Genomic DNA, 288,358 nt, shown 5'->3' with positions numbered 1-288,358 from the left:
AAATCAAATGTTAGTCAGAGGATACAAAGTTGCAGTTATACAGGATAAATAAATCTAAAGATCTAACCATAATATGGTTTATATGTATTATGTTTGTCTTTACTGCTCTAAACCTCCTATGTCTGTATGTTCATAAATTATTTTCTTTAAAGACATTCCTCTTTATACACATGTATTTAATTTATATATTCTAGTCATATTGCTTTCTATTTAAATTGTCAAACTCTGAGGATTGATTTTTTTTTTAATTCACTTAAGACATAATTATTAAAATGGAAATGTCTCCCTTGTGAAGCGGCACACATTAAGACCATTAGGTAATGGTTTAATAATTATGTCTATGTAAAAAAAAGTAGAGTTCTGAGAAAATGAAATACAGGTAATCAATGTTGTTTCATGAACTGAGTTATTATAAAGCTGTCTGTTCCTAATACAGCAAGCGGACATGATTCACAGCATGAGGTTTCTGGCAGAATGGCAAATATGTGGAATTAGAGTGACATGGTGGGAGCAGGCTCAACAGAAATGTGTACAAATAGATTAAAACCCTGAGATGATCATTTATTACATTTACATAAATTAATCAATGAAATAAATTTATATGTGCATGTACATATGTGTACTATTTTAGATATAAAATTAAATGAAAAAAGGATAAAAGTTTTGTTTTTGATAAAAGTCAACTAGAATCAATTAAAAAAACCACATCTTAACTTCAGCAAAAAAGTTATTTTTTCAAAGGAGTAGAAGAAAGAAAATATTCTACTTATGTCCACCAGAGGGTGGTGTTGTAACATTGTAACTTTTCATTCTTTTTTTTTTTTTTTTTTTAATTTATTTGACAGACAGAGATCACAAGTAGGCAGAGAGGCAGACAGATAGAGAGAGAGGGGGAAGCAGGCTCCCTGCAGAGCACAGAGCCTGATATGGGGCTCGATCCCAGGACACTGGGACCATGACCTGAGCCGAAGGCAGAGGCTTTAACCCACTGAGCCACCCAGGTGCCCCACATTGTAACTTTTCAAATGAGCCTGACATCAGAAAAATATTTCTTTTTTTAACCAAAAATATTTTTTCACTGAAAATATTTTTTAAAATTTTTAATTACTAGTTTTAGAAGTTTTTTATTTAAATTCCGGTTATTTAACACACAATATACAGGTGTACAATATACCGATTCAACATTTCCATTCAATACAAGGAGCTCATCACAAGCGCACTCCTTAATCCCCAGTCACCTTTTTCACCCATCCTTCTCCACACACACCACCTCTGGTAACGATTAATTCTGTTTCTTAGTTTGCTCCCCGCCCCCCTTGTCCCTTTGCTCTTCAGAACCTCAGCTTTACCGTGGATAAATCAGTCAGGACACGATCTTGTGAGTGTGATGTGAGGATTAAACAAATTTATTAATATAACATACCTTACACAATACCTGGCACATGGTAAAGGATACATGAGTTTTGCTATTATTATGTTTATTTATTTATTTTTTAAGATTTTATTTATTTATTTGACAGACAGAGATTACAGCAGAGAGCCAGTACCCTAGGATCATGACCTGGGCTGAAGGCAGAGGCTTTAACCCACTGAGCCACCCAGGGGCCCCTATTATTATGTTTATTTAAAAAAAAATAAGATTCACAATATGAGGCAGCATAGGAACTCTGACAAACAAAGGCAGATTAAGTCTGGCTCCATTGTGGCTATCTGACATTTGCCTCATATTGCACTTCATGGTCCCTCAAGCCTAAATCCAAAGGAAAGATCAAGAGATCAAATGAACACAGGTACAGAAATACTCTTCTTCGCTAGAATTGATCTAAGATGGTTTCCCTTTCACTCTAGACTTGCCAGTTGTTTTGTTAAAAGTTACCAAGCTCTCTTGTGGATGAGCGCATTCTGTTCTTCCTTGATGAGTCCACTTGATGGGAATCTTGTTACAGAGAGAGTACCGCAGATGGCTGGTCAAACTCTCAACTAGCCTTTTGCCTTTCTAGCAGTTCACCGCCCACAGACTTTTGGTATTGGGGCTCCTAGACCATCTGGCAAGAGCTTTCTTGGGTGGAAACTTTCAGATGAATTCAGGTTGACTTTTCTAACTCAGGCTCTATCTCTGACCTTAAAATTTTCGCTACTTTGATCTGTTGACGTGGATCAATACTACATACAGCCTCTCACCTTTGGATTACTCAGGCTTAGAGACATCCATCAGCACAGCAAACACATGTAAATGATCTCAGGGAGACTCACAACAAGTTTACTTTATAAAATATTTACAAATCTCTTGAACGACTCAACATTTTTAAGCTCTCAAAGTACCACTTATTTATTTACTTTTCACTTTATACTTTCTTCCATAATAATCCTATAAATCTAATAAATGTTATAATCATAATAAGAAACATAAGATATGTGAGATAAATACATAGTTAGAGCCATTGCTACCTCTAGATCTGTATTGCTATAATCTTAAATTCTCTTAGAATGGATCAAAGCTTTATTTATCTCTGGGTTCCCAATAAAGCCGAATAATGTGATTTTCATGATTTTAACATACAACAAAATTAATGGAGAATAAATGAAATGCTTAGTTATATTTTAAATAATTTCATGAGACAGTCATGTTTATCTCATCACTTAATTTCCACTCCATAGTAAAAAAAAAAAAAATGCTACTTATTCTCTACTTAAAATATTCAACTATTAACTGGTGTGGAATTTAAAAATAAAAAGGCAAAATTAAAGATATTCTTGATATCCAAACAGTTATGTAATAGTGGTTAAAAACAAAATGTTTGTACCAGATATTTCTAAATATGAGTATAAGGACAGCTGTTTACTTATTTTGGACTTGTCAGGTTAAAGTTTCTAAGCATTAATTTCTTCATTTGTAATTTTATAAGTAATACTAATGCCTCCATCAAAGTATTTTTTGCCAAAATTCAGTGAAATGCACACTTAAAATAGTTATTATAATATTTATTGCATTGTAAGCTCTCAGAACTAATTAATTGCTTTTTTAACAAGACATTTGCAAAAATGGAGATGACTGGTATAGCCATGTTATCTTCTTTCTTTCTTTATTATCATTATAATATTGATTAGGCTATTTTCTGTTGCTGGAATGAAAAATGAAATTCAAGTTAGTTTAATCAAAGAAAAGAATATGGTCTCATATGCTTTAACCATATATGGTTCTATTTAGCATCAGGTACAATCTAGGTGTCAAATCATATCACTAGGACTTAAAAGATCTCTCATTACTTCTTTGTTTCACTTCTTTAGGACATAATTACATTAAGTCCAATAACCACATTCTCTCTCATTTAGAGCTGGAAGAAAGAGTTCAATGCTATTCTTTCCATCTTTCATAGGAAAAAAATGTATCGCAAGGCTTTCAATGGGAGAGGTGACTAATATTTTACCAATTTTTAAGGTCACTGGAAATTTCAAAAGCAATTGGCCCAGAACAGGCTGTGTTTTTTCATTCCTTGAAGTCAGAGTACAGGGCCTTCCTTAAATTTTCAGTTACAAGAACAGGTAAAATGAAAATGTTAATGTGATACTAGGAATGCATTCTGAATACCTAACTCATACATACTAACTAAATATTTCAAATTGATAAGCATATCTAAAGTGTAAAATGGAGAAATAATAAGGTTTTCATACCATCATTCTTTTATTTTTTTACTCTTTTATTTTTGTTCTTTTATAATATTAACCCCAAATCAAACTGTGCTTTCATCTAAGATTTTTTAAAATTATTTTATGCCTATTTTCATCTTGCCTTTTCTAAATTAAAACATAAAAAGAGATATTACGGGCGGAGAAGTCAAGATGGCAGAGAAGTAGCAGGCTGAGACTACTTCAGGCAGCGGGAGATCAGCTAGATAGCTTATCTAAAGATTGCAAACACGTACAAATACAACGGGAGATTGAAGAGAAGAAGAACAGCAACTCTAGAAACAGAAAATCAACCACTTTCTGAAAGGTAGGACTGGCGGAGAAGTGAATCCAAAGCGACTGGAAGATAGACCGCGGGGGGAGGAGCCAGCTCCCGGCGAGCGGCTGAGCAATGGAGCACAAAATCAGGACTTTTAGAAGTCTGTTCCACTGAGGGACATCGCTCCAGAGGCTTAACTGGGGTGAAGCCCAGGCGGGGTCAGCACGGCCTCAGGTCCCGCAGGGTCACAGAAGGATCGGGGGTGTCTGAGTGTCGCAGAGCTTACAGGTATTAGAACAGGGAAGCCAGATACAGAGACAGAGCCGAGGAGTGAGCTCTAAACTCGGGGTTACCTTGAACCGGTCGCAAGCTCGGTCAGCTCGGAGCACGGCAAGAGGCAGGGTGACGGGAGTAACTGGGCGCTGTTCTCTGAGGGCACACTGAGGAGTGGGGCCCTGGGCTCTCGGCTCCTCCGGGCCGGAGACCGGGAGGCCGCCATCTTCATTCCCGCCCTCCGGAACTCTACGGAAAGCACTCAGGGAACAAAAGCTCCCGAAAGCAAACCCAGCAAACCCGAGCTGATTACTCAGCCTGGCCCCTGGTAAGGGCGGTGCAACTTCGCCTGGGGCAAAGACACTTGAGAATCACTACAACAGGCCCCTCCCCCAGAAGATCAACAAGAAATCCAGCCAGAACCAAGTTCACCTACCAAGGAGTGCAGGTTCAATACCAAGGAGAGCAGTGGAATTCCAGAGGAGGAGAAAGCAAAGCACGGAACTCATGGCTTTCTCCCCCTGTTTCCTTAGTCTTGCAGTTAATTTAATTTTTTTTTCAATTTTTTTTCTCTCTTCTTCTGCTAAATTTTTTTAACTTTTACCCTTTTTTTAATGTTTTTTAACTAGTTTATCAAATATATATATATATATTTTTTTTTTCTTTTTTATATTTTTTCTTTATTCATTTTCTTTTTTTAACTCTTTCCTTTTTTTTTTTTTTTTTCCTTTCTGAACCTCTTTTTATCCCCTTTCTCCCCCCTCACGATTTGGGATCTCTTCTGATTTGGTTAAAGCATATTTTCCTGGGGTTGTTGCCACCCTTTTAGTATTTTACTTGCTCCTTCATATACTCTTATCTGGACAAAATGACAAGACGAAAAAATTCACCACAAAAAAAAGAACAAGAGGCAGTATCAAAGGCTAGGGACCTAATCAATACAGACATTGGTAATATGTCAGATCTAGAGTTCAGAATGACGATTCTCAAGGTTCTAGCCAGGCTCGAAAAAGGCATGGAAGATATTAGAGAAACCCCCTCGGGAGATATAAAAGCCCTTTCTGGAGAAATAAAAGAACTAAAATCTAACCAAGTTGAAATAAAAAAAGCTATTAATGAGGTGCAATAAAAAATGGAGGCTCTCACTGCTAGGATATATGAGGCAGAAGAAAGAATTAGCTATATAGAAGACCAAATGACAGAGAATAAAGAAGCTGAGCAAAAGTGGGACAAATAGCTACTGGACCACGAGGGCAGAATTCAAGAGATAAGTGACACCATAAGATGAAACAACATTAGAATAATTGCGATTCTAGAAGAAGAAGAAAGAGAGAGGGGAGCAGAAGGTATGTTGGAGAGAATTATTGGAGAGAATTTCCCCAATATGGCAAAGGGAACAAGCATCAAAATCCAGGAGGTTCAGAGAACCCCCCTCAAAATCAATAAGAATAGGTCCACACCCCGTCACCTAATAGTAAAATTGACAAGTCTTAGTGACAAAGAAAATCCTGAAAGCATCCCGGGAAAAGAAGTCTATAACATACAATGGTAAAAATATTAGATTGGCAGCACACTTATCCACAGAGACCTGGCAGGCCAGAAAGAGCTGGCAAGATATATTCAGAGCACTAAATGAGAAAAACATGCAGCCAATAATACTATATCCAGCTAGGCTATCATTGAAAATAGAAGGAGAGATTAAAAGCTTCCAGGACAAACAAAAACTGAAAGAATTTGCAAACACCAAACCAGCTCTACAGGAAATATTGAAAGCGGTCCTCTAAGCAAAGAGAGAGCCTAAAAGCAGTACATCAGAAAGGAACAGAGACAATATACAATAACAGTCACCTTACAGGCAATACAATGGCACTAAATTCATATCTCTCATAGTTACCCTGAATGTTAATGGGCTACATGCCCCAATCAAAAGACACAGGGTATCAGAATGGATAAAAAAACAAAACCCATCTATATGTTGCCTACAAGAAACTCATTTTAGACCCGAAGACACCTCCAGATTTAAAAGAGGGGGTGGAAAAGAATTTACCATGCTAATGGACATCAGAAGAAAGCAGGAGTGGCAATCCTATATCAGATCAATTAGATTTTAAGCCAAAGACTATAATAAGAGATGAGGAAGAACACTATATCATCCTCAAAGGATCTGTCCAACAAGAAGATCTAACAATTTTAAATATCTATGTCACTAATGTGGGAGCAGCCAACTATATAAACCAATTAATAACAAAATCAAAGAAACATATCGACAATAATACAATAATGGTAGGGGACTTTAACACTTCCCTCACTGAAATGGACAGATCATCCACGCAAAAGATCAACAAGGAAATAAAGGCCTTAAATGACACTCTGGACCAGATGGACATCACAGATATATTCAGAACATTTCATCCCAAAGCAACAGAATACACATTCTTCTCTAGTGCACATGGAACATTCTCCAGAATAGATCACATCCTCAGTCTTAAATCAGGTCTCAACTGGTATCAAAAGATTGGGATCATTCCCTGCATATTTTCAGACCACAATGCTCTGAAGCTAGAAATCAATCACCAGAGGAAATTTGGAAAGAACCCAAATACATGGAGACTAAACAGCATCCTTCTGAACAATGAATGGGTCAACCAGGAAATTAAAGAAGAATTGAAAAAATTCATGGAAACAAATGATAATGAAAACCCAATGTTTCAAAATCTGTGGGACACAACAAAGGCAGTCCTGAGAGGAAAATATATAGCGGTACAAGCCTTTCTCAAGAAACAAGAAAGGTCTCAGGTACACAACCTAACCCTACACCTAAAGGAGCTGGAGAAAGAACAAGAAAGAAACCCTAAACCCAGCAGGAGAAGAGAAATCATAAAGATCAGAGCAGAAATCAATGAAATAGAAACCAAAAAAACCATAGAACAAATCAACGAAACTAGGAGCTGGTTCTTTGAAAGAATCATTAAGATTGATAAACCCCTGGCCAGACTTATAAAAAAAAAAAAAGAGAGAAAGGACCCAAATGAATAAAATCATGAATGAAAGGAAAGATCACAACTAACACCAAAGAAATACAGACAATTATAAGAACATATTATGAGCAACTCTACGCCAACAAATTTGACAATCTGGAAGAAATGGATGCATTCCTAGAGGCATATAAACTACCACAACTGAACCAGGAAGAAATAGAAAGCCCGAACAGACCCATGACCAGTAAGGAGATTGAAACAGTCATCAAAAATCTCCAAACAAACAAAAGCCCAGGGCCAGATGGCTTCCTGGGGGAATTCTACCAAACATTTAAAGAACTAATTCCTGTTCTCCTGAAACTGTTCCAAAAAATAGAAATGGAAGGAAAACTTCCAAACTCATTTTATGAGGCCAGCATCACCTTGATCCCAAAACCAGACAAGGATCCCATCAAAGAAGAGAACTACAGACCAATATCCTTGATGAACACCCATGCGAAAATTCTCACCAAATACTAGCCAATAGGATTCAACAGTACATTAAAAGGATTATTCACCACGACCAAGTGGGATTTATTCCAGGGCTGCAAGTTTGGTTCAACATCTGCAAATCAATCAGTGTGATACAACATATTAATAAAAGAAAGAACAAGAACCATATGATACTCTCCATAGATGCAGAAAAAGCATTTGACAAAGTACAGCATCCCTTCCTGATCAAAACTCTTCAAAGTGTAGGGATAGAGGGCACATACCTCAATTATATCAAAGCCATCTGTGAAAAACCCACCGCAAATATCATCCTCAATGGAGAAAAACTGAAAGCTTTTCTGCTCAAGTCAGGAACATGGCAGGGATGTCCGTTATCACCACTGCTATTCAACATAGTACTAGAAGTCCTAGCCTCAGCAATCAGACAACAAAAGGAAATTAAAAGCATTCAAATTGGCAAAGAAGAAGTCAAACTATCACTCTTTGCAGATGATATGATACTCTATGTGGAAAACTCAAAAGACTCCACCCCAAACTGCTAGAACTTGTACAGGAACTCAGTAAAGTGTCAGGATATAAAATCAATGCACAGAAATCAGTTGCATTTCTCCACTCCAACAACAAGACAGAAGAAAGAGAAATTAAGGAGTCCATCCCATTTACAATTGCACCCAAAACTATAAGATACCTAGGAATAAACCTAACCAAAGAGACTAAGAATCTATACACAGAAAACTATAAAGTACTCATGAAAGAAATTGAGGAAGACACAAAGAAATGGAAAAATGTTCCATGCTCCTGGATTGGAAGAATAAATATTGTGAAAATGTCTATGCTACCTAAAGCAATCTACACATTTAGTGCTAATCCTATCAAAATACCATCCATTTTTTTCAAAGAAATGGAACAAATAATCCTAAAATTTATATGGAACCAGAAAAGACCTTGAATAGCCAAAGGGATATTGAAAAAGAAAGCCAAAGTTGGTGGCATCACAATTCCAGACTTCAAGTTCTATTACAAAGCTGTCATCATCAAGACAGCATGGTACTGGCACAAAAACAGACACATAGATCAATGGAACAGAATAGAGAGCCCAGAACTAGACCCTCAACTCTATGGTCAACTCATCTTCGACAAAGCAGGAAAGAATGTCCAATGGAACAAAGACAGCCTCTTCAATAAATGGCGTTGGGAAAATTGGACAGCCACATGCAGAAAAATGAAATTGGACCATTTCCTTACACCACACATGAAAATAGACTCAAAATGGATGAAGGACCTCGATGTGAGAAAGGAATCCATCAAATTCCTTGAGGAGATGGGGCACCTGGGTGGTTTAGTGGGTTAAAGCCTCTGCTTTTGGCTCAGGTCATGATCCCAGAGTCCTGGGATCGAGCCCCGCATCAGGTTCTCTGCTCTGCAGGGAGCCTGCTTCCCTTACTCTCTCTCTGCTTGCCTCTCTACCTATTTGTGATCTCTGTCTGTGGAATAAATAAATAAAATCTTAAAAAAAAAATCCTTGAGGAGAACACAGGCAGCAACCTCTTTGACCTCAGCTGCAGCAACATCTTCCTAGGAACATCGCCAAAGGCAAGGGAAGCAAGGGCAAAAATGAACCATTGGGATTTTATCAAGATCAAAAGCTTTTGCACAGCAAAGGAAACAGTTACAAAACCAAATGACAACTGACAGAATGGGAGAAGATATTTGCAAATGACATATCAGATAAAGGGCTAGTTTTCAAAATCTATAAAGAACTTAGTAAACTCAACACCCAAAGCACAAATAATCCAATCAAGAAATGGGCAGAAGACACGAACAGACATTTATGCAAAGGAGACATCCAGATGGCCAACAGACACATGAAAAAGTTCTCCATATCACTCGGCATCAGGGAAATACAAATCAAAACCACCATGAGATATCACCTCACACCAGTCAGAATGGCTAAAATTAACAAGTCAGGAAATGACAGATGCTGGCGAGGATGTGGAGAAAGGGGAACCCTCCTACACTGTTGGTGGGAATGCAAGCTGGTGCAACCACTCTGGAAAACAGCATGGAGGTTCCTCAAAATGTTGAAAATAGAACTACCCTATGACCCTGCAATTGCACTGCTGGGTATTTACCCTAAAGATACAAACGTAGTGATCCGAAGGGGCACGTGCACCCGAATGTTTATAGCAGCAATGTCCACAATAGCCAAACTATGGAAAGAACCTAGATGTCCACCAACAGATGAATGGATAAAGAAGATGTATATATACACAATGGAATACTACGCAGCCATCGAAAGAAATGAAATCTTGCCATTTGCAACAATGTGGATGGAACTAGAGGGTATCATGCTTAGTAAAATAAGTCAATCAGAGAAAGACAACTATCATATGATCTCCCTGATATGAGGAAGTGGAGATGCAACTTGGGAGGTTAAGGGGGTATGAGAAGGGTAAATGAAACAAGATGGGATTGGGAGGGAGACAAACCATAAGTGACTCTTTTTTTTTTTTTTTTTTAGATTTTATTTATTTATTTGTCAGAGAGAGAGAGGGAGAGAGAGCAAGCACAGGCAGACAGAATGGCAGGCAGAGGCAGAGGGAGAAGCAGGCTCCCCGACGAGCAAGGAGCCTGATGTGGGACTCGATCCCAGGATGCTGGGATCATGGCCTGAGCCGAAAGCAGCGGCTTAACCAACCGAGCCACCCAGGGACCCAGGCGTCCCCATAAGTGACTCTTAATCTCACAAAACAAACTGAGGGTTGCTGGGGGGAGGGGGATTGGGAGAAGGGGAGTGGGGTTATGGACATTGGGGAGGGTATGTGCTATGGTGAGTGCTGTGAAGTGTGTAAACCTGGCGATTCACAGACCTGTACCCCTGGGGATAAAAACATATGTTTATAAAAAATAATTAAAAAAATAAATTAAAAAAAAGATATTACAATTTTTGCATTCTATTGGGATTCAGTCAAAATAAAAACATTTGCTTGGAAGAAAAATTTAAGTCTAAACATACCAAAAATATTGTGGTTTATGAAAATAATATTAAATTTCAGTTCAAATAGATAATCCTTGGTGTTAGGAATTTGGTGAAAAAAACAATCAGACAAGCATTCTATCCCAAATAATGTGACCTACAAGTGGTTATGGGTGTAAAAAGAAATGAAGATGTGCAGATATCAAAAAGGAAGGTAATCTGAGAGAGAGTTAATGTAATAGAGAGGGATAGAGGTTCATCATAATGAACAGTCAAGAAAATTCGAGGACAATGTTAGGACTTGAATGACCAGATAGAGCTACAGGTAAAAATCTGGATGTTGGTGATTAGTAGTTTTGTTCTTCTAAAATGAGGACACTATCTGTGTATAAAGCCTTTATAGGGGTATGTTTAAAAAAGAGAGAGAGAGACATGTATAGATTAGCCTATTCCATGTACGATGAAGAGTAGAACATGTATAGTCAATGAGGTGGGGAAGAACCCAGTTGTGATTCTGCACATTATTTTTATTCATTTATTTGAGAGAAAGAGAGTAGGAGCAGGGGTCAGGGGCCAGGAGGGAGAAGCAGGCTCCCCACTGAGAGGTGGGGGTTGATCCAAGGACCCTGGGATCAAGACCTGAGCCCAAGGTGGACACTTTACTGACTGAACCACCCAGGCAACCTTGTAGTACACATTGTAATTAAAATAAACAAGTTGGGATTTTATGTTGGCAATGGGACACATTTAAACAGAAATTTATCATGAGATTGCTTTGATGCATGAATGACACATATTTTTATATTCAGCTATTCCCATTAAAAGAGAGGGAAGGAAATCATGGGGATGGGTGCTCTGCAGACTGTTGTACTTTTTGGACACAGAAACCTACATTAAATGTAATCAAGCTTGAAATTGCCAATGCTCACTGATTAAAACATATAGAAAGAATGTTTTTTAAGAGCTTGCAAATTACTGAAAAAAATGTTAAAAATTTTTGCTTGGATAATTAAGATTGCTGGAAAAAGATAGCTTCACTGACATTCTTAAAGAAAAAATAGAAAAATTAATTGAGGCCTATAAAGAAACTTCGATTACAGAAAAATTAGAGTAACTGATATGGAAGGTACTTTAAGGATGATATAACAGTATTTTAAGTGTAATTTTTACTCTGATTAATTTTTACTCTTTGTGAAGACTTAAGAGCCTATTATCCTAAAATGCAAACACCCAGGCAATCATTGTATGACACAGTATTAAAATGGAACTCTTTATATCCTAATTATGCCTGAGTTTCCAATGGTCTGCATAAAACAATACAGTCATGCACTAAGATATGCAAAAGTATACATTACTGAAGACAGTCTGTCGATTAGAGCTAAAGTGCATGTTTAAACATTAAAATAGTGTAAAGAGGTGAAGAAAGAAGATTTCTTTGGAGACAGTTTATAAGATTCTGTACCTTCCTTTCTCTTAAGAATTTATTTTTAAGTAATCTCTACACCCAGTGTGGGGCTGCACCCCATAACCCAAGATGGAGAGTGGCATGCTCTACTGACTGAGCCAACCTGGTTGGCATCCTGGTTCAGTGCCTTGTTGAATAGCTCTTGCTTTCATGATGACACTCCTTCAACTCAAACCAAGTGAGAGAATATTAATCAAAGGTAACTCTTGGAAAGCTTTGTGTGTGCTCCAACATTTTAAGGGGGTTTAGAGACTCTGGTATTAACAAAGGGCCTAAAATGATTATAAGTGTAATGTTGTGGCTTCGTTGCCTAGTCTGGCAGTCTGAGAATATATTTCCACCAAATATTAGGTTGAGGCTGCAGCTTTCTTGAGTTCATTTCCTTTTTAGAAAAGCAATCTGTCCAGAGAGCTTCCCATTAGGAGGAGTCTGGCAACAATTGTCAGATGCAAAAGCTGAGGGGGTCATTTAAGGAAGGCAGCCAGCTCAAGGGCAGAATTACCCATATCAAAAAGCTACCTCTGGAGGCACCAGAGCTGGTACTCAGAAGAGCTCATGGAATCACTCTAAAGGGAAAGGCAAAGGAAGTAGTGTTGAGAATGTGCTTCACCGAGAAGGCTACCGTGCGAGGCTCCAGAGAGATTGCTAGGATCTCAGCAATTAAAGTCTTTCCTACCTTTGACTTTCCCTTCACCCTAGCCCAGAGGAGCCAGAAGCAGACCCTGTTGCTACAGTAAAGGAGAAGCATGAATCTGATGGGAAAATAAAAAGTCTGTCCACATCCACATCTCATCTGTCATTTTCCTGCCTAAAGTAGGTAACAGTAGGGGAACAAAGAGAGCTTTACACTGGATCAGCGCACAGAATTACTTGCAAAGATGCTGACGGAACATTTTAATTACTGTAATGACACTGTTCTTAGCAGTCAAAGTGATCATAAGACTTTTATTATTGGAGGCATTAAAAAACTGTAGGTTCTTTAAGTGGTGAGGCCTCAGAGTGGATTTGAAATGACAATGCTCAAGATTTGAGTTGATTTTTCTTTTTTTTTTTTTTAAAGATTTTATTTATTTATTTGACAGAGAGATATCACAAGTAGACAGAGAGGCAGGCAGAGAGAGAGAGAGAGGGAAGCAGGCTCCCTGCCGAGCAGAGAGCCCGATGCGGGCCTCGATCCCAGGACCCTGAGATCATGACCTGAGCCGAAGGCAGCAGCTTAACCCACTGAGCCACCCAGGCGCCCTGAGTTGATTTTTCTAAAATCCCATTTGTGTCTCATTTCTTAGAGTGAATATGTATACATATATATGTATATATTTCTGTATATATATACACTATAGGTATACTATACTATATATAGTATATATATAGTATATATATTATATAGGTATACTATGCTATATATATAACATAGTATACACTATATATACTATACTTTATATAATACATACTATACTATATATAATATATATACATATATATGTATATATATGTATGCTTGTTTTCTCATTCATTAGTATTTACACTTTCATAGCCCATGCCAAAACTTTCCTCAGTGTTACACTTCTTGAAGTAAATTTGAGTCATGAGTTAAACAAGTACATGGAAATATAGAGTATATCTGGGTAAGCAGAATGATGTAGACTTGATTTTGCCCCTACTAGGCTGTCATTACTGGTGATGACAAGATTGAAGTGGTCTTCTAGGACAATATGCACAATAAATTAAATGCAGAGAAGAAGCTCGAAGAACACTGTTTAAGAGGTTTCTATACTTATCTGTATGTTAAATACTTTAAAATTAGAATGTAGAGAGGTATTTTTGAGATAATAGCAATATTTCACCAGATGGAATGAAGAATGTACAGTATATTGAAATTGAAGGATGGCTCAAAACTTTTGAGACTGAGAAATTTAAGAGAAGTTTGGTTCTAAATGACAAGAAAACTGATAAAACAAGTTGAGATGATCCAATGAATGTTAAATAAAAACTGCAGTTTGGCAGACCTGTACCCCTGAAGCAAATAATACATTATATATTAATAAATTAAATAAAATAAAATTAGGCGAGAAAAAAAAATGAAAACCCTGGTTGTTCCTTCCTAGCACTACTCTTTTTCATTCTGCCCAATGGCTATATTATGTTAGGTACATAGAAGAAACTGTGTCTTGGGATGCCTGGGTGGCTCAGTGGGTTAGGCTCTGGGTCTGGATTAAGTCATAATCCCAAATTCCTGGGATCGAGTTCTAAATCAGGCTCCTTGCTCAACGAGGATCCTGCTTCTCCCTCTGCCTGCTGCTCCCCCTGCTGTGCTCTCTTTCTCTATATATATATAATAATAAATAAATAAATAAATAAAGTTGTAAAAAAAATGTTGCGTCTTAAAGTGGTAAAGAAAGACCAGTAGACCCTTTGTTATTTTTTTTAATTTTATTTATTTATTTTTGACAGACAGAGCTCACAAGTAGGCAGAGAGGCAGGCAGAGAGAGAGAGGAAGGGAAGCAGGCTCCCTGCTGAGCAGAGAGCCCGACGTGGGGCTCGATCCCAGGACCCTGGGATCATGACCTGAGCCGAAGGCAGAGGCTTTAACCCACTGAGCCACCCAGGTGCCCCGACCCTTTGTTATTTTTTATGTGTCCCATGTTTTACTTTGTTGGATGTTTGCATTGGCCCATGTGGTCAGTGAACATTCTGCATATATTGTCTGAATTCGAGTTGCATTAGTAAATTTTTAGCCTGGGTATCATCAGAGCATATATTTTAAAATGTATTTTATTTAGTGATAATTTGTTTTAGTAAACTTTATTCATTTGAGGATTTAGAATTTGATGAGTTTTGACTTAATACGTTGCCCAAATCCTTAAATTGTACACATAATTACTATAAAGAATGTTTTTGTTCCTTCTCACAGTTCCCTCATGTCCCTTTATAGTTTACTCTCTCTTTTGCCCTGTTGGGTCCAAAGAATTAATGATCTACTTTTTATTAATATATATTAGTTTGCATTTTTTTGAACCTTATAAAAATGGAATTATATGTTATATAGTCTAATTCTAGCATCTTTCATTCCACATAAAATTTTTGATATTAATCCATTTTCTTGCATGAATTTTCTTGCGTGAAGTTGTGTTGTTTTGTTCTTTTTAAATTACTGAGTAATATTTCATTATATGAATATATTATATTTATTTAATCTTTTCACCATTAATGGGCAATTAAATTGCCTTCAAATTTTGCTGTCATAAAAAAGATATGAACATTCATGTTCAGACTTATGTGTGCATATATGTTTTTATTTACTTTGGCTGAATATGCACTCGGAATAATTGGGTTGTGTTTTAGGTGAGTTTTTAATTTTATAGGAATGTACCAGGGGTGCCTGGGTGGTTGGTTAAGCGTCTGACTCATGGTTTCAGCTCCAGTTCTGATCTCAGGGTCATGAGACTGAGCTCAGCATGGAGTCTGATTAAGACTCTCCCTCGGCCCCTCATCCCCCAAAATAAAAAATCTTAAAGAAAAAAAATAATAATGTGCCAAATTTTTCCAAAATAGTTGTATCATTTAAAATACTCAACAGAGGGGCACCTGCATGGCTCAGTTGGTTAAGTGTCTGCCTTCAGCTCAGGTCATGATCCCTGTGTGATTGAGCCCTGTGTAAGGCTCCCTGCTCAGCGGGAAGCCTGCTTCTCCATTTCCCAATCGCCCTTGCTTGTGTTCCCTCTCTCTGTCAAACAAATAAATAAAATCTTAAAATAAATATATAAATAAACAAAATACTCAATAGGAAGGCATGAGAGTTTGTTTTTCTAAATCCTTGCCAGTGCTTAATATTATGAAACTTTAAAATTTTAATGACAATTTGCTGGTACTTGTTATTTTAATTTTCATTTATTTGATAGCTAATAATGTTGAACATTTTTTGATGTGCTTATTGGCCATTTACATATATTGTAAAGTATTTGTTAAAATTTTTCCAATTATTAAAATGTATTTGTATTATTAAGTTGTAAGAGTCCCTTTGTACTATGTGCAATATTTTTTATCATGTATATGTTTTGCGTATAAATTTTTTCCCATGCTGTGGCTTATATTTTCATTTCTCAGCATGGTCTTTTGAAGAGAAAATGTTTTTTAAGTTTTCAGGTTTTCCTTTCATCTTTTAATAGTTTGTGCTTCCTATAACAGAGTCTTGTCTATGGTGATATCATATACTATTCTATCCACTATGAGTTTCACAGTTTAGCTTTTACATTTATTCTCTATGATTCATTTAGGTTAATCTTGTAATTGTCTTAAAGTAAGGATAAACGTTATTTTTAAAAATATGGATATCAAGTTTTTCCAGCATCATCTGTTGAAAAAATATTTATTGATAACCCCATAAACTGGAATATAGTCTGACTTTGGGAGTCATTTTTTCCTCAATTCTTCTTTCACTGCAAGGAAAAAACATGCCAGGAAGCCCACTGAGCTGCTTTTTATACCTTCTTCAATCAGTTTGTCCACATTTGGTCAGAGGGCAGTGGCTTTCCCGATAGCATGCTTTCTGTCCACCTTGGAACTTCCATCTGTAAACCAAGAGAATTTGGTTGGTCAGTAGAGATTTGTTCATAAGATACTGCCCATTTGTCAATAAATCTGTGAGCTCCTCAGATGGTTCCAAAGTCAGTTCTAGAGGAAGATAGGCTACCTGCTCTCGAGTACCTCCTTGCATTCCTTCAATACCATGCTTTTGTATGAAACATTTTAATTTTTTTATGGCAATCTCCCGGGCACTGACTTTTGTTTTGTTTTATTTTATTTTATTTTATTTTATTTTTTAATTAGAGTGTTTCTTCATCATTACCTAATACAATTTGGATATTTCAAGTTTTAAGATTATTCCATGCACTTCACGATAGGGACAGTTTGAAATAATGTTCAATAGGAAGCCAGTGATTGGTTCTCAAACAGTATGCCATGAATGGAAATTTTCTGATCCAATATTCCAGAGATCACACTGGGTTTTGCCATAAATGCCAGTCTGGATAAGTCTAAGTCGTGAGTACTTCCAGAATTATATCTGAGTGAGCATTATAGATTAAAGGGCATTGATGGAGTCACACTGTTGTCCAATGCAAATGTAGTGTGCTGCTGTTCAGGCCCCATTCAAATATGTCTTTCGAGGGATATAGGAGCTATCAATACTCTCAGATGTGAAATATAAATTCTTCAAAATACAAACATGACCAGTCTCTACGTTTCCTGTTTAGTCCTGGGGATTGTCAATGATCACAATTTACTTTTAGTTGCCTGTAAAAATCATAAGTGATTTCTGTCTAGGTTATTTTAAAAATTTCACCATTTGGGAAAACCTTTGGACTTTTGTTGGTTTTATTTAGCAGCTTCTGTTAGTCATGTCTGTCACCACTATGTTCAAGACAATCCTAACTTGCTCTTCCATTTCTGATATTAACATACCATCATTGTAGTGTATTACCAGACTCATGATTTGCATTAAGTCCAAATCCTTTCTAACCATGTTTTTACAATAAGTTGATGAAATCAAAGAACCCTGCAGCATACAGTGGTGTGTGTGTGAATTTATTTATTCTCCACCCACTGAACATTTTATCCACACATGTGCAAATGGCCTGGGGTCCATTCAAGAAATTCTGTCTCTTTTTTCAGTCCTTATCCTAATTAATTTGCTGATCTATTGTTCCCATCAATTTGAGATCAGGGTTCTCATTGTTCTCCTTGCCTTCTAGCTTTTTAACTTTTTTCAATATAGGGTATATACAGTGGATTCAGTTAGTGTCATTTCATATTGAGGGACCATCAGGGGATCCTATTCATCCAGAAAACCTCTAACAGTGTTGCATCAGACTTTTGTTTCAACTCCATCAGTCTCCACATTATTCATCCCATTTCTTAGCACCCACTTAACAATTCTTATCCTGATGGGGAAAAAAACTCAGGACCAACCACTTTGACTTTCCTCATTCTCTTTTAAATCACTCTACTTTTCTTAGCCTCTATAATAACCCAAAGGGGAAACAGAGACAACAATCATGATGTGGCTTCTTATACTATGGCTTGATTTTGCAGTGGTAAAGTTACATAGTATTAATGAGTTGCGTTGTATCTCTCCCACAACTCATATGTTTAAGTCCTAAACCCCAGTACCTCAAAAGTTGATTTCATTTGGACATAGGGTCTTTACAGAGGTACTCAAGTTAAATTGAGGTCATTAGGGTGAGTCTTAATCTAATATGACTGATGACTTTAAAAATGAGGAAATATGGATACAGAGACATGCATAGAGGGAAGATTATGTGAAGACACATAGGTAGAAGCCAGCCATCTACAAGCCAGGTAGAGAGACCTAGAACAGATAATTCCTTCACAGTAAGCAGCCTTACTAATACTTTGATTTTGGACTTCTAGCCTCTTGAATTGTGAGACAATAAACTCCTGTTGTTTAAAAACCAGAGTCTGTGGTACTTTGCTGTGGTATCCTCTCAAACTAATGCACATAGAATGTATTCCCATGCAAAGGGGATGTCCTTAATCACAGGATTTACCATGATCTGGGTAAAGGTCATAATAAGTAGGTGAATATCTTGATCATCATAATGTCAATCCAGCCTGGCTTGCCTATACAGCATGTCAGCTTACTTCATCTAAGAATTTCCACTTGACTTTTAAATACCACGAAGGCTAATTTAAATTTAAAATAAGTCATGGGAATATAAAATATAGCATGGGGAATATAGCCAATAATATTGTATTAACTTTCTTTTTTTTTTAAAGTTATTTATTCATTTAAGAAAGAGTGCTCGTGAGGGGGGCTAGAACCAGAGGGAGAGGGAGAGAGAAAATCTCTAGCAGACTCCCCACTAAATGCAGAGCCCAACATAGGGATCAGTCTCATGACCTTGAGATCATGACCCTGAGATCATGATCTGAGCCAAAATCAAGAATCAGATGCTTCACCAATTCAGCCACCCAGGTGCCCCATTATTGTATTGATTTTCTAAGGCGACACATGGTAGACTAATTGCGGTGACCATTCCACAATGTATACAAATGTTTAATCACTATGTTGTACACCTGAATCTAATTTAACATTGCATGTCAGCTATAACTTCATAAGATTTTAAAAAAAGATACAGCAACCAAATTTTTATTTATTTTAAAGACTTTATTATTTATTTGATAGAGAGAACATGAGCAGAGGAAGGGGCAGAAGGAGAGAGAAAGGGTCAAGTAGACTCCCTACTGAGCATGGAGCTGGAAGCAGGGCTCAATCCCAGGACCCTGAATCATGATCTGAACTGAACTCAGACCCTTAACCAACTAATTCATCCAGGCACCCCACAAACACATTTTGAAAAAAGCCCACTTCACTGTTATGAAATAAAAGAAAGCTATATACATTACAAAAAGAAATATTTATAATTTGTCATAAAGGGACACCTCATTGGCTCAGTCAGTTAAGTGGCTGCCTTCGGCTCAGGTCATGATCCCAGGGTCCTGGGATCGAGTCCTGCATTGGGATCCTTGCTCGGCAGGGAGCCTGCTTCTCTCTCTCCCTCTGCCTACCACTCTGCCTGCTTGTGCTCTCTCTCTGTCAAATAAATAAATAAAATCTTTATTATAAATAAATTAAAAAAATAAAATTTGTCAGAAACATAAGCCCTGCTATGCCTCAAAGTTAACAAAACCCTGAAGTTCTAGAAATTAGAGTGAGGAGGCAGCCTTGCTAAGCTACTCTCACTGGAGAAGTGGTTAGCATTCTGAAATGCAAAGCTTTTCTATCTTGCAGGGCCCATGGAACCCAGGGAAATTATTTATTTATTTATTTATTTATTTATTTATTTATTTATTATTTTGTTTTTCCTTTCCAGGCCAGCCTAGAGCTGGGAAAAACTGAAAGGAACTATGAGCAGACATACCTTACTACAAGTTTTGCTAAGTACAGATTCCCAAACTATTGATGTAACACAGCACTTGATGACTCTAACCATCTTTAGTCCAACTCATGACACTTAGTCCATGTCTCACTCCTGACATTGATCACCTTCCTTGTCTGTATTAGCTGCCAGAGGTCGTAATAGAATTTGCTAATGTCTCTGAACTCAATTATTGTGAATTACTACGTTAGAATGTTTTCTGTTTCTCTCTTTTTCATCAGTTGATCAGTATTTTCAGGTATTTTGCTTCCTATACAAGAGCATGGTTCCAAAAAACAGCTCCCTCTGAATTTGAGGTGGGAAACCCAACAGAGTCATGGTGCTATTTTGAGTGAAATTTCTTTCTAGTGTCACTTCTATCATTTACCTATTTATTATGTCTTCCCATAGCAGCCATGAACAGGCACTGCTGAGAATGCCCGCTGTGCAACATGGATGACTGACAGCACCAGCTGCTGGCCCTCGAGACCCACAGTGGCATTCACTCTAAGCCTGCGTATTCCCTGGGCTGTTCCCAGCCAGTAATCTAGCACAGCTGCAGTACCAGCATTGACTCATTCTGATGGGTCCTGAGACTTGAATAAGGGGGAATTTTGTCTCTGGTCTCTACATTAACCTCGCTGAAATTTTCAGAATTCTGTTGAAATTTGAGACTCTTTCTACCCAGTTCTCATACATTCATCCTCTCCTATTAGACATATTCGACTGCTTTAGGATCTGAAGCCTATCTTTATCTACTCCTCCACTCTTTATTCTTGACAGGAGTTTCCTGCAATTAATCTCACACCATCCTACTCTCTCTTGACATCTGTTTCTTAGAGGATCTAAACCAAATCTCCACCACTAAGGAAAATTGCTGTAGTACCTGTGCGTGTGGTGTATGTGTGTGTGTGTTAGTGGGAGTGCCATTAAAATTCCTATCACTTGTGAAAAACCAATATTCATATCCCTTGTGGAAAAATCACTCCTCTTTTGGTAGGTCTGCCATATAATATAGCTGCAAAATAAAAATAAAGCTTGACATTGGGGAGGCTATGTGCTATGGTGAGTGCTGTGAGTTGTGTAAGACTGATGATTCACAGACCTGTATCCCTGAAGCAAATAATATATATGTTAATAAAAAAAAATAAAGCTTGAGCTACTACAGTTTAATCATTTAAAACATTTCAAGGGACGCCTGGGTGGCTCAGTTGGTTAAGCAGCTGCCTTCGGCTCAGGTCATGATCCCAGCGTCCTGGGATCGAGTCCCGCATCGGGCTCCTTGTTCTGTGGGGAGCCTGCTTCTCCCTCTGCCTCTGTCTGCCACTCTGTCTGCCTGTGCTCTCTCTCTCTCTCTCTCTCTGACAAATAAATAAATAAAATCTTTAAAAAAATAAAAAAAAAAAAATAAAACATTTCAAATATTTTAAAAACAAATATTAGAAAACAGAGAACTTAATAGGGAGATAAAAATGCATTCCAAAAAAATATAAACCCAAAACACTAATATGACATTTTATTTATTTTCAACATTTTATCATGTTCTAAATAAGAAAAATGTTATAAAACTGCCATTAATTGGCTGACTCCTGACATTGTTATCTACATGCTTTCAAAGCTATAAATTGGATAAAAATGGTCAATAATAAGATCAAAACACCTCCTACATATATTGATTATCTGGGTGTCGTGCAGCTACAAATAACACCATGTATTGTAGAGACGAATGCTCTTTGTATAAACTTAAGAAGACAGAAAAAAAAAAGATAGTACCACTTCTCCTTCCTTCCTAAGTCCAATTATACCTCCTCAAACTTTCAAATGTTCCACTTTATTAGTCATTTTGTATTCTATTTTATAGGAAACCCTGATGGAATCAGATTATTCCATATATTTTTACTAAATAGAGTTATTTTGTTTTCTCTAATTTCTCCTTTGGGGTTTTCATAAAAATTACATCCCTCACTTAATAAAATTATCTTGCAAAATAAGATTAATTTTATTAAGCCTATATTTACTGCTAAAGGAGGTGAGGCTATCACACCATAAAAAAATATTTTTGTAATATGTGCCCATTTTTCTTTACAGTTACATTTGTTATATGGAGTGTTATTTAAAAAATTATGACTGTAATGAAAAATAGTTGAATCATTAAAAATATTTGTTGAAAAGTTCATTTTCCCAAATATTCCTCTATTCTATGCTTTTGTCCATGCTAATCTATTTTTTGAAATTTCTTACCTATCTTTTCTATCAAAAAAAGAAAAAAACAGCTAATCCTCTGTGGCAGATCTTATTTTCTAGGATTGCCACAAAACAATTCTCACATTCCATGGGCTGTTCTTGCAATGAGATGTCATGTTCCTCCTACGGAGAGATGGGTCTATTGCATTCCACTAGCATCTGGATAGGCCTGTGCCTACAGCTAAAGTATGTTTTATAACTTCCCAAAATCATATCTTAAAATGCAATACCAACCCCTTGGCTGTCTTCAGATGCTCACTTTTGAGTTCCAGCCAACACGCTGAAGGTCAGGCAGGAAGCCTACGCATGTGTGTTTTCTCTCTCTCTCTCAAATAAATAAATAAATCAATCTCTAAAAAACCAGAAATTTATTTCTTATCATTCAGAGGTCGAGATGCCAGTGTGGTCTGCTTCCAGTGAAAGCCCTCTTCTGAGTTGCAGACCGCCAACTTCTTGCTGTGTCCTCACATAGTGGAAGGACCAGAGATCTTTCTGGGACCTCCTTTATGAGAATACTAATACCATTTGTGAGATCTTTGTCCTCATGACTTAGTCACACATTTGTTTCGCTTACATATTTTTTATATTTACCTCCACTTTATTGCATTGCTTTGGCCAATTTTATGCCCTTGTTTTCTAACATAATATTATGTTATAATTTAGAAATAAATTCTAGATGGCCTTATTCATCATCAAATTGTTTTCTAATCAAGAAATTAAGAGCAAACCTACAGAGATAATAACTTACACAGGACTTATTTTTTTTTTTTTAACCAGTGTTTGAAATTAGAATCTGGTCTAAATCACAAATCAGTATCTCTTACATTCCCATGCATTGTATATGATTGTGCTTAATAATTTGTTTTAAAACTCAAATCAAGAAAGTTCATTAAAACTTTGTAATGCAATATAATAACATATCTCACTTATTTAGGAAATTATAGTACTATTCTCTGTCCCCAACACCTTTTATTTCACTGGTCTTTGAAGCACTGGTAAGTCACACAATTTTTCTTATGGATATGGTGTTTCTTTAGTCTATAAGACTGAATATGTAAATTCTCCTCAGATAATTAAAAAGACAAGCCATAAGTTTGTTCTCCAAGTTAAATTTATTATTTTTTTTTAAAGATTTTATTTATTTATTTGACAGAGAGAGATCACAAGTAGATGGAGAGGCAGGCAGAGAGAGAGAGAGAGGGAAGCAGGCTCCCTGCTGAGCAGAGAGCCCAATGCGGGCCTCGATCCCAGGACCCTGAGATCATGACCTGAGCCGAAGGCAGCGGCTTAACCCACTGAGCCACCCAGGCGCCCATCTCCAAGTTAAATTTAAAGTTTCACCTACATAAACTCATGACTCATTTTATTCTATAGAATAAATGCTACACATTTATTATATTGTATTAAATATATTGTATTAAATATAAATAAATAATAATATATTAATATAAATATATTAAATATATATTGTATTAAATAACAAGGCTTCTTGGCATCAGTAATGTGTTTTAAATATCTTTGTTTTTTATTTACGTAGCTAGTAATATCTGATGAATTTCATATATCTACAAATTCTTCTCTAAATATATATGATAAACTAATGTTGCCTAGGTTGTATGTTCTGAATCATGTATTTCTCTGCTGTGCCTTTCACCTTATTCATAGCATTGATATATAGAGCAAAATCCGTAATTTTTTTTTATTTGGCTTTTATGTCCCAAATTACTTTTCATGGCATATAAAATGTCTTGTAACCTTTGCAAGCTTTGCTTGGGCCCAAAATTTGTCATTATTCTCCCAGAGAGTGTTTTATGCTTACACTATCAGATTGCTTTAACTATTGTTCTGTGCACTTTCTATCCTATTAAACATGACTCATGGCCTTCTCTGCATAGTGATGATAAAATAATTTTAAGCCCATATATAATAAACCATGTTTTGCCTATCATCTTGATCTTAAGGAATTCTAGAAGTTTGAAAAGCTGCTTTTGTGAAAATATTCACACAATCAGCCTTGAAACAATATGAAGAACATTTATAAAACAAGAAAAAAATAGCTAAGTTCCTATCACTCCACCAAGAAAAATGGTTTTAATTTAGAATCTATTCTTTTCTAATCCTTCTCCATATCCATAACGAAATTTTATATAATTATTAAACAATAGTTATTTTGAAGAAGCAACATAAAATATTTATTGTGAAATTACATTTTCATGCAATTGTTACACAAAATCTTTTCTGTATATTAATTCAGTAAATTTTAATATAAAAGGAAAATACAAGCTCTGACAAGCCCTGATTTGTGGAATGTCCATAAAAAGTAAAGTGAAATTGTAAATAACATGAAAATAGCAATGTATTTTCCTGAGATAACTGTGGTCATGACCATTTTTGGACATAACATAATATTATTTTATCACAAAAAATGAATATATATAATAGCCAAAACCCATGCAGATCTATTTAAAGTTAAGTTTTAATGACTTGAAATTAAATAAAATAAAAATTCAGTTTGTAGTCACACTGTCTATATTTCAGGTGCTCATAGTTTAATACGATTAGTGGCTATCATATTTGAGAGCATAGATTATATAACACTTCCATCAGTGTAAAAATTTCTACTGGGCAGAACTTTTGTTAAATAGATCTTATATAGGGCCCTGTATCTTCTGATAACAAATTAAATCAGTAAGTCAATTTCTTTGAATCAAGGTTCCATATATAGCTCTTTTTAAACTTTTAATTTCCCAATTGAGCCCACAAAAAAAATTGACTTGAGTACATTGATCTTCCCACTTTTTAAAGAATTGGTCATGTTGACTTCAGCATCAAAGTATACATGTCACTAACAGTGTTTGGCTATTGCAGAATAACTTTTAAGTTAACCAGGAAAGTAATTTATCTAAATTAAAAACAACAATGCATTTGCCATGAAGCAAACCACCAGGAATTTTTGAATTATTAAGAAATAGATTATTCTTTTTTTCCTAATTTCCAAAAGTGAAAATTTTCCCCTTAATTCACATTCTTTCACTCTTTTTACCATTTTATTCATTACACTTCTGGAGAAGAATGACTTATGTATTGGTAAATTTGGGAAGGTAGACATGACTCTCTCCTGCCTTAATTCTTCATGGGAATGAGACTGAGAAAGGAATAAGAGAGGCAGTATTTTCCGTTTCCTGTTAAAGTCAACAATATTTTGGCTTGCACAAATATTTTTCTTATCAGTTGGTCTGAAGCATGGAAACAACAGACTTAGCTAATCAGTTATTGCCTTCTGTATGTATCTTTTCTTGGCCTTCTCCTAAGAGCAATATTCTATACAGCACCAAAGACTGAGGAGCCTTCCAAACAATATCCAACCAGCTTTTTATAAAAAATCATGAGCATATTCTACAATCCATGAGGAAATTCAAAGGACCCAGAATAGCTAAATGATTCTGATAAAGTACAAAGTTGGACAATTTAACCTCCATACTTTCACATTATTGTCTAGTATTGACACAACTATAAAAATAGAGATCAGTGGAACAGAAGGGAGACCAAAAATGGGTGCATAAATATATGTATTCAATTATCTTTTGAAAAAGGTATTGAGTTTATTCAATGATGAAATGGTAGTCTCTTCTAGAAGTGATACAGGAAAATGATGGGTATCCCATCCCATGGGTATGGGAAAACAAAACTCAAACCCTTAGACTGGTATTTCTTAAAACTTTTTTTTTCATTCTCATTTTCCCCTCACAATAATTTTTTTTAATTTATTCTTTCCTAATCAGCCTAAAACTGTGAGAAATAAAGTATCTTTTTTCTGACTCTGTAACTAAGTAGAAAGTTCAGAGTTTGGTCAAGTTATGTAGGTTTAGATGAACTCTATTCCCAAATGAGAATGATATTTAGTTCTATTCTAAAGCCCTCCCCCAAAATAAATTTGAATTTAATAGCATCTCCAGGAGAAACTGTAAATGATTTCCAGAAAATTGTGCCTCAGGCCAAAGTCACTGAGCCTTACAACCTATTTGCTTAAAGGATTTTAGAAGTGTCTGAATCTAGAATGAAAGCCTCTGATCTAAGACAATCAAATACAGTTACCTAATGGAGATTTCTGGGGTTTTAGACTCAAAGCTGCTTTATGCAGCAGTTTCATATACCTACTGAAGAGAAAAATACTAGCTTGTTATCGAGTGTGGAAAGAGATTGCTGTCAAGGCAAGGCATATGGTCTTTGGTAAAGTAAATAAAAGTTTGAGTAGAGACAGAGTAGCTCAGCAGAGTTTATTGATAAATTGGAAATGGCATAACATATTTGAGAGTATTTCACAGGGGGAAATTCAAGGGCAGTTCACCACATATTTAGTAGTCCCCATTACTCACAAAGGGTACATTCAAAGACCCCCAGTGCTTGCCTGAAACCCTGCATATACTAGGTTTTTTCCTATACCTATGATAAATCTTAATTTATAAACAAGACACAGTAAGAGTACAATAATAATAAAACAATAATAACAATATAGTGTAATAAAAGTTATGTGAACGTGGTCTCTTTCTCTCTCTCTCTCTCAGAATATCTTATTGTACTGTGCTCACCATTTTTGTGATGATGTGTGATAGAGTGCCCACGTGCTCAGATGAAGTGAGGTGAATGATGTAAGTGATACAGCATAATGTTAGGCTACTTATGATCTTCTGACAATATGACAGAAGGAGGATCATCTGCTTCCAGACATCAGTTGAAAGTAGTTAACTGAAACTGCACACACACACACACACACACACACACACACACACACACACACAAATGGGGAAAAGGGAGGACTTCCGCATACATAGACTGCCTCACTGCTTGTGTGGTCAATGAAAGAGTACTTTGATGGTTGGTCTACTCCCTTTGCTGTAAGCTCTGAACCCTATGAATTTCTCCCAGCCAAGCCAAAACATATTACTTAGTTCACTGCAGTAGTTCATAAAATGAAAGTTGTGAATTCTGATGGACCTACAGATGGTAAATTCTGGTGGAAAAAAAAATGAGAGTAAATATACACAATGGGTAGAGCGGAAAGTCATGAATGTACTTAGGAATTAGTCTCCTGCCCAAGGAACATATCTGAATAGTGATATACTATTGGGCTGAATATAATAACCTTATGATATGTTCAGGTAAATGGGTCCTAGATGGTAAGATGATTAAAAAATTCACATATAATGTACTAAGTTAAGGAAGTCTCTAGGGTAATTTAGAGAAAGAATGAAGGTGATTATCAATTATATGCCCACTATGAAGACCCTGTTGCTGGCTTAAGAGAGGATTGAAATGCTAATGAAAATGCTTCATTCAGGTCTCTAAAACTGATTAATTTTGTTCATGAAATGACAAACATGGGCTTCATCAATCCATGTACAAAGAGAGCGAACAGCAATCCATTATCTTTTCACTGGATGAAGCCACTAATGTGCAAGGAGCTGTACTGTATATGCACAGAGGGGAAATGCTTGAAGATGGCTTTGGCACAGTTCTTTTTGATAATGGTTAATAAGTAGATGACCTAGGAAGTCCTCACCTAAGAATGTTTTAGCAGCTCTCTTTAGATGGTTCTCTTTAAATTGCTTATGGTAAATTAACTTGAATTTATTGGATGCAGCTAGCTGGAGAATGGAAATATACACATAGACTCTCTACCCACAAGCCTAATGAAGTATAAAAACTAAGAAGCTCCAAATTAAATGATTTCCTCTTAGTTAATGTGATGCACACTTAGTAATCTTCCATTATTCCAAAAAGAAAACATGTGCTAGTGTAGAAAAAGATGCATTTCTTTTTTCTTTTTTTTAATCTATATCTTATTGCTTGAGTGTTTTGCAGAGATTGATGTTGTTATATTTGCACTTGCTCTTTGCTTATATCCTTTGCTAGTTTGGTGTTGGGTAAAATATGATTGTGTGATCTTGTTTTTCAATAAATTCTTAGTGATTTTTCTTTTTTGAACCTCTTTTTTTTTAAGTTTTTTTTTGTTTTTTGTTTTGTTGTTGTTGTTGTTGTTTTGTTTTGTTTTTTAAAGAGAGAGAGAAAGAGTTTGCAGAGAGAGGAGCAGAAAGAGAGGGAGAGAGACAATCCTGAAGCAGATTACCGGCTAAGTGTGGGGCCACATGCATGGCTCTATCCCATGACCCTGGGATTATGACCTGGGCTGAAATCGAGACTTGGACATTTAATTGACTGGACCACCTGGTTGCCCCTGTTTTGAACTTCTTATTTAAAGCACCTAACACTGACTTAAAAACTAAGATATTTCAGATTATTCTCCCACATTATTTAGAATACATACGGTTTTAAGTCTGTGATCTATTTTGAGTTAGTTATTGTGAAAGGTATAAAGTCTATGAGATCTGTGTGTTTATGCTATTTTTCTTTCTTTGCATGTGGATGACCAGTTGTTCAAAAACCATTTGTGGAAAAGAGTATCTTTTCTGCATTAAAATTGCCATTGTGTCTTTTTCAAAATCAGGTAACCTATCTTGTAAAGTACTACATGGACTTAAATAACATTTAGGTAAAGTTGGTTGATGTTATCATTCAACTATATACAAAAGTTTTGTTTTACTTTTTCTATCAGTTCCTGGGAGAAAGCTGTTGAATTTCAAAATATGACCTTGGATTTGTCTGTTTCTTAACTTTTTAAATTTTTGACACATTTTTTGAAGGTCTATTATTTGAATGCATTTTCTTGATTACTATTCATATGTTTTTGATCAACTGGCCCTTATTTCTAAGAAATACACATCTTTAAATTTGGCAGTATCCCAGTCTTGAAATCTACTTTGAACATTTAATGAGGCCATGACCACTATCCTATGTTCATGGTACATATGCTTTTTATCCTTATGCTTTTGATCTTTATGTGTCTTTATATTTAAGGAGTGGTGTTTTTATAAGAACTGCACAATTGCATGTTTTTACTTTTTTCTTGTGTAAAAAAATACATATAGTGACAGTTTCTATAATAGGGAACACAGGAACACTTTTGTGTTATATGAGAGTGGCTGAAGAAAAGGAGAAATAAGAGTAACCATCTTGAAGATGGAGGTATGACTGATTTATATAGGAATTAACACAGTACCTAAATTACAGTATAACACAGTAATACAACAGAACTCCATATTCAATCTATTTGGAGAGTTTGGCTTGTATATCTCCACCCTGCACAACTGCATTTTCAGTAGGCTTACATTTAAAATATATTCTTTAATAGAAATTTTCCTGAGCTGAATTTAAGGTCAACAAATTACTGAAATTGTTTCTTTCCTTTTTTTTTTTTTTTAAGATTTTATTTATTTGAAGAAAGAAACAGCCAGAGAGGGAACATAAGCAGGAGGAGTTGGGAGAGGGAGGAGCAGGCTTTCCACAGAGCAGGGAGCCTGATGTGGAGCTGGATCCCATGATCCTGGGATCATGACCTGAGCTGAAGGCAGATGCTTAATGATGGAGCCACCCAAGCGCTCCAGCCAAAATTGTTTCTTATAATGAATGAATGTTGGAGGAAGCAAATGTGAAAGGTTTTTGTGTCAATTACATCAGGTAATTTGACATCAAACTCAGAGTGCAAAACTATTTTTATATTTTACTCAAGAAATCCCACAAAGAAAATAACAAATGAACATAAGTTTTATCTTGCTTACTCCTACTATTTTATTTAAGCTTAATTTTAGAAAATTCATTTCTTCCCAAAATTGGAAGTTGTTTTAGTCTAACTATATATGTGAACTTTACAGTTGTAATGAAATAAGTTTTCAACGTAAATATTCTAAAACGTGATTTTAACATTAGCTAATATTGTTATAGTTCTGTGTGCCAATTAAAAATAAACAATAAGGGGCACCTGGGTGGCTCAGTGGTTTAAAGCCTCTGCCTTTGGCTTAGGTCATGATCCCGGGATCCTGGGATCGAGCCCCACGTTGGGCTCTCTGCCCAGAAGGAAACCTGCTTCCTCCTCTCTCTCTCTCTCTGCCTGCCTCTCTGCCTATTTGTGATCTGTCTGTCAAATAAATAAATAAAATCTTTTAAAAAAATAAAATAAACAATAAATAGGCCGTGTAAAAATAAAGTGCATTATTCTTAAAATCAAAATTGTATTCGGTATCTCCCTTATTTATTTAAAAGTATTCTTATTTAAGAAAGAAGTTTAAAAACTAATTAGATTATTAATATCTACATTTAACATTAAAGAAAAAAGACTGCTATGGTATGATGTATCATTACTATTTATTCATCTTTATGCCTAAATATACTCTATCTTGAATTTGTAATCTTTTTTTTTTATTTTTTAAAGATTTTATTATTTATTTGACAGACAGAGATCACAAGTAAGCAGAGAGGCAGGCAGAGAGAGAGAGAGGAGGAAGCAGGCTCCCTGCTGAGCAGAGAGCCCGATGCGGGGCTTGATCCCAGGACCCTGAGACCATGACCTGAGCTGAAAGCAGAGGCTTTAACTCACTGAGCCACCCAGGAGCCCCCCGAATTTGTAGTCTTAAATTTAAAAGTATATCTTGCTTTTAAAATACTCAAGATATCTTTATGTCATCCTATTTTCTCTTAATCCACTTAAATCTAACATTTCCTTAGTTATATGTGCATAATTCCTTGTTTCTGTATTTGATGGAGGTTTTGAGTCAACAGAAAATACTTTTCATTATATTATTGAAATTTCTTCCTGATTTGGGAAACTGTGGGTGGAATAGTGGCTGTCAGATCAATGATGTAAGGTCATTTATCAGAGCATTTAACAAATAATTATTGGACATCCATTATGAATTGGACTTAGCTGTTGTCACTTAGGAAGTTATCTCAACCACCATATTTATTATTTCATTCAACAAATAATTTTCAAAAACCCTCTATGTGGGAGCGCCTGGGTGGCTCAGTGGATTAAGCCTCTGCCTTTGGCTCAGGTCGTGGTCTCAGGGTCCTGGGATCGAGCCCTGCATCGGGCTCCCTGCTCAGTGGGGAGCCTGCTTTCCTCCTCTCTCTCTGCCTGCCTCTCTGCCTACTTGTGCTCTCTCTCTCTCTCTCTGTCAAATAAATAAATAAAATCTTAAAAAAAAAAAAACAAACCTCTATATGCAGGAGCTGTTCTAGGGACTGGGTTTACCAAAATAGGAGTGAAAAAACTAGACAAAGCTTCTATCTTCATGGAGCATACATTCTAGTAACATAGAAAGGTAGACAGCTTAGATGATAGAGAGATAGATAATAGATAAACTAGATAGGTAAATGTAGTGCTGAGATCTGTGAAGAAAAATTAAACAGGCCAAGGGTTGGAAGGTGACATGTATTTATTTAGATGGTGACATCAGGAAAGGCTTTTCAAAAGAGCTTCAGACACTTAGACTAAAAACCATAAAGAAAGTCATAGAAATATTTGAGGAAGACCATGGAGATAGACCAAAAAGCATAGAGGTCTGGGATGGTCAAAGGAGACTAGATAGAGGGCCAGAAGCCTGTGAAAAAGGTAGAAAGTCCAACATCATGTAATCTCATTCTTTGTCCTCTACTCAAACTCCAAAATTCCAACAGAATTCTTCCTCAGGGGCACCTGGGTGGCTCAATCCGTTAAAGCCTCTGCCTTCAGCTCAGGTCATGATCCCAGGGTCCTGGGATCAAGCCCCACATCAGGCTCTCTGCTCAGCGGGAGCCTGCTTCTTCCTCTCTCTCTGCCTGCCTCTTCACCTACTTGTAATCTCTGTCAAATAAATAAATAAAATCTTAAAAAAAAATTCTTCCTCAGATTAAAGGCTATAAAACTCTTAGAATTCTGTTCTCAGGGACTGTTTTCTTTATTTAAGTGAGAATACTTTCAATGTGTTCTTACATGAGTGGAAGAGAATTCTCAACTAGAACAAGTAAGAGTGTCAGCTACATAGTTTTGATTTAGCCAGATTATGGTCTACCTTGTTAAACACCAGCTATACTCCTATTTAATTTCATGTAATTTAGTTAAAATAATGTAAAAATTCTACAGTGTTGGATTGGCTAAATTTTCCTGGTTATATTCACTTAACATGGTGTATTGCTAGTAATCTAACACAGAATATCTCCAAGCATACATAGCCACATAATTAAAACTATATAAATCATGCAGATTTCTTTAACAGTGATATAATCCAGGTATTGATTTAGGCCAGTCTTGTAGAAGAAACCAGTTTAAGTTTCAAAGTGATCAAAAAGAAAGAATACAGGAGATTGATTTGGGAGACTGAGAATAGTATTTATATAAAATGCTGTAATTGAGATTACACAATAAACTAAAACAAAAATTATTTATAATTCCAGAAAAGGCCCATTCTTTCCATGGCCTTCCCAATTTAGGAAAAACAAGGGTCATCAGCCAATCTTACCAAGTAAGGTAGAATTTTACATAGCCTAGCATTGAAGCAGGGAGTTTGGGCCTCATGGGAGCCCCTATAGCTCTGTCATTTTATTTCAATCTTTCAACACATATTATCTCCCATTCTGTGTCAAAGAACTCTAGTCAATCAAATTATTCAAGTTTTAGGTTAGCATGTGTTAAGTCTTTTTATTAGTTTTCTATGTAGCCAATAATCTTATTAGCCAACTAGGGTATTATTTATTTATTTATTTTTAAAAATTTTCTCATACCACATTCTGTGGGGAATGATAGACGATTAGCTAGATATTTGATTTCTTTTCCCCAGGGACTATAATTTCCAAAGTTTTACTTTAACTATTTTAACATGGGATGGTATATTTTTTAGTGTACTACTAACGTTTTCATCATCAGATTTAAATGGCTGCAAAAATTTATATGAACCTATATGACACAAAAATCCTGCACATCATTATTTTAATGAAATTTAAAGATCAAAATTATTTCCATGGTAATCTATTTTTTAAAAGTTTGAATAATTGATATGCTCTATAACAATTGTAAATTTTGTTTATTTCCTTCTGACTTTATAATGTCTATTTCACTTTCCCCAAATACTATTGCAAAAAATATTTTAGTTAAAATTTAAATATTTCTATATATATATATATCATATATATATATATTTTTTAATTTAAACTCCAATTAGCTAATACACATTGTGACATTAGTTTCAGGTGCCAATATAGCGATTCAACACTTCCATACATCACCCTGTGCTCATCACAACAAGTACAGTCCTTAATCCCCATCACCTACTTCACCCATCACCTGCCCACCTCCCCTCTGGTAACCATCAGTTTGTTCTCTATAGTTAAGAGTCTGTTCTTTGGTTTCCGTCTCTCTCTTTTTTCCTTTTTCCTCATTTTTCTTTTTTAAGTTTTTATTTAAATTCTAGTTAGTTAACATATGATGTAACATTGGTAATATTGGTTTCAGGAGCAGAATTTAGTGATTAATCACTTACAGAGAACACTCAGTCCTTGTCACAAGTGCGCTCCTTAATGTCCATTATCCATTTAGCCCATCACCTGCCCAAGTCCCCTCCAGTAAACCTCACTTTGTTCTCTATAGATGAGTCTTTTACAGTTTGCCTCCTTCTCTTTTTTCCCTTCCCTTATGCCCATCTGTTTTATTTCTTCAAGTCTATATATGAGTGAGATCATATGATACTTGTTTTTTGTTGACTGACCTATTTTACGTAGCATAATTAGTTGTTAAAATTCCAATGACCAAGTTGTTTTATGTGTTCACAATCTCTTAGATTGTTATTTTACAAGATAACACTAATTCACAGCTGATAAACATAATATTACATAATAGAAGTCATGACAAAGTGTGTTAAACCTAAAATGGTAGCTAAATTATAATTATAACTTTTTATTTTTTATTATTATTTTTTTATAAAGATTTTATTTATTTATTTGACAGAGAGAGATCACAAGTAGACAGAGAGGCAGGCAGAGAGAGAGAGAGAGAGAGGGAAGCAGGCTCCCTGCTGAGCAGAGAGCCCGACGCGGGCCTCGATCCCAGGACCCTGAGATCATGACCTGAGCCAAAGGCAGCGGCTTAAACCACTGAGCCACCCAGGCGCCCTAATTATAACTTTTTAAATTTCTCTCACTTACCTTTTCTAGATAGCCAAAAATAGATATATATGACAATGAAATTAGAAAACAAAATGATCATATGACATAGAAAAATTATTTTAGCATTTTATTGTAGACTGACTGTGAAAAAACTACATATTTATATTTAATTCAAAAAGACCTAGGAAATAAAATGATTTATCCCTAAGAAAAATTATTATAAAGGAATAATAGAGATAAGGCATATGAAGATTGTTACACATGAAACAGTGATTTTGTTTCTTGCTTGAAAACTGAGTTCTGAGTTACATATTTGACAAAGTTTAATAACATTAATATCTGAAAGGGATCAATTAATGCTAATTAAATGAAGCTGCTTTCCTAAATTTTAAGCTATTATGTCTTAAATTGAATTTGGTAACACTTGTAATATCCATATACATAAAAAGATATTCTCTTCTTGAAAGCATAATTTGTTTCTTTATTTTTCTTTTTTTTTAAGATTTTATTTATAAATGTACAGCCAGCACAAGTACATGCCAAACACCTAGTGAGATGACTGTAGTTTTTTTTTTTTTTTTTTAAGATTTTTTATCTATTTCTTTGACAGAGACAGATCACAAGTAGGCAGAGAGGCAGGCAGAGAGAGAGGAGGAAGCAGGCTCCCTGCTAAGCAGAGAGCCCGATGTGGGATTGGATCCCAGGACCCTGAGATCATGACCTGAGCTGAAGGCAGAGGTTTAACCCACTGAACCACCCAGGCACCCCTGAAAGTGTTTAAATGGCATGAAAATTACCAACAAACAAAAAAAGAAATATTAGGTCACTAGTAAATAGGAGATTTTAAAATGTTGAATTAACAATATTTTAAAGTACATTATTTATAGAAGAATCCCTAAACTATTCCATTTATGTTAAGCTAAACCTAATAAGCACATGGTAAGAATGGATAAATGTTGCTAGAAGTATTTGATGAAGGAAAGGGAATAAGGTGCTTATTTCAAAGTTAAAAATAATGTATTTGAAATAGTCAATATTTTAAAAAACGTTCAAAATATTTATTTTATGAATCTGAATAAAAGAAATATAAAGCAGTGTTAGGACCTATGTAAATTCTTTTAAACTAATGATGTAATGATGTTTTAACTTAAATGGGCAACTACTCTTCTTTAAATCAAGTGGAAGACCAGGACACAGGTGTATGAGAGAGCTTACTATGTTTTTGTGTTGGGAGGACAGGGAGGATGAAAAAATATTCTTAATAGCAAATCATTATTTTTTAGCATACTCTTATATATCTAAAATATTATGACTCTAAGATGGATAAATAGTTGGATGAGAACTAGACTGATAAGTAGATGTCAACTTTATTGGTTGGATGAAATAGAACATGATTACCTTTAATATTTCCTACTGATATTTCAGGAATAATTATTCAAGACAATAATTTGGATGAAAGAGTTGAGCTGCTTAAAAAAATACGTTTTTCTTTATTTCCAATGAGAGTAGCAATGTATTAAAATTATGTTTGTTGTACTTTTTTTGGTATCAAATTATATTTTTGTGGGCTGGCTCCTCAAAGTAGCTGGTATGACATTGTTGGATGTATAAATCTAAAGTACAATTTTAATCTCATGTTATTCTCCTCTACCAGGTAATATAACCAAATTTTATCTTCACTTTGCATTTTGTGTAATCACAGAACTTTAGAAATTTATCAAGTTTCACACACTAGTATACACACCAACAAACCTTACATTTTAGATTATCAGTTTGCTCTTATGTCATTTACACAACAAAAGAAAATTAATATCAATATTCTATGATCTACACTTAGGTTTAAAAAGTCCCAGGAAAGCCAAGATGTAGTCCAGATGTCTTTTTTATTTATTTTATTGAAAACATGGAATATTTTTATTATATTAAAGGTAAAATACAAGAGTACTATTTACTATCTTCTAACCATGGCCACAATCTAATACCACCTGTGGTAAATGGAAAATTTTTTAAAAGGTAGGATTTTCTCTTTCTTTTCTTTTTCTTTTATCTTTTCTTTTCTCTCTTTCTCTCTCTCTCTCTCTTTCTTTCTTTCTTTCTTTTTTTTTTAAGTAGGCTTCATGCCCAATGTAGGGCTTGAGCTCACTAGAGTTAAGTGTTGTACACGCCGAGCCAGCCAGACGCGCTTAGTCTAGCTATCTTAATGTAAGTAAGCATGGCTGGGAAAATAAGTAAAATGATGATACATTCCTCAGTTGTTTTGATAACAAAATAATTGATGTTAAACGGAATCTTCAAAACAACCTTATTATAGCTTTTGAGAATTATCTAAGTTCTCACATATAAAACCATTAAGGGGCAACATTTTCCCCCAGATGCTACCAAGATGATCTTCATCAGTCTGTTGTTCTCTTTATTAGCATGCTGTGTGTCAAATAAACATAATTATTTGAGTTGCCAAAGTCCACTTCAGATGTAATTTTGTTATCCTCTAAATTTTATTAATGTCCTCAACAGTGAGTCAATTTATTTTTTTTATTTAATTAGAGGTGCAAATAAACCACTTCTATAGTTCTAGTAAACTGATTTGCCAAGCCTACTGTTTTGAAAAGCATTTTTGAAATTCTTGATTTGATTTCCTTCTTTTCACATTGAAGACCTAGGATAATTGCTTCCAGACTAATGTTAATCCAACTCATTGGTTACAGAAATCAAATCATGATTTTAAACTGCTTTGAAAATTATGCATCCACACGAACTGTAATGCTAATGTGGTTTTCTGAGAATTATCGAATACAGTAAGTGGTGTGATACAATCTTGTGAAGTTTAATTCAGTTGCTCAGTGAAATAGTATAGATCGAGTTATCCATCCTTGACCCGCTGTTTTAATTGCAGTTGCTTTTTGAGTTGACTCAATTTTAAAACATATAATGTGGTATAGTTATCATTCCTTTTATTGCTGATAAGAATAGTGGTGATGATATGCACAGCTATGCCCATTAGAACTAGAAACCAATAAAACAATGTGGGGAAAGATAAAACACAATTTCTATGTCCTGTTTTTCTAACCACTGTTAAAGGAAAAATATTTGTTTGGCCATAAAGCAGGGTTAGGTGACTGACTTGTTACTTCAGAACTACCCTGAATCTCGAGGACAATCTGGTCACATACTCTCCTATCCCACGTGGATCAGGACATGACTCATGGATCTCTCAAGTTACCTGGATATGTTCCACAGCAGTCACCAAGAGAGGAATGTTTTCTTCCAAATTCTCACTCAGTGTTGTCATTGCTACCAATTAACCCTGATTTCCATCATTTGCCATGCAATATCACAGTAATTGCCTTCGGGAAAGCCTACATGACCCTGGTCCTCTCTGTTTTCTCAAACCCTGTATAGTATTTTACCCAACTTCCTAATGCGCTTTTATATTTGAATCTTGCTTATCATCATTTACATTGGAGTTTTTATTTTGAGAAATGAGTAAGCCATGCCTACTGGTTTCACAGCAACAAAGAGGCAAAGTTAAATGGAAAATATGTGTCTATTATCTTCATTAATGCATTCTCAGGGTCTAAGAGAGGAAATAAAAAGACTTTTTGTTTGTTTAAGCACATAGTGTGTGTTAAGAAATATGCCAGATGTCTGGTGACTATATCCTTTCTTCAAGCCGACAGTGACCAAGGAAAATATTTGCATGTGTGGGTAGCTTATTTTTTGGTACTTCTAAAGGATAAAGTGAAATCCAGAGTTCACCTGGAGATAAGGTTGTTGGAAAGGATTTATTTATTTATGCTACTTTGTTTAAATGGTTGTCCCTAGTGCAATTTGTGATGACACTCTAGAGAAAGAGTAGTGGGTCTCCTTGTTTTCTCATGGATGGATTATAGAAATGTATAATGTATATAAGGCACAATCAGGCTCATACATTAAATTGAAGCAGAAGTCATACTATAAGAATAACCGTAATAACAGTAAAAGCTCAGATGTCCTTTTACTACACAACAGGCACTATTCTAAGCTGCTGTTTATGTATTAGCTGATTTAATTTTTATAATAATCTTCTCAAATAAGTAACTATCAACATTTTTGAGATGAGAAAACTGAGTCACAGAAAGGCTAAGTCATTTGCCCAAGGTCATACAGCAAGAAGCTGGTAGAACCATGGTTTTAGCATAAGCCAGCTGACAGCATATCTTCTATTCTCAACTTCCTACTGTACTACCACAGGAATAGATGTGAGGAGTAAAAGGATAAGGCCCATCTAGCCTTTCACCGGGAAAGTGCAGAATTATAGTACTTTATATACATGATGTGCTTTATGGAGGCGCCAGATAATTGTCTGAGGATAACCTTCTATGGGATCATAGATTAACCAGAGGAAAAAATTAGTCATTCATTTTTTTAAATTCAAATGAAGAAAACTCAGACTAATGAGTGGTTCCAGAAGAAAGATTAATTAATTAATACAGAGGATGTTCAAATTATACACAAGGAATAGACATGGCATTACATGCTGCATATCATATGTTGCCTATGGGATTTGCCATGGGCAATCTGGGAACTAAAAATCTGGTAACCACTAAAAAGTGGTTACCTAGCCTTGCAACAGGTATAAATGAGATGAGGATTTTACTTGTATCGATTGAAATATTTTCACTCTTCAAGCAATAATTATTTATTATATTTCTTCATTTGAACCATTGAAGAAATATTCAAAATAAGGATAATTTAAAAACCAGAGGGGTAACTTACATATAAGCCAATAAATACCTGGGACAGTAACATCTTTTTTGTTGTTGTTGCATCTAAGATCAAGATGGCAAATGTGAATAATGAGACAATACCATGTTTTGACTTTTTTTCTATGTTGTTTTCTGTTCATTCACTGAAACTTTTTATTCATTTTATAAATAATAGTCATTGAATATTTTAAGTGTAAAGTATTTTTTGGGAAAGTTTTCCTAAATTGCATCTTGGTATAGACTAAAATTCATGTGTTGAAGTTCTAATCCTCAATATGATGGTTTTTGGAGGTGGGGCCATTGGAAAGCAATCAGATCATGCGGGTGAAGCCCTCATGAATGGGACTGGTACCCTTATAAGAAAATACAAAAGAGAGATGATCTCTTCCTCTTGGCCGTGTGAGGATGTAGAAAGAAGGCAACAATCCGCAGTACAGGAAAGGGCTTTTACCAGACACTCACTGTGCTGACAGCTTGATTATGGACCAGCCCAGGTCTAGAACTGTGGAAAATAAATATTTGTTGTTGTTGTTGTTGTTGTTTTAAAGATTTTATTTATTTGACAGAGAGAGATCACAAGTAGGCAGAGAGGCAAGCAGAGAGAGAGAGAGAGAGAGGGAGGGAGGAGGAAGCAGGCTCCCTGCCTAGCAGAGAGCCCGATGTGGGACTCAATCCCAGGACCCTGAGATCATGACCTGAGCTGAAGGCAGAGGCTTAACCCACTGAGCCACCCAGGCAGCCCAATATTTTTTGTTTTAAGTAGAGATTTCTTCACTAATTTATTTTAATTTGATAATTTCTGAGATACTTAAAAGAGTTAATAATTGAAGCTGTACTTCAGCTCAGGGTTCATTAACTCAAGAAGAGATAAAGGCAACTGCACTTCCTATAGTTGTTTTTTTTAATCTATAAAACAGTTCAGTCTGATTCTTAATTTTTGGAGGTAATACTTAATGCAGTACATTATTTCTAATAAAAGTTCATTGATTTTTTTATGATGAAATCATAGCAATTAGACAGATATTGAATGAGGATCTGCAGATTGGATAAGATGAAGGCAAATTAAGAAAAAGGCACAAAGAGAAGGAAGACTGATTCTAAAAAGAGCAAAACAAGTTTAAAGCACTGTAGAAAATTACAAAATGGAACAAAGAAACAAAAGTAAATGTGAACAAGGAAAAAAAAGAAAATTGGATAGAAGCAAAGACAAAAGAGACAAGGAAATTAGCTTGTGGAATTTTTTTTTCTTCCCTTTCAACTCTCAAGATTCAGGTTTTTAAAAAGCAAGCTCTAATTACCTATCTTTAAAAGTTTCAGAGCCTTCACTCTTCATTTTACTTTGGATTTAACACACACAACACACACAGTAGAGCAGAGTGCTATGTAGCATAGAGGAGTCATTAGGATTTATTTATAGGCAGAAATACTTAAGATACATCATTCAAGCAGTAAAATTAATTTTTGAACAAAATATTGAAAATCTAATTTTATTTACTTTTGACCTTGAATACTTCATTAATGTGAGATTTAAATATCAAAGATTTCAAATTCCTTCTCCTACTAGAGAATTTTTCTTGAGTATGGATTAATTTTATGGCAAATGAATTACAATTATTTGTTCCCATCAATCTTTAAATATATGCATTTTTTACACCTCACCCAAGAACTGCTTCCACTGTAAGCACAAATAAGTGGTATGCACAAATAACATTCTAAAACCTCCAAAATACTTGATTATTATTTAGCTTAATATGCATTCATTTTAAAGCAGGATATCTGACATTTTCAGAGGAGTAGAAAAAAACAATATTTGCAACTCAACAGACCAAGAACAAGTCCTTTTGTGGTCAGCTAGAATGAAAAACCTCATAATTTATGATTCATAGGACATTTAGTAAAATTCCCAGAAGTATTTTGCTTCTGTATTGGGGAAATTCTAGTCCCAGATTAAACACTTCTCTGTACTCTAATAGCACAATTTTAAGAAAATATCCGCAAGAATTTTAAATGAGTCTGAAAATGAAATTTACTAATTTTTTTAGAATACAAAAATGTCCAGGGTCCACCAGAGTGTAACTGAAAATAGTTGGCATCCTATTAAAAATTACCCATTATATAAAAAGGATAAAAATTTGACTATTAACTAATTGAAACCAACCCAGAAATAAAAGGAGTTATAGAAATAATGGCTAGAGGCAGTGAAAGAATTATAACAACTGTATTTCATATGCTTAAGAAACTAAATACATATTAAGTAGAGACATGGACAATGTACAAAGAGGACCAAAATAGAACTATTTCAAATTAAAACAGCAACGTCTGAGAAAACATGGGATGGAATTAACAGCAGATTAGAAATTGCTGAAGAATAGAATAGTAAATTTGTGAATGTGAGTCTGAAACATATACTAGTAGGAGAAACTTTACAAAAATAACACAAACAAACAACAAGAAGGGGACAAAATGAGTAGAGCAGTAGTGAGCTCTGGGGAAGTTTCAGTATATGATGTATCAATTACATATCAATAATGCTATTTAAGAAAAGACATATTACTTTTTGACCAGTCTACAATTTAAAAAAAAAAAATCAAGTGTCCTAATGTATTTGTAGTTGGAGAATCAAAAAGAGAAGGAAGAAAAAAAGGTGATAGAATTAGTTGAGAAAATACCGAATATTTTCCAAATTTATGTAATGATAAAACAGCAGATCCAAGAAAAGAAATAAATATTAACAACAGTTCCAGGGCTAAGAGAGGAAAAATGAGAGTATATTATCATTAGATTCCTACACTATATGTAAAGGGCTGGGATAGATCCTGGGTGTAGACTGTGATGCATTAAGGATGTATACAATAAACTTTAAAGAAACCACTATTAACAAAAATAATTATAACTAGAAAGCCAACAAAGTAGATTTAAAAAGAGCCATACAACACTCAATCCAAAAAAGGTAGAAACAGAAGAAAAAGGAAACAAGGGATAGTTAGGACAAACAAAAATTGTAGAACAAGGTGGTGCATTCATATCCAAATATATCAATAATAACACCAAATGCAAAGACTACCTAGTTAAAAAGCAGAGAGTATTCAGTGCATAAAATTTGCAAGAACTAATTATATGTTGCCTGCAAGAAACCAATTTTAAACATAAAATACAAACAGGTTAAAGTTAAGAGGATGAAAAAGATATCCTGTGGCTAAATAATTGAAACCAAAAGTTAGTTGACTATATTAATACAGAAAAATCATTTTTAGAGCAAAGAATGTTATGAGAAATAGAGTTATTTCATAACAATAAAGGAACCAACTTATCAGGAAACTATAGCAAAATATTATGCACCTAAGGACAAAGCTTCAAAATCTAGGAAGCAGATAGTTATAAAACTACAAGAAGATATAATCAAATTCACAAATATGTTTGGTGTGTTCAATACCCATCTGTAAATAATAAGTAGCAGAAAATAAGTATGGCTACAAAATATTTGAGCAATACCATCAATCCACTTGGCCTAATTATCATTTATAGAACATTCCACCAAGTAACAGAAGAGTAACATTATTTTCATGAGTTTGTGAAAGATTTACCAAGATAGAGCACTTTCTGGGTCAAAAAACAACTGTTGAATCTATACAAATTCATCAACTTAGACAAAGCCTGTCCTCTGATAAAACCTAATTGAATTAAAAATTAATAGAATGATACTTGGAAAACCTCCAAATATTTGGGAACTAGATAACACAATACACAATATTTTATGGTTCAAGTTGTAATTAAAAGGGAAATTAGAGGGGCGCCTGGGTGGCTCAGTGGGTAAAGCCGCTGCCTTCGGCTCAGGTCATGATCTCAGGGTCCTGGGATCGAGTCCCGCATCAGGCTCTCTGCTCAGCAGGGGGCCTGCTTCCCTCTCTCTCTCTCTCTGCCTGCAAAAGATTACTCTCTTTCCCGCTCCATCTACACAACTCCCCACGCCCCCACACCAGCTCATGCTCTCTCTCTCCAATAAATAAAAATTTAAAAAAAGGGAAATTAGAGTCAATTATCATATGGTTTCACTTATTTGTGGAGCATAACAAATAGCATGGAGGACATGGGGAGTTAGGAGAAGGGAGTTGGGGGAAATTGGAAGGGGATTGAACAATGAGAGACTATGGACTCTGAAAAACAATCTGAAGGGTTTGAAGAGGTGGGGGGGTGGGAGGTTGGGGGAACCAGGTGGTGGGTATTAGAGAGGGCACGGACTGCATGGAGCACTGGGTATGGTACAAAAACAATGAATACTGTTATGCTGAAAATAAATTAAAAAAATGATTAAAAAAAGGGAAATTAGAAAATGAAAACATGATATCCATATTAATGATATTCAGTTAAAACAGTAGAAATATTATTATAGCACTAAATACTCATTTCAGGAAAGAAAGCCCCAAATCAATGACCTCAGAGTCCATCTAATAAACTGAAAAAAGAAGAACAAGTGAAACCCAAAGTAAGCAGAAGAAAGAAAATAATAACGATCAGAATGGAAACCAGCAAAATCAACAGAAAAAACAAAGAAACCAAACAGGTTTCTTTATGAAGTTCCATAATATGGATAAACATTTTGATCAGGAAAAATTAGAGCAGCAACAAGTTATAAAATCAGGGATGAGATAGGAGTCAACATAACAGATATTAAAACTATAGTAAGGGAATAGTATTAAAAAATTCACGCCCCGGGGCGTCTGGGTGGCTCAGTGGGTTAAGCCGCTGCCTTCGGCTCAGGTCATGATCCCAGGTCCTGGGTTCGAGCGCCACATCAGGCTCTCTGCTCAGCAGGGAGCCTGCTTCCTCCTCTCTCTCTACCTGCCTCTCTGCCTGCTTGTGATTTCTCTCTGTCAAATAAATAAATAAAATATTTTAAAAAAAATTCACGCCCCAAAATTCAATAGCACATTAAGTAGGCAAATTTCAAGAAAGACGCACACTACTAATGCCCACTTAAGGAGAAAGAGATAATATGATACTTTCTATTTAAAATAAAATGAGTTTAAAATATCCTCACAAAGGAAACTTTGAGTCAGGTGGCTTTATTGTCAAATTTTACCAAATACTTAAAGAAAAAATAAGACCAATTAACTCAACAAAAGACAAAATCAAAGACTTTGCAATATAATCAAAGTATTGGCCAATATCTCTCATGAACATAAATTAGATAATTCTTTTTTTTTTTTAGATAATTCTTAAAAAAAAAAATGCAGCAGCTTCCAAAAAGAATACTGCATAGCAGTAAGTGGAATGTATCTGAGGAATACTAGGTCAGTTGAAAATTTGTAAATCAGTGTGATATACCATATTGATAGAATAAACACACACACACACACACACACACACAAAACCAATCATTTCAATAGATAGAACATGTTCATCATTGGGTAATTTGATATTCAAATTCTGTTATATCCAACACTGAAATATAACCCAGAACCAAAATAGAATGAACTATTTACACATGCAATACCATGGGTAGGCGAAAATGAAAATAATTATGCTAAAGTCAGATAAAGTATGCATATACACTATAATTCCATTCACATGACATTCTAGAAAATGTAAAGAGATCTTTTTTTAAAAATTTTTTAAAGATTTTTTTATTTTTCACTTGAGAGAGAGAGTGACAGAGACAGAGACAAAGAAAGCACAAGCAGGGGAGAGGGAAAAACAGACTCCCTGCTGAGTTGGGAGCCTGACTTGGGGCTCAATCCAGGACTCTAGAATCATGGCCTCAGCCTAAAGCAGAGGGTTAACTATCTAAGTCATTCAGGCGCCCCTTGAAGAGATCTTTAGTGACAGAAAGGAGATCCGCATTTCCTGGGGATGTATGTGTGTGGTGTGAAGGAAGGAAGAGGAAGGAGAGGAAATAGCTATTACCAAGAGGCATAAGGAGACTTTTGGGGTGATGATAGTTTCAGCATCTTAATTGTGGTCATAGTTTGTGAGTATATACATATTCCCAAACTTCCAAACTATACATTTTAAATATTTTCAGTATATGACATATAAATTATATATCAATAATGCTATTTAAGAAAAGGCATATTACTTTCTGACCAGTCTACAGTTAAAAAAAAAAATTGGTAAGGCTCAGATAAAATGGCTATTAACTTTAGGTTCTGATATTTGAAAAATATTTCCCAGATAATTATGAAGTAATTATTTTTTGGCTAACAGCAACAATTTTCAGTCCTAGTATTGAAAAATTTATAAAAATATAAATGGATTAGACATACAAACTACTTTAATTCTATTTATTCACTCTATCAATGATTACCATTTGGCAATTATATGTTACTTGCTCTTGTGATTACAGCAGTGAAGAAAAGAAAATTTAAAAAAAGGCCTATTTTTATAAAAATTGTATTCCAGTAAATGAGATAGAGGGTAGGAAAAAAATAAATGATGTGATGATAGATGATAGTTAGATGATAGATAGATAGCAATAGATGTGTGTGTGTGTGTGTGTGTGTGCATGCGCGTTCGTGTGTGTATGTGTGTGTGTGTGTGTGTGTGTGTGTGTGTGTGTGTGATAGAGTGAGTATAAGCATGGCCGGGGAAGTAGGAACTGATGTTTTAGGTAGAGCCATCAAGCTAAAACTTCAAGAATGTGAACTATTAGAAAGTCACCGAGCAGTTCACCAGGAAATCCTCTCCTCCCTTTCAGAACATTTCTGTTATAGTATGGATATTTATCTAAAATCTTGGGACTAGATGTGTTCTTGAATTCAGAATTTTTTTTAATTTTTTTTATAAACATATAATATATTTTTATCCCCAGGGGTACAGGTCTGTGAATCGCCAGGTTTACACACTTCACAGCACTCACCATAGCACATACCCTCCCCAATGTCCATAATCCCACCCCCTCTCCCAACCCCCCTCCCCCCATCAACCCTCAGTTTGTTTTGTGAGATTAAGAGTCACTTATGGTTTGTCTATAACAGGTTCAATGTTGCTATAAAGCAGTACTCTACTCAAACATCCATAGTTATACAGTAAAATGAAAGAAACACTTCATGCTAGCGAGGTAAGTAAAATCTCTAGATAGCTTTATGTCAGTTCAGGTCAGATTTTAATACCATGTAATTTTGGGTCAGGACAGGCTTTTCACCAAAAATCATAGAAAAACTTGTATCTGTATGATCTTACTGAATACAGCCTGGCCACACTAGCCTTCCTATCTTTCTCAATTAGTTGCTGATGAAGGTGTAATATAGCATAGCCACGCTGCAACTGGAAAGAAAGGGTACGTGGAAGGAGTAGAGTAAAAGAAAATGTGCAGGAAATTAATTCTACCTAAGCACATAAAATAAGTATGCAGGTAACAGTTAAGGGTCTGAAACAATAAACAGTAGGTTCTAAAGTTGGCTTCAACATTAATCAGTCAGAACACCTTGAAGAGTTGACCTAAACTATCTAAAATTCCATTGAATTACTTGAAATATGGGTGCACTGATAACATGAAGAATGGGTATCAAAACTTGGAAATAAGACTAAAAGGTAAGTGGTTATTTAGTAGCATAGACCCATCTAAGGACTACTTAATAATTTAGGAAATGTACTTTGTTCATTCCTTGCTCACTGTTTATTAAATGTCTGAGAATTAGTGAAATTACATGTTACTTATAGACTTTTGTCTATGAGATATGTAAATTTTTTCTATCCAGTAAAAAAAAATAAAACCTCAAAGTTTACGGGTTATTATCTTGCAGGATATTAATCACATTAATCAGTTTTGTATCTAGCCTATCGATCTTATGCAAATATTATTTTATTAAAATATTTAAAAATGCCTAGATCTTCAAACATATCTTGAACTAGTCTTACCATATTATTCTGGTATAAATTCCAGGATGATTCCAGTAAGAATGAATTTATTGAAGTATTTTACACATATGAAATTTATATTTGCATAAAGGTCATATTTTTAACATTTTGGAAATCACAATATTAGCAATAATAACATTGTAAGGCTTGTTTGAGAATTAAATGAGATAATCTAGGCAAATGGTAGATACTCCATAACTTTATATTTTTTAGTTTATTTCATGATCTTTATTGTTTTATTTTCTTTAGAAATGCTCTAGTGAGTGCATTTGGTGTAGAAGAATGTAATTGTTGCCCAGATGCATCTGTGAAGGATGTTATTAAAGGATATACTCATTCATAAAACCTCTCAGATCTCAGCACAAATGTTCCAAGTGCTCTATTTGGGGCAGATGGGAGGGGTAGGTCGAAAAGTGTTGAGAAGGAAGGGACATTCTTCAGAGAAGAAAGGAACTGAGGAACTATGTTTAATTTTGTTCATTAAAAAAATACATAGCTTCCCCCATGAAGAATGCTGTCAGATTTCATTAACTAGGAAACATTTTATAACCCTTTTTGTATCCAGACAACTCAACTCTTAGAACAGGAATCAGGAAAAAAAATACTGATGTTTTACTATAGGCCCTTTTTATCACATAACATTTTATTTTTATTTCTCCATATAGCAACTCTCTATGAAATTAATATCTCCATTTTAGATATTGAGATACTGAGGGTGGAGGAGTTTCAATTATTTTCTCAATATCATAAAACCCACTTGTTAAAGAACCCAAATTTTAATTATTTGGCAGTCTCCAAAGCTTTTATATGTTCATTGGTATTTAACAACCTTTAAGAATGCAGAAAAATACTCAAAAGATTTTATTTCTGTGGCTGTAATTGCTCTGTTTGAAAATTAGGGAATCATACCTTACTTGTACTAGTATGAAAATTTCTTGCATCAATACAGGAGGTTTTTTTTCTCCTTTGATATAGTATCTTTTTCTTCCCCCCTCCATCAAATCACCATATCACACCTCATGTAGAGAAGTGCTAACTACAATATGCATAATCTATTTCTTTGCATACAGAACATATTCTTTTTCTTTTTACTGATTTTGATTACATTTAACTTAAAAATCCAGAAAATGCTTGTATTATGTGGGTAGATTCATGGCTTTGCTGGTTATCTTACTAAGTTTTAGGATTCCAGATCACACACACACACACACACACACACACACACACACACACACACACACACATATGTGTGTGTATATATATATATATATTCCATAAATATTCCCACAGAAACTAATATTTGATCCCAACTTGCTACTCTGGAAATTCTGATTGTTACATACTTTGAACTGTTTGGATTTCTGATTGCTATGTACTTAGAATGTTCTCATTAATTGACTGCATAAAACACCATAAGCATTCAGGCATGCAAAATAACTAACCATTAAGTTAAAAACAATTATTTCAAGCTTTTACTGAATTTGTATTCAAGTAAAATACAAATTCTTAAGACCTTAAGGCTGATGTACCATTTACACTGCTATCTCATGTTAGTCACTGTTGGTCATCTTGTGGATGTCTTTTTCGGGGCATCAGAGCAGCTCCTGGATTGAAAAGTAGCTAGTCGAGAAAGAAGATGGCCCTGATTCTGATCTTATGTGTCATTGTTTGTTAAGTTTTATTATTTTACAAGTCAGAATTTCTCTTTCCAGAAAACAGAGGTAATAATCCATTAGGTAGTTGTGAACATTAAGCAAATTCTACATATACAGCACTTAAGAACTCTCAAAACTGGACTAAAATTAATGATTAATAGTCATTTTATACTCATTCAGTAATCATCTTTTTCTGGTTCCTGTCAGTACTCGTGGATAATATGAGTGGGGCTTCCAGTTGTCACATTAAAGCATATTTTCATTCTAACAAGTTTGTATTCACAGAACACTTTTATGAATTGTGTGATTCAAACCCCAAATGGTAAATCACTTGATTTATAGAATGGTTCTACTTCATACAGCAACATTTCTATCTTTTCTTTTCTAGATAACAACACATGAAAGACACCTCCAGAGTACTCACTCTATTCTTTTGTTTTCTAAACCACTGTGTGACTGAAGACCTGAGTTAGTGGCTTCTTATCCTGAGATAATCCTGCCCTAGCATTTGAATTACTGCACACTGTTGTAGTTAGTAATTGGCACTATGTAAATGCAGATAATGCTTAGCTGCTCTTAAAGATAGCCTTGTGTTTAAGCATACCACAGATCTGTAAATTAGCAATTCTCAAGTGGGGGTCATAATCATAGACTCATAGTTTGCTCATGCAATTTAAGAGAGCTTATTTTAAATTATCACTGCTTTGTTTTTGTTGTAGACTGCCAAATGAGTCTATGTTTTGGTTTTAGTCTTATTATTTAATTTTTAATTTCAAATAATGCTAGCATGGGAAATAAAGTTTCCATGGGTTTATGATAAGCCACAGAGCATAATACCTAAAAGTCTGAGTTCACAGTTGGACTGTTTGCTTCAAATCTCATATTTTCTTCATATTGGCTCTATGAACTTGGGCAAACTAAACTTCTAGAGATTCTCAACCTATAAAATGGGAATAATAAATGTAGTTACTTCATAAGTTAGGTTTTGTGAGTAAATGCATTGAAATTATATAGAACAATGCTTGAAAGAATAAATGTTTAATAAATATATTTTATTTTCATCAAAAGAGTTCACAGATTTTTTTTAATGAGATATACTGTAAAAACCTAATAACATGACTGCTAGAAAAAAAACTTAAAAAAAAAACTAAAAACACGACTTTCTAGAATCTAGAAAATCTAGATTCTAGTGTTGATCTTGATTTTGTAGAAGATATTCAGGTTTCTTAAACCTTTCTATACACATTGGCTCTACTTTTTTTTTTTTCATTTTTAGAGTGTATTCTAAATAATTACTTCTAGTCCATCTAGTCCAGTTTTACTTGTAAGGGCCTATTTAGTGAGAGGGATTCCATCCAGTTAAACAATGACATTGTTGTTTATACAGTGAAACTTGAACTGTCCATGCCCCCACCTCCAAAGGGGACTTATTAAAACAAGTCCCGGAAACTAGTCCCAGGGAGCAAAGACCAAATACAAGGGTGGGTCAGGCCAGGTGGAGATATCCAATCAGTGCGGGCACGTACTGTCTCCCTAGCCACCAAGGAGTATGGGCCCCACCCTTTGGGTGCCTTTTGGGCACCAATTCTGACCAAGGTGATAGGCTCGTTCAAATATCTACTATAGGGTAAATTGTAATCAATTGGTCACTTATGTGTGATTTAGCAGGACTGTGCAGCTTTCTCTGTATGTTACAATCCCATTGGCCACCTGTGCGTGGCCAGGCCCAACCACATGGCCTTTGTCCTTAAAAGCTAGTCTGTGAGGCAGAGAGAGGTTGCCTCTTTGCAAGAGATGGCCCTGGCCAGTCAGTTTGATTCTCGATGCTTGGCACAAAATAAAGCTTTGCTTGACCTTCACTTTGTATCAATCTCACTCCTTTGACCATGGACCCAACTTACTAATTATCTTCTATTATTTTATTATTTTAATTTGAAGATAGTTGGTACAAAACGTTACATAAAGTTCAAGTGTGCAACAGCATAGAGAACCCAGAAATAAATCCACAATTATATGGTCAATTAAACTATGACAAAGAAGATAAGGGTATACAATGGGGAAAAAAAAGTCTCTTCAATACATGGTGCTGGGAAAATTGGACAGCTACACACAATAAATAAAACTTTCTAATGCCATATACAAAAATAACTCAAAATGGATTAAAGACTTAAATGTGAGATCTGAAACCATAAAATCCTAGAAATGAACACAGGAAGTCATTTCTTTGACCTTGGCTACAGGATCATTTTTCTAGATATGTCTCCTAAAGCAAGGGAAGCAAAAGTGAAAATAAATTATTAGGACTACATCAAAATTAGAAGCTTTTGCACAGGGAAAGAAACCATTGACAAAACAGAAAGGCAACCCACAGAATGGGAGAAGCTATTTGCAAATGATATATCTAATAGGGAGTTAATATTCAAAACATATAAGGGACTTACATAACTCAACACCAAAATACCCCAAAACAATCTAATTTAAAAAATAGGCAGAAAATTTGAATAGACATTTTTTTCCAAAGAAGACATACAAATGATCAACAAACAATAAAAAAAATGCTCAATATCACTAACCATCAGGGAAATGCAAATCAAAACTATAATGAGATATTACCTCAGAACAGCTAAAATTAAAAAAAAAAATACAAGAAATAACAAGTGTTGACAAAGATGCGTAGTGAAGAGAATTCTCATGAACTGTTGGGGGAAATGTAAATTGATATAGTGACTGCGGAAAACAGTATGGAGGTTCCTCCCAAAATTAAAACAGATACCCTAGGGGCATCTGGGTGGTTCAGTGGGTTAAAGCCTCTGCCTTTGGCTCAGGTCATGATCTCAGGGTCCTGGGATACAGCCCCGCATGGGGCTCTCTGCTTAGCAGGGAGCCTGCTTCCCTTCCTCTCTCTCTGTGGGTCTCTCTGCCTACTTGTGATCTCTGTCTGTCAGATAAATAAATAAAATCTTTAAAAAAAATTTGCATTAAAAAAAAACAAATACCCTATGATCCAATAATTCCACTAATAAGTATTACCAAAGAAAATGAAAACACTAATTCAAAAAGATACACACACTGCATGTTCTGTTCATTGCCAGTATTAGCTACAATAATCAGAATATGAAAACAACCTACGTGCTTATCAAAGAAAGATGGATAAGGAAGATGTGGTGTAATACAGAATGGAATAATGCACAGCCATAAAAAGATGAAACTGTGCATCTGAGAAAATTGGAAAGTATTATGCTGAGAGAATTTAATAATATTTATACTCATTGACTTTAAACGCATGTTAATATATACCCTGCTTAACCCATGAGTTGGTTAAGATAGAGTAATATAATGAACAGGAAATCTGTTAACATTTTGAAAGTGTTATTATCTTTTCTAATATTAAACAAGTGAAATAAGGGAACAATCTTCGATGGTGTATTTTAAAAGCATATTTTTATGTATTTTTAATATAAAAAGTAAAATCAAACTCAGGGAAATTTGAACAATAACTCTATCCAATTTTAGTTGTGTATATAGTATATTCAGACATTATACTATACACTTCACAATGTATCTTTCTCCTTTAATTTATAACATCAAGATATAATGTTGATTTTAAAATATCGACAGTATTGGGATGCCTGGGTGGCTCAGTTGGTTAAGCGGCTGCCTTCGGCTCAGGTCATGATCCCAGCGTCCTGGGATGGAGTCCCACATCGGGCTCCTTGCTCAGCGGGAGCCTGCTTCTCCCTCTGCCTCTGCCTACCACTCTGTCTGCCTGTGCTCATGCTTGCTCCCTCTCTCTCTCTAACAAATAAATAAATAAAATCTTTAAAAAAAAATATCGACAGTATAGAATTTTTCGCATTTAATTTATAACATCATCAGTATAGTATTTACATTTTACCAATGAGGAAACTGAGGCCTAAAAGATTTAAGCAATTTGTTCAAAGTCATCAAGCTGCTAATGGATGAAATCTGAAAATTCAGTTATTTTATGCCAGGGCTTAAGCTTTTACCACAGTGGTGTGTTGTTTCTTCACTGCAACTATACACTTCCTGTAGTGTTTTTCATTAAACTGGAGACATATTTAATAGAAACATGAGAAAAAGTGTATTGTTTTTCACATCATTCTCTGAAATGACAAGAGCTTCTGCAAAGGCTACTTGACAGTGGATCAAGATGAGAATCTTTAACTTCAAGAGGAACAAACACACTGGAAGTGTATTGGAATGGGGAAAACGACTCTGGTAAATGTGCGACTTGGGTTTCTTAGTGGGAGGTTCAATGACAGAAGGCAGAAAGCAGATGCAAAAACTGATGGAAAGCTATGGGAACACAGTCATGTAAGGAAATACTGGTCCAAACTTGGGAAGTGAAAATGCCGGACTCAAAATGGGAGCAGTAGGAAAAAAAATAAAATAAAGTAAGTGAATAGGTGATGATTAGTGAGATGATTAGTGAGTGCTTGCTATTCAACATTAAGAACTGGAAGGTCTGCGGTGAATGAGTTTATTGGGCTGGTTTCAAATTTCAAGTAGACTTATTCTGTGATTCATCTGTTTTAAGTTCTGTGAGAGACAAAGTAAAGCCTTGGTCCTTTTTACAATTATAATCCATTTTTAATATTTTCTTATATTACTGTTATAATCTTCTTGTTGCAAATACAGTTCTTTACAATGTGAATATTCCAAAATGTGAAGTATTAACTCCATTCACTGTGCCAGGGAAAGAGAGTGTGAGAGGACAGTTAACCTTTTAAACACCTAATCTCTGCTAACCACTGAAAATGCAGCAATGAATTGAATTTTCAAGGCACTTTCCTTAAGAAGGTTGTATTTTAAGAGTAGGAATACTTAAAAATACTTAAATCACAAATAAGTAAATGAAATAGATTCACGTGTTTATGCGGTGATGTAATCAGCAATGATTTATCATTTCCATTTGAGCAGAGAAATGAGGGTATAGACTTGGTGAATAATTCTGGGGAAATAGGTTAGTCAGAAGGAATAACATATTCAAAAGCCAAATTGGGAATGAGATTGAGTACTGCTATAGACTGAATATTGTGGTCCCTCCCCCCAAATTCTTAAATTAAATCTTAATCCCCAATATGATGATATTAAGACATGGGGCCTTTGGGAAGTGAGTAATTCGTGAAGATAGAGTACTCAGGAATGGGATTAGTGCCCTCATATAAAAGACTCTATAGAGCTCCCATTCCACTAGTGCCATGTGGGGACATGGAAAGAAGACAGCTATCTTATGAGTCAGGAAGCAGGCAGGCTTTTACCAGACTCAAAATATGCTGATGCTTTGATCTTGGACTTCCCAACCTTCAGAACTATGGGAAATAGTTGTCTAAACCACTCAATCTGTTGTTGTTCTAGCAGTCTGAACTAAGACTCACACCCAAGGGACGTTGAGGAAACTGCACTGAGTTGTGGTGAATTAGGAAGAGTCTTACAAGACACAAGTTCAGAAAAGGAGGTAAGACAGATCACGCTGAACTTACCTCCAAGAATAAGATGTTTGGATATTATTCTTTTTTTTTTTTTAAAGATTTTCTTTATTTATTTGACAGAGAGAGATCACAAGTAGACGGAGAGGCAGGCAGAGAGAGAGAGAGAGAGAGAGAGAGGGAAGCAGGCTTCTTGCTGAGCAGAGAGCCCGATGCGGGACTCGATCCCAGGACCCTGAGATCATGACCTGAGCCGAAGGCAGCGGCTTAACCCACTGAGCCACCCAGGTGCCCCAAGATGTTTGGATATTATTCTAATGAATGGTCCAATATTGGTATGAGTCCTATGACTTATGCATAAACATAGCCATAAGCATTTGGGTAGGTATCTCACATAATTTTCTACCTTTCTACTAAAGGTAGAAAATGCATAGGTAAAGAGAAGAGTAAAGAGTTTGATATAGAAGTTTAATAAAGAGCTGATGATAATTTGGAGAAAGCTTATGAAGGTTAGCTTAGAGATAAAAATCATAAAGCAAAAAATTTGGTATTGGAATGTTTGTGGAACTTAAGGGAAAATAGAATTTTGGCCTGAGCAACAGATTGAATGATGAATCCGTTTATTAAACAGATAAAGTTTGAGATAAGCATATTTTGAAGGGGGGGTATGAATAATTGGGTTTTGGAAATTTTGAGTTTGGTGTACTTAATTAGTCATCTCAAGAATGATGTATAGTGGTTGGAGACACAATTCTAGAGTTCAGATCCAGGCTAGGAAAAAAAATAATTGAGAATCATGGGTCATGATGTAATGTGAGAAGTGTCATAACAGATGCACGGTCAATTTACTTAACAGGCATGGCTGCTTCAAGGGCAGTTTTACAAATAAAGTTACTTTGAAGCAAGTTTTTCAAGGAATACAATTTTTCGTATATTTATTGAGCATTTATTTTCTGCCAAGCCCTTTATACATACTATTTCTTGTTCAGCCATCTAAGCATTATGTGGAAATTGAGACACAGAGATAACACATTATTTATAAAAAGCCAGAACTAGAGGTAGAACTTGCTTTTGTTTTGAGTTGGCAACAACGTGCCTTCCCTCTCCACCAGAGAAATGCCATGCACAGAGAAAGCAAGACGACAAATGTGCAGAAGATGGAGCACAATATGACTGAAGAACAGAGCACTCTGTGAGCCGCATTGTGGATATGTGTAGGGTTGGGCTGTTTTAGGAGTTTGGGGAGAAGGTAGGGGTCAGGTGTTAAAAGCCCTCACATGGTTTGTGAAAGAGTTCAACCTTAGTCCACACAAAATGAAGGGGCCATTGAAGACTCTCAGATGGGTTGGGTGGACCCATCCAGCTGGGGTCCCATAAAGATCTAGTGTGTCAGTAGTGTGGGCATGTGGTGATCTACATTTCTTTTTAGGTGCTTAAATAACATAACTGTATTCTATAATACAAGAGGTGGATACGAAGAGCCAAAAATTCACAATTAATTGCTGATACCAAATAACATTAGAAATTTCCCAGCAGTTTACCCTGAAAATGTCTTAGAATGTAGTTTCTTCCCTTTTTCAGAGTAACCATTTATAACAAAACAAATAAAATTCAAAATACTGTTATAAGATTTTTTTACATTCTATAAGAACTGTGATGTTTCATGATGTCATTATAGCATATCATAATTGAATAACATCATGAGATTCTATAGTTGAAATTTAACAAATTTCCAGAAATCTGATTGTGAAGGAAGGAAAATACATTGTCTTTGGTTATCCTCTATACGTATCATCACCCTGATACAGATAACTTCATATAATTTATGTATGCTTAAAATGTACATATATTGTGGTATTTTACAATTTAGATATCTTACAAAGCCTATTAATAGCAGAGATCTCAGGCTTGCATATATCAACCTGTGTACCAATAATTTGTTGAACACCTTACTGATTTCCAAGTTCTATGTAGAGGGAATATAGAAAAATAAACCATTTTTGTTTACATCTGAGGAGCTGATCACATTTGCATCACATTTGCATATCCACTTCCAGGTCATGGAAGAAACATCTTTATTCTTTAACAAAACTGCCTTTAGAAAGAAGATAAGGAAGTTTAATGATCAAGATAAGGAAGGGATTCTTCAATATTCTTCCACGTTGAACTTAACCGATTGAGGGTCTTAAATTGGCTTCACTCCTGACAAAGACAGAAAATACCAAGATTAAAATAAAGGTATAATATTCTTATATATCTATGATTTGAAAAATTACTCATTACCTGACAAATAAGTTGAATTTCCATGTTCTCAATGAATAATCATAATTTTCACATCCCTACTTATTTTGGTTGCAAACGCACACACATACACTCCAAAAAAGACAGATCATTGAATATGTCAAAGTACATCAGTGATGATACTTTTTAATTATTACTATAATTATTTTCTCATGGGTTATAGTGGCTGAGGATCTATGAAAATTGAAGAGCCACAATTGATTATTTTATCAGTTTTGCTCTTCTTCCACTAGGTGTCACCATTGCTCTAGCACTTTAGGCTAGTAAACCAGCAAAATGCCTTCCACATCTGTTCTACGTAATGTGCTTTTCAACAGAAATTTATCTGGTAAATTGATAAAAATAATTATAAAGATGTATGATTATTTAATGACAATAGGAGAACTATAAAATGGAGTGAGGGTATTCAAAATAAAACTTTTTTCAAATTGATTTGCAAGGACAGTGTCTTCAAGTAATATCCTAATACTCAGGCCTTTCTCTTGTTACAGTCAATGTACAAAATTTCACATATTTTCTGCATTTGATCACCAAGGGCTGGAAAAATATCACTATTTTGAAAACGAACAATGAATCGCCATCTTTTCAGGAGAGGGTGAGGGTAACTTAAGGTGTCCTCCATTTTCATGGTCACCAAAATACTAAGCAAAGCCCATCCGTGCAATCCAAGACATTGTCCCATTTCAGTCTGTCCATTACATTTTTGAAAGTGTTTAGAATGATTATAAGCTTCTTTCTAACAAAAGTTATTGGAAGCTGTGGAGACAGATTGCAAAGGGTTTATTTACTCTCTGTCTGTACTTAGTTACTTATTGGCTTTGTGAAAAACTGAAATGTTTGAAGTGACATTTCAGTAATGGCTATGTCTTTGCCAGGTTGGAGAGGAGCATGAGGCGTAACCAAAATAAGCTTGAAATATTCCAGAAAATGCTTCACGATCTTCAAGTTTATTTTGCAATTGGAAAAGAAATACTCCCAAGGAATACGAGGAAGAGACAGAGAAAGGAGTGGTATGGTAGGCCATTATGACAGTGATTTGGAATGGGCTTTAGACTAATATTGGCCAAAAGAGTAATTTTTCTACCTCGGTTTTCTGTTTTTCTAAAGCAGTTTGGTCCGAGGGTTGTAGATGTGAAAAACCCCTCTGTAGCTGGAAAGTCAAACATAAAAGAGAAAACAAAACAAAGCAAACAAAACAAACAAAACACAAACACATGCACAAACCATATTTCTTTAACAAAATTACAGGGCCATCTTTTATATAACGCCTTCCTTTTTTTTTTTTTTTCTTTCCTTCATGATCAGTTTTACTCTTTTCCTGAGAAAATTTTCTTTCCTTTATTTTAGTTTCTGCTTCCTTTTCTTCTGTAATCCCCTATACTTTTTTTAAAATCTTCTTCTTGATTTCTCTACACATGAGAAATTATTTTCCTCTAATTTATTGAGATAAATATATCTATTGATTTTGTCATTGTATTTTTGGTTTTAAAATAAAGAACCAGTACCATCCCAGGGTGCTTTGCAGCACCAGTTCTTTTCCGGGGGCTGCTCTCCTTCGGAGTAGGCCGTAGGCAGGAGCCAGAGTGCAATGGCAGGATCCTGAAGCTCCACTTCCACAAGGACTGGCAGTGGCCTGTGGCCACGTGGTTCAACCAGCTGGGGCAGAAGATCCGCAGACACAAAGCCCAAGCAAGCCAAGGCGGGCACTATGGCCCCGCACCCAGCGTCCAGACTCTTCGGGCCCAGGGGGAGGTATCACACCAAAGTGCGAGCTGGCAGGGGCTTCAGCTTGGAAGAGTTGCGGGTGGCTGGCATCCACACGGTTGCAGAGACCATTGGGATCTCGGTGGATCCAAAAAGGTAGAACAAGTCCACCACATCCCTGCAGGCTGCTGTGCAGGGCTGAAGCAGAAGGAATACCTTTCCAAGCTCATCCTCTTCCCCGCGGAGCCCTCAGCCAGCAGCAAGGGAGACAGCCCTGCTGAAGAACTCAGATTGGCTCCTCAGCTGAAAGGATGGGTCATCCCCACACAGATTTTCTAGAAGACAGAGAGCATCCGAGTCATTCCAGACTTCTGGGAACTTCTGGGGCTTTGCCAGTCTTTGCATGGCCCAGACCGATATCCGGCACTTTGGCATCCAGGCAAAAAGGGCCAAGGAAGCTGCAGAGAAGGATGCATAGAAGAAAAAGATAAAATGCCATTGGTAACTTGTGATAATTAATAATTAATTAATTTAACAACTATTTAAGGAAGAAATAATATGTAGCTATATTAGATCAAAGGTTGAGCATTCATTAGCTCACTTATTTGATTGATTGATTGATTGATTGATTGATTTTTTAAAAAAAGATTTTTATTTATTTATTTCACAGAGAGAGATCACAAGTAGGCAGAGAGGCAGGCAGAGAGAGAGAGAGAAGAGGAAGCAGGCTCCCCGCCGAGCAGAGAGCCCGATGTGAGGCTCCATCCCAGGACCCTAGGATCATGACCCGAGCCGAAGGCAGAGGCTTTAACCCACTGAGTCACCCAGGTGCCCGTAGGTGAATCATTTTGAGGAAAAGGATGAATGCAGACAACAAATCCAAGAAAAAAATTAACAAAATTAGACTGACCAATATCAAGTATAGTCATGGGAACAAAGATAATATTAGTAGTGGCATGGAATAAAAAAGCTGATGGCCCTGATTCTGTGAAATTCTACAGATTACTTGTATAAATGAGAGATTAAAAGTAATGCCATCTAGTAATGAATAGATATCTAGAACCTCGATGAAAGTGCCTTATTCATGCTTGTAGATGTACAGTAGACACTCAAGCTTGTTTGTATCATAAACTTACAACCTTTTCTATCATAGAGCCCCTTTTCTACAGTAAGTCTGCGACTTAAACAAATATTCTGCACATATTGAGTATAAACTTACTTTTATTCTTAATGCATTTTGTTTTTCTTCTCAAAATGTATTTTTTCTTATCTCAACGGGGTAATGAATGACAATTTTATGAATAGCTGGTTTTGAATTCACAAACATGAAGTTTCAATGATAATCACTCATTCATTCTCTCACTCTACCATACATTCAATAGATATTGACAACACTATGTCAGGAAGTGTTCCAAGCACTCAGGGTCCAAACAGAAACAGAGATACCTGGTTCTTGTTCTTTCCATTTTAGTGGGAGGAGGCAGACAACACATGAAGGCTAATAAATTAGAAGTATGAAAAACATCATATAGTAAGGTAGAAACTTTAACTGATAAATTTTGTATGGAGACCAAACAAATCACAAGTAACTCCATGATACTGTACACTCCACAGAAGCAGAAACTTTCCCCCACTCACCCCCAGAGCCTAACTATGAGGTTTAATTTTTGGAAGTTGGTGAATATATAAAGAGCAAAGAGATAATTGAAAAGTAACTGTGAATAGTTAGTGGTACATTCGAGTGATTGTATTAAAATGAATATTACATGGGGGCTTAATCATATTTCTAAATAAATTCTTAAAATAAATCAAATGTCATATTTGGCTTAGATTAAAAGATCCAGGTATGGCAATTTCCTGAAGGAAATTAAAAGTAAACAAACAAAATAGATTTTTCTTCTACCTATTTGAGATTATCTAATCTTTATCTTTTATCAAACATGACTACATAATCTTTTGGTTTTAGAAAAGACATGATATCCTCATGTACGTCTTCCATAACCCCAAGTGACATTATCCTAACGTAGATAAAGACCTACTTTGCCAGCGTCACTATCATCATATTTCTAAGTTGGCCCTTTATTATTTTTCTTCCCCACAGTTTACAAGCTCTGTAACACCAAAGGCTTTATCATCTTGGGCATAATAGTGTGCCCAGTGTTTGGGAGAAATACCAGCAGGTGATAGATATTTGATGCACATTTCTTGGATAAAGGACTAAATGATGGTTGTAGATAGACAACACTGATGAAGTCCAGTTCTTCAACCGTTCCACACTGACTTCCCTGCAATTCGAGTTTGCTGAAGAAAAATATGGAAAATAAAGATTTTTCTCAACTTAAATTCATTAATACTGACCCACGATATCCCTGTCATCTCTTCCGCTGTTTTAAAACATTCTTTATTGTGTCCCCTCTTCAAATCCCCAACACTTCCTCTCCAGTCTCCACCGTTCACTCTATGCCTGGTTCCTACTTCTTAAGAACATTGACTACATCCGAAGAGACATTCTACTAACTGCTCTAGCCTACATCTCTGCCCACATTCCCTGCTATTTTTTATTCGTACTCTGTGCTTCACTAAGTGATTTTTTTCTACTTGAACACCTAACTGCCTTTTCCTACTCAAGGATAGAGTTCAAACAGTTCTCACCTTCTCCTAAATTAGAGGCTTTTGTTCTAAATCTGATTTTCTGTAAATTCGATTTTTCCCAAACACAGCTAAATTCCCTTTTTTTTTAAACCTAGAGATTTCATCCTTCAGATACCACTCAAATTCCTTTCATAACAAGATTCTCAATATAAAGTTGATGCCAGAGGACTACGGATAAAGTTCAGGAGATTAATCTACATGGAAAAAAAAAGAAAATGATCTTTATTTTAATTGGCTAAGTATAATGTCCTTCATTCAATTTTTCATGTTGACAATGCATCACGTGGTATTATCTCCAAACAAATATCTTTTTATCACGTTAGATTACTGTAATACCACAAAATATCTTTTATAGTCATTATCCCTTTGAAATTAGAATATGAGCCTCTTCTTGCATATTACTATTTAAAGAATAAGAACTCATGCTTTAGTGTAATACTCTTTGGATATTTTGTTGATGTTCATTTTTTAAATTGCTCTCTTTCTTATCCCTTCAGACCTTTTCCAGGCAGGCTTTTGCTCAGACTGTTCTATAAAATAGCTTTGTCAGAATCACTGATAACAAGAATTTGCTAAATCCAATAATCAAACATGAGTCTTTCTTGAGAAAGTGTCTGCCACATTCTACTGTCTTGTCTTTGAAGCACTGCCTTCTCTTCCAAGGCCACACTCTCCTGTTTTTCCTCCTACCTCATTGCTCATTTATCATTTGAGTTTTCTTTGCAGGCTCATCTTCATAAACTGAGCCTATTAATGTTGAAGTGCTACAGTTCTCAGTCCTTAAACTCTCTCTCTCTCTTTTTTTTTTTCTTTTTCTTTAGTTGATACCCTCCTGTGTGATATCAGCTGTTCCATGAGGTTAGGTAGACTACATGATGATGATTCCTAAATGTATAACGTTTTTGAACCTCTCACCTGAACAACAGATTGCTATTTCAAATTGCCTCCTCAACATCTATCTGAATGTCTAATAGATCTCAAAACAAATCCGTGTAATATTGAATCTGGTTCTCTCGCCCATCCCCACTCCAACATCCAGAACTTCCTCCCACAGCCATATTCATCTTGGTTATGGTGACTTTGTCTTTTTAGTTGCTTGGCCAAAAATCTCAGTCATTCTTCGCTCCTCTCTATCATACTTCACAACTAAGTTATCAGCAAATCTCGGCAGTTCTACATTGAGAATATATTCCATACTGTACCACTTCTTATTTTTTCCAACACTTTCCATGCTAGTCCAAGCACTCTTTCATAGCCTAAATTATTGTAAGAGCCTGCTAATAATCTCTCTATTTTCGCCCACGCTTCCCTTCAACATGTTCTAAAGGCAAAAGTCTAAGTAACCTTGTTAAACAGAAAGTCAGTTCATTTCATTGCTCTGTTCTGAACTCTCCATTACTTTTCCATCTGACTTTGTATAAAAGCAGAAGGCCAGTACTTACACTGGTTATCTATTTACATCTTTGACAACTATTACTTTCTTCCTGCCTTTCTCAGTAGAGCCCCCTTAATCTTCTTTCCTCTGAACACATAGCTATATCTCTTTCTCAGGACATTTGTATTTTCTTTCTCTTCTCTCAGGAATACTAGGGTTCTACATCTATGTGACTTACACACTGACCTTCAGTATTTATAAAATGTACATTTCTTAGTAAGGTCTTCCTTTGCCATTTTTCTTATACTTTGACAATTGCCACCTTCCCCATTTCTATTTTGCTTTATCTATTTATTTATCTCTGTGAAAATTATTGCCATATACATATATTTTACTTTCTGTGTTTGTTGTTTGCCCCTTCCCCTTCCTCCATAATATAAGCTCTATGACTGAAATGACTTTGTCTATATCCACTCCCCATGGCCTAGAATGTTGTCTAATAATAATAGTCATGCAACTTTTTTTTAAATGAATGAACGAATAAATGAATGAGCAAATAAATGAAATTTTACCATACATCTCTACATTTATCAGTTTTAATTATCTGCTTTCAGGGGGTATAACAGCAAATTATAATAACCCAATAAACATAATGAGTGAATGAAGTAATGCTATGTACTGTTTACCTCACAAATTATACTTATATTTTTTAAATCTATTAAATACATTTGGTATGTCCTAGTCCCTATTCAATGTGGGCAGGGATATGCCATGTTGCTCTTTATACTTTTAAAATCAATTAGAAGCATAACTTGTAATCAAAAAGTGCAAAAATAAAACAAAATATTTTCTAAGTGTCAAACAAAACATAGTTTCACATATTAAATCTTTCAAAACCTTCCTCTCATAACTCTTATGAGTTGTACCTCATTTATATTGTTTGACTACATGAAAGAACGATTTAAATTATTCATTGAAGAAAGTGAACTACAGACCACTATCTCTGATGAAGGAGGAGGCAAAAATCCTCAACAAAATATTAACAAACCTAATCCAAAATACATTAAAAAAATCATTTAAAATAAACAAATTATTCATTCCTCATGGATTTTTATTTAAGATGAAGCTATTATTTAATCCTACTTCGATAAATGTATTAGACTTTATAGAAACTCTTTGTAAATAAAGATATCTAAACAAATAGTTGAAAAAAAAAGGTTCTTAAAAATTCTGATCATTATGATTGAATTAGTCTAGGAAACATTATACTCTATCAGTCCATTAACAAATAACATCCACAAATTAATTAGTTTATCCAAACTGACATTTACCTGAGTAGGTTTGAAAAAAATATAATTTCAGTTTAGGTGATTTTAAACTACTCACAGGGACTATACAAATATTTTTCTTTACTATTTGTTGATTAATTATTTTTACTCCTAAATAACCTCTTTTGAAAACAGATAATGTTCTCTGTTTCTCATTACAACGCTGATGAAAAGAACATATTAACCACAGACTGATTTTGACATTTTAAATCATTTTATATTTTAATTCTTTAGAAAAATATTAAAGGACATCTAACACATTTTCTTTCTATATAATTGGACAGATAGAAAATATCATCATCTGTTTCTGGTAGTCAACATGAATTTATAATAGTTCTATTTGGGATTTCTCTTATTATCAAATTTAAGCTGAATTTGATATCTTAATTGTATTAAACATTTAAATATTTAAAATATATTAAAATCTTTACTTTTATTAATAAGTAACAAATTTTTGAAGTTTATTATATAACATTGCACTATCTAATTATATAAATTCAGAAACATCTCATGGATATAAATCATATATGAACCAAAAACAGCTACACACATAAATAGATTAGATCCATACAAGGAAATATGGATTGTAGCATAAAACCTACATTTTATTTTATTTTGCAATTTTTGAGAAGTTTTTTTTTTTTATTTTTGTGGGAGATAGAAAGAGAGGGAGAGAAAGCACACAGGTTGTGTGAGGGGTTCAGAGGGAGAACAAGACTCCCCACTGAGCAGAGATCCTGATGTGGGACTCAATCCCAGGACCCTGAGATCATATGCAGAGCCAAAGGCAGACGCTTAAGCAACTGAATTACCCAGGTGCCCAAAACCTAAATTTTAAAATGTCCCAATTCCATTAAACCAGATCCTTAGTCATTTCCTTTCTCACATTAGGCTTTCTTCTGAATACAAGTGTTCCCAAAATACTAATACAATTGGCCAGTAATACAATAATACTTTATTATAAATCACATGTTAATTATTTCCTCTATATCAAGAAAAAAAGAAGTCAAGAAATACACTAATTTTATTAGTATAAGAAGTTGATGTAGATAGAGGTAATAAAGACATTATAAAAGGCAGGCACTGGCCTGCAGAATATTGCTGAAACTTCTGACTCTGTCTAGGAGAAGCTTGAAAGTAATTTTCATTCCCATGTTATTAGTGGATACTGGGGAAAAATATCTTTTCCCAAAAATTGAAAAGGAGGGAACTCATTTCACAAGGCCAACATTACCCTGACACCAAATAAAGATAGGAAGACTACAAGAAAACTACAAACCAATATTCCTGATGAATATACATGCAAAAATTCTCAACAAAATTCTAGCAAACTGAATTAAATAGTACATTGGAGGATTTATCTCTGGGCAAAGATGGTTGAACATATGCAAATCATTAGGTGTGATATACCACACAAAGGATACGAATAGGGTAAAAATCCTATCATAACGATGTGGGGTCACAAGCGAATGGTCAAGAAAGAATTGTTGAGATGCTTTTGGTGCAAAGGGGCTTTTATTATAGCATGGGTTTAGGGCTTGTGGGCAGAAAGCCATACTTGTGCTGTATGAAGCCAGATGCTTAGTGCTCATGGGGGAGAGGATGTGCAGGAATTATTAGATCATAAATGTCTTCTTCAAGTTTCTACTCATGAAACTACTTTCACAAGATTTCTAGGTGCTTATCATTCAGCTCAATATTAACTATTGGTGAGATGTACTGGCAGTCATGAGACCCCTTTACAAATGTAGCAACTAGATTGTATTTAATCCTTATTGAAAATATGCAAGCTAAAGGTGAACATCTCTCTGCTTCTATCCCTCATCCATATGATAAAAATTATATGATCATCTCAATTGATACAGAAAATGGATATGACAAAACTCAACATCATTTTATGATTAAAAAAAAAAAAAAACCTTCCAGAACTCTTGTAACTAAAAATGATACAACTATCATGTAGAACATTGGATTTTTATATGATTTTTCTTTACCTAAACAGAATATTAGAGAATGTTTCTTTGAAGAAACCTCTGGGTAAGATATTCCAATTGTGGGGCAGCCCAACATAGTCTCACTAATGTAACAACACTGCATCTAGCTCTATCCTCAGTTATGTGAACTTCACCAGGATTAAAAATCCATGTCCCCATCCTCTAAGACTTAAAATCTCCTTGGAAAATATTATACTCACAAGAATTAATAAAAAATTAATTAAAATTTGAGAAAGTATCTTTTTGAATGATTCATTGATAAAAGGCAGCCCTAAAAAATGATGGCAAATATACAAAATATGTGAGAACAGTAATAGAAAGGAAGCAAATTCCTTAAGGATCATATATTCTTAGTGGACTTTGTTAATGAGATATAATATGAAGGTGACCTTCAATATATATTGTGGAGTTGGAAATAGAAAAAAAGTAGGTTGTAGTTAACAGATGGGAAGATGATAGGATCTGTTTACTTGTAGTCAACAGCAATATACAGAGAAAAGATGCAAAAGAAGAACTGGAAGTGTGGACTGTTACATTGAAAGAAGATTGTGGTGAACTTTAAATTCAGAGGTCGGTGTTTAATTTTAATTCAAGAAGTAATGAGAAGCCAAGATAATTTCATTTAAAAATATACTTTTTAAGGGGCACCTGGGTGGCTCAGTGGGTTAAAGCCTCTGCCTTTGGCTCGGGTCATGATCTCGGGGTCCTGGGATCGAGCCCCGCATGGGGCTCTCTGCTCAGCAGGGAGCCTGCTTCCCCCCTCTCTCTCTGCCTGCCTCTCTGCCTACTTGTGATCTCTCTCTCTCTCTCTCTGTCAAATAAATAAATAAAATATTAAAAAAATACTTTTTAAAAATCCAGTGTAGTTAACATGCACTGTTGTAATAGTTTCAGGTGTGTAATCCAGTGATTCAACAATTCTATACATTACTCAGAACTCAAAAAGAGAAGTGTACTCTTAATACTCTTCATCTGTTTCGGCCACGACCCACTTCTCTCCCCTCTGGTAACCACCTGTCTGTTCTCTATAGTTAAGAATCTGCTTTGTGGTTTGTCTGTTATTCTGTTCATTTGTTTTGTTTCTTAAATCAATGTATGAATGAAATTATATATTTGTCTTTCTCTGATTGACTTACTTTGCTCAGCATTATACTCTCTAGATCCATCTGTGTTGTGCAAATAGCAAGATTTCATTCTTTGTTATGACTAATATTCATTGTATATATATGACATCTTCATCCATTCATCATTGGACACTTGGGCTACTTCCATATTTTGGCTGTTGTAAATAATGTTGCAATAAACATAGGGCACATACATCTTTTTGCATTAGTGTTTTTGTATTCTTTGAGTAAATGCCCAGTAGTGGAATTACTGGATCATATTCATTACTGGATCATACTGTATTAGTGTGGTTCATTTATTATTTAATTTCTTCTGTGCAAGAAACATATAAGCTAGGTATAATGAATACCATCATCTCTCTGGAAATGAGAAATTTGTGTCACGAAACAATTACATATTTTTAAAACCATTCAGCTGGTGAACAGCAAGGCTCAGAACTAAACTCAGACGTTTTTTTTTTTTCTCCAGAATTCATGCTTTCTCCATGTTACACAATTTTAAGATTTATTTTTTAAAATTAGGCATTTAGGAAAATAACAGCTATCACATTCTAACAAGAATCATGGAATATTATTAGCATTATTATCCCATGTTGTACATATACCTAAACTATTTTAGGAACTTTCCACATGCCAAGAACAGTTCTAATCTCTTTATGGACACTATTATTGTCTTCATTATAAAGATGATATGCAGGTAAATTGAAAATCATTAAGTGGAAGCAGAGTTTCATCAGGGAAGCGCCAATTATAGAATTCAAATGCATGCAACTGAAGTCAAAGCAAAAGCAATTCTGTCCTAGAAGAAGGGTGAGAAAAATACATCTTCTGGAGTTCCTTATTTTTAGTTTCTGCAAGATTGAGATGAGAAAAAAAAAATCGGAGTCTATTTTTTTAAAAAGGGGGTATTAGGGGGCGCCTGGGTGGCTCAGTGGGTTAAGCCGCTGCCTTCAGCTCAGGTCATGATCTCGGAGTCCTGGGATCGAGTCCCGCATCGGGCTCTCTACTCAGCAGGGAGCCTGCTTCCTCCTGTCTCTCTGCCTGCCTCTCTGCCTGCTTGTGATCTCTCTCTGTCAAATAAATAAATAAAATCTTTAAAAAAAAAAAAAAGAGTAAAAAGGGGGTATTAGTTACTATTCAAATTCTATTTTATATTTGATCGTGGGAGTAGCTACAAATATCTTAGAGTATTTACTGAGGTAGTACTGTATGTATATTTTTTAAATATGAGAAAAGTCCAACCAAAAGCAGTTGTTATGACTCATATTAGGAGCAATAAATACTTACTATATGCAATACGTTATGGTAGCTACTTATATATATTTGCTTACACATATTTTATGAAAATGAGTAACATATTTTTTTCATATTACATATGAGAAAACTTTGTTTCAGGGAAGTTCACTAATTTGCTCAAGATGGCATAGCTAGCAACCGGCAGGTAGTAAGTTTTAATACAGGAGTTTGGGGTTGTAATTTCAAAATCAAAATCAATACTTTTACAAATCAGTGATATAAAATATTGCTTATGTTACATTGAAATCAAATTATATATTAACACTTTAATTATGCTTTCATATATAATTGCTATGATTATATATAATATATATACATATATATGTGTATATGTATATATATATATTTTTTTCGAGGACATTAAAGCGTAAAGCCATGTTTAGCATTTATAATCAGTATCTATGGACATTTCCACAGACATAAATTTTATGAATTATTAGTAATATCTTAGTTGAAAATGAACAAAAATATTCTTCATGATCAGAAAATAAGACAAAATAGTGGAGTATAAACGTCTTTCCTTTCTTTTACAATAAAGATACTTTATTTACATTATGGAGTTGAGAATTAAGTCTGAATCAAAGATTTGAAAATTTTGCATGCCTTTTTCAATGCAACTAACTGTCTGTCACTGCTTCCTTTAGAGCTTCCGGTTCCGGCAGTGGCCTGCATTCTTCTCTGTCCCGCAGCTTTCAAAGTCTGTAAACCAGGTCCTTCCACTGCAATATTGACACATACATTTGTTGCAAGTGTTTAATGTTGTTCTGATTTACAAGTCTGCTCTAGTAGTAGTAGTTTTATAGAGAGTTCACTTAAAGTTTGCTTTTGTATAGATACCTTTAATGCACTATGTGCTTAACATTTTTCTCCCAAGGAGGTTTGTCTTAGAAACAGGTTACTTTGTGGGTGAAATCAATTTCAGGACATTTATACATTTTCTTTTTTTTTTTTTTAAGACTTTATTTATTTGAGAGAGAGACAGTGAGAGAGAGCATGAGCAAGGAGAAGGTCAGAGGGAGAAGCAGACTCCCCATGGAGCTGGGAGCCCGATGCGGGACTCGATCCTGGAACCCCGGGATCATGACCTGAGCCGAAGACAGTCGTCCAACCAACTGAGCCACCCAGGCGTCCCCATTTATACATTTTCCAAGTGAAAATTGCCTTTCATTTGTTACCTGAACTTTATTTCTCTTAGTGACATAGATTTATCCCAAATCTATTTATCCCAAAAGAGAGTTTTTATACATGATTCAGATTTCTGCAAAACATCTCAAATATGTGCTTTTAAAAATAAATTCCGAAGGCAGTTGTTCTTGGACCCCAATCTGATTCCAGGTAATTAAATAGCAAGAAATCGAGGGCATGGATCACTAGCTTTTCTACTTAAGGAGGAACAGCTGGGTATTTAAAGAAACAGACTGAGTGTCCGTCCTTACCGTCAATGTTTGCTTCTACACATGAGTGACTATATATGTTTTTTCACAAAGTCACTTAAGCTCTCTGCCTCTGGGTCATCCATCTGTAAAAGAGAAATACAGTTATCTTCCACTTTCCAAAAAAACTGTGGAGAGTGCAGTTAATTAGTATAGCCAAACAGATTCAGAAACTTCAAATGAAGTATACGTATGAAAAATATTTTGGCTTTTGCACAATTTCTTTGGGTATCTCAAACACAACCAAAGCAAAATATGTTTTTCTAAGCAAATTAAATCACCTCACGTTTTAATACATATGAAATGTTGACAGTGTTTACTATCTAATAATGAAAATGACTAGTACTTGTATGAAAGCCTTCTAATTTGGGCCTGCTTTCCTTCCTTCTTTCCTTCCCTCCCTCCCTCCTTCCTTCCCTCCTTCCTTCCTTCCTTCCTTCTCTCCCTCCCTCCTTCCTTTCTTTCTTACTTCCCTCCCTCCTTCCTTCCTTCTCTTGTTTTGCACTCTACATTCCTGAAGGACTCAACGTCTATGATTTTATTAATATTTTTTCACTTTTGCCAATAGCTAGCTTTTTGTGTATTTCACATTTGTTACTCTAATTGCTCTTCTAACAGCACAATAGTTCCAGTAACAATGGCCCGTGTTCCAGAAATTCCAGTGTCTCTTCTTTGGAGAATCTATCTTTACCTTATTATTTTATTATGCATGTCAGATGGGAGCTGAAATCTTCCTACATGACTCGTTTTCTCGTCATTTTATGTTGGAGTATAATTAGTAGGAACAAGATTCAAGCAAAGCCAATCTTGATATTCCATTTATTTGCTACCAAGATTTGTCCAGGGGCTGCAAACAAGCTGGGTGAATTAAAATACTATTTCAGTGTTGTTTTGAAGTGGAGCTTGGAAAAATAACCATTTTACTTTTAATAATTAAATAGTGGAATTGTAGTAGCTAAGTTTCTCCTAGCTATATGTATTCCTTTCACCATTGTTACATTTTCATTGCATATTTCCTTATCAATATAGCTCAATCTAGAACAGAAGAGAATAGAGACAATATATAGAAAGAACCAAGGTCAAGAGATAAAATCCTGATGGTATTCAAGGTTTTGAAGACCAGACATTACTGCCTTTCCTGAAATTTAATTATGTAAATAAGTAAGCCCCAATCACACAGACCAGCCTAACCACACAGATTATATATTTTTTGTCTTAATGTATTTAGTACTTAGCTTCCATGGCTTAGGATTAAAAAAAAATACTGGCAAATACACTATACTTCTGGGGAACAAACTCATAAAAATAAACCGAACATAAAAACATTTATGAAGGAGGGGCGCCTGAGTGGCTCAGTGGGTTAAAGCCTCTGCCTTCAGCTCAGGTCATGGTCCCAGGGTCCTGGGATCAAGCCCCGCATCGGGCTCTCTGCTCAGCAGGGAGCCTGCTTCCACCTCTCTCTCTCTCTCTCTGCCTGCCTCTCTGCCTACTTGTGATCTCTGCCTGTCAAATAAATAAATAGAATCTTAAAAAAAAAAATTTATGAAGGAAAAGAGGACTAACTACCCTTTTCCATTTTTTAAAAAATTTTCTTGTCTTTTGGGGTGCCTGGGTGGCTCAGTGGGTTAAAGCCTCTGCTTTCGGCTCAGGTCATGGTCTCAGGGTCCTGGGATCGAGCCCCGCATCGGGCTCTCTGCTCAGCAGGGAGCCTGCTTCCTCCTTTCTCTCTGCCTGCCTCTCTGCCTACTTGTGATCTCTGTCTGTCAAATAAATAAATAAATAAAATCTTAAGAAAAAAATTTTTTTCTTGTCTTTATTTTTTTCCCAATACTTGAATATCTATATCTGATATGTGGACTGGTAGCTACTCAGTTCAACTCTAGCGAACCCAGAAATAAGGCCTGGGAGGTCTGTAGTATTCCTGATAAGTAAAAGTATCTGAGGAAGAATCAAGAACTGCCATAAAATATCAAGCAAATAGCTTAACGGCAATTTAGGTAAATTCAGTCATTTAATCAATCCACATGGGTAAGGTAGGATTAGAACGCAATGGCAGAATACTTTGAACTATATTTCATATAATAAGAGGATGCTTATTAAAGCGGGCACACTTTCTACACATTGGCAAATGCATGCTCCAGTTTAGAGCAGCTTTAGCAGACTCAGTACAAATGTTGCACAACCTTCTTCCTATCATTAAATGACGTTTTAAGTATTTGTCACCAGGAATATATCCAAGAAAACGAGTTCAGTGGCTGGTGTGATGATAAAGTCGTCAAGGCTCCAGAGTTCTTTTTCCAGGAGTTGCAGCAATCATTGTTGAATATTTTTGACACTTTGACATGATAAAGTTTCTTTTCTAGTCACTAGCAAGCAAGGAGAATGATGGAAATAAAGTAAATGCAGCTTCTCCTGATGTGAGGTACTCCAGGACATCTGGGAAAATCTGAACTTGGTTGCTAATATTTGTTATATTAGCTGTTGTCATAGGTGGAAATTGAAGATAAGTGTTTAAGACTGTCAACGAAAAGAAGGGGTTAGGGATTTCAGTACATCCTTGTCCTTCATCTTTCTTCACGCTCTTTCTCCAAAAAGTAGTTTTGATAGAAAGCCAGTCAAAGATGTTCTAACATCTAGTAAAACAGAAATAGATTCTATACATAAACCTGGTTGCTTCCTAAATCTTAATTATTATTTATGCAAGCATTTCCACAGGTCTTTTTGCAGTCAAATGCTCGACCACTGAGCTATACCCCCTACACAGGTCTTTTTGAATATCCCATGTTCTAGGGTAAAATCATCTTTACCGGGGTGCCTGGGTGGCTCAGTGGGTTAAAGCCTCTGCCTTTGGCTCGAGTCATGATCCCAGGGTCCTGGGATCGAGCCCCGCATCGGGTCTCTGCTCCGCGGGGAGACTGCTTCCTCCTCTCTCTCTGCCTGCCTCTCTGCCTGCTTGTGATCTCTGTCTGTCAAATAAATAAATAAATTTTTTTTTAAAAAAATCATCTTTACCTTCTTGGGAGAATTATTCATGGTTGGAGGTATTAAAGAACTATAAACTCTCAATTTCTGGAAGATCCTAGCCTAGAGTATTTTTGCCTAGACCATATATCAGTAGGCATCCAGTGGGCATTCCTATTGGTCTTTTAATTGAAAGGTTGTTTAAAAAAAGAAGTGTCATAGAAGAAGATAGCTTTCCTTATAATTATCAACACTAATTATTTTTTCTCCCCTGATTAAGTAAATAACACGTAATGATTCACCCAGACAAAAGAAATATTATAAATATAGAAGTTTTATAAGCCATAAAAATTGGAATAAACTAGACTTCTTCCATTTTCTTTACAATTCTCATTATCCTCTTGTCAGCCAGTCCAACAATGCCATTAGCTCTGTTTCCAAAATGGCTTTCAAATCTGTCCATGCAGTTACATCACTGCCGCACCCGCACCAGCGACTGTGCAGCATGGCAAGCAAATCGCTTCAATGGCTGCTAGTCCAGGGGTACGTGCCTGAAGTGGCTAAGCCCTCTGGTATTGGGTCGCAGAAGCTCCCAAGAAGCTGTGTTCCACTCCTTGGGACCTGCTGGGCCGCATTCAGCACCTGGGTGTTTCTTATCACCATTGCTTTAGGCTTATTGTTTCTTGGCAATCGCTCTCAAACAACAGAACTGTTACAAATAAAGACTCTGATCTAGGTCAAGCTTTAATCATTATGCTTAAGAATTCTTCGGGGTCTTTTGGGGAAATTTTAGACGCCTTACAAAAGTTAGAACTAGGAAGACTTACAAGAAATAGGAATAAGAGATTCACACAAAGTGAAACTAAAAGTAAACACGATAAGGATGAAGATTATTATAAACATTTAGGATTAAAAGTACGTCGGGGAAATCACACATTGCAAGTAGAGATTGGGGGAAAATGGTGGACGCCTGGCACGTATACAGGTCCTTATAAATTGCAACCCACTAATGCACTAATTCCTTACACAGGAATATATGATTCAAGCCTCACGCGGTGGGTTACTCATAAGGGAAGGAAAGTAAAATATAGTTCCCTAAATAGATGGACAAAGGTACAATTAATCAATATCCGTTAGGTCGGTTCGCCCCGCTGAAGGGACTAAATAGGCAATAGGAAACTAGTCAAAACTGCATGTCCAGCAAGTATAACCTCAGGCTGAATAGCTATTGTTTAGGCTAACTTTAGGCTAATACGTAACCAAATGTTAGGCTATTCTGAGTAAGAAACATCATATTTGATCCTGTGCCAATGTTCCATGTACAATGCATATAAAAATTGATATTCACCGCAATAAATCACAGCAGCTGATACATGCCTTGAGTGTGCCTCTCTGTCTGCCACGCCGAATCCACCCCATACCTGCTTATCCAAGGATCCCCCCGCAGACTCACCGCTGACAGTCCGCGGCACATCACGTTGGTCACCACCAGATTTCAAGACAACATCTTTTCTTCTGACTGTTGTAAAATCTCCTACATGACCTCTGTGCTTCTACTTTTGTCTTTCCCTACCCATTTCCCAAATAGGTGATCTTTTTACAAAGAAAACTATATCTTTTACTCTACTATTTAAAATCTTTTTGTAGGGCGCCTGGGTGGCTCAGTGGGTTAAGCCGCTGCCTTCGGCTCAGGTCATGATCTCGGGGTCCTGGGATCGAGTCCCGCATCGGGCTCTCTGCTCGGCGGAGATCCTGCTTCCCTCTCTCTCTCTCTCTCTGCCTGCCTCTCCATCTACTTGTGATCTCTCTCTGTCAAATAAATAAATAAAAAAGCTTTAAAAAAAAATCTTTTTGTAGTTTCTTGTGCCATTTAGAAGAAATTCCTAATAGCACACAACATTCTATTGGAACTTCCACGGCACCCGCTCTTTTTTTAAACTTCTCTATTTCCCACTAAACTTCAGCAACATTGGCCTTCTTATTTTTCTTCCGAAACTTACAATCATTTTGTTTCCCTGATGCCTTTTCTTGCTGTTGTTACTGTCTAAAACCATCTTTACTGGCTCCTTAGAAGTCTGGTATCTTAAGGTCTTAGGCCTGTGCCATCTCACAGACAGGTTTTCCCTGCTCACTTAAATTCCCCTTCTCATGACACCTTTTTTGTTTGTTTATTTCTATGTGCTTATCAGTAACAGATGACATGCCATTAATTGATTTCCTTATTTGTCTACAAAGTAAGCTCTGCAAGGCAAATTACCACTGACAGCTCAGTGCTTACATCAGTGCCTTGAAATAGAAGGTACTCCCTTGAATAAATTAATTCATATCCACATTTATTTGTCAAGTATGTATAATTCTTTTACTTTTTCCTCACAGGTAATTTCTTATTTCATTTCCATTGTTACTACTGAACTTGCTCCTCCCATCACCAATTAAAATTGTTATTGAAAAGGACACTAGAAATTGACAATTAAAACACAGATAATGAAATTTTAAAGTGAACATGATTTTTCAACAGGCATTTTCTCCAAAGCAGATATATAGAAGATCAATAAGCACATGAAAAGATGTTCGGCTTCATTATTTATTAGAGGAATACAAATCAAAACCACAATTAAATACCATTTCATGCACAGTTGGAAGGCTATGAACAAAAAGACATAAAAACAAATCTTGGCAAGGATGTTGAGAAATTGGAATCTTTGTAATTGCTGTCACTGCGGAAAACTATCTTTGCTCACAATGTTAAACACAGTTAACATGTGACTCAGCAATTCTACTCTTAGGTATATATCAGAAAGAAATGAAAACATGAATATTCAGAGCAGTATTATTCATAGTAGACAAAAATTAAACAAAACGAATGACTATGAAATGATGAGTGGAGATACACACAAGATTAACCCAAAATTCGTACTATAGAACATTACTGAGCAATAAAAAAGAATGAGGTACTGATGCATATTATAATATGGACGAGCTTTGAAACCATTGTGCTAAGTGATAGAAGCCAGTCACAAAGGACCACATATTTTATGTTCCCATTTATATGGCAAGTCCAGAATATGCAAACCCATACAGACAGAAAGTAGACTAGTGGTTTCCAGGGGCAAAGGGAGGGGAAGATGGGCATGCTGGCTAATCGGTATGAAGTTTCTTTTTGCGATGATAAAAATCTTTTAAAATTAGATATTAGTGATGTTTACATAACTGTGCATATATGAAAAACTAAATCGTGCTTTAAAATGGTGAATTACATATTACTAATGCCAAAATAATAAAAGAATTTTAAAAAGTGAAAGGGTATAAAATCTATTTTGTTTCTTTTCAGCATAGCTAAAGCAATTTCATGATTCAAACAAAACCAAAAATTAAGCAATAAGACAAAATAAGCTAGGATCTTGACTGAATCATATAGTGAAAGAAAAAAGTTCAAATAAGGAAAATATGAAAATTTGGGAAATACTCTATTTACAAAGTAAATATTTCAATACAATCATAGCTAACCTGATTCCAAGGTCAATGACATTCCCTTTCTTATCTTATGAATTAAACATGGTAGCTCCAAAAGTCTGCTACAACTTCATTTGGAATTCTTGGTTCATTGGATCTAGATGAATTTTCCTCACTCACCAGAAATATTTTTCTTGACACTTTGGGGCGCTAGGACACTAAAACACAAAACAAAACAAGACAATAATAATTCTTCTGAGGATCTTCCTAAAAATTGCTCCTTCTTATCTAAGAGAATTAAGGCAGTTTTGTGACTTACAGCAGTATTTACTGCATGCCTATCTTGATCTTCAGAATAGCTTAAGTAGTCTACTTATATTATTTCATTTACTCTCCAAAAGAACTCAATGAATTAGGCATTGTTATAATCTCTATTTTAAAAATTGAGTAGCAGTCACAAAGAGGATAAATAAGTTATCCAAGGCTACACAATTACTAATGATAAACAAGAGTGTTAACTCATGGTGTCTAACTGATGGCCTTATGCTATAGTATTTTCCATGTACATGTAAGCAATAATTTTCCATGGGATAAATTTTAACATTCATTCAGTGAGAATTACACACAAATACACACTGATTAGATGCAGGATATGGCTTTCATTGTCCTGCTAGGACTGAATGTTTCACTTTTGTTGGCCAAAATGTGTTTTACTGACTCCAATGTCTCTATAAGACTAGAGAAGCTAAAATCAGGCATTAGGTTTGGAGAAATTGCTTTTAAATAGCATGATTTTTTGGTAAGTCATTATTCACACAAAATAACCCAGACTCTTGCTACGAGGTTACCAAAAGTAGATCAGCATGAATATATAGGGACACGGAGTAGTACATGTTTAAAGATAAGGACAGAAACATGTTTGCTCACGTATAACCCTTTGTATAACTAGTGTAAATAATACTAGTGATACATGAAAAATCTGAGTATGACATCTATGAATTTCGAGGAAGGGTTTGGAATGGGAGAAAGTAGACCATCATGCTTGATTAATTTTTTAAAACATTTTTTCAATTTCCATTTCTTGAAGGACACTGATTTTTAACACTAATTGGGAATCTAATTTACTTGTTAAAAATATCTAAAATATTATTAGTGTATCAACTCAAATAACTGTAGCTTTCTATTCTGACAACTTTTCCTTTAGGATATCTGGTAAAGATAATAAAGAATAGAAATCTCTTTTGCCTTTTGTATAAAAATGCACCTTTCCAGTTAAAATTTTTGAAAATATTGAAAATTATGTTATATGTATAAGTTATTTATACACATATACATATATGCATTACATATACATATATACATATATGTATTACATGTATATCCATGTATATACATACATGCAATACATATATATGCATTTTTTAAACTAGGCTCTGCAGCCAATGTAGAGCCTATCATGGGGCTTGAACCATGACTCTGAGATCAAGATCTGAGCTGAGCTAAGATCAAGAGCTGCATGCTCAATTGACTGACCACACAGGAACCCCCAATTTATAAGATTTTATATAGGAAATGCAACAGACCTTGTAGAGACCAGAGGATTAAGTGTTAATTTGTTTCTTTCTTTTTTTTTTTTTAAGATTTTATTTATTTATTTATCATAGAGAGAGAAGCGAGAGCGAGCACAGGCAGACAGAGTGGCAGGAAGAGGCAGAGGGACAAGCAGGCTCCCTGCCAAGCAAGGAGCCCGATGTGGGACTCGATCCCAGGACGCTGGGATCATGACCTGATCTGAAGGCAGCTGCTTAACCAACTGAGCCACCCAGGCGTCCCTGTGTTAATTTGTTTCTTGGAGTGGATTAGTGGCTGATATTAAGAATGTATGTAAATTGGGGCGCCTGGGTGGCTCAGTGGGTTAAGCCGCTGCCTTCGGCTCAGGTCATGATCTCGGAGTCCTGGGATTGAGCCCCGCATCGGGCTCTCTGCTCTCTCGGGGAGCCTGCTTCCTCCTCTCTCTCTGCCTGCCTCTCTGCCTGCTTGTGATCTCTCTGTCAAATAAAAAAAAAAAAAAAAAAAAAAAAAAAAAAGAATGTATGTAAATTAACCTATAAATCATACTCTGGAATTGGGATGACCTTAAAAATCATACTGTCAGTATAATCTGAAAATTTAAGGCACAAATTTATTTCTAATAAACTACTTCTGAGTGTTTCATAACAAGTGCATTTATCATATTAAATCATAAAATGTATAGTTCCTCTTTTATCTCAGATAAAAAGCTCAATTTATTATTAATGATAAAATTAAAATAGGCTAAAATTGATTATTTTTATAAAAACTTAATTTGTTTTCAATGGATTAGAGAAAAATTTAACCTTATGACTTTAAATAGTTAATTAGATATCTGTATAAAACTCCTGAAAAAAAATACAATTCAGGATGCTTTATGATAAGGATCAGAGTTAAAAGTAAAGAAAACAAAAGTAGGTGATCTAATATAGAGATGAATGAGACATTTAATGAAATTCCATTTTATATAATAAATAATTTAACAATAAATTTTTTGTTTTCCTTTATCAGAGAAAAGACAAATTCATTCCAAAGACAAAGACAAATCCAGACTCACTGTAATTCACTTTTTTTTCCTTTTTTTAAAAGTAAGTTTTGCACCCAACTTGGGGCTTGAACTAATGATCTCAAGATCAAGAATCATAGGTTCCATGAACTGAGCCACCCAGGCACCCCTGCAATTCACTTTTTTACTATATTTCTGACTCTTAGAGAAAGACTCTTACAATCTGTGCTCAATTATTTTCAAACATTTGATTCCTTCTCAATAATGAAGGGAAATATTTCGTGTGGAATATGAAATTCCTATAACCTGACAGTACTTTCTCCTTTTCAGAAGTTTCTTGTGTATTGCTCTTTTACTAACACTTTGTGACAGATTTTTAACTGCTAAATCAACTCCTGGATGTGGAAAAGAAACATAAGGAATCTGTTGAGAGACACCTTGTCTCTATGTCAGTGTAGTGCACACCATTAATTTGATAGGGAAGGTGTCTTGCCCATTTTACTCTGATAAGTTTCAGACTGTCAGTGACATACATCATTGTTTTCCATTAGGAAGACCAAAAGAAGAGAAGGCTACAGATCAGAAATTTAGATTTTGTCCCATAGATTGTTGAAAGTGCTTAAATGTCCTTAAAATATATGCATTATTGTCTTTAAACTTAGACATTTTTAAGGCTTTAGTAATCAAATTAATACTTAGGGTATTAAATTAAAACCCATAAAAATTTCAGGTCAATAGTTTGAAAAGTTTCTCAATTACCAACTTTATTGGACCAGATGTGTTCAATTAGTCTGAATTCTTACAAATAAAAAATTCTGAACATTATCTACAATTCTCCAACAAGAAGGTCTGCAATGAATTCCTTCATTTAAAAGAAGCTGATGTAGAATCAACAAAGGAATTTATCAACTTTTATAAGTTGAGAAAGTGGCAGCAGAATCAAAAACAGCAAAAATAATTTAGGACTATCTTAATGAAAATAATTATTTCACAATAACTAAAACTTTCACAAAAATTTGTTCTGTAATTTTTAATAACAGATTATATGACAAACGTTGTAAGTAAGCAATGTACCTGTTTTAAGTATTCATTGGAGTAAAAAATAATTACATGTACATTTAATTTATTCATATCCTTACTTCAACTTCTGATTTCTTTTGCTTATGTTCTTCTCATTATCAGCAAATTGGGTAATCTACATGGACTGCAAGACTTCCTCATGTTCAGTTTAATCCTCAACCTGTTTAGTCTAAGTTGCACTAGAGTGCAGTTCTTTCAAAAGTCAGTCAATGGGGGGCGCCTGGGTGGCTCAGTGGGTTAAGCCGCTGCCTTCGGCTCAGGTCATGATCTCAGGGTCCTGGGATCGAGTCCCGCATCGGGCTCTCCGCTCAGCGGGGAGCCTGCTTCCCTCTCTCTCTCTGCCTGCCTCTCTGTCTACTTGTGATCTCTCTCTGTTAAATAAACAAAAAAAAAAAAAAAAAAAAAAAAGCCAGTCAATGGTTATTTAATTGTTGACCACTTTTGCAGATTCCCCCTTTGTTATCTCTTTTCCTACTCATAAATCCTGGAGTTTCCCAAGGTTTTTGTTTTATAGCTGGTAATGCTTCACTCCTTGAATTATCTTTGAAAACTATCTCTTTACTCTTAGATTCTATTGCATGAAAAATGTCAAAAACAAACAAAAAAATAAAGTTACCCAAAAGTAATCAACAAACCAATAATTCCATTTGACTTTTTGGATGGCTGTTTTTTGTTACGTATTTCACCGTTAATTTAGAAGACATGAACTAAAAAAAACAACAACAAAAAAAAACAAACCCATGTATAATTCCATCCCTCAGTGAAAACAAATGTTAATAATAGTCTGATGTATAATCATCCAGTGTTAATGCGATAATAATGGCTTTCTATGTCTACTTATTGTATTGTATTTTAATTTGTAAACAATCATTATTTTAACAATAAAGATGAGGTTATCCATGTTGGAGATTCTTTTCTTGAGTTTTTTAATCTTTGTATCATTTACCATACTGGAACTCACTGTTAAGTATATATTTGATGAATAAATAAATGAAAAAAATGGGTCGATTTCATCCCTTTTTCAGGATTTGTATGCCTGCAACTCATATATTGAATGTTTCTTAGTTTCATTTTATCACCATAATTTTAAAATCATATTCCTGCTGCCAGCTCATATAAAGATAGTTTTCAGGAAATTAAATTCAACAAATCCATGTCCAGCTTTTTCTTTTTACAAGATAAAAAATATTTTATATTTTGCCACAGCAAACTACTTACCATGTCTTCTAAGTGAGAAATCTAAAAATGTATCTCTGATTCCATCATTTTCATTTGATCTTCTAATAAAATAATTATTCTCCAATGATATTTCTGCTACCTGGTATTTACTGTCCATGTTTCAACCTTATTTTTTATTTAGATATGTATAATGTCACAAACACATTTCTTCATTTTTATTTTCTGCCATCTTAAATGTCTCCTTTGCAATGCTCTCCTTGTTGCTTTTGTAATATATAGATTTTTTAAAAATTTATTTTTTTTTGTGTGTTCTAAAATTTATTGTTTATGTACCACACACAGTGCTCCATGCAATACATGCCCTCCTTAATACACACCACCAGGCTCACTCAACTCCCACCACCAGGCTTACTCAGCACCCACCCCCCTCCACTCCAAAACCTCAGTTTGTTTTTCAGAGTCCACAGTCTCTCATATAATACATATATTTTAAAGCATATTTTCCCTCACTTTAGGTAACAGAGAAAATGATACCTATCCATCAAATGGTTTCCTGTTTTCTCTTGGGCGTAAATAAACACTCTAACCTCCCCACCCCCCGCCTTTTGTCAAATGGTTTTATTGAAATAGTTCTGTTCAATATTAAAAAAAAATGGTGTATGCCAACACTTGAACTAGACTCTGAAAGGTTGCATACAATCTATTTCTTCTTTCTCTATCTTATCCATAGCACTGGAAGGGAAGAAATGCAAAATCGTAGATCATAATGAGGTATTCAGATCTCCTTGTCATCAATTTTAGAAGGGATGTTTGTAGTGGGAGAGGGGAACAGCTAACTGTTACTTGTACAGTGCCATGAATGAGTAATACATTTTATTGAGTTAAATCATTAAGAATTGTGGGTTTATCTATTATGTCAACATAGCTGAGTATCCTGACTAATACAAAAATAGTTATCAGGATAAGGATGCTGTTTTGACTGAAAACTGAAATACTAAGCATTAGCTTAGCATTTAGGCAGTGGGTGCCTAGGAAACAAATACCAGAGACTTGAAACTTTATGATCCATGTTATATAGTGGCAAAACATTTGTTAGAACTACCATCTATGATAATTTTGGATACAGAGAAATATGCTTACTTGCCTGACAGCTTTAAGAGAAGAGCTGGAAAATAGAACTTTTAAGTAGTGTGTGCTGGCTACTAATGACTGTTTTGGAAAGATGTTACAAGAGATAGATAGGCTCAGGAGTGTGCTGACTGGTTAGAAAAAGTTCAGAAGTTTAATACTTTACAGGACTGGAAACATTTATGTTCTGAATTGAGGGGAATAAAATTGAAGAGAGATTTTGAATAACAAAGACACATTAAAAGCTATAAGTTGAATAAATGACTTGGGTAAAATTTGAGTTCAACTTGGCTTTCTAGGATGCCCTGTTATCTAAGGTACACTGAAACATTTGCTTTTCATGAAATTATTTTATAATTTCATATCTTTATGAATCTTTTTTAAATTGTAAAACATCTTTAGTCTATAGGACTATCTCCTCTTTTTCAAATCAAATAAGTGTTTAGTTAACCTTCAAATGCAATTTTAAGTGCCATCTCAAATATATAATGCCTTTTATCCTGTTTGATTAGCAAGTACATGGTGTAGGGGCTGCATATTTCATATTCTCCATTGTTCCCAACTTCCCCTTCTGAACAAGAATTGTGTCAGCCATCGCATTTTGTAGAATGATTTTCTCCTTGAAGTCTACACACCATACCGGTCAACTCTTGGCCAGCCTTTACTCCAAATTGGGCTTATCATAGCATCTCCTCAATGAAGGTGGAAATCTTTCTGACAGGAATTAAACATTAGCCAAATATTCTTTTTGTCACTTTCCTTCATTCTTTACTCTCATTCTATGTTTTTTTCTTAATCTTTCTTAAATTTTTCCCTGTTTCTTCATTAAAAACAAATGTATATATATGAAATTTCAGGTACTAAGTTACATGATATAGATTTGAGTTTGAATATAATGGGGTACTCCTAGATAAGAAACAGCTGTGTACTATCTAAGACTGAAGTTTCTGGAAGTCTCTTGTTTGGAATTGAACAAGACCTATTTAAATAATTTAAAAATATATTTCTAAATCTAAATACTTCCTTTGTGAAGACTCTACTTGGGAAATTAAGATTCATCTTCCATTGTGGCATAATTAGTCAATGCATTAGCAATTACTTGTTATATTTTAATGATATATTCTAAATTTCATTGTTCTAGGAAAGAGGTCAATTTGTCTTCTGCCTTTAACCCACTGAGCCACCCAGGCGCTGTCTTCTGCCTTTAAAAAAGTAAATATTATATGTCTTATGTCTCTAAAGACTAAGTGATGTGTGTGTGTTAGTGTGTGTGTGTGTGTGTGTGTGTGTGTTTTGGAAAACATATGCAGTACTATGTTGCAAAAATTGTTTAAAGTATATAAAGTTGAAGTTTTTCAAGTAATTTTTATCTTTTGTTGTTTATTTCAATTTTTTAAAAATTCTAGTTTCTTAACATATAGGGTAATACTGGTTTCAGGAATAGGATTTAGTGAGTCATCACTTACATATAATACCCAATGCTCATCATTACAAGCGTTCTCCTTAATATCCATCGCCCATCTAGCCCATTCCTCACCCACCTCCCTCTAGCAACCTTCACTTTGTTCTCCATATTTAACGGTCTCATCCCTCTCTCAATCTCTTTTTTCCACTTCCCCTATGTTTGTCTTTTTGTTTCTTAAATTCCACATATGAGTGAAATCATATAACATTTGTCTTTCTCTGACTGATTTATTTGCCTTCACATAATACCCTCTAGTTCCATCCACATCATTGAAAATGGCAAAATTTCAATCATTTTGATGCCTGAGCAATATTCTGTTCTATATATATATAAACTCTTCTTTATCCCTTCATCAGTTGATGGACACTTGGTCTCTTTCCATAATTTGGCTATTGTTGATGATGCTGCTATAAACATTCAGATGCATGTGTCCCTTCAGATCATCATTATTTTTTATCCTTTGGGTAAACACCTAGTAGTACAAATGCTGGGACATAGGGTAGTTCTACTTTTAACTTTTTGGGGAACCTCCATACTGTTTTCCAGAATGGCTGCACCAGTCTTCATTAAGGTCAACAACATAAGAACGTTCTCCTTTCCCTGCATCCTCGCTAACATATCTTGTTTCCTGCTTTGTTAATTTTGGCCATTCCAACAGGTATGAAGTGGTATCTCATCTTAGTTTTTAAACTGGAATAATTGAACTAATTCTAGTTTCTAAGTACAATTCTCCAATAAATAGAATCATGATTCCTTAGAGAAGGTGATGATTCCATGGCTAAGGCAGAAAAAGCCCATATATGCATATATTAAGAGTTCCTTTTTAATGGAAAAAAGTCAGGCTGCACTAAAAAATTATAGGAATGTGTCAGAAATTCAAGGGAGCTAGCCTGAATGGGTTTACATTGACTAATAGTAATTTGGGAATGAACATGATAGTAATAGATTATAATCCATCAAATAAAGTAAGATTTTTTGTGTCCTCCATATCAAGATTATTTTAAAAAGGAAAGAAAGAAAATATCTTTCTTACAATAAAATATTAATAATGATAAAAGGAATAATTATCATTATATAATAGTCAGTAAGAACAAATTATGGAAAAATGGATGTTAAAACTAATAAGTCAAACTTTGATGATGGATGAGATATTCACCTTGTGTACTTGTGTTAAAGTACAACTTTATTCCCACTTGCACAATTAACAATAGTTATTTATAGAGAATAATCTGAAGGATATTACTTAAACAAATGATCAAAATTTACATCACCAACATGACACAAACTGATATCATCTGCCTCTTGATATGTTGCCCTAAGGAAGGAACACTTATATAGTATAACTATCCAAAATGCAGATTCTAAACTAAATGATGAAGAACCATCAGACACATCCAAACCAAAGGATATTAAACAAATAAGTGACCTATAGTCTTCAAAATAGCAAAGTTTTGAAAAACAAAAAAAAAAAAAACCATATGAATCGATCTATACTAAAGCAGACAAAAGAGACAGTAAGTAAAGAGAAAAGTAAATGTGAGGTGTGATCTTAAACCAGAAAAATTCTAAGAGGAAAATTTTGGGGAAATTTGGCAAAATATGAGTAAAATTATAGGTTGGATAATAGTATTGCAGCAATGTCAAATAAACTATTTTTATTATGGGATATATATTGACATATTTAAGTTAAAAGTGCCATGATGGGGGTGCCTGGGTGGCTCAGTGGGTTAAAGCCTCTGCCTTCGGCTCAGGTCATGGTCCCAGGGTCCTAGGATCGAGCTCCTCATCGGGGTCTCTGCTCCACAGGAAGCCTGCTTCCTTCTCTCTCTCTCTGCCTGCCTCTCTGCCTACTTGTGATCTCTGTCTGTCAAATAAATAAATACAATCTTTAAAAAAAGTAAAAGGTGTCATGATGTTTGCAAGTTATCAAGTGTTTCTGAAATAATGGTAAATATATATGTATGTATCTATACTATATATATATATATATATATATATATATATATATACACACACACACATAATATGGGAGAAAGAGAGAGAGAGAGATTGAGAATAACTCACAGCAGGGTACTTACAAGTTAATCTTAAAGAATATTTGGGAGTTTTTGTACTAAGTTTGCTACTTTTCTCCAAGTTTAAATTTGTTTAAAATTATTTTAAAAGTTAAAAACTTCAGTTAATTATTTCTCTCTTTACTTCCAAGATGTTATAATCTTGAGACTCAATTAGTGCAGTTTGAGGATGACAGAGAAAAGGCAGGAAGTTTATGAAGTAACAATAATAAAAACAGCAATTATAAAAGAAGAATAACACTTTAAATAAATAATTGGTTGTATAATTAAAGTTAAATACTATTGGTTGTTAAATCACTTTATTATTGAAATGTTTTACTCATTTGTGGTGTATATCAAGATGCTTTAAGTTAGTGAGAAGGAATTTAAAAAATAATAATATTTCATACAGTAGCAGGAGTAGAATTCAATGAGATAAAATGTGTCTCTCAGGATTTCTAAAGTTCTTTTCAAACGTGCAGCTTGCCTAGAGGAAATCACATCACACTAAAATTTGTTAGGATGTCATTAATGAGGTCTGTGCACATTTCAGCCTAAATTAATGTTGATGTTGGCCTACATGCGCCCAAACTGGTTCTCTGCTACCATCATCAGAGGGAAACACTGTCTCCATGCACATGAAAATGAAACAAGTTAATTGCAAATATTAAGACTGTAGGAAAAAAAGAAATATAAAGATTGCTACAGTGAAATAACAATTTCTTTTTTTTTTAAGATTTTATTTATTTATTTGTCAGAGAGAGCACAAGCAGGAGAGCAGCAGGCAGAAGGAGAATAAGACTCCCTGCTGAGCAAAGAGCCAGATGCCAGGATGCCCAACTCCATCCCAGGACCCTGGGATCATGACTTGAACTGAAGGCAGACGTTTAACTGACTGAGATACCCAGGTGTCCCAAAATAACAATTTCTAATATGATTTCAAAACATCCCAGATTCATAGTACAAAAAATAGATTTGATCAATTTCTTTAACAGACTCTAAAAGTAACTATAAATCAAACACTAATACCCATATTTTCTTTTTTTAAGCTTTATTATATTTATTTATTTGACAGAGATCACAAGTAGGCAGAGAGGCAGGCAGAGAGAGAGGTGGAAGCAGGCTCCCCGCCAAGCAGAAAGCCCCATGTGGGGCTTGATCCTAGGACCCTGGGAATCACAGACTGAGCCAAACGCAGAGGTTTAACCCACTGAGCCACCCAGGCACCCCAATACCCATGTTTTCAATGTTTTCAATGTGCACTAGCAATTCCTAGGAATTGGAAATTAATGTTATCATAGTCTTACTAATTATAAAAATATTAATTTCTCTATCATATTTACATATATATGCCAATTAATCTAATCAGCACATTTGAGTAGATATTTTCTTCAGACTTATAAATAATAATATTTACATACTAAGTAAAATATAAATGTATTGATAAGTGCTTTTGTATAATAAGATTATAATTAATGTCAAGCAGTTGTGTATTAAACATTGAGTAAAATATGAATAAAGTTCAGTTACAAAATGAACATTTATCCTTCACTGAAATGTTATACATTAGTTTTTTCCCTATGTGATTAAAATTTTATCATCATATCTGGCATAAAATAGATTCTATTTTTTCTAAGTTTGACAATATATGACAGTCGATGACAGTTTCTTATCTACCTATCAAAAACTCAGCTACAAGACAGCCAATTGTTTTTCCTTTCTTCTCTGCTTAAAAACTGCATTAAAGTAAATATAGAGAAGGAAATAATCATAATACACCACATTTGTTGTTTTAAATCTACTTTATAAACAACACTTGTATCCGTTACAGACTTTGATTTTATTCTATTCTAGGTAAAAGTACCAAACATGCCTTAAAATATTTTATTCCTAAAATATTCTCTACATTCTAGCCAATATTAGAAATAGAGGCAATAAGTAAGAAGATTAATCAATGAATATAATACCAGAACTCAAGCAAAATATAAAAAAGATGATCAATTTTAGTAAAAATTGGTATTATATACCAATATCTCTCTCACTTTTGATATATATTTTCATTTTCATGATTCAGAAATTAGTGTTCATGGAGCCGTAATTGCCCACATAAAGTAATAAACTGTGGTGAAAAATTGACAATCATCATGCTAATTAAATCAATCAAATTGGATACCTCAATATTCTCTCCTCATTCATATTAAGTAGTATCTGAATTATTTATTGGTTGTCAACATTAGACAAGTTATTGAAGAAAACTTGATTCTGACAACATAACTCAAAGTATCCCATCTGTGATGTGGACATACACCATTTCACTCCATGGAAACACCCTGTTCTATTTTCTGATACAGTGTTAGATACAGAATTTGATCAGCATGTGCTTGAACATTGCAAAGTTAAGCTCACAATATTTTTTGTCATATGAGTGATGGGTAATGCCTAACACCAGCTGTCTTTTCAGCTGTGACCTGCCATCTAGCCTGTCAAATAGCTCAATCAAAAAATCAGTATGATATGCTATTCCTTTTGCTGAGAGAAATGCCTTAAGTCATAAGGTTTCACAATACCCTTTGGTGATTTACATAGAACTGTTTCCATACCACATTTTCTTCTTCTCTTATTGATATTAGATAATGGCAGATTAATATAAGGCTCATTTTGATCATCATTAAAACACTTATCACATTTTTCTTTTGCTTATTAGTAGACCCATTGTATCATTTTACAGAAGGCACTAAAGTATCAAAGAGCCCTAATGACCATTGAGCCTTAATTGTTTGACAGATCTGTTTAGTTTTAGTATTCAAGTCAAAGAGATATACAAAATAAATCAAAACATTTTTTTCTCTGATTAATTCCAACTCCTGAGACAACTCTGTAAATACAAATGTTAATTCTCAAAATGGGAGTAATGAGATCCTCAACTTTCTGTGTAGGTAAAATGACCATACCATAGGTACTATACTGTGTAAATAACTCACTTTTCCAGGAACCTCATAAACAGGAATGTATTTCCTCTGTCACTTATTTTTTTATTTCATCTTTTTTAGGCAGTCCATCAGCACTGTGAAAAATTTGTGAGTGCCATACTTTCTTGATGTACATGTTAAACTTTATGAATCATGAAGTATATTTTTACTTCTGTTTCACTTTCATTAATAGGGACATTGTGGGGCACCTGGCTGGGTGGCACAGTTGGTTGAGTGTCAAACTAGTGATCTCAGTGTGGTAAGATTGAGCCCTGTCCTCTAGTCTGGATCTGTGCTCAGCACAGAGTCTGCCAGGGATTTTTTCTCTCTCACTCCCTCTAACCCTTCACTGGTGGACTCTCTCTCCCTCACAATAGATAAATAAGTCTTTTAAAAAATACGGACATTGAGAGTTAGAAGATCATTATATCCCCTGACAAACTGAAGTAGAACTGAACATCTTGGAATTAAATCACTGGATTAAATAAGTAAAGGGGTCCAGTTCAAGTCAAATTTTTCTAATGTCTTCATATAAGAAACTGATTCAGAGCAGTGGTAACCAAATTTCCTTGTGCTTATGGGACTCATTAAAAAGTGGAAGAGTATGATATATTTTTTTCCTCCTTACCTACAGATTCAGATTCACTCAATGTTTCATCTTTCTCTATTCCCGGTACATGGAGATTTCTTTACTTTTTATCCTTTTAAAGTTATGTGATGCCAGGACCAGTTCTAACCAAGCAGATGTGACAACGGTTACACTCTGAGCTGAGGCATTTACTTGAATGTGCTCTTCCTCCTATCACATTAAGTTGGGGGCAGAGGTCTCTCTTCCCATGATGACCATATTAAACATGTAAGATGAGTAAAATAACCTTTTTCATGGAACTGTAATTTGGTCATTGTATGTTATCATAGAATAACTTTGTCCATGCTACTATCAGGCAAGAAGTAGGATTGTTCTAAAAGTCAGCATTTTTTAAAGTGTTATCAGTTATAAATTATACATGCGGTCCATGGATCACATTTTAAGCAATATTACTGATTTAGCCTACCGTTTGGAAACTTTTATTTTTTTTTCCTCTATGATACATGATCATAGTGAAAATTTGATAACTTGAAATTTGGTAACCATTGTACTTAGTTCAGGTTCTGCTATAAAAGGAATAAAGAAATCCCAGTTGAATTATCAGGTCAGATCTCTTTATTCACTTAATTAAACAAAATTCAAGATGTTCAGTTTTTCTTTAGTTTCAGTTTTTCACATGAGTCCTGTGCTCCCTTACTGTGTTTTGAAGACCATATTTTTTTTTCAAAGACTATTGTTTTAGAACAGTTTTAGGTTTACATCAAAACTGAGAGAAAGGAAAGAGATTTCTCAAATATCCCTTACTCCACACATGCATAATCTCTCCAAGTATCAGCCAGAATGGTAAGGGTTTTTTGTTTGTTTTGTTTTTTAGCAATGGGTTAACCTATGCTGACACATTATAATCACCCAAGTCCATAGTTTACCTTTAGGTTCACTTTTGATGTTGTACATTCTATGGGTTTGGACAAATGCATAAAGGAATGCACCCATTATTATACTATTATATGGAGTATTTTTACTGCCTTTAAAATCCTATGCGTTCTGCCTATTCTTCCCTCCCCACCACTTCACCCCTGGCAATCAGTAACCTCTTCATTGTCTAAATAGTTTTGCCTTTTCCAGATAGCATATAGTTGAAATTGTAGAGTACGTAGTATTTTCAAATTGGCTTCTTTCACCCAGTCATATGCAGTAGAAGTTTCTTTATGTGTTTTCATGGTTTGATAGCTCATCCCTTTTCATTACCAAGTAACATTCTATAATCTGGATGTACCATAGCTTCTTTATCCATTCACCCGGTGAAGAGCAACTGGGATGCTTCTAACTTTGGGCAATTATGAGTAAAACTACTGTAAACATGTATGTGCAAGGTTTTGTGGGGACATACTTCCCAACTCCTTTGGGTAAACACCAAGGAGTGTGATTGCCAGATCACATGGCAAGAGTAGATCTAAGTTTATGAGAAACTGCCAAACTATCACTGTAGTACCTTGCATTTCCACCAGCAATGAATTCCTGTTGTTCCACAACATGGCCAGAATTTGATGCTGTCACTTCCTATATTCTGGCAATCTTGTAAGTGTGTAGTGGTACCTCATTGTTGTATCATTTTGCATTTCCCTCATAACATATGATATGGAGTATCTTTTCATATTCATTTGCCTCCATATTTCTTCTTTGGTGAGGTATCTGTTAAGGTATTTTTCCCATTTTTTAATTGAGTTGTTTGATTTTTATTATTGATTTTAAATAGTTCTTTGTATATTTTGCAAACAGTCCTTTATCCAATGTGACTTTTGCAAATATTTTCTCCCAGACTGTGGCTGGTCTTTTCATTCTCTTGATGCTATCTTAGGCAGAGCAAAAGTTTTTAATTTTAAGAAAGTCCAACTTATTAATTCTATCATGGGTTGTATCTTTGACATTGTATCAAAAAATGTATCACCAGCTTATCAACTTTTTTTTTTAAGATTTTTTATTTATTTGTCAGAGAGAGAGGAGAGCGAGTGAGCACAGGCAGACAGAATGACAGGCAGAGGCAGAGGGAGAAGCAGGCTCCCTGCCAAGCAAGGAGCCCGATGTGGGACTCGATCCCAGGACGCCGGGATCATGACCTGAGCCGAAGGCAGCTGCTTAACCAACTGAGCCACCCAGGCGTCCCTTATCAACTTTTTAATGTTCCTACCAATATAAGTAGAATGAAGGTTAAATATATACCCTTTCTTAGTACATGTAGTCATTAATTCATGTACGGAATTTGCTCCTTCAATCAAAATACAACATGCTTTTTGAAGCACTAACTGTGGGAAAAGTATTGTCTATGTGGAAAGAATAAGAGAAAAATTCACATGTAGAAGTTTGCTTGGTACAGGCTTTAGATTGAGAAGTGAAATAAAGACCTTTCTCAATTTTGTTTTAAAATGCCTTAGGTTAAGATCTAATGGTCTAGGGTAATTAGATATTTCTGCACTTCATTTAATGTATGGAACAAATGATTTAGTGGAATGGCCTGAAACAAAGTGTCCTTTTATCTTTTTAGTTGTTCTCATTTCTTTCTTACTGAATGACACATTAGTAGCTTGAAGGAGAAAATCTAATCCCCTCAGTCTTCCATATTTCCACTAGCAAATTTGCTCTTCTACATTTGGAAAAATATTGACCAGATTTATCACAATTATTCTGGAGAAACTAACACTTTTTAAGAGTCTTAAAGAAAAAGTAGCAAAGGTAATCTGAAATTAAATACTGGTCTTAGTTAATTTGTAGAGTTTTTAAAATAGACTGGGATGAGCCAGATATGATTGCTGTCTGAATATATATAGAGGGAATTCCACATGCTATATAGCATTTGCTGCCTCACATGATTTGCTTTTCAACATCTGATAAAAGTTTACTGGGGAGAAAAGACACTTTTGATGAAAACTTTTTCTACATTAGTCCATCTGTTTCTCTTAGTTTCTATCTTTCAGTCACATCAAATCACTATAAAGCCATATGCTTGAATCGTATTATATAGTTTCCAAAGTTTAGGACTTAACCAAACTCCTTTATAGTATATAGACATCATTTTAATAAATAATGAGGACATGTAATTTCTCAGTTTCTTTTTCCTTTACCTCACCAACACTAGAATATAAATAACCCTATGAGATACTTCTCTGCTTTCCCAAAGTATCTACTTCAGTGATTACCATTGAGGGAGCTGAGCTGATACTGCCCTACATTTATCTTAAAGCTCTACTAAAGCTTTATTTTATTCCCCAAGGGACACCCAATCTTGTAATACAAAAATGAAGTTTTATTTTATACTAAAAATTCTGTAAGGAAGTAAGGAGATATTTTCCTTCATTTGACAAATATTTACTGAATTTCCTTCAAGTATTAGGATATAAGAGTAAATAAAACAGGCTCTATGCTCTCATGAAGAAGACAGACATTTTTATGGGGAAGAAAAACAGTGACAATAAACAAACTAAACAAATAAATATCATATAGAAAAAAGTGATAATAAACGTGAAAAAATAAAGCAAAGTGAGAGAGAGTACAGAAGGTGGTGAAATTTCATGTGGGACTGTCAGAGAAGTACCCCTTATTATCTAAGCAGACAGTTGAAGAAAGTGATGAGAAACTCATGTGGATATCTAGGACATACAGGAAACAGATGTATAAGGGCTTGAATTGTGAGTGTCCTTGGAATGTCTACAGAGCTACAGTGATTGCAGTGTGGCTCAGAGCAGTATAAATCATTGTGGAGGTGGCGTATGATGAAGCATGTTCTTGTCCACTGTGCCTGTACACCCAACTTTCTGGGTCTCTTCCCCCTTCTACATGCTTAGATGTCACTCCTTTCCTGCCTCAGCCTCTTTAAAAATTTTCCCTGGTTTTTGTTTACAGAGTCAGCCTAAAGGATCATCTCTTTTGTGCTACCTCCTGGGCTTGCACATAAGACCCAGTAAAAGTCTTGCCTAGAATACTTCATTGACCCCAGTGTACTTCTATTGCTTGGAGGACCCAGGGAGCCAAGTTGGTAATAAAATCATTTACAGAAGTCTACTTTCCCTTACCTGTGGTTTTACTTTCCAAAGTTTCCATGCCCTGCTGTCATCCTTCACCCAGAAGCAAATGATCCTCCTTCTGACAGTTGCCAGAAGGTCATGAGTAGCCTAATGCTGTGCTCCACTGCGTCCCAAAGCATACCTCATCCCCTTCATTTCATCCCATCAGGGAGCATTTTATCTTCTCACATCATCACAAGAAGAAGGGCGGATATAGTACAATAAGATACTTTGAGAGAGAGAGAGAACACATTTATGTAACTTTTACTGCAATATATTGTTATAATCATCTTATTAGTTATTATTGTTAATCTCTGATATTGTGATTTATAAGAAATGTATATTTGGTCATTCAGATGTACTTTGTCTACATACCTGGCTCACAGATCCCCAAAACTGTGGAATTTTCTAAGTGTGAAGGGCAGTAAAGGTGTTTTTGTTATGTCAATGAAGGTTACCCCACCTCTGGGAAGGGGCTGGGAGTTGAAGCAGCCAATGGCCAATGACTTTGTCAATCACAACCATACAGTGAAGCCTCTGTAAAATAAAAGTACAGTAGGACAGGATTCAGAGATTCCAGGTTGGTGACACATCAGTTTTGGAGATTGGGGAGAATTGGAGAGAGGGTCATTCCACTCTCCCCAATCTTTCCAACCAAAATTTCATGCCCTTTTCCCAGAGTTTGCCATATGTAGTAGCTCTCTATCTGGCTGTGGATTTGCATCCTTTATCATATCTCTTAATAGACTGGTAAACAAGCATTAAATGTTTCCCTGAGTTCTGTGAGCCACTCCAACAAATGAAAACAACCCAAGGAGGAGGCTTTGGAAACTTAAAATCTGTAGCCGGCTTATCAGAAGCACAAGTAATAGCCTGGGATTTTGGACTGGCAAATGAAGTAGAAGTAGAGGGGCAGTCTTGTAGGACTTACCCCATGGAATTTCATGCTACCTCCACATAGATCGTGTCAGAATGGAGTTGAATTCTCAGACATTGTGCTGGTGTCCAAAAATTACTTGGTGTTTATGGGGGACTCCCATGTTGGAATTGGGTCTAAGAAACCTAAAATAATTTCTTACTATGGCTAATTTACAAATTAAATTTTACCATAAGTATGTATATACAGAAAAAAAAACCAAAATAGTATATATAGGGCTCAGTACTAGCTATGGTTTTAGGTATCTACTGGTAGTCTCAGAACTTATCTCCAACAGATAGAACCTATTAAATTTTCTCAAATTTCATTCAGGAAAACTATTGGAAATTTTAGTTTGAAGACTGAATTGAGGGTGCAAAACAAAACAATAACAAAATTCCCCAAAAGATAGCTATAATCTTTTCATTATATATACATATATGCATTCTAATTATATTAATATATATTAATAATATATAATATATGGTAATCAAGTGTGTGTTTATATCCTAATATATATTCATTCTTCTATTGTGCTCTATTGTTTTTCCAGATCTTACTCCATTGAACCTCTACAAATCCCATCTACTATCCAAAAAAATCCAGAAAATTCCATGCCATTTATACCTAATATTTCTCATGAGCACAGTGAAAGATTAGAACTAAGGTCATAAAAAATTATTTGGTTCTTCAAGATTAACTTTTGATTGTTTCCCTAAATCTCCTTCCTATTTCCAAGTATTGTATCACATTATTAACTTTCCAAAACTGAAATGCAAAACAAAACAAACAAATCAGTTAAAACTGGTATGTTTTAGGGGGTGGCGGATTTTGTGGTTCACAGAATAAGATTCTTTCTATATTATTACACTCCTCTCTGCCCCACTTTATATTTTTTAAAGATTTTATTTATTTATTTGAGGGTGAGAGAGGACAAACCGAGGAGCTGCAGAGGGAGAGGAGAAGCAGGCTCCCCACTGAGAAGGGAGCCTGATGGGGGCTCCATTCCAGGACACTGGGATCAGGACTGGAGTAGATGCTCAACTGACTGAACCACCCAGGCACCCGAAGATACAAGATCTTATTTAAATCTTGTGTTTTAGTAGGTCTTCTCTACACTAGGTGAAGGTGGTACCGTCTTATTACTGCCAGGTGGGGGTAGAAGTCTAGGTTCTACTCTTGGCTTCCTGGGCTCCACTAGTCCTCGGACATCACCCCTTAGGGAAGAGGAGGGGCACCTCTTTACTACAGGACTGTGTTGGAGGGGTTGAGGGGGTAGTACAGTCTCCTCATATTCTGTCTCACTTTTAAGAAAACTTCCTAACTTCCTCCTTGTTTAATGTCTTTATGGGGCTTATGTGTTTTTATTCTTAGCCATTTAATAACTTTGGGGGAAGTAAACAAAATGATTACTAGCTAGTAGTTCTTAACTCAACATTTTAGTTTTGTGACTGACAAATATATTAAATGGCCAAATTTTAATTAAGCTTTATTGATTCCATTGATCTTAATCTACATCAGACACAGATAGAATTGACCTGTGAATGCATTCTACCATTTTTTGGTCGTATTTTCTAGGTCTAAATTACATAGTAGAAGTGAATGGGTGTATATTTCTGTTTATCTTCTAAAATATCATCACCTGTCAAAATATTTGTTTAATAACAAAATGCTAGAATAACATTTTCTGAAATTTTGAGAGACAGGGTTTCATGAATAAATAGCAGCTAGTATATTTACCTTGTCTGGAAGAGAAGTAACAGAATCGCTTTATGTCAATCAATATGAAAATGTAATTTAATCCAATGAGACAAAAATCAATTTTCCCTTTTCAAAGTTTCAAAGTAGGTAAATATCACCTGTTCTCCTTAATTAGTTTTTGATATTTGTACAAACTCACCTTTAAGCTTCATAACAATACAGCTTTTGTTTGAGCTTCAGATTTCTTTTCTCTCTCCTAATTGCATTCTGTGTTAGCTGGTTAGCTGGAAGAGAAAGCCTTTCTTCCCAGAGAAAGCATGTTGTCTTCATGGTGGTGCAAAGAACTTCAGGCTCCAATGATCAGAAAAGCCTTCTGCTGTATTCTCAACTGCTCTAGTTAGTAAATGAAGCTTTGCCTACAAACTACAATTTACCATGAACCCACCATGCATTTTGAAAGAGAATATTTGAAAGTTATATTGTTGCTGGTGTTTATGAAAGCAGAAAGGAAAGAGGAATCTCCTCAACTCTCAATTGCCATATCTGAGTAATTTAAGAATTCAGAATTTGATTTGAAATGTCAGACCGAATGCCTTATTTAATTCAGTAAATTTGAGAAAGGAGACATAGGTTTGAATGAGCATATCCAGATGTACCACACTGTATGATCTGGTATTTCTAGGTAAAAATCAACTCCAGTTTAGGAAGAATAAAGCTAGTGCTCATTATTATTGCCAAACTTAGTTTGTCTGTGTCAGGAGAGAAATAGTTTCTATGGATATGGAGAAGTAAAACCCAGATTCCCCTTCAGGAAAGAATATATTGTCTAAGCTCCCCACACCTTCAGCGATCACTTTCAGGATGGTCTCAACTGCAGAGGGCACCCTTGTTCAAGGTCATGTCCTTTCTGGAGTGACCCATGAGTAATCATAAGTTATCATAAGTAATGACTAATAAAAGTTGGGAGGAGCATAGGAGTGAGAGGATAGAGGGTGTAAGGACTTCATTATTATCTGTTCAATTCAGGAGAGCTTAGATGGTCATTTCAATTCCAAAGTTTCTGAGAACTTGGCTGAGTTTGTTGCATCTTGCTTTGCCTGTTTTTGTTGTTGATGTTTTTTGTTTTTGTTATTTTCTTGTTTTGTTCCCCCCCCATAGGTGTTGACAGAAAGGTTTTGTTTGTTTGTTTGTTTGTTTGTTTTATCCCCCTAAGAAACATCCTGACCCTAAACTGTGACTCACCTTTGGCTTCCTTCAGAATCTGACCTAGGACAGAACTGTTGTCATGGGCCACAGAATATCATTGATTCTTAAGAGATATGTGCATCAATTATAGTGATTTTTTTGTGTTGTCAGTCAAATGTTTTACTGGTCACAGAATATAGTAAAACAAAGTGGCAATAATAGGTAGATTCCATGAAGTTTTATTTGCTAGCATGTACTGTCATCTCTCTGGGACTACACATTTTTTTTTGCCTCTAAATTAATAAAACCTATTTTAGAGAGATGTGGTTAGGATTACAGAATTAAGTAAAACTGTAGGGCACTAATTAAATAAATAAATAGTTTTAGAAAAAGAAAGAAAACAAAGGCATTGTTGTTAAGAAAATGGACTCTTGTGTTAGTCTGATTTTGTTCAAGTAATACCTGTCTCCTTCACGATAATTGGGTCCTTGATAATTTGTTAGCCTCAGTTACCACTTCCACAAAATGGGGATTAGAGGAAATGAAAAATATCAACATTTTGTTGAAATGAGTAAATTGAATAATACATATAAAATTCTTATATGCTATTAGGCTCATAGTAAGCCCCAAACATAGTAGGCATTTTTTTAATAAAATGAAGGGAATGTGAAATATAAGCCTTATTAATATTAACCCTATATGCTTAAAAATGTGGAGTTTGTGACATATAAAAACAATGCTGATCAATTATTAGATAGTAATGTTAGCCCTGTTCTGAGAAAGAGAGGGGGGAAAAGGGCACTGTAAGTTTTGCATCCAACAGAAGTTTAAGGAATTATGAATGGGGCCTTTCTTTTTCAAGACTAAAACATATGCGTGTTGTAGAGGAATTCACTCCATTCTACATGCTAAATGTAAGCACTGTTTACCATTGTCCCTTCTCAATTACCATCAAAGTGACTTCATTAAAGGTACAAAATTTGGGAGAGAAATCTGTAGATAGACCAGAAACCAGCAAGGGTGTCCTGCCGGTTATTCTCAATTTGGCCTATACTCCTATTCTCTGATGTTCTTTGCCTTGTTCTGCATATAAAAGGCTATATCCCATTGTATATGTGAATGAAATATTACTTGGCCGTCAGAAAGAATGAACACCTACCATTGACATCGACATGGATGGAACTGGAGGATATTACACTGAGTGAAATAAGTCAATCAGAGAAAGACCATTATATGGTTTCACTCAGGTAGAATATAAGAAACAGCAGGGAGGCTCATAGGGACAGGGAGGGAAAACTGATTGGGAAGAAATCAGAGAAGGAGAGAGACTACGAGAGACTCCTGGCTCTGGGAAACAAACTGAGGATTGTGGAAAGGGGGATGAATTGGGGGGATGGGTAACTCAGTGATGGGCATTAAGGAGGGCATGTGATGAGATAAGCACTGGGTGTTGTATGAACTAATGAATCATTGAACATTACATCAAAAACTAATGATGTATTATATCTTGGCTAGTTGAATTTAAATTTAAAAATGTAAAAAAATGAAAAGGCTGTATCCTAAAGACCACGTGATAAGGATTTCTTGGCCAGCAGCTGGCTCCTGGAAGTTCAGGAGGTGGGGTGGTACTTACAGGTTATAGGAGACAGAGGAGAGAGATTTTTTAAAAAATATATTTTGCTTGTTTTTGAGTTCTTTCTCTCTTCCTATTTCTTTTTTTTTTTTCATTTTTTTAATTTATTTTCAACATAACAGTATTCATTGTTTTTGCACCACACCCAGTGCTCCATGCAATCCGTGCCCTCTCTAATACCCACCACCTGGTTCCCCCCACCTCTCACCCCCCCACCTTTTCAAACCCTTCAGATTGTTTTTCAGAGTCCATAGTCTCTCATTGTTTACCTCCCCTTCCAATTTCCCCCAACTCCCTTCTCCTAACACCCCATGTCCTCCATGCTATCTGTTATGCTCCACAAATAAGTGAAACCATATGATAATTGACTCTCTCTGCTTGACTTATTTCACTCAGCATAATCTCTTCCAGTCCCATCCATGTTGCTACAAAAGTTGGTATTCATCCTTTCTGATGGAGGCATAATACTCCATAGTGTATATGGACCACATCTTCCTTATCCATTTGTCCGTTGAAGGGCATCTTGGTTTTTTCCACAGTTTGGCGACCGTGGCCATTGCTGCTATAAACATTGGGGTACAGAAGGCCCTTCTTTTCACTATATCTGTATCTTTGGGGTAAATACCCAGTAGTGCAATTGCAGGGTCATAGGGAAGCTCTATTTTTAATTTCTTGAGGAATCTCCACAGTGTTCTCCAAAAAGGCTGCACCAACTTGCATTCCCACCAACAGTGTAAGAGGGTTCCCCTTTCTCCACATCCCCTCCAACACATGTTATTTCCTGTCTTGCTAATTTTGGCCATTCTAACTGGTGTAAGGTGATATCTCAATGTGGTTTTAATTTGAATTTCCCTGATGGCTAGTGATGATGAACATTTTTTCATGTGTCTAATAGCCATCTCTAGCAAGAGCTGTGTCATTTTCAGACTGAAGCCCTTCCCCCACAATGTCTGTTCCCATTGATCTCCAGTAACCCTAGTTCTTCTCTGGGTTCAATTTATTTTTTATTTTCTTTAAGGTTTTATTTAATTATTTGTTAGAGAAAGAGAGAGACAGAGAGAGAGAGAGAGCACACACAAGCAGGGGGAGTGTCAGGCAGAGGAGAAGCAGGCTCCTCGCTGAGCCAGGAACCTGACGTGGGGCTCAGTCCCAGGATTCTGGCATCATGGCCTGAGCTGAAGGCAGACTCTTAACCCACTGAGCCACCCAGGCGTCCCTTCCCTGAGTCCATTTAGACCAGGGAAAGTTTGGGTTTTCTGCTGCTGTTGATTATTGATTACCTAATAATCTTTGCTTACTTCTTTAAGCCTGTCCCTACCTATGAGAGGAATCCTTCTCTTGCAATCCTTTGGTTTGCACTATCCCCTGTTTATTCTTATATATGAATATTTGTTGGAATCTTGGGATCATACTATAACACTTCAGACATGGTAATTAGACTAATATTGTTTTTTTTTCTTTCATTGTTTGAACCTAAAATGACATTTATACATAACAATAAATAACAATTTACTAATAGATATACTCTCTCATTACATGTTAGTGTAATATCTTTTTTATTTAAGAATAATATATTTTTTATATAAAAAATACTTTATGGGTATTTAGCTCTCTACTACATGTCTGTACTCTTCAATTCTCTCAATCTGAATCTCATCTCTAAGAAAACTATTTTTTAAGTTTCATTCAAGTTAAAAAGATTTATACAACAAATCAGTTTCCAAAAATAATCAATATTGCACCAACTCAAAGGTAAAAAAAAACTGAATTTATACCTACTTTCAAAGGGCTCTTTTATTTGACTGAGAAATCTTGAGTCATAGTAGTTTTAGTATTTTGAATGTGAACAAAATTGATTAGTTATCATAATCCATAATTTTTGTTAAAGACTTCTAATCTGCTTTGATTATTCAAATCTAAACATATTGTAAAACTGGGTCTCCACACTTCTAAAGTGATAAAAGAGTGATTAATTAGACTTGTTCATCATTCTTTTAGAAAAATTTTTATAATATTATTGCTAAGTAAAGATTCAGGAGAAAAATTACCATGGTGGCTCATGCTGGAAAACGAAGACACTAGAAGCTAAAAATATATAATTTATTACAGCATTTAAAATTAGAACTACAACAAAGAAAACTATTTGCGAGACATATTCTTAGTGGATTCAGTATTGTTTTTCCAGCTTAAGTTCATTATTGGGAGGTCTCACATCCAACTCATTGAAAACTATTCACCAAATTAAATATTTATTTACTAGGAATCATGTAGTAGAATGTTTATTTCTTTATCATGTTTTCTGTTTAAATACCAATATTTCAAGCAATGGGAAAATTTAAAAACATGAGTGAGTACAACTTCTAGACAGTTTTCATATTATAGGACACATAATGTAATGTCACAAATTCATAGCATTTACTGTAAAATAATGCCAAATTATTCTTGTAAATAAGCAATATTCATTTAAGGAATTGATTATGTTTTAATTGGGTGTCTATGAGAAATATGTATTTGTTTAATTACAATGTATAACTCAAATCAGTGACACTGAAATATAAAAGTCATTATGTTGAAATATAAAGTAACTAGGAAAATGTGATCAGATTTCATATCTGATGAATACAGAATTACACATTTCATGTTGTGTGAACTTTTGCTTAGTGAGAATGACAAACCTGGAGTGCTCACTAACATTTTTCTTTAACTATTATATATACACATATATCTATACATACATAGATATATGTGTGTATATATATATCTCTCCATATATACATACATATATATATGTATATATGTATGTGTATATATATATATCTCCTATATTACAAGTATTTGCTAGATAATTTACCTGTATAAATTCATGAATTCTGTGAAAGCCTCATGAGAATCTCTGTAACTAATTATGATGGATCATGAAAGCCTGCCTGGCCTTTCAGTTTCATAAAGATCAGAAGCAACTACTTGAGTTTGTCTCTAACTGAGGTCAGGAGAGGACATCTTCAACTTGATGGAGAAAGAGATCAGAGCTGTGAGTTGAGAGGGTGAGTGCTGACAGTTACCTTGGGATAGCAGAGGGCAGAGAAGAGGTGAAATGGTGAAAATAGAAGCAATTGAGGCCAGCAACTACCCCAGTCAGAAACCAAGTTTGCTTTCTGAGATCATCCTAGGCTGTTTTGGGGGACTCCCATTTACACATTGGGGGTTAATACTAAAGCTCAGATATCATTTGATTGTAAGTATACAGACAATGATGAGAGATGTGGATATTTTCAATATTGATATATTTAATTAAATATCATTATTATTTCATTGCCTAGAACACAAAAATTACAATATGGGTTTTTGTATCTTTTTTGACAAAGTCAACAAATTTTGCAAAGTACTATAGAGAAATTTTATGAACATCAACCTTGATAGAACATTTTAAGACATGTAGAGTTACAAGAAATGGGCTCCTATTTAAAAAAAAGAAAGAAAGAAAGAAAGAAAGAAAGAAAGAAAGAAAGAAAGAAAGAAAGAAAGAAAGAAAAGGGCTTCTATTTCACTAATAACATTCTATGATATATATTAAGTATTTCACATAAAGGAAGTATTCAGTTAATAATAGATAATTCCTTCATGGAATAGAAGCATTCCTTTCACTTTTAAACCATTTAACCTATTATATTCACTTCATTATTTGAAAATAAAAATAACTACAAAATATGCAGGAAATGTTATGTTCTATTTCTGAAAAATAATAGGTAATTAACTCAGACATATATGACTCAGAGGAAATTATGAATTTAGAAAGTCATACGATTTTAGAATTTCTCTTACAGATCATTTAAAATATTCATAATAAAGTTTCCACTACCTTATTCATAACTTCTCAGTCACTTTTTTTTTTTTTAAAGATTTTATTTTTTTATTTGACAGAGAGATCACAAGCAGGCAGAGAGGCAGGCAGAGAGAGAGGAGGAAGCAGGCTCCCTGCTGAGCAGAGAGCCCGATGTGGGGCTGGATCCCAGGACTCCGAGATCATGACCTGAGCCGAAGGCAGCGGCTTAACCCACTGAGCCACCCAGGCCCCCCTCTCAGTCACTTTTTAATTTAAATTTGGTCTTTGTACCAGAAAAAAAAAAAAAGAGTTTTCTTTACCTCTCCCTCCAATCAATGAAAACTATAATATCCTTTCTTTTCATGCTTACCTAACATTATATGAATCACATCTACCTAATAAATATTAGTAAGGTTCTATTCAGGGATAAATTCAGTTAAAAAACAACCATCTTTGCATACTGCATACAGTCACTGCAACAAAATGTGTTACTGTAAACATTTCTTATTAGAAACAAATTTATTAGCACTAGTAAAGTAAATGATTTGGAGATTGAGTTCGGGAGAAGCAGAATTAAAGATTTTATTGGCTGTGGTGGCTTTGCTATGTCTCACTTTCTCGCTATGCTGATCTGCATTTCCCAAATCTCTTTTCCCTGAATGTTTACATTTAAGATGGGCCACATAAAGGGTCTGTGTGCAAGATTTTGAGAGCTGAGATGGAGGAGCAGCTATGTTTTAGTACACACAGGTGGTCACCAATCTACTGGCTCATCTTCTTAGTGTGAGGCTGCAGATAGGACAGCCATTGGTCGACCATCCTTGGATCCTCCTTCAGCTTTTTCAACTTTTGGGTCAGTTATGCACCACACCCATGAGGATGGCACAGTTATGCACCACACCACACTTCATGAGGAAGGTACTAGGTTCTCCTGCAGGACACTCATATCCATAATATCAGAGATGGCAAAAACTGTCATGCCTTTCAGTCTATCCTAATGGAGTCCTGCTTGACTCAGTTCTCCAGCATCATAGTACACATCCTCTGTCCTAATTAACTTACCTTGAAGACTTCAGGCTTCTGCATCAGACACGGACACAGTAACCTTAGAGAGGATGCTCAAGCAGCTCCCACAACTGTGTAAGATCAAAGGCCTTGACGAATTCTGTACCATAACCATAAATATCCTCTAATGCCTTAGTTCCCCCCCTCCTTTTTTTTTGTTAAGATTTTATTTATTTATTTGACAGAGAGAGACAAAATGAGAGAGGGAACACAAGAGGGGAGTGAGAGAGAGAGAAAAAGGCTCCCCACAGGGCAGGAGGCCTAGATGTGGGGTTTGATCCTAGGACCCTGGGATGCTTAATGACTGAGCCACCCAGGCACCACTGGCTTAGTTCCTCTTACTGAACCCTGATATCCTGGCTCATAAATAAACCCTTAAAATGTTTACATGCTTTAACGGTTCCGTGATAAAACATTTATTATCTCTGAAGAATTTTAGATTAAATTGTTTGAAATCGTTTAATTTCAATTAAATATTTTAAAATACACTTACTTGACAATGCATGAGAATGTATAGTTAAATTAATGATAATATCCACTATAAATCTTATGTCATTTATAAAACTGCATGAAAATAGCTTTCCCTTTAGGTTACCTTGCTTCCGACCTTATTCACAATATCCAATTTTAACATGAAATGTGTAATTTGCTTTTGCATTATGTGGAGATAAGCTCTAGAATTATATTTTCTTTATTATGAAGGGTCTTTTAAAGCCCTTTGAATTACAAATATGTTTTCTTTGTTGAGAGCTTTGAGAAAATAACCAATGGACTGAGCTAAAGCACAGAAGAGACATAGATTTATTTTAAAGAAATATGTATTGGAAAAATTAATCCAAAAGGTATAGTCACTCATAGATATAACTTTGGTAAAGTTTTATTTTGATTTCCTCATAAACTATTAAATCTACAGAAATTTCAAGCAGTTGTCAAAGGATACTTAAGACAAATCAGATAGCTCTTTTTCACCCTTTTAAAGACTGTAGCTTTCCTCTAAAAATAGGTGGATCCGAAAATCCAACAGCCTGCTAGGGATACCTTATAGAACAAAATAGTTACAGAAATAATTTTCAAAAACTAAAGATTCATTTATCTTTTTATTTTAGTTGAAAACTTCAAGTTTCAAATGATAAATATAAATGTGGGAAGAAAATGTTCTTGTTAGGTTATGGTAGTGGGAATTTCAGAAAACTGAAATAATTTTGCCTGTATTCAGTATTTGCATTAACATCTCAGACTAGCAATGCAATTGTACTATAAAACCAGAAGAAAAATTGGTCCAAAATTCAGTAATATCAATATAAACGGAGTATCTACTTCCTGAATATCTCTCTTTGGTATGTACGGTCAGAACAAGCTTCAGTTTTTCTTCACTGTGGTTAGCTTTGAACTCTACCTATTTACCTGGCCCTCAGACAGTTTCTTACATTATTCATCCCTTACAAAAAGTATAAAGAATATTACTCACATCCTTTCACTTATTCATTATTTCAATTTTCTTCGTTCCTTTGCCAAGACTGAGGACACAGACACACTTTTCTGTGATGCATTTAAAAAGATCAAAATTCCCCAAAACATACGTTACTCACCACGCTTTTAACAAATTCTTGTCCTTTGCAAATTGTCAGTAAAAAAAATTTATCAGCTTGTCAAAGGATTTTCAGACACTGAAGTTGTTCTGCTCGGAGCCTCTGAACCCCTAATATGTAGAGGAACTCTAGGCACAAAGCCATCACTGCATACTGGAATTTTGTAGGAAGAATATACACACAAATAATAGCTTTGAAAAATAAATTAAATAAAAAGAGATAAAGGGAAGAAATGAGAATATTTACATAGCAAAGAGAAGAGCAAAGAGAATATTTTAACATAAAGTATAAACTTAAATTCTTATTTTTATATATATTTTTTATTTTATTTTTTATAAACATATAATATATTTTTATCCCCAGGGGTACAGGTCTGCGAATCGCCAGGTTTACACACTTCACAGCACTCACCGTAGCACACACCCTCCCCAATGTCCATAACTCCACCCTCCTTCCCAACCCCCCTCCCCCCATCAACCCTCAGTTTGTTTTGTGAGATTAAGAGTCACTTATGGTTTGTCTCCCTCCCAATCCCATCTTGTTTCATTTACTCTTCTCCTACTCCCTTAACCCCCCATGTTGCATCTCCTCTCCCTCATATCAGGGAGATCATATGATAGTTGTCTTTCTCTGATTGTCTTATTTTGCTAAGCATGATACCCTCTAGTTCCATCCATGTCATCGCAAATGGCAAGATTTCATTTCTTTTGATGGCTGCATAGTATTCCATTGTGTATATATACCACATCTTCTTTATCCATTCGTCTGTTGATGGACATCTAGGTTCTTTCCATAGTTTGGCTTAAATTCTTATTTAAATGCAATACACAATAAGGAAGTCCTGCTAAAGTTTTGAGTGTCACAGAGAAGCAATCTCTTTTAATAAACTCATCCATCTTTAGTTTAGGGCAATTTTTACAGACTGAAAATGATAAGAAGGCCTAACACACTTCCAGTGCTTACTTTAACGTCAAATTGTTCCATTTTATATGATTTTTTTTAATCACAGGATGACAACTTTGTGATGATAGAACAACTCAGACACTTAGCTTCTGGCACTTAGAACAAAGTGTATTATTGGTGCTTAACTAATTTTATTATTTTATCAATCTCATTTTGTTCTAGAATATAATTTATTTATATTTCAGTCTGTGTCCAGTGAGTGATTACTCAGAAATATATATTATCTCAAGAACTCTTTCAAAATTCAATCCAATATTATTGACTAGAAAGACAAATGTTGGTAGGATTTAATGTAGCCAGAGTTTTGGCAGATTTGTTTTAGTACTCCTGTGTAACAGAAAGAGTGACATTTCCATACAGATGTAGATTTTCTTCAGTGAATCATAAAAACCACCTCTTTAGTCCTCCCCATCCTGTTCTAAGATTAATTACAATAATTCCACCACTAAAAGATTTTACCCACAGATGTCCCTGGAAGCATGTCCTCATTTAATGCAGTGCTATTCATTTTTCTGTTTTATGTGTTTTCCTAAATAAACTCTCTGAGAAAAGATATGAACCTCCGGGTGATCCCCATTTCTGTCTTAAGAGACAGGACATAATTGCTTTTCACGTCTCCCTTCTATCACCTCTTATTTTTAGCACTTAATCCTTCACTCATTAAAATAACTGCTTGAAGATGGCATTTCTTGTTGGAAAGTTGTAGATATGCTAAGTGGAGTGTGACAAATGAATTCTATAATTTGAAAACCTACTAGCTATCAGGTAGTAAGCAATGACTCTTGCCAGCTTTATTGACTATGAAAGAGACAAGATATAGCACATGATGCTATAGATACTCTATTTCCAATTTAAACCTCGATGTGCTAAATTCTACATTGGGTCTTTTGATACTATCATCCTGGGGCCAAGTCTTATATCAGGAGATAAAAGTTGTTTTCCACCCCCTCCGCAGAGAGCACATTTTCTATAGCTAAATTATAATATCAGTACCGACTCTGGGTATTTTAGAAACACCAGTCTTGTTAGGATGTTTTTTTTTTAACTAGGGAACATAAACATACATATGTGTTAAAGTATGTGTTAAAATTTATTTTCACAAATTGGTAAGATTTTAGTTTTATTTAGTTCTGTATGAAATGACATAGTCTCCCCTCAAGTTACCTGATGATTTTCACTTTAAAGCAGTTCCCATATTGCAATACAGTTCTTTACATGGAATTATGTGAGGCCTAATAGCAAGTCTTTTATTCTTCTTAATTTAATTTAATTTAATTTAACTTAATTTAATTTATTTTCAGTGTTCCAAAATTCATTGTTTATGCACCACACCCAGTGCTCCATGCAATACGTGCCCTCCGTAATACCCACCACCAGGCTCACCCAACCCCCCGCTTCCCCCATGATTTGAGGGTACGTGGTATATTATAGAAAGGTCTTGGAGTTGGGACTGTAAGATTTTGTTGTTTACTAATTTTGTGTCCATTCTTCTGAAAGTCTCAAGTTTCTCACAAGTAAATTGTATGGTTGTGGTGAAGGTCACATTACATTAAATACATCACATATATTTTTATTGTTGTTCTGTTGTTGCTGTTTGAGAGAGAGAGAGAGAGATTTGGGGGGTAAGTCAGAAAGAGAGGGAGAGAAAGGGAATCTTAAGCAGACTCCATGCCTCAGCACACAGCCAAGGCAGGGCTCAGTCCCACAACCCTGATATCATGACCTGAACTGAAATCTAGAGTCAGAGGCTTAACCCAGTGACCCACCCAAGTGTCCCAAAATATATCATATATTTTGAATGGTGGCTGACAAATAATAGGTCCTTAATAAATATAAATCACTCTCTGCAAGCCCTTCTATATTTAGATATCTCAACCATGCTTTTAAATGATTTATGAAAGAAATAAATACCTATTTTTAATTCATCTCTTCCTCCTGTAATCATTCTAAGAGATGTGCATGTTCACGAGATTTAAACAAAGTTATAAGGTTTATATAAAGATTTATATTATATAAAGATTTAAATACAATAAAATCTAAAATTATTTTTAAAGAGCTATTGGTAAATGCTTAATTCTTTTATAGAAGATAATACTAGCATTAGTGTGAAATTTAGTCATATGTCTCCTTTCTCAAGATTACAAGCATATAATAAAAATAAATTAAAAAAAAAAAACAAGCAAACAGAAAAGATGATAAGCACAAACTGTTTTTCTCTTTTCCAATTAAAATATGACACTTATTTTCAAGATATTATCTTTTTATTGCACTTAAGGTGAATTGCAGCTCTAATTAGATGATACTTTTTGCATAAATAGCCAATATTTTAAAAAATCACACTTGCAATTCCTGGTGAAAAGTATAGTCACTATAATAATGTAAAGTGGGTTGTTTATTTATATTTAAGATAAAAGCCAACAGCATTAATGTACGTTAATTTTGTAAAGTTTACCGTAATGATCTATTGGTAAAACAATCATTTCATTAGAGACTTTTGCCATGTAGGTTTTTCTAAGAAAATTAATTATTTAAAAGTTTATTGTCAACAAATGGAATTTTCCCTGAACCCATGAGCACAATCAGTATACAGTGTAGGACTGGTAAATGTGGGAGAAAAAGAGGAAACATGATGTGTATGTACAATAAAAAGGCTATTTTTATCACTTCAAGTAACTATTGTTAAAAAGGTAGTAACATTTTAAATAAATGTATATCTTTTAATAAAATTTTTCTTAGAACTATGAGAGTCAGGAAGAATTACATTATTTCAAAGAGAACTTAGTTAAATCTATATTTATTAAAAATAGACACTGCAACTTTATTAATAATCTATGGGGAAATACTTATTTTTACATTAAAAAAAGACCAACTATACATTGATGTTAAAGTTTTTAAAGATATTTTTATCTTTAACTTTACAGCATTTATACCATCATTTCAAGGAATATATATTTATGCATTTATTGTTTTATTCAATATGTTTTGTTTATTCTAGACCTCAAAAATTAAATTCCATTGCTTAAAAATAAAAATATATAACTTTTAAATATACACATAAACATATTAAATAGCAATTTCAGAATCTACAAATACTTTATTTTACCCACATAGTTATATATATATATTTTAAAAGATTTTATTTATTTATTTGACAGACAGAGATCACAAGTAGGCAGAAAGGCAGGCAGAGAGAGAGGAGGAAGCAGGCTCCCTGCTGAGCAGAGAGCCAGATGCGGGGCTTGATCCCAGGACCTTGGGATCATGACCTGAGACAAAGGCAGAGGCTTTAACACACTGAGCCACCCAGGCGTCCCAACACATAGTTATATTTTTAAAATACAAAATTATTTAGCAAACTATTTGGTTCTTTTTTTTTTTTTTTTCTTAACGCTATTATTTAATTTGTCAGAGAGAGAAAGAGAGCACAGCAGAGGGAGCAGCAGGCAGAGGGGGAAGTAGGCTCCCGGTTGTGCAAGGAACCTGATGCAGGACTGGATCCCAGGATCCTGGGATCATGACCTGAGCCAAAGGCAGCTGCTTAACCAACTGAGACAACCAGGCATCCCACGGCTTTTGAAAAGGGAATATATTTCCAACAAGACTCTCTCTGTTTAGTGAAAGAAGTAGATAAAGCTCATAATGACTTATTAACTATAATTAATATACTTATTTTCATTTCATTGTGACAATTATTTCCAGTTGAATTCTAAAGACACTTAGGACTTTTTCCTTTTAGACATGCAACCAATTCTTTTAAATCAGCTCAAGTAAAATAAAGCAAAACAAGAACTTCTAAAAGAGCCTATTTATGAAATATCATATAGAAAAAATTCTCTTTAGCCACTCTGAGAGAGTTCCTACGCTTGGTTTGGAAATTGTCTTTATATTTACATATTTATGTCTGTTAAAGCACTACCAAATTTCTAAAGTCTTTACATATGTCAGGTGTCATATATACCCAACTGCTTCCTAGAAATATAACAGTTGGTGATAAACTGTAACAAAAATATTCCATGGAGTCAGAGAATTGTAAAGTATTATACAGAGATATGACTCAGGTTAACATGTTTCAAATAAATAATCTCAGAAAGAATATGTAACTGTATATTTACTATCACCCCATATTATTTCAACTCTATTGGTATGAAGAACTTAAAACTTTTATTTTGTTTAAAAGCTTGCCAAACTAAATTTAAATACTGAGATTAAAATAAAATAAAAAATGGTTGTGTAACATTTTGATACTTTTTTTTGTTTGTAAGATTTTATTCATCTATTTGAGAGAGAGAGAGTGTAAAACAGAGAAAGTACAAGCAAGGGAGAGAAGCAGGACTGGGAGAGAGGGATGAGTGGGGGAAAGGAGCAGAGAGAGAGGGAGAAGCAAACTCCCCACTGAGCAGGGAGCCCAATGCAGGGTTTTATCCCAGGACCCATCCTGGGACTCTGGGATCATGACATGAGCTTAAGGTAGATGCTTAACCAACTGAGCCACCCAGCTGCCCCCTTAATTTTAATTTTAAAAGGTTATTTATGTCTGGAATGATATCCCTTGTTGTCACTCCCTATTTTAACTTTTTTTACATTCTTATCAAATTTTTCCAAACAATATTTTATTCTTATTTTTGTCCTGATTTGTTCAAGTTACATTAAGATTAGTAGGGACCAAGATTTACCATTATGTTTATATTTACAATGTATATTGAAGACAATAGTGACAATGATAGTTTATACTTAGTGAGCAAATACCATGGTCTGGCACCATGTTCAACAGTTTGCATGCATTTGTACTTTAATCCCCACACTCTTATAGTGTAGATTCTATTATTGCTTCAAAGTTATACAGTAAGAAACAGCTTTGGAGATGTTAATAACACAACCAGGTCAGACATTTACTAATGCTAACCATTTGACACCAACAACCCAGTTCTTAAAGTCATTATTTGGTGTACTTTATTAAACAAGTTTATTCTCTGCTATTGAGTAAGATTGAATTAAAGACTTTAATTTTAAAATTTTATACACTATTTTAAGTATAGAAAAGTATATGTGCAATAAATAATGAACACTCAAATACTTATCACTAGGCATAAGTACTAAATCCTTATATCAAAAATAATATTCACTGCTTATACTACCCATTATATCACTCCTTTCCTCCTGACATCAGTGAAGAAGTATCTACTTATATGTGGATACTCTGAAAAAAAATACATACAGTTTTAAGTATTAAAACCACAGATCACATAAGAATGTTATTATGCTATATAATTTATATTTCCTTTCCTACTTGTTTTGTTGTTGTCTGGCTCCATATGTTTGCAACGTTCGTTTTTGTCAATTTGTGAGGTTCCAGTTTATTTTTTATTTTTTAAAATTTATTTTAGAGAGAGGTCAGGAGGGAGAGGAGGAGCAGAAGGAGTGAGAGACTCCCAGGCAGTGTCCCTATTGAACACAGAGCCTGACACAGGCCTGGATCCCAGGACCCTGGAACTCTGACTTAAAGATCATGAGATCTTGAGATCTGAGATCATGACCAGAGATGAAACCATGAGTCAGACCCTTCACCACCTGTGCCACCCAGGCTCCCCTGTGGCTCCAGTATATTTATTTTCATGGTTTGATAGCACACACTTACATAAACAACCAAATAATCTAATTGTCCTTACCCTCACTGAGAAACACTTTTTACTATAACATGGAATGAAGCTCTGATTATTTGTGTCTATAAATCTATGTGAGAGCTTCTCTAGGATATGTAATTGAGAATTGCTCTAGGTCATAACTGGGGGTATCTTTTATCCTATTAGATGATGCCAAAGTAGTTATCAATTACCTTATGAATATTTAAATTCTCAAACAAATATTTCTATTTTCTCTTTCTTAACATTTCTACCAGCAAGTAAGATTAAAATATTAATTTTTGAAAATTAGCTTGGTCTTTAATGATATATAATTTTGTTGATAATTTGTTGACCCTTAATAAGTAGTAACATGGAACATCTTTTTAAATACTGTATGTAGATCGTACATGTCTCTCTTCTTTGAATTTCCTTTCTATATGGATAGTAATTATTTTTTATTAATTTGATGTAATTTTTCATGTAAGTGGTAAATATCATACTGTTATTTATTTTTTATATTGTATGGTGTCCTTTGATAAAGTTGTAAAGTTTTATATGAAATAACCATCTTCTATTTATGTTTTGTGATATTTTTGTCTTGGCATGGAGTGTGATTGTGTGTTACATTAACATATAATATAGTATATATTTTCAGTAGTTACTTGAGAATTTTTTATCTGAAACAATAAATATAATTTATCATATAATCTATAAGCTTTAGAAAGAATGCTTTCCTCATTTAGGTCTTTATTTATTTATCTATTTATTTTTATTTGACAGAGAGATCACAAGTTGGCAGAGAGGCAGGCAGAGAGAGAGGGGGGAGAAAGACTCCTCAATGAGCAGAGAGCCCAATGCGGGACTCGATCCCAGGACGCTGAGATCATGACCTGAGTCAAAGGCAGAGGCTTAACCCACTGAGCCACCCAGATGCTCCTCATTTAGGTCTTTAATTGATATCAATAAGTTTTGTGTGTGTTGTTCAGTAGCTATCAAGTTCTTTCACCCACAAAGGTAACCAATTATCTTAGCAGCATTTATCGAATATTAATGCTCTGCTCATGGGTCTGCATTGTCTTTGTGTAATAGATACAACTGTATCTATTGTGTAAAAGATACAACTCTATCTGTGGGTCTGCTTCTAAACTCTGTACACACTTCATTACTTCTGACTTAACGTATTTTAGTATATGGTAAGGAAATTTCCCCATCTTCTTTTTTTATATTAGGAAGTCCTTTGCTTCATTTAGATCTTGCTTTACTACATAAATTTTAAAATTGGCTATTTAGGTTACATGCAAAATTTCTGTTAGGATTTTTTCATTGGAGTTGCACGGTTTTTACTGATGAAATTTTGAAATTCACGTATTTATTTTAAGGAAACTTCCTACTCATTAATATGATTTAACTTTTATTTCTGTTTTCTTGAATGATATTTTTACATCATTCACCCTTTCACATTGAAGCTGATAGTGTGATTCTTGTTTATTTCTTATTCTTATTTCTATTCTTATTTCTTACTAATTTTTATTTCATGATGAGTGATTTTATTTTCTTTTACCTTCCACTGACCATTCTTATTCTAATAGTGCCCTCTTTAATCATTGTATCTTTTATACATATTTTATTATCTAGTACGACAAATCCACTTTCATTGCTATTCTGTATAAGAACTCATTTTATTTTTATTACATGATCTTTTCAGAAGAATGTCTTTAATTTATACATATATATCAGATATACATTTATATATATGGGGCTTTAATTAGACTCATATGTCAACAAATATATTCATATATATGTATGAAGTATGAAAGCAGTTGATCTAATTACAATAAGCCATTAGGATATGGCTTATTTCCTCATTTTCTGTATTAACTGAGTTTTAGACATTTTTATAAATAACATTTTGATACAATGAAATCCTGCCATTTTCAATGACATGGACGGAGCTAGAAAGTATATGTAGGACTGCTATGTGGAGATTACATGTTGAAAAGAGGGAGAACAGTTAAGAGAATATTGAAATAATCCAGGTGACAGATTACCTCAGTTTGAACCAGAATAGAAAGGGTGATTGGACTGTGAGTGTGTGGTGTGGGGTGTGTGTGTGTGTGTGTGTGTGTGTATGTGTGTTTGCAGATTTTGTGAATCAAACTTTTTTTTTATACTAAGATGATTTGAATGCAGTATGAAAGAGGAGATCATAGTTTCAGTTTTATTATTAGTGCATTTTTGTGTGTCTCTATGTGTGTGCCACAGTATGTAGTTAATGTATTATCCACAACTGAAGTGTCAGACTCTGAGACAGTAGTTTTACCTAAAGGATATCTTCTGTCCCAGATTTATTAGGTTTGAGGTAACTTCTAAATGGAGATGCCAGGTTTGCAGTTGGACATACAAATCTAAGTTTAAAGGTAGAATCTAGTGTGAAGAGGCAAAGTTTGAAATCCTTAGCATGTTAATGATATTTGCATGCACAAAACTCAAAAACACTCAGTGATGAGTACAAAAAACACAACAACAACAACAAACAGAGAATGTCCCCTCTAAGATATAGAGGCCTACGTCTTAGAAGTTGGTTAATAATCTACAGAAGAAACTGAGTAGGAGTCACACATATTACAAGAGAACCAAAATGAATACTGTCCCAGAATTCACATGAAGAAAGTTTCGCAAGAAGGATGGTATGATTAACTTTGTCAACTACTCCTGGCAGTTCCGGTAAGATGAAAGCTAAAGGTTTTGCATTAGACTTGGCAATATAGAAAGAAGCCACTTGTGAACTTGACAAGAAGTTTCTTTAAACTACCAGGCCAGATGGTCTGACCAGAATAAATTCAGGTAATAATTGGAAGTGAAGAAATGGGGATAGTGAGTGTGATGATGTTTATGTAAGTGTTTGGATTTCAAAGGGAGATGAGAAATGAGGTAGTTGCTTAGGGGAAAAGCAAGATCAAGAAAATATATATTTTTCTTTTGGTATGTAGGAGATGTTAGAGTGTCTTTTACTGGTATACCTATAGTATTTGTTTGTTCAATCACAATGATGGTTAAGAGGAAGAATATAATTCCTAGAGCAGTGTTCTTGGTATACAAGAAGGGATGAAATCGAATTTACCAAGGAGGTTGCTGCTAAGTGTTTACCTGTCCTAACAATTAAAGCAATTTCTGTGGAAGCAAATTTATTTATGTGTAAAAATAATGTGTGGCATGTCTTTTTTAATTGCTCTTATCTTCACTGAAAAATAAGTAACATGTTTATCAGTAGAATTTAGGAGAAGAATAATTTCTGGAGGCTTAAAGAGATAAGAGAATCTGTGAAAAAGGCATCTAGGAAAGTGGGAGAGTAGAGTAGAAAAATGTGGTGGACAAATTGGGAAACATATAGAACTTATTAGATATTTTTTGTCTTGAATATAAAATGAGTGCAACCAGTAGAGTTTTCTGAGTTTTTCAAACATATACACCCATCTAGAATTAGGCACAAAGGAGGTAATACTTTAGAGTTAACCAGAGTAGGGATTAAGATAGGCAAAAGGAATGGTAGAATTGATACTTATGACTTGTAATTGACCTTTTTATAGGCTAAACTGAACAGACTTTGATACACTTTTATATTAAAGTGATTATGAGATTATTTTTACTAGAGGAAATAGAATTTCTTTTTCCCTATGTTTGAATCCATAATAGCTGAGAAAGAGAGAGGAGAGAGAGAGAGGCAGGGGGATTCCTCTTCCCTTTGTTACCATTCGTACGTTATATTATTTTAAGGTCTGATGGAAGCAAAATCATTTTTCCCCTGACTGACTGCATTTAGAACAAATTTTCCTAATCTCATTGATGCAATTTAAGGTCAATCCCATGGCTTTTCTTTTCACTTTTATACAGTAAAATCTTCCAATCTCTTTTAGTTAAAAAAATTCATTTTATTGATTAAAATATCTACCTATTTGTAATGATTAATTTTATGTGTCAGCTTTGCTAGGCCATGACACCCAGATATTTAGTCAAACACCTAATACAACACTGTATGTAACTATACGGCAATTAAAATAAAATTAAGAGAAAACAATCTAGACATTTCCATTAAGATATTTTTTAGATAAGATTAACATTTGAGTGGGGCGCCTGGGTGGCTCAGTGGGTTAAGCCGCTGCCTTCGGCTCAGGTCATGATCTCAGGGTCCTGGGATCGAGCCCCGCATCGGGCTCTCTGCTCAGCGGGGAGCCTGCTTCCTCCTCTCTCTCTGGCTGCCTCTCTGCCTGCTTGTGATCTCTCTCTGTCAAATAAATAAATAAAATCTTAAAAAAAAAAAAGATTAACATTTGAGTCAATAGAATGATTAAAAATAGAATTGTAACCCAGCAATTAGAGAATATAAAGAATATAAAAATATTAATTCAAAGGGATACAAGCACCCTGATGATTATAGCAGCATTATCTACAATAGCCAAGATATGGAAACAACCCACGTGTCCATCAACTGATAAATGGATAAGGACACACACACTTCGGAATATTACTCAGCCATGTATATACTCATATAAATACACAACAGAGTATTAGCCATAAAAAGAATGAAATCTTGCCATTTGCAATGATGTGGATGGAGCTAGAGAGTATTATGCTAAGGGAAATAAGTCAGGCAGAGAAAGACAAATACTGCAGAATTTCACTCAAATGTGGAATTTAAAAAATACAACCAATGAGCAAAGGGGGAAAAAAGGGGAGGGGGCAAGTTAAGAAACAGACTCTTAACTTTAGAGAACAAAGTGATGGTTACCAGAGCGGAAGTGGGGGGGTGTGAAGGAAGTGATGGGGATTAAGGAGGGCACCTGTGATGAGCACCAGGTGTTGTATGGAAGTGCTGAGTCACTATATTGTACACCTGAAAGTAATGTTACATTCTACACTAATCAACTGGAATTTAAATACAAACTTAAAAAAATTGAATCCATAGACTGAGTAAAAGAGACTATCTTCCATTATGTGAGTGGGCCTCATCTAATCAGATGAAGGTTTTAATACAAAAAATAAAATTCCCTGGAGGAAGAGGAAACTTTACCAGTAGACTGCTTTTGGACTCAAACTGCAGTTCTTCCTTGGGTATTCAGCCTGCTGGCTTAGCCTGCAGAATTTAAACTTGTCAGCCTCAATAATCGCAGGAGACAGTTTTTTAAATATCCCTCTCTCTCTATTTTATAGATAGATGACAGACGGATGATACACTTAGATGCATTGATATATATGTATATGTATACACACACACACTATATATATACACAAACACACACATATACTATATATATACACATACACACATACACATACACACATACACATACACACATCCTATGATATATATATACACAATACATTAATACACACACACTATATATATACACACACACATACACACATCCTATGATATATATACACAATACACTAATATACACACACACTATATATATACACATAACACATACACACATCCTATGATATATATACATAATACACTAATACACACACACACACACACACACACAGGTCCTATGGTCTGTTTCTCTAGAGACACCTGATTAATATACTATATAATGGGCACATTCTGATTCCATGGAAATAAACTTATACTCTCCCTTTGCCTTAACATGCTCCATTTGAGACTTCTGCAGTGGTTGTAATTGATGCTCTAATTTTCATGGAATGCTTTGTAGACTTTTCAAACTGTCCTCTGCTGAGGACCCCTCACCTGTGTTTCGCTTAAGAGAAGTTATATTTCCACCAGATGGCCACTTAAAATTCCTCCCCTAACTCTACTGATAGGGTCCAGGCAGGCCTCCTCAGGCCATCAACTGAGAAAGATATAAAAATAGATGCCCTCCAGCCTTTTTTCTTTCTCCTGAGAGACAGCTCTAAGCCTTCCTAGCCCCAACACACTCTAGGAGCTGTCCTCAAGGGGCCTCTCCAGCATCCATCCTTTATTAAGTCCTCCTGAAACAAACCCTTCGAGTTCTGTAAGCAGACTTCAGCAAATATCAAATTCTCTTTTCTCCTTTCATAAAGTCCTTTCGACGTGAGATTGAAAATAATTATCTCCCTTTCTTCATTATGAGAGAAGAGAATATATTGCAGAGTTGTGATACTAGCCAAGGAAATTCTAGTATTCAATTTACTGAGGTTTTAATTTAAATCATCATTTTATATCCACCATCTGAATGGGCCACCCGTGTTACAAAACATAACTGATAAAACCAAGTGAGCCAAAACTTTTCTTTTAATAATTTCTCTTTTCCTCTGCATACCTTCGGAATTATAAATTCTAACTCTATTGCTGTACTATGTAATTCTAAATACAAAAATATAAATATGTATCTGATCCTTTCAATTCCAAATAAGAATGTTAATTGCAAGGAATTGTTGTTTATGTTGTTTTGTTTTGTTTGTGTTTATCTCCACTTTTAAATTTGTTCATTTCTTATATAAGGCGATTCTCCTTTATTCCTTTAGGGTTTAATTATGTATTTTCATTAACCACTGGGAACAAAAGTGCATATACATAATGAAGAAACACACAATTTAACAATTGTCTGAGGATCCTGGCAGTTTATGCTGATGATCTGAAACCGTGATGAACTCAGAGAAGTGACTTCTTAGCTACTCAGACTGGGAGATTCAAATTGGGAATAGGGTGTGAGAAAGTTTGCATACAAACTGAATTTTTACCCATTAACAGGAAATATAGATTGAATTTCTGTTGGAAACTGAAATGTGTGTTTCTCTTTTTGAGGGTTAAAATATATTTTGTTCCTTTTTCAGAAGCTTTCCTAAGAGTTTTGAAAAGACTTTGTAAGAAGGTGTTTTGATACCTACATTCACGGAAGCCTATTTTTCTTATTGCTGTGCTGAGATTTTATAAAAAATAATTCTCAGTTGGAAGAAAAATCACTAAAATATGTATTATAAACATGATCATTTTTAAAAATGCAGTTAGTGCCTCTCACAGCCTGTGTTTTTATGAGAATGTAGCCAGATGACTTATCTTGTGAATTTCCCCCGAAGCTAGCCTGTTTATCAAGAATAGCAGGAGGGCAAGGAATTAATTTTTTATCAGTGCTATCGTACAAGCTTATGTGAGAAACATATGCAAAATACATGTGTATTGATTTATTTTGCTTAAATTTAAAAGAAATGTAAAATTTCAAGAAAGATGCAGAATTTTATTTTAGTGTTGTATTTCCCTTAACTTTTTGAATTTTTAATTTTATATTACAGAGCTAGACATTTGGAAATAAAAGAAATGATGCCATTTTATTCCATTAATAATATTTAGATAAAAGGGAGTTTTTATGGAAGAAATATTAAAATTTGAGATATGTTTTGATAGTTAAAAGCTTTAGCTAAACTTATGACTCATTTCAAGCTATTTAAAGGGCTCTTTATACAAGTACTTTTTTGTGATAATGATTTAGTATGCACATTTGGAGTTATCAGTTATATTATACATATATTATCAAGGCTGCAAAAAAGATATTATGATTCAATTTGGAGGAAATAAATACAATATATTCTCAGTCAAATTGCTAAATACATTATTTTTTCCTGGATAATTTCTTCTGACACCAGAATTTTTCTTGCTGCTAATTTCGATTTCCATTTTCTGTCTTGTTTTCTTTGATTCAATAACTTTATGGAACACTCCTGCTTTCAATGGGTAAGTTTAGTCTTTGTAGTAAACTTACAGAGAACAGAGAAGTTGTGTTCTAGATAAAATATAAGATTAAACTTTATGGGAGATCAAACTCTCTAGTGTTACTCAAATAAAATAGATGTATAATCAGCTGAACCTTGAATCAACTCTAAGCAGTTTATAGTGTTATTATTAAAATTAAATCTTCAGCAGATTACTGATTTTTACTGAAACATTCAGTATTTTATACATTTTTATTAAGCTTTCTCTGTGCTAGACACTGCATTAAACGTTTGTAGGATTCAAAAATTAAAGCGGACATTATTTCATAAAATTTTGTTAGTGACTAATCTATCAGAGAATCCATACGAAGATACTGCCCAGGACACATAACATGTATGACACACTATGGTGTTAGAGATATTATAAATTAATAGTGATTGCATTGTAATAATTACTGGATTACTAAGTCATAGATAATTTCTGAATCCAAAAGATATTTTATATCTATGTGGTCTTTTTTTTTTTAAGATTTTTTTATTTATTTGACAGAGAGAGATCACAAGTAGGCAGAGAGGCAGTCAGAGAGTGGGGAGGAAGCAGTCTCCCTGCTGAGCAGCGGGCCCAATGCAGGGCTTGATCCCAGGACACTGGAATCATGACCTGAGCCGAAGGCAGAGGCTTTAACCCACTGAGCCACCCAGGGGCCCCGCTATGTGGTCTTTTTAACAATTGGTAGAAAATGTCCCTTCTTCAGGATTTTTTTTTTTAACTTGGAGACCAAAGTTTCATTGGTTTTATGTGTTCCTCATAGTGGCTAAATTTCTAAATAGATACTGGTTGCCTGGTTTTCTGTAACATATAGAAAGTAAATGTGTAGAAAGAAAGAAAAATGAATTGAAGCTACAGAAAAATACAGAAGTCACAAGCAGATAGAAAAACCCAAACTCAAACAAATGCTCTAGCCCTAATTATGTTTATCAAGTTCCCAGTTGTGGATTTGCTCAACAAGACACTTTTTGCTCAACTCCCCTGTGTATTTCATGAAGTATCCCTGTGTCTCAACCATAAATCTCCCTCACCCCTCCTTTTTTGTTTCACATAGTTAACATTGATTTCAGTCACTTGCAATTAAAGTAGTATTCATCAATATGTGATATAATATTATTTATACTGATAAGTAATATTTTGTGAAAACAGAATGACATTCTGATCCAGGGGAACCCTATCACACCCAATTTCTGCTCAGTTTTGTATACATGTGCCATTTTTTTCAAAATAAGAATTCAAAATGGATGAATTGTAACTGAAAAGATAGTGGAATGCATTCAAATAATCTAAACAAAATAGCCTCCTAAAACAAAAGGCCTAATTCTCACATACTTCAGTTATGTTTATGATAGAAAAGAATATAAGTAACAGAGACAAAAATTTTGAGAATTAGTCTTTAAATATATTATTATTAATTTCTTTTAGGGTGACTTGCGTATTTATTAATAATATGGCTATAACACTACTGTGAACAATTATCTTGAGTCATTTTATATTCACATTGCTATAATAGATTCCAACTCCCATTTGGCCCATATTTTCAAATTTGATGGCAGTATTAATATTTTAACAATTCTTTTGTTTTGTTTTGCTTTTTGAAATATTTATTTATTTACTTTAGAGAGAGAAAAAGAGACAGAGTGCACATGACCGGTGGGGAGGGGAGACGGAGAAGGAGATAAGCAGACTCTGCACTAGGTGGGGAATCCTCATGTGGGTCTCACCACCCCTAGATCATGACCTGGGCCAAAATCGAGAGTCAGAGGCTTAACTGACTGACCCACCCAGGTGCTCCTTGTTCTACTTTTTAACAAGGAAAAATCAAATTGTCCAGTCTAGAGCCTTATGCCACCTCACTAGCTGCATTCTCTTTCTCTGTCTCTTTCTCAGAAATAACCCAATTCTCTTCTTGTGTTATGATTAATCATTTAGTGAAGATCTCATTGTCAGTTCCAAGTGGCTTAACAAAATACTTCTACCAAGTATATGCAATGTGGTCATCAAGAGGAATTCTAATAAATAAAAATATCTTTGCCCCATTAAAGTATTTGACAGATAACAGTATGCAAGAACCATGTAAGCATAGTGAGGTATTACAGTCAGTACCATCAGGGTTATTGGTTGCAAGCAATAGAATTAACTCTGGCTGATATAAGCAAGTAGAATTATTTTAAAGGTATGAGAATGTGAATGGGTCACTAAAAGGCCTGAGAAGTAATTTTTAAATAGGGCTTCATCTAGCATGTCTGTGGAAGCTAATAATTAAGAATAGTGAGTCAATGCATTTCACCTACTCCTGTATAGTATCACTGCCAGTGGATGTAACTGTCCTTGCTAGATATCTCTGAGTATTACAATTTACTCTCTCTTTCAAATTGAGCCACTCAGTCAAGATTCTGAGTTGTTAGCAGAAGAGATTAGGCCATCTATCAATGTCCTGCCTGGCCAAAAAAAAAAAAAAAAAAAAGAAATTGGGGAATAACGTCCAAGGGGAATAGTAGAAAACTCTCAAAACTTGTTAGAGGATTACAATGTCCATTAGGCAAGAAATGACAAATGACTGAACCTCTATTTACTACACGAATTAAAGACATGGACAGCAAGTAATAATAAAGAATAAAATAAATAGGAAGAATCTTACCTTTTTTTTTGCTCAAGTATTTTAAATTAAGTTTGTTTAAAATCCATCTGTTTGTTCTAATTAAAGAACACATTAAATCAATTTGAGATGCTCTTTTATTCATAAAATGCACAGGAATTAAAAATGGCAATATTAGTATTCAGGAGTGTGAAAGGAAATAGTTATACTGCACAGGTCAGGAATGCATAAACTAAAAAAAAAAAAAAGCCATAAATTAGGAAAAAGCATACTGGAAAGTTACTTGATAATAAATAGAAAAATATATAAAACCTACATAACTGTTGATGGAGCATTTCATGTTCAAGGCCTTAAAATTACATGAGTAGAGATATGCACTATGCTACCAATAAATATGATCTCCTGATGTCTTTGCCTGACTCTTAAAACTCTCTTTCCACAGTCTTAATTGTTCATAACCAGCCTGCCAGAATTTGAACACAACATATAATTTCCACTGCTGCCTCCCTAGTAGAATCCTTATTTTTGGCTTTGAGCATTAAAGCAACTGCCTAACTAATCTCACTGCTTCTCTGTTTGTCCACCTTTTGCTCTATCCTTGACTAGATGGCCAAAATAACACTAATTCAGATTGCGCTACTCATTTTTTCCTTAAAGAATCCCCAGAAGACTTATTGTTTCTTCTACAGTAAAAGGTAAATTCCAAGTATGACTCCTAAAATTCAGCATGACCTGACCCTCTGCTACCTCCCAATGTCACCCCCAACTGTCCTCTCATGTCTACTTCAATCCAGCATTTTGGCCTCATCCCCATGGCAGGCTGCCACTTTGGGAATTGTACTTGTTGTTCTTTCCTTCTGGAATGTTCTGCCAGATATCCATGTGACTGGTTTCTGATTCATGTCTTCAACAAACTACTTTCTCGGAGAAACCTTTCCTGGTCACTTATATTTCACACAGCAAACTCTGCTAATTTATAAATTCCTTTCTCAGCATTTAGCACAATACAAAATATTATGTATACATTATTCTATGTCATTTAGTGTTGGTTTCCCCAAGCAAGATGGCAAATTCTCTAAGGGTAAAGATTTCTGCCTGTTTTTATCACTATTATTTCCTAATAATAAAGCTTAAGAATAGAAAGTTGGAACTGCATCTCTAAAAGATAGATAATTGGTTAAATTGGTTTTGATATATAATATAATGAAGTCACTAAAATTTTGTTGTACAACAATACTTATTAACTTGGAAAATAGTTTATCAAATAATTTTGTATTACATTGTTTTTGATATACTTTTAAAATTTTACTAAAGTATAAATAGTTGCATATACTGAAATGTTATCAGTGATCATTTTCTGGGATTGTGTTTAAAAGTGTTTTTTGAAATTTTCATATACCACAAATTTACTAAAATGAACCTACATGTTAACTGAACATTAAAAAAAAAAAAAACCAACAACACATTATTTTCAAAGAAAGTTAATCCTAAGGTGAATATTTGAGGAGAAAAATGACCAAGACTTATACATAATTGAAGGACATCAATTCTCACAGTCTATTAGCCCAGTTGACTTCCAAGAATGGTAAATAAAAAGACATCCACATCCAGATATATCTCAGGGAAACTCCAAAACCAAAGATAAAGAGAAAATCTTTAGTTTTGTATTTCCCTGACGACTACTGATGTTGAGCATCTTTTCATGTGTCTGTTATCCATTTGTATTACTTTTTTTTTTTTAATAAATGTCTATCAATTCTTTTGTCCACTTCTTAATCAGGTTGTTTGTTTGTTTTTTAGTTTTGAGTTGTATAAGTTCTTTATATATATTAGGTATTAACCCCTTATTAAATATATCATTTGCAAATATCTTCTCCCATTCAGTAGATTGCCTTTGTGTTTTGTTGATGGTTTCCTTAGCTGTGCAAAACCTTTTTATATCAATGGAGTCCCAATAGTTTATTTTTACTTTTGTTTCTCTGGCCTGAGGAGACGTAGCTAAGAAAAATTTGCTACTATTGATGTCGAAGAAATTACTAGCTTTATTTTCTTCTGGGATTTTATAGGGTTCCAGGTCTCACATTTAGATCTTTAATCCATTTGAGTTTATTTTTGTGTGTGGTATTAGGAAGTATCCAGTTCCATTTTTTTTCATGTAGCTGTCCAATTTTCCCAGCACCATTTATTGAAGGCACTATTTTCCCCATTGTATATTCTTGCCTCTTTTGTTATAGCTTAATCAGCATGGGTTTCTTTCCAGGCTCTCTATTCTGTTCTATTGATCTATGCATCTATTTTCGTGCCACCAACCTTTTTGATTACTACAACTTTGTAGTATATCTTCAAATCTGGGATTATGATAGCTCTAGCTGTGTTTTTCTCTCAAGATTTCTTTGGCTACTTTGGGTCTTTTGTGGTTCCATATAAATGTTGGGGTTGTTCTAGTTCTGTGAATATTGTGGTGGTATTTTGATAGGGATTGCATTGAATATATAGATTGCAATCTCTGGAACTAATTTGAATTTTGATTCAAATTAATAAACTGTTAGAGATAATCATAGGGCATTTGGGGGAAGTTTCATACCCTGACTAGCTTTTCTAGTAAGGAATTATTATGAGACTATTAAGAAATTTTATTAAGGAGTTATTGTGAAATATTTAGATGACAAAAGTATTTTTAAAATATTTCTGGAGACTATTTAACTTTGAGACATGGACATAAAATGTTTATCATATTTGGGATTAACTGGAAAATAATCAGAAGATGAAATGGATGGGAATAATGGGTGGGAAGTAGATAGAGATGACACAAGATGGCTAGATCAATGAATATTGACTCCAAGTGACAAGTGTGTGTGGATGTTACTTTTCCATACATTTGCAAGGTTTGTTCTGGTAAATTATCTCTGTAGAAAATTAAAGAATGAATTTAAGGAAAAAAATAAAATTCATCCAAGAAGTCTGAGGATAGAATCATGATCAAAGGAAATAGAAAGTGTTTAAAAAAATCTAAACAATTTAAAATAATACTGAATAATAATACCAAATTGTGGCATAAAGAAATCAATATAAAATAAGCATACCAGAGAAGAATAGAATGAATGTTAAGAAATTAATCAGACAAAATAATCTAAAGTTCATTATATTGCTTCAGAACTGAAAAAAAATCTATCAAATAGCATTCACATGCTATTTTTAAGCTCAATATGAGTGCAAAATTTTTAGTTCACTAATGAAATATAAGTAAGTGTGAAATTCCCAAGGAGAAGAATAAGGAGGAAGAAAACAGTGTAACAAAAAACAAAGCAAAGTATGCAATATCAATCAATTCAAGAAAGTGGCTAAAGGCAGAGTAGGAGCGAAAATTACAAAAAGAATAGAAATTAACCCATATTCATTATTCTAATATATGGAAAATGTGATACATGTAAATGGTCTAAATTCTCCTGTTCAAGAAAAAATATTATCAGAGCTGAGTTTCTACAATTCAGATTTGAGGGCCATTTGGGTGGCTCATCAGTTAAGTATCTCCCTTTGGCTCAGGTCATGATCCCAGGGTCCTAGGATTGAACCCCATATCAGGCTCCTTGCTCAGTGCTCTTTTTCTCCCTCTGCCCCTTCCCCTGACTCATGTGCACACATGCATCATCTCTCTCTCTCTTTTGTAAACATAAATAAAATTAGAAAAAAACAAAATTCAGAGTTGAGATTTCTTCTTCAAAATAAAATAGTATAATCTGTAACAGGCTAATTCTTACACTGATAACAATCAGGAAAATGATTTAAAATATAAAAGCCACTCATTTTGGGGAGCATTAGATTTTTGTAAATGGAATAGGAGAAAGAGAAGGCAAACATTTTCAATGTTTGTAGAAACTCTTGGAGTTTAACTGAGGACTTTATTTATTTCGTGGAGGTTTGTCCAATTCTTGCCTTAGTCAAAAATGTAGAAAGTTGATTTAGGTCCAGGCAGAGGACTACCACTGATAAAAAAAAGAAAACAAGAGAAATTCGGTGGTTACATGGGACTACAGTGACAAATATGGATCCTTGAGAGCATTTGGCCTCCAAATCCTGAACAACTAATGGGTCAAAGAAGATTATGAAAGAGAAATAAAAAGTATATATTGAGACAAACAGAAATGGAAACATAATAAAACACACCAAAACTAATGGGATATAGCAAAAATAGTTCTGAGTAGTCTATAGCAGTAAATGTCTACACTAAACAAAACAAACCCCCAAAAACAAAGATCTCCAATAAACAACCTTACTTTATACCTCAAGGAACTGAGAAATGAAGAATAAACTAAACTCAAATTTAGAGCAAAAATAGATGTAATAGACACTAGAAAGATAATAGGAATATCAACAAAACTAAGAATTGTTTTTTTCAGATGACAAACAAAATTGACAAGTCTTTAGCTAGACTAAAAAAAAAAAGAAAAGAAAAAATCAGAAATGAAAGGGAAGACATTACAATTTATGCTACAGAAATGCAAAGGATAAAGAGAAACTATTTTGAATAGTCATATATCAGCAAATTGAATAACCTTGAAGAAAGGAATACATTTTAGAAACATACAACCTACAAAAGTTGGACCATAAATAAATAGAAAATTTGAATAGATCAATAACAAATAAAGAGATTAAGGCAATAATAAAAAGTTGCTCAACAAAGATAAGTCCAGGACCAGATGGTGAATTCTACTAAATTTTTAAAAAAGGAATTAATGCTAATCCTTCTAAATCCTTCCAGAGAAGTTAATAGGAAAGAATATTTCCAAAGTTATTTTACAAAGCCAGCATTATTCTGATACCAAAGCTAGGTAAGGATATTACAAGAAAAGAAAACGGCATGCCAGTAGCCCTGATGAATATAGATGCAAAAATCCTGGCATGGGATTCTGGTGCCTCTAGAAGGTTTGTACTTTTCCAAATCCTAGCCTTTGCTCTTAGTGGTTCCCAGGAGATTATGGTGTGCCATTTCTAGTCAGTGTCCCAAAGAGAAATTCCTCCATGCCCATTCAGACCTCCAGAGGACAACTAATTGCCTGCCCAGTCAGCTCCCAGATATGGGCTAATTGGAAGCCTTTCTCTCAGCAGTTGTGAAAGTTGGAATGTCAGATACAAAGTCTACTTCCTGTCAGGAGAAACTGGGAGCTGGGTGTTTTTTCTCAGTGGCCCTGGGCTGAGCCAGGGGAAATAGCCACTTGTGAATTTATATAAAATTACCTGTTTGTGCCTTGAGTCCTGGGGGATCCAGAAATGTAGAGCTCCCAGAGCTATATGACATAGGAGGCAGTCCCCTGGGTGGCAGTCTTACAGGTTGTGCACATGTGCCTTCTAGTGGAAGCTGGAAACTCTTTAATTGTTGGAGTGAGCTGGGAGGAGAAGATGGGAGGCAAAGTATCTATAAGCCCATTCAGGCTCCTAGGGGATCCCAGTCAGCTCCCAGATGCAGGCAAATTAGAAGCCTGTGTCTCAGGCAGCAGCTGGGAAAATATACAGTCAAACCCCATCCAGGGAGAAACTGGGGGCCTTGACATTTTGCCTGCTCTTTCTGCACTGGTGCTGCTGCAGGGTTCTGTTTAACACTGTCTCTTTGTTTAACGTGGTCCCCAGGGCACTTGCAAACACAAAACCTCATCCAGCTCTGAGAGCTATGTGATTTGGTAGCCATTGACCTAGCTGGCAGCCATTAATGGTGAGGTGCTAAATGTGTAACTACAGAACACTCATGAAAGAAATTGAAGAAGACACAAAAAGATGTAAGACTATTCCATATTCATGGATTGGAAGAATAAACATTGTGAAAATGTCTATACTGCCTAGAGCAATCTATACTTTCAATGCCCTCCGGATCCAAATTCCACCAGCATTTTTTTCAAAGAGCTGGAACAAACAATCCTAAAGTTTGTATGGAACCAGAAGAGACCTTGAACTGCTAAGGAAATGTTGAAAAATAAAAACAAAACTGGGGGCATCATGTTGACTGATTTCAAGCTTTTTTACAAAGCTGTGATCACTAAGACAGCATGGTGCTGGCACGAAAACAGACACATAGACCCCTGGAACAGAGTAGAGAGCCCTGATATGGACCCTCAACTCTATGGTAAAATAATCTTTGATAAAGCAGGAAAAAATATACAGTGGAAAAAAGACAGTGTCTTTAATAAATGGTGCTGGGAAAATCAGAAAGCTATGTATAGAAGAATGAAACTTGACCATTCTCTTACAACATACACAAAATGGATAAAAGACTTAAACGTGAGGCAGGAATCTATCAAAATTCTAGAGAAGCACATAGGCAATAACCTCTTCGACATCAACCACAGCAACTTCTTTCAAGCCATGTCTCTAAAGGCAAATGAAACAAAAGCAAAAATGAACTTTTGAGACTTCATTAAGATCAAAAGCTTCTTCACAGCAAAGGAAACAATCAACAAAATAAAGAGGCAACCCACAGAATGGAAGAAGATATTTGCAAATGATACTACAGACAAAGGACTGATATCCAAAATCCATAAAGAACTCCTCAAATTCAACACATACAAAACAGATAATCATGTCAAAAAATGGGCAGAAGACATGAACAGACAATTATCCAAAGAAGACATACAAATAGCTAACAGACACATGAAAAAAATGCTCATCCTCATTAGCCATCAGGGATATTCAAATCAAACCACATTGAGATACCACCTTACACAAGTTAAAATGGCCAAAATCAACAAGACAGTAAACAACATGTGTTGGAGAGGATGTGGAGAAAGGGGAATCCTCCTACACTGTTGGTGGGAATACAAGCTGGTGCAGCCACTTTAGAAAACAGTGTGGAAATTCCTTAAGAAATTAAACATAGAACTACCCTATGGCCCTGTAATTGCACTACTGGGTATTTACCCCAAAGAAACAGATGCAGTGAAAAGAAGGGCCATCAGTACCACAATGTTCATAGCAGCAATGGCCACGGTCACCATTCTGTGTAAAGAACCAAGATGCCCTTCAATGTATCATAAAGAAGATATGGTCCATATACACAATGGAATATTATGCCTCCATCAGAAAGGATAAATACCCAAATTTGTATCAACATGGACGGGACTGGAAGAGATTATGCTGAGTGAAATAAGTCAAACATAGAGAGTCAAACTTGTGGAGCATAAGAAATAATATGGAGGACATTGGGAGATGGAGAGGAGAAGTGAGTTGGGGGAAAATGGAGGGGAAGACAGACCATGAGAGACTGTGGACTCTGAGAAACAAAGGGTTTTGGAGGGGAGGTGGCTGGGGGGTTGGGTGAGCCTGGTGGTGGGTATTAAGGAGGGCACATATTGCATGGAGCACTGGGTGTGGTGCATAAACAATGAATCTTGGATCACTGAAAAAAAAAATTAAAAAAATTAAAAAAAAACAAATGTTATTTTCTCCAAATTTTAATCCAATTAAGTTTCCCAAGCAACTTAAAGCATAATTCAAGAATTAATATAAAATAAAAAGTAGCTAAACCCAGACAAGATACTGCAGCAGAGCAACCAAATGAGAAGACTTGTCCTAGTTTATATCACAGCTACTTATAAGGTTATAGTAAAACAAATACCATAGAAATAGTGCAGGAATGGGCAATTTACCTATCCACAGAATCATATCATTTCTTATTTATATGGAAAATTTATACCAATAGAACTGGTATTGTAGATTATCAGGGCAATAGTGGATTATTAAGTGAATGGTGTTGGATCCATTCAGTATACATGTGGAGAAAAATGAGTCATTCATTATAACATAAAAATAAATTCTTAATGAATAACAAAGATACATTTAGAAGGCAAAATTTGAAAATCTTCAAATAAAATATATAGAAGACAAACTTTAGTAGTTCAGCAAGTGAAAGTTTTAAATGTCCAAAATTAATTAGGAAAAGAAAAAAAAAGATAAATTAGACAACCTCAAAATCAAGAAACTAAGAAGAATTAGCTATTACAAGTAAAAAGTCTGGTGAATATATTAACAATATGCATAGTCAGTAAAAGATTTAAAATACAGAAATGGTAACGACTCCAAATTATTTAAAGGAGCAAAGAATTCATTAGAAAACAAACAAAAATCTTGAGGTGATTTAACTAAAAGGGAAAGACATATCATCAACAAATATCTGAGAACATCTTCAATCTCATGAATAATCTTGGAAATGAAAATTCATATAATGGTGAAAAACCATTCTACACACAATAGATTGGGGGAAAATGATGTAAATGGCAATATCAAAAGCAGAAAAAGTGGAGCAGTGGAAAAGGAAGTTTGGAACATCGTCTGACACTGTAGTGTCAAGTGACAATAAAGGAGCCAAATGGAGGTAGGTAATGTTACTAGTAAGCCAGATCTCTATATATTGTGTTTCAGAAAAGAAAAAGAAGTATATCTAAAACTGATAAATTGATAGAGCTAGTAACATTTTTTTTAAATAAATATAGTTCCTTTTAATGATGAATTAGGATGGAGGGCTTGTTTTTGTTTCAGTTTTTAGCTTTTCTACATATGAATTTTTAACCATGGCACGCATTTTTTAAAATAAATATCTGTAATTGGTAATCAAAAGAAATATACCAAATTCATTGATTGGAGGGATAAAGGAAGCCTGGTTAAAGTATGATAGTAAAAGTACAAATACAGGGTAAAAAGAATTAGAAGAAAATAGTGGACATGGCAACCAACTATATAAATGCTGAAGTAGATGAAAGGCTAAAAAATAGGAAACTGGGATAAAGAGACACTATTCACCTGAAATCCAAGGAAAGGCAAGGAAATTATAAGTTTAATAGAGGAATCAAATGAGAATATGTATTTGATTGCAAGAGTTTGAAGGAAGGGTGAACATTGCGTTTATTAACATGGCGGTTATCGATTTAGGAGTGATTGCTAACAAATGAGGTATGCTTTCTGAAGCAAAGAGAACAATATTTTTTATTTCAAGATAGCATGATTGTATTCCTGGAAAAGCTAGAAGGAGAAATTAAAACTCATTAGAACTAATAAAAAGTTTGGTAAAGTGGCAAGCTGCAAAAATACAATATTTCGTTTTTTAGTAACTATAAAATGACCCTGAAAATAATATATTCATGGAAAGGAACATTAAGTCTATATACCAAATTATTAATAGCTACTACTTCTGTGAATAGGAGTAGTGGGTAATGTGATTTTCCCTCATTTTTATTACATGATTTCTACAATAAATAATTTCTTTTAAAAAATATTACTTTCATTATAATTTTTTAAGTTTTATTTTTTATAAATATATATTTTTATCCCCAGGGTACAGGTCTGTGAATCGCCAGGGTTACACACTTCACAGCACTCATCATAGCACATACCCTCCCCAATGTCTATAATGCCACCCCCTGTCCCAACCCCCCTCCCCCGATCAACCCTCAGTTTGTTTTGTGAGATTAAGAGTCACTTATGGTTTGTCTCCCTCCCAATCCCATCTTGTTTCATTTACTCTTCTCCTACCCCCTTAACCCCCATGTTGCATCTCCTCTCCCTCATATCAGGGAGATCATATGATAGTTGTCTTTCTCCGATTGACTTATTTCGCTAAGCATGATACCCTCTAGTTCCATCCACGTCGTCGCAAATGGCAAGATTTCATTTCTTTTGATGGCTGCATAGTATTCCATTGTGTATATATACCACATCTTCTTTATTCATTCGTCTGTTGATGAACATCTGGGTTCTTTCCATAGTTTGGCTACTGTGGACATTGCTGCTATAAACATTCGGGTGCACGTGCCCCTTCGGATCCCTACGTTTGTATCTTTAGGGTAAATACCCAGTAGTGCAATTGCTGGGTCATAGGGTAGTTCTATTTTCAACATTTTGAGGAACCTCCATGCTGTTTTCCAGAGTGGTTGCACCAGCTTGCATTCCCACCAACAGTGTAGGAGGGTTCCCCTTTCTCCGCATCCTTGCCAGCATCTGTCATTTCCTGACTTGTTAATTTTAGCCATTCTGACTGGTGTGAGGTGATATCTCATTGTGGTTTTGATTTGTATTTCCCTGATGCCGAGTGATATGGAGCACTTTTTCATGTGTTTGTTGGCCATCTGGATTTGTTCTCTGCAGAAAAGTCTGTTCATGTCCTCTGCCCATTTCTTAATTGGTTTATTTGTTTTTTTGGGTGTTGAGTTTGCTAAGTTCTTTATAGATTTTGGACACTAGCCCTTTATCTGATATGTCGTTTGCAAATATCTTCTCCCATTCTGTCAGCTGTCTTTTGGTTTTATTAACTGTTTCCTTTGCTGTGCAAAAGCTTTTGATCTTGATAAAATCCCAAAAGTTCATCTTTGCCCTTGCTTCCCTTGCCTTTGGCGATGTTCCTAGGAAGATGTTGCTGCAGCTGAGGTCGAAGAGGTTGCTGCCTGTGTTCTCCTCAAAGATTTTGATGGATTCCTTTCTTACATTGAGGTCCTTCATCCACTTTGAGTCTATTTTCATGTGTGGTGTAAGGAAATGATCCAATTTCATTTTTCTGCATGTGGCTGTCCAATTTTCCCAACACCATTTCTTGAAGAGGTTGTCTTTTTTCCATTGGACATTCTTTCCTGCTTTGTTGAAGATGAGTTGACCATAGAGTTTAGGGTCTAGTTCTGGGCTCTCTATTCTGTTCCATTGATCTATGTGTCTGTTTTTGTGCCAGTACCATGCTGTCTTGATGATGACAGCTTTGTAATAGAGCTTGAAGTCCGGAATTGTGATGCCACCAGCTTTGGCTTTCTTTTTCAATATTCCTTTGGCTATTCGAGGTCTTTTCTGGTTCCATATAAATTTTAGGATTATTTGTTCCATTTCTTTGAAATAGAAATTTCTTTGATAGGAATTGCATTAAATGTGTAGATTGCTTTAGGTAGCATAGACATTTTCACAATATTTATTCTTCCAATGCAGGAGCATGGTACATTTTTCCATTTATTTGTGTCTTTCTCAATTTCTTTCATGAGTACTTTATAGTTTTCTGTGTATAGATTCTTAGCCTCTTTGGTTAGGTTTATTCCTAGGTATCTTATAGTTTTGGGTGCAATTGTAAATGGGATGGACTCCTTAATTTCTCTTTCTTCTGTCTTGTTGTTGGTGTAGAGAAATGCAACTGATTTCTGTGCATTGATTTTATATCCTGACACTTTACTGAATTCCTGTACAAGTTCTAGCAGTTTTGGAGTGGAGTCTTTTGGGTTTTCCACATATAGTATCATATCATCTGCGAAGAGTGATAGTTTGACGACTTCTTTGCCGATTTGGATGCCTTTAATTTCCTTTTGTTGTCTGATTGCTGAGGCTAGGACTTCTAGTACTATGTTGAATAGCAGTGGTGATAACGGACATCCCTGCCGTGTTCCTGACCTTAGCGGAAAAGCTTTCAGTTTTTCTCCATTGAGAATGATATTTGCAGAGGGTTTTTCATAGATGGCTTTGATAATATTGAGGTATGTGCCCTCTATCCCTACACTTTGAAGAGTTTTGATCAGGAAGGGAATGCTGTACTTTGTCAAATGCTTTTTCAGCATCTATGGAGAGTATCATATGGTTCTTGTTCTTTCTTTTATTAATGTGTGGTATCACATTGATTGATTTGCGGATGTTGAACCAGCCTTGCAGCCCTGGAATAAAACTCACTTGTTCGTGGTGAATAATCCTTTTAATGTACTGTTGAATCCTATTGGAGGTATTTTGGTGAGAATTTTTGCATCTGTGTTCATCAAGGATATTGGTCCGTAGTTCTCTTTTTTGATGGGATCCTTGTCTGGTTTTGGGATCAAGGTTATGCTGGCCTCATAAAATGAGTTTGGAAGTTTTCCTTCCATTTCTACTTTTTGGAACAGTTTCAGGAGAATAAGAATTAGTTCTTCTTTAAATGTTTGGTAGAATTCCCCCAGGAAGCCATCTGGCCCTGGGCTTTTGTTTTTTTGGAGATTTTTGATGACTGTTTTAATCTCCTTAATGCGTTATGGGTCTGTTCAGGCTTTCTATTTCTTCCTGGTTCAGTTGTGGTAGTTTATATGTCTCTAGGAATGCATCCATTTCTTCCGGATTGTCAATTTGTTGGCGTAGAGTTGCTCATAGTATATTCTTATAATTGTCTGTATTTCTTTGGTGTTAGTTGTGATCTCTCCTCTTTCATTCATGATTTTATTTATTTGGGTCCTCTCTCTTTTTTTTTTTTGATAAGTCTGGCCAGGGGTTTATCAATCTTATTGATTCTTTCAAAGAACCAGCTCCTAGTTTCGTTGATTTGTTCTATTGTTTTTTTGGTTTCTATTTCATTGATTTCTGCTCTGATCTTTATGATTTCTCTTCTCCTGCTGGATTTAGGGTTTCTTTCTTGTTCTTTCTCCAGCTCCTTTAGGTGTAGGGTTAGGTTGTGTACCTGAGACCTTTCTTGTTTCTTGAGAAAGGCTTGTACCGCTATATATTTTCCTCTCAGGACTGCCTTTGTTGTGTCCCACAGATTTTGAACCAGTGTGTTTTCATTATCATTTGTTTCCATGAATTTTTTCAATTCTTCTTTAATTTCCTGGTTGACCCATTCATTCTTTAGAAGGATGCTGTTTAGTCGCCATGTATTTGGGTTCTTTCCAAATTTCCTCTTGTGATTGAGTTCTAGCTTCAGAGCATTGTGGTCTGAAAATATGCAGGGAATGATCCCAATCTTTTGATACCGGTTGAGACCTGATTTAGGACCGAGGATGTGATCTATTCTGGAGAATGTTCCATGTGCACTAGAGAAGAATGTGTATTCTGTTGCTTTGGGATGAAATGTTCTGAATATATCTGTGATGTCCATCTGGTCCAGTGTGTCATTTAAGGCCTTTATTTCCTTGTTGATCTTTTGCTTGGATGATCTGTCCATTTCAGTGAGGGGAGTGTTAAAGTCCCCTATTATTATGTATTATTGTTGATGTGTTTCTTGATTTTGTTATTAATTGGTTTATATAGTTGGCTGCTCCCACGTTAGGGGCATAGATATTTAAAATTGTTAGATCTTCTTGTTGGACAGATCCTTTGAGTATGATATAGTGTCCTTCCTCATCTCTTAGTATAGTCTTTGGCTTAAAATCGAATTGATCTGATATAAGGATTGCCACTCCTGCTTTATTCTGATGTTCATTAGCATGGTAAATTCTTTTCCACCCCCTCACTTTAAATCTGGCGGTGTCTTTGGGTTTAAAATGTGTTTCTTGTAGGCAACATATAGATGGGTTTTGTTTTTTTATCCATTCTGATACCCTGTGTCTTTTGATTGGGGCATTTAGCCCATTAACATTCAGGGTAACTATTGAGCGATATGAATTTAATGCCATTGTATTGCCTGTAAGGTGACTGTTATTGTATATTGTCTCTGTTCCTTTCTGATCTACTACTTTTGGGTCTCTCTTTGCTTAGAGGACCCCTTTCAATATTTCCTGTAAAGCTGGTTTGGTGTTTGCAAATTCTTTCCATTTTTGTTTGTCCTGGAAGCTTTTAATCTCTCCTTCTATTTTCAATGATAGCCTAGCTGGATATAGTATTCTTGGCTGCATGTTTTTCTCTTTTAGTACTCTGAATATATCATGTCAGTTCTTTCTGGCCTGCCATGTCTCTGTGGATAAGTCTGCTGCCAATCTAATATTTTTACCATTGTATGTTATAGACTTCTTTTCCCGGGCTGTGTTCAGGATTTTCTGTTTGTCACTAAGACTTGTAAATTTTACTATTGGGTGATGGGGTGTGGACCTATTCTTATTGATTTTGAGGGGGGTTCTCTGAACCTCCTGGAATTTGATGCTTGTTCCCATTGCCATATTGGTGAAATTCTCTCCAATATACCTTCTGCTCCCCTCTCTCTTTCTTCTTCTTCTGGAATCCCAATTATTCTAATGTTGTTTCATCTTATGGTGTCACTTATCTCTCGAATTCTGCCCTAGTGGTCCAGTAGCTATTTGTCCCTCTTTTGCTCAGCTTCTTTATTCTCTGTCATTTGGTCTTCTATATCACTAATTTGTTCTTCTGCCTCATTTATCCTAGCAGTGAGAGCCTCCATTTTTGACTGCACCTCACTAAAGCTTTTTTGATTTCAACTTGGTTCGATTTTAGTTCTTTTATTTCTCCAGAAAGGGCTTTTATATCTCCCGAGAGGGTTGCTTTAATATCTTCCATGCCTTTTTCAAGCCCAGCTAGAACCTTAAGAATCGTCATCTGAACTCTAGATCTGACATATTACCAATGTCTGTATTGATTAGGTCCCTAGCCTTTGGTACTGCCTCTTGTTCTTTTTTTTGTGGTGAATTTTTCCGCCTTGTCATTTTGTCCAGATAAGAGTATATGAAGGAACAAGTAAAATACTAAAAGGGTGGCAAGAACCCCAGGAAAATATGCTGTAACCAAATCAGAAGAGATCCCTAATTGTGAGGGGGGAGAAAGGTGATAAAAAGAGGTTCAGAAAGAAAAAAGGAAAAAAAAAAAAAAGAAACAATTAAAAAAAAGAAAATGAATAAATAAAAATATAAAAAGGAAAAAATGTGTATATGTTAGATAAACTAGTTAAAGAACGTTCAAAAAAGAAAAGGATAAAAGTTAAAAAAAATTTAGCAGAAGAAGAGAAAAAAAAATTGGAAAAGAAAAAAAAATTAAATTAACTGCAAGGCTAAAGAATCATGGGGAGAAAAACATGAGTTCCGTGCTTTGCTTTCTCCTCCTCTGGAATTCCGCTGCTGTCCTTGGTAATGAAACTGCACTCCTTGGTAGGTGAACTTGGTCCTGGCTGGATTTCTTGTTGATCTTCTGGGGGAGGGGCCTGTTGTAGTGATTCTCAAGTGTCTTTGACCCAGGCGGAATTGCACCGCCCTTACCCGGGGCCGGGCTGAGTAATCCAGTCGGGTTTGCTTTCGGGGCTTTTGTTCCCTGAGCGCTTTCCGTAGAGTCCCGAGGACAGGAATGAAGATGGCGGCCTCCCAGTCTCCAGACTACTACTCAGCCAAGAGTTTGGGGTCCCACTCCTCAGTGCACCCTCAGAGAACAATGCCCAATGACTCCCGCCACCCTGGCCTCCGGCCGCGCTCTGAGCTGACCGAGCCTGCGACCGGTTCAAGGTAACCCCGAGCTGAGAGTCACTCCTCTGTAGCCGGCTTCCCCCTTCTAATACCTGTAAGCTCTGCGACCCTCAGACACCCCTGATCCTTCTGTGACCCTGCGGGACCTGAGGCCACGCTGACCCTGCGTGGGCTTCACCCCAGTTAAGCCTCTGGAGCGATGTCCCTCAGCGGCACAGACTTTTAAAAGTCCCGATTTTGTGCTCCGTTGCTCCGCCGCTCGCCGGGAGCCAGCCCTTTCCCCCGCGGTCTATCTTCCCGTCACTTTGGATTCACTTCTCCGCCAGTCCTACCTTTCAGAAAGTGGTTGATTTTCTGTTTCTAGAATTGCTCTTCTTCTTCTCTTCGATCTCTCGTTGGATTTGTAGGTGTTTGCAATCTTTAGATAAGCTATTTAGCTGATCTCCTGCTACCTGAAGTAGTCTCAGCCTGCTACTTCTCCGCCATCTTGACTCCTCCCACTTTACTCTCTCTTCATTTATAACAAAAATGCTTCCTATTTTTAAAGAGCTATAAGCATAAAAAATAGTAACAATAATAATACAAAGAACACCTGTTAACCAGATTTGCCATTTTTTAACTTATGTGTATATGCCATATTTTCTTAAACTATTTGGAAGTTAGTTTAAAATATCATGGCCCTTTCCCCCTAAATAATTCAACATTTATTCCCTTAGTACACTCTTTCATAACTATGATAAAATTTTCTAACTTAGCACATTAAATCTATATGATAATGTTGTTTTATATGTAATTCATTTTTTCTTCAATTATCTCAAATTCATCCTTTTTTTTTGAAGTATAATTGACACACTCTCTTATTGGTTTCAGGGATACATCATAGTGGTTCCATATTTTTATATATTATAAGATGATTTCCATGATAATTCTATTTAACATTTCACCATACAGCGTTGTTATGATTTTACTAATTCTCTATGTTGTTACGTATACATTACATCCCCATGACTTTTTATTGTATAACTGAAAGTTTCTACCTGATCCCATCTCTACTAAAAAATTAAATATTAATTATTTTTCATGTTTCTTGAGTCTTTCTTCATTTGGAGAAGTTATTTGCTCATTGGCTTACATTGTAACTTTTGAAGAATTTAGTACAAATGTCCTTTTTATTTTTATCTGATATTTTCTTATGATTATGATTAGAATAAGCAACTGTTTTGGGGGAGGAATATTACAGAATCAATATTATGTTCTAATTACATCATATCAGGGGATATAAGATAACAGTTAATTGCATTTTTGTTAATGTTATAGTAATAAATCACTTATGGTGATGGCCACTAAGTTTCTTCAATGAAACATTACATTTTCCTTTGTGATTAGTGATTACTTTATGGGGAGACATTTAACTATATATATATAGTTATAAATACCCTGTTTTATTATCCCTTGAAAATTTTTTGCCTGAAAAAGTTTTGTGATGGTAGCAAAGTGGTGTCTTTTTAGTTCTATTATTCCTTATTAGTTGGTATTCAACTGTAAAAAATTGCCATTTTTGGGCGCCTGGGTGGCTCATTGGTTAAGCATTTGCCTTCCATTCAGGTCATGATCCCAATGTCCTGGGATTGAGCCCCTGGGATTGAGTCCCTGCTCAGTGGGGAGCATGCTGCTCCTGCTTTTTATCAATCAATCAATCAATGAATCTTGGGGGAAAAAAAGAATTGCAATTGTTTACTATTTATGTGATTATATAGACCACTAGAAGATACATTAGCCAGGACTTATCTTTCTGATAAGTGATTCCTCTTAATTCATTCAGTGTCTCTCCATTCTACCAGTAGAGACAGACATGGCAGAGTTTAAGTATGACTATTTTTGACTGGATCTTTCTTTCCTAATATAATCAAAGGAATATTCTTGTCCCTATACATTTTAGCCCAATATTCTAATGTTATTGACTATACTATTAACACAAAACTATATTTTATCTATCTTTAGCATATTTTATTTCCATTTATTAATTTATTAATTAAAATTTGTTGAATGCCTTTCATTTTTGCATACTAGGAACTATGCCCTATTATTTCTAAGATAGATTAACTAGAATAAATTCTGAAACTTAAGAAAATACATTTCTTTTATAAAAACTGCATAATATGTTAAATCAGAAGACAGAAAAAAATGACGAGTCAGCACAGTGCAGTTTAATTTTCTTATATAGCAAACATAATGACCCATTAATGGTCTACCTCAGCCCTTAAGGAAATTGAGTAACTCTAGGTATCATTCTGGCTCAGGTAAATCCCAGAAAACTGTGATGTAGGAATGCAGGGAGAGTGACTCATGGAGCAAACATAGACTGAATAAAAGCTGGAGGAGTGTGAGCCTATGCATTTGTTAGGGGACGTTACATTTGCTATTTCACTAAGACTAACCCTGCCAAAGAATAATACCAGTTGCTCTAAATCATCACACACACACACACACACACACACACACACACACTTGTGCCCACAAACAGATGATATCCTACATGAGGGATCCCTGGGTTTTGAAAGTGTGCTGTTGAAAAATGCATGTGTGTCTACCATTTTGCAGTCACAGTTCTATTTTAAGCACTGAATATAAAGATAAATAATAGGCCCTTACATATAATGTGTGTGGTTGTGAGAAGTGATGCTGGGAAGTGATTAGGAAATTACCTGGTTTGTCAACACTTTTTGACTATTGCTTTGGTCAAGTTACATAAATTCTATGTGTCTCAGTTTCTGGATCTAGAATAAACCCCACCCTATAGAGTTGCTATGTGGATAAACAGGGAGTACACTGCCTGGACCGTAAGCCTGAGGTTAGTATTCTGCAATTCTGTGTCCAAGTACTTCAACGTACACATTCCCCACCCCACCCCACCCCCCATCCCCAAAGAAGATTTAAACTATGTAAATCTTGTGGTATAAGATGTAACAAAATGAAAACAATATGACAATGCCAGAGAATCTTAAGACAAGATAGTTCAAATATCTATAGTCAATCACTCTGCTTCCAGTTGAAAATGTACTTCAAACATCTCAGGTCTAATTACTTAAATTTATTTAAATGTGCATTTAAAAGATTGAATAAAAATAATAATATTGAATTTCAAATTATGAGGGTGGTTAATACCCTCACTCTGTTTGTACTGCCTCATTTTCATTTCTCTGATGTATTTTACATTTTCTTGAATCTATGGAAATAAAGAAATTCACCTGCTTCAATCCTACCACCTGAATGAAAAAATCAGCTACATGTAATAAGAAATAAACAAACCGAGTTCTTGATTCTCAAACTCAACCTTAAATTTTTGTTTGACCACGATTTCACCACAACTTGTCAAAGTAGAGGGGGGAAAAATTGCCTAAGAAGTGTTGAATTTTGTTGCTCTCTCTCTCTCTTTTTTTTTTTTTTAGGTTCTTTTTTGAACATTGATTCAGAAGCTCTATAGTCCACACCATTCCTGACAACAAATCCCCGAAAGAAGGATGAGAAATAGGCTTGGCCTCAGCTCCCAAAATAAAGGGTAGCCTGTGCCAACACACATCAGCAAACAACTGCAATCTTAAGACAGGCTGGGGGGAAGGCCAGGCCTGAATGATCTGGAAACTCTCCAGGAATGATTCAAAGAACGCAAGAGAAGGCATAGCCAACTGCCCTAATAAAAGCACAGTGTGTAATTAAGGGAAATGAAGCAGGCAGAGCTGAATTAGAGACTGAGATTGAATGGTTTGTGATGAGTTTGTAATTTGTATAAATGATTCAAAGGAAACATTTCAGTGAATATTCAAATCAAAATTAAAAAGATAAACACAACCAAGATAAACAGAAATGCATGGCCAGCTTGAAACTCTGAAATTAAGTTCTTCCCCTCCTTTTCGTTTTCCTCTTCCATGGAAATTTAATTTTACAAAAAACCTTGAACCTTAGACACACAAGATGAGCTATGCTTTATTCAGTTTTCTTTAAGAAAAGATTAAATCTCAGTCGAATGGATGTGCCTTTCAATGAACCATTAATTCCATCATAGTCTTGGTGAAGAACAGATTATTTTCACTCCAGTCTGATTTATTAGTTAATAATAATGTCACGGATTTCATAGTATATTTTTACAAAAATTACTTAACTGTCCAATAACCTTGTGAGGGAAGGACTATTATGCAGATTTATTTGTGTTTTGTTATGGCTGACTTTAAACAGGAAACAAATTTTAAATATTACTTGGCTACAATGTAGGATTAGTTTCAGGTGCAGAATTTAGTGACTCATCACTTACATAATGGAATTTAAATAAAAACTTAAAAAAAAGATAAATAAACTTGGAAATCAGTTACAGGCATCATTTGAGATCATCCTGAGAATTTTCTCATTTCATGAATGTTATAAATACTATTAAAAGAGGCCACCCAGTTTATCCAAAATCAAACAGCACACACTGGCAGACTTAAAATAAGAATCTATATCTTTTTCTTGGGGTGCCTGGGTGGCTCAGTTGGTTAAGCGGGTGCCTTCGACTCAGGTCATGATTCCAGGGTCCTCGGATTGAGCCCTGCATCAGGCTCCCTGCTTAGCAGAGAGCCTGCTTCTCTCTCTCCCTCTGCTTGCTGTTCTGCTTACTTGTGCCCTCTCTGTCAAATAAATAAATAAAATCTTTATTAAAAAAAAAAAGAATCTATATTTCTTTCTTTAGTACCAGAGCTCTTTCCCATATGTTTCAGCTACACTGTCTTTTTGAATAGAGGAACTATGATTTATCTGTAATTTGAACTGATGCATTTACCATTATTTTTTAATTGAAAATTGGTTCAGATCAACTATCCTAATCTATTGATCAAAAATCTGTTTTTCTCTTCTGTCCCTTTACTATTTAGAGTGATTTATTTCATGTGACCAAAATAGTTTTTTCAGTTATTATGTGTATTTTTTTCAATTATTATGTATCAGTTGAAATGTTAACATCAGTGATTTTTTTTTTTTAAAGATTTTATTTATTTACTTGACAGAGAGAGATCACAAGCAGGCAGAGAGGCAGGCAGAGAGACAGGAGGAAGCAGGCTCCCTGCTGAGCAGAGAGCCCGAATGCGGGACTTGATCCCAGGACTCCGAGATCATGACCTGAGCCGAAGGCAGCGGCTTAACCCGCTGAGCCACCCAGGCGCCCCAACATCAGTGATTTTAACCACTTAGTTGTTTCAGGACTTTCAGAAGCTTGTAAAATAGATCAGAAAATAAAATATTATTTTGGGAAAGTTCATATCCTCTGGAGACTCAGAAAATAATTTATTTCCATATTACTAAGGTCCTTCCTATCTGACTTTAGCCTGCTGATTCAGAGCCCATTTAACAGTTCATTGGTATCACTAAAATTGGGAAAATTGGAGAAAAAATAAGATCATATAAACTTCACAGAGGAAGAGGATAATATACTTGCAGATATTTTGGGGAGTCAATGGAACTAGGTTAGAACACTGTCCATCACTGTGGTTATTATGAATAAATTTCATTTTCCTCTGAACTAGTACTATAACTATTCAGGTTTAGAAAGGTAGAGAACAGAAATAATTTGAATGCTTGAATAGGAGGATGGGGTGAAGAAAGGCATAGATCTGATTTGGGGAGACATAAATCTGATTTTGGAGACCAACACTGAGAAAGTACATTGTAAGTATACACTGAGAGTGCCTGGTTGGCTCAGTCAGCAGAGCATGAAACTCTTGTGAGTATATATTGAATGCCTTCTAGTTTTCAGAAACTTCTCTATGTACTTCACATGCATTGTCCTATTTGACTTCATAAAAATTTCATGAAATTTATAACATTATCAAAGTGTGAAGATAATAGAAACTTGAGATGCCATAACTATTTACAAGTAACTTCTTGAGACCATACTATTTCCGCTAAATAATGTTATTTCCTAGACACATGTTGCTTGTTTATATATTTGCCTAGGTTCTAAGAATAGCATACCTTGTTCTATATTTTGATATTCTGCTCATGCCTTACCTTCTTAAACTCTAATTCTTTGTAACTAATATATAAGATTTTCCCATAAGCATTGACAAAAAATGTCCAGGATAAGTGGTTTGTCTCTTGCTTCCTATACTTTTCTTTTTCACCCACTTAATTTCAGGTTTAGTGTCTTCCAGGATTTACTCAGGTGACATGTAGCACTGATTAAAAGCATAGTTTTATCATGAGGACATTCCAACTATCAAAGATGTTCTTAAACTACTACTTAGTAGTAGTACTACTACTTAGTGACTACTTTAGTATGACACCATTCATTAATATCCCAGCTTAGAGGGGAAAAACTTAATTTATTTTTTTAAAATTTTTTTTAAAGGTTTTATTTATTTATTTGACAGAGAGATCACAAGCAGGCAGAGAGGCAGGCAGAGAGAGAGGAGGAAGCAGGCTCCCTGCTGAGCAGAGAGCCCGATGCGGGGCTCGATCCCAGGACTCCGAGATCATGACCTGAGCCAAAGGCAGCGGCTTAACCCACTGAGCCACCCAGGCGCCCCGGAAAAACTTAATTTAAATGATGATTTGTTTATTCAACAATGTTGGATACTTACTATATGCCAGGAATTATTCTATGCCTTAAAGGTAGAGTGATGGACAAAACTAGATCTGATTTCTGCCTCATGAAACTTAAGTGCGTGACAGTTCTTGGTTAAATGTCATAAATGTGTATAGATTACTACAATTTCCATTGTTTGGTAGTCATCTGACAATGAATGTTAAATATAGAGAAGTGAACTACTTTTCTATATTTATATTTATATTTATTTATATATTTTATATTTATATATATATTTTATATTTATATATTTTATATTTATATATATTTAATTTATATTATATTTATAGGAAGGAGTAACAATCATTTATCCATTGATGGGCTTACGGTCACTTCCTTTTTTTTGCATTTTTGCCATTGATTCAGAGCAAAGGCATATCAGTTTTGCAAATCCCCAATCCTATGATTTTAGGAGAAATTCCATTGTTAAACTGCAGATATTCAAATTTGACAGACTATGATGTAGAGAATATACAATGCAATTTTGGAAACAAATGGAATATCTATGATAAAAAACTGAACGAAGACACAGAAAAGCCAGAATACCCCTCACAATACTGAAGAACAAAGTTGGATTAATGACACTACTCACCATCAAGGCTTACTCTAAAGCTACAGTAATAAAGATGATGTTATGTTGGCAGAAAAATAGCCAGATCAATGGAACAGAGTAAAGAGCCCAGAAATAGACCTACAGAAATATAATCTACCAATTATAGTCAATGCAATGGTGAAAAAGTAGTCTGCTCAACAAATGTTGCTAGTACAACTAAGCACCCCAAGCAAAGAGAATGAATGTATACACAAACCTTAAATATTTCACCTAATTATGCTAAGCAAAATAAGTCAGTCAGAGAAAGACAAATAGCGTATGGTTCCACTCATATGTAGAATTTAAGAAACAAAACAGATGAACATAGGGGAAGGGGTGAAAAGGAGAGATAGAGGAAGCAAACCATAAGAGACCCTTAAGTATAGAGAACAAACAGGACTGCTGGAGGGAGCTGTGCAGGGGATGGGCTACATGGATGCTGGGTATTAAGGAGGGCACTTACCGTGTTGAATACTGAGTATTATATGTAAGTGATGAATCACTAAATTCTACTCCTGAAACCAATATTATACTATATGTTAACTCACTAGAATCTAAATACAGATTTTAATTAAAAAGTGACTGTTGGAATAAATTATGTTTACAGGCAAAAAAGAAATCACATAAATTAACACAAATTAGATCATAGATCTAAATGTAAAATGTAAAAGCATACAACTTCTAGAAGATAATATGGAGGAACTCTAGCTTTTTTTTTTTTTTTTTAATTTATTTTCAGCATAACAGAATTCATTGTTTTTGCACCACACCCAGTGCTCCATGGAGGAACTCTAGGTTATCTGGTTTGGTGATGACTTCTTAGATACGACACCATAAACATAATCCATGAATGAAAAAAAAAGATAAACTGTATCTCACTGAAATTAAAAACTTCTGCTCTGAGAAAGGTAATATTAAGAGAATGAGAAGGGAATCCACAGACTGGAGGAAGATAATTGGAAAAACACATATCTGATAAAGGACTTATGTCTAAAATATACAAAGGACTCTTAAACTCAACAATAAGAAAAAAACATTACAAAACAGACAAAAGTACTCAACAGACACCTCACCAAGGAAGATATACAGATGGCAAATAAGCGTAAGTAAAGATGCTCCAAAATATGTTTCACATCATTTGTCATTAGAAAATGGCGTATTAAAACAATGAGATACCAAGTCACGCTTATTAAAATGGCCAAAACCAGAACATTGACAACACCAAATTCTGGTTAGGATATGGGACAAAACAAACTCCGATTTATTTCAAGTGAGAAGGCAAAATGGTGCAACCACTTTGGAAGACAGTCTGATAGTTTCTTACAAAGCTAAACATAGGCATACCATTCAATCAAGCAATCACACTCTTAGTTATTTAACCCAATAATTTGAAAATTATATTCATATAATTTTATAGCAGCAACCAAGATGTCCTTCAATAAATAAATTAATACATAAAAGGTGGTATATCCTTACACTAAGGTCTTATACACACATACATGCACATGTGAGGGAGAGAGGGAGAGAGATCTCAAGTTATGAAAAAGCATGGAAGAAACTTAAAAGCATACCAATAAATGAAAGAAGGCACTCAAAATACTACATACTATATAATTTCAACTACTGATATGGTGGAAAAAGTGAATTTGAAGACAGCAAGAAGATCAGTCATTACCAGGGGTTTAGAGTGGGGTAACTGTGGGAAGTTGGAGTACAAGGTATTTTCAGGTCAGTGAAACTATTATGCATGATACTGTCAAGGTGGATACATGACTTTTTATTTTTTTACAAAAACTTAAAGAACACACTGAGGATTTTGGAGAGGAGGGGAGTGGGGGGTTGGGTGAGCCTGGTGGTGGGTATTAAGGAAGGCATGTATTGCATGGAACACTGGGTGTGGTGCATAATGAATTTTGGAACACTGAAAATCAATAAAATAAAATACGATGAAAAAAGAAAAACCACCATCTTCAAACTTTGCCCCATAATAAATGTAGTAGTTGCAAAACAAAACAAAACAAAAACTTAACAATTTTACAGACTAATCTCTAAAACAAACTGTGGATTTTAATTAATAAATATCTGTCATTATTAGTTCAGTTTTAACAAAAATTTCACATTAATACACGATGTTACCAATTGAAGATTTATGTTGTGGGGGAAAAAGGGAGTATGTGGAAATGTTGTACATTCAATTATGTATTTCTCTTCTGTAAACTAGAACTGATTTAAAAATAAATCTATTAATTATTTTGAATAACCTAAGAAGAAATGATACTTCAAATGGAAAATGAGCTGAAATGAATAACTTTCTGTCAAAAGTAAATGAAAACTGTGAAGGTAAAGAACAATAATATCTTGGGGCGTCTGGGTGTCTCAGTTGGTTAAGTCTCCATGTAGCTCTAGTCATGATCCTGGGGTCATGGGATTGGGCTCCTTGCTTAGCTGGGAATCTGTTTCTCCCTCTTCCTCTGCCCCTCCAACCTGCTTGTGCTCTCTCTCTCTCTCATTCTATGTCTCTCTCAAATAAATAAATAAATAATCTTTAAAAAAAAAAAAAAAGAACAGTATCTTAACCCCTTTCCTTCAAACTTCATTATAAATAAATCCAATTAGAATAAAGACTCCTATTTGACACTTCATTTTTTGTAAATTTTTCTACTTTTTAAAAAGATTTTATTTATTTGTTTGTTTATTTATTTGAGAGAGAGAGAGCTCTTGAGTGGGGAGAGGGGTAGAGGGAGAGGGAAAGCAGACTTCCTGCTGAGCAGGGAGCCCAACATGAGGCTCAATCCCAGAACCTCAGGATCATGACTTGAGCCTAAGGCAGATGATTAACTGACTGAGCCACCAAGGTGCCCCAACTTTTTCTATTTTAAACATATTTTAAATTGGAATCTATTTTACCAAGGTGCATCCCAGGTCTAATATTAAACAAATATTAATTAGGGGTGTTATTTCATTAGGATCTATTTAGCAATAATCTTATAAGCACAACTTAGCAAATATAAAACATTTTATTTTTAAAACTACTTCAAAAATACATAATGCAATAAGGAATAGCATAATATCTGAACAATTTTTTGTTCTCTCCGCAGATTTTTTACTTGAGCAATTTGGCACAGTTCACTCATTCAGATGTCTTTCATTTCCATTGTTTCTCTTTCTCCATTCCTTATTTTACATGTTGGTGATGGTGTGTGTTTATTTCATGCTTTATATTTTGGAATATTTCTACAAAAACATTGTAAAGGAGGTAAGGAGGGCTTTTTGTGTACTTTTTATCCAGCTTCCCCTAATTTTAACACCTTGTACAACCATGGTATTTTATCAAAATTCAGAAATTAGCATTGGCACAACACTATCCATAAACTACAAATGTTATTCTCTTTTAACCATTTTTCCTAATTTCTTTTTCTGTTCCAGAAAACAATTTCGATGACATGGCATTTTTTTAGTCATGTTACCATGTATTCTTTTTTGCCCTGTTACTGTTTCTCAATTTTTCCTTATTTTTCAAGTGTTTGACAGTTTTGAAGACTTAAGTATTGTCTCTCAATTTGTGTTTGTCTGATGTTTTCTCATGGTTATAATGAGAAAGTGAATTTTAGAAGAATAAAGGGGGAAGCATCTTTATCTTATGACATTAGTGGGTGTACATGAAACCAACATAACACTGCATGGTGATATTCAACTTGACTTCTCAGTTGAAATGCTGCCTGCCTGCTAGTTTTCTCCTCTATAAAGTTTCCATTTTCCCTTCCATTTATTATTTTTTGCAAGTGTGTCTGTAAGTGAAACCCACACTCAGGAGGAAAGTGTCCATATACATTATTTGTAATTTTTGGGTAAGGAAAATTATCCCTTATCCCTATTTATTTATTTATTTATTATTTTTAATAATTTATTCATACAAATATAGACTCATGGATATTTATAATATTCTTTGAGTTAGATTACATTTCCATCAATATTTATTTTCTTACTTGAATTATTCCAGCTTTGTCAATGGGAGATCTTTCAATTTGTCCTTTAGACTATTCTTTTTTAAAAACAGAAACTGTATTTGAGGAGACATACAGGTTGTTTTTATGTCATCTTAATATAAGACAATAGTTTATCTGGGCATTCTGTTAGCATCACACCATTCTGCCTACAACTCCAAGATACACTTACTGACTGTTTGTTTGTAAATGTATATGTTTATTGGGCACCTACTGTGTGCCAGACACTATTGTAGGCACTGTAGATGGTTTAAGGGATGAGATCAATGATATAACGAGGTACTGATGATGCAGACCTTGTAGACATTTGCAAAGAACTTTAGATTTTTTTTTTGTTCCATTAAAAAGGAAGACTCTGCTGTGTGCTGAGCAGATTATTGCATTATCTGCTTTAGCATAGACCCTGATCAGTCTAGCTGCTGAATTAAAGTGATTCTGGGGGCGCCTGGGTGGCTCAGTGGGTTAAGCCTCTTCCTTTGACTCAGTTCATTGAGCCCCGCATTGGGCTCTCTGCTTAGCAGGGGGCCTGCTTCCCCCTCTCTTTCTGCCTGTCTCTCTGCCTACTTACTTGTGATCTCTGTCAAATAAATAAACAAAATCTTAAAAAAAAAAAAAAATAAAGTGGTTCTAGATTGGCCAGTGTTGACACAGGGAGAATAGTTTGGAAAAGCAATACAGATGCGATTGGTGTTTAAAGGTAGCATGGGGTGGTGAAAAGGCTGTGTTCTGGATTTCCTTTTTTTTTTTTTTTTAAGATTTTATTTATTTATTCATAAGAGACAGAGAGAGAGGCAGAGGCAGAGGGAGAAGCAGCCTCCCTGCTTGGCATGCGGGACTCGATCCCAGCATCCTGGCGTCATAACCTAAGCTGAAGGCAGATGCTTAACCATTAGAGCCACCTAGGCACCCTGGGTTCTGGATTTCTGATGGATTAGAACTGAGGTGTGAGAGAAAGGGAGATGTTATGGATGATTCCAAATTTGAGTTCTGTTTAACTGGGATGAAATTGCACAATACTTGTGCGTGCGAATGTGTGTGTAATTACATGGACATGCAAACACACACAGATATATATATCCCTGTCTTCTATGTTTTCAAAAGATTAAATATTGAGTATAATGGTTGTCTAGAGGACAAAAATGATAACTGAACCCCGTGTAAGTGGCTCTCTATTGCATAATGTTTGGTCAAAATTAAAAATCAATACGTTAGAAAAAAATCAATACGTTAGATTGTTTAATGATAAAAGTAAATATTTGCCTCATAGCTGTATAGATTCACCATTCTATTATTATTATTGTTATTATTTTAAGTAGGCCCCACAATATGGAGTTTGAACTCACCACCCTGAGATAAAGACCTGAGCTGAACTCAACTCAGTCACTTAATGGACTGAGCCACCCAGGAACCCCACAACTTTCTATAATTTTAACCATTTTGCTTTTCATGTCATCATTAAAAATGACATCTCAGAAGACTTTCCTGTAATATCCCTTTGAATCAGTGACAATATGTTTTGAATATTTTTCAGTGTTTCTTTTTTTTTTTTTTCTTTTTAAAAATTTACTTATTTATTTGACAGTGAGAGCTTAAGCAGGGAGAGCTGCAGCCAGAGGGAGAAGCAGACTCCCCAGGAAGGAGGCTGATGGGGGACTCCATTCCAGGACCCTGGGATCATGACCTGAGCTGAAGGCAGATACTTAACTAATGGAGCCACCCAGGTGTCATCAAATACACTGGTATCTGAGGACTCGAGTATTTTACACAAATCTCTCCAGCTTATTTAACATTTTTTGTTGTTCATTTTGAGATTTCAATTTGCCATAGTTTACTGTGGTGGTACATGTGGTGTTTAGTACTAATTTTGTATATAAATTCAGAGATTTGCCAATAATATATAATGTGTAGAAATGTTCAAGTGAAATTCACTTCTTTTTCCTCAAGTTATAAAACGGCTTTCGACATAGTCTAATCTCATGGATGACTTGCCATCTTTCTATTCCCTGTATAAAGTGAAGAATTCATCCATTTGTACCATATATATACACATTTGTATATATGATATATATTACTTACATTACATTATGTTATATATGACATGTTTGATATTTCTATATTAAATATATTTATATATTTTCATTTATGTATATGTATTTAAAACATGCCACAAATCTTTATCTTAGGTAGCATTTATAAAAAAGTTGCTATGTAATTATGCAATAGATGTTTTTAAATTTATCTAAAAGATAGTCCTTTGCTAATTTTAAATACATCTAAATGTGAATGAGTGAATAATAATATATGTACTTGAAGATTAGTGAATACAGAATTCAAAGATAATAAAAACTCTTTCCACTCTTTTCTTGCTTTGGGATTTCAGATAGTAGTGACCATATTAAGAAGCAGAGATAAAAGGAGAAAGTAAGAAATAATTGGAATGCTGGTAAAGTAATCCTCTACGCTGCCGCAATTTACAATAGCGCGTTATATATAGAAATAGATCAGTCATTGTTTTCAAGCCGGCTAAAAAAAACTGAACTCTTGGAAAGGCATAGCACTTGACCTTTCCTGGTTTCACCAGCAGTATTTAAACTGGTGCAAGGCAACACACTTGCAAGTGTCTTCTGTTGACATGACAGACTCTCCTACTAGTTCACACAATGTTCAAAAGGCACAGGTCTCTTACTTCGGAACGCAAGAGAGAAATATTTTCCCAAGGAGTTACCCGGTCCATGCTGAGGAATGACTTGAGAAACTTTCACTGTTTGTCGCAACTTGTGCTCTCAGCAGGCCCTCTAAAATCAGCTCCAGTATCTAAACATTCAAAAACTGTGCACTTTGAGATTGAAATACTTGATGCTCAAACAAGAAAGCAGATATGTATTGTGGATAAGGTAAGTGATATTCATTCATTGAATTTCTCGTCTGCCCCAAAGATTGCTAACCAGTTAATTTAATGCTGAGAAGGTTTTCTCAAAATATATTCCTGGCTTTTAATGTTAGTTTTATGGGTGGTAGGATAGATACTTCATATATTGTTCCAGTAGAAGATATTTATTGTGTCTTTCACAGTCAGTTTAAATGGTAGCAAATAATTATTAGGTTCTGGTTTTTCTTGCTAACACTGACCATTGTCCAGAGGTAAAATTTTCAGTACTCAACTTCTCAGCATCATAAAATTTCTCTAGGTTATTTTCTTCATGTACTTAATTATATATTCAAATTACCATAGAGCTTTATTAGTGCTCATAGAAAATAACAAGCAAAAGGTACTAAATTTCCTAAAAAAATATTTAGCGTATATGATAAAGTCTAGTCATTTAAAAATTATTTGGAGTTAATTGTCTTGAAAAATGAACATCTCACTTTTTATGAAAAGTTTACTTATTTCAAAGTGCTTAAGCTCCTAAAAAACAGTCTTGCTTAATATGTTACACTTTTATATTCAGATCACAAATCTGTCACTCAGGCAAGATAAAATACATGCTTCCTAGGTTAGTAAATTAACACATAAACATATGTGTACATCATGGATATACATATGTGTATATAATATCTAAAACATTTTCAGTTTTTCATAAGTTTGAAAAGTCACTGGTAGTTTAATTTATTGTGAAAGATTGGTATTTTTAAAAACAATATATCTTCATTTATTTTTCTTTAGAGACATGCTAGATAAGTTTTTTGTTATTGTTCTAAAAATAAAATCCAGTCACTGATATCTTTTAACTATACTCAACCTATAATTCTAGATAAGAAGGCAAGAGACAAAACTGTTTACTGCTTTTAATTGCAGAAGATCATATGTATTTTCTCACTTAGTAGTTATGACACTATGGCCAACCTGTTTGTTGGGTGACACTAAATTTTATTTACAGATGGAAATAAAAAATAACTGTTACAAGTTCATACAGATCATATGTGGAATGCAAGAGATTCAGAATTATTTCCATGCAATTCTAAATCACATTGTTTTTCTATAGAACCACTAGAATCATATATAAATAATGAATATGTATTGCTAATAAATGAATTTCATGCATGCTACAATATTTCTATTTTAATATTTCAATAAAATTTGGGGGTTTTAAATATCATACATGAATAAGAAAACAAACTGAAACAATTATCCAAATTGCTAATGTTTGCATTATGTCACTCTTGAAAATTTAAAACTCATAAGAAAAATACAATAATGTATTTTTATCATTTTATTATTCCATTTCATTTTTATTTTTATTTTTTATATTTATTATTTTTATATTTTATATTTTTATGTATGACATAATGTACATTACATCATATTATATAGAAATATATTTAATATATTATATATAGCACATTTTATAGATAATATATAATATATAATATAATGCATAGTATATATTTTATACAGTATATATTTTAATAGTATATATTACATATAAATATTAAGTATGATACATATAAATATATAAATATAAGTATACAAAATATATAATATAAATATTATTTTATAAAAATAAAAATGTGTTTATTATTATCACTTATTAAATGGAAGGAAAAAAGATAATGAATTAAATGGATGTTAAATTGGTCAAGGATTCCCAAAGATTCTAAAATGAGACTGGTTTTGTGTCCTTTCTGATATGTGTCTAAACTTTGATGCAAAATCTACCTTAAAGTAATGTGAACCTGCTAAAGGGCTGCGAACTATTTTTCCCATAAATTTAAATTTTGATATTGAGATTGTATTTGAAGGTAAAACATGGAGTTTTACATTTTCAGTTATTTATTGCAAAAATACATACAGACATACATACATTAAATAAAATAAGCAGGCAGAGAGCCAGCATTTATTTTTTAGATAGAGATAAGGATTTGGCTTAGGAATTTTGGTTCAGAAATTTTGCCTGCATTTGAATAGTTCTGGTAATTGGATCTCCAGTGGCAAGCCTTTGGGGAAACTCAGTAGGCCAACGAGGGGATTACTTCTGGATTACACACCGCCTTTATTGCACAATGATACCGTCTGATATGCAACTCACAATATAGGAGTGTTTGACTTGTCAGGAGAACTGGATTTTGTTTTCTCTCATTTTTGTTTATAATTTGATAAATTGTCTCAATAATGCAAGACATTTAAAAGAACAAGATCTGGATTAATGTACATCTTTTTTGCTCCATGACTCTTAAAAGTTCAAATTTATAAACACAAGAAAGGTTGATTTTTGTGTGTTGTTCAAGATACTGTTTTTCTTGGACAAAGTAACAGCTACATTAGCAGTAAGGTCATCTTAAGTGCCTTAAACTGTTCTTGGCTCTACTCAGTATTCTAAATAAGTGTTGTTTATGACTGAGTCCCGGTCTTTCAGTAAGCACTGTGTTGAAAAGTAGTAAAAGTTAAAGGTCATGTACTTTGGAACTAAGTATATCTGGACCAAATCCCTGCTGCCTCAATCATATTTATCAAGGCTCAGGGAAGTTGCTGAATTGCTGATCACCACCATGTTATTTAGAAAATAGGTTAATAAAACATATTTTTGTAGGCTTAGACTGAAAAATAGGAATAATATATGTAACATGCTTAGCATGGTCCCTTGAAAATAATATGGGATAAGCTATATTTTTATTAATTTTAATAATCATTTGGAGAGATAAAATTAATGTGCATAAATATTCAAGAAAAAATAAGTGATGAGCGTTGTGATACTGGCACAGACTTTAAATTTGACCTCTTGGTAATTGCCCATTGACATGAATTGTTATAATGTTTAGGTTAGATATAAATATTCAAAGACCTTGAGTGGAATGTATGTATTTTAGTAATATATGCTGAACTCTAGTAGAAATTTAGTTTACATCTAGATACTTTAATTTAAAATTCAAAATTGACAAAGTATCTACTAAGGATATTCATGAAACAAAGCATTGAGAGAATTCTTGGGGTCAAAGAATATATACTGAATCAGGTTCTTTTACTTAATGTCATACACATAACACACACACACGCACACCAAAGAAACAAACCAAAACCTTTTGCCTTCACTATCTTCTCCACCTTCTACCCATTTCTCTGATTACTTTCATCCTGTTCATATTGTCTACCCACATTTCTCTCTTCTCATTCTATCCTAAAGCTACTCCATTCAAGGATTTACTTCCATAGCTTGTCAGAGTTTGAACTTGCCAAGATCACCAGTGAGTCAGTGGTAAATTCCTTGCTAAATCCAAACGTTATTCCTCACACTTTATTTTAGTGTGTCAGCAACATTTGCTACTGATAAGCATGTCCTCCTTCTTAAAACACTTTTCCTGTGAGTTTCAGGACCATAGACACATATATTTAAAAACTTACTTCATTGCTTCTCCCTTTCCTTTTGCTGCTGCTTCGTCATCTGACTTAATGGATTATGGATTGTCATGAACTCGGTCATCAGAACTTCTCCCCATCTTTACTAATTCATCTTATTGTGTCCAATAGCTTTGAATATTATCTATTGATGACTTATAAATATGTAACTGCAGCTTCTCCTTTTCTCCTGAACTGAAAATTCATTTATTCATGTATGTAGACATCTATGCATGCCGCTGCGTATGTATTTACCTATGCATCTATCTGTGTAGCTATTTATGTACTACCTATCCATGCATATGGGTGTTTGCTAGGCATCTCAAACACAGTGTATCTGAAACTGAGCACTTGGCCTCACCCCCAGATTTTATCACAGTTTCCCAAGTCAATAAGTGGCAACTACATCCTTCAAATACCTCAAGCCAAACACTTAAGAGACATCATAACTCTTATCTTAATCTCACTCCCCCCACACGCAATCCATCTTCTCAGTGATACCTTCAAATATATCCGAAGTGACAAATTCTTACCACCTCTACTGCTAGCACTCTTAAATCTTTCCTCCACTTCTGTTCTTAGCACCTTCAGTATATTGCTTACATAGCAACTGGGACTAGCCTGTTATACCGTGTCAGCTACTATCATTTCCTACATAAAATTAGACAGTGTCTTCTTTAGATCTAGTTAATTGTCACTGTTTCTTTGGGGGCTTTTATTAACTACTTTTTTTTAATTGTAAAATCTGTCAGTATTCTCTATTACCCTTTCCTGTTCTATTTCTTTGCTACTACTTAATACCCTCTAACACACTGTTTATTTTTCCTTTTTCATTTTGTTTATTATTTGCCCTGCTCCTGGTATGCCAACTTCAGAAAATCTGGGATTTTATTTTTTTTTAAATTCCTGTATCTCCAACACTTTGAACAGTGATTGGCACAAAGAAAGTATTTAACAAACATACACAGAAAAAGTGCTTAACCAACATGTATTGAATAAATGATGCCAGTTCAAGAAATGTGTGGATTTTGACAATGCACACATGTTTAGAAGTGATACTTTGGGCTGGAGGGTAGGATACTTGAAAGTACTTTTTATTATACTCTAAATAAAATTATTATTGAAAAAATATATTCACAATAAAAGACATTTGATTAAACCATTTCACTAAATGCCAAAGTTCTTTCTGGTTTGCCCCCAACAAAGATGTATAGGATTTAACTTTGTGTTAGTGTATAATTTACTGACAGTCATGCTCTGATAATAAAAAGCTAATAAGCTTTTCATAAGGCAGACAATGAAGATGGGGATATTTATTTAATTAATTTAGTTATATCCCATTTGTGATTAAAATAATATGACTAATCAAGGTTAAGATAGGGAGCTGACATAAAATATAAATATCATTCTTGTTTTTATTGGACCATAAAAATATATGAAAAATAGTTTTTAGAACTTCACCAGTGAGTTATTTTCAGTTGCTCACTATCCCTGTCTCACTTCTATTTTGTAAAATGTCAGAAGCTTATCTAGTGATATATTGATGATTCAAGAGCACTGCAAGAACTCTAAAAGCTAGGATTGATAAATGTTTCCAATATCTTCCCATTCTTTTTTCTTTAATCTTTTCTCCAAGGAACTTGACCTCAAGAGCCCTCTTTCTCTTATTATTTTATTTGCTCTATGTCAAAACTTTAAAAAGCATTTTTAAGACTACTTATAGGAGTACACTTACTGTGATGAGCACTGGGTGACGTATGGAATTGTTGAATCACTGTATTGTGCGCCTGAAACTAATAAACCATTGTATGTTAAAGAAAGACAGTTATAAATAAAGGGAAGCACTCAGTAATTTCCTAATCCTTCTAATGGTAAAAATATCAGTTTTTACCAGAAAATACTGGAGAGAATTATAGGGTAGTCAGACTGAATAAAAGTTGCAATTTTAATACTTTAGTTAGAAATTTTGAGAATTCTTTTTTTTAAGATTTTATTTATTTATTTGACAGACAGAGATCAAAACTAGGCAGAAAGGCAGGCAGAGAGAGAGGAGGAAGCAGGCTTCCAACTGAGCAGAGGGTCCGATGAGGGGCTTGATCTCAGGACCCTGGGATCATGACCTGAGCTGAAGGCAGAGGCTTTAACCTACTGAGCCACCCAGGCGCCCAAGAATTCTTAATTTCTAATGCTGCCACTTAATATTTTACCTTGGGAAGCATGCAGCTAACAATATATAGGCCTCAATTTGTTCATTTATAAAATGAGAATGGCATCTGTCTTAAAATATCTTCATGGCAGTTTTTAGAATTTCATGTATATACAAGTGGCAATATCATTTTTCTTCTATTCCTCTCCTTCTTCCTCCTCCTTCTCTTCTTTTTTCTTCTTCCTCTTTTCCTCCTCTTTCGTTCACCTCTTCCTCCCATCGCTGTTCCTTTTTTCTTTTCTTCCACTTCAGTTCCCTTCTTCCTATTTCTTATTGTGAGCATTGAAGCTTATGAACTTTGAATTGACATAAATCACACATTTTTAATAGGAACGTGTTTTTATTTTGTCTTGAGATATAACCCAATATCTCTGACCTTTATCATCATTTATTGTAAAAAGGATGTAAGTATTACTATTCATCCATTTATAAAGGAAGAACAGTGGCACAGACACTTGAAATGAAGAACTTAGTGTGTATTAGAACCAAACTTTGAATTGGCCAATATATGTTCTGGGCTTTGATCTTAGCTACTATATGCTACCATTTGATAGATACTAATGACTTTCTTTCTTTTTTAAGATTTTATTTATTAATTTGACACACAGAGACAGATCACAAGTAGGCAGAGAGACAGGCAGAGAGGAGGAAGCAGGCTCCCTGCTGAGCAGAGAGCCCAGTGCAGGGCTCAATCCCAGGACCCTGGGATCATGACCTGAGCTGAAGGCAGAGGCTTTAACCCACTGAGCCACCCAGGCGCCCCGTACTAATGACTTTCATTAGCCCAAATTCTCATGTTCTCTTTAATTTCATGATTGAGACAGAACATCTGATTCTGACTTCTGAAACAATGTGTTTCAAAACAGAGGTGCTATTTTCTTTTCTTTCATTCTTCTTTTTTTTTTCCCTTTCCTTTTTTTCATCCTTCAATCAGCATCTTCCTTTTTGTTTCTTTTTTTAAAGTTTCAAATTTTCATTTTAATTTATCTAGTTAACAGAGTGTGATATTTGTTTCAGGAGTAGAATTTGTGACTCAGCACTTACATATAACACCCAGTGCTCATCACAAGTGCCCACCTTAATACCCATTATCCATTTAGCCCATGCCCCACAACCTCCCCTCCAGCAACCCTGTTTGTTTTCTATAGTTAAGAGTCTCATTTATGATTTGCCTCCCTTCTTGTTTTTACTTTCCACTAAGTTCATCTGTTTTGTTGAAGGTGCTATTTTTGAAGAATATCTTTTTCTCTTATTTGATATGAAAAAAAGTTTCCAAAGTTTGTTTTTATTTTTTTATATAGAGACATAAAATAACATTAATTAACATTCAAACCTAGAAATTAAAAATATCTTTGAAGTATCTTATATAATAATAAATTAAGCAACAGATATGCTCAACATGTTTATGTCATTAAAAATTAAAGAATTGAGATGAATGATTCCTCTCCAAATAAGTAATTAACATAATCATTTTCTGTGAGCCCAGAGGAGCCTCAGTGTCCACTCCTTTTTTTTTTTTTTTTTGGATATACTTGGAAATTCCATACTACACCATGAAATTCCAAAGGAATCAGTGTACTTTGATCTTAGTATATTTTAGTATCATCTGCCCTGCCTTAGATTTCTTTCAGAAAAAGTGAACCTATTTTATTTAACAAATACATAATGCCATGAAAGGCAATGTGATGCAGTGGTTTATGCACAGAAGTCAGACATTTGTGTCTGTATTTGAGCTGTGCGAATTATTAATGTTTTATCCTTGTAACATGTTACTTAACTCGTCTAATTCTTGCTTTTACAAGTAGGGTAAATTACAAATCAAAGCACAATAAGTATGTATCTTCCAGGAATATCTAGGGTTTTTATATTCTTGTAAATATGAAAAACATAGCAATGTGTCCACCACATGTTTGATTTTCTGTAAATGAATGTTATATTTTTAGATAGTGGCAGTATATCAGTAATATTATTATTCCACTGATGAGGAAAATAATTAAATTAATATTATAACTGTAATAACTGTCATTTTTTATGACAGTCATTATGATTCCACTCTGAAATTATTAGGAAGCATTAGAATTAGGAAGTCTGGGTACACCTGGGTGGCTCAGTGGGTTAAGCCTCTGTCTTCAGCTCAGGTCATGAACTCAGGGTCCTGGGATCGAGCCCCACATCAGGCTCTCTGCTAGGTAGGGAGACTGCTTCCCCCTCTCTTTCTCTGCTTGCCTCTCTGCCTACTTGTTATCTCTCTGTCAAATAAATAAATAAAATGTTAAAAAAGTTAGGAAGTATGGTCATAGGGGCCATCTTTGTAACATCAGTTTCTAGCATCCTATGTCCAACTATTTTATAATATGCACTGGGTACTTGTACCATGATATACCATGAAAGATGCCAATGGATATATAAGAATTGAACAGCAATATATAGTAGAGAAAAATGAATATACTTTAGAAAACTATTCAGGTATAGCATTTGTAAAGCAAATATAAGCTATTGAGTGTATTCAATTAAATTATGTCTACATTTTCCATTTTCGAAATATATCACCATGTAAGAAAACTGTTTATATGGTGAAGGTATGAAGAAGATGTCATTTTAATTCTTATAATATATGAGATGCAGTGATACTCTTTTAGAAGGTCGAACATAGATGAGTAAGTTTTGGAGGATGCATCTTGAAAGAGAAGAGTTGAAATTTACCAGATTCACTGGTTCTCCAACTCTCTATATATTTTGATGTCCTATAGGGTCACAATGAACCTTTTATTAATTCAATAGGTATTTGTTAAGACATTTGTCTAGTGTTCTATTACATGTTCAAGATAATGCACTAAGTTGACCAGATATGCAATTCTTATTCTCATAGATTCTGTTCTTTCTTGTGGAAGCCAAGCACTGTATAAGTAATGTTAACTGCAAAGGTGAGAGGAAACAAAGGTGAGAGGAAACAAAGTAATTCGAAGTGGTAAACAAAGGGAGATAATCTGTGAAACAGATGAATTTCCTTGGAGGAATGATGTTTATGTGTGAATACAATGGAAGAGAAATAGGAGAATATGACAGATACAGGAGATAGAACAGGACTTCTTTGCTTGTAAAAAATAATAGCCAAGGATGATGCAAGTATGATGTTGAACTCTTATTTGAGCAACTGAGATCCTGAGAATGGCATAATTTATGGAGTCATTTTTATTGGTTTTTGTTTATTTTTTGCTTCTTTTTTTTAATCCTTTTCAGGTTGTTATTTAAATTCCAGTTAGTTAACATACAGTGTAATATTAGCTTCAAGTGTGCAATTGTTTGCTTTCTTGTTTTTAGTGCAGACAAGTAGAGAAGCAGGTAGGAAGCAAGAGCTCAGTTTTCTTCTTTTTAAGTTGAGGTCTTTGTGATATATCCAAAAAGAGATAACCTGCAGGCACTTGGGTTTGAAGTTTTAGAACTTAGGGAAGTGGTCATGTTTAAATATGTCGACTTGGGGGTTACAAATGCATAGGTGTCTCTTGCAGCCACTGTAGTATAGAAGATAAAAATTTAGAAAGAACAATATAATGAATAAGGAAAGAAAAGAACCAGTGATAGAGGCCTGAGGAATTCCAGTATGTACAGATCTTAAATAAAAGCGGGGATTGAAAAAGAAAATGAGAAGTTTCCAGAGAGACAGAAGAAATATGGTAACTCTTTCCTCACAGAAACCTAGAAGAAATACTTCAGTGAGAAGGGAAAGACCAGTAGATACAGCTGAAAAGCAAAAAGAAATAAAACAAGTACCCCTTGTATTAAGTGGGATAATGTTCATTGTTTAGATTAATCAGATCAGTTTAGGTACAATGTTGTGGGGAAAAATCCAGTCTAGATGAAACTCTATGGGTAATATGAAATTTGAGTTTCCTAGGAAGCTTTTCTTTCATAGGCAGCAGAAGTCTTGAAAACTTTATTGTCTCAACTCCTTCATTCTTCAACTCTATATTGACTCCTGTAGTCTGATTCACATACTTTGGTTTATGTTTTACCCTTCTTCATTCTTCCATTTTTAACATTCGGTATTACTCATCAGCCCCCTGAAAATACTGTAAATTTCCATTCTTTGAGTTTGGATAAAATTTGATTCCTCTGCCTGGAGTGTTCTGTCACAATCTTCTGTCCATTCCTCATGATCGAACTGAGATGACAATTTCTTTGTGTGCCATTTACCATCCCCAATAAACAGATATGTTATTTGTCCCAGAAACTATTGGCTGAAATTTCCATTAAATAACCTAGTATTTGAAAATGAACATTTGTAAGCTATCCCAACAGTCTGAAAGATTAATTTTGTGCTTGTTCAATCATACATTTTTTTCTAAATAGAAATATAATTAGTTTATCAGAATTTCATTTTTTCTAGCAATTTATTTCATTGTATTTTACAAATATATCATAGAATTTCTTAAGGAGTAATATTTCGTCCTACGTAATTTAGGAAGCATTGAGCTGCATGACATGGAAATGACCTAAATGCTATTGTGCAATAAATATGTATTGGATGCAAAATTGGAACATGTCATATCCAGGCTCCTCTTGGATTTCATTCTAAAAATTACATGTTCTTGACTAACAAGGTAAAATAATAACTTCTAAACATCTGAATTATAAATATACTACAAAATTATAGCTGAAATAACATGTCTTTGGATCAAATAAAGTAAATAAATCAGGAAATAAATCTAGGAAATGTAAATATAGGATGAAAAGAGAAACGTTAATGCTAAGGAAGAAAATTATGAGGGGAGTATTATACTATTAAAAGAAATCCTGTTTCCTATTAAGTCAAAGCTGAACTAAGATAGTTAATTTTAGAAATGCAGGTTTAAAAAAGTGCATAAGACACAGATAACGGTATATGTAAAGAAACAATGAAATTGTAACTATAGTTGACTTTTGAGAAATTTTGGGATATGGGGTATTGACCCCCATGCAGTTGAAAATCCATGTTTAACTTTTAACTCCCCCAAAACTTAAGTACTAATAATGTACTATTGACTGGAAGCCTTACTGATAAGATAAACTGTTGGTTAACACAAATTTTGAATATTATATATACTATATACAGCATTTTTTTTAAAGATTTTATTTATTTGTCAGAGAGAGAGAGAGAGAGAGAGAGAGCGAGCACAGGCAGACAGAGTGGCAGGCAGAGGCAGAGGGAGAATCAGGCTCCCCACAGAACAAGGAGCCTGATGTGGGACTCGATCCCAGGACCCTGGGATCATGACCTGAGCTGAAGGCAGCGGCTTAACCAACTGAGCCACCCAGGCGTCCCTATATACAGCATTTTTATAACAAAGTTACTAGATAAAAGAAAAAATGTATTATTAAGAAAACCACAATGAAAGAAAATACATGTACAGTGCTGTACTGAGAAAAAATCTGTGAACAAGTGGTCCCACACAGTTCAAACCAATGTTTTTCAAAATCAACTGTATATCCAAGAAATACATTATTCAAATTAGATAAATAGTTACTTTATGAGTAGCTACTATACTTTAGATTACTTGAGGCTGAAAACTAAACATATTTCCTTGCCCCTATATACATGAGTCAAATTGGAAAGATAGATTACAAATTTTAAAAAGAAATTATAACATGACAAATAGCATATACAAGTTTAACACAAATTATATTATGAAGTGTAGAGAAAGAATACTTTTTTATCTGATAGAGGTTTAGGCATGAAGATGAGAAAAGCTAAATTGAGTGGAAGGAGGGACTCAAAAGGATTTAAAAAATATATATGTTACAATTAATTAGCATGGATAAGGTAGAGATAACATCCCAGAGGTTGCCTGGGTGGCTCAGTAAATTAAGCGTCTGTCTTCAGCTCAGGTGATGATCACAAGGTCGTGGGATTGAGCCCTGCATCAGGCTCCCTGCTCAGAGGGCAATCTGCTTCTCTCTCTATCCCTTCCCCTGCTTGTGCGTGCACTGTTTTTCTCTCTTAAATAAATAAATAAATAAATAAATAAAATTTAAAAAAATAAAAAGAAACAAGAAGGAACATCCCAGGAAGAATTAGCATAATGAAGGTATCACAATCCTAAATTTCTACTACAAAGCTGTCGTAATTAAAACAGTATGCTAAAAATAAATAAACAAAACAAAACAAAACAGAAAACCGGTATGGTATTGGCACAAAAATAAACACATAGATCAACAGAACAGAATACAGAACTTAGAAATAAACCTACACTTATGTGGTCAATTAATCAAGGACAAAGGAAACAAGAATATACAATGAGCAAGTCTTTTCATCAACAAAACAGTAAGCTAACTTATTTAAGGGAAGAAGATATATGATAATTCCAATAAGGGATCAATAGTCAAATGCATTAAGAACTCATACAACTCAATACAAAAAAATCCAATAATATAGTTAAAAATTGACCGAAGGCCTGAAGAGACAGATTTTCAAAGAAGACATGCAGTCAATAGACATATGAAAAGTTGCTCAGTATCACTCATCATCATGAAAATGCAAATCAAAATCACACTATCACCTCAAACCTGTCAGAACGGCTAGTATCAAGAGGACAAGAAATAACAAATGTTGGTGAGGATGTGGAAAAAAGTAAACCCTCATGTGTTATTTGTGGAAATTTAAATCGGTGCAACCAGTGTGGAAAATAGAAATACCATATGATCCAATAATTCCACTACCAGGTATTTACCCAAAGGAAGCACACACACACACACACACACACGTATGAATATATATACATATATGTGTATACACACACATATATATGTGTATACACACACACACACACATATATATATATATACCCTCCTGTGTTTATTGCAGCATTATTCACAGTAACCAAGGTCTAAAAGCAGCCAAAGTCTCCAGGAATAGTTGAAATCATATCGAACTTGGTACACACACAGATGCACACTTGCACAAGTGCCGGGATATTACTCAGTCGTGAGAAACAATGAAATCTCAGCATTTGCTGCGACATGGTTGGACCTAGAGGTCATTTTGCTCTTTTCTTGACAAACGCCATATTATTTCACTTTTGAGTGGAATCTAAAAAAACAAAACAAGGAACAGAAACAGACTCGTAATTCAGAGAACAAATGTGGTTGCCAGAGGTTGGGGTGATAAGCAAATTAGGTGAAGGGAATTAAGATGTACAAGCTTCTAGTTAAAAAATAAATAAGCTGTAGGGATGAAAAGGACAGCATAGGAGTTATAATAAATAATTTTGAAATAACTTTGTATTGTGACAGATAGTATCTACACTTATTGTGGTAAGCATTTCACAATGCATATAATTGTCCAATCATTATGTTGTACACCAGGAGCTAACATAATATTGTAAGCTATCTATACCTCAGTTCATATATGTATGTGTGAGTGTGTGTGTGTGTATATATATATATATAAAACAATAAGCTAACTTACTAAATGTGAGAATCAACAGATTTTATATATATGGAAAAAATGGAAAAATCAACATTATATATACATATTACATATATATATATAATGTATATATATATATACCCATATATAATATATACACCACCCATTTATATATATACATAAATGGGTGGTGGACAAAGAGCATTCCAGGAAGAAGAATTAGCATATCAAAGGCAAAGAAGCAGAAAAGTAGTAAGCAAGCTTTCTGGGTTACTGTAATTAAGTCGATGGTGTGATGATGCAAAATGGAACAAACAGAATCGATGGTTTGGCTGGAATGGAGGGTAGAGGCCTAGTTGACTTTCTAGCATCTGGCCTTTTTCTTTCAAATCAGGGAGATAATATTTTAAGATACAACATTCAAAAAATTAAATCTACTAACAATGTGGAAAATAGACTGGATAATAGAAAGACTGAAGATAGGGGCACCTCGGTGGCTCAGTGGGTTAAAACCTCTGCCTTCAGCTCAGGTCATGATCCAAGGATCCTGGGATCGATCCCTACATTGCATCAGACTCTCTGCTCAGCAGGGAGCCTGCTTCCCTTCCTCTCTCTCTCTCTGTGTACTTGTGATCTCTTGTCTGTCAAATAAAAATATATATATATTTTAAAAATTTTTAAAAATTAAAAAAAAAAGAAAAGAAAAAAGAAAGACTGAAGACAGAGAGCTTAGTAAAACTGAGAAGCAAATCTTCTGGGAGCCTGTTCAGACCTGCCACATTTAGGAGGCACCATAGCACCATGGGCTTTACTTGGGTTTTGATGATACTCAGGCACCTCTCACATTTAACCAGCTTGTGACATTGGGCAATGTCCTTATTTTTCTTTCCCTTAAAATTTTACTGAGACCAGCTATGTCACTAGAATCATCTGAATGAATGCCATCTTCTAGTAGAGATTTACATAAGAAAATGCTATGGCACAGAACCTTGAATATTGCTAACGAATTAAAGTCTACAAATGTTAAAATAAAACAGAAATTTTCATATCATTTAAATATATTAAAAACTATAAAATGAAGGAAGGTTTAACAAAATTTTCACACGGTAATAAAAGTGTTGAAGTTAATTTATTTTCTTTCTGTATGTACATATAACCCATATTTAGGGAGTAAGTAAAAAAACAATTTAAATCAAATATAAATTTGGGGCACGTCTTTAAGACATATCTGAGCCTTAAAGTAATAAATACATACACATATATTTCTGATTTAATCTTTACTAGACAACACCCTTTATGTAACAAAAGAGAATAGTTATGTAATAAATATACTGTAGTTTCTATCTAATGTTGTTATGATCCACATATATTAGACAAGTGTATACATCTGGGTACAATAGAATAGAATGCAGTATTATAGGTGAAAGGAATATGATATTCCATTACTATTTTATTGTAGGTAAAAGGTATATGATATCCCATTACTATCTTATTGTAGATAAAGGGAATATGATATCCATTACTATTTTATTTCAGTTAGGTTTGGTTTAACAGGGATTTTGCTGTTTGCACTTGTAATGAATCAAGGCAATCTTCTATATCCAAACCTGTTATGAATTTGTCAAATTAACACACACTCGTGGAATACAGGGTGCCAGGTGGTGAGCTGAGGTTTGATGACAGACCACAAGAGAAGTGAAAATAAAGAAGTTTATTACCCACAGGTTCTGGAGGAAGTATCCAGCGGGTTTCAGGGAGCTACATGGGCGGTGAGAGGAGACAGGGTGCAGATAGAGAGACAGACCGGACCTAAGGCACATGTCTTTATTAGGGTATATGAGTGGAGTGCTAGGGATTCCTGGATTAAGGCCGAGTTAGTCAATTCAAACCAAAAGATGGGGTTTTAGTAAGCGCCAAAGAAGTCTTACCATAGGGGCACATTAAGAAAAGTCATTGAGAAACAGGGGAGACTGTTAGTCCCAAGGGCTGTTGGAAACGTTCTATCAGAATGGACATTTAGTTGTGACTCTGAGGGCTGCTATCTTGGGCCTGTCCTTGTGTGAGGGCCTAGTGTCAGGTGAAGGTCACTGCAGGCTGCTTGGTCAAACAAAACAGACACCAAAGCAGCAATATCTCAACTTAGCTAAACTCTTGAAAAAACCTGAAGATGAGCAGAGTGTCTTGTTATCAGAAAGTTCATGATGAAGGGGTTCCTAGTTCTTTCATTATCTAACAGTTCAAACAAAAAAAGATTAAAATTTGTGCTTACATATTTCTGAGAAATAATTTTGCTTTGATATTCTTGTGCTTTTCTTTGATCCCTTTCTCTAAATAAACTTAAAGAAATTATATTTTAGGCATGTACCTTGTCCAGATTAACATTTTACTGGTACTTTTGGGTAGCCCAGTAAAGAGCTATCAAAATCATTACTGAATGAGTTGCTGTGAACTTAATGTTACTTAAATACAAAATACTATTTTAATTGTTCCTTTTATAGACCTTACTGCTCAAAATTATCCAGTAACAACTTTCTTTCCTGTACTGTAACTCATAACAGTTGTATTTAACAAATGAGGAATAACTTAAGGCAATATTAAGAAATCAACATTCCATTTTTGCTTTGTTTTGTTTTTTTAATTATCTAAAGGTCTCAGGGCAAGAGGTCTGAAGGTATAATATTGCAGAAAATGGAAACTGACATTGCTATTATTTAAGCCTTTTAATATCCTCACAATAGGCATTTGTGCTTCTTAACAACACAGAATAGAGCAGTGATGAAATTTATATTTTTGTTAGAATTTGTGTAATTATACATAAATGTGAGTGATCCTAGATTTATGTATGCTTATATTGCATTTTAGCATCTGCTGTGAAAACTGCTATTTGCCTGGCTACATGATAAGAGCTCAAAGGTTTGGAGCCAATCATTGTTTTAAGGTGGTATTACCCATAAAGTAAAATGGATCATCAAGTTCTTACAAGAATATCTTTTAAGGGCAGAACCCTAGAATATGAACTTTCTCTTCCCTTCCTCCCTCCTTCCTTCTTTCCTGTGTTTTTTTTTTTTCTTTCTTTCTTTTTTTTTTTTTTTTTTTCTCCCCATATATATTGAAGAACACCAATCTTCAACTATAATAGACCCTGGGAACACCATCATGAAAACCAAACCAAACCAAACCAAACCAAAAAGATGGTCCTTCCTCTTCAGAAAGTCTCTGTATTTTGATGGATAAGCACATGTAAGTAGTCCAACACAAGATAATATGACACAAGCCAAAACAGAGGCATGAACAGACTGCTGACTGAGTCCAAGTGGGCGATTTTCTTTTTTACTGCAGAAACTGAGAGTGGCTTTAGAAACCTCCTCCAGTTATAAACAGTGAGGGCAATCTGACAGATCATCCCGAGGGTATCTCTTAACAGTAAAGGGCAATCCCCTAAAGTAGAAATTATCTCCTCTAAATGCTTTATATCCTCAGCTTTTCAGCCTTTAACGAAGGCATATAGCCAGAGGGATACCTCTGGAGAATTTGGGAGGGAAGGCAAAGAAGAATTCTCTACCCACTTTAGAGTTTCAAATGTGCAAACTTTTTGGGCTCCATAACATTAATATGTTATATTTTATTAGTGGATTTTTAAAACTGACAGTCATAAAATAATTTTCAATCCTGTTAATCTACTGGGATTCAACTAAGTAACCTGAGCCCACCAGTCTGTCACCACATAAAGCCTATGAATGTCACACTCATTTATTTTCCTATGAGAAGTTAGTTCTCTTTTTAGAGAGATTTATTGTGAAACTGACTACTACATCAACATATTGGATATTTTATTTGAAAATTTATCTTACTCTTAAGTCAAGAAAGCTGTACCTCTGCCTTCTTACAAACTCATCATTTTAACATCATTTTGTGAAAAGCGTGTATTATCACCTGTTCTTTTTTCTTATTGCAGTTGAAGTTTCCTTATTACACATTTTCACTGCCTCCAAAATAAACATTTTATATTACTTCATGCTTGGGAGTTTCTGACTTTTTAATATTGGCTATTTGATTTCTTAAAAATAAAAATGTAATGTAATTATAATTTCTTTTAGCAAAACATTCCATGAATTACTAGCTATATAACTAAGTCCTTCATTTGTCAGTACTGATCTTGTGCCATTAAATATCTATTTATTATCTCATTAACTTCATTTAATAAAATCCATTTGTAACCTGAATTTAATCTAATAAAGACTTTAACATAGAATGCCTGAGATGTTCTGGATATATTCTACTACTTTTGTACAGTTAGGAAAATCTCAAAGAGCTTTCACACTAAAATTCCTGAGAAACTACTTTTGCCTTAAGAGATATTTTATGTATCTCTTAAGGCAAAAGTAGTTTCTCAGGAGTTTTAACTCAACATTTTAAGAAGCATATAAGCAGCAAGAACAGCCACAAACCCTGAGCTGTTGATTGCTAAAGGGAAATCTTCTTAATTTCAAATGAGAAGAAAAAAAAATCAAGTACATTTTTCTACAACTATAAAAAAAGAGATCCATAATTGTACTTGTTTGCTTTTACTTTCAATCAGCATTTCTGGCATTGCATAGATATAATGTCTTCTTTTTTAGATTTTTTTTATTTAAATTGGGTTTAATTAACATAAACTGTATTATTAGTTTCAGGGTAACATAATGTCTTCTTAGATTTTTATTGGCAATAGAATTCCTGTAACTTAAATTAATGGTCCATGTATGTCATGATTTAAATATGTAAGTACAATTCCACTAAATACTTAATTTTCAAGCTATTTCTTCTTGGATCTATACTGTGCTATAATAAAAAAAATCTGGACTCACAGCTTAGCTCTCTCAGCACACAATAACACTATATGACAGAGGGGACTCTGCCAGATTATGTCTTTTGTAAATACATCATTCACCATCACATCCATCCTGAAAGGAGGGACCAACATGTGGAGCTCTATAATACATAATGCATGTGAGATGGAATGTGATATTTTTTTTCAGATGGGCCCCTGCTGTTGCCTCATGGTTATTCATTTGGGAGGTTGGAGACTCTAACACTCAGCAAGTGATTGCAAGATGATCAAAGTGTTTCCATCAGTAGAGAATTCACGTGTGAAGCTAATTCTTAAATGAGCTGACAAAGAAAGTCTCACCTTAGTTTATCAATCTGCTTCAATTCTCTAGAATTTCTTCCTGTCTGTACTACGTTCAATCAATCAGTAAATCGTTGTATTCTATATACGATATACCTCTGAACTTTACCATCTTAGTTCAAATCATTACCACTTCTAACATACCAACTGATCTACCAAACACCCATGGCATATGTAGCAAAACAATAAACATACTATAGTCTGTATCTTCTGTACTTATACCTCATACCTGTTCCACAGCATCACCAAGTGAAATACAACTTGCAATTTGTTATTATAGGTGAATCATTTATTATTGCATTATCATTTTAATTGTCACCTAGATTCTGTTCAATTTACAGAAGCCAGATTGATTCTTTTAAAACTTGAGTTATACATGTCACTGCTCTGATGAAAACCCTCCAACAGCTACGTATATCACTCAGAAGAAAATCCAAGAAAATCCCATATTCTTGAAGGTTATTTCTTACTCCCCACCTTCATCTCTCTGGTCATGTCTTTAAACACTCTGTTCCTGACTTACTCTGCTCCAAACACACTGGCCTGCTTGCTGTTTCTCAAATACTCTGGATGTGGTGATCCCTCACAGTCTCTGTCCTTGATGTTACCTCTGTCTGGAAGACTCTTCTTCAAGCTATCTGCATAGTTTGCTTTCTAGTTTGGGCTTTTGCTCATATATCTTTTTCTTCCTATCAGAATTATATTTCTTCTTCCCATTATTCTGATATCTTACCTCTTTTATGTTTTCTTCTTAGAACTTATCATCCTTGAATATATTACATATGTATTTATTCTCTGTCTCATTTCTTAAATATACGTTATAATTGAATATTAGTTCAATGTGTGCCATTGTGCCATAGTATCTTAGGAAGTGCTTTCAGGTATAAAACTACTTATATTTAACCCAGTTCTGCTTCTTATTGGCTATGGGACAGGACACAGTTCTCTTTTTTTTTTTTTTCAGGTGTTCACTTAAATTTATTTTTTTAATTTTTTTATTTTTTTCAGCATAACAGTATTCATTATTTTTGCACCACACCCAGTGCTCCATGCAATCCGTGCCCTCTACAATACCCACCACCTGGTGCCCCCAACCTCCCACCCCCCACCCCTTCAAAATTCTCAGATCGTTTTTCAGAGTCCATAGTCTCTCATGGTTCACCTCCCCTTCCAATTTCCCTCAACTCCCTTCTCCTCTCCATCTCCCCTTGTCCTCCATGCTATTTGTTATGCTCCACAAATAGTGAAACCATATGATAATTGACTCTCTCTGCTTGACTTATTTCACTCAGCATAATCTCTTCCAGTCCCGTCCATGTTGCTACAAAACTTGGGATTCATCCTTTCTTTTTTTTTTTTTTTTTTTTTACAGCTTTATAAACATATATTTTGATCCCCAGGGGTACAGGTCTGCGAATCGCCAGGTTTACACACTTCACAACACTCACCATAGCACATACCCTCCCCGATATCCATAACCCCCCCTCCACACCCCCTCCCCCCATCAACCCTCAGTTTGTTTTGTGAGATTAGAGTCACTTATGGTTGTCTCCCTCCCAATCCCATCTTGTTTCATTTACTCTTCTCCTACCCCCCTCAACCCCCCATGTTGCATCTCCTCTCCCTCATATCAGGGAGATCATATGATAGTTGTCTTTCTCCGATTGACGTATTTCGCTAAGCATGATACCCTCTAGTTCCATCCACGTCGTCGCAAATGGCAAGATTTCAGTTCTTTTGATGGCTGCATAGTATTCCATTGTGTATATATACCACATCTTCTTTATCCATTCGTCCTGTAGATGGACATCTAGGTTCTTTCCATAGTTTGGCTATTGTAGACATTGCTGCTATAAACATTCGGGTGCATGTGCCCCTTCGGATCACTATGTTTGTATCTTTAGGGTAAATACCCAGCAGTGCAATTGCAGGGTCATAGGGTAGTTCTATTTTCAACATTTTGAGGAACCTCCATGCTGTTTTCCAGAGTGGTTGCACCAGCTTGCATTCCCACCAACAGTGTAGGAGGGGTTCCCCTTTCTCCGCATCCTCGCCAGCATCTGTCATTTCCTGACTTGTTCATTTAGCCATTCTGACTGGTGTGAGGTGATATCTCATGGTGGTTTTGAGTTGTATTTCCCTGATGCCGAGTGATATGGAGCACTTTTTCATGTGTCTGTTGGCCATCTGGATGTCTTCTTTGCAGAAATGTCTGTTCATGTCCTCTGCCCATTTCTTGATTGGATTATTTGTTCTTTGGTGTTGAGTTTGCTAAGTTCTTTATAGATTTTGGACACTAGCCCTTTATCTGATATGTCATTTGCAAATATCTTCTCCCATTCTGTCAGTTGTCTTTTGGTTTTTGTTCACTGTTTCCTTTGCTGTGCAAAAGCTTTTGATCTTGATAAAATCCCAAAAGTTCATTTTTGCCCTTGCTTCCCTTGCCTTTGGTGATGTTCCTAGGAAGATGTTGCTGCGGCTGACGTCGAAGAGGTTGCTGCCTGTGTTCCTCCTCCAGGATTTTGATGGAGTCCTTTCTCACATTGGAGATCCTTCATCCATTTTGAGTCTATTTTCGTGTGTGGTGTAAGGAAATGATCCAATTTCATTTTTCTGCATGTGGCTGTCCAATTTTCCCAACACCATTTATTGAAGAGGTTGTCTTTGTTCCATTGGACATTCTTTCCTGCTTTGTCGAAGATGAGTTGACCATAGAGTTGAGGGTCCATTTCTGGGCTCTCTATTCTGTTCCATTGATCTATGTGTCTGTTTTTGTGCCAGTACCATGCTGTCTTGATGATGACAGCTTTGTAATAGAGCTTGAAGTCCGGAATTGTGATGCCACCAACTTTGGCTTTCTTTTTCAATATTGCTTTGGCTATTCGAGGTCTTTTCTGGTTCCATATAAATTTTAGGATTATTTGTTCCATTTCTTTGAAAAAAATGGATGGTACTTTGATAGGGATTGCATTACATGTGTAGATTGCTTTAGGTAGCATAGACATTTTCACAATATTTATTCTTCCAATCCAGGAGCATGGAACATTTTTCCATTTTCTTTGTGTCTTCCTCAATTTCTTTCATGAGTACTTTATAGTTTTCTGGGTATAGATTCTTAGTCTCTTTGGTTAGGTTTATTCCTAGGTATCTTATAGTTTTGGGGTGCAATTGTAAATGGATGGACTCCTTAATTTCTCTTTCTTTCTGTCTTGTTGTTGGTGTAGAGAAATGCAACTGATTTCTGTGCATTGATTTTATATCCTGACACTTTACTGAATTCCTGTACAAGTTCTAGCAGTTTTGGAGTGGAGTCTTTTGAGTTTTCCACATATAGTATCATATCATCTGCAAAGAGTGATAGTTTGACTTCTTCTTTGCCGATTTGGATGCCTTTAATTTCCTTTTGTTGTCTGATTGCTGAGGCTAGAACTTCTAGTACTATGTTGAATAGCAGTGGTGATAACGGACATCCCTGCCGTGTTCCTGACCTTAGCGGAAAAGCTTTCAGTTTTTCTCCATTGAGAATGATATTTGCGGTGGGTTTTTCATAGATGGCTTTGATAATATTGAGGTATGTGCCGTCTATCCCTACACTTTGAAGAGTTTTGATCAGGAAGGGATGCTGTACTTTGTCAAATGCTTTTTCAGCATCTATGGAGAGTATCATATGGTTCTTGTTCTTTCTTTTATTAATGTGTTGTATCACATTGATTGATTTGCGGATGTTGAACCAACCTTGCAGCCCTGGAATAAATCCCACTTGGTCGTGGTGAATATCCTCTTAATGTACTGTTGAATCCTATTGGCTAGTATTTTGGCGAGAATTTTTGCATCTGTGTTCATCAAGGATATTGGTCTGTAGTTCTCTTTTTGTTGGGATCCTTGTCGGGTTTTGGGATCAAGGTGATGCTGGCCTCATAAAATGAGTTTGGAAGTTTTCCTTCTATTGCTATTTTTTGGAACAGTTTCAGGAGAATAGGAATTAGTTCTTCTTAAATGTTTGGTAGAATTCCCCTGGGAAGCAGTCTGGCCCTGGGCTTTTGTTTGTTTGGAGATTTTTGATGACTGTTTCAATCTCCTTACTGGTTATGGGTCTGTTCAGGCTTTCTATTTCTTCCTGGTTCAGTTGTGGTAGTTTATATGTCTCTAGGAATGCATCCATTTCTTCCAGATTGTCAAATTTGTTGGCGTAGAGTTGCTTATAGTATGTTCTTATAATTGTCTGTATTTCTTTGGTGTTCGTTGTGATCTCTCCTCTTTCATTCATGATTTTATTTATTTGGGTCCTCTCTCTTTTCTTTTTGATAAGTCTGGCCAGGGGTTTATCAATCTTATTAATTCTTTCAAAGAACCAGCTCCTAGTTTCGTTGATTTGTTCTATTGTTTTTTTGGTTTCTATTTCATTGATTTCTGCTCTGATCTTTATGATTTCTCTTCTCCTGCTGGGTTTAGGGTTTCTTTCTTGTTCTTTCTCCAGCTCCTTTAGGTGTAGGGTTAGGTTGTGTACCTGAGACCTTTCTTGTTTCTTGAGAAAGGCTTGTAGCGCTATATATTTTCCTCTCAGGACTGCCTTTGTTGTGTCCCACAGATTCTGAACCGTTGTGTTTTCATTATCATTTGTTTCCATAAATTTTTTCAATTCTTCTTTGATTTCCTGGTTGACCCATTCATTCTTTAGAAGGATGCTGTTTAGTCTCCATGTATTTGGGTTCTTTCCAAATTTCCTCTTGTTATTGAGTTCTAGCTTTAGAGCATTGTGGTCTGAAAATATGCAGGGAATGATCCCAATCTTTTGATACCGGTTGAGACTTGATTTAGGACCAAGAATGTGATCTATTCTGGAGAATGTTCCATGTGCACTAGAGAAGAATGTGTATTCTGTTGCTTTGGGATGAAATGTTCTGAATATATCTGTGATGTCCATCTGGTCCAGTGTGTCATTTAAGGCCTTGATTTCCTTGTTGATCTTTTGCTTGGATGATCTGTCCATTTCAGTGAGGGGAGTGTTAAAATCCCCTACTATTATTGTATTCTTGTCGATGTGTTTCTTTGATTTTGTTATTAATTGGTTTATATAGTTGGCTGCTCCCACGTTAGGGGCATAGATATTAAAATTGTTAGATCTTCTTGTTGGACAGTTCCTTTGAGTATGATATAGTGTCCTTCCTCATCTTTTATTATAATCTTTGGCTTAAAATCCAATTGATCTGATATAAGGATTGCCACTCCTGCTTTCTTCTGATGTCCATTAGCATGGTAAATTCTTTTCCACCCCCTCACTTTAAACCTGGAGGTGTCTTCGGGTGTAAGATGAGTTTCTTGTAGGCAACATATAGATGGTTTTTGTTTTTTTATCCATTCTGATACCCTGTGTCTTTTGATTGGGGCATTTAGCCCATTCACATTCAGGGTAAGTATTGAGAGATATGAATTTAGTGCCATTGTATTGCCTGTAAGGTGACTGTTATTGTATATTGTCTCTGTTTCTTTCTGATCTACTACTTTGAGGGTCTCTCTTTGCTTAGAGGACCCCTTTCAATATTTCCTGTAGAGCTGGTTTGGTATTTGCAAATTCTTTCAGTTTTTGTTTGTCCTGGAAGCTTTTAATCTCTCCGTCTATTTTCAATGATAGCCTAGCTGGATATAGTATTCTTGGCTGCATGTTTTTCTCATTTAGTACTCTGAATATATCATGCCAGCTCTTTCTGGCCTGCCAGGTCTCTGTGGATAAGTCTGCTGCCAATCTAATATTTTTACCATTGTACGTTACAGACTTCTTTTCCCGGGCTGCTTTCAGGATCTTTTCTTTGTCACTAAGACTTGTCAATTTTACTATTAGGTGACGGGGTGTAGACCTATTCTTATTGATTTTGAGGGGGGTTCTCTGAACCTCCTGGATTTTGATGCTTGTTCCCTTTGCCATATTGGGGAAATTCTCTCCAATAATTCTCTCCAATATACCTTCTGCTCCCCTCTCTGTTTCCTCTTCTTCTGGAATCCCAATTATTCTAATGTTGTTTCGTCTTATGGTGTCACTTATCTCTCGAATTCTCCCCTCGTGGTCCAGTAGCTGTTTGTCCCTCTTTTGCTCAGCTTCTTTATTCTCTGTCATTTGGTCTTCTATATCGCTAATTCTTTCTTCTGCCTCATTTATCCTAGCAGTGAGAGCCTCCATTTTTGATTGCACCTCATTAATAGCTTTTTTGATTTCAACTTGGTTAGATTTTAGTTCTTTTATTTCTCCAGAAAGGGCTTTTATATCTCCCGAGAGGGTTGCTTTAATATCTTCCATGCCTTTTTCAAGCCCGGCTAGAACCTTGAGAATCATCATTCTGAACTCTATATCTGACATATTACCAATGTCTGTATTGATTAGGTCCCTAGCCTTTGGTATTGCCTCTTGTTCTTTTTTTGTTGTGATTTTTCCGCCTTGTCATTTTGTCCAGATAAGAGTTTATGAAGGAGCAAGTAAAATACTAAAAGGGTGGCAACAACCCCAGGAAAATATGCTTTAGCCAAATCAGAAGAGATCCTGAATTGTGAGGGGGGAGAAAGGGGATAAAAAGGGGTTCAGACAGAAAGAAAAAAAAAAACTATTAAAAAATATAAAAAGAGGAAAATATATATATATATATTAGATAAAGTATTTAAAAAACGTTAAAAAAAGAAAACGGTAAAAGTTAAAAAAAAATTTAGCAGAAGAAGAGAAAAAGAAAAAAAAATTGAAAAAGAAAAAAAATTAAATTAACTGCAAGGCTAAAAAATCATGGGGAGAAAGCCATGAGTTCCGTGCTTTGCTTTCTTCTCCTCTGGAATTCCGCCGTTCTCCTTGGTAGGTGAACTTGGTCCTGGCTGGGTTTCCCGTAGATCTTCTGGGGGAGGGGCCCGTTGTAGTGATTCTCAAGCGTCTTTGCCCCAGGCGGAGTTGCACCGCCCTTACCCGGGGCCGCGCTGAGTCTTCCGCTCCGGTTCGCTTTCGGGAGCTTTTGTTCCCTGAGCGCTTTCCGTAGAGTCCGGAGGACGGGAATGAAGATGGCGGCCTCCCGGTCTCCGGCCGGGAGGAGCCGAGAGCCCGGGGCCCCACTCCTCAGTGCGCCCTCAGAGAACAGCGCCAAACGACTCCCGTCACCCTGGCCTCCGGCCGCGCTCCGAGCTGACCGAGCCTGCGACCGGTTCAAGGCAACCCTGAGCTGAGAGTCACTCCTCGGCTCTGTCTCTGCAGCCGGCTTCCCCGTTCTAATACCGGTAAGCTCTGCGACACTGAGACACCCCCGATCCTTCTGCGACCCTGCGGGAGCTGAGGCCGCGCTGACCCCGCCTGGGCTTCCAGTTAAGCCTCTGGAGCGATGTCCCTCAGCGGAACAGACTTTTAAAAGTCCTGATTTTGCTCCGTTGCTCCGCCGCTCGCCGGGAGCCGGCCCCTCCCCCCGCGGTCTATCTTCCCGTCGCTTTGGATTCACTTCTCCGCCAGTCCTACCTTGCAGAAAGTGGTTGATTTTCTGTTTCTGGAATTGCTGTTCTTCTTCTCTTCAATCTCCCATTGGATTTGTAGGTGTTTGCAATCTTTAGATAAGCTATTTAGCTGATCTCCCGCTACCCAAAGTAGTCTCAGCCTGCTACTTCTCGCCATCTTGACTGGGAAGTCTTATTTATGGCAGTCTCCCATGCTCAACAGAAAATAAACAGACCCTGACTTTGCAGCTACAACTGCACACATAGATGATAATCTTCCTCAACAGTATCATCCTCAAAAGACAGAGACCAATGATAAAAGCTTGAAGCATGTGTGTCACATCCAGACCAATGATGACCTAATGTCTGATATCATGTTTGTGGAGCATCACATTTGCTGGCAGATGAGTTAAAACTGGTGAAGTCCCCACTCCTGGAGTGTTCCACCAGTTCCCTTATGTGATGAAGACCATGCAAAAGCCAAGCCAAACAAGTTCTCTCAGGTTCGTTTTCAGGATTCCTCCCCGCTAAACAGCGTTTAGGCACCAGAGCCCGAGCGGGTGGCCTCGCTCGGAGGCACGACGTTGAGGCAGGACATCCCATGAACGAGCTGCAGCGGAGCCTCGGCCGGGGCCCTGGTGGTGCTCGGCTTCCTGTGCAACCGGGGCCGGCATCAGAAGACCGCCAAGGCCGACCAAGATCCAAATATTATATATTTTAAACATTGTTTCTTAAAAATAACTTTTATCAATTTCTTTCAAAAGTAGTTTTGAAGGACAGGCTTCTAGAATGCACTTTTCTCAAAGGCTTAAATGTAGAAAAGGCAACCGTGTAATTTATAATCCCAATGGAGACAATTTTAAGTGTAAATACTAAATACAGCATGAAACTTGAATAAAAATGTGTAATACAGGTAAGGAGTTCTAACACTTTCTCTTCTGAACATAAAGTGCCCTAAACAGCTATTATGGACCTAAAGAATCTGAGTATTACTGAAACCTAGAATTTAGATCAATTTCCATGCTTGGTATATACTATTTGCTATTCTTTCATCTATTACTTTGATATAGATCATCATGTTTCATCACTGATATGCATTTGCTAGCTAGTGTAATGTTTTAATTAAATCGTGTATCTCATTTTTGTTTTAAATTAGTATGTAATGGAGAAACCACATTGAAAACATTAAGAATACTGCTAACAGTCATACCTACCATCACTGAATGCTGAATAAGCGTCCACCCCAATTCCAAGATCTTTACCTTTACTAAGTAATTTAATTCACATACCATCTTTATGGCTTCAGATACAACATTATTATCTCCATTTTACATGAAAGAAAACTGTGACTCTGAGTGGTTAAGTAATTTATCTGGGGACACAGGTAACAAGTTACAAGAATGGACTTTGAATGCAAATATCCTGGTTCAAAACTTACTCTTCACCATGGTACACGACAAAACAGAGTGGGTGAAAAAGGTGAAGGTAGGGGAATGGAGGAAAATGTATTGAATATTTATCATTGTAAACATTGCTTTATGAATGATACAGATAGGCACTGGGTCATCATAAGCAATTTTATGAAGTAAATGACACTGAGACTTTTTAAAAGATGAAGAAATGGTAGTCATGAAACGTGAATGTCTTCCTGAAGTTACATGACCAGTAATTTAAATAATATGGATTTAAAAAAAAAAAAAAAACAGAGAAAGTATTAACTGTCATGTCTTGCTATTCATATTTATTCCAAACATTATATTTTAGATATTTATTTTACAAATCAATTGCCATTATACAAATGCAAATAACATTTTTATTTTATTAATATAAAAGGATCCAAGCTAACAACAATTATGATATGTAAATATGTGTGGAGTTTTTGTTTCATTCAAAAGTATTAATTGAGCACGAACTATGTACCAGTAAATTTTCTATGTGTCAGAGCAGAAAAACTCTCTCTCTTTCTCTTTCTCTCTCTCATCCTATTTTAAAATAATAACCAGCACTTACACAGTGTCCTATATGTATCAGGTACTTTTCTAAAGAGTTAACTCATGTGAACTCCTTACAAGCCGGAGTTAGGTCCTGGTTGACAGAGCGGAGACTGATGCACTTATCTGTTAAGAGAACTGTGTCCTGGGAGGAGTCAAGATGGCGGAGAAGTAGCAGGCTGAGACTACTTCGGGTAGCGGGAGATCAGCTAAATAGCTTATCTAAAGATTGCAAACACCTACAAATCCAACGGGAGATTGAAGAGAAGAAGAACAGCAATTCTAGAAACAGAAAATCAACCACTATCTGAAAGGTAGGACTGGCAGAAAAGTGAATCCGAAGCGACGGGAAGATAGACCGCGGGGGGAGGGGCCCGCTCCCGGCGAGCGGCGGAGCAACGGAGCAAAATCAGGACTTTTAAAAGTGTGTTCCGCTGAGGGACATCGCTCCAGAGGCTTAACTGGAAGCCCAGGCGGGGTCAGCGCGGCCTCAGCTCCCGCAGGGTCGCAGAAGGATCGGGGGTGTCTCAGTGTCCCAGAGCTTACCGGTATTAGAACGGGGAAGCCGGCTGCAGAGACAGAGCCGAGGAGTGACTCTCAGCTTGGAGTTGCCTTGAACCGGTCGCAGGCTCGGTCAGCTCGGAGCACGGCCGGAGGCCAGGGTGACGGGAGTCATTTGGCGCTGTTCTCTGAGGGCGCACTGAGGAGTGGGGCCCCGGGCTCTCGGCTCCTCCGGTCCGGAGACCGGGAGGCCGCCATCTTTATTCGCGTCCTCCGGACTCTACGGAAAGCGCTCAGGGAACAAAAGCTCCCGAAAGCGAACCGGAGCGGAAGACTCAGCGCGGCCCCGGGTAAGGGCGGTGCAACTCCGCCTGGGGCAAAGACGCTTGAGAATCACTACAACGGGCCCCTCCCCCAGAAGATCTACGGGAAACCCAGCCAGGACCAAGTTCACCTACCAAGGAGAACGGCGGAATTCCAGAGGAGAAAGCAAAGCACGGAACTCATGGCTTTCTCCCCATGATTTTTTAGCCTTGCAGTTAATTTAATTTTTTTTTCTCTTTCAATTTTTTTTCTTTTTCTCTTCTTCTGCTAAATTTTTTTTAACTTTTACCGTTTTCTTTTTTTAACGTTTTTTAAATACTTTATCTAATATATATATATATTTTTTCCTCTTTTTATATTTTTTCTTTATTGGCTTTCTTTTTTTTTAATAGTTTTTTTTTTTCTTTCTGTCTGAACCCCTTTTTATCCCCTTTCTCCCCCCTCACAATTCAGGATCTCTTCTGATTTGGCTAAAGCATATTTTCCTGGGGTTGTTGCCACCCTTTTAGTATTTTACTTGCTCCTTCATAAACTCTTATCTGGACAAAATGACAAGGCGGAAAAATTCACAACAAAAAAAAGAACAAGAGGCAATACCAAAGGCTAGGGACCTAATCAATACAGACATTGGTAATATGTCAGATATAGAGTTCAGAATGATGATTCTCAAGGTTCTAGCCGGGCTTGAAAAAGGCATGGAAGATATTAAAGCAACCCTCTCGGGAGATATAAAAGCCCTTTCTGGAGAAATAAAAGAACTAAAATCTAACCAAGTTGAAATCAAAAAAGCTATTAATGAGGTGCAATCAAAAATGGAGGCTCTCACTGCTAGGATAAATGAGGCAGAAGAAAGAATTAGCGATATAGAAGACCAAATGACAGAGAATAAAGAAGCTGAGCAAAAGAGGGACAAACAGCTACTGGACCACGAGGGGAGAATTCGAGAGATAAGTGACACCATAAGACGAAACAACATTAGAATAATTGGGATTCCAGAAGAAGAGGAAACAGAGAGGGGAGCAGAAGGTATATTGGAGAGAATTATTGGAGAGAATTTCCCCAATATGGCAAAGGGAACAAGCATCAAAATCCAGGAGGTTCAGAGAACCCCCCTCAAAATCAATAAGAATAGGTCTACACCCCGTCACCTAATAGTAAAATTGACAAGTCTTAGTGACAAAGAAAAGATCCTGAAAGCAGCCCGGGAAAAGAAGTCTGTAACGTACAATGGTAAAAATATTAGATTGGCAGCAGACTTATGCACAGAGACCTGGCAGGCCAGAAAGAGCTGGCATGATATATTCAGAGTACTAAATGAGAAAAACATGCAGCCAAGAATACTATATCCAGCTAGGCTATCATTGAAAATAGACGGAGAGATTAAAAGCTTCCAGGACAAACAAAAACTGAAAGAATTTGCAAATACCAAACCAGCTCTACAGGAAATATTGAAAGGGGTCCTCTAAGCAAAGAGAGACCCTCAAAGTAGTAGATCAGAAAGAAACAGAGACAATATACAATAACAGTCACCTTACAGGCAATACAATGGCACTAAATTCATATCTCTCAATACTTACCCTGAATGTGAATGGGCTAAATGCCCCAATCAAAAGACACAGGGTATCAGAATGGATAAAAAAACAAAAACCATCTATATGTTGCCTACAAGAAACTCATCTTACACCCGAAGACACCTCCAGGTTTAAAGTGAGGGGGTGGAAAAGAATTTACCATGCTAATGGACATCAGAAGAAAGCAGGAGTGGCAATCCTTATATCAGATCAATTGGATTTTAAGCCAAAGATTATAATAAAAGATGAGGAAGGACACTATATCATACTCAAAGGAACTGTCCAACAAGAAGATCTAACAATTTTAAATATCTATGCCCCTAACGTGGGAGCAGCCAACTATATAAACCAATTAATAACAAAATCAAAGAAACACATCGACAAGAATACAATAATAGTAGGGGATTTTAACACTCCCCTCACTGAAATGGACAGATCATCCAAGCAAAAGATCAACAAGGAAATCAAGGCCTTAAATGACACACTGGACCAGATGGACATCACAGATATATTCAGAACATTTCATCCCAAAGCAACAGAATACACATTCTTCTCTAGTGCACATGGAACATTCTCCAGAATAGATCACATTCTTGGTCCTAAATCAAGTCTCAACCGGTATCAAAAGATTGGGATCATTCCCTGCATATTTTCAGACCACAATGCTCTAAAGCTAGAACTCAATAACAAGAGGAAATTTGGAAAGAACCCAAATACATGGAGACTAAACAGCATCCTTCTAAAGAATGAATGGGTCAACCAGGAAATCAAAGAAGAATTGAAAAAATTTATGGAAACAAATGATAATGAAAACACAACGGTTCAGAATCTGTGGGACACAACAAAGGCAGTCCTGAGAGGAAAATATATAGCGCTACAAGCCTTTCTCAAGAAACAAGAAAGGTCTCAGGTACACAACCTAACCCTACACCTAAAGGAGCTGGAGAAAGAACAAGAAAGAAACCCTAAACCCAGCAGGAGAAGAGAAATCATAAAGATCAGAGCAGAAATCAATGAAATAGAAACCAAAAAAACAATAGAACAAATCAACGAAACTAGGAGCTGGTTCTTGAAAGAATTAATAAGATTGATAAACCCCTGGCCAGACTTATCAAAAAGAAAAGAGAGAGGACCCAAATAAATAAAATCATGAATGAAAGAGGAGAGATCACAACGAACACCAAAGAAATACAGACAATTATAAGAACATACTATAAGCAACTCTACGCCAACAAATTTGACAATCTGGAAGAAATGGATGCATTCCTAGAGACATATAAACTACCACAACTGAACCAGGAAGAAATAGAAAGCCTGAACAGACCCATAACCAGTAAGGAGATTGAAACAGTCATCAAAAATCTCCAAACAAACAAAAGCCCAGGGCCAGACTGCTTCCCAGGGGAATTCTACCAAACATTTAAAGAAGAACTAATTCCTATTCTCCTGAAACTGTTCCAAAAAATAGCAATAGAAGGAAAACTTCCAAACTCATTTTATGAGGCCAGCATCACCTTGATCCCAAAACCAGACAAGGATCCCAACAAAAAAGAGAACTACAGACCAATATCCTTGATGAACACAGATGCAAAAATTCTCGCCAAAATACTAGCCAATAGGATTCAACAGTACATTAAGAGGATTATTCACCACGACCAAGTGGGATTTATTCCAGGGCTGCAAGGTTGGTTCAACATCCGCAAATCAATCAATGTGATACAACACATTAATAAAAGAAAGAACAAGAACCATATGATACTCTCCATAGATGCTGAAAAAGCATTTGACAAAGTACAGCATCCCTTCCTGATCAAAACTCTTCAAAGTGTAGGGATAGACGGCACATACCTCAATATTATCAAAGCCATCTATGAAAAACCCACCGCAAATATCATTCTCAATGGAGAAAAACTGAAAGCTTTTCCGCTAAGGTCAGGAACACGGCAGGGATGTCCGTTATCACCACTGCTATTCAACATAGTACTAGAAGTTCTAGCCTCAGCAATCAGACAACAAAAGGAAATTAAAGGCATCCAAATCGGCAAAGAAGAAGTCAAACTATCACTCTTTGCAGATGATATGATACTATATGTGGAAAACTCAAAAGACTCCACTCCAAAACTGCTAGAACTTGTACAGGAATTCAGTAAAGTGTCAGGATATAAAATCAATGCACAGAAATCAGTTGCATTTCTCTACACCAACAACAAGACAGAAGAAAGAGAAATTAAGGAGTCCATCCCATTTACAATTGCACCCCAAAACTATAAGATACCTAGGAATAAACCTAACCAAAGAGACTAAGAATCTATACCCAGAAAACTATAAAGTACTCATGAAAGAAATTGAGGAAGACACAAAGAAATGGAAAAATGTTCCATGCTCCTGGATTGGAAGAATAAATATTGTGAAAATGTCTATGCTACCTAAAGCAATCTACACATTTAATGCAATTCCTATCACAGTACCATCCATTTTTTTCAAAGAAATGGAACAAATAATCCTAAAATTTATATGGAACCAGAAAAGACCTCGAATAGCCAAAGGAATATTGAAAAAGAAAGCCAAAGTTGGTGGCATCACAATTCCGGACTTCAAGCTCTATTACAAAGCTGTCATCATCAAGACAGCATGGTACTGGCACAAAAACAGACACATAGATCAATGGAACAGAATAGAGAGCCCAGAAATGGACCCTCAACTCTATGGTCAACTCATCTTCGACAAAGCAGGAAAGAATGTCCAATGGAACAAAGACAGCCTCTTCAATAAATGGTGTTGGGAAAATTGGACAGCCACATGCAGAAAAATGAAATTGGATCATTTCCTTACACCACACACGAAAATAGACTCAAAATGGATGAAGGATCTCAATGTGAGAAAGGACTCCATCAAAATCCTGGAGGAGAACACAGGCAGCAACCTCTTCGACGTCAGCCGCAGCAACATCTTCCTAGGAACATCACCAAAGGCAAGGGAAGCAAGGGCAAAAATGAACTTTTGGGATTTTATCAAGATCAAAAGCTTTTGCACAGCAAAGGAAACAGTGAACAAAACCAAAAGACAACTGACAGAATGGGAGAAGATATTTGCAAATGACATATCAGATAAAGGGCTAGTGTCCAAAATCTATAAAGAACTTAGCAAACTCAACACCCAAAGAACAAATAATCCAATCAAGAAATGGGCAGAGGACATGAACAGACATTTCTGCAAAGAAGACATCCAGATGGCCAACAGACACATGAAAAAGTGCTCCATATCACTCGGCATCAGGGAAATACAAATCAAAACCACCATGAGATATCACCTCACACCAGTCAGAATGGCTAAAATGAACAAGTCAGGAAATGACAGATGCTGGCGAGGATGCGGAGAAAGGGGAACCCTCCTACACTGTTGGTGGGAATGCAAGCTGGTGCAACCACTCTGGAAAACAGCATGGAGGTTCCTCAAAATGTTGAAAATAGAACTACCCTATGACCCTACAATTGCACTGCTGGGTATTTACCCTAAAGATACAAACATAGTGATCCGAAGGGGCACGTGCACCCGAATGTTTATAGCAGCAATGTCCACAATAGCCAAACTATGGAAAGAACCTAGATGTCCATCTACAGACGAATGGATAAAGAAGATGTGGTATATATACACAATGGAATACTATGCAGCCATCAAAAGAAATGAAATCTTGCCATTTGCGACGACGTGGATGGAACTAGAGGGTATCATGCTTAGCGAAATAAGTCAATCGGAGAAAGACAACTATCATATGATCTCCCTGATATGAGGGAGAGGAGATGCAACATGGGGGGTTGAGGGGGTAGGAGAAGAGTAAATGAAACAAGATGGGATTGGGAGGGAGACAAACCATAAGTGACTCTTAATCTCACAAAACAAACTGAGGGTTGATGGGGGAGGGGGTTGGGAGAGGGGGTGGGGTTATGGATATTGGGGAGGGTATGTGCTATGGTGAGTGTTGTGAAGTGTGTAAACCTGGCGATTCGCAGACCTGTACCCCTGGGGATAAAAATATATGTTTATAAAGCTGTAAAAAAAAAAAAAAAAGAAAGAAAGAAAGGATGAATCCCCAAGTTTTGTAGCAACATGGACGGGACTGGAAGAGATTATGCTGAGTGAAATAAGTCAAGCAGAGAGAGTCAATTATCATATGGTTTCACTTATTTGTGGAGCATAACAAATAGCATGGAGGACAAGGGGAGATGGAGAGGAGAAGGGAGTTGAGGGAAATTGGAAGGGGAGGTGAACCATGAGAGACTATGGACTCTGAAAAACGATCTGAGAATTTTGAAGGGGTGGGGGGTGGGAGGTTGGGGGCGCCAGGTGGTGGGTATTGTAGAGGGCACGGATTGCATGGAGCACTGGGTGTGGTGCAAAAATAATGAATACTGTTATGCTGAAAAAAATAAAAAAATTAAAAAAAAATAAAATATATAATATTTAACCTACCTATATATCTATATCTATCCATCAAGAAGATGAATACATAGATGAGGACATAATGTGTGTATTTTGCAATGTAAGGGATATAGGGTCAAATATTTGATGATTGTAAGGATAAACTTGGTAAGCATTGGCGCTGTTTATTAAGAATTTTTGGCAGGTTCTCACACAGGAAATTGGTAAAATTAAACTTGCCTACTTCTTTGAAGTAACTTTTTTTTTTTTAAAGATTTTATTTATTTATTTGACAGAGAGAGATCACAAGTAGACAGAGAGGCAGGCAGAGAGAGAGAGGGAAGCAGGCTTCTTGCTGAGCAGAGAGCCCGATGCGGGACTCGATCCCAGGACCCTGAGATCATGACCTGAGCCGAAGGCAGCGGCTTAACCCACTGAGCCACCCAGGCGCCCCTGAAGTAACTTGTTTTTGTGCTGTGAAATGAGGGTGAGAGGCATGCATTTATTTCCTGAGGGAAGCTTTCAGAACATAATCTAATTTCACCACTTTTTCTTTTTTTTTCAACTTCTGCCTAGGAAATAAGCAATGTTCCATATGATGTCTGCTTCTTCAGTATAGATCCTAGAGTGAGGAAAATGCACAGTAGATCCACCAGCCAGTCTGTGATATACGTGCAGTGTATGAGAAAAATAAGTGTGTGTTGTTTTCAACCATTTTTTGTGGCACAACCTATTTTAAGAATGCATTTAATGAAACTTGAATTAGCATGATTAAACCTTTTTTTAAAAAGTGATAATTTAATTGTTAAATATCATTTCATGATTTTGTCAGTTCATTACTAAAGATCCTTTAATCATTAGAAAAACTTACAACAAAGACAAAGAGAGAAGTTTTCTATATAATTGTTATTTTTTTTCCTCTTCCATTTAAACTGTATAGAAGAACTACATCAAACTTAAAAAAAAATTCACAGAAAAGGAAATCATCAACCAAATGAAAAAGCAACTTATGGAATGGGAGAAAATATTTGCAAACCACAGGTCCACTAAGGGGTTTGTTTATAAAATAGACAAGGAACTCATACCAATCAAAGCAAAAGATCAAATAATCCAATTTTAAAATGGGCAAAGGAGATTAAAATAGGTATTTTTCCAAAGAAAACATACACATGGGGACGCCTGAGTGGCTCAGTTGGTTAAGCAGCTGCCTTTGGCTCAGGTCATGATCCCAGAGTCCTGGGATCGAGTCCCACATCGGGCTCCTTGCTCAGCAGGGAGCCTGCTTCTCCCTCTGCCTCTGCCTGCCACTCTGTATGCCTGTGCTCGCTCTCTCTTCCTCTCTCTCTCTGATAAATAAATAAAATCTTTAAAAAAAAAAAGAAAACATACACATGGTCAACAGATATGAAAAGATGCTCATCATCACTGATTATCAGGAAAATGCAAATTAAAACCACAATACAATATTGCTTTGCAACTGTAGACAAAAAATATCAAGTATTGGCCAAGATATGGAGTAAAGGGAACACTGTACACTGTTGATGGGATGTAAATCAGTACAGCCATTGTGGAAGACAGTATGGAGGTTCCTCAAGAAAATGAAAATAGAACTATCATAAAAAAATTAAAAAATAGGGACGCCTGGGTGGCTCAGTGAATTAAGTGCCCAACTCTTGATTTTGGCTCAGGTCATGATCTCAGGGTTGGAAGATTGAGCCCCACCTCAGACTAGCTGAACATGAAGCCTGCTTAAGATTCTCTCTCTCCTGGGGCGCCTGGGTGGCTCAGTGAGTTAAGCCGCTGCCTTCGGCTCAGGTCATGATCCCAGGTCCTGGGTTCGAGCCCCGCATCCGGCTTTCTGCTCAGCGGGGAGCCTGCTTCCTCCTCTCTTGCTCTGCCTGCTTCTCTGCCTGCTTGTGATTTTTCTCTGTCAAATGAATAAATAAAATCTTTAAAAAAAAAAAAAAAAGATTCTCTCTCTCCCTCTCCATCTGTCCCTCCCACACACTTGCACTCTGTCTCTCTCAAAAAATAAAAATAAAATAAAATAAATTAAAAATTTGAACTATTATATGATCCATTTATCCAATTTTGAGATATATATCCAAAGAAACTAAAGCTGTCATCTCAAAGAAATACCTGTAGCCCCATTTTATTGCAACATTGTTTACAAAAGCCCAAGTATGGAAACAACCAAAGTGTCTATTAACAGTTGAACGAATAAAGAAAATACAGTGTGTATATATATATATGTGTGTGTGTGTGGTGTGTGTATAGAATGGAATACGATTCAGCAACCAGAGAAAGGAACTTTTGTGATTTACAGTAATGTGGATAAAGCTGGAGGGCATTATGCTAAGTTAAATAAGTCACAGTGCAAAGGACAAATACTGGATGATATTACTTATGAATGGAATTAAAACAAAACAAAACAAAACAAAAACAAAAAACAAACAAACAAAAAAAAACACCTAACTCCTAGAAACAGGGTAGAAAAGTGGTTTCCAGAGGCTGGAGGGTAGGGGAAATTAGGAGAGGTTGGCAAAATGGTACAAAATTTCAGTTATAAGATGAATAAAGTCAGAGAATCTATTATATAACCCGATAAGTGTTAAGGTGATAACACTGTATTGTATGGTTGAAATTTGATGAAAGTGTAGAACTTGAATGTCCTCACCATAGACAAAAAATATGAGGCGATAAATGTGTTAATTAATTCAATGGGGGAAATTCTTTAGCAATGAGTGTGTATATCAAATCCCCACATGACACATTTTAAATATCTAACCATTTAATTTTTCAATGCTACCTCAATAAAGCTGAAAATGTATCATAAAATATTTTAGTTATGATATGAAGTTTATTTATTAGTAAAATAATATTTGTTCACTCAGAGTACTTCCTATCCATTCCAACTAAAATCGATACAGTATATGCAAGTATGTATTCCATTAGCTAATGTAAAACCTTCCAATGGAAATTCTTAGAGGAATATTTTTCTCCTTCTTGAATTAATTAATCTTAAAATACGATTCTCTAGGTTAGTACTCTTCCATGTATCTCAAAAACCAGGAACAAAATGTTTATGCCAGTTAGCAAAACTGCACCAGATATTTTGCCTGTATGTGTGTGTGTGTGTGTGTGTGTATTTTCATGACTCTGTATTTATTCATTTATATTCAATTCATCTTTTATTCTGTTTTCTGTCTTTATTGTTGGACACATTTCTTTTCTAAACAAAATTTACTGACAATTTTTGGTTTGTGCATTGTAATTACTGTCAAATGAATTTCAAAGAAGTTGTTTTTCCTTATCCCTTAATTTTCATTTCTTTAAGCAGGATAAGCAGTATTCTGAAGACATCTGTTCATTTCAAAGAGATCCTGAGAGAGTAGCTAAAATTTGGTTCTAAAAAGTAGTAATAGTACAAAAGAATTTAATTGTGTAATATTGCAGTATGTGTGTAGGTGGCAAATTCAAGCAAATCCTAGATTTCACTTCAATGCGAAAAGCTTTAAGTCTATCAATTCAGGGGCACCTGGGTGGCTCAGTGCATTAAACCTGTCTTTCGCAGAGTTCATGATCTCAGGGTCCTGGGATTGAGCCTCACATCTGGCTCCCTGTGGCCTCTCTGCTCAGCAGGGAGCCTGCTTCCCCCTCTCCCTCTGCCTGCCTCTTGGCCTACTTGTGATCTCTTTTTCTCTGTCAAATAAGTAGATAAAATCTTAAAAAAAAAAAAAAAAACAAACCTCTATCAATTTAGATTGTTGGGTAAAGTAATAATGACCCAAAACTCAATCATGATCAATTGGAATTAGAAGTAAATTTTCATTCAACTAACAAACACCATTTACCTTGTCTACTTAACATTTTAAGATTAATTTCCTCTAATGAGAAAGAAACAATAATGAAGAGAATTTCAGGATTTCAGATGTCAGAATACTTATCTCTCCCATCTGTACAATTAATTGTGATTTATAAAAGTGAATAAATTATTGTGATGATAGTTTGTCTTTTTTAAGAGGTGTTAAAACTTGCTAAAAAGTAGAAGTTATTATGAATAAACTTCCTGATGAAGCTACAGAGACATGGATTATAGTAATCAGAAAGTCTTATATATTCTGTTAATTACCATCTTTTCCTCTCTTTGTGCTCTGAGTACAACTGAAGGGCTGGAGGAGTTGATCAAGCACAGTCTTGTGGCTAATTGAGCAATACTGTCTGAATCATTTAATAGTTAATTATTTTTTTTTTCTTCTGCATTTGACTAAAATTGCTCCAGCTAGGGCAGTTCTCAAAGATTTATTAAAAATCAGCACTTTTCTAACATGGGAAAGTCAAATGTAATTTTTAAAAAGTAAATTAAAAACTTTGTTAAAAGCTTGCAAGAACAACCCATTTCTGCATGTAGGTTTCTTTCAGGAAAGTATAATCTTCATTTTGAAAATTTGCAAATTCAGAGAAAAAAATGCATATATCAAATTAGAAGACTTTCATTTAAATTATTCTGGTAAAGCATGTAGCTTTTCCCCAGAAATGTACTTGAGAAAGACTTTTCATACCAGATTTAAAAACTTCTGTTTTCACATGACTTTGCATTCACAGCTTTATTTTTTATTTCAACAAAAGTGACTTTAAACATTATTACATGCTATATGGTGCACTAGATATTGAAACACAAACTACAATAACACCAGGTCATTGTCCTCAAGGACTTCAGAGATCGTTGGAACAACTAGCATGTAAACACAAGATAATATGCATTCAAGTGATAGCTGAGTAACAGTGAACTCTAAGGAGTTATTGATCATGAAAATTATTTGTTTTTCCAGATTAGATGGCTCTTGAAATGAGGAGTGGACAAATAATTGATACTCTAGAAAATAGTATATGGATTTTAGGCATCCTTATAAGAGGAAGCAACATATAAAATTATTTTGTGATTAAGTAATGGTAAGATAAAGCCATGAAAAATGTTAAAACAAAGCACCATGTTTTAAAAAATAAAATTCATATATAAAGCTAAATTATCAATATTAAAATGAAATATAGTTATGTTCAAGTATATAAATATATATTACCCTCTCTAAAAACTGTTTTAAAAATATTTTCTAGGGGTGCCTGGGTGGCTCAGTGGGTTAAAGCCTCTGCCTTCGGCTCAGGTCATGATCTCAGGGTCCTGGGATCCAGCCTGCACTGGGCTCTCTGCTCAGCAGGGAGCCTGCTTCCTCCTCTCTCTCTGCCTGCCTCTCTGCCTACTTGTGATCTCTGTCTGTCAAATAAATAAATAAAATCTTTAAAAATATATGTATTTTCTAACATCTTCCAAACAAGAGCAATGTTATGAGATATTTGGAATTTTCAGATTATTTAAGATCCTTTGCACTACCCAAATGAGAATTAATATCATCATTCATTCTGTGCTTCAATCTTAGAACATTTTTATTTAGTAAACCATACACATAGAAGGAATCAGAAAAAAAAAATTCTGTGAATAATGTAGCACACCCTTGGTTATAAGTCTATTAATAAGAGAGTGGAATATGGTAAAATCAGTGCACTCATTGTTATACTTTTAATATTTACTTAAATATTAAATATAATATAATAATGTTAATTAGAATTGCCTGGAGTGTTATTATGTGCCATCCTTTATGCACTTTTATTCTTCACTTCACCCTCCCAAAATAGCTGTAAGATTTAAGTGTAGCAATAAAATACACTGTGAACACAATAGTCTATATGTGTTTAGAGAAAGGAAATATATTTTCTTTTTTTTTTTTTTAAGATTTTATTTATTTATTTGACAGAGAGAGATCACAAGTAGACAGAGAGGCAGGCAGAGAGAGAGAGGGAAGCAGGCTTCTTGCTGAGCAGAGAGCCCGATGCGGGACTCGATCCCAGGACCCTGAGATCATGACCTGAGCCGAAGGCAGCGGCTTAACCCACTGAGCCACCCAGGCGCCCCAGGAAATATATTTTCTTATATGGTCATGGATATGTCCTTTGCCATAGATCTTCAATTATTGTTGTTGTTGTTGTTGTTGTTGTTGTTGTTTTTAATAAGCCAGTGAAAGGGATCAGGGGTAGAGAAAAATTTCAGTTTGCAAGTTTGGTATGAATAAAGTCAAGAATGTTGTGATGGCTTGAGGTGTTTAAATAGAACTCTCATCCTCCTACATTTTATAGTTCTGATGAATCCATATATCAAACATGAATAAATAATAACAATAACAAACTTAATTATACATCTAATATATATAACATGAATTTTGATAGAACTATAACATTTTGGGATAGGATATTTAATGTTACCAATGAGGGGGCTTGGATAGGATATTTTTCCTTAGGATATTCTGAAGTAAACATTTCCCTCTGTTGCCCATATAAATCATCTTCATATACTGAGGCTCCTCTGTTACAAACTCTTTTACCTTCTGTCTATCTCATATATTTAGTCATATTTTAATTGGTAATCTTACCAGTTTGGAAAACAGAAATTGAATATTATGGACAAAGAAGATTCAAAAATATATATATATATTTTTAAAGATTTTATTTATTTATTTGACAGACAGAGATCACAAGTAGGCAGAGAGGCAGGCAGAGAGAGAGGAAGGGAAGCAGGCTCCCTGCTGAGCAGAGAGCCCGATGCACGACTCGATCCCAGGATCCTGGGATCATGACCTGAGCTGAAGGCAGCGGCTTAACCCACTGAGCCACCCAGGCGCCCCTCAAAAATATATTTTTGAGATGAACATTTAGAGAAGCTCATAAATTAACACAATTATTGCATCATACAAAAACAAAATTTAAAAAAGCCATACAGATGCAATATTTTAAGGCTGTCAAAGTAGTAATGATTAAAAAGTCAAACAAAACACCCTTGTTATTTCATAATAATTTTATACTTCAATAAATTACATTTTCTTCTTAAAATACAGGAAATAAATACATATTTTTCTCTAAATATTTTATTTTCCTTTTTAGGTGGTGCAAACATCTACTATTCACGATGTTAAACAAAAATTCCACAAAGAATGTAAGTTTTATATATAATTCAGAATTTATGTTACAGTTTTCTCAAATTAGTTCAAATGTATCTGTAAGAATAAGTTCCATATTAGAATGGAAAAGTGTATGGAAACCATATTTTTATAGGAAACTCAGAAATAATATGGTATATACCTCTTGACTGTGAGCATTTTCATATCTAACTCTAATCTACAATACTCTTACTTTTTCACAAAATTATTTTCTCCTTCATATTTGAACATTTATGTTATATAAGGAAACATTCTATTTATGAGAGATGTTATTGAGACCAAGTATTTATTTATATGTAAGGAAAATATTAATCAAAAATTTTACTCCATGTATTTATACTGGCCAAATCTCTTTCACATTGGAATTCTTTATACAGTAAATTAAAACTACATTATTTACTTTTATTAATAGCTAAATTTACCTCATTAAGAGGTCTATTTGTTATTTACTTAGAAATATTTATATGATGTTTATTTAAATTAGATTTTTATTTTATAATTTTCCGATAAAGTTTATTCTTAACTTAAAGTCAAACCAAAAACAAAGTCAAAAAATTGCAGGGAGACCAGAAATCAAGATCAGTCAAAACACCTAAGAGAAAAAAGAATGGAGATAAAAGACAAATAAGGAGAACTCTCCCTCCTGGAAACCCAGTCCTCTGATGACTGTGTTTCCTTCTTTACAAGATTAATAATTCCTATTATAACTCCAGGGCCTGCAAATAAACAGCATCAGAGGTATCATAATAAAAAATTTATTCTATGTCAGAAAGTAAAGAAGTAAGTTTATAAAAAATCTAACAATTGTAGTTACATACATAAGACTACTATTATTTGAACATATTTATGAAACTTAACACGATATTCAATGTTATTGGGTTTTAAATATCCTAAACATAAAATATTAAGGCAATCAAGACATAACTTTGTTTTGTTTCATTTTTACCATTGTAAATTGTTAGTATTAGTACCACTTTTCTGCTTGCTTTTTTTTTTTTAAAGATTTTATTTATTTATTTGACAGAGAGAGATCACAAGTAGGCAGAGAGGCAGGCAGAGAGAGAGGAGGAAGCAGGCCCCATGCAGAGCAGAGAGCCCGATGTGGGGCTCAATCCCAGGACCCTGGGATCATGACCTGAGCCGAAGGCAGAGGCTTTAACCCACTGAGCCACCCAGGCGCCCCTCTGCTTGCTTTTTATTATTTGGTAGATACATTAAACGGAATCTCCAATTGATTGCCTGAGGGTAGGGAAATAGGGAGATGGATAAAGTAGGTGAAAGAGATTAAGAAGTACAATCCTCCATTTATGAAATAAATAACACATGGAGATGTGTTATACAGCATAGGAAATATAGTTGACATAAAAGCATTGTATGGTGACAGATGATAACTTTACTTCTCGAGGTGATCATTTCATAATACATATAGGTATTGAATCAGTATGTTGCACACCTGAAAATGATGTATTATGTGTCAGTTATATTTTAATAAAAAAAGAAATACAGTATTCAAACAATTTTCATTCGTTGTATTTCACTTCAAAAACTTATTGGTTTTTAAGTTTTACAAAGCACAAAAACTTTTTTTGCTGTGATACATTACAGAGAATTATCTGTAAGTCAATCAAATTGGAGATTCTGTTTAGCTTTACATTTTTCTTAGTTCTATTTTCAAACTTTCTTTACTGTGATTTTCTTGCTCTGTAAAGTGACTATCTTTTCCTCTTCCTGGTTTTGTAATTTTTTGGTTCAGCTTTGTTTTAAGAGTCATCTTTTAGATTACCCTGAGGGTACCACAGCAGTCAGACTAGTGAAGAAATAGAATAGGAAGGAAACCACAATTAAAATATTAGCTGTTAAAATAAGAGGGAAACAACAATGGTTTCATGAAAAAGAGATTCTAACGAAACTTTAAATTATATGTGTTCACATACATGCAATTTCATCTATTTCTTTTCTTCTTCTTTGTAATCGCCAAAAAAATTATGAAATGCCTCAGCTGCAATACTGTCTTTCTGTACCTCCACACATGCCTCTATTCATACTTGTGATGATTGTTCTTGCTTGTATCTTGAAGCCTCTCCTAGAGACTCTCAGAGACCATCACACTCATGGCCCTATAGGACATGCTCTGTTTACTCTCATTTTCTCACAAAGGTTGTGCAGAAGAATTAAATCTTGTTAGGGCTGAGCTGAAAATTAAGAATCATGGAAGTCTAGGTGACACTCTGAGTAAAACTATGTAAATATTTTATAAGATTTCAAGAGATTTAATAAAAACCAACTCTATGTTAAAAAACAAACTCAGGGCACCTGTGTGGTTCAGATGGTTAAATGTCTGCCTTCGACTCAGGTAATGATCCTGGGGTTCTAGGGCAAGTCCCACATCTGGGTCTCTGCTCGGAAAGGTCTGCTTCTCCCTCTACCCTTCCCCCCTGCTCATGATCTATCTCTGTCTAGCTCTCTCTCTGTCAAATAAATAAAGTATTTAAAAAAAACTCTATTACATATTAAAGCTGAGTAGCATAACCTTATTTCATGTTACTCAAATCAACAACTATTCCATGATTTCTTTATTTTAAATTTACTTTCATTCTCTTTTTGGGGTACAATATGACTTTATTAGAACAATTGTTAAAATTTTGGAACATTATAGGACTTATAAAAAGCCACAGGCAACTGTGTATGTACTAATTTAAATCTGTAATGTTATATTCCACTTTGTGGCTTTGATCAATCAACAATCAAAATGTTTGCCAGAATAACAAGTAATTATAGTGGAAAAATTCTGCCCAAATGTTACAAGTTATTTTCTTGTGCTTTATCACACTCAAAAGTATTTAAAAGTATTATCTAGAAACTTTTATTTAAAAGTATTATTTTAAAACTTTTAAAACTATTATTTAAAACTTTTATTTAAAAGTATTATCTAGATTTCCTTAGAAGACTGATGGATGCAATAGCATGGATAAAATAGAAGACATATTAATAAATAGAATTTAAAGATTTTTAAAAGCAAAGGTCTAGTGAATATATGCTTTCAGAATTCTGTCATTACTTGTCTTAGTAAGGAAGCCAAGGAATCTAAAGCAGAGATTAGACAATACCATTACTGTACAAAGTTGTATAAATGTAGGATTTCATCTAAATAGTTTTAAAAAACATCTTTTTTTTTCAAATCTTTAAAAACTTTTATTGGTTTTGTAGCTAAAAGTGATTTGCCATCACAACAAGATAAGGTGCTCTGAATACTATTACAATTTCATGCATAATCTCTAAAAGAACTAGCCATCAACCACTTATTGTGAATGATGACTTCTGTGATTATTTAGTGAAGGTAAATACCATAGTTATAATTAAAATGAATGAGGAAAAAACTCTCTAAAGATCTGGTATACAAGGGAAGCCATTTTAGCTTTCTTTCTAGGTTAACAGAACTGAATATAAACTTCATTTAAACCAAAGGCTGATTAATGGCCTCCATAAGCATACCTTGTACACCTGCTTATAAATGAGTAGCCTAAGGGAAAACTATCTATTCCATGGGTATCAATCAATGCTCCTACTGCCTGAATTCCTTAACATTAAAATTTGTGATTCCTGCCTATATGCTAATCTATAATCTTCTGAAATTTTACAAGAAGTACAAAGTATATAACCATACAAAAACTCTTCATTCTCCAGAGCACTTTCTTTCCTGTGAAGAGCATGTTTCCCTGGCAACTATCCTAACTTAGGCTCAAATAAAACTCTCTTTCTAAAAAAATTTTAAGTATGTATATATGTGTATATATTTATAATTTATATATATGTATATATACGTGTGTGTGTATATACACACACATTCTACTAGAAGAATATGTATATATTCTTCTAGTAGAATTCTTCTCCTGAAGTCAATATTGCACAATATGTTCACTAACAAGAATTTAAGTAAAAATTTATATATAAATAAATATATATACATATATGTGTGTGTACACACACACACACACACACACACACATATCCTTTCTTTTAGTACTGTGGTATATCATGTTGATTGATTTGTGAATATTGAACCAGCCATGCAGTCCAGGAATAAATCCCACTTGATCAAGGTGAATAATTCTTTTGAATGTACTATCGGATATGATTTGCTAGTATATTTTGGGAATTTTTGTATCCATGTTCATCAGTGGTATTGACCTGTACTTTTCCTTTTTAGCGGTGTCTTTGTCTGGTTTTGGAATCAAGGTAATGCTGGCCTCATAGAATGAGTTTGGAAGTTTTCTTTCCACTTATATTTTGGAGAAGAGGTATTAACTCTTCTTTAAATGTCTTGTATAATTCCCCTGTGAAGCCATCTTGCCCAGGACTTTTGTTGGGAGATTTTTGATTACTGATTCCATTTCTTTGCTGGTTATGGGTCTATTAAGATTTTGTATTTCTTCCTGTTTCAGTTTTGGTAATTTGTATGTTTCTAAGAATTTGTCCATTTCTTCCAGATTGCCCAGTTTGTTGGCGTATAATTTTTCATAATATTTTCTTATAATCATTTTTATTTCTTTGGTGTTGGTTGTGATCTCTCCTCTTCCATTTGTGATTTTATTTATTTGGGTCCTTCCTCTTTTCTTTTTGATAAATCTGGCTAGGGTTTTATCAGTTCTATTACCTGTTGAAGAACCAGGTCTTAGTTTCGTTGATCTGTTCTACTTTGTTTCTGTATTATTTCTTTCTGCTCTAATCTTTGTTTAAAACTTTTATGTTTTAGAGACTCTAAAAGTTTTGTTCATTTAACATTGACAAATCCACAGTTTTAAAGTTGGTGAGATATAAAATCTAATAAACATTTGAAGAATATTGAATGGGATTCAACCTTTATGTAATAATGAATTGCATAAGATTTGTTAAGTGTTTTCAGAGTTACATCAAGTTTATTTTTTCAAAGCTTATATCAAAGTTTATATATAATTGATGAGATTAACCATGTGAGATTTTGATTAATATGAGCATTTGTACCAAACACTTGATGAATAGTTTCTTTCTAGATAATTCATCGGAAATATTTTGGATCCTTATTTGACAGTAAGGTTTGAACACTTCTTCTTCTTCTTCTTTTTTTTTTTTTTTTTTTTGAAAATTGTAGGTAGTAAATGCTTTTTAGTGTTTCTAGATCATGTTTCTTTTTAAATTATCAGAAAAAATTAGGATGCTGTGACATTTTGATTTATAGTAAGAAATGTATATTTGGTTTTCATCCCAGTTTCTGGCACAGAGCTCCTAAAAACCTTGGAATAGCTTAAGTAATGTTAGCAACAAAATGTCTTTTGTAATGTTAATGAGACAAATTTTGGATTACACCTAAGAATGGGGGCTTGTTGCTAGGAGGTTTGGAACTTTCAGTCTCACCCCCAGGCCTCTGGGCAAGGGAAGGTCTAAAGTTTGAATCAATTGTCAAGAGCCAAGAGGATTGAATTCAGAGAGCTTCTGGAGAACATGTGGAGATTCAGGAAGTATGTTTTTTTTTCGGACAAATCATTGAAGATCTGAGACATTTCTCCATCCTTGTATTCATCTCTTCCACCAGACTCTTTCTGAGTTATATCCTTTCATAATAAAATGGTCATCTAATGAGTAAAATATTTATCTGAGTTCTGTTAGCAGCTCTCACAAATTATTGATACCTGAGGAAGAGATAATGGGAAACTGTTTTATAAGCAGTTGGTCAGAAGAACAGGTGACAAACTGGACTTGCAACTGACATTTGAAGTAATGGAAAGGCAGTCCTATAGGACTGAACTCTTAACCTGTGAAATCTATTGGTACCTCCAGGTATACAGAGTCAGAATTTAGTCAAATTGTAGGATGCCACGGTGGTGTCCCAACCACAGATAGTTATGGAGGAACACCCTCCCTCCCCCAACACATGTTGAAATTGGTTGCAAAACCCAAAATAGATGTTTTAAGCCCTCCAAAAGTCAGAAATAGTACCACCATGAAATAAGAATGGTATTCTATGAATTTTTCTACTCACCAATTTTTTATGGACCAGTAACATATTTGTCAAAATTGATAAACAACCGTGTTTAAGATAATTAGAGGAAACCATGAAGGGAAAGGAAAATGAAAAGAAAAGCTCTTTTCCTGTGATGTTTATCTTGTTATTGTTTTCTCTTCTTTCTTCAAATCAAAGTGTCTCAATTATTAGTATCCTTGTGCTCTTCAAACATTATTCCTTAAAGACATAGCTCTCTTAGCTTTCATTACCATCCCTGGGCTGCAGAAGTCTATTTTTATTGGAAAGTCTATTTCTAAAACTTATAAGCTTTTTCTCCACATAACTGTCCCTTGATAGTTAAAACCTCTAATTCTCCTTCAAATGAATTTCTTCTTGTTAAATTTCATACTTTCTGTCAATGATTACAGCATCATTTTTTCTTTGTTTTTTTGGACATTTGAATCACCTTAAAATTGTTTATTAAGTTTAAAGTGTCTCTTAAAGTATCCCTCTTCCTTCCCCATGTTTGCTCATGTTTTTCTATATTATTTGGGATAGTCTATCTTTACAAAATTCACTAAATCATCAAGATATAAATGCCTTTTTGATCTCCATGAAAATATCTGATTTTTCTTAATTATACTCTCATTTTTAATTGAAATATTATAGATAACATCAAAGTTGAGTTGTTGCTATCAAATATTGTGCCTTATAATATCTATGTATGTCTTATTCTAGTTCCTTTGCATTGATGTTTATAGTAAGGAAAATAAATATAGCCAACTTTTACCAAATAGTCACCCCTTGTTACTAATATTGTAAGAATATTTCTGTGCAGCAAATATTTAAAAATACAACTTTTTGATTATCTAGTAGTATTTTAGTTTTCGTTTTATAGATAAAATTCTTAGAAAAAGATTAGATAACTTGCCCAGGGTCACATAGCTAATAAATGGCAGAGCTGGAATTCAAACTCAGGGAATATGACTCTGTAACCTCTACTCAAACCACTAATCTCCATTGTCTCTATTTTACTGAGTCATAATTTTAAGTTGTTTTTCCAGGAAGAAGTTTAGATATTACCTGTGTATTTTACTTCAGAAATGTTATCATTATTCCCCATTTGCAAATAGAGAACTAACTTGAAAGTTAGTTTTAGAAATTATGTAGTGAATAATATTACTATAATTCTATGCATAGTTCACATTTGGTTATAAAAATTGAAATCTCTGTCTAATGTCACATGGCACCATGTAAGATCAGCTATTAAATTAAAAACAACAGTTAATAAGAATGATGATTAATAATGTTAATAAGAATAAGAGGAATGAATGCAAATAAGGTTTGAAACTGTCAATGGAATTTCTCCTGTGAGACTGATCTTAGAAATAGTGATGTAAGAACTAAAGTAAAAAGTGAATAACAATCAGTTGAAGTGTACCTAGTGCGTTCTTTCAGTGTCATCAAAGAAGTTTCTGAAAGACAAACCATGTCATTTTACCCATGGCCTATGTTTTATCTATTAGTTGGTATCACCATACAAAATTTCAATGATGTTTATAATTTATTGGACTACTTGTCTCTGAGTTCCCAGAGAGAGCCTGTGGTCAGGGGAGGGTGAGGGGAGTAGGAGAGAGAAGCAAGAAAAGGCAATGGAATTAGCAAACCAGTCGCAGTTTCAGACACATAAAGGGATGTATAATTTATTGTGACAGTTGAAATGCATATAATTCTTTGCCAAAAGGCCAGGAGGACATAAACAATGATACACTTTGAAAGGTTCAAGGAAAATAACTCAAAACAAAGATAACACAGTAGAAGGATTTATGACAATAGTATAGAATGATGAGTATTCTCTAAGCGACCTGAAAGGAGCCTCCTGGACAAGGCTGTAGAATTCCCTGATCTCTCTATGAAAGGAGCTAGAAAAATGATAAATGTAATCACGGGAAGAAGTGGCAGAATGTTTTTCTTTAAAAAGCTAACTACTAACTCTATAAGTAGTTAATATTCTTTCTATAATAGTTTCCTCAGCAGCAGAAATTACGAGTCTTACCAAGAATTTAGATAAAGATATGGAAAAATTTGGCTGGTTATTCAGTCTTGTGTTAACAGTCTAGGTTATTTTTTTTTTTTTTTAATTTCTTTTCAGTGTAACAGTATTCATTGTTTTTGCACCACACCCAGTGCTCCATGCAATCCGTGCCCTCTCTAAGACCCACCACCTGGTTCCCCCAACCTCCCACCCCCTACCCCTTCAAAACCCTCAGCTTGTTTTTCAGAGTCCATAGTCTCTCATGGTTCACCTCCCCTTCTAATTTCCCTCAACTCCCTTTTCCTCTCCATCTCCCCTTGTCCTCCATGCTATTTGTTATATTCCACAAATAAGTGAAACCATATGATAATTGACTCTCTCTGCTTGACTTATTTCACTCAGCATAATCTCTTCCAGTCCCGTCCATGTTGCTACGAAATTTGGGTATTCATCCTTTCTGATGGAGGCATAATACTCCATAGTGTATATGGACCACATCTTCCTTATCCATTCGTCCGTTGAAGGGCATCTTGGTTCTTTCCACAGTTTGGCAACCATGGCCATTGCTGCTATAAACATTGGGGTACAGATGGCCCTTCTTTTCACTACATCTGTATCTTTGGGGTAAATACCCAGTAGTGCAATTGCAGGGTCATAGGGAAGCTCTATTTTTAATTTCTTGAGGAATCTCCACAGTGTTCTCCAAAGTGGCTGCACCAACTTGCATTCCCACCAACAGTGTAAGAGGGTTCCCCTTTCTCCACATCCCCTCCAACACATGTTGTTTTCTGTCTTGCTAATTTTGGCCATTCTCACTGGTGTAAGGTGGTATCTCAATGTGGTTTTAATTTGAATCTCCCTGATGGCTAGTGATGATGAACATTTTTTCATGTGTCTGATAGCCATTTGTATGTCTTCATTGGAGAAGTGTCTGTTCATATCTTCTGCCCATTTTTTGATATGATTGTCTGTTTTGTGTGTGTTGAGTTTGAGGAGTTCTTTATAGATCCTGGATATCAACCTTTTGTCTGTACTGTCATTTGCAAATATCTTCTCCCATTCCGTGGGTTGCCTCTTTGTTTTTTTGACTGTTTCCTTTGCTGTGCAGAAGCTTTTGATCTTGATGAAGTCCCAAAAGTTGATCTTCGCTTTTGTTTCCTTTGCCTTTGGAGACATATCTTGAAAGAAGTTGCTGTGGCTGATATCGAAGAGGTTACTGCCTATGTTCTCCTCTAGGATTCTGATGGATTCCTGTCTCACGTTGAGGTCTTTTATCCATTTTGAGTTTATCTTTGTGTACGGTGTAAGAGAATGGTCGAGTTTCATTCTTCTATATATAGCTGACATTTTGTGAAAGTTATGGGAATTAAGTGGCTAGTTCCCTTCTAGAAATCTAATCACCACAGTCCAGTAAGACACTTCACTCATGGGCAAACATCTCACTAATTTTTTAATATCACAGTTAGATTTCAAGATTGAGATAAGTTAATAAATCCTGTTAATACCGATGTTCTGAAAAAAAAAAAAATACTGATGTTCTTGTCATTGAAGAAATTCTAAGGAATGTGCTACTTGACTTAAAAAAAAAAAAAAAAAAGATTATTTGGGTCTCCCTGAGCTAGAAATAACAAAAGAGATATGTTAGTTAACAGTATCCTAGACGAGTCTCATACAAAATATTTCAGGAAAGGAGTGAATTTTTATAAATTGTATTTAACCTATTTCAAATTTAATAGGATTTTCAAAATATCTCTTCTTTATTAAGCATGCTATATACATCATTTTAACAATTTTATTCCACACATTATTGTTTTCTTCAATAAAGAAAGAATCGATGCAATTTGAAGCCAAATAATATTTGGTAATTTAAAAAAATAGGAAATATTTTTCAAGTTTTCACATGATTGTCTCACAAAATTATAGTTTTGGTTTTTTTTGTATTTTTTTTTATAAAGATTTTATTTATTTATTTGATAGAGAGAGACACAGCGAGAGAGGGAACAGAAGCAGGGGGAGTGGGGAGTGGGGGAGGAAGAAGCAGGCCTCCTGCAGGTCAGGAAGCCTAATGTGGGGCTCCATCTCAGGATCCTGGGATCATGACCTGAGCCAAAGGCAAACATTTAACAACTGAGCCACCCAGGCAACCAGTATTTTTGTATTTTCAATTTTATCTTTAAAAAAATCTTTTTTTTTTCTTTTTCTTTTTGCTACTTGAAAAACAAAAATTATTTAATTCAACTTATTTCAACGAATACTCATTCAAGTTAAATTATCAGGTAATATGCTGTACTGCTATAGATGAATATTCATTGTCTAACCATCAAGACTTTGTAGCATATAGAAACACATCTGCCTACACAAGCATACACACATACACACAAACTGAATGATTTTCCAGAATTGCTTAATGTTGAATTCATTCGTTAAAAAATAATTAATTTTTTTTTACATTAATGTTAGTAAATGTTACTCTGTATGGTCACAGATGCTCTCTTGATTCTTTTTTTTTTTTAAGATATATTTATTTATCTATTTGGCAGACAGAGATCACAAGCAGGCAGAGAGGCAGGCAGAGAGAGGTTGGGGAAGCAGGCTCCCTGCTGAGCAGAGAGCCTGATGTGGGACTCGATTCCAGGACTCTGAGATCATGACCTGAGCTGAAGGCAGAGGCTTAACCCATTGAGCCACCCAGGCACCCCTGCTCTCTTGATTCTTAAAAGGAATTGACAGGATATATCCAGCTTTATTTTTCTTAAGTCTATTTCAAAATAGTCAGCAACTTATATATTAAGAGAGAGAAATGAAATCTTAAAAAAAAAAGTAGTGCTGGAAGAAGATTGTTTCTCTAATCTTGAAATTTTAGAGATATTGAGGATTAATTTGTTCAAAAGTGGCAAGTTGAGATAAAAAAAAGAACTAAAAAATCTATCATCCACCAACATATTAAGAACTGCAAATGTTTCGGGCGCCTGGGTGGCTCAGTGGGTTAAGCCGCTGCCTTCAGCTCAGGTCATGATCCCAGAGTCCTGGGATCGAGTCCCGCATCGGGCTCGCTGCTCAGCAGGAAGCCTGCTTCCCTTCCTCTCTCTCTGCCTGCCTCTCTGCCTACTTGTGATCTCTCTCTGTCAAATAAATAAATAAAATCTTTAAAAAAAAAAAAAGAACTGCAAATGTTTTGAGATAATATTTTGGAAAGGAACTACATATCACATTTATTTCATTATAGTGTACATAGGTACTGCAACCACAAAGTGAAATAATGTATTGTTCAGAACATGGTTTCTTATGATACCTCATTAATGCTTTCTTTTGTGAAATTCAACTAATGATATATAGAAAAATACAATTTTGTTTTCTCTGTTGTCTTAACTGACTAAAAGCCCTTGTCATAAGTACTTCTCTTAACTTCCTTACTTAAGCCAAAATTGTTTTTGTGGCTTCAGTTCCAATCATAGAGTCAACCACTGGCACATATTAATGCACCAGGTGTTGAAAATAGACTTCTCATTGTGACTACTTTAAAATACTGGTCAAATTTACATTGCTGTGTACTTAATGTTATCAGAAACTCATAGAAGTGTCAAAAATTCAGTTTACCTATGTGATTTTGCAGAATCTTAGGAGACTAAATTGTTAGGAACCAATGCCCATTTGCCAATTAAGTTTCATGTAATAAAACTATCATAACTAATATAATTCCCAAAGTGCATGAGGTATGATCTTATTTGTAAGTTGTTTCATCTCTCATATTGGAACATTTAAACCTGTGGATTGCTCTGCAACATCAGGGCTGTTTTTTTGTTTTGTTTTGTTTTGTTTTTAATAAACATATAATATATTTTTATTCCCAGGGGTACAAGTCTGTGAATTGCCAGATTTACACACTTCACAGCACTCACCATAGCACATACCCTCCCCAATGTCCATAGCCCCATCCCCCTCTCCCAACCCCCTCCCCCCAGCAACCCTCAGTTTGTTTTGTGAAATTAAGAGTCACTTATGGTTTGTCTCCCTCCCACTCCCATCTTGTTTCATTTATTTTGCAACATCAGGGCTGTTTTGATTCATCTTTAATGACATGCTGATATTCCCAAAGGCTGATATTATTAAATAATTTTGTTTTATAATCTCTAAAAGTCAAAATGGTTGAGATAGAATTATTTAAACTTGAGCAAGTGACTATATTATAGATTCGCCAAATATTAGAAAAGATATTCTATCTTTAACAAATGAGTGGTTTCAAATTTATATTTGAATATGTGACTATGTGAAGAAATTTAAATTCAAAGGAAATAGATATCTGGACAGTGAAATATCTGAACTAGTTATGATATCGTATAAGGGAATATTCTCAATCATGCAAAACCAGAAAACACACAGAGTACTAAAGCCACTGGTACGATGTCATTATCTTGCAAACTTTAATGAAAAGGCAATGTTCTTTTTGTTTTTTACTTTCTTTTCCTTTCTCTGTTTTTGACTTTTCTTTTTTTGCTACTGTTTTTTGGTTAAATTATGAACATAAAAGATTATGGACATAAAATGTTGTGAGTAATGTAAAATAGCAAGGGAGCCTATTAAGACATGTCTTAACAACATTAGTCCTCTCTTTTCTGAGACTTTGTTCCTTAAGGACATTTTCAAAAAAAACTTAGAATGCGTCACAGTGAAATTCTATGTAAACAATCTAAAGACAAGAAAATGACCTTTTTGAATGCTTTATTAATGATATTTCATTATTACAAGAAAACGTCTAAAATGGGTTAGTCTTATATATTTTGTCATTTATCTAGTTGATTAAAATATCTTTAATTTTTCATGTTTCATAAAATAGGTCATATTTAAAGTTACTTGGATCTTACTGCAAATCTTTTGAAAAATAAATAATCTCATTGTTAAATTCAGATGTGCTAACATGTATCACAGTAGTTTCTATAATCCCAAAAGATATTAGTGTGCAAATGTCTTCTTTTTTTTTTTTTAAGATTTTATTTTTATATCTAAGAGAGAGAGAGAGCATGAGTTGGGGGAGAGGAAGAGGGAGAAGTGGACTCCCTGATGAGCAGGGAGCCATACCTGGAGCTTCACCCCAGCACCCTGGTTCATGATTTGAGCCAATAGCAGATGCTTAACCTACTGAGCCACCCAGATGCCCGCAAATGTCTCATTTTCATGTATCATTTTTTGGTTTGATATGTATGTATTTTGTTGGCAAAGTGTCATATTCAATTAATGAGATTATTTTTGCAAGATAACCTTAGCTTCACCTTATATTATAATAAAATAATGAACATACAAGATAAATTTCCAAAAATAGAAAAACTCACAAAGAATATTAATGTCTTTACTAAAAGCTAGAGATCCTTCTCTATGCCTATATGTATAATTTCACATATCTTACCATCAACGTATTTTCTAGATATATATTGCTTTTCCATCAACGTATTTTCTAGATATATATTGATCATCACTGGAAATATACTTTGGATGGTTGATAGACTTTTTTTTGGATACACATTCAAATTGTTCTATAATAAAGAAATATTATGTTTATTTATTCAATAATGTTGAACATTGAAAAATATTTATTGAACATTTAACATGTACCATGCATCAAGATACTGACCAGAATAATTCATGTTTGTGAACTTCTTTAGGTGTATTTGTAAAAATAATAACAGAAAAGGTTGCTATCATAAAACAAAGCTTAATTGAAATCCTAACATGTGTTGCCAAATTTTCTCTCCTAGTTTATAGACTTAAAACAGTAGTTTAGAGATCTTCCTTCCTTTCCGCAATGGCCCTGGATATTAACAAGTTAATAAGTTTTGATATTTGATGAGTGGAAAACATAATTAGTATTTATTGAATCACTGGTGAATTAATTTTTTCTTATTTGAGATTTTAATATATTTTTTTCTGGAGATTGTCTGCTCATGGTCTTAACACATATCTTTACCTACTTTGATGTTTTGCTTCTTAACAAGATAGAAGATCTTTATGGGTTAGTATATAGGACATAAACACTTTCCCCCAATTTTGCTAGAAAAATTGTTTTTATTATTCAAATTAATTATTTATTTTGGTGTGTTTTCTGTTTTGTGTAGCCTATTCAGAAGTATTATTTTCATCATCTAATCTTTAGAGATATTGATTTATGCCTTATTCTCACACTTGTAAGTTATAGTTTTATTTTTCACCTAACTTTAAAAATATCTGTAATTTATCCTGGAATAGGGGTTGGAGTACTAAATTCTCACCATTTTAATTATATTTTATTTTTAGGATTTTATATTCTAATCGTATATTATTATTAGTGAATTTATAGAGCTATTTTCTTTCATATTTATTTTTATTATTTTCTCCAATTTTTTATGAAACAATATCTAAATGCTAGGGAATTTCTTTTATGTTACTTCTTTGGTATGATGATTTTGCCATTCTTTTTATTGATAATTTTGGTTAAATAACTTCTTGATATCTCTTTTGTGTATTGTTTAGGGTTCATAAGCTTGAATTACAAACATTTTCAGGGACATGATATTGTGTATATATACGAATCCAAACATTTGGGGTGCCTGGGTGGCTCAGTGGGTTAAAGCCTCTGCCTTCGGCTCAGGTCATGATCCCAGTGTCCTGGGATCGAGCCCCGCATTGGGTTCTCTGCTCAGTGGGGAGCCTGCTTCCTCCTCTCTCTGCCTGCCTCTCTGCCTACTTGTGATATCTCTCTCTGTCAAATAAATAAATAAAATCTTAAAAAAAAATCCAAACATTTCCATATTACCATTGCATTTAATTTTCCAGTAATTACCAAAACTGAGTCTGCATAGCACTCTTATCTTTCCACCAGTTACTTTAATGAGTACTAGTTCTTTAATGAAATGGGTTAGAGTAAAACATTCTTAGAATGAATCCACATTGACAAAGCTTTTAGTTATAGTATCTCCTAAGTGATAGTACAGTGATATTATGTACTATCTGTATACTATGTGCATTTTAATATACAGACCTCAGGGGTACGTATGTGTTTGTGATCATATGGTAGAGAATTGTCATAAAATTTATATGTAGTTAAAATATTTACCTTTTCTACTATAGAGCTGAGAAAATATAGAGATGATCTAAAATTTGTTTTGAAAAAATTAACAAATGCATTTATATGAATAAAGAAATATTTTAACTAACATGTTTAGTGTAGAAAAAACATTTTCAGAAACTCCAAACAATATATATTAGAAATATTTTTTTAATTTTTTATTAACATGTCAAAACTCATTATAGCTTTATGTTCTTAACAATAGGTTATCTTAATTCCCTTTTAGTGTCTTGTTAGTCTAAAAACTTAATGTTAATAATTTTCAAGATGGGGGCACCTGAGTGGCTCAGTTGGTTAAGCTACTGCCTTTGGCGCAGGTCATGACCCCAGAGTCCTGGGATCGAGTGCCGCATTGGGCTCTGAGCTCATCAAGGAGTCTGCTTCTCCCTCTGACCTTCTCCCCTCTCATGCTTTCTCTCTCTCTCTCTCTCTCAAATAAATTTAAAAAAATTCCAAGATGTACATAAATAATGTGAAAAAGTCAAAGCTTTAATGTAGGGAGAATATTTTAGATATTTTTATAGTATCTTTTTGAGGTTGACCAAATGTTTATCAAGTGAAATCTATAATTTTATCACAATCTGCAGTATATCTTTTTATTATTATTATTATTAACATATAATACATTATTTGCTTCAGGGATACAGGTCTGTGATTCATCAGTCTTACACAATTCACAACACTCTCCATAGCACATACCTTCCCCAGTGTCCATCACCCAGCCACCCTATACCTTCCACCACCCTCCTCCCCAGCAACCCTCAGTTTGTTTCCTGAGATTAAGAGTCTCTTATGGTCTATCTACCTCTCAGTTTCATCTTGTTTCATTTCTCCCTCCCTTCCCCTGTGATCCTCTGTCTTATTTCTCAAATTTCTCATCTTTTATCTAGTTTACTTTAAGAATTTAAGTCATAAAGTTTTCTCTCACATAAAATTTCCATGCTATAAGATGCATGTCATTCTAGTATATTACTATTCATTCTTCTTTGTTTGTACTTACCTACCCAAACTTTCTCTATTTTCTTTGAGGGATCTAATAAATTCTGGCTATTAGTTTCCCCCTTCATTTTAAGCCCTGGCATTACTTTGAAAATTACATCTAAAATAAAAATATCCAATAAAAAATTTGATAATAATCCAATATTTCAAGTAGTCTCAAAACTACTTGCTTTTTCTGGAATTTTCACTTCCACTCTGCTTTAGCTACTTACCATTTGTCCACACCATGTGATTTGATATTAGTTATAATTTTAATATTTGAAGCCAAACAAACAACTTGTCCATCTATGATTCTAAACATTTCACTCTTTTGTTCTGGAACTCAGAGAGATACAGTCTCTAGAACACTACCTTTCTTCTGATTTATCATCTAGCTTAAATTATATTTTGTACTTTATCTAAACTGAGCTCTTACTGGTTGATCCATATCAGTTTCTAACTTAAAACTCTTCTGTATATTATCTGAATTGCTCTTTTACAGATTAATCCAGATCAGACTCTTAGCTCCACTGAGCAGTTGTCTCTCCAAATCCTTAGTAGATTTACTCCTTTGAGTATTATTTTTTTTCCTGTATCTTCAAAAGCTTTCTAAAAATTCTTTCATCAAGAATTTCCCAACTTGCATACCACTTATAGCAATGCCATGACTCTTCTATTCTCCATCACTCAGCACTCACTTCAAAACACTTTACTTTGTCAGTATGCCAAAGACCTTTCTAAGGTCACTGGCAGTTTCCCTTTGGTTGGGGCAGTAGATCATTTTTAGTTATGTGTAACCTGAACTCTCAATTGCATTTGACTTGGTATACCACTTTCATTGTCTTTTTCTGTTTATTTGATTCTAACACTGTCCACTTGATTCTAAGACAGATTTTTTTTTTTTTTTTTTTTTTGTCTTCTCTCTGACCCTTCATTCTCAGACTCTTTGAGGACTTCTCATTTGGCTTCTTAAAAGCTAGTATTTCCCAAGTTCTGTCTTCAACATTCTTCCATTTAATTTGACATACTTTTTTCTTTTTTTGTGTGCTCTCAACAATTCCCATGGTTTAGAAATTAACACTAATGAATGAATGAAATTAAAACTCTTTCCCAGAACTTTCAAACATATAATAAACTTCCAATGTAGCTTCTCAATATATTGTATTTTTTGCAGACACCTCAGCAAATTTCTTAAAATTTTGACACACAAAGCTAAAGGAATAAATTCAATCTGGAAACATTCAAGGTATATTCCCATATTTCAAGAATGGATGAAAATGGAAATGAAGTAGCTCAAGGGACAATATATAATGAATTTAGTTCATAGTGAATTATTTTGCAATTTAAAAATGCCATTAAAATGCTCAAGGTTTATTAACATAGAAGATTTTAAACTTCTGAATTATTTATCTGCCTCTGCTGAAAACTGTTTTTGGATTTCTCATTATTTGCCACAATTTGATAATGAGAAAGCATACTCATCCTAGGCATTCTTTTTTTTTTTTTTAAGATTTTATTTATTTATTTGACAGACAGAAATCACAAGTAGGCAGAGAGGCAGGCAGAGAGAGAGAGGAGGAAGCAGGCTCCCCGATGAGCAGAGAGCCCAATGAGGGGTTCAATCCCAGGACTCTGAGATCATAACCTGAGCCGAAGGCAGAGGTTTTAACCCACTGAGCCACCCAGGCGCCCCCATCCTAGGCATTCTGTTTATATTTGAACTACTGGGTTTGGGAAATGGCAAATTAATGTATTTGCCTAGCCCCAAAATAAATGAAATAGACCAATTATAAGAGCAACTATATGTGTATGTGCATAGGTATGTGTGACTGTGTAGGTATATGTACATACAGCCATATGTATGTATATACCTTTATTTATTTAATTAAATTCTTGGGTTGGGTGTTAAAATACAGTTTTCTGAAAGCAGTGTCTAACTATTAAATAACTGACTGCTACTAAAGACAAATACCAATTCTGTACAATTGGTATATCTAAAATCAGCACATTACCTTCTCATAGTCACAGTTCAAATCTGTGTAATTTTTCATGCAGATGCCAATAATAGTCTTCTGGATACAGTTTTCTCACACACTTAGTGGCTCTAGTATCTTATCCCTGCTTATCCCTCTGGCATCAAGTTCAAGCTCTTGATCACATATAAGGTCTTCAAAATTTTCTCACTCTCTATATATCTACATGTGTATATGTTTCTCGGTGGTAGCAAAGAAAACTCTATTTAATAGATAATTTGAAGGGTGGGGTGAGGAATGTTTTCTTGGTATTATTCCCAGATAACAACTGTATTTTCATTATGAGATTATTTCTATTTGACTGTTTACTTGCTATATTGTTTCTGTGACAATAATCAGTTCACATATGATTGATAAATAGGAGAATAATATTAGCCTAATGTGGAATTTACAATTATTCATATACATTTTTTTTTTCTGAGCATAGTATCATTTTGAAGGAGGAACGAACAGTAGTTAAATGCAGAGAACACAACATGAACACATTATTTTGCAGACAGATAGATACTATATCACAATACCTATTCCTTACCTGGCTCAATTTGCCCACGTGCTCTACCTTGGAAGTGTGGATTGTCTCTTTGCCTCTTATTGTTATTCAGCTGTTGAACATATTTCTTACACACAATTCCATCAACCTTTCTTTACTTTATTAAAACAAGTTAAAGCCACACATTTTCTGTCATTCCTTTTTTGTTTCATTTATTTTAAACATCTTTTCAACTGTGTGGTATTTTTATTGTAATTATTATTGGTTTCTCTTAGTGATCACAATACAGAGTAATACAGATTTTAAATAATATACCCCTAATTACTTCTCATAACCCATTATTTTCAGGGTATGATTTTGCGGAAGCTATGTTCCAAGAATGTATATATTTGTTAGCAGAAAATCTTATATCTATACAAACGATTGAAAGGTTTTATGTTGCTTTGTTTTAAAATTAAAGTTAATATCACATTTTAAATTAGTTAGTAGTAGTTTTGGGTACTTTGTAAATAATATTTCATTTAACACTCACAACATCCCTAATAGGTGCCTTTGTTATATTTTTAGAAGTTTTTTCCCTTAACAGATGAGAAAACCAAATAACTTGCTTAAATAAGATGACTAGTAGATTATAGTAAGGAGTAAAGTATAGACCACGAATGTCTACAAACTTTGTAGTTAACTGGCAAAGAAACATTGACTTTTTTACATAGAGAAAAGGATTTATTATGTAATAACTAATTTCACATTTGGTTAAATATATATATAACTTCTACAAATTTTTCTTCAATAAAAGCCCATATATTTATCCAAATCTTGTAAAATCACATTCCTATGTGCCAGGCAATCTTCTAATCATTGCATATACAATAATAAAAATTATGTCTGTCTGTTCTCACAGACGTTGTACAATTAAAAATGTACAAAAAAAATCTTTAGAAGTACATAAAATCATTTTAGATAGGAAGATCAAAAGCAGAGTAATGAAAAAAAAAGTAATTGGGGATTGATATGGGTTCAGATAGCATCAGGGAGATTCTCTGTATAGGAGTCATCCAAAAAACTCAAATTTTATACAGGAAATCAATAGTTGAGTAAAACAGGGTTTAGTGCTTGCCAGGGAGTGAGACAGAGGAAAAGTAGTGCAAAGTAGTTAATCATTGATTAGGTTGTGTGATTGCAGCTATAGACCCTAGAATTGAGCTTAGAGAGGAATGAACGTGTGGGAAAAATAATTAATAATAGTATGCAATTGTTGGAAAGTACTTGATGAATCAAAGAATATTTTAGTTAGAAATAGTAGTTTAAGTCAATAGGAAGGAGAAATGGCTGTGATGAGAAAGATGCTTGAAATTTGTGTTTAGGAGTGGTGAGCCTAAGACTCAGGGAAAGAGGGGCACCTGGGTGGCTCAGAGGGTTAAAGCCTCTGCCTTCGGCTCAGGTCATGATCCCAGGGTCCTGAGATCGAACCCCTCACTGGGCTCTCTGCTCAGCAGAGAGCCTGTTTCCCCCTCTCTCTCTCCTTGCCTCTCTGCCTACTTGTGATCTCTCTCTGTTAAATAAATAAATTTTTAAAAAATCTTTAAAGACTCAGGGAAAGAGTGAGTGAATAGATAGAAAATCTTAATTTGAGTAAATTGAGGAACAAAAGGATAGGAAATTAAAGTTATACTAAAATCACCAACAGAGATTCAGAGCTCAGCGGTAAACAGAAAGGATGTTCTGTGTGGCACTCAGAGGATGGACAAGATGCTACTGATTCGCAGGAAGAGGAGGAACTCTTAGAGCTGTATTGTGAGCCAGATGTGAGGTTCACTCCCAGGACCCTAAGATCATGACTCAAGGGGTAGGCAGATGCTTAACTGACTAAATTTAACTGTCCTGTGTCAGATGTTTTCATAATTATTGGTGTTTAGGGATAGAAGAAAGGGTTGAGCTCTTCTCTAATGTGGCTCTGGGTCATGTGTCTCAGTCTAGACCTATCTGCAGGTTGTAGAATGAATTGTGTATCTATATTCTAGCATCAGCTGTTACCTGTTACCTGTGTAGTTTCAGGAGAAAATCTCTAACCCATGATTGATTGTTCGAGGGTCTCACTAGACGTTGTCTCCTGCTCTTCAGAGCACTCAGGGTAAAGACTACCTCTGTGATATCCTGGATGCTGAGTAGTCACATGTGTCAGGCAAAGACAGTCACTGTGTAAATAACCATCATAATATGAAGATTTGAATTACTGAGCTCCATGTTCCTCAAGCAGATAGTGCACTAAGATTCTATAAAACATCTATGCTGCTTCTGCCACTGCTGTCTATGTGTTTCTCAAAACAGAGATCTAAATCTGCAAAGTTACAAGGCACTCCTGTGGCACACTGGAGGCACACTAGACTTAAGCCCATGGTCTTTTTCTTTACTTTTCTTTTTTTTTTTTTTTTTGAGATACAGAGTACAAGAGAGAGCAAGCACAAGCTGGAGTTGGGGGCAGAGGGAAAGGGAGAGGCAGGCTTCCCACTGGTGGGGAACCCAATGCAGGGCCCTATCCCATCCCAGGACCCTGGGATCAGGACCGGAGCTGAAGGCAGATGCTTAACCAACGAGCCACCCAGGCACCTCAGTAAATAAAATGTTTTTATAAAATAAATAAAAGATCCTTCATAATGCTTTCTTCCAAATTCAGGCATAACTATTTTATGAAGAATACCCATTAAAATTGTATTTGATTCAATACTTTAATATTTAAAAAAATTATATAATTTTAAATTATCCCCAAAACCATTCTTCTATTTCATTCCTTTATGCAGCAGAATGTGGTACCTTTCAATCTACTATTCAAAATAATTAATATGAAGGTCCTCTAGTGGTTCAGTCATGAAGTCTCTGCTTTCAGCTTGAGTTGTGATCCTAGAGTCTTGGGGTTGAGCCCTGTGTCAGGCTCCCTGCTCAGAGGGAAACCTGCTTCTCCCTCTCCCACTCCCCTGTTTGTAATCCCTGTCAAATAAACAGAATCTTTAAAAAAATTAATATGAAACTGTTTTTAAAATATACAGAAACAGGAAGAACAAAATTCTTAAAACAGCATATTTCCATTAATCCTTACTCAACATTTATTGAATTTGTTAATTCCTGTTCAATTTTCCCTTTTTGGTTGTTGTCATTTCATACACATACACACACACACACACACAAGCAGCTGCTACTAAAAATATGGACACTGGGGTGCTTGGGTGGCTCAGTCTGTTGAATGTTTGGTTTTGGCTTGGTCATGATCTCAGGGTCCTGGAATTGAGCCCTATGACAAGCTTCCTGCTCAGCAGGGAGTCTGCTTCACCCTCTCCCTCTGCACCTCTGCCCATGAGTGGTCTCTCTCAAATAAAATATCTATAAATAAATAAATAAAATATAGACATTTCCTTGCCTTTATAATTCCTAAGAAAATAATCAATGCTTTAAATACTTAATCCATATTCAAATTTCCCCTACTGGCTCATAAATACCTTCTTAAATTTGGTTTGTTCAAATCACAATCCAAAGTTCCGGGTTTCACATTTAGAAATTTTCAGTTCCATTGCTTCTTGGTCTTTTGGTTAAGAAGTAGTATAGAAATCTTCAGTTCCAACTGGCTTTTTTTTTTTTTTTCGCTTTTGTTTTTGGATACTATTTATTGAAGTGACTAAGTCATTCTCTTGGATAATTTTCACATAATTGTGTTGCTTATTCCCCCTCTACTCCCTGTGTTTGCTATCACCTACAAGGTAGCTGCAAAGGTTTGTTGAATTCAGATCCAAATTTTGCAGCAGGAGCAATTCATAGGTGATGCAATGTTTTTCAAAAAACATCAGATAAGTGCCTACATAATGTCTAGCTGTCCTGCTTTAGTGATGTTATGACTGGTCAGTGGGTTAGGGTGGTGACAGTCCAACAGCCCAATTATACAGTCTGGAACCAGCCCCATAAAATGGCGCTGAATACGTCTTAAGCACAGAAAGGAAACAAAGGTATTACCTGCAAAAATGTAATTGTCTTTTATTTATTTTTTTTTAATTTTTTATTTTTTCAGCATAACAATATTCATTATTTTTGCACCACACCCAGTGCTCCATGCAATCCGTGCCCTCTACAATACCCACCACCTGGTGCACCCAACCTCCCACCCCCCACCCCTTCAAAATTCTCAGATCGTTTTTCAGAGTCCATAGTCTCTCATGGTTCACCTCCCCTTCCAATTTCCCTCAACTCCCTTCTCCTCTCCATCTCCCCTTGTCCTCCATGCTATTTGTTATGCTCCACAAATAAGTGAAACCATATGATAATTGACTCTCTCTGCTTGACTTATTTCACTCAGCATAATCTCTTCCAGTCCCGTCCATGTTGCTACAAAACTTGGGGATTCATCCTTTCTTTTTTCTTTCTCTTTTTTTTTTTTTTTTTACAGCTTTATAAACATATATTTTTATCCCCAGGGGTACAGGTCTGCGAATCGCCAGGTTTACACACTTCACAACACTCACCATAGCACATACCCTCCCCAATATCCATAACCCCACCCCCTCTCCCAACCCCCTCCCCCATCAACCCTCAGTTTGTTTTGTGAGATTAAGAGTCACTTATGGTTCGTCTCCCTCCCAATCCCATCTTGTTTCATTTACTCTTCTCCTACCCCCTCAACCCCCCATGTTGCATCACCTCTCCCTCATATCAGGGAGATCATATGATAGTTGTCTTTCTCCGATTGACTTATTTCGCTAAGCATGATACCCTCTAGTTCCATCCACGTCGTCGCAAATGGCAAGATTTCATTTCTTTTGATGGCTGCATAGTATTCCATTGTGTATATATACCACATCTTCTTTATCCATTCGTCTGTAGATGGACATCTAGGTTCTTTCCATAGTTTGGCTATTGTAGACATAGCTGCTATAAACATTCGGGTGCACCTGCCCTTCGGATCACTACGTTTGTATCTTTAGGGTAAATACCCAGCAGTGCAATTGCAGGGTCATAGGGTAGTTCTATTTTCAACATTTTGAGGAACCTCCATGCTGTTTTCCAGAGTGGTTGCACCAGCTTGCATTCCCACCAACAGTGTAGGAGGGTTCCCATTTCTCCGCATCCTCGCCAGCATCTGTCATTTCCTGACTTGTTCATTTTAGCCATTCTGACTGGTGTGAGGTGATATCTCATGGTGGTTTTGATTTGTATTTCCCTGATGCCGAGTGATATGGAGCACTTTTTCATGTGTCTGTTGGCCATCTGGATGTCTTCTTTGCAGAAATGTCTGTTCATGTCCTCTGCCCATTTCTTGATTGGATTATTTGTTCTTTGGGTGTTGAGTTTGCTAAGTTCTTTATAGATTTTGGACACTAGCCCTTTATCTGATATGTCATTTGCAAATATCTTCTCCCATTCTGTCAGTTGTCTTTTGGTTTTTTTAACTGTTTCCTTTGCTGTGCAAAAGCTTTTGATCTTGATAAAATCCCAAAAGTTCATCTTTGCCCTTGCTTCCCTTGCCTTTGGTGATGTTCCTAGGAAGATGTTGCTGCGGCTGGGGTCGAAGAGGTTGCTGTCTGTGTTCTCCTCGAGGATTTTGATGGATTCCTTTCTCACATTGAGATCCTTCATCCATTTTGAGTCTATTTTCGTGTGTGGTGTAAGGAAATGATCCAATTTCATTTTTCTGCATGTGGCTGTCCAATTTTCCCAACACCATTTCTTGAAGAGGCTGTCTTTGTTCCATTGGACATTCTTTCCTGCTTTGTCGAAGATGAGTTGACCATAAGGTTGAGGGTCTATTTCTGGGCTCTCTATTCTGTTCCATTGATCTATGTGTCTGTTTTTGTGCCAGTACCATGCTGTCTTGATGATGACAGCTTTGTAATAGAGCTTAAAGTCCGGAATTGTGATGCCACCAACTTTGGCTTTCTTTTTCAATATTCCTTTGGCTATTCGAGGTCTTTTCTGGTTCCATATAAATTTTAGGATTATTTGTTCCATTTCTTTGAAAAAAATGGATGGTACTTTGATAGGGATTGCATTAAATGTGTAGATTGCTTTAGGTAGCATAGACATTTTCACAATATTTATTCTTCCAATCCAGGAGCATGGAACATTTTTCCATTTCTTTGTGTCTTCCTCAATTTCTTTCATGAGTACTTTATAGTTTTCTGAGTATAGATTCTTAGTCTCTTTGGTTAGGTTTATTCCTAGGTATCTTATAGTTTTGGGGTGCAATTGTAAATGGGATGGACTCTTTAATTTCTCTTTCTTCTGTCTTGTTGTTGGTGTAGAGAAATGCAACTGATTTCTGTGCATTGATTTTATATCCTGACACTTTACTGAATTCCTGTACAAGTTCTAGCAGTTTTGGAGTGGAGTCTTTTGGGTTTTCCACATAGAGTATCATATCATCTGCGAAGAGTGATAGTTTGACTTCTTCTTTGCCGATTTGGATGCCTTTAATTTCCTTTTGTTGTCTGATTGCTGAGGCTAGGACTTCTAGTACTATGTTGAATAGCAGTGGTGATAACGGACATCCCTGCCGTGTTCCTGACCTTAGCGGAAAAGCTTTCAGTTTTTCTCCATTGAGAATGATATTTGCGGTGGGTTTTTCATAGATGGCTTTGATAATATTGAGGTATGTGCCGTCTATCCCTACACTTTGAAGAGTTTTGATCAGGAAGGGATGCTGTACTTTGTCAAATGCTTTTTCAGCATCTATGGAGAGTATCATATGGTTCTTGTTCTTTCTTTTATTAATGTGTTGTATCACATTGATTGATTTGCGGATGTTGAACCAACCTTGCAGCCCTGGAATAAATCCCACTTGGTCGTGGTGAATAATCCTCTTAATGTACTGTTGAATCCTATTGGCTAGTATTTTGGCGAGAATTTTTGCATCTGTGTTCATCAAGGATATTGGTCTGTAGTTCTCTTTTTTGTTGGGATCCTTGTCTGGTTTTGGGATCAAGGTGATGCTGGCCTCATAAAATGAGTTTGGAAGTTTTCCTTCTATTGCTATTTTTTGGAACAGTTTCAGGAGAATAGGAATTAGTTCTTCTTTAAATGTTTGGTAGAATTCCCCCGGGAAGCCGTCTGGCCCTGGGCTTTTGTTTGTTTGGAGATTTTTGATGACTGTTTCAATCTCCTTACTGGTTATGGGTCTGTTGAGGCTTTCTATTTCTTCCTGGTTCAGTTGTGGTAGTTTATATGTCTCTAAGAATGCATCCATTTCTTCCAGATTGTCAAATTTGTTGGCGTAGAGTTGCTCATAGTATGTTCTTATAATTGTCTGTATTTCTTTGGTGTTCGTTGTGATCTCTCCTCTTTCATTCATGATTTTATTTATTTGGGTCCTTTCTCTTTTCTTTTTGATAAGTTTGGCCAGAGGTTTATCAATCTTATTAATTCTTTCAAAGAACCAGCTCCTAGTTTCGTTGATTTGTTCTATTGTTTTTTTTTTGTTTCTATTTCATTGATTTCTGCTCTAATCTTTATGATTTCTCTTCTCCTGCTGGGTTTAGGGTTTCTTTCTTGTTCTTTCTCCAGCTCCTTTAGGTGTAGGGTTAGGTTGTGTACCTGAGACCTTTCTTGTTTCTTGAGAAAGGCTTGTTCTGCTATATATTTTCCTCTCAGGACTGCCTTTGTTGTGTCCCACAGATTCTGAACCGTTGTGTTTTCATTATCATTTGTTTCCATAAATTTTTTCAATTCTTCTTTGATTTCCTGGTTGACCCATTCATTCTTTAGAAGGATGCTGTTTAGTCTCCATGTATTTGGGTTCTTTCCAAATTTCCTCTTGTTATTGAGTTCTAGCTTTAGAGCGTTGTCGTCTGAAAATATGCAGGGAATGATCCCAATCTTTTGATACCAGTTGAGACTTGATTTAGGACCCAACATGTGATCTATTCTGGAGAATGTTCCATGTGCACTAGAGAAGAATGTGTATTCTGTTGCTTTGGGATGAAATGTTCTGAATATATCTGTGATGTCCATCTGGTCCAGTGTGTCATTTAAGGCCTTGATTTCCTTGTTGATCTTTTGCTTGGATGATCTGTCCATTTCAGTGAGGGGTGTGTTAAAATCCCCTACTATTATTGTATTCTTGTCGATGTGTTTCTTTGATTTTGTTATTAATTGGTTTATAGTTGGCTGTTCCCACGTTAGGGGCATAGATATTTAAAATTGTTAGATCTTCTTGTTGGACAGTTCCTTTGAGTATGATATAGTGTCCTTCCTCATCTCTTAGTATAGTCTTTGGCTTAAAATCGAATTGATCTGATATAAGGATTGCCACTCCTGCTTTCTTCTGATGTCCATTAGCATGGTAAATTCTTTTCCACCCCCTCACTTTAAACCTGGAGGTGTATTCGGGTTTAAGATGAGTTTCTTGAAGGCAACATATAGATGGGTTTTGCTTTTTTATCCATTCTGATACCCTGCGTCTTTTGATTGGGGCATTTAGCCCATTAACATTCAGGGTAAGTATTGAGAGATATGAATTTAGTGCCATTGTATTGCCTGTAAGGTGACTGTTATTGTATATTGTCTCTGTTTCTTTCTGATCTACTACTTTTAGGGTCTCTCTTTGCTTAGAGGACCCCTTTCAATATTTCCTGTAGAGCTGGTTTGGTATTTGCAAATTCTTTCCATTTTTGTTTGTCCTGGAAGCTTTTAATCTCTCCTTCTATTTTCAATGATAGCCTAGCTGGATATAGTATTCTTGGCTGCATGTTTTTCTCATTTAGTGCTCTGAATATATCATGCCAGCTCTTTCTGGCCTGCCAGGTCTCTGTGGATAAGTCTGCTGCCAATCTAATATTTTTACCATTGTATGTTACAGACTTCTTTTCCCGGGCTGCTTTCAGGATCTTTTCTTTGTCACTAAGACTTGTCAATTTTACTATTAGGTGACGGGGTGTAGACCTATTCTTATTGATTTTGAGGGGGGTTCTCTGAACCTCCTGGATTTTGATGCTTGTTCCCTTTGCCATATTGGGGAAATTCTCTCCAATAATTCTCTCCAATATACCTTCTGCTCCCCTCTCTGTTTCCTCTTCTTCTGGAATCCCAATTATTCTAATGTTGTTTCGTCTTATGGTGTCACTTATCTCTCGAATTCTCCCCTCGTGGTCCAGTAGCTGTTTGTCCCTCTTTTGCTCAGCTTCTTTATTCTCTGTCATTTGGTCTTCTATATCGCTAATTCTTTCTTCTGCCTCATTTATCCTAGCAGTGAGAGCCTCCATTTTTGATTGCACCTCATTAATAGCTTTTTTGATTTCAACTTGGTTAGATTTTAGTTCTTTTATTTCTCCAGAAAGGGCTTTTATATCTCCCGAGAGGGTTGCTTTAATATCTTCCATGCCTTTTTCAAGCCCGGCTAGAACCTTGAGAATCGTCATTCTGAACTCTATATCTGACATATTACCAATGTCTGTATTGATTAGGTCCCTAGCCTTTGGTACTGCCTCTTGTTCTTTTTTTTTGTTGTGAATTTTTCTGCCTTGTCATTTTGTCCAGATAAGAGTTTATGAAGGAGCAAGTAAAATAGTAAAAGGGTGGCAACAACCCCAGGAAAATATGCTTTAGCCAAATCAGAAGAGATCCCGAATCGTGAGGGGGGAGAAAGGGGATAAAAAGGTGTTCGAAAGAAAGAAAAAAAAAAAGAAACTATTAAAAAAAAAGCCGATAAAGAAAAAATATAAAAAGAGGAAAAAATATATATATATTAGATAAACTATTTAAAAAACGTTAAAAAAAGAAAACGGTAAAAGTTAAAAAAAAATTAGCAGAAGAAGAGAAAAAGAAAAAAAATTGAAAAAGAGAAAAAAAATTAAATTAACTGCAAGGCTAAAAAATCGTGGGGAGAAAGCCATGAGTTCCGTGCTTTGCTTTCTTTTCCTCTGGAATTCCGTTGCTCTCCTTGGTAGGTGAACTTGGTCCTGGCTGGGTTTCCCGTTGATCTTCTGGGGGAGGGGCCTGTTGTAGTGATTCTCAAGCGTCTTTGCCCCAGGTGGAGTTGCACCGCCCTTACCCGGGGCCACGCTGAGTAATCCGCTCGGGTTTGCTGGGTTTGCTTTCGGGAGCTTTTGTCCCCTGAGCACTTTCCGTAGAGTTCCGGAGGACGGGAATAAAGATGGCGGCCTCCCGGTCTCTGGCCCGGATGAGCCAAGAGCCCAGGGCCTCACTCCTCAGTGCACCCTCAGAGAACAGCGCCCAATGACTCCCATCACCCTGGCCTCCGGCCGCGCTCCGAGCTGACCGAGCCTGCGACCAGCCCAAGGCAACCCCGAGCTGAGCGTCACTCCTCGGCTCTGTCTCTGCAGCCGGCTTCCCCGTTCTAATACCGGTAAGCTCTGCAACACTCAGACACCCCCGATCCTTCTGCAACCCTGCGGGAGCTGAGGCCGCGCTGACCCCGCCTGGGCTTCACCCCAGTTAAGCCTCTGGAGCAATGTCCCTCAGCGGAACAGACTTTTAAAAGTCCTGATTTTGCTCTGTTGCTCCGACGCTCGCCGGGAGCTGGCCCCTCCCCCCGAGGTCTATCTTCCCGTCGCTTTGGATTCACTTTTCCGCCAGTCCTACCTTGCAGAAAGTGGTTGATTTTCTGTTTCTGGAATTGCTGTTCTTATTCTCTTCAATCTCCCGTTGGATTTGTAGGTGTTTGCAATCTTTAGATAAGCTATTTAGCTGATCTCCCGCTACCCGAAGTAGTCTCAGCCTGCTACTTCTCCGCCATCTTGACTCCTCCCTTGTAATTGTCTTTTAGAAGACTCACAAGAATCCAGATAAAATTGTGAGGGTATTTTTATTTTTTTAAAAGATTATTTATGTATTTATTTGAGAGAGAGAGAGAAAGAGAGAAAGAACTAAGGTATTATCTGCATATCTATAATTGTCTTGGGGCACCTGGGTAGCTCAGTTGTTAAGTGTCTGCCTTGGGCTCAGGTCATGATCGCAGGGTCAGGCTCCCTGCTTAGCAGGGTGTCTGCTTCTCCCTCTCCCACTCCTACTGCTTGTGTTCCCTCTCTCACTTTGTCTCTCTCTGTCAAAGAAATAAAATCTTCAAAACAAAACAAAAATAAACACGTTGTCTTTTAGAAAACTCCCAAGAATCCAGATAAAATATTGAGGGTATTTTTTTTAAAGATTATTTATTTGAGAGAGAGTAAGAGAGCTGGTGGGAGGAGGTGCAGAGGGGGAGCAGGGAGCCTGAAGAATCCCCGGGACCCTGGGGTGGTGACCTGAGCTGAGGGCTGTCGCTTGACCAACTGAGCCACCCAAGTGCCTGAGGGTATTTGCAGCAACATTATTGTAAAATGTGTGTGTGTGTGTGTGTGTGTGTGTGTGTGTGTGTGTGTGTGAGATGGGTATCAGTATGTGGTCAACAAACAAACAAATAAATAAATAAAATGAAATCACTAACAATGATAAATGAGTAGTTGTGGAGAGCATGTTCTGAGCTAAAATCATGAATATTTTAAGTGGAAAGACCAGTCCAAGAGAGAAGGCAACAAAAAGAAATAAAATTAGGTTTTGTTATATGAAATTCATAAGGAGAATGGAGGAAAATATTTTGGAAACAATATTTAATAGCAAGGAGGATTCCTAAGACATTTTCATGCCTCTGATTGGAAGGGTTTAGTGTGAAGAACAAATACTAGGTTAAAAATCATGCAGGGGCGCCTGGGTGGCTCAGTGGGTTAAAGCCTCTGCCTTCAGCTCAGGGCATGATCTCGAGCCCTGCATCAGGCTCTCTGCTCAGCGGGGAGCCTGCTTCCTTCTCTCTCTCTACCTGCCTCTCTGCCTACTTGTGATCTTTCTCTGTCAAATAAATAAATAAATAAATAATCTTAAAAAAAAATCATGCAGAAAAGTTTTCTATTAAAGGAAGAAGATGGAGGGACGTTATTGAGTGGAAATTGATTGTTTAGAAGTTTTTTGCTGTTGACAGACTATAAGTGCCCTCAAGTGCATTTGCGGAGTATTAGAAGGCATGAAGAGGTGAACAATTGGGTCTGATTAGTGACTGTGCAAGACAAAATTGGAAGAAGTATCATTATGCTGATAAATATTCTGGGAGACTTGATAGCTAATGGTGTCCAGTGTAAATGGGGGTACAGGCATGATGATCAATTCTGGTAATTTCTTAGCAGTATGGTGGGTAATTTGGAGAACAAACTGGTTATGAATTTAAGCCGGTGAGGATAAAGGAATTGTCTGTTTATACTCTGTGTGCTCTTCTCCTGGCCCCACATTATTATTGCTTTATGCTTTGTATTTACTGTGAAATTGGCTTGTTACTTTATGCTTCTTCCTTTCATGCTCTCTTTTATAATTCTGAATATTTTTATTCAGCTTTTAAATTTTCCATTTTTAGAACCATGTCTGTTTTCCTGCAGAAGCCTTGCTTTGTGATTGCTGATTATACAGTGTGATAGCACTCTGTCTTTCTTATTTGAGCACTTCATAATAGCAAATTCTTTAGCAGATGCATTTTCTTTTCAAGGTCAGCAAAATTATATATATTGGTTGGTGCCAGCTTTAGTGTTAAAACTTTTTGTTGTTGTTGGGATGAAATAAGAAACGGTTCTTTTATTTTTCAGATGTATAAACACTATCACACATATCATATCTTACTGGCTTCCTTGATTCTATTTTAGCTTGATCACTTAATTATGTAGTTGGCATTTATAAGACTGCAAATAAATGGTTTACAAGGAAAAGAATGGTCCATTTAGTTCTAGTGAAGTACTGTACTGAATGAATCATTTGTACCAAATAAAACAACTGACTCAACAATATTAAATCAACAGCTAGTATTTTAGTGCATAAGGAGCTTTGTATAATATGTTTCTTGTGATTTATTATAAAAAAGGAAACAGAATTCTTGTGTCTGCCCTTTTGTTCAGGCTTTCTTATAGGATTATAGTGTTTGGAAGGACTATAGCAGTACTAATTAATAAAGCATTGTAACCGAGGAGACGAAGGAAAGAGCACAGGACATTCTGTCATGACATCATGTTTCCTACTTAGCATTCTATTACTTGATTGATATCTCCTATACTTTAATTTCATTTTTCACATGTAAGAACTTTTCAGTCAGAGCGTATCTTTTGACTGAGAGGAAAAGAGACAGTTGTACACTTTGGATATTACAAAAAGGAATATATGTGGAAGTTATTAATAAGAAAAAGTTTGGCTTAATAGAAACATGTTTACAATAAACTGTCAAAATTTAAAAAAAAATCTTTTGGGGATCCTGAGTGGCTCAGTAAATTGTGTCTGACTTGTGATTTTGTCTTAGCTCGTGATCTCAGGGTCATAAGTTTGAGCCAAATATCAGGTTCTGCTTTAGGTGTGGAGCCTGCATAAGATTCTTTCTCTCTGCCCCTCTGCTCCTCCTTATCCCTTTCAAATAAATAAATAAGAAAGAAAAATCTTTTTATCAAAATCTGAGATTAGTCAATGTTTATATATTCTTCCTAAATAATCCAATGTATTCAGAATTATCTAAGTCTTTTTTTTTTTAAGATTTATTTATTTATTTATTTGACAGAGAGAAATCACAAGTAGGCAGAGAGGCAGGCAGAGAGAGAGGAGGAAGCAGGCTCCCTGCTGAGCAGAAAGCCCAATGCGGGGCTCGAACCCAGGACCTGGGATCATGACCTGAGCCGAAGGCAGCGGCTTAACCCACTGAGCCACCCAGGCGCCCCTGGAATTATCTAAGTCTTAAGAATGCTTTCAATTTTGGGGGGTGCTTTCCATTTTGTATGTTATTGTTGTCTAGTATCTTGTTTCTCTATATGCATATACGTTATTATTACTGTTACCTCTATTATTTTATATAAATGAATTGTATATACGTATATATATTTTGCTATTTTATATAGAAGTATCCACATATATGCCATTTCCTTTGTTCAACATTGTTTAGTTTACCTTATCTTTTCATCCTTGAATTAACTTATTTTTCTAAAAGTTGGTCCTTTAGGTATTCAACTAATAATAGGCAGAATGGGTCTACTGAATGTGAGATTTCTCACTCTAGTAATGTCCTTGTGTTTTCTTTAAAAGATACTCCATTTAGAAGAATTGTCCAATGCCTTTTATTGTTGCTATTTAGAAATCTGGTATCAGTTTAATTGCCATCCATGAAAATTTGAAAAATGTGAAAATACATAAAGATAATAACAGACTCTGGATGGAGTTATCTGCCTCCAGATGTTAGTTACTTTTGCTTCCTTGGGCAGGAACGTGGAGGTTACAGGTCACTTGAATCCAAACAGGAAATGAGATGATTCAAAATTCAGTTTCAATTCTTGTAGGAACTGACTTATTTCTGATTTGCCCTTATTTTGCAAAACCAATTGGGATATTGTGCTTTTACCAGGGCTTCTACATATCAATTGGGGATGTAGTCTGTTCCTTCTGTTCCCTTAGGCTTGTGAGTTTGTGGGAAGTCCTGCTCAGCTGTTTCTTCCCATAAAAGCTGATATCTCTAGTGGATTGTGACTTCAGTTGCTAGACTGAGCTTTCTGGACTTTCTGCCTTCCCAGAGTTTGGTTTCATAATTCTTCATGTTTCTAATTACTTTGTGGAAAATTTGAGAAAATATTTTCCATACTTTTCTAGTTGTCCTCAGTATGAGGTATGGGGAGGAATATATACTTTGCCATTGTAATTAATATTTTTTTCTTATGCTTGCATATGCCTAGTATATTGTTCACTTTTAACCCCTATTTCTTTTAAGCTGTTTCATATTTTCTTAATCATTTCATGTTTCTACTTTCTGAGTAATTTCCTCTGGTCCATCTTCCACCTAACTAATTCTCTCTTCTGCCTGGTCTAGTTGTCTATTCTATCATGCCATTATTTTGTTATTACTAAAAATAAGTTGATGATAAATTTGATTTCTATAAATTGTATTCAGTCTTTTGTCAAATAAGCTCCTGTGTATATAAACAAGGATAAATTATACAAATATATTATTATGTTATATACTATATAATTACATACACATACGATTTACTTTTTCTTTCAAGGGGTTTATTAGAAATAACAGTTGGTACACTTTAATTCATAATGTTGTTTTCTTGGAGTGGTACAACATGTGACTCTTGATCTCAGGGTTGTGAGTTCAAGCCCTACACTGGACCTAGAGATTATTTTAAAAAATAATAATAATGCTACATTTTCTTGAAGCTTATTATCTAAAGTTTTTTGTTTGTTTGTTTTTTGTTTTTTTGTTTTTTTTTTTTTGTTTTCTCTGACAGGAGTCATTGTTATTTTTTCAGCACAGTTAGAATCTATTTCCTATCTTGTATATATTAATTATTTGGAAAATAAGACTTCATCATTTCTAAATCTTTGGAACTGTCAACTCCAAGATTAGCTTTGATTGCTACATTAGTATCTAGTGGCAGGTCACAGTGAATAGGTCAGACAAATTTGTTTATTTTCTTCTACAACTAGTTCTGGAATATTGAGGAATTAAACTGAGCCATGTAGAAGCTTGTAGAACTTCATCTTTCTTCCATTAAACTCTTGAACAGAGCCAGCTCTACATAGCATACTTCTTAGGTCTATATTCTATTTATTTTATTCTTTATCTTTTCTCACACAAGCCATAAAGAACCCAGGATGTAAACAACAAAAATTGGTCATAATTTCATTAATTCTCAGAAGTCTCTGTGGTTCAATATGGAGGTTCCATCACATTTATTAACTTTCTTTAATCCCTAACTGCTCTCAGAACTTATTCTTCCTACTGGGTTTGGTGAATCAAGAAAAGGGTCAGAGTAAAGGGCAAGTTTTACTGAGGGTTATAAGTGAGGGCCTAAGTGTTCTAGGATTCACGGATTTCAAAACTTTTTGATGGCTATTCAGAATAAGAAATTTTTATTGGTTTTATAAAAATAAAATGTACTTATACAATTTAAACTATTGAACAAAAGTTCAAGAAACAATATTTAACCCATCTAGAATTTATTGAAATACATTGCATCCAGTGTCATGATGATCCATCTCTACTTATTCTACTATATTTTATTCTATTCCTTTAAGTAATGCTAAGAATAATACACTAATTCCATTTTTCAATTTATTAATGACTCACAATCAACAGTTTGGAAAATACTGCTTTGTTAAAATAAATATATTTTAATTACATCTTTAAGTACATATATATTGAATTGCATATATTATTCATTTAGGATGTTATCCCTGGGGCACCTGGGTGACTCAGTTGGTTAAGCATCATCTGCCTTTGGCTCAGGTCATGATCTCAGGGTCTTGGGATCAAACCCTGCACCAGGGTCCCAGCTAGCAAGAAGTCTGTTTCTCCCTCTGCCCATCCCTGTTAGTGCTCTCTCTCTTAGATAAGTAAATAAAAATACAAATGAATTAAAATAAAATAAAAAATAATAAAATAAAATGTTATCCTTTAGTGATATAAACACTTTCAGTTTTCAAGAAATGAATTATAAGTCATTGTTAGAATATGAAAAAAAAAAGTTACACAAATCAAGTTTAGTATCTTGATAATTTTGAGACTGGCAGATGCATTAGATCCTCTCTGTAGTTATAATTCATTTGTAAGCCAGTTGTCTAACTTTAATGTATTCCACAATATAATCTTTTAGACTATTCATCCATGCTAAAAATCCTTATGCAACATATGTTCTTTATCATTTATATTTTTTTTTCTGCTATTCTTCAAACCTATTCTACCTTCCCACAACAAGCACAGAAGATTTCAGCAAATGTATTCTCTGCTCTTTGAAAAGGTGACTGAAACCAATCTAAAGGCTTATATAATCAGTTAATAACTATGTTTCACCAGGACACACTGTTAAAAGGTCACAACCTATAAATGCCAAGTTTATTCCAAAAGTACATTATTAGTTTATCCATGTTGACAGAGTTAGAAGGACATGGGTTTCCCAGTAAGTGTTTAGAATTTCTAATTTCTCTGATGTATCATTGTGGGTTCAGCCAGTATTCAGTCATTTAGTTCATAGACAGATCTATGGGCTTAGAATGATAGTTTTTCATTTCCACCATAGGAGGCATTACAAAGTGCTGTTGAAAGCAGGATCTCATGTGCATATTATTTAAATAGACATAAATTGGGAGCTTTTATATACACCCGTCATAGGTGCTCAATCTCCATCTGTTCAATATAAATGGATTCCAATTATATTTGTATTTTCTGCAATTACCCATATTCAAAACTCAGTTAAAACTATGGAAGTCTCGGGGTGCCTGGGTGGCTCAGTGGGTTAAGCCTCTGCCTTCGGCTCAGGTCATGATCTCAGGGTCCTGGTATCTAGCCCTACATCAGCTCTCTGCTCAGCGGGGAGCCTGCTTCCCCCTTTTCTCTGCCTGCCTCTCTGCCTACTTATGATCTCTGACTGTCAAATAAATAAATAAAATAAAAAAAAAAACTATAGAAGTCTCTGTTGTATGAATTTTCATTGTATCTTCTTTGGTAGCAAATTTTTACTATGAGTAACAAAAATAATTATTTAAAAATATCTTTCAGCAAATAATGTTAGTATACATTCCAGAACAAGCAATGGCTATATAAATAATAATAATTTTATTAGTAAATACAAATACAAAACAAAAGTGTCTTTACCTTCATATCCTCTAATTTTAAAAATTAATATCTAAGTTAAATTTTGTGTCTGCTCATTTGTCATGCTATTATCACATTTTGTTGGATATCCTAAATAGTTTTATTTTATTTATTTTATTTTTTTATTTTTTTATTTTTTAAAGATTTTATTTATTTATTTGACAGACAGATCACAAGTAGGCAGAGAAGCAGGCAGAAAGACAGGAGGAAGCAGGCTCCTGCTGAGCAGAGATCCCGATGTGTGGCTCGATCCCAGGACCCTGGGATCATGACCTGAGCCGAAGGCAGAGGCTTTAACCCACTGAGCCACCCAGGGGCTCCTCCTAAATAGTTTTAAATATGTGATTACAATTTTGACTTATAGTTATTTGTCCTTGATAATGTGAATATATACATTGTCTTTTTGCAATAAATTTAGAAAGAATCTATTGAGATAATCTAGTTATGTCTTATCATCATCATTCTTATTACCACTTTAAAAAGCAATGTTTTGAAAAGAAAGAGCAATGTAGAATGTTCCTTTGATAGTACTCTTCTTTTAATTTATTATAAACTGAGTTAATTTGCTTAATACTGGCTATCAAAGTTAAGAATTAAATTTTCAATAAAGTCTTTAAAATGATAGCAAAATTCATTTTAAGAGAAAATAAATATATTTTGGTAATTGTGATCCATTTTTTCTATTAGGGCTGTATTTGGTAAATGTATTTTGATTTTCTTATCCAGGTAGAATTTTTTAGTAAACTATGTATTTATTCCTAATGACAGTATAAGGAAAATATAATAAAGTGATGGTCTGCTATGATCAATGGGCTTACAATTATTAAAAGTCAATAATATATATTATTCCAATAGTGTGCATTACTCTTGGTAATGAAAATAACCCACTTTCAGGTACCAATATAAAAAAAATAAGATCAATGTTCCTTGGTTTTAAATGAAGGTGTTTAAGCATTGTATTGAAGAATAACTTACATAAAGTGCACAAGTTCTATGTCATATACCTTAGTACATGCCCACAGATTGAACATCTATGTAGCCAGTCCCCAGATTGAAAAACAGAAAATTAGAAAAAAATTTTAAAAATTACAAAAACAGAAAAACCCTAAAGCTCTTATCATAGCTATCCACCATGCTCATCAGCACACTGCCAAGATTTATCTCCACTTATGATACTGAATAACTACTTTATGCACTTCCTAAGATTGAATCTCTCTTCCAGAAGAAACTATTAGATTCTTGGCACTGGGAGGAAAATGTATATACATATATTCTGTCCATTTTTAAATTGGATTATTCATTTGTTTTATTTAAATTCCAGTTAACATACAGTGTAATATTGATTTCAGGTATACAATTTAGTGATTCAGTGCTTACATACAACAACTGGGGCTTATCATAAATGCACTCCTTAATCCTCATCACCTATTTAACCAATCCCTCCACCTACCTGCCCTTTGTTAACCATCACTTTATTCTCTGTAGTTGAGAGTCTCTTTCTTGGTTTGCTTCTTTCTCTTTTTGCCCTATGATAATTTGTTTTGTTTCTTAAATTCCTCATAAGAGTGAAATGATATGGTATTTGTCTTTCTCAGACTATTTCACTTAATGTGATACTCTTTAGCTCCAACCACATTATTGCAAATGGCAAGCTTTCATTCTTTTTTGTGTCCAAGTAATATTCCATTCAACATATATACTACTTCTTTATTTATTCATCAGTTGGAGGCACATGGGTTGTTTCTATAATTTGGTTATTGTAGATAATACTGCTATAAACATTGGGGTATATGTTATCCATTTGAATTAGTATTTTTATATTCTTTGGGTAAATACCTAGTAATGTAATTGCTGGATCATAAGGTTAAATACCTAAATGTAAGATCTGAAACCATAAAAATCCTAGAGGAGTAACAGATTACTGCCTAGAGGCAGTGACCTCTTTGACATTGGCCATAGTAACTTCTTACAAGATCCGTCTCCTGAGGCAAGGGAAACAAAAGCAAAAATAAACTATTGGGAATTCATCAAAATAAGAAGCTTCTGCACAGTAAAGGAAACAATCAACAAAACTAAGAGGCAGTCGTCAGAATGGGAAAAGATATTTGCAAATGGTAATTTCTTTTTTTTTTAAGATTTTATTTATTTATTTGACAGACAGAGATCACAAGTAGGCAGAGAGGCAGGCAGAGAGAGAGGAAGGGAAGCAGGCTCCCTGCTGAGCAGAGAGCCCGATGCAGGACTCGATCCCAGGACCCTGAGATCATGACCTGAGCCGAAGGCAGCAGCTTAACCCACTGAGCCACCCAGGCGCCCGGGGCAAATGGTAATTTCTGATAAAGAGTTAGTATCCAAAATATATAAAGAACTTATAAAACTCAACACCCCAAAAATGAATAATCCAATTAAAAAATGTGCAGAAGATATTTTTCCAAAGAAGACAGCCACATGGCCCACAAACACCTGAAAGGATGTAAAGATGCTCAATATCACTCATCATCAAAGAAATACAAATCAAAACTACAATGAGATATCACCTGACACCAGTCAGAATGACTAAAATTAGCAAGACAAGAAACGAGAGGTGTCGGTGAAGATTCAGAGAAAGGAGAACCCTCTTACACTGTTGGGAATGCAAAGTGGTGCAGCCACTTTGGAAAACAGTATAGAGGTTCCTCAAAAAGTTTAAAATAGAATGACTATGATCCAGCAATTGCACTACTAGGGATCTACCCAAAGAAATATTAGATTTTAAAATGTGTATGCACTTGTGCTAACAATTAAATGCTTTCTTTTTCATGGAAAGGCCCAAAGTGGTATCCTTCCCAAGTTGGCCTTCAGCTTGAACAAGGTAAGAATCAATTTTCACTGATTTATTTATTTAATTTGGAATCTATTTTCTGTCATCAATAGCTAATGTTTATTTACCACTTACTAAATGGTAGGCATTTTAGTAAGTGCTCTAAGTCAGTCATGTCAATTGATTCTCCACATAAGTTTGTGCTTCATTTTTTGCATGAGAAATTTTAGTCTCAAGGAGATAATTTTCACACATCCACCGTCATGTACATTGGAGGCAGGATCTGAGCTAACATCTTTCTGTTTCTAAAAGTTTTATTGCTTTATTCCCTCATTCTATTATCACTTAAAAAGTTCTCAGGGATACTGCTCAATAATTTTTTTCCTTCCTTCCCTTTTCCTTCTTTCTTTCCATTTTCTTTCTTTCCATTTTCTTTCTTTCTTTCTTTCTTTCTTTCTTTCTTTCTTTCTTTCTTTCTTTCTTTCTTTCTTTCTTTCTCTTTCTTTCTTTCTCTTTCTTTTTGACAGAAGAATAAATGAACTAAGGAAGAGCAAAAATGAATGAATGAATTTTAGGGAAAATATCATATCCAGTATTAAGCCTCAAGTTTCTCAAACTATTAAATCCTATTCTCCATTAAAAAAATTTATAAGTAGATACACTTCAAAGTTACTCTTACTAAGAATCATTGTCAGTGGGGCCCTTGGGTGGCTCAGAGGGTTAAAGCCTCTGCCTTCAGCTCAGGTCATGATCCCAGGGTCCTGGGATCGAGCCCCACATCGGGCTCTCTCCTTGGCGGGGAGCATGCTTCCTCCTCTCTCTTTCTGCCTGCCTCTCTGCCTACTTGTGATCTCTCTCTGTCAAAAAAATAAATAAAATATTAAAAAAAAAAGAATCATTATCAGTGATATTACATCAACTTGACCTTAAATTTGGACTTGTTAAATAAGAGCTGTGGTAGCATATAAATTTTGGAAGAATACTTACTCGAAGTCAGTAACAGTAAATTTACAAGAGGCATCTATTAAGGAATTTCGGTCTCTAAATTTTTCCATACAGTGATGAACTGCTTTTTTTTTTTTTTCTTTTTTCTGGTACCTTTGCTAATACTCAGTACTTAAGGACAAATGATGATTTCCTCACATCTCTCTAAGGTGTTTTGTTTGTTTTCATTTTTTCTTAGACATTCCAGCTTTCTCCAACACCTTTATGCTGAAGAAATAGGAATCATGGTATTCTTAGAAGTCATACTTTCTTGATGATCTCAGATTCTTCCAAGCTCAAATGTGAAAGATAAATTCCTATCTGGCTAGAGATTAAAGGAGAAGATTCATTATCTTCCTTATTTTTGCCTCTGCAGGGCCCAGTATATGCCAACTATATAAACACCTTTCAACACATGAATGTTCAAATAACATAAAATTATATAGTATTTTTTTCTAAATTGACTCTTATATAATGAAGCCTCTAGAATGCCATAAGCATCAATATAAAATAATGTTCAATTTGAAGGATACTACAAGAAACTGGGAATCTCTGTTCATTCTTCCTAGTGAATGTGACTTTTTACTTTCTTTTCACATATATTTATTTTGTTCCCTTCCCATAAATGTACAGGATATGATATGAATAAAATATAGTCATTAAGTGTCCTTGAATAGAAATGTGATGACATAGTTAAAAAAAAACAAAGGGTCAATTATTTTAGCAAGCTAAGCTGGATGTGGTACAAAGAGGTTGTTTGGAGTAACACAGAATTTTGAAACCTGACTCTTCTTACCTATCTATAGAATCTTCTTTCATAAAGTAGAGCTAATAAAGAGCTTAACCCATGGTTTGGTTTGTGTTTTATAAGTGTTATATAAGTTCTTATTTATAAAGCACTATAATGATTGACACATGGTAGATACTTCATCAGTTAGTTAAACTGATGTTATAAGTATTTATATTAGGGAAAGAAATCTTAACACTAAAACAAGGTAAGGCTTAAATATTACATATATTTCCTGCCAGAATATATTTCCCAGAATGCTTATACTATGAACAAGGACATCATACAGACTTAGTCTTTACAGTTTCCTCACACAAAAGACAGCAGTAAAACATAAAAGAAAATAACAAACAGACTTTAAGAGAAAATTAACAACTTTTTTTTTTTTTTCTTTTTAAGCTCAGTGGTTGTGCTGAGCTGAACTGGTCTTAGCATTACTTCTGTGGGTCCACTCAAGCAGCTTCAGTCAACTGGTGGGTTCTTGGTGACTGGCTGGTCTAGGATGGCCATGACTGTAGCCAATCCTCTCTACCCTATTTGATTTCTCATGCTTCAGCAGAATATTTGGGACTTGTTCTCATAGTGGATTCAGGGGTGCAAACAAATGAGCATAAGCACTCAAGAATTCTTTTTTTTTTTTTTTAAAGATTTTATTTATTTATTTGACAGACAGAGATCACAAGTAGACAGAGAGGCAGGCAGAGAGAGAGAGGAGGAAGCAGGCTCCCTGCTGAGCAGAGAGCCCGATGCGGGACTCAATCCCAGGACCCTGAGATCATGACCTGAGCCAAAGGCAGCGGCTTAACCCACTGAGCCACCCAGGCGCCCGCACTCGAGAATTCTTAAAGCACGGGGTTGGAAGTGTCATAATCCTTGCCCTACATTCTGTTAGCTTAAGTGATTGACTAGGCTAAGCCATATTCAAAGGAGTGCAGAAATAGGCATCAACTCTTACAGGAGATACTAAAAGTCATACTGTAAATGGTGTGGATATGGGAAGGGTAAGGACCTACAGTCACAACTGTAATACAACGGTCATAGAAACTGGTAACTAAAATTTGTTCTTTCTTCCTACCTTGATTAGTATACTTAATAATGTTCTGGAAGCACAGAGCTGAATTTCTAACACTTAAAATCATTGGATTTCTACAATAGAAAGGTAAAACATCGTAGACTTGGTCGTTTCCTTCCTAACCCTGGCTCTAATCATCCATGCCCCTTATATAAGAGCCCTGACAAACCCCAAGGTACATACCCTAGCATCTGGCCCATTTGGGGGGAAGAAAAGCCCCCAAAAGAAGATTTTTTAAAAATAATTTGGCATAAAATTTAGGGGACTTAAGTGGCTGAAGCCCAATACCCATGGCAATGGTTCTTTTTTTAGGAGTATGTTCTTGGCCCTACACATTCATTTCCCTTTGGTAAAGGACATAGACATAGAAGGCCAAGGACAGGTTTCCCTGTTTACTGAGTCTGAGTAGTATGGTTAATGATATGCTTGGATTCTCTCCTTCTACTCAAATGCCATATTGATGGGACTGCATTTTAAAAATATGCCAATGGTCTGTTCCTTGAAGTCATCAAGAGTGATACAGGAGTAGAAACTAATCCCCTCCCCCAAGGTGTCAATAGATGTATGTTGGAAAGATGTTTTCAGCACTTTCAAGTTATACAGAGATCTCAGATTATTTCGTCTTTATTAACATTTCTTGTTGTTATATATGATTGTCAAAATGATAATGGCCATTTGTATATTGAAGTCTTTACCTTGATCCATGTTGCATTAACTTCCTATTGCTGTATAACAAATCACCATAAACTAGGCTTAAAATAACACTCATTTATTAGCTTGAAGACACAGTATGGCAGGATTCTTTGCTCAGAGTATCAAAATCAAGGTGTTGGCTGAACTGAATTCTCATCTTAAGACTTTTAGAAAATTCTACATCTTTTTTTCATTCTTATTTCATTCTTACTATCTGAAAAAAAATTTTTTTTGTGGCTCTATGACAGAAGTTCCTATTTCCTTGCTACTTGTTGCATTATATAGGCCATTACAGTTCCTAGAGGCTATTTTCTTTACTTGCCATGTAGTTCTCTCCATCTTCATCCCAGCCATCGTTCTGATACTATAGTACCAGGATTCTAGTACTTTGAATCTGAATTCTTCTCACTTACCTATTCATGCAGATTCAAATAATACATGATTAACTCAGCCTACCTGAATAATCCCTCTTATAAAGCTACAAAACATGACCCAGTCAAGGGAATGATAGCCTACCATATACATATTGGTTTTATCAAATATCATTTTTGAAATTAATACATAAAAATTGCACATTTTACCTTACTTTAAAATATCTGTAATTGTAAATCATTGTAATTGGATTCTGAAAATCATCAAAAAATAGTCATAAATTAGCATTTAATGTATCTTGGAAAAATAGAGAATGGAGGGTGCTTCAATGGTTCAATCAGTTAAACATCTGCCTTTAGCTTAGGTCATGATCCCAGGGTGCGGGAAGGGTCCTCACTTTGGCTCCAGGTTCCCTGCTCAGCTCTCTCTCTCTCCTTTTATCCCTCTCCCATGCTCATGTTCTCTCTCTTGCTTTCTCTCTCTCAAATAATAAGTTAAATCTTTAAAAACAATAGAGAATGAAATGACACTTTTTCATGACTGGGGTTGAAGATAAATCACAGATAGATTGGCATAAAGAATAATAAAAATACAAACAACTACAATGACAATAATAATGGCTTTATACTTATGAGATTCATTTAACCCTAGTCCACTTTTCTTTCTGTGTGGTATATCTTTCTTTGAATAAAACAAGATATATTTACCTTTGTCTCATTTATGAAGATTTAAGGTTTTACAATTGTTTTGTAATTATAAATAATGCTAAAATGAACATCTTTGTACATATCTTTCAAGACACACATGTTGGGCTTATCTAGTGTTTGTTATTAAGAATGGAACATTTCCTTTACATGTCTTCTAAGATATTAGTTGCATTCTTCTCCGATTTCATGAGAAACTCCTTTTCAGTAATCTTTTCTCTATGTTTCTCTTATTACTTTGAAAGCCATAGTGTTAGAAATCTGATTCAGTTTCCATTTTCTTTTCAAACTGAACACTTAAATAATCTCATCACATGGCATGGCTTTACATGTTAATGACTTCCAAATATCTACAGACACACCTACCCAACTGCCTATTTGCTAGCTCCTACTTGAATGTCTAATAAATATCACATACTTGACATACCTTAACTGAAATCTTAATTTCTACCCCCAAATCCTTCTCCTTCCTCAGTCTTCTCCCTGCCAGTTAATGAAATTTAATATTCCTAATTGCCCAGGCCAAAAATCTAAGAGCTGAAATACTTTCTTCTCAAGTTGAACCCGCTCTGTGTTCAAAACATATCTGAAAATGATGAACTTTTAACATTTCTACCAGTGCCATCTTAATCCAAAAAATTCCTTCTTGATGAATTTCTTCCTAAGTATTCTTACCTCCCTTCCTCCCAGTTTCCACACAGCGTCCATAGAGATCTTTTAAAACATACATCAAGTCACTCTGTTGATACTTACAATGACCTCTAAAATTTACTTGCCCTATTTTATCATGTAATAAAAGAATTTAGAGAACAGTTGACATCTATGTCTACTGACACCCCAAATTATACTTAAATATATATATATATGTATATATATATATATATAATTTATTTATTTTAGAGGGAAAGAGGGCATGAGCAGAGAGAGAGAGAGAGGGACATGCACTGAGCAGGGAGCCCAACACAGGGCTTGATCCCAGGACCCTGAGATCATGACCTGATCTGAAGGCAGACACTCAATCCACCGACTCACCCAGGTGCCTCCTACCAAATTATGCTTTAAAAACACCTTGTATCATATTCAATTATGATATTATCTAATATTACATTTTCTCAGAACACAACAGGATAGTAGCTAGATGTAGGATGCACTTTGTTTAGGTAGAGGTGGGAAACTACCATATATTTGAAAAATTGTTAGATATTTTATAAAATGGGTTTGTTTACATTTTGCTTTACTTTAAATATTTATTATACATTGCAATTTCTATGTATGATTTATCCTTAATATTCACAATTTTTCACATTAAAAATTATTTGTTAAAATCACTATGCCTTGAAATTGTATTAAAATATTTTTTCTTATTATTTAAGGTGGGCCTTTTTTGAAGGACTACATAACCATTCAAAGCATCGCAGCTTCCTCCATTGTCACTCTTTATTTTACAGACCTAGGTCAACAAGTCAGTTGGACTACAGTAAGTATCAATTTGAAATGCCATATACAGTCCCACATTTTGATAGGAAAAATGTGTTCACAGGACAATTTTTATCAAATAAATTCATAATGAAACAAAATACTGTACAGAATGGCATTTTAAGTGTTGCATTCTTACGATGAACTGTGGCCAAAATTTTATACAGGAATTAAAACCATGGAAATACACAGTTGGAGGAAGGAGAATAAATTCTTTTTTTTTAAAATGCGAACCTATCCTATGACTGTTGACTCTTTTTCTGCTTCTTCTGTGCGTTGTTAGTTAAATATTTCTTCAGTTTTTCCTTCTAGGAACCTAGAGATAAGGACTCTTTTGACATTGAAAAAAGAAGCAATAAAATATTCAATAAAAAATGTTCTAAGGCAAAGGTTTTGGAAAATCAGAATGGAGTAGTGAGACTTCTTTGAGTTGAGTGGTCATGGAATACCTTCAGCTCTCCTTGAAGGAGGAACTTTCAAAGTGGTGGCAACTGACTCCAATGGCATTAGAAGAATGAAGACTACAGTATGGAGAATTAAGAAACAGAGATTAAGATATGGAAGATTAAGAAACAGAGAAATTACTTGACACTAGTTCATAAGCATTGACCTATTCATGAGTTATGGAATTGAGAGATGGAGTAGCTTTAGTAGCAAGAGGAAATACTAGCTAACATTTTGTGGCAAAAAGTTAATTTGATAAATAATTTTGACACTGACTTACAAAGGATAGTGCAATCATTCTATTTTTTCAATTCAATTGTTTTATTTTATTTTATTTCTTTTAGAATTTTAAAGTTTTTCCAATTACATTCTATTTCATATCTGTGATGGGATTGTACTTTTAATATTTTATATATTAAGATAGCTTTTCTTTTTGCCATCATTAACAATCCACATAATCAGACATAGTGCTTTAAGTTTTCCATATAAACACTCAATTTTTAAAATTATTGCAAACACAGGACAGTTTATTTGTTATAATTTAATTCTCAAATAAAGAAACTCAAGTTTGTATTTATTAAAATATTGTCACAGCTTTTATTTTTCAGACAATCTCTCCTTTAATATATATTATCTTTCTGTATTTAGCTCATTATTTATATTTTGGTGTTATTGGTAAAGTAGTTCCTTTAGTTTTCAAAGTTCCTTGGTTGAGCTTTTCGGTATTAGTTTGTTGCATAAAAAAACTGAGTTTAGAGTATTCTGAATCCTTGTAAAGTATAATATTTATAAAAAAGCCTACTAATGCATGAATTATGTAAGCAAGGGGTTTAATACTTAAATGTGATATCAATAGACCTTTACTAAAGGAGATTTTGGACAAGCACTTTCTGATATTCAAAGGTTAAAATATTCATAGCCTTTGTCCACATTTATGATGAAAAGGGAATTCTGTCTACAGAAGTTTTGTCATGACTAGTGACATTAATGGTGAGTTCATTAGAAATTCCAACTGCATCATTTGAATAAGCACTGAGCAGAGAAAGTAAAGTGCTAAGGTGGAATTCTAGGACAATTGTACTAGAAAATTACAGCTTATTTGAAAGGAAAGTCATTTAGGTGACAAAGAGAACTCTGGAAATAGGGTGAATATTTTTAAATCAACCCTATTGTTCATACCATCTTTTGCTCCAAATAAGTCAATCCTATTAAATGCTAAAAATATACACATTACATTGCAATCATATCCACTTTATATCTACTAAATTATATAATAAAAGTAATATTTACCACTCATAACATTCTTGTACATTTATAAAATACTAAAACGTGTTTCTATAATAAAAGCATTATCATAGGGTTAGGTTTTCTTTTTGATACAATCTATGTAGCAAGGTCAAAATTAAGATTTTAATAATATTTTTCATCAAGTAGCAGTGTGCTGTCATGGAATATTAAGAAAATATTTGCCTCATTGAACTTATTGAAAGACAGGATAGAAGGTTAGTATAATAATCCTCATTAAATATATCTTATTAATTAAAGATCCAATTCACTTTTCACCATTTTTATGTTCATTCCTGTGTGTCCTATAGTTCTATGCAATTTATACCTTGCAAAGAGTCAGATATCTGCCACCACAATCAGATACAGAATTGTTCCATTCCCACAAAGGAACTCTTTCATATTAATCTCTATATTTATACACTCTTTTCCATATTCCGTATCCTGGGGCAAACACCAGTCTATTCTTCATTTCTATATTTTTGTCATGTGTCAAGTGCTATAAACAAAATTAGACAGTTTTTCAATTTTTTTTATATTGATGTTTAATTTTCTCTAAGTGTAGTGTCTTTGGGATCCATCCTGTTTATTGTATGTATCAATACTCAGTTCCTTTTATTGGCGAGTAATATTAGGTTGTATGAATGTAGCAGTTTGTTTATCCTTCACCCCCTGACAGGCATTTGGGTTGCTTTCAGTATTTCACAATAAATAAAACTGTTATCAATTTTGTGTAGGTATTTTATGAACATAAGTTTTTATTTATCTGGTACACACTGTTGAGTTTTAAGAGTACCTTTTATAGTCTAGATAAAGTATTTTGTCTGGTAAGTGATTTGCAAATATTTCCTCTCAGTCTTAGCTTGTCTTTCCATTCTCTGAATAAGATTTATGGCTGTCTTTTTTTTTTTCTTTTCTTTTTTTTTTTTGTGCAAAAAGTTTTCAAGTTTAGTGCAGTGTAAATTGCCAGTGTTTTAAGGATTTTATCTTTGCTGTCATATGTAAAAACCCTTTGCTTTGTTCTAGATTTGGGAGTTTTCTTCTATGTTTTCTTCTAATAGTTTAATAGTTTTTTATGTTTTACATTTTAATCAGAGTCTATTTTTATTGTAAAGAAATACCTAATTTTATCACCAAGCTTAGTATTTTCTTTCAATTTGTTTCCTGTGTTCTACAATTCTTCTGTTCTGTTTTTATTTTTTCCCCATTTGGAATTAGTTGTCACGTTTTATTTTCTATTAGCCTTTTGGTTATTTTGGCTATATATTCTTTTTTTACCAACTGCCCTGATTACCCAAGAGATTATAATATGCATCTTTAAAATATTGAACACTAATAAAAGTTGTTTAATTTAGGTTTACTGATGTGAAAATACTTCATAGATAATTGAATGACTTTATGATATTTAATCTCTTCCTGACTAACCTTCTATTGTGGTATATTTTAGTTTTCTAGGTACTGTTAAATAAAAATCCACTACTATAAATTTATATGTCAATAGTTATTTAGATTTATAATTTTTACTTTAATTTAGTTATTCTTTCTAATGCTGAGTTTATATCTGTGAGCATTATCATTTTTTAAAAATAGTTTATTTATTTATTTGACAGACAGAGATTACAAGGAGACAGAGAGACAGACAGAGAGAGAGGGAGGGGGAAGCAGGCTCTCCGCTGAGCAGAGAGCCCGATGCTGGGCTCAATCCCAGAACGCTGAGATCGTGACCTGAGCCGAAGGCAGAGGCTTTAACCCACTGAGCCACCCAGGCGCCCTGAGCATTATCTTTCTTCGTGGAGAACAACTTTAGTGATTTATTCTAGTTCTGTTGTTGATGAATTTTCTCAACTCAGTTTATCCTATAATGTATTTATTTAACTATTTGGGGAGAATGTTTTTGTGGAAAAAATAATTCCATATCGGCAGTTATATTTGTCTTCACTTTACAAAATTTCATTATTTTGATTTTTGACTCCCAAGTTCCTGTTGAAAAGTCCACTATGCTCTTTTGAAATAATGTGTCTTTTCCCTGGTTCAAATTAAATTTGTCTCTTGTTTGACACTGTTTGACTATGATACATGCAGTTACAATTATGTTTCTATTTATACTGCTTTGGGTTTGTAGTGTTATCTGAGTCTGCTGTTTGGTATAAATATTTAATTTGAAAAATTATCATAATCACTTTAGCATCTGGTTTTGCACTGTTCTCTTTGTATTCTCCTCCTGTGATTCATATTTCAATTCCATATTTTTCTTATTGGAGGTCTCAAGTATCTGCTGAAATACTCAAACTTTTTTTTATTTTTTTTATTTTTTTTTAAAGATTTTATTTATTTATTTGACAGAGAGAGATCACAAGTAGACGGAGAGGCAGGCAGAGAGAGAGAGAGAGGGAAGCAGGCTTCTTGCTGAGCAGAGAGCCCGATGTGGGACTCGATCCCAGGACCCTGAGATCATGACCTGAGCCGAAGGCAGCGACTTAACCCACTGAGCCACCCAGGCGCCCCTTTTTTTATTTTTTGAATATATAAAATATAATTTTTAAATGTGTCTCATAATTCTACTCTGTAGATCTTCGGTTTATCTCTTTTGAATATCTCCTGGTTTTTTTGGATATGATTACAGTATCTTTACTCCTGTTATACATTTATATTTCTGACCTAGTGCAGGAAAATATATATGAACAACTTGGTGTCTTTTTTTTTAAGATTTTATTTATTTGATAGAGAGAAAGAGTATAAGCAGGGGGAGTGGCAGGCAGAGGGAAAGGCAGAAGCAGGCTCCCCTCAGAAAAAGGGGACCCCTATGTGGGACTTGATCCCAGAACCCTGAGATCATGACCTGAGCCCAAGGCAGTTGCTTAACCAACTGGGCCATCCAGGCACCCATGAACAACTTGTAAAGGCAACTTGAGGCCTAGAATCATGTTACTCTGCTGTCAAACTGATTTATCATCCTGCAGATAGACTAATGGCATTTGGTCTAGGTTGTCTTAATCCAGTTGATGGCTGAAATGATTTTAGGCTGAGCTTTAGTACCCGTAAAGACAGATCTCCTTCTGCTTCATCATGGCTCTAGGTCTTAACCCAAATCCTGGTGATTTTATAAGGCCATTTCTGTCTTTAAAAGATGCCAACCAACAATTTTTGTCCCTCCCTTCTCAGGCACCCTCTAAAGATTTAGTCTTCTTAGGTTGCTATCAGACTTCAAATCCTAGAGTCAATCACTATTCTTGAGTCCTGTTTAAAAAATCCTGACCTTCTAATTCTCAATGACTCAGTAGCTCTTGGAACCCTGAAAAACATTTTGATCAAGTTTTCATGCTGATCTCACTACAATGGTTTGAATAACCTAGAATAAAATTCTTCATTACATGTTATGAATATAATGGTTGAATTAAAACAAAACAAAAACAAAACAAAAACTTCTTTTAATATTATATTAACTTCAATGATTTTCATTCAGTACAAAGTGGTATGACTGTTGAGAAATTCTCTCATAATTTAAATAGCTCTCCCATCATTAGAAGATTAAGGATGACACCACTTTATTTTGTCAGTAATTTTCAACAACTGTGACATAGGCAATTTATTTTGTTTTCAACTGTCAATTGTAATTTTAAAAAAGAAGTAAAGCCAACACCATCCCAATAATAATAGCACTAAGAAGTTTTCTTTTTTTCGAGAGATGGAATGCATTAAGCCCAGTCTAAGCACAAAGATTCTAATCAGTTCTCAACAATTGCAGCTGTGTGTTTCAAATTACATTTCTAAAACATCTTATTGCCTTCTTCCTTTTTCGATTTAGACATCCCAAGTTGAATATTCCACTGAAGTTCCAAAAAAAATCTGTTACCTAGGATGCCTTGTATCCTATGCCTTCTATCAGTTTAAATTTTACATTTAAAGCAGCACATTAGCTTAGTACAGTGATCATTCTATAAAGGCAAAGCATGAAAATAATTTCATATTAGACATCAATTGGAATTTAAAAGTAGTATAATATATATAATTATATAATTATAATTTTTTATGGTATAGCTATATTATATATATACATATAAATGTACATTATATATATTATAACTATGATTATATATTACATAATATGGATGTTATATATATTTATCTTCAAGGTAAGAAGAAAGTATATATGCTTATTTTGAATATATAACTTCCAACAAACTTTTGGTTTATAATGGACTTCCTAGTCTTTGTAAATTCATCTGATATCCTAGGGCTTATAACTGGCATATTTGTTTATTTGGCTTTGGTTTTGGATTTGCTTCTTTTTAGTAGGAGAAGAATTTTTTTTTCAGATGTATGTCTTATTAATATTTGTCTATCTGGTCCTTGTTTTTTACTTTAAAAAGCTATTTTCTGATTATTTTCTAAGTTTAATAAAACATTCCTTTCCCCTTTTTTTTCCTATTTGCACCCAAGTGGACCTTTTTTTGAAAGATGCATTGTCCAAATGTTATTTCTTATCATTCTCTACTGCTTTCAGGTCAGGATATAGCCTTCGTACTTTAGTACTGTTTTAACCTCCATGTTTCAGCATGAATAATATTTATGATAAAATATTGGGCCTCCCTGAACATATTACTGTAAGCCAGCAGGTTCTCCTGATTTATTTTTAGGGTATGATGGAGATAAGACTGTAGTTTAATTTCCTGATCCAAAGAAACTTCATATTTGTGATAGCATTTTTATTAACTTAATAAAGAATGACATGTGGTCAAGGTTAACTATTTTTCATAACATTTTTCATTACTGATATATTACTAGAGGATTTGCTCAAAATTAACTTGACTAGATCATATGGCATTGAAATAAGTATTTTAAGCTTTTTGTTGTAATAAAATAATTACTCTAATTCAGGAGTATTAACTGAACTCTATTATCAGACATGCACAAGTGGTAAATACTTTTCTTTACCTCTGAATAGTCAGGCATGTTGTATGCCATAAATTAATATAGTTTAACAGTAAAAAAGTTGCTTTACACTGACTTAATCAGATGTTGCATATTTACCCTCATATAAAAGTCTTCCATGGCTAACGGGATAGAAAAAGTATACCTTAAGAAAACTACATATAAAAATGTTTATACTTGTGTGTATACAAACACACAGACATAATTTTATATATATATATATATATATATATATATAAAACATGCATATATATCATGTATTCTAACCATGTAGTTATACAAAGTTCTCACGAGAAATAACATAATTTCTAATCAACATGCACACCTGGATATTTGAGTAAAACATGTGCAGCTTTAAGTTTTTCTTTCTTAGAAAATGATGAAAATTGGCAAAGACAAAGCAAAGCAGTAATGGCAATTGAATTTATCATTGTCATGTCTGAATTCTTCCTCTTTGAACACTCAGAGATAAATTACTTTCTTTTTTCTGTATCAATTCCAGAGTGACTTTAACCTGGTTTTAGCATCAAAAGAAAACTAATAATGGACCATCATAGATTCAGAAAACTATCAGAAAGCCAGTTAGCCAGCGAATCTTTATACAAACAACCTTGTTTCCAATTATCTTTCCAAATCTTAATGATTATCTCTCTATAGATCAGATATCTCTCTCCATATATAAGGTTGACTCAGCTCCAGAATTCAGAAGGCAATCCTTTTAACTATCTACTCAGACTCATTAGAATTAAAGTCTAAAATTTCCAGAAGAGAGAATTAATTTTTTTCAATTTGAATCGATATCAAATCAATTAAATTCAAGACAACCCAGCTGTGTAAATTGGAAAAAAAAAAAAGTCACTGAGGCTAATTCCATTCAGTGATAAGAACAGTTCACATTGAAGATGGAGTGTAAATGGGTCTGGGGAGACACAGAGAAATATGTTTACAATAGTTTGGTTGGTTAAATGAAAACCACTGTGTACAAATTATGAAAAAATAATTACATTACTTTCAATATTTGTTTTGATTTTAAATTCACCACTTATAATTATCCTTTCCTTAAGTCTTGGCTAGTTATTGCAAGGAAGACTTCTTGTGAATTATATTAGCACCTAGTATAATTCATTTTAAATTACAGATAATGCTATGTGTCCCTTTTACAAGTTCATTCAGTAGGCTAAGTCTGTAGATATGCTTCTTGTGTTTTCATGTAAATCTTAATAATATCTACAAAAATTTATTTTTTTAATTTAAATCAGCTTCTTATTTTCAGGTATTTTTGGCTGAATACACAGGACCTCTGCTGATATATCTCCTCTTTTATTTGAGGATCCCATACATATATGACATGAAAGAGAGCTCCAGAAGATTACGCCATCCAGTGGTACAGTAAGTAATATATATAGTACCTCTAGATAAATTAGTACACAGATAAAAATTTAAAGTTTGTTTATAAACCAAATTAAAGTGGGTTACATTTAAGAAAATATATTTTAAGTAACTTTAAAAACTGTATACACATGAGCTTGCAAATTTATAAACAAGGAACTGGTAAGTATACCTTAAAGCATAGATAATATTAGTTCATAATGATCACAGTGAAAGAAATCTGGATATTTAGAAATATCACAAGAAACTTAAAGTTATAAAGTTGTGAGGTCATATATAAAGGGCTTAAGATATAAAACTAAATAAAATAATAAAATATGTACTTCTCATGGGCAACATTTATAGGAAAGAAACAATGACCTAAAAAACAGGAAAAAACAAAAGGGTTTTATAAGTTACCTTTAGTAAGTCAAAATTCAAAATAAATTTTACTTTAAAGTAAAAAGTAAAAGTAAAGTACAGAAAACGGTGAGGGTGATTATCAAAGCAGAATATATAACATACTGTGAGAATAATCTCTCTGTGTCTCTCTCTCCCTCCACCTACAAAATTGAAAAGTAAGAGAATAATTATTATTCAAGACACTACACTGAGATGTGGTGTTAGCAATTTGTTAAAAAGATAAAAAAGAACCTGATTTAATGACTAAACTCTAAGTGAATTAAGAAATAAAATTTGGGTCATAAGGATACTAAAAGATAGAGAGTGATTAGACTCCTAACTTTCTCATATCATATAGAGCTTTCCTTTACACTTAATTTCTGTACCACAGCTGAACTTTCTTGTCTCTGATACCTACCATGTTCCCTTTCATGCAAAGGCATTTACACATGTTATCCCTCATCCTCCATCCCAGTAACCTCTTTCTTATCTCTTACATAAACTTGAAATAGAAGTTCAGTATTTCTTACTCATGATAGCTATTCCTATTCTTCCCAATGCAAATATGCCACTGAAATGTTCTTCCTTTCTACAATTTATTACTTTAAAATTATATGTTCACATAATCACTTGTTTATTTCCCTCTATAAAGTTCTAAAATGGATGTACTTTGATGTCCATTTTATTTTCACTGCTTAACATTACCTGATTTACAGGTAATACTCAATAAAAATGTTTTGAATGATTAGATAGATGAACCAATTACAAACATATTTATTTCACATCGAGAAATTCTAGGTTATAAAAGAGAGGTGTCTGACCTGGGTGGGAGTTCTGAGGTGGCTTTTCTAAGAAAGTGGCATTTGAATTATTTCTTTGTTTTCTGGAGCAATGAATCAGATTTTAAATAGGAAATTTCACGTAGACATGATTTATGGTACAAAGAAATTTGGTGCTTTGTAGGAGCAAAAAGAAGTCTAGTATGGCAGAAGCAAAGAGAGACAGGGGAAATTGGTTCTTAGGGATGATGGCCAAGTTGTTCAGGGCCTAGTAGAATATTACCATTTTTCTCTCTAGTAAGGGAATAAGGGAATGAACAATTTGTTTAGAAAGTCTGGGGTGGAAAGTTCAATATAAAGACAATATAAATGTACTCCTATTTTAGATCAACATATTACATCTACTAGATATATAACGCATCATGAAAAAAAAAAAAAAACACTTTTTTTCCTAGTGGCATTCTAAGGGAATTGACTGACAGTTGGTTACTATTCTTAAACACAAACACAGAATGTTTTATAACATCTCAGTGACAAAAATTTGCACTATGTTGTTCCAAAATAGCAAATATGTTAAGTTTGTAGGAAATCATTTCAGAGCAGATACACACAAACACACAAACTACTTGTGAAATTTAAGTGTCTAGCCGAGATCTATAAAATAATCACATAGTTTCTGAGGCAACCCAACTTTAGGATGAGTGACTACTATTTCTCAAAGTTAAGAAGATCAAATTTCAAATGCTGTGTCCATTTGCTCCCACTCTGTTAATTCTCCAAAATGGCTTTGAATCATTTCACAGAGTTCAAAATTATTTTTCTGCTAGCTTAGATCTATATGTGACTCAACTACCACAAAATTCTTTGGATCTCTTAGAAATTTTTGCACACTGGAACTAAGGCAGTATCTCCTATATTACCCCCATCCCCATCAAGTAATGAAAAGGGGATGCACAGTTTGGTGAAAGGGATCCAGTTAAACTTGTTTGAACTTTATTCAATCAACAGTAGTTAAGATAGAGGACACATACTTGAAATTGTCAAGGTTTTTTCTGCCATAGGGATCAAGTGAACTGCTTGCACTGAGGCTGAGACCAAACCTCCCTAAGGACTTCTAACTGCATCATCAGGGATGGAAGAGCAGTCCTAGAAACCTTTCCTACACATAGGACACACACAGTTGGACCATCTGCCTTGAATGCAAGAAAATATGTCTATTTGGTCACTTAAATCCCTGCTTAGGACCCCCACATTATTAACCTCATACTTTAAAGCCATCCCTCTTCTCTCATACATCTTGATAAACCCCACAGTTCTCTGTGCTGCTTTCACTGAGTCCTTCCCAATTCCTGGAATTCTTCTACCTCTGCAATTAGAAGTCCATTAATAGCAAAATCTCTTATGTCTTCAGCATTTTATTTGAACATTGTCTTCATATTCTTCCACAACAGAAACCTGGCATAGTTCTATAAAACTGAGACAGTGTTTTCTCTTTTTTCTTTTCCTTTCTTTTCTTTTCTTTTCTTTTTTTCCTTTCTTTTCTTTTCTTTCTCTCTCTTTTTTTTTTTCTTTTCTGTTCTTTTCTTTTTTCTTTTCTCTTCTTTTCAAGATTGTATTTATTTGAGAGAACCAATGAGCTGGAGAGGGGGAGGGACCAGAGGAAAAGGGAGAAGCAGACTCCCTGTTGAGCAGGGAGCCCCCTGGGCTCAATCCCAGAACTCTGAGACCATGAACTGAGTGGAAGGCAATTGCTTAATCAACAGCCACCCAGTGACCGCAAGACTGTGTTTCCTTTCATAGTACTCCTATCTTGAAACATATGTGATAAAGTTTTTTTGAAAATTATGATTAGGAAAAAGAACTGGACCCAAACCTATTCATGGATATTCACTTAGTTTAGCACTGCACAGAGAAAGAGTGGATATTTGAAGGGAAGTCAACCATAATTAAATGGAAATATTTGGAATGAAATCGAACATGGTGAGTTACCAACACTGTGCAAAGTAACATATCATATGGTTTCACTTATTTGTGGAGCATAAGAAATAGCATGGAGGACATGGGGAGATGGAGAGAAGGAAGTTGGGGAAAATGGAGGGGGCAACAAACCATGAGAGTAACATGCATCGAAAGAGTAAGATACAGCTGTATGTACTATGCCAGTATAACATCAGAAAACTAAGTGAACTAATTTAATCATAGCATGAACTAAAATTTCTCGTTTAGTGCTCTGCTAAATAGCTGGACATAACCTCACTTTATGCTTTCTTAGAAAGAGGAAAACTTTATCATTCAAGTGAAGAACAAAAAAGGTAGGAGAGATACTGATTCCCTTGTCAATCCTTTGAACCTACAATTCTTAAACCTTCTTCTAAATAACAGCCTTTCCTTTTTCTTGTCTTACTGTCTAGAAAGCTCTGCCCCTTGATATCTACACTTTGTTCTTTGATTTCTCACAGAATTTGTCTATTATTTAGAGAAATACACACATAGAAAATGTCTCTCCCCTAATAGGTGCACACTTATTTTTTTATGAATTAGTGAGTAGTAGTAAATTCACTGATGATTTAGGCAGGTTGGCTTATGTTTATCTATTTGTTTTCCCAAAAGTCACTATTATTAACCAAAAATCATTATTTCATTCTGTTAAAATAAAATCCCATGAAGAGTCAATGTTTGTACATAGAGTAAATGATATGCTGATTTTTCTGTTCAGGCTTTATTGATTTAAGTGTACAATTTTTGATCCATATTGATTTTCTTGAATAGCAACCACACTTATTGAAATTTTATATTTTTATCAAAATCAATACAGATTCTAACAAACATATATTTTAAGCATAAGCCATAAAATATACTTCTGTAAATCATATCTCACATTTACTTTTAAAACAATTTATAGATGGCAACAAGAGCTTGTCAATTGGAAAGCAGAAACAAAAAGAAACTCACAGAGAGACCAAGAAAATACTACAATTTGTTAGGTAGGGAAAAAACAAACATAAAACAAACTAAAGGAAACAAAAGATGCACTGACTCCATAAATAAATGAAATTCAAACCTTTCAATGTAAGGTTTTTGCTAAAGGACAACCAGACAATGAAAAATTATTCTGAATACTATAAAATGTCAAATGAATTCTAAGTAGATTTTGGACATTTTTAAAACTTGTACATCTTTCCCTCTGGCATCCGTTTGTTCCCTGATTTTGCTTTTTTTATGTGTTTATTCATTTTATTTTTTAGACTCCACATGAGCGAAATCATATGCTATCTGTCTTTCTCAATCTGACTTATTTCACTTAGCATATACCCTGTAGGTCCATCCATGTTGTCTTCAATGGCAGAGGGGAGAAGATTGAGGAATCAGGAAAAATGGGTAAAGGGGAATGGGAGATACAGGCTTCCAACTACAGAATAAATACATTACAGGAGTGAAAGACACGGTATACAGAATATAGTCAATGATATTATAATAGCATTGTGTGATGATAGATGACAGGTACAGTTGTGGGGATCATAGCAAAATATACAACTTCTTAAATCACCATGTTATACATATAAAATTAATGTAACATTGTGTGTCAGCTTTAGATAAAAAACCTTGTACATTTTCTACTTCATTCATGAGGCATTTTGTTATGAGTACATTTATAATCATTATATATTGCTGGAGTAGGTGTGAGCAAACACATTATGACTGGTATTATAAAATATTTTGAGCATCATCAGAAGTAAATTTATAGAAACTATTGTGACAATACTGCTGTGAAATAAATTTAGAAAATTTCTAGAATAAATGCATTAAAATAAGCATTCATGCTTTGATTATTGGAAACATTTCTTAATAAATATATAACATTTTAGTAAACTAACAAAAAATGTCTTATGTCTAAGGCAAGCCAGACCTTTGGAAGAGAACTTACTATGTTCATGTTTTATTTTCTTTCTAGCTTGGCTTGCTTCTGTCATTGTATACACTATATCCGTTATCTTTTGGAAACCTTATTTGTCCATAAAGTTTCTTCAGGACATACGCCTTTGAAAAATTTGATAAAGGTGGGATTGATATGTTTTATAATTTTAATTATTATTTGGAAATTTTGTGTATTTAGTCATCCGTAAAATAGTACAATCATATTTATTTTCCTCATGCTTAGATTTTTCTGTTCAACAGTGTCATCATATCTTAAACATCTGCTCCTGAAATGCCACTTCCTGAGTGACCTATTTCACTGGAGCAGTGTTCAACCAATAACTCTGCATAAAAGATTTGCCATGTCTTTTTGTTATAAGCCATGCATGCTCAGGCACCCTTAATTTTGGAAATACTTAGCACTGAATTCAGATTCTTTACATGCTGCTTGAGGACGAGGGATGTCATACATCAACATTCCTATAAAAATACATCTATGTGATAACATTGATGAAACAATACCGTGTATTTATGACAGCTGTCAGTGAGATGACAGTGTCTTTGCTCTTCCAAAAATGGTGAATTCAGGAGTTAATAACCATCCCATCAAATAGCTGTCAAGAAAACGGGAAGTTTTATGAAATATTGAAGTGGAAATATACATTGGATGACATGCTGCAATTCAATTTTCCAATTCTATTTCCAATTTATTTTAATTTCCAATTTAAAGTTTACTCTCCATAGGAAATATTCTCTTATTAAAAATTTCCTGTCTTTTTTGGCAAATACCTGTTTCTTTATATTGCTTTTCTATTGTTGTCATGGTAATAAAACAAAAAAATCCAAAAGTCTTAGAAACCTCAAAAATCATTTAGACTAGCTTCTATTCTGGCACAAGATATTAAAATTTATCATATCAGTACAAGATCAGTTTTATAGTCTAGGATTTTTGGAACTAGGAAGTTTCCCTTTACAATCTGTCAAGATATATTTTACTAATGATTAAATAATTCATTATTTTATTCACTTACTGTTGGAAAATGAATATTAGTATATTTTATGTAATACATTATTTATTATTTTATTACTTCATCCATATTTATTGCTTTATAGTCAAAGACCATTGAAAAATATTTCTAAAATATATTGTTACATTTACCTTATATCCTAAGTACCCATTTATATTAATAAGGATTGAGCAAAGTAATCCCTTTTCTTAGTGATAGCAAATAGGTACTTGTAAAATGCTACTTTATTGGGTGAGGAGGCATTTCATTTATCTTGCTTAGAGCATACCATTTTTCATACCAAAAAAAAAAAAAAGCTTCAGTGTGTCATGTAGGTGTATGGGATGATTTCAAATGATTTGATAGATTATATATGTTCGCTAACTTTTATTATGTTTTATTTGTAGGGCTGTGCCTTTTATTGGGGATTTACTTCTTGGATTGCCTACTACATTAATCACCCACAGTATACACCACCGTGTATGTAGGATTTTTTTCTAATGAAACAATACTGATTTGACAACATCAAACTCTCTTCTAAACTACACAGAAATGACGAACAACCTGGCAAACTTAAAAAAAGAAGCAAATAATGAAAAAAATGTCAGTTTAAATAGTTTTCATATCACACTCCATTACATTTTTATGTGGACTTAAAAGACCAAATTTGACTGACATGGTTTGATTTATTTTCTCTCCGTAGGAACTCTAGCAAAAATATGAGTTGATTATAAACCTCCTAAAATGACAGATAGCAAAATGAAAGAGTGAAAATTAAGAAGAAAAATTCCATATAATCACATAATCACATAAACTCACCTATCAGGTTTTTAAAAATAGACAGTAAATATGGAATTATTATATTAAATGTAATTCAATAAGAAAAAAAATAGAAGCAATTTGTTTCTGTAACATAAAGTTTATAACTTTATTAAATGTCTTGACCATTGACTCAGATGAAGCACTTTGGTGGAAAGCACAATGCACCAAACCTAAATCCTCAGTCCCTAAACGTGGATAGCTGTCCTCATCAAAGAATTCCATTTCTTTTATTTGCTGTGCACTTTTCTCTCTTCAATTTTTACTGCAACCCTCAAGGCACACAACAGGGCTCTAGTGCTATAGGGTTGAGGTTTCACAGGTAACTGACAATTATTTTTTCTGGTCTATTTCTGGTGTTTATGAAATTTGAAATGGAAATAAAGGGAGTAGTCAGGGTTTATTTTAGATTTGATAAAATAAGTTAAACCATCTTAATATCTGTGCTTGAAGTACCAACTATAGAATCTTTACTAAGATCAGGAAATCTAGTCGAGCATGCTAAAAGTAAATCATTGCGATGTTCAAAACTTAAATTCTTCTAAATACTAATAACTATGAATACTGAAGGGGAAAATTTCTTAACATCATATAGTTTCTAAAAATATTTTATCAGAGATGTACCTACTAAATTTAGAACATTACAGACAGATATTTTTGCTCCATAGAATGTTTAAGTGGAGCCTCTGAAAAATGCTACTACCTTCACATGTCTTTTTCTTTTTTAATATTTTATTTATTCATTTGTCAGAGAGAGAGAGAATGAGCACAAGCAGGGGAGAAGCAGGCAGAGGGAGAAAGAGAAGCAGGATCCCCGCTGAACAAGGAGCCCAATGCGGGACTCAGTGCCAAGACCCTGGGATCAGGATCTGAACCAAAGGCAGATGCTTAACCGACTGAGCCACCCAGGCATCCCAGCATTCACATATGTGATGAAAAATAATAGAAGCTGATTGTTGTTAACATATGCAAAATATTTATTGAAAACTTAATGTTTGTCAGTAGTTGTAAAATTTTCTATTTCTTTTATCATAAGAAATATTATTATGTAAGTGTTAATATTCTCTATTATGATTAGGAAAATGAGGACTTAAAAGTCTAATTTTATTTTTCTCAAGACTCTTAAACGCATAAAATGTAAACAGGCCCCAGATTCTGTGAAAACATATGTAACATTACCATACTGATTCCAACTGGAAAGTGAATAAATACCATGTATAGTCCTATTCTCAACAGATTTGACTGCATAAAATTAATAACATCTGTACATTTACACACCTTAACTTGAATAAAAAACAACGTATTATGTACTTCCACTACATATACCATTAAGGAAGTGATTTTTCATACTTCTTGAAAATATTTTAAAGTAAATAAGAAACAAATTATCATAATTGAAAACTTCCCAATGGCAGGAATATTCCATTAACTGCAAACTGGCATGCATATGTTCAGAAAACTTAATACATAAATGTTAGTATCAGCAGCAAAGAAAAACAACCTGTTTTTTTCTTGCAAAATGTAAAATATTATAAAAATTATAAAAAATATTACAGAAAGTTTTGGGACACCTGGGTGGCTCAGTGGGTTGAGCCTCTGCCTTCTGCTCAGGTTGTGAATCCAGAGTCCTGGGATGTAGTCCAGCTCTGCTTCCTTTCTCAGCTGGGACCCTGCTTCTCTCTCTGCCAACCCCTACCCCTGCTTGTGCTCGCTCTCTCTTTCTCCCTATCTCTGACAAATAAATAAATGAAATCTTTTAAGAAAATTACAGAAATTTTTAATGATGGCTGAATTTTTTTCTAGAAAATTTGTTTCAGATTACACTGTCTGTAACTTTGCTTTTTCGAAATAAAAAACTAAAAATATTTAAAATTATACTTTTTGTCCCTGTACCTGTTTTTATCACATCATTATTTATTCTCATTAAAAAATGAAAACAAGGTATGTCTTTACTGTCCTGCTACGTGAAATGTTCTCAACTTCTAAACCAGAGTTCATCTTTGTACTTGAGAGCATTCCTTGATCTCCCTGATTAAATCAGTCATTTTAGCTCTCACATTAAGTCCTATATAGATCTTTCTTAGTAACACTTATCAGGGTTGCAAATTTCCCTTTGTTATCTTGTGATTATTATTACTTCCTTCAGACAGTAATTTTTATTAAGATAAGAGTTGCTTTTGGTTTAGTTTGTAATTGATTTTATCACAAGCACACAGTATAGTGCCTGTCCTTTTCTTAATAAGTATTATTGAATGAATGAAGTCTAGTCTAGAAATAGGCACAAATTAAAAAAAACTATATATGTATATTTTATTTAGCTGGAGAAGAGTGTTTAATTACATGGTAAATGTTGCTTAGTTGTATGACAAATATAATATTGAGGAATAAGGGATTATAAAAGTGTTCAACACTTTTATGTACATAACAAATATGTATATTCCCAGGAGAAAATCTGAATTTTAACTGATTTACCATGGATAATGGGATTTTAATGTATTTTATTTCCATTTACATTTTTATCTATTTTCCAAATTTTTTCCATTAATGTATCAATGTATTTTATTTCATAGTTAGATATATACACTTTGTAAAAACAAAACTTCCAATACTTCCACATATTTTAAATATGTGCATATGCATATATATATACACATACATATATGCTATGTGTGTATATATATGCATATATATACTATATATGTATGTGTGTATATATCTATATATCTATACATAGATACATATATATAACATACGTATAACATATATAACTTTTGACTAAGTTATCCTTTAAGTTTCTAGCCCATGGAACTGGAACTTCCATAAAAGACTTATAAAGAAAGATGTTTGAAGCAGTATTACTAGACATATATAAAATTAAAGTAACACTAATTATGCAGCAATTAGATAATATTTAATGTTTTTAAACTTAGCTACATTATACATTACAATGCAGATGTTGTCATAGCTTTTATCATGAAAGTTTAATAATATTAGAAAAGCCTTTAAATATATTCTTATAAAATATGCAAGATTTAAAATGAGACATTGCAATTTTGTAAATGTGTTTACATAAATGCAATTTATATGTAAACACACGTAAAAGAAAAGGGAATGCAACTGTTAATACAGATCATGAGCTTATCAAAAAATTTATTTTTGGTAGTTTTGTATATTCCACCTTCTCTGCCATGATAAAAGTAACTTTAGGACAATGTCTTAAATTCTATTTCACTCTTTATTCTATATTATTTGAGAATTTGCATAACCTATATTTTTCTTTTAAGATGAGAACATTAATACTTGCCTCATTTATTTGTTTTTAGCAGAAAAATTTAAAAATACTTAAAATATTACCTATCATAAAATATCAATGCAAAAAATAAAAGTTGTTTTTATTAGCAAATTTCTTTTGTTGTTAACCATTAAAAAACAAGAGCTATCATTGGGTGCCATCTTATATTATGCTATATTATGGGCCATTAAGGTAACAAATGAAAGATTAAATCTGCCTTTAAAGAGTTTAATAATAGAAATTAAAAATAGATTCCTGTTGTATTTCAAATATAATTAGGTGACTTAGAAAAAAAGTGTATGTTGAAAGCAAAAATATTTTTATCCCTTCAGATTGCATAAGTATTATCCCAAAGGGTTAATTACATACATCAGAGTACTTTGGATTAGAGGGTAGTAATACCCAATCAACATTGCTTTAGTTATGTTTACCGTGTGGCAATCCAAAATATGAATATTTGCATTACATCTTCTTTTCCTACTTTCTAGCGTTTGGAAACCGGCAAGTCGCAGTATCTGCTATCAATTTTTTGGTATGTATTACTTATATTACTTGCTATTCATGCTCTAATTGTAGTGCTATTAAGAATGCAAAACAAATTATATTTGAGGATTTGACATGTAGAAAATATGATCTCTTTTTGTATTATATACTTAATGATATTAAGTGGAGTAAGTCAAATGATTACACTGAATCAAGCCATTAGCTCTCTAAATTTTTTTTAGCTTTCTAAATCTCTTAATCAAAATGTTCTACTCATCTATGAAGGATGATTAGAATAATTGGGAATCTAGTAGAATTTGAAAAAAATCCTACTTAGTAATTCTTCCTATTGTCTATACACTTACAAACCTCTAAGAGCAAAAGTATTACGAGCCTAACAGATGAACATCTAAAAAGCCCTTTGGCATAATGTTAATTTAACTTATTCTGAATGAAAACAGTCTGCTTTTTTGGATGAAATGTCTTTTCTAAGTGTTCTCAATCCAGTTATTTAGATCATTCTATTTAGCTTTACATATGCATTGTTTGAATTGGGAACATATCAATCTGAATACAACAGATTATTATTTCCAAAACGCATTATTTCATTAAACACAGATTTTCTTTCATACCCCATATAATTCTACCATATAACCCATGCTTCTATTCTTTATTTATATTCTTCTTCATTCTTGTCCTGGATAGATTAACTCCCATGATTCCTGGTCCCTGATGTATTGATAAATTCCCTTGATTTATATATGTCTATATCCTTTGTGAAGCTGGTATTGCATAACTTATACCCCACCATTTCATACAAGGCACAGATCATACCACTTTGTTAAAAGTTCTCATGCTTACCTCTGTGTGTGTGTGTGTGTGTGTGTGTGTGTGTGTTTTAATTAATACTTTACTTAATAACATCCTCTTGATTTCAGCTCAGGTCATGATTTCAAATTAAAAAGCCTTGCTAGCCCTGAATTTCTTAATAATGTTCCATATAGGCAAAACACATTTAATTTTCACGAATAAATGTGATATTAAGATCTAAGTTTTAGGAAACTAATTTTAATACAGAATTTAAAAACAAACGAGTTGTTTGAGTTTGCACATATATCACCTAAATTGAATATGCCTACTGTATCATTGTGAACATAACATTCTATATTTCAAGGTTAATTTTTTTTTCATTCACAATAACTGAATGCCTAAGTGTGTGCCTTTCACATTTATCATAAGAAATGCATATGCAAATGGTTTGGAAAGAAAAGCACCTATGTTTAAGTCAAGTGCTTTTAATATTATATTATATTAGGATCATCAGCATATAAGATAATCATTATTATGTAGAAGGGAAAAAAAGAAATTCATAGGTTAATTTTGTATGATATAAAGTTTATAGAAATGCTAATTTTTCTGCTAAAGTTTGCACAACTTCCTGGACTTTGTTTTGTTGATATATGTATCCTCTTAGAATAAGAAAAAAAAGAACTAGCATAAGAAGAAAAAGGAAAAAAAGTTGCTGGAGCAACTAGATATATACAAAAAAAAAAAAAAAGGAATCTAGACACAGACCTTATACCCTTCACAAAGATTAACTCAAAATGGATCACAGACCTAAGTACAAAATGCAAAACCATAAAACTCTTAGATGATGATACAAGAGAAAACCTAGATGACTTTAGGTACCATAATGACTTTTAAGATAAACACTAAAGAATGATCCGCAGATGATATAATTGGTAAGTTGGACTTTATTCATCTTAAAAACTTCTGGTCTGTGAGGAATGATGTCAAGAGAATGAGAAAGAAAAGCATAGTCTAGGGAAAATATTTGCCAAAGATACATCTGATAAAAGATCATTATCAGAAATATACAATGGGTTCTTAAAATGCAAGGTTAAGAAACAAACAGCTAAATTAATAAATGGGCAAAAGACCTTAACTGACACCTTACCAGTAAAGATACACAGTTAGCAAATAAGCATGTGAAAAGATGCTCCAAATCGTATCCTATCAGGGAAATGCAAATTGAGATGAGATAGCACTATACAACTGTTAAAATGGCCAAGAATCTGGAACACTGACAACACCAAATGAAGATAAGGATGTGGAACAGCAGCAGGAACTTTCATTCATTGCTGTGGGAATGCAAAATGAACTAGCCATTTTGGTAAACAGTTTGGCAGTTTCTTACAGACCTAAATACACTTTTACCATATTATCCAGCAATTGTGCTCCTGGGTATTTACCCAAAGGAATCATAAACTTATGTCTACACAGAACCTTACAAATAGATGTTTTTACAACAGTTTTATTCATAATTGCCAAGACTTGGAAGCAACTAAGACGTGCCAAAGTAGGTGAATGGACTATGATACATCCAGACTATGATACCTCCAGACAAAGGAATATTACTCAGTGCTAAAATGTAGTGAGCCATCAAGCCATGAGAAAACACGAGGAAAGCTTGAAAGAATATTACTCAGTAAAATAAATTTTCTGAAAAGGCTAAATATGGTACGATTCCAACTATATGACATACCAAATTAAAAAAAAAAAAAGAACTGTGGAAACAGTAACAAGATCAGTGGTTGGCAAGAGTTATGGAAAGAGGAATGAAGAAAAGGTGTACAGAGGATTTTTAGGACAGTGAAAATACTCTGTGCGATACCATGATGATGGATATGAGCCATTGTATATCTATCCAAACCCAGAATGTACAACACCAGGGGTGAACTCTAATGTAAACTGTGGATTTTGCATAATTATAATCTGTCAATGTAGGTTCATGAGTTGTGACAAATGTACCACTCTGGTGGAGGACATGGATAATGGAAGAAGATATGCATGTTTAGGAGGAAGGGATATATGAGAAATCTTGGGACCATCCCTTTGATTTTGCTATAAACTGATCTAAAAAAAAGTCTTAATGAAAAAACTGTTGGTTAGTATATGTATTTTCTGATAAACCCATAATTAACATAGTACATATTTATTCTGGAACACAATGCATGTTATCCTTTTTTTGTTGAAATGTATATTTCCTAACTTAAAGAAGTAGAGATTAGGAATTACAAAAATTTTTATAATGTTATCATAGTGATATGTTATCATTAGTTATAAAACTTCTGATGCAAAAACTGTGTAATAATGGCCTATATTACCAAATAGCATGTCTGTGCAAATGTGTTTTATCCTTTAGAGTAGAGACTAACTTTGCAAGATTATAATAGTTGATGCATATCATGATGAAACTTTTCGTAACTATAGAGTAATCCAAGATTTTCCTTACTCTTGAAATATTAAGATAAATAAGACATGACTTATAATAATTATTATTATCATTAGAAATAGAGAAAATTACAATAGGTGAAATTCAAAACAAACCTGATTATTAGAGAAACATTTTAGCAGATTTAATTTTTTAAATTATATTTATAAAATGGCTGTTACATTGCTCAAATTATAAACTTATATCTGCCAATAATTAATAATAATGATAACATATATAAATCTTTGGGGAGAGCAAATATATACAGAAATAATATAGATCATTTTCATTCCTATAAAAATGCTATTAGATCTCAGAATAAAGATTATTTATTTTTACTGTGGAAACCAAAGCAATTTTACTAAGACAAAATGACAGAGCCTATTTGATGGTTACAAATTTTGTATTAGTGTGTTTAGATTTTATTGTTATTATTTTTATTTTTTTAATTTAATTGTATTTTCTCAGTGTTCCAAGATTAATTGTTTATGCACTACACCCAGTGCTCCATGCAAATGTGCCCTCCTTAATACCCACCACCAGGCTCACCCAACCCCCAACTCCCCTCCCCTCCAAGGCCCTCAGTTTGTTTCTCAGAGTCCACAGTCTCTCAAGGTTTGTCTCCCCCTCCGATTTCCCCCAACTTACTTCTCTCTATCTCCCAATGTCCATTTTTGATGTGATTATCTGTTTTTTTGTGTGTTGAGTTTGAGGTTATTATTATTATTTTTAATATTTCATTTATTTATTTAAAAGAAAGAGAGTGCAGGAGAGAGAGCACGGCAGGGGTAGGGGCAGAGGGAGATGTGGAGAGACAGACTCCCCACTGAGCAGGGAGCTGGATGCAGGACTCAGTCCCAGGTTTCTTAGATCATGAACTGAGCCAAAGGTAAACCCTTAATGGAGCCACCCAGGGGCCCCTCAATTTTATTCTATAGACATATTGTTTTCACTGATATAGTAGAGAATGTTCACCTGTTGAAGCTTGCAATAAAGAACATTAGAGAAATTATATAAAAGTGGATCTCTGCAAGTTGGGCTTCTTCTAACACATCTGTATGTTTTACTGTATAAGATAATTTAACATTTAAGTAAAGTAAAAATCAAACCTAATGATAGCAACTTCTTCAAACTTTATTTTTGAAATCATTGTGTTTATATATAATGTGCCAAATGAAGATATCTGATTTAGTGAAGAATTAGTCCAGGAGAAATGTGTAAGTCATGCTGGAAAATGTTCCAGTGTTTCACATTTAATGTGCTTCTGCAATTTTATTCAGTGATAGAACCATATATTGAGATTTAAAGCACTGACCTAATTTCCTAATCTTATTCCGCTCTGACCCAAGAGGAAATTATATCAAACACTTTTATCCAGGTCAATTAAGCTATAGTGGACACATTCATTCTTCAGAATTTTAAAGTCAGTGCTTAAGGTGAAAGTTGAAAATATTCACAATTGCTCTTTAAAATACATTACAGACTTGCTAAATTGATGATAAACTATTTCTAAACATATAGATATAGCTGATTTTTCTCTCTCTACCCCTAGAATGTATATAGATATGCATTTTATCTGTAGATAGCAAATGGAAAAGTTGGATTATTTACCACCTTTTTATCTCCTTCTTTTATACTTATTTAAGTGTGTTTTATGTTTTATTTGTGGTCCTATGGGGAAGAGGCACATACTAATAAATTATGACATTAGTATATGGCTAGTGGTCTAACTGAAGCCTAAATGCTTATTTTTCCATGGCCTATACTTTGGGTAGAAGATTGATGGTTTGTATTTAGTGGTGGTGTGAAAAGTAGGAAAGAGAAAAAAATTTGGTGGTCGAGTGAGTTTAAAATATTGATTGATAAACATAAAATGAATATGTCATATCAGAAGAAAAAACATAGTTTTTAAAAGACTTTATTTACTTGACAGACAGAGATCACAAGTAGGCAGAGAGGCAGGCAGAGAGAGAGAGAGAGAGAGGGAAGCAGCCTCCCTGATGAGCAGAGAGCCTGATGCAGGGCTAGATCCCAGGACCCTGGGATCATGACCTGAGCCAAAGGCAGAGGCTTTAACCCACTGAGCCACCCAGACACTCCTGAAAAAAACTATAGTTTTTAAAATATTGTTTGTTCACAAAAATTTGGTAAGTTAATTGGCTTATTAATAAGACTTTTTATCATAAATTCCATTTTGCATTGGGCCCTGTGAGTGACAAAAAATAAGTATGACATGAGATTTGACTAAAAGGTGAGCAAAAGATAGGAAGACAACAAATATGACAAATTATTAATTTAGTAATTGCATGTTTTGTAGTGCTGCCATTTTGTAAGAGAGAAATTTAGAGAAGATTAATCAGCGTAGAGTTATTCTCTGAAGAAGTTTTTAATTAATGACATTGGTAACTAAATTTATCATAGTTTTATTGGGTTATTCATATATCCGACACTTGATTTCATTTAATCATCCTAAAATAACCATCATGAGACAGGAAGTAATATTAGCATTTAGGTGAAAAAATGGAATTTCAGATGTCTTAATCATGTAATCTCTAAAAAGTAAATGATGAGGCATTTGAGCACAAATTCATCCAACAGTGGCTCACACTCTTACCCACATTCACCTATAAATAAGTTCAACTATAAAATTATTATCTGAAAATGTAAAATTCAGCTTTTATTCCTAATGATAATTTGAGAAACTTGGAACCTCTTCTAAAATTACGAAACTATTACATGTGAAGAGATCCATGCAGAAATTGTTGAAAAGATCAAAATCAGATATATGGTAAGAGATTAATAGCATGAAAGACACATAATTTAAAATGTGCTTAATTTATAGGATATATTATAGTGAAAATTTGGATGACTTTAAGCAATAACGCTTTTGGATAACAATCTGTTATTAATAAACAAAGTTTTAAATTTTGAATATATACCTTGTGTTAATCAGATGAGGTGTATATATGACAAAAGAAAGGGTACTAATTTCTGAGGACACATTACAAATTGGGAACTTTTTTTTTTAAGATTTTATTTATTTATTAGCGAGCGAGAGATCACGAGCAGGGGTTCAGGGGCAGAGGAAGAAAAAGGCTCCCTGCAGAGCAGGGAGCCCCATGTGGCATTGGATCCCAGGACCCCAGGATCAGGACCTGAGCTGAAGGCAGATCCCCAACCGACGAGCCACTCGGGCTCCTGCAGACTGGGAACATTATTAACCCCAACCCTGGAGATGTCAGTAAGACTTAGGATTCTTAGATGGTCATGGTGACCTATTGACTGGGAAGGTCAGATGACAGACAAGCAACACATGGCTTTGTAGGACAGTACTGTTTACGCTCGGTTTTCTAAACTACATTGAAACCAGGTGGGCATCATACTACCACAGTTGCAGTAACAGGGTTGCTACTGTGCTAATGAATTTAGAGCATGCATACCTATGCCAAGTCTGTATTCCCTGACCTGACTTTTCTCTTCATGGCATGGAAACTTAACCTATTAAACAAGTACAAAGCATAGAATCAGCACAACCAGATTTTTAACAAAGGAACTTTAACCTAGTTATCAAAAGGGATCAATAATATCTTCAAAGTTTCTAGCTCAGTGTGACTCATTATGTTAATTCAATATATATCTACAGTGGCCTTTTTCATCATTGTTAGGGTACAAATTTCCTTCTCCCTGCAGTTAGAGTAATAATATATCTCTTGGATCTTTGGAATTAATATGTCACATGAATATTGGTAAGTTTATGAAATATAATTTTTAATTTTTTAAATTTTTATATATTTGAGAGAAAGAAGGGGCAGGGAGAGGGTAAGGGGAGCAGCAGATGGAGAGGGAGAGGCAGACTCCCCACTGAGCAGGGAGCAGGTCTTGTGGCTAGATCCCATGACCTTGGGATCTTGACCTGAACCAAAGGCAGCCACCCAATACACTAAGCCACCCAGGTTCCCCTATAGAATATGATTTTAAAAGAGGAACATATAGATCACACTGAAAAGTTTAAAATATTTTACAGATTTGTGAAGCTGGCAATCATTTCATCAATGTAATCTTGGCTCATCCTAATCATACAGGTTAGTCCCTTTTTCTCTATATCTCTCTAAACAATGTTACTTACTATTTTTAAAAGCCTTTAGTAAACAATTTTTAAAGCAATAGTTGGAAACATTAAAGACAATATGTCCCAATTCTAGCTCCTGTATGCCTGTTTTTCAAATATTTGAACTAAATCATATTTTCTAATAATGGTTTCTCTAAAATGAAATGTGCATGCCTCTCATGTCAAATGACAATCTCACTTAAATCTGTAAAAAAATAAACAGATGATTAAGAATTAAGGCAGTACAAAATCCAGGATAAATGCCAATTTCTTAGCTTAATTCCCAATCTTGATCTAATTTACATTAAAATTTATATAATCCCACTGTATTTCAAGTGACTTAAACTTTGTTCTAATAAAATTGATCTTTGTTTGGCAAATTCAATAGCTCTGAAATAACAATGCCAGGGAGGACATTTTGAATTTAGTAGTTTAAAGTATTTCACAAAATTCACAGTGTTTATATAAAGATATTCTTCATAAATCAATCCTCTCATTCAGGTTTAATTATTTTATTTATTTTTTAAAGATTTTATTTATTTATTTGACAGAGATCACAAGTAGGCAGAGAGGCACGCAGATAGAGAGGGGAAGCAGGCTCCCTGCTGAGCAGAGAGTCCGATGTGGACTTAACAAAGGACCCTGGGATCATGACCTGAGCCAAATGCAGAGGCTTTAACTCACTGAGCCACCCAGGAGCCCCTAATTATAATGTCAAATGGCAATGGTCAACATTTGGAATTCATGCTCTTATCAGTCTAGTTGCAGATATAAAGCTGCATTGCCTCAAGTGTTTTTTAACATCTACCTGGTTGTCTTAACATTTTCTTGACTTGCACATTTCTGGCAAATAATTTTTTTTCATATAATATATAGAATTACAAAGGAAAACCTTGCTCAAGTTTCTTCATCTATTTGGATTATGGTATCATGATTTGAAAATGAAAATTTTCTATCATTATGTTTCTGAAGCCAAACATGACTTTGGAATTTTTCATGTGAAAAAGACGTCTTTTCTTCAGTATTTACTCATCTTTTATCTCGCTTGTATGCAGCTTGAGAAAGCAGATGCCAATCTAATCTTGTCTTCTCTATTAATTGATTTGGTCCTTTTGTCTTGAGACTCAAAGGACTTTTTCTTTACCACTAAGTCTATTAATTTTGTCAGCTATGTTTTAGAGTTCATAATTTCAGGACAATTTTCCCAAAAACATGATGCAATCTTCCAGGAGGTTGATTCATGTCTTTTTTTTTAGTTCTAGAAGGTTAAAATTTGTTTTGTTGCATTGCGGGCTTTATCAGGGGGTAAATTATATATAAGTTATATCTTTATATGTTAATATCTTTCATTTTCTATTTTTAGTTTTTGTTTGTTTTTGGCTGTTTTTGTTCATCTACTTAATATTCCTTATTCTACTAAACATTCCACTCTTAGGCAAATTGAAATGTCTGTATTACTGAGGAGTCTTTTTTTCTTTTCTACAATTTCTTTCTTGAGTACAATCACCTTTCATATTTTTTTTTTTCTTTCTGTTTTGGCCATATCTATTTTGAGTTTTGGAATTCTTAATAGTTATGTTCTCTGGTATCAGCAAATGCTTCTGTGTAGGCATGTTCTGTTAAAATTTTTCAATTTTCTTTTTTGGGGGGATGTTTTTATCAGCATGGAGAAAATAACTTCCTATTTTATTGACATAGAAAGCTTATATGAATGCCGATCAACTTCTGTTCATTTTCAAGTGTATGGATTGTCCTAAAAGAGGAATAACAAATGTTTTCTTACAGATGGGAACTTGAAGTAGAGTCCCTAAAGTGTATTCTGGAGGGGATGGGGGGTTTCTTTATTGGGTCTTTTGATTCTTTAAACACTCCTTTTTCCTAACCTCACAATTCCCAGAACTGTTTTCTTCTTTTCCTTCTCTTCCAAACCTCCAAGCAATGTCTTCCCCATGTACTGTTCTTTGATACAACTTTTCTTTTCATGGAAGCAGTGTTTTCTAAGATGAAAACCTTCTGGTCTCACTACTTCCAAATCATTTCATCTCATTTCAGTTCTTCATATCCAGTGTTCTGACCTACCAGGTATCAGACCATTTCTCAGGGTAGACCTTATTTTTCTTATCATGAATTCTAGATTTCTATAATACAGTACATTCTTGTTTTCTTACATAAACTCCTTTTTTAAAATACCAGTTCTTTTGTTGGCTTTGAAAAATTTCTGCTACTCCTGAATTTTTACTCCCCATTATGTATTAATTGAAATTTATAATAATATCTCTTCCTTAGAAGTGCCTTAGTACTGTTATGTATAGGGAGATCATTTAACATTTATTATTTAAACAAGATGTCACAAAATGTGCTCCCCAGTAGATACAATCTGATATAGAATAAGTTTAAAAGAAGTTTATTACAAAGTATGGAAAAGAAGAAAGGAAGGAGAATTTTGCTAAGTGGGAAATTGATACTGTCTCATGGGTGGCCTTAGTCAATTCTATAGGGGTATCTGATGCTAGGATAATCTTGCTGACTTGTGTCTTATGTTGGAACAAGTAGAAAAAAGGTAACTTAGGTGTGGATCTCTCTGGGAAATGTGAATGACCAAGGATAAGGCAGCTCTCTTTAGTCAAAACCATTCTCTCAGAGGGTCTGATAGTTGAAAACTTTCTGCTACGAGCACTCCCAGCATTTATGGAAGAAGTCCATCATACCTGCTGGGGATCTTGACAGTGTATCACAGAAACCATCACAGTCTCTTTGTTTCTTTTTTTTTTTTTTTTTTCACAGATCCAATTTGTATATTTTTTGGTAGTAGCCCTGTGAAGATGCCAGTAGGTCTCTCTTTCTGGGGGAAATTTAAAAGAGACATGCTAGTGGGAGAGTACACAGCCTTAACCACTGTACATGGTCTTGGTAAAACAACTGATTTGTGCTAATTTTCTTCTCTACAAATTGGTAGATTCCTTTTACCCTCAACATGCTCGTTTAATGTCTCAGGGATTATCTGTTGGCATGACCTAGATAGTCTCTCTCTCTCTCTCTCTCTTTTTTTTTTTTTTTTTTTTTTTTTTTTTTAAGTCAGGGGAAGGTGAGAAGGAGAGAGAGAGAGAGAGCATCTTAAGCAGGCTCCATGCCCATTATGGAGCCCAACGTGACGCTTGTTCTCTCAACCCTGAGATCACGACCTGAGCTGAAATCAAGAGATGTTTAACTGACTGAGCCAATCATTCAGGTGCCCCTACTAGATCCTCAACTAGAGGATAAAATTTTCATGGATACTTGTTCTAGTGTTGCAGGGTCTTCTTTCCTGAGGTCCCAGGTTGTTCTTCCACCAATGAAGTTAGTGTCTTACAACTGGTTGAAGTCCAAAAACTGGGAAAGGATTTTATATTAAGTCAGTTGCCCCAAATCTCTTTTCATCTCTATTCATCTCTTATTTTGCCTAAATTCAGAAATAGTGGTGTTGAGTAAACATCAGCTAGTCGCTACAAATGTTTCATTATTTTAACTAGCCATAATGCTTTGTGGATCAAACTTCTTCTGAATTTACTACACATTCTAGCTTATGACAGCTAAGTGCTGCCACTAGAAATGCCTTGATTTGGGAGAAGGGGAAGTACGGATCCTTAAATCTCGATCACTACTAGTTCATTCTAATTCTAAGATGACATCACTTATACTCAGACTGGAACTGCAGAAAAACAACACTAATCTTAGTGCTGGTGTGCCCCTTTTACGAAAACATTCCTTATAGTTTTGGAAAATGCTCTAAGAACATAAAAAAGAACATGGGAATATGGGACATGAAAAAAAATTTTCCCATAGAAAGGGGTCTTCCTTTTTCAGCCTTATATAGATTAATCTAGGATCCCTGCTTTTCCAGACCATTTGATACCTTTCCCCTGCTTGCCATGGAATTCTAACATTTCTTCCTCACTTACTGTATGCCATTACTCTGCTCATGCTTCCAGGTGCACATTAGTGTGTTTGTACCATTTTAACAGAACATTATTTCCTATATCTCAGAAGACTGTGTCAACATAATAAACCTACCCTTGTCCAATTTTATATTTTGCCTTTTTCATCAAGCACCCCAATCACAGTACATTTTCTCATACTATGCTACCACATGGTAGCTGGGTTCTGTACGTCCATTGGGGCATAATCTGTTGTTGTTGTTCCCTTATCAGATCCAGAACAAACTCAGGTAGGTTATTTTGAATTGGAACCCTAGCCTATAACATAGGAGTTAAGAGAGGGCATGGAGAAGATCCTAGAGGGGATTTTCTTGCAACATAGTGGCATATGTATTGCCGTTAAGCAAGGGAGTGTGCTAACTTTTAATAGGGAGGAGTGGATGACTTCTGCAGGTTCAGGGAGTTCATGGAAATCTATATATTCCAAGATTTGGTGAACAACAACCTTGGCTTAGCAGACCTTGTTTAGATCAGAGTTCTTTTTTCTTTGAAGCCTGACTACTCTTTCAAGTAACTCCTTGTGCTGGTCTTCAGCTCTCTCTGTCTTTCTCTCACTGCAAGAGATTAGAGCTTCTCTGATGAGGTCCTCTGACTTTCTCACGGCTGGATTTTAATTGCCAATTGTCAATTTCAATTTCAGCTGTCTTTATCAAGAGCACTGAGAGTAATCACCACTTAACTTCATTGGACCAAATAAAGCATTCCTTTCCACCAGTAGAGCATGCCAGCATACCACTGGTAAAAGGCTTTACATTTGCAGAGCTACTTTTGTACCAGCAGCTATCTGTATGGGACCTACTGTTAACGATGGAGTACTCATTGCAGGCTTTTCAGTAGGTCATTCCACTTTAAAATGCCATTCTTAAAAAAAAAAAAAAAAGTGCTGTTGGTTCAGTTTTCTGGGATGCAGATGCTGAAGTGGAGATTAGCATTCAGGAGGTCTCTTAGAGAGTGATTTTATGAATGGGGAAAAAATAGTCATGTTTGGGGAGAAAATTGAAAGTCTGCAATTTCAAGGGGAGTTTCAGACGAACCTGTGGGGCAAGTGTTATTCTGAGTTGAATCCTTTACTTACCACATTGGTCAAATATTGAATTGTGGCTACACCAAAGAGTGAGTGTGATCTTGTGTAAGGCTGATACCTTCTGCCTGACAATCTTCATAGAAGGTGCTGAGAGTTTAAAGTTTTCTGCCAGCAGTTATTCCTGAAACTGTGGAACAAACTCTTATACCCGAAGAAGAATCTGGGGAGTGCAGCACTGCAATGTAAAAAATCTGACTTTTATTTAATAGAAGTTCTATTAGAAATAGTAACTATTGATTGAGAAAACCTTTCATGGGAATGCAAGTACTAAATTAGTAACCTCTAGACTTACATCTTAACATTAACAGTAAGTAGATACAGGAGATAGTATCTATATACATATATTTTTCTGGATCCCAAGACATATTGATTATTAAATCTACAAACTAGAAGAAATGCATGTTTGTGAATCCCTGAACATTTCCACTACCACTAGAGGCTGAACAGTCATAAACTAGGTTTAACCCAGATTATCTTTTGTGCATCTTCCACCTCTGAATTGCAGTTTTTATAACATGGATAGTAGGTTCCTCAATCACCTTTCTTCTGATGAATATATGGATGTTACAAAAAGGCACTTGCCTGTATGTTATCAAGAGAATCTGTAATATTAAATGGTATATGTATTTATCCTTATCTTGAAATCAGCAGTACATGAAATCTGCCCAGTACCTAATATATATTTTTACTTTGATATTTTAACAATAGTTACAATTCTGAAAACAACATACTGACATTTCATTATGACTTTAGAATTATAACTAAAACAGATTAGTTGATGTGTTATCTGATTAAATTTGCTATGGAGAATAAACAGTAATTTTATAATTCATATTTACTTTTACAAATGTCACTGCTCAAAGCTCAACTTGCAATCACTATAAATTTGTTATCTAAAACATTTCTTGAAAGAAATTAGAAGGCAAAAAAAAAATCACAAAAATCAAGTGACAATATGCTAAGTATAATGAAAACTGTAAATAACAATTCTGATCGCTAAGCAGAAGTAATTTATGTGGTATTTCTGAATATTAACTATGCTGATATTCATTGTAATCCTCTTATGAGAGATTTTCACACTTTTCTAATATAAATGACATCCTTATAAAATTCCCCTTGGATTTTCACTAATTAAATAGAAAGGGAGGTTTGAAGTATTTAATAATCTCAACCAAAAACATCATCTTCTTTGATACTAAAAGAGAAGAGGCATGCAATTGTTAAAGCTCATTTACTATTTCACTATGCAATTCAGCTGTATCTATTATGAAAAATAACCTTTATATATTGGAATTTAAAGAACTGATTATCATGGTATATTCTGTAATTTTATAGTAACATAGCTATAGACATAGAAAATAACAGATATTCTGTTTGAGTCAAAAGGTCATAACATTTGAAACTGGGATTCTTCTGAGTAATTTAGGAAATAGGTTTCTATAAATATGTGATGACATTTTATGTAGTATAAGTTATTCCAGGGAATTTAGAATTATATAAGACATATGATTAAATTTGCAATGTGTATCATCATTGATATTTTATATCGTTCTTTCTAAAAGGAATTAATGCATGTTTTCCAAGTCCAAATTATAACCCCTTCACATGGATGTTTTTCCTGGTGTCATGTCCTAACTACACCTACGAGGTATGTTATTTATTTACATAAATAATTAAACTTTATCCCATGATATAATAAATGCATATGTTTATGTATTTACATATATATTAAAGTTTAATATATATGATTATACACAGGTTTTATCTGTAGATTTGGCACAGGGATAAATTATGATATATTATTTCAATTCGAGTTATAGGCATAGGAAACTGGAACATTTAACCACAATTTTCCCTGCAAAAAATGAATATTTTTGCATGTATTTATTTAAAAAATATAATCTTCATATAAAATGTCTTAAGATATTTCAGGATTCCTTTTTATATCTTTGAAGTTTTTGGAACAAAATCTTTCATTTTGTTTTATGAATATGATGCTGTTTATGGAATTATGACTCTCATTTTTAAAAACAAAAGTATTATTTGGGGGAAATTTATTTCTACCCATAGTTTTTCTACTGTGTTTTAAGCTTTCACATTACCTATATAATATCACAAATGAAAAAAAAATACTATATTAATCATAGGTATTTATTAATTTATGTTTTAATCTAACAGATTGGATCATGGATTAGTTTCACAATCATGACACAAACTCTGCCAGGTAAGACCTAGGTTTTTTGACATTTAAGTAAATGCATCTTTGGGAGAAGTGGTTTCTGAGAACAAATTTCTATAGTGCTGAAGTTTGGTATTTATGCAAAAGGATTTGGGGCTTCTATGTTTATTTTTATCTTAGATATTTTTAGCAGTATTAAAATATAATGAAACAAAATTATCTAGGTAACCGTGGCTTAATCCAACCTGGGAAATGTAGCCCAAACATATTTATTAAGCAGCAAGAATTTGTTAACAGAAGTGGTGGTAATAATGCACTTCACTTGAAACTCTCCCTTATGCATGAACACAGACATGTGTATGTGTTGTGTCCTTCAAGTGTCCATGATGTCTCTGAAGGGAAGGCTGGGAGCATGAGTGTGTAATCTTAAATGCTGGGCATTTTAACACACATAGGAGATTTAAATTGAAATGGGCTGCATGTATTGGAAAGGGTATGTATTACATCCATTTCATCCATTATTTGTTCCATTGTATAAAATTTTTGAATCATAAATAATGCAGTTTGCCATATGCATGTGTGTGTGCAGATGTATATTATATACATACAGAAAACTACTACTGAAAAATTCAGAGTTAAAAATTCTTTATTTGGAAATACTTTGCGGCAGTTGGAAGTAAAAAAAAAAAAAGTGGATTTATTTTGACCTCTGCTATGTACTTTCTATGTTTATTCAATCATACAATAAAAATAGTTGAACATATATTATGCTCGGCAATTAATATGAGTAAAGAAAATTGACATGGAAGTATGAAGTACTTGAGAAATATTTTAAGAGCTAAATATGATAGTTTTTTTCTAATATAACTTGCTATATCTATCATAGGAATAAGAAAGAATAATTACTTCCCTTTCTTTTTTTTTTTTTTTTTGTAGTTGGGATTTTTACACTTCTGATGAGTATCCAGATGTCTCTGTGGGCACAAAAGAAACATAAGATTTATTTGAAGAAATTCAATTCTTATATGCATAGAAAATCAGCAATGATTCCATTCATATTGTAGGAAAAGTGTATAGAAGAACAGTATATAATCTCAATAAATCACACATGGGCAATTGTTGACTATAATTAACAGAATTTCAAAAACTACAGTACTTTTACTGAGGGGTGCCTGGGTGGCTCAGTGGGTTAAAGCCTCTGCCTTCGGCTCAGGTCACGATCTCAGGGTCCTGGGATCGAGTCCCGTATCGGGCTCTCTGCTCAGCAGGGAGCATGCTTCCTCCTCTCTCTCTCTCTGCCTGTCTCTCTGCCTACTTGTGATTTCTCTCCGTCAAATAAATAAACAAAATCTTAAAAAAAAAAACTATAGTACTTTTACTGAGTAGAAGTATTAAATGGTAGAATCTAGCTAAATTTAGAGGAATAAACCTGAGGCAAATAAAAAGTAGAAACTACAAATATGACTAATAAAAAATAGTACCCAATATATTTTCAAAAGGTTGATCCTTAAACAAGATTTTCTTACTTCATTTAATATTTCATAATACTATTTGCTTAAGACAATTAAACACCTGAATTCTAAAGTAAAAAAAAAAAATTGTGACATTTAAGTCACTTGAATTTTACATATTTTGATAGTAATTTATTATTTTCTTTATTGTTCAACATGTTATTGAGAAGTACATTTCAATTTCTTATGAAAATTCTACCTATATTAAAAGTTAAACATGTAATTTATCATATTCATTTACTCATACATACATTCTATGTTGCCATTCTGAAACTATAAAAATTAAAATATTTTCTAGACATTTTTACTAAGTCATTTGAATATATACTGCATATTAAATATATATTTGTATTTCCATATAAACCATGTTTATATATAAATATATATTAAAATATGTATATTTCAAATTGATTATATGTGATGACAGAATACATTGAAGATCTTTTGAAATTAAGAGTGGAAATATGTCCTATGTCCTCTCAAAGCTTGTTTGCATATGTGTGAGTGTGTATTTGAATATTATGTATTTGATATCATGTATATTATGACAGGGAGATGACTGATAAAAAATCAGTTAATTTTTTTTTCAAATTTGAGTTTTGTTCACTTTTAAATTGGGATTCTTTAGATTTGTTAATTTCTAGAGCCTTTCAAATTTCTCCATATATATAAAAATAGCCTCATTAAAGCTGTTATATTATATGCATATTTGACTAAATATCTTTGGTAAATGTAGGTATGTATTCATCTGTGGGTATCTATCATTAATATGTGTGTCAAATTATTCAAAAAATAACAAAAGCACCATTTTAAAAGCTTTGTTATCATTCCCAAATGTATAGCATTAAAATATCTCAGAGGAAGACAACAAATTGAACTCCCTAATACCTATTCAGCAAAGTAGCACAGAATCATGCAAAAGTCTTAAAAAGAGGTACTAAGGCTTTAAACCACATATGCTGGATACACCTATGTAATCAACCACCTGTGATAATTATCTTTGTTGAAAGACAAAGAATATGTTATGTATTCTTAACTAGATCCTAACTGATGCCAATCCAGGAAGTTTGCACATTCTTATAGGACTAGAAGCTCTTTGATGCAGCAAGGAAGAATGGGATACATATAGGACAGACATCTCTCTTCCCATGGTGCTACATTCCCTCATATCTATCTCATATCAATCATTTCCTCACAGTTGGGAATCATACCTTGGTTAATGGGTTACAAACTGCTTTTTGAAATTTATTTCTTTCTAATTTTTATTTCCTGGAGGAATCATCACCTCAAAAAGGGAACCTGAGCCTGGTGGTTGGTATTATGGAGGGCACGTATTGCATGGATTACTGGGTGTGGTGCATAAACAATGAATTTTGGGACACTGAAAAAAATAAGATAAAAAAATTTTTTAAAAGAACCTGATAAATTTACACCATTTTGTTATCAACATTAATGCCACAAATATAACCAATAATCCCACCATCAGGCAATTACCCAAATATAAGAACACTAATTCAAGGGGACACATGCATACTTATGTTTACAGCAGCATTATCTACAATAGCCAAAATTTGGAAGCAGCCCAAATGTCTGTCAATCGATGATATAATGGATAAAGAATATAGGTATATGTACACACAGATACACACACACAGACATACTATTCAGCCATAAAAAAGAAAGAAATCTTGCCATTTACTATGACAAGGATGGAGCTAAAGAGTATCATGCTAAGTGAAGAGTCAGAGAAAGAAAAATACCATAGGATTTCATTCCTATGTGGAATTTAAGAAACAAAGCAAACAAGCAAAGGGAAAGACAACCATCTGATGTTACTGGGGCCAGGATGGATTAAACAGGTAATGGGGATTAAGGAGTACCCTTTTTATGATGAGTATATGAAACTGTTGAATTACTATATTGTACTATTGAAACTAATTTAACACTGTATGTTAACTAACTGGAAGTAAGTAAAAACTTAAATAAAATTAAACAAAACAAAATACTTGGATCCTAGGATTTCAAAGCAGGATATAGGATCTATCCTTAATGAACAAGAATAATAATTATTCTAGGGGCACCTGGGTGGATCAGTGGGTTAAAGCCTCTGCCTTTGGCCCAGGTCATGATCTCAGGGTCCTGGGATCCAGCCTGCACTGGGCTCTCTGCTCAGCAGGGAGCCTGCTTCCTCTTCTCTCTCTCTGCCTGCCTCTCTGCCTACTTGTGATCTCTGTCTGTCAAATAAATAAATAAAATCTTTAAAAAAAGAATAATAATTATTCTAAATGAATCAGTAACTCAGTAGTCATTGTTATTCTAAAATGGGTGAGTGGTTATGATGCCTCAGCAAAAAGGATACTGTACAAATGAGATGTTCAAACAGCTAAGTTTGCTTGAAGAAAAACTGAATAGAAAAAATCTTCATAGGGACACAGTGTCTGTGTCTTTTATTTCTATATTTCACAAATGGAAACATGTAAAATGAGTATTTCCTTTCCATTAACTGACATAGTAATATAGAACTACCTACCAGCCCTTTATGGTTAATAAAAACAACATAAAAATAGCCTGATGGTAGTATTTTCATGACTATTTCAAAGCAATACATAAGTTCTCCAAATATCATCTACACTCTGATTTCAAACATCTAAAGATACTATAAGTTTTTTTTTTATGTTTTTGCTTTTATTCACTTGGGTGCATGGATAAAAAAGCAATGGAGATTACCTCAAGCTGTAAACACCTGTTCAAATTATGGACTGGGAATCTGATTCATATGCTCAATCTTCTCTCAGGCCATTTGCTAATATCTTAAAATTGCTCTTCATTTCTATCACTTTTGCAGAACATACCATTTATAAAAACAAAACAAAACCCCCTAAAATCTAAAAAATAAAAATATATCATTAATGGTTATAGATCTATAAAATCATGTCCAGTGATATCTTCATAGAGTTATTTATTGATTTAATTGATGTTTTATAACTCCCTTCTACACATCTAGAGACAAATCAGTTTAAGTGTCTTTAAGAGGGTGAAACTCAGTTTAAGGGTTTTTAGGAGGATGAAACTATGCAATGTAGAAAAGACCAGGTTGGCAAATGAGTCTCACACAATGGGTCCCTCCATTAACGTAGAACTTACTATGTCTTCACAAATAAGGGCCTCATTCCCAACAAAGGCTGGAAATAAACTTAAGCAGGAGGGCAAAAATATAATCACAGATTTTAGCCTCTATCATCCAAATCATTTGCCCAAAGAATATAATTATTAAGAACCCTGTTCTTATAGCAAAGCTATAGCTTTGCACCTTCCATTTGAAGTTTTTAAGAATGGTAGACAATAACATATTTCAGTTTTATGAATATAATTAATCATTTAATTACATAGTAATTACATTTAGTTACAATCAGAATTTTCTGATTGATACTGGATTTGTGATTACATATATTAAAATATTATAGTTCATTTAATCTAATAATTATACTAATAGTTACATTTCTGAATCATTGTCTGGAATAATACTTTCTCTAATCCCAAATAAAAATTTGCAAACAGTGTTTTTAAAATATCACATCTTCATCTCTCACATATTTCTTATAAAAAGTAGCTGGAGAAAGAAAATAATGAAAAGAGAACAACAAAAGTTAAGTCAGCTGCTATGCTACCTCAAATTATCACAGCATACTGCTTCTGCTCTCCACCCCTTCATCATGTCTACCTCAAGCTGCTATTTTATAGGTGTTTTCAGTTTGTTTGCATGTGTTTAAAAAAAAAGTTTTGCCTCTAATTTTGAATAAAAATAGACATGTAGTGTATTTTGCTTTTTAGTAAGCTTTGTGGAACAAAAGTTGTTCTCTGACTCATACACAGACACACACAGACACACACACTGCAATTTCAAGCACTATCATTTCTTAAGAGGAAAAAATATGTCAGGTCAAATAATTTTTAAGTAAATGAAGCATATTCTTATTTTATAAATGTGCATGTTTTATCTTCCCTATAGAAATGTTATGTTTAATCTCCAAACATTATCAAATCAGAAATTTCAACATTATAGTTTAATATCTTGTATATTGACCTTTAATCTTCAGTAATTAAGCATATTTTCAAGGTATTTTAAGTTCAATTTTAAATAACTAGTATTCAGTACATGTTAAGTTTTAGTACTTGACGTATTGCAATTAAAACATTTATTCTCATAAGATAAAATAAAATGACCTGTGAATTGATAATAAGGGTTCTTTCTACTTTTATTTTAGTAAAGAAGAAAGGAAAACCTTTATGTTCCTCCTGGATATTAAGGGTGATTATAGCAAATGTTACTTTATAAGCACAATTAAGGGCATTTATGCAGCTTTTGCATAATGATAATAATTAAAAACCATTCATTTTAAAGGCTGCTTAAAAGTTAATTTTCACCCAGGTGCATATTGAAGCCTATAATTAGCCTTCCTTCAGAGGAGGTTTGGTTGACGAAATGCATAAAAGCATTTCCAGAGGCAGAAGTTCCCTGCTAAAACGAGATTTTGGTTTTTAACTTTAGCTTGATAATGGTGCTTAAAATATGTGAGAAAAAATGCTCAGACATATTTTAAAAAATGAATCTATAATCATCCTAGATTGATTTTATTGAGAAGACATATAGAAGACATATTTACATACACTTTGACTATTTGAGAAATGAGGTCCTATAAGACTGGTAGGGGGAAAATGTTATTATTTACAACAAATATAAGAATTGTTTAAAACCAGGGTTCCTGGGTGGCTCAGTTGATTAAGCATCTGCCTTTGGCTCAGATCATGATCCCAGGGTCCTGGGATCCAGTGCAGCATCAGGCTCCTTGCTCAGCAGGGAGCCTGCTTCTCCCTCTGCCTTCTCCTCACCATGCTTGTGCTCTCTCTCTCTCCCTTTGACAAATAAATAAAATCTTTAAAAAGAAATTGTTCAAAACAATCACAAAGAATAATTTCCTGTGTATCTTGTAATTCTACTGGCCTGGAAATCAGTGTTACTTCTATGATAAATTCTTACAATTCATTCTTCCTCTCCTGATTTCCTCCTTACTAACCATTCACCAGATGGTTTATTTTCCGCAAGCTTTTTCATACTTCCTGACAGAAGCTCCGAGTAGAGAAAATCATTACACTTTATCTATTGTTCAAAAGAAAATATAATAGGATTTATAATCCAATAAGGATTTAAAAAAATCCAAGTACAATTACTTTAAGAAGTTTATATTAATAAGAAGTAAATCCCTTAGGAATTATTGTGAAATATCTGACACTGGCTAAAGTTTGCCCTGTTTAGATATGAGTATTCCTATCTACAAAATGACATATTTGAGGTAAGTAACCTATAATATCCTTTCCGAATATTCTTGTAGAAAATTGTTGTTAATTCAAATTATTGTCAATTCTTATTGCTCTCAAAAATTATATATCATAAAATCCATGTTTGAATTATATGGCCAATGTTTCCTTTTATATAACTTAATTTCTACTAATTTGTTAAATATATTTATGAGTATGTGGTATCTAAAATACAGGGCTGAGCTTTCCTCAACAAATTAAAATTTCTTCTTTCTTGGAGCATTAGAGATAAAAAATTGGAATATAAAAATTAAATAAATGAGTGACAAACTAATTTGGACTGTGATCAATGGTATAAGGAAATGATTTATGTGCTATGAGAAAGTAAAATAGGAATGTGAGGGATAAGATGAGGCAGATGTTGTGGTCAACAATTTACTCTGTAGGGTGATGACCTTTTAGCAGACATCCAGAGTATTTAGCAAGGTGAAAGACGGCAGAAAGAATATTTTAGACAAATGAAATTATATATATATATATATATATATATATATATATATATATATAGCCACCAAGATAGGAAAAACTTGGCATGCTTGAAGATCAGTGAGGTATCCAGTTTAAATGGAATATACTTAGTAAGAGAATGAGTTATGCCCACTGAGCCACTGAGTTTGGAGAAATAGTGGAGACACATGTCATGCATGACCCATAGGCCTCTAAATCTCACATTACTTGATGCATTATTGTAGAAAACTCAATTCTGCTATAGAATATGAGAATACATATGTGTTAGAGGAGACACATAAAAAAATTGCATCAAGGTAATTTACAAGAGGATAATACTTAGATTTTTTTAAGATTGTATTTATTTATTTTAGAGAAAGGGGGGGCATGAGACTAAGCAGCAGGAGGTCGGAGGGGCAGGGAGAAAGAGGGGAAAATATCTCCAGCAGACTGCACTGAGCAGGGAGCCTGACCTGGGGCTCCATCTCATGACCCTCAGATCATGACTTGAATCAAAACCAAGAGTCAGATGCTTAACCAACAGAGCCACCCAGGTGCCCCAATATTTAGATTTTATTCTAACTGAAATAAATATGATGCAAGACAATAAATAATATAATGTGATGTGATATTCTCTTAAAATTTACTTGTTTCTTATGTGCAAAAAGTTGTGGATAAAGAGATGACACAGGAGGACATTTAGAAGAATCCGGTAATATCCAAAAGGAGAAATGTTTAGTTGCTATGGGATGCTCTGGGTTTTGCTTTCATTTTATAAAGAAGAAAATTCAGAAGAGCCCTATCTCCATCTATGGGACATTAGAGATTCTAGGGTAGAGTTGAAGTGAAGGCAAGGTGGACCTAGATTTCGAATCTTTAAGTCCGTTTACTGGACTGAGTAAACAGAGCTAAAACCATTCCTGTATCAATAAGTCTAATCTGTAAGCATAAGAGCTCCCCATGGGGCGCCTGGGTGGCTCAGTGGGTTACAGCCTCTGCCTTCAGCTCAGGTCATGATCTCAGGGTCCTGGGATCGAGTCCCACATCGGGCTCTCTGCTCAGCAGGGAGCCTGCTTCCTCCTCTCTCTGCCTTCCTCTCTGCCTACTTCTGATCTGTCTCTGTCAAAGAAATAAATAAAATCTTTAAAAAAAAAAAAAAGAGCTCCCCATAACCACTAACATACCTGTATTTGCCAAACATGTCCTTGAATGACATTCTGTTAGAATATGCAGAACTTTATCAAAGCCTATGGGACTGCATCTTTCTGAAAATGCATCTTTCTGAAAAGCCTGGAAGGACACAAAAACTCATTTTTCTGGGTACATAAACTGTCCCTGAAGAAGATACCACTCCAGAAAATTTTGATAGGTTCCATATATAAACAATTTCATATGTATTGACCAGTCTGAACTGTGCAACCATGAATACAAACTGTTCTGGAATGACTAGCCATATAATATTGCTATACAAAAAGCTGGACATAATGAGGACAAAAAGTGCTATAATAGCTTCATAGGTAAAATAAATTCAGGTAAATTAATTAAATCTTAGTTATTGATTTTAGGTCCAAAGAAACCTCCAGTCATTTTCTCACCAAAATCAATCAGGCTATTATTATATCTTAAAATTAGGATATATATTCAAACTAACACTGTGCGTCAAATAATATTTCAATCTCCAGAATTTCATCTGGAAAGTATTGATACAGACATAGTAATATATATGCATAAGCATGATTACAATACATAAGCAGACATTAAAGGTAGACTAAATGGGTAATGGATCTAACAAATCAGTTCATGCTCTAAATCATGAAGTACGATGTAGCTTTAAAATATATATTGTATGAATTTTAATTGGCATAATTAAATCCTCATATGAGAGATTAAATAAATAAAACAGAGTGTAAAACTGGATAAGCACTTTATCTAAACCTACAGGCATTTTACAACACCAAAGTAAAAAAAAAAATTACCAAAGATGATAAAATCAAACATATTTATATATAAACTAAGTAATAATATAAAAGCAAGAATACCACAAAAAGAGATATCAAAATATTAAGAATTGTTTTGGATTAGGAAGATTAATATTTTTTTCTATTGTTCTATGCTTTCTATATTTTTTTGCATGTACAAGTATGGTCTGTTTCACTATAAATTAAGAAAAGAATAACCTTTATTAAACATACCAGACTCTTCATAGGCTGGTTCCTACATTTCTTTCTCTAGCACCTTTTCCAAATATATTTCCTCATATTTTATATGTTCATATAATCACTGATCAACTTAACAGGTGTTGAACTTTTCATGTGATTTTATATGGCTAAATATCTACATACATTATTTTATAATAGGAACTCCTTTAAAGTTTTTTTAAGCTGTATATTGAAATTTATTTATATACATATATACCACAAATTATACATTTTTCTAAGTATTAATTAATTTTTCATATTAAATGTACTTAGGGTGTTGCAGAAAGAGAATATTACCAGCAGCCCTGAATACCCTACCCACTACCCACCTTGTAGTCCCTATCCATCCTAAAAGTAAAATTATGTGACTCCTAATAGCACAGATTAATTTTGCATGTATTAAGATTTACTCCTGTGTTTTTTTATTCAAACCATACAAGGTTAATAAGTATTGTTGCATGTATTTTTGCATATTTTTCTTCTAATTTGTGTGTGATATCTTTTTGATTTTGATTTGATTTTTTTATCGGTTTTAATTTTCATGGGCATTTAGGTAAATTCTAGTTTTAGGTTATCACAAATAGCTCAGCTATGAACATACTAATACTTTTTTGGATACATATTATAAATATTTGGATAAATATATATATATATAATATATATGTTATATATATTATATTATATATTAATATATATATATATATATATATATATATATATATATATATAGGCTGGTTGAATATGTATCTAGCAGCTGAATTGCTGTATAATGCTGTATAATGGGTATCCTTATTTTTCAGCTTTAATAAATAGTTTTCACACAGTCGGTTCTTCCAACATATGGTATTTTCCATTTTGCATTTGGTTGAGTATGTGCTGATATATCACAGTGTATTTAATTTGTATTTTTCTGGTAGCTAATGAAGTTAAGCACCTTTTCACATGCTTAATAGTCATATGGGTATCCTCTTTTGTGAACAGTTGTCTTTTACCCAAAAAGCTATTGAATTTCTTTCTTATTGATATGTAGGATATCTTTAGTATTTAAGTTGTGAGTTCCTTGTTTTATACCTATCTATATTTTCTCTGTTGTCTCTTTATTTTTCTATGGATCTATGAACTAGTAAGTGTGTTCTCTTGTTCTGTGAGTTGCTTTTCTAGTCCCTCAATGCATATTTTAATAGCAACATTAACATTAATATAGCCTAATCATTTTCTTGTATATATATTGTTTTTTTCTGTCTTTTTCAAATGTTTTTTTGCCTCCTAAAGTTTTCTGTTAGAAACTTTAATATTTTATCTTACACATTTGAGCTCTAATCTATCTGGAATGGGTAGATTTGTATTCAGATTAAGATGGAGGCCAAAATGCATTTTTATTACAGAGAGCTAATGTCCTAAAACTGTTTATAAAGAAAAAAAAAATGCCCATTGCCTTTTACCTGCCAAGAATGGCCAGTATTCACTGTCTGGATGGAAGAAAGTTTACTCCAAATTTGTGTTCAAAGAGAGGAGAAGACAACAGGGACAATGGTCAGAGATGAAGACCCTTTGTTCTTTTTGCTCCCACCTTTATTGGTCCTTCAGGATAATCTTAAGTCTTTAACACTGTTTCTCAAGCACGTGATGTGCATCAAGAGGTTTTCCTGGAACTAGGAGGGTCTGTTTACAGGAAAGAAAGATATGATGTGCTAATTTGCATGTTCTAAGAGTTCTGCTAAACATAGCCTAGGAGACAACGCATACATTTCTTAGATCACAGGGCTGCTGTTTGGGCTAAGAAAGCTTTGGGGAAGGCAACTCCATGGGTCATTCCTACAGCAGAGTTATCACACAGTCCTTGTCATTCCAAAGGTCTATCCCTTCTCCAAAACCTTCCATTGCCCCCAGCGACCTCCATGTTACTAAGCAACCAGTTATTTTGGATGAATTCATGCTCTACCCTAACCCCAATATATATCTTTATAAATTGAGTGACTATATATGTAAGTCTATTTTAGGGGTTCACAATTTTATTCCACTGGTCAGACATGCTTTTTGTGCTTGGCTTCAGCTTTAACCTTGCACTAATTTTACCTTATCTTCATTTAATCATCTTTCCAAGTGACAGTTGTCCTAATCCCACTTTCCTTCCTCTTCTTAAAGAGTGTTTTGGTTATATTTGGGCCATAATTTTTTTTTTTTAATTTTAGAATCACTTTGTAAATTAAAAAAAACCTCCTGGAATTTAAATGGAAATTTTATTGAATCTATAGGTTAATTTAAGAAAAAATGATCTTTGAGATACTGGGTTTTAATTATTCACAATCTCTCAGTTTATTTAGATGGTCTTTACTTTCTATCAATAAAATTATTTCCATGTAGAGATCTTTACAAATTTCATTAGATGTATTTTAACAAATATTTTTATCACTATTTTAAGTTATATCTTTTCTTTCTAATCTTCTACTTGTCAATTTTAAAAAAAATGGTATGGGGCATCTGGGTGGCTCAGTGGGTTAAGCCTCTGCCTTCAGGTCAGGTCATGGTCTCGGGGTCCTGGGATCAAGCCCCTCATGGGGCTCTCTGTTCAGCAGGGAGCCTGCTTCCCCTTCTCTCTCTGGCTGCCTCTCTGCCTACTTGTGATCTCTCTCTGTCTATCAAATAAATAAAAATCTGAAAAATAAAAGTACCTTTAAGTATTTGCATTATTCTTTTTGTTGTTGTTGCTATTTGCTACATTATTTCTAATGGTTTTCTGGAGATAATTTGGATTTTCTAGGCATTAATCATGCGATGTACAAATATATACATTCTCAGTACAATATTGTATAAATGAGAGATAATTTTCATTTTTACTTAGAAACATTTCCAAAGTTTTATCATTGATTATAAGGTTTCCTTTAGGTTTTTTGTAAGTCTTCCTTATCAGACTATGGAATATTACATCTATATCTAGTTTGTTAAATGTTTATGATAGTTGAAGAGGAAGAATTTCCTCTATCCTTCAGTGTTCTTCTAGCTGGATGAAGAATCAAATTGACATAAGGCAGATTAACAGGAGCAAATCAAATTTGATAGCAAACAAATGGAGACCCCACACAGATACGGAAATTCCAAAGACAGGCAACATAATACTTACCTAAACTCAGAGAAGAGTAGGGGACCTGAGGATACAAAGGGGAGAAAGACCCTTGTCAGAAAGGTGAAAGGAGATGTTTCCAAAACAAAGGTTGTCCTACTGTGCAGATAAATTTCTTAGTAAAGAGGAATCTCTGTTAATAGCTCTCTTCCTGGTACAAAGAGGCAATTGAGGGGGAAGTAAAGAGATTTTCTTTAATCTGCTGGGTTTGATAGATTTTAACTCAAAATAATGTTCATGTCAAAGTGGCCTATCTTGGGGCTGCCTGCCCTTGACCCCCACATGATGGAGTATTGAGTTTCTTCAAATGATTTCTTCATCTATTGTAATGATATGTTTTCCTTCTATTTTCTTTAGTTTTTGTTGTTGTTGTTGTTGTTTTGTTTTGTTTTGTTTTCCCCGTTCTTTCTTTTCTAACTTTCTCAGAATGGACCTAAAATAATTTTTAACATTTTCAATTTTATAATAAATGTTTCACTAACCACAGCTTTTGATGTGTTACCAAAGTTGTGATATGTCATGCATTTATTATTTTACATTTTACATTTTAGTAAAAATATATTTTAATTTATATTTTTCTTATTTGACTCATGGATTATTTAAGAGTAGGCTATTAGTCTCTAAGAATTTAGGCTTCTTTTCTAGATGTTTTGTTTAATCTAGCTTAATTCCATGTGGTCAGAAAACATACTCTAAATGATTTCTTTACTTTTTTTTATTTTTGAAATTTTTGAGACTTTGTTACATAGCATATGGTCTAATTTGGTAAATTCTTGTACACTTGAAAAATGTAAATGTTGCAATGTGTGCACATTTTATGTAAGTTCACTGTAATTTTATGAATTTTAGTTTTATGAATATTTAAAAGTGCACACTACATTATTAATATATATGATCAGCAAATAACATTGGCTTGTTTGCATACCTGAAAATTTGAATATATTACTGAAAAAAATTCAGATTTTAGTAGGAAATGATATTGCTCTTCTGATGCACCCAAATCATTTTCTACAAGTTGTACATTTAGAGTCTAGATTTGGGTCTATTTTGATAATACCTATAATATCTATGTCTGTATCTATATCTATAAGACTCACTTGCCTTACATATCCAATACCACAATATCATGTTTTAATTTTTTGGCATATGGCTAAAATTACAATGCTAATTTCTGTTGGTTTTCCCAATAGAAATGAAAGGGAACACAAAGGTCATTAGAAAAGAAACCCTTGTTTGGGATATGAGGAAAACCTATACAGTGTGGTGGGACAATTTACTTAACACAAAATAATTGATGAAGTAGAGCTATTTTTGAAGTCTACATAGAATAAAAAATGATTTTTAGAAGGAAAAACTTTATTAAAGACTTGCACTGGCTATTCCAAATGATAAAACAGTAGAACAGAAAAACTCCCCCTAAATAACAACATGAACTTCATAATACAGAATAAAATCAACAACAGTAAAGAGATAAAATTCAACCAAATAAAATTGATAAGACTGTTTTTCATTTCATTGACAACAAAGGAGATTTACATTTGGAGATTGCCATTTATATGTGTGAAATGCTTGATCTTGAGTTTAGTTTTTTTTTTACTTTTAATGAGAGAATTGATAAATTTGCAATTCTTACAGAAAAGAAGATTAAAAATCTTAATCCATCCCTAAGGTCTCAAAAAGAGTTGGCAGCTCAAAACTATAAAGGAGTATAAACCTATTTGAATATTAATTCAAATAGAAAAATTTGATTATCAAATTTTTTAAAAATGTATACATTCACAGTATTTTACTTTGTTATTATTTGATTCCAGTGAGTCTAGGTCATAAGTCACAAGCCATGCTAAATTCTACAATGCAGTTTGCAACTGAAAATTAAATATTACCTTTTAACATCATTTTTGAGCTCTATTAGGAATTCAGAAAATCAGTGATTTCTAGGCCACACAACCTATATGCAGTGCCTATTAATTACAGCAACATTCTCCTGAGCCAGGAACTTCCTAAAACATTCTCCATATTCTGAAAAGACAATTTGTCTCCTGAGTGGACTCATTAATTAAAATTTTTAAAAATACCTATATAGGGCGCCTGGGTGGCTCAGTGGGTTAAGCCGCTGCCTTCGGCTCAGGTCATGATCCCAGGTCCTGGGTTCAAGCCCCACATCGGGCCTTCTGCTCAGCGGGGAGCCTGCTTCCTCCTCTCTCTCTGCCTGCCTCTCTGCCTACTTGTGATTTCTCTCTGTCAAATAAATAAATAAAATCTTAAAAAAAAATACCTATATAAAGATGTTTGTGTATGTGTGTGTGTACTCATGTGTGTAATAGATTAATGTCTGTGTCTGTTTGTAACTGATTTAGAGCTCCAAACTCAGAAACATTTGGCATTTTACCATAAGAAACTATGAATTTCTTCTTTGTAGTTTCTTGATAGAAATCATTTCTATTTTTTTTTTATTTGGAGTTAACGTCTTTGAAATAAAATTATAGCTATATACATATAATACTTAAAATTCATAAATGTTAAATAAAGATGTAATCATCAATTAATTTCATTTATAAAAACATTTGTGGTATAAATTGAGAATATCTGAAATATCAAGTGTATTCTTAATATATAAAACAAGGAATTTTCAAAGCACACTTAATTTTAATAATTTTAACCCAGTCTGAATATGATAAACTGAATATTTATATCACCTCAAAATTCCTTTGCAAAATTCTAACTCCCAGTGTGATACTATGATGTAAAGTCTTTGGGAAATGACTAGACCCAGAGAGTGGAGTTCTTATGAGTGGAATCAGTGCCCTAATAAAAGATAACCTAAAGAGCTCTCTCACATCTTTCTACCATATGAAGTTACAAGGAGACATTGGCAGTCTGCAAAATGTTCCACATCAGAACCTGATCACTCTAGCACCCAGATGTCTGACTTGCAGATTCTAGAACTATGAGAAATAAATTTTTATTTTTTCTAAGTTACCCAGCCTATGGTATTTTGCTAGAGCAGCCCAAACAAACTAGTGCACTAAAATTCTACAGGACAGATTATTTCCTAGTCATCATAAATATAGTTATCCCTTCCAATAACCAGAGACTAAACATAAGAGGAGTTTTTAGAGTTTATCTCCATCTGAAGCTCCCTTTCTTTGACAGTAGGTCATAATCAGTTACAGTCTAGCTGAGATGCAAAGAAATAATTTGGAGTTTCATTTGTATTAAATAGAGAACTAGAGAACCCCTTATCTTCTTAGCATCTCTTTTGCGGCTCCAACAGCTACCCTATTACTTCTCTGATTATTTATTCAGTTATGGTTCTAATAAGTACCCCTATGTTTATGATTTATTTCCATTCATATAATTACCTTCTTTTCATTTAAGAGAATTATTCAATGGGTTCAAATTGCATAAGAAAAATTATCGTTTCCTCTTGGAGCTTTGCTTTCTCCATTATCTCAAAACACAGAGTTATACCTACTGACCTGAGTTTATCATGTCTTCTCAATCTTCTTTTTCCCAGAAGAATCCAACATAATCATAACTTCCTTTGTTCATAATTTATTTTTCAGACAAGTAGAGAGAAACATGTATTTATAGATTTAATTAATGAAGTAATCCTTTTTGAAATGAAAATGAAATGAAATGAAAAGAAATCCTTTATGTAATGAAATTTACACATATTTCACAAAGTAAACAAACCACCTGTATATATTAAGATATATTATAAAGAAAACATAACATAAGTAGCATTAAATGACAATCAGGAACAACATATTTTAATTTAATATTCCCAACCATCTATTTCAGTATAAAATCCTATATTATTGCTGAAGACAGTGAGTTTATAGAGGGTGTAAAGCAGTGGTTTACAACAGAGTTGACTTAGTTCCCCAGGAACCATTTTGCAATATTTGGGAATATTTTTGATTGCCGTGAATAGGAGGTCATGACTAGACAGCGGAGGCCAGAAATGCCACTGAACATCCTATAGTTCACAGGATACGTTCACCCAACCACACGCTTCCCCTCATAGACACACACACTGAAGATTACCCATTTAAAAATATTAATAGTGCTGACACTGAGACTCTTTAATATATAGGATAACTTGTCTACAATCACACTGTCAATTATTAGTAGAGCTGGAATCAACATTTTCATAGAAGTTATACATTATTTGTTTAAAATTTATCTTGAAACTTATTTCTTAAAAGTATATCATAAATTGCTCTTTTCTTTATGTTTTGTGGTTGGTAATGTTCATATTCTATGACATTATTAAAACCAATCCTAGTCAATATAGACATTCTTCAACAAAATGGATAGAGTTACATATGCTTATCTGTATATATCTCTCCCTTAATTAAATCCATTAAGTGGCTCTTTCTCAATACAAGAATTAAGACCAAACTGGTCAGTTTTGTTTTGTTTTCGTTTTGGGTGTTGGATTATTTTTCCCTAATATTGTTGACATATAACTGACATATAACATTGTATATGTTTAACATATGCAATATGGTAATTTGATGCAAATAGATGTTACAAAATGATTATCAGAATAAGGTTAATCATTCATCATTTGCCATAATAACTTTCACATGTGTGTAAGGTGAGAACATTTAAAATCTACTCTTAGGAATTTTCAAATTTATAAACAAGCTTTTGTATGTTACTTTGGAATGTAGTTTTCTCCATAATCAGGTCATAAGTATTTCAAGTTCCACTCCGCCAGAACAATCATATTTCCTTGGTCATAATATAGTATTTCTAATATGTCTATTTTCTTTCATGCATTATACTTGGTTGTAATACATTTGATTTCATCCCAACTTAAACATTATGTTTATTCCTGGAAATGTAAGGATGGCTCAAAAAACAAAAATTAACTAATGTAATATACCAGATTAACAGAGGTAA

At 34.6% G+C, this 288,358-nt stretch overlaps 1 protein-coding gene and 1 pseudogene across 3 annotated transcripts; both read left to right on the top strand.

Annotated features, from left to right (window-relative positions):
- The first annotated feature begins 55,171 nt into the window (after positions 1–55,171).
- Positions 55,172–58,560, top strand: LOC125094181 (60S ribosomal protein L13-like; annotated as a pseudogene).
- A 91,927-nt stretch (positions 58,561–150,487) lies between these two features.
- On the top strand, positions 150,488–272,075 carry TECRL (trans-2,3-enoyl-CoA reductase like). Of its 3 annotated transcripts, none has more exons than XM_047719417.1 (12): positions 150,489–150,793; positions 192,260–192,311; positions 231,366–231,410; positions 237,345–237,433; positions 245,381–245,496; positions 250,609–250,714; positions 251,986–252,058; positions 256,178–256,221; positions 263,471–263,528; positions 270,175–270,260; positions 270,791–270,836; positions 271,728–272,075. In XM_047719417.1, exons 1-12 carry the CDS (start codon positions 150,560–150,562, stop codon positions 271,853–271,855), a joined length of 1,077 nt encoding a protein of 358 aa, XP_047575373.1. In that variant the 5' UTR covers positions 150,489–150,559; the 3' UTR covers positions 271,856–272,075. The 3 variants fall into 3 exon arrangements, with proteins under 3 accessions (XP_047575374.1, XP_047575373.1, XP_047575372.1); XM_047719416.1 differs by having other exon boundaries at positions 150,491–150,793; positions 237,345–237,448; XM_047719418.1 differs by lacking the exon at positions 263,471–263,528 and having other exon boundaries at positions 150,488–150,793; positions 237,345–237,448; positions 271,728–271,863.
- Positions 272,076–288,358: the final 16,283 nt, after the last annotated feature.

Source organism: Lutra lutra, chromosome 2, assembly GCF_902655055.1.
Source record: "Lutra lutra chromosome 2, mLutLut1.2, whole genome shotgun sequence".
Classification (NCBI taxonomy): domain Eukaryota; kingdom Metazoa; phylum Chordata; class Mammalia; order Carnivora; family Mustelidae; genus Lutra; species Lutra lutra.
The sequence above is the reverse complement of the archived record's forward strand: the minus strand, read 5'-3'. Positions and strand labels throughout refer to the sequence as shown.

Excerpts from the sequence above, each read along its gene's own strand:
- TECRL (XM_047719416.1), top strand. The coding sequence starts at position 150,560 with ATGTTCAAAAGGCACAGGTCTCTTACTTCGGAACGCAAGAGAGAAATA. Across the intron at positions 252,059-256,177 it reads CCCACAGTATACACCACCGT|CGTTTGGAAACCGGCAAGTC; the intron begins GTATGTAGGATT and ends CCTACTTTCTAG. Across the intron at positions 270,837-271,727 it reads CATGACACAAACTCTGCCAG|TTGGGATTTTTACACTTCTG; the intron begins GTAAGACCTAGG and ends TTTTTTTTGTAG.